The 287,150-nt window shown below is 41.9% G+C and overlaps 5 protein-coding genes, 1 long non-coding RNA gene and 1 other non-coding gene across 21 annotated transcripts; 3 read left to right on the forward strand and 4 right to left on the reverse strand.

Annotated features, from left to right (window-relative positions):
* Positions 1-1,127: 1,127 nt before the first annotated feature.
* Positions 1,128-156,266, forward strand: CSNK1G1 (casein kinase 1 gamma 1). 9 transcript variants are annotated; one of them, XM_027553767.1, is made up of 15 exons: positions 1,184-1,362; positions 26,629-26,677; positions 47,828-48,215; positions 72,094-72,134; positions 77,548-77,617; positions 108,458-108,609; positions 109,958-110,192; positions 118,151-118,236; positions 120,075-120,159; positions 120,448-120,596; positions 121,510-121,614; positions 135,171-135,281; positions 142,977-143,083; positions 146,328-146,351; positions 150,370-156,266. In XM_027553767.1, exons 3-15 carry the CDS (start codon positions 48,038-48,040, stop codon positions 150,422-150,424), a joined length of 1,398 nt encoding a protein of 465 aa, XP_027409568.1. In that variant the 5' UTR covers positions 1,184-1,362; positions 26,629-26,677; positions 47,828-48,037; the 3' UTR covers positions 150,425-156,266. The 9 variants fall into 9 exon arrangements, with proteins under 9 accessions (XP_027409573.1, XP_027409568.1, XP_027409567.1 ...); XM_027553766.1 differs by lacking the exon at positions 26,629-26,677; XM_027553769.1 differs by lacking the exons at positions 26,629-26,677; positions 135,171-135,281 and having other exon boundaries at positions 1,256-1,362.
* Positions 156,267-158,416: 2,150 nt separating this feature from the next.
* Positions 158,417-164,427, forward strand: PPIB (peptidylprolyl isomerase B). The gene is made up of 5 exons (XM_027553775.1): positions 158,417-158,642; positions 159,325-159,438; positions 160,088-160,181; positions 163,160-163,344; positions 164,091-164,427. The coding sequence occupies exons 1-5, from the start codon at positions 158,508-158,510 to the stop codon at positions 164,211-164,213; spliced, it is 651 nt and encodes a 216-aa protein (XP_027409576.1). The 5' UTR covers positions 158,417-158,507; the 3' UTR covers positions 164,214-164,427.
* SNX22 (sorting nexin 22) lies at positions 164,399-171,991 on the reverse strand. Of its 2 annotated transcripts, XM_027553777.1 has the most exons (7): positions 170,284-171,991; positions 169,831-169,914; positions 169,316-169,420; positions 166,319-166,413; positions 165,650-165,717; positions 165,373-165,473; positions 164,399-165,179 (listed from the first exon to the last, which is right to left on the reverse strand). In XM_027553777.1, the coding sequence occupies exons 1-6, from the start codon at positions 170,329-170,331 to the stop codon at positions 165,388-165,390; spliced, it is 486 nt and encodes a 161-aa protein (XP_027409578.1). In that variant the 5' UTR covers positions 170,332-171,991; the 3' UTR covers positions 164,399-165,179; positions 165,373-165,387. The 2 variants fall into 2 exon arrangements, with proteins under 2 accessions (XP_027409578.1, XP_027409577.1); XM_027553776.1 differs by lacking the exon at positions 165,373-165,473 and having other exon boundaries at positions 170,284-171,987.
* A 9,765-nt stretch (positions 171,992-181,756) lies between these two features.
* SNX1 (sorting nexin 1) lies at positions 181,757-219,700 on the reverse strand. Of its 3 annotated transcripts, none has more exons than XM_027553780.1 (15): positions 219,662-219,700; positions 203,688-203,799; positions 199,468-199,595; positions 198,868-198,934; positions 195,122-195,165; positions 193,262-193,403; positions 192,534-192,612; positions 191,997-192,072; positions 189,616-189,729; positions 189,311-189,404; positions 188,015-188,220; positions 185,462-185,605; positions 184,525-184,605; positions 183,953-184,024; positions 181,757-183,310 (listed from the first exon to the last, which is right to left on the reverse strand). In XM_027553780.1, exons 1-15 carry the CDS (start codon positions 219,674-219,676, stop codon positions 183,260-183,262), a joined length of 1,425 nt encoding a protein of 474 aa, XP_027409581.1. In that variant the 5' UTR covers positions 219,677-219,700; the 3' UTR covers positions 181,757-183,259. The 3 variants fall into 3 exon arrangements, with proteins under 3 accessions (XP_027409581.1, XP_027409580.1, XP_027409579.1); XM_027553779.1 differs by lacking the exon at positions 219,662-219,700 and adding an exon at positions 216,376-216,642; XM_027553778.1 differs by lacking the exon at positions 219,662-219,700 and adding an exon at positions 216,352-216,642.
* Positions 213,820-213,926, reverse strand: LOC113900572. Its single transcript, XR_003513202.1, has one exon. It is a non-coding gene; the product is annotated as a U6 spliceosomal RNA (small nuclear RNA).
* A 224-nt stretch (positions 219,701-219,924) lies between the features above and the next one.
* On the forward strand, positions 219,925-235,500 carry CIAO2A (cytosolic iron-sulfur assembly component 2A). 2 transcript variants are annotated; one of them, XM_027553781.1, is made up of 5 exons: positions 219,925-220,232; positions 224,128-224,292; positions 231,676-231,725; positions 234,185-234,230; positions 235,040-235,500. In XM_027553781.1, the coding sequence occupies exons 1-5, from the start codon at positions 220,109-220,111 to the stop codon at positions 235,135-235,137; spliced, it is 483 nt and encodes a 160-aa protein (XP_027409582.1). In that variant the 5' UTR covers positions 219,925-220,108; the 3' UTR covers positions 235,138-235,500. The 2 variants fall into 2 exon arrangements, with proteins under 2 accessions (XP_027409582.1, XP_027409583.1); XM_027553782.1 differs by lacking the exon at positions 231,676-231,725 and having other exon boundaries at positions 219,935-220,232.
* A 23,945-nt stretch (positions 235,501-259,445) lies between these two features.
* On the reverse strand, positions 259,446-262,929 carry LOC113900229. Of its 3 annotated transcripts, XR_003513097.1 has the most exons (3): positions 262,753-262,929; positions 261,056-261,297; positions 259,446-260,509 (listed from the first exon to the last, which is right to left on the reverse strand). It is a non-coding gene; the product is annotated as an uncharacterized LOC113900229 (long non-coding RNA). The 3 variants fall into 3 exon arrangements; XR_003513098.1 differs by lacking the exon at positions 261,056-261,297; XR_003513096.1 differs by having other exon boundaries at positions 259,446-261,297.
* Between the last annotated feature and the right edge of the window lie 24,221 nt (positions 262,930-287,150).

Raw genomic sequence — 287,150 nt, forward strand, 5'->3', positions numbered from 1 at the left:
GGAAGGGCTTGGGGGCAGGAGGAGAAGGGGATGACAGAGGATGAGATGGCTGGATGGCATCACCAACTCGATGGACATGAGTTTGAGTGAACTCCGGGAGTTGGTGATGGATGGGGAGGCCTGGCGTGCTGCAGTTCATGGGGTCGCAGAGTCGGACATGACTGAGAGACTGAACTGAACTGATTAAGCTTTACTGCTTTTAAGCAGATCTGTTCAAGATGGGAAAGTTAAGCCAAAATGTTCACTCGTTTTTCTCTGAATGCCCGATTACACGTCTCTGAATATTTAACTGCCATAAACATATAGGTCATTTTTCTAAAAAGAGGATTAATTATGTAGATGGCTTTTGCTCCAAGAAGTGGTTTACCCAATATATTTCAAACTCAGATCACTTCAGCACAAGGCTATATGAGGTCTCTTGTTAACTTTTCTTGTCCACAGTACACGAATGAAAGTTTACTCTGAGTAGATTAAATGTCTTCCTCCTTCCCAAATTTGATTAGCGGCTTCCTTTGGCCTCTTCTCATTGTTTCTTTTAAGAATTAATTATTTCCAGGTTATACACAAGCAAGTGCAAACCTTACAAAAGAGAAGATGGGTGAAACTTTCTCACCATTGGGTTTCAGGGGCTTGTCACGTGGGAACGAAGTGCATGAAAAAGGTTTTATAACGGAAGAAATTCAAAAGCCCAGTTGAAACATAACTGAAAATCCACGAGAGGGAGATGCTTGCTAAACCGCCAGAAAGTAACTCCCTGGAGGGACCTGAGAGAGCCTTAGGAGGAGTCAATAGGTTCGCCCGGGATTCAGGGAGGGAGGAACAAGGAGTAAATCGTGGCTGGGGGCTCGTAGGGGGAATACAAGCGAAGGGAAAAGCAGAATTGGCTTCGTGACTTTGGCAGCGAAGCTGGTTCTCCGTTCAAGACCAGGAGCAGAAGGTAAGAGTGTATTACCCAAGTGGAGCATACGTTCCCAGTTACCTCCTGATGGTCCCAGAAGTAATGGGGACGGTTGTCTTTGAAGGCGCTTCCGCTTAGCAACCCCACGCGGTTGCTAAGGAGGGGCGATGGCGGGGATGACCCGGAAGTGGTGTTGTCCCCTTCTCACTGCCGGCTTTAAGTTTGTCCTATCGGGAGGGCCAGGGTGCTCTGCGCTGGGCCGAGGGTGGGGCCAGCGCTAGAGGTTCCGGATCGGCTTCAGCCGCCCCTCGGCTCCTCGCCTTACCCCTCCCCTCCCGCGCCTCTCCTCCCTCCCTTTCCTGGGAAGAGAGAAGCCAACGCTGCGGGTGGGTAGAGAAGCACTCGGCGCCTCCGGGAGGGGACTGCGCCCGCCCCATCTGAGTCCCGAAGCACGGCCAGACCAGGTACGCGCTCCGTCTTCGACGGGGTCCAGGAGGCTGGAGCCTGAGAGTGTGTGTGTATCTGGGGGCTTGTGGGGGGCCCCCTTCTCCAAATCGCGGAGGGGAGCGCGGAGATACTGGGTGGGGCGGAGGCCGGCGTGTGTAACTGTAGAGGGTTGCGGAGGTGGAATGGAAGGGTTGGGGGGTCACGGCTGACGGAGAGTTTCGGGCGGTCCGGTCGAGGTTGCGGAGGAGGCGCCCCCTCGTATACTGAAGACTTCGGCCGATGTGGACCGGGAGTTTGCCACCTGGAGGGTTATCTCTGAAAGAGGGGGGCATCCTCTGGGTCCAAAAGGAGAGCCCGGACCCTGGCGGGGTAGATGGGGCAATCGCATACTTCCATTGCCCGACTCTTCTGCCCACCTCGCTGGGATAGAGCCCGGCTTCTAGGGTTGTGGGGGTTGTGAGTCGGCTGGGCACCGCGGGGAGCCGCCCTTGGCAGAGCTAGGGCAGTAGAGTGGGTTAGGAGACCTCCCTCCTCACAACTTCCGTGCGCTTCCCCCACTTCTTCCTTTACTGCTCTCTAGCCCCAGTATCTTTACAGGAGCGGTCCCTCACTCCCCAAGTGGTGCAAGCATCACAGAGTAAAAGAAAAGAGGGTGGAACTGGGTTTGTTTCCCATAAATGATGCTTCGAATGTTTGGGAAGTGCCAGATTGACATAGTCAACCAAGTCTCCTAGATCAGTATTAAGTCTGGTCTGAATTTTAGAAAAGTGCAAGCCTGAAAAGCACCAACCTAGAGTCTAGTCTGGCATATCCTTGTTTAGTAGGTATGCATGTTTATAACAAACAGAGTTGGGGGACCTTCAAAACATAGAGGTCTAAGCGAGACATGTTGAGGCAAGCCTTTGCCAACATCTTTCTTACCTGCCAGTTAGCTTGCCCTAGTTTAAATGAAGCAGAAAGATCCTCTTCATTTATATTTCGATCAGAGACTGAGTTGTAGGTTCTTTGTGGTTATAGATGTATCAGAATAGAGACGTGAACGTTCAAAGAGAGAGAGAGACAAGGTTCCCTGCTTTTGAGCCTATCTCTTAATCTTTTAAGGAGATAATTGTGGTCAAGTGGAAGTATTGGCTTTGAGGTTAGGCAAATCTGGGATTGAACCAGGACTGCCTCTGGATAGTTGCTGACCTTGGGTTAAGTCATGGAACCTAGCAGAGATTCAGTTTCTCCATATGTAATATGAGTTAGAATTCTAATCAGTTTTATAAAAGGGGGGGTTAATGTATTTAAATAATAGCTTTAAATGAAAGCACCTTCCATTTGAAAGATGAATTATGAATAATCTTACACAGTCAGGGCAGCCCAGTTTTGTGGAATGAGGTTTGAGATAGGAGAAGAACTGGATGATGTTCCAAATCATGTATACACAGCAGGACTTTGATTAGCTTCTAGATATTGATCATAAGTAGCGTGAAACTCAGTTGTTAGTAGTTTCTTAAAACTCTGAAAAATAAAGCAGAATGTGTGCATTAACTGAAATAACCAAGAATGTTTCAGAGTTTTTTTTTTTTTCAGATTTGTGATGTGTATAGTATGGATTGATAAGTAAAACATTGTAAAATTTATAATGTATATAAATCTTAATTAACATCACATATTTCTGGAGAGAATTAAAATTGGGGCATAAAATAGAAAGTAGTTGTAATTTTAAGAATAAAATCAACACAAGGAGCCATGACTCATCTTGGAGTTAAACTGTTTGCAAAACTTAGATATGTGTAATATATGTAAAATAAGTGAAATGGAATGAAGCTCTGCCCTTAAGTCTTTTGTGATGATGATGTAGAAATATATCTCAGAAACATGAAATCTTTGTTAATTTGTTTTGTAGATTTTAAAATGATAGTTAATTTGTAACCTGTTGTATGTCAGATTTTGAGCTCATGTAGTTTGCTTTTTGGTGTAACTTAAAATTAGTAATTTTGAGGGGTGGGGGAGGTTATGCAGAGTGGCCTACAGGATCTTGTTCCCTGTGCATGGGTGTTTAGTTGTGTTGGACTCTTTGTGACCTCATGGACAGTAGCTCTCCAGACTCTGTCCATGGGATTCTCCAGGCAAGAATGCTGGAGTTGTTTGCCATTTCCTCCTCCAGAGGTCTTCCCGACCCAGGGATTGAACTTCATGTCTCCTGCGTTAGCAGGCAGCTTCTTAACGACTGAGCCACCTGGGAAGCCCTTAGTTCCCTGACCAGGGATCAAACTTCTATCCCTGCAGTAAAGTACGAAGTCCTAACTATGGGATCACCAGGGAATTCCTGGTAATTTTTAATTTTTAAATGTACTTTATACTCAACAGATAAATCAAATAACTTGCTTTAATAATAGTTTTTTTGTGTGTGAAAAGTGGTTACAAAATGTGTAATTCAGTATTACTTTTTAGAGAAGTTTATAGGTTTTCCATAATTTTGAGAGAATTTTCAAATATATTTCTTCTTTGTGTTTTTCTTAAACAAAGTTGAATTTTTTTTTTTAAATAAAACTGTCCAGCTATGTTGCATGCTCGTTGAGGTAGAAATACTATTTAAAATTTTATCCGTCACTGCAGCTACATAATAGGCACCCAATAGATATTGGTCAAATTGATAACTGGATGGATATATTTTAAATTATTGATAAGATACTTATACTATTTTTTAAAGAATTGAAATTATGTTTTTACTATCGTCGTGGACTTTTTGTAAGGTTATTCACCTTTCTAAATGGCTTTTCTGAGATTGTAAAGTCTTTACTATATATCTAAACATTTAACGGTTTTCCTGGATCATTATTTTTCAGCATCTTTGAATCTTAAAGTTGAGATCATATTATCTTGCTTTGGTAAAGCCATGAGAAGCTCTCATTTTTTTTTCTCTATCTTCTCATAAAACTTAAATAATTTATTTTGGTATAAGACATAGGATACTAGCTGTAAAAAGATATATCAGAAATGTGGGCAGTAGTAGAGACTGTTACATGTGATACTTTTCTCAATGACCTTTTCCACTTAAACAATGTATGTGGCCATTCCACGAATGTTTGCAGTTGTCATTTATGGAATTTGCTTGTCAGGAAATCTAAAAATGACTAAACCTTCCTTTAACGTCTGTCTCTTGGATGATCTCAGAAAGCCTTAGGAAAGATGGGGAAGGTTTATATAGCATACTAGAATATATAATGAACAAAGTACAGTTAACTTTATTGGTGTTGCCAAACCAGAAGTGAATTACTGTGGAAATGTTTCAGAAATGCCAGGCAATGCTTTACTCAAACCAAATGAGTATTCTTCCAGAGCTTGTTTCTATTTTAGAGCTTATTTCTCTTTGGAGCTATGATTTGGTCTCTAGTAAGGATAAATAATCATCGTATACAGAAAAAAAAGGCTGATATCATAGACAGACTTTATTCTCACCAGTCTTGATAGAAACTGCTTCAGTGGCCTCAGATAAATGAAAGTAGATTTTCATGAAAGAACTTTAGAATTTGTGGAAGGATAGTTTTTCTCTATTTAACATCTAACTTGTCTCTACTCATTTCTGCCTAATATAGAAGCTGGGAAGAAAAAAAAAAGAATTTACTTCAAAATTAGCATTTTATGTTTTGTAGGTTAATTATTTGGAGAGCTAAATTGGATTTTGACATTATTGAGATTTTGTTCAAGATGGACTCGGGAAAAAAAATTAAAAGAGATGCCATCTGTTTCAGATTCCTATTCCCTCACCCCTTCATGTTTTGTGGCTTTGAATTCATCAGATTTTTTTTTTTTCAAAAATCAAACCCCTCAGTAGATGTAGGTTATATAATTTCAGTTGTATCAGTGAACATGTAGCTAAAAGAACTTGCATTTATATTGAGTTACACAGAAAGATCTCAGAGGTTGGTTAAAAGTAATTGTTATTTCAAACTATCTGAACATTATATACCTTCCTACATCTTTGTTATCATTTGCTTAATAAATCATTCTTGTCATTACTGCTTGCCACTTATGGGTGGAAGCTGCTAAAAAAAATGGATTATGGAGATATATAATAAATCCTTTTTTCCCTCTGTTACAACTGGAAGAGAAGCTTCTTCTGGAAGAAGATTTTTTTAATTTACTGATGAATCCACTTAAACTTATTCTTTTTTTCTTTATTTATTTTCCATCTTTTGGCCTCACCTCATGACATGTAGGATCTCTTTTTTTCCCTGATCAGGGATCGAATCCAAGCCCACTGCATTGGAAGCACGGAGTCTTAGCCACTGGATTACCAGGGGACATCCCTAAATGTATTCTTTTAATAGTGAGTTTTGCCTTGTTGTTTTGGAGAAGGCAATGGCACCCCACTCCAGTACTCTTCTTGCCTGGAAAATGGACGGAGGAGCCTGGTAGGGTGCAGTCCATGGGGTCGCTAAGAGTCGGACACGACTGAGCAACTTCCCTTTCACTTTTCGCTTTCATGCATTGGAATAGAAAATGGCAACCCACTCCAGTGTTCTTGCCTGGAGAATCCCAGGGACGGGAGAGACTGGTGGGCTGCCGTCTATGGGGTCGCACAGAGTCAGACACGACTGAAGTGACTCAGCAGCAGCAGCAGCCTTGTTGTTTAGTTGCTAAGTCGTGTCCAACTCTGCGACCCCATGGACTGTAGCCTGCCAGGCTCCTCTGTCTGTAGGATTTCCCAGGCAAGAATATTGGAGTGGGTTGTCATTTCCTTCTCCAAGGGATCTTCTTGAACCAGGGATTAATCACGCCTCCTGTGTCTTCTGCATTGGCAGGCGAATTCTATACTATTGGGCCACCTGGGAAGCCCATGTGGATGTCCAATTGTTTTATTAAAATATTTTCTATCCTAACATGTTAATGTGGTATTTTTTAAAAAAGACTTTATTTATTTATTTTTGGCCACACAGCATGGGAGATCTTAGTTCCTCTACCAGGGACTGAACACACACCCCCTGCAGTAGAAGGTTGGAATCTTAACTGCTGGACCACTGGGGAGTCCCAAGACTATTTTTTAGAGCAGTTTTAGGTTCACAGGAAAGTTGAGAGGAAGGTACAGAGATTTCCTATCTACTCTCTGTTCCCACACATGCATAGCCTCCCCCATTATCTATATTCTCTACCCAAGTAGTACATTTGTTATAATTATGAACCTACATTGATACATAATCTCCCAAAGTCCATAGTTTAATTTAGGATTGATTCTTTGTACTGTACATACTACGGGTTTGGAAACATGTGTAGTAACATTTATCCATTGTAATAATATACAGAGTATTTTCAATGCCTGAAAATCCTCTGTGCTCTGCCAATTTATCCCTCCCACCACCCTAATTCTTGGGTAGTTTTTTCTTTTTTAGAAATAAAATGAATAAAATAATTCCTGGGGGTGGTTTTGAAATGAGATTTTTCTAACATTTTGAGATGTAATTGTTCAGTCTTGAGTTTGCATTTCAGAAAGGTTGATGCTGGGTCATTAGGTGTTAATTGACAGGTGCTGTAATTCTTTGAGATATGTAATGGGGCATTAGGAAATGTGAACTAAATGTACTTTCCACATAGCAATTGCAGGTGGTAAGGAGGCTTGATAAGAGATCTGAGTTGAGGAGTTTTGAACTGTTACTAAAGTTAAGGTCTTTTGCCGCTTGCATTTCATCGTCGTGCAGGTTTTGGCTATACGGACTGCTTTTGGCTGTCCTCTCCTGGGTCATCTTCCTATTGCAGTTGTTGAAGGCCATCCAGAAACCTGAGCTGGCAAAGTCTGAGTAGAAGGGACATCATAGGTGCTGCTGTAGCTGCCTGGTATTTCAAATTCGGATTCAGAGTGGAAATAACTATTTTAAAAGTAATAAAATGCTGTCCTGACGCACTGTTTCTCACATAGCCCAAGTAGTAATTGTTAGAATCCTCTTTCAGTTGGCTTTATAACTGTCCTGTCCTGGTTTTCTAGGACACCTATTTTCCAACACGCTTTAACCTTAAATTGGTATTGTGACATCCAAATATTCCAGTCATCTAGACTATGACGCAAAAAATGTGTACGCAAAAACTGTTTAAAAACTCCATGCTTGATGGATTTTGTTTCCTTTTTCACCTAGTTGAATAAAACAGACCTGAGGAACGATCTGTTTGTGTGAAAGCACTTAGGTTTTCCAAAGATAGATGCTCTCCCAATCAATCAATACATAAATAAGCTCGTTTAGCCTTTAATAGGATCCATCTGGTTAATGCTTATGTTTCTTGAGTTTCAGAGATTATGGAATCATAAAGTAAAAGAAAACTTGGAAATGGTCTAGTTAGACTTTCTCATTTTACAGCTGAGATTACTTAAGTATAGAGAGACTGAGACTTGATCTAGATTGTATAGCTGATGAATCACACTGGAACCCAAGTCTCCTGACTTCTATTCCAGTTGTTTCTGATATAATATACCAGTTTGTTCTCTTAATGAAGATAAATGATTTTGTAAGAAGTAAAATTTCCAAGAAATTTAAGTAGACTGTTAAATAACTACAGAATTAAAATTAAGGTATTTAGTTGAAATCCTAAATTAATTAGTTAATTTATGAAGTGTTGAGTTAGTATTTTTAAATACAAGGTGTCACTGGATCTTTAGTTATAAGCAAATTTATTACTTTTCATATTCTAGATAGAAATCAACCAGTTCAAAAATAATGATATTATAGCCTATATTTAGCAAGCACATATTTGACTGCATTAAAATGAATCTTAATGTATTTTTTCTTTGTGCAGTGGAGATAATCTGTTAATATTTAATGTCATAAAGCAACAGTGGAGTTCTACTTTATGTAGTGGTATATTTATAAAACTAGAGTGGAGTGTTATGTAAAACTGAAAGTACAGATTAATTTAATATGCATCTGGTGAATTCAGGGCTTGAAGGATGCACATCTGTTGAGAAAACAAATCATAGAACTATTCAGAGCTTCAGCATCTTTAAATATGTGGGCTTTGATTCTCTTTAACTGTTTTGAAACAGTCTTTAATGGATTTAGAAAAGGCCATTTGCTCTAAGGAAGCAACTATGAAGCCATTTATGATGCTATTAATCATTTTATTATTCTTCACAGCATTTTGATACATTAATTTTTTTTCAGTTTATTTATTGGGGGAGGAAGGAGTTAAATGACTCGCAGTAACAAAATGAGTTTGTTGCAGAACTGTATTTAAAAAAGGAGGGAGTATAGTTTCCTGAACTGGATAGAGTAGAAGTATTTAAAGCTCTGAATTTCAGTTTGAATGCACAATCGGTGAGGAAACACTCTGAGTTCCTACTGTGTATTATCATTGTACAAGTATTGTAGTTATGGAGGAGGAAATGGCAACCCACTCCAGTGTTCTTGCCTGGAGAATCCCAGGGATGGGGGAGCCTGGTGGACTGCCGTCTCTGAGGTCGCACAGAGTCGGACACGACTGAAGTGACTTAGCAGTATTGTAGTTAAGATGGAACTTCAAGATATAATCATTGATCAAGCTTGAGAATGAATTTAAAATGAAAGGTGGAGAGTAACATGATTTCATATGTAACCAAGTGCAAACTTGTTACACTCTAATAGCACTATAGGAATTTGGGGGGGAGAAAATTCAGTGAGCCTTCATTAATTCTGATGGGAAGAAGATTGAAGGTAAAGTAGGGATCTCAACTTTGCTGCTTATTAAAATCACATGGGGACTCTTGTCCCAGGATCAGTTGAACCAGAATCTCAGGGTTGGGACATTCATAGTTTTTTGTTTTGGGGCCGCACTGTGCACCTTGTGGGATCTTAGTTCCCTGACCAGGGATTGAACCTGTGCCGCTGTCCTGAACACTGGACTGCCAGGGACTTCCCCTACTCCTAGTTTTTAAAATCCTCCCCAAGGTGATTGTAATGTGCAGGGGGTGTTGAAAACCACAGGCTTTAAGGATGGGTATGATTTGGATAGTCAGGAAAGTATTTCGGGGCAGCAGAGTTATAGCAGGGTCAGGACAGTTGGGCACACCCTGTAAAACTAATGAAAGTTGTATATTCGGTTTAGGTAATAGGGAGAAATAAGACTAAGGAGGCAGAACGAAAGTATGAAAATGTTAGTCAGTCATGTCTGACTCTTCTCGAGCCCTTGGACTGTAGCCTGCCAGGCACTTCTGTCCATGGAATTCTCCAGGCAAGAATACTGAAGTGGGTTGCCATTTACTCCTCTAGGGGATCTTCTCAACCCAGGGATTGAACCTGGGTCTCCCGCATTGCAGGCAAATTCGTTAACCACCTGGGCCACCAGGGAAGCCCTTAAGGAGGCAGAAGGGTCCTATTTTAAGCAATACTTCTCAAAGTGTAATTCCTCAACCAACAGCCTCAGAATCACCTGGAAATTCATTATGAAGCAAATTCTGAGGCTCTGCTTGCTACTTGCTGAATTGGAAACTTCAGGAGTAGATTCCAACAATGTTTTTAACAAGCAATCCGTATGATTCCAATGTACACTAGAGTTTGAGAACAGCAGTTAACAGAGGCTGACGAAAGGCAGAGAATATTAGATTTGATGTCTAGTAAGTGACACATTGAAGGTTTTTTCAGCTGGGGAGTAACAGGATGTATATATATGCAAGGTAAATCTGATTATGATGTGCATATCCTTTGGACTAAAAGAGGAATGAAGAAAGCCAGTTGAGGAGGTACAGACATAATCTAGTGGATATAATCTGGCAGTGACAGCCTGTCCTAGGAAAATCTTAGTGAAAACACAGAGCAGTAATAATAGTGGTGGCAGTTTAGCGTTTGTTATATGATAAGAGTTTGCTCAATGCTTTGGACACATTCTCACAGCAAGCCTCTGAGGTGTAACTGTTATTCCCATTATACAGATCAGAAAGTGAGGCAAAAAAAGGAAGGTTACCACCAGCTTTCACACTGTTGATAAGTGGGAGACGCAGGATGTCAAGCTCAAGTACTTGTGCCTCTTGAAGAAAAAACTTATGGTACCTGGAGACTAACTGGAGTTCAGGAGATAAACAAGGCTCAGAGAAGTTTCAGTCCTTGGTGACAGATAGCAAGGGGAAGTGACTGTCAGAAGGGAAATAGTCCTTATAGTGAGTACTGGCTAAGTCATTCAGCCCATTTGAAACTATATTGTAAAAGTGATCATGAGAAATAATGGAAATTTTTGTATTGTGCTTTTTAAGTATAAAGTCCAAAGTAAGTTGGGATAGCTGAGTTTCTGAGTTTTGTTTGGTCTTTTTGCTCATGGTGAGTAAGTTTAAAACCTCATTGACAAAAAAAAAAAACCTCATTGAGCTTTCAAAAAATATCTTTTAGATTTTAGTGTAGATAAATCTTTGAGTAAATTATACCTGAGAAGCTTTCTGTAAAACCACTCTTCTCTTTCTAGAGAAATATTGTGATTTAGGGAAAGGTTTAGGAACATCTTCAGATAGTTTAAGAAATATTTGTGTTACTTTGTTTTAGTTGGGAAGCAGTCAATATTGATAGTAAAATAACTTGACATGTTTGGGTACTTGTTTTCATAAAAGGTTATCAGTTATTCATCGAGATAAAATTGACATAATATAAAATCAGCCATTTTAAAGTGCACAACTTAGTGGCATTTGCTACATTCAGTGTTGTGCAAACCATAACCTTTATATAGTTTCAAAACATTTACATCATTCCAAAAGGAAAATTCCCAAACCTGTTAAGCAGTTGCTCCCTGTTCCTCTCTCCCTCCAGCCGCTGGCAAACACTCATCGGCCTCCTACCGCCATGGTTTACCTAGGTTGGGTATTTCATATAAATGGGATCATATGGTATGTTACCTTTTGTGTCTGCTTCTTTCACTTAGCATAACTTTTTCTAGATCCATCTATGTTGTAGCATGTATCAGCACTTCATTTCTTTCTAATGACTGGATGATATTCCATTGTATGGATATACCACATTTGTTTATCCATTCATCAGTTGATAGGGGTTTTGGTTGTTTTTACCTTTTGGTTATTGTGAATAGCTCCTGTGAATGCTGACATAAAAGTTTTTGTTTAAATACCTGTTTTCTGTTCTTTGGGATAGGTTCCTAGGAATGGAATTACTGGGTCATATGGTAATCTTGGAAGATCCCCTGGTGGAGGGCACAGCAACCCACTCCAATATTCTTGCCTGGAGAATTCCATGGACAGAGGAGCCTGGTGGACTACAGTCCATGGGGCGGTAAAGAGTTGGACATGACTGAAGCGACGTAGCACACAAACACACATGATAATCCTACTTTTTATTTTTTGAGGAACCACCACCTGTTTTGTAGTGACTGCACCATTTTACATTCTCATCAACAATGTCCAAGGGTTCTAATTTCTCTGTATCCTCACTGAAGTTTGTTATTTTATTTATTTATACTTCGTCGTGCAACTTGGAGGATCTTAGTTCCCTGCCTAGGAATTGAACCTGGAGCCATGGTGGTGAAAGGGTTGAGTCTTAACCACGGGACTTCCAGGAATTCCCTGTTTATTTTGTAATTATAGCCATCCTAGTGGGTATAGGTATCTCACTGTGATTTTGATTTGCATTTCCCTCATGGCTAATGGTGAGTATATTTTTTAGAACCCATTAGCCAGCTGTGTATCGTTTCTGGTCTATGTAAGTCCTTTGCCAATTCTGTTTTTTGGTAGAGTGTACATTTTACTTGTTTATTGTTGTTGTTCAGCTGCTCAGTCATGTTCAGCTCTTTGTGACCCTGTGGTCTGCAGCACGCCAGGTCTCCCTATCCTTCACTACTTTCCAGAGTTTGCTCAAACTCATGTCCATTGAGTTGGTGATGCCATCTAACCATCTTGGCCTCTGTCATCCCCTTCTCCTTCTGCCTTGAATCTTTTCTAGCACGATGGTCTTTTCTATCAAGTCAGCTCTTCTCATCAGGTAGCCAGGACTCATCAGTCCTTCCGGTGAATATTCAGAGTTGATTTCCTTTAGGATTGACTGGATTGATCTCCTTGCAGTCCAAGGGACTCTCAAGAGTCTTCTTTAGCATCACAGTTTGAAGGCATAATTCTTTGGTGCTCAGCCTTCTTTATGGTCCATCTGTTACATCTGTACATAACTACTGGAAAAACCATACCTTTGACTAGATGGACCTTTGTCAGCAAAGTAATGTCTCTGCTTTTCAGTATACTGTCTAGGTTTGTCATAGCTTTTCTTCCAAGGAACAAGCATCTTTTAATTTCATGGCTGCGGTCACCATCTGCAGTGATTTTGGAGCCCAAGAAAATAAAAGTCTCTCACTGTTTCCACTTTTTCCTCCATCTATTTGCCATGAAGTGATGGGACCATATGCCATGATCTCAGATTTTTCAATGTTGAGTTTTAAGCCAAGTTTTTCACTCTCTTCTTTCACCTTCCTTCATCAAGAGGCTCTTTAGTTCCTCTTCGCTTTCTACTATAAGGCTGGTGTCATCTACATATCTGAGGTTACTGATATTTCTCCCCTCAATCTTGATTCCAGCTTGAGGTTCATCCAGTCCGGAATTTTGCACGATGTGCTCTGCATATAAGTTAAATAAGCAGAGTGACAATATACAGCCTTGACATAACTCCTTTCCCGATTTTGAACCAGTCTATTTTTCCATGTTCAATTGTAACTGTTACTTCTTGACCTGTATACAGGTTTCTCAGGAGGCAGATAAGGTGGTCTGGTGTTCCCATCTCTTTAAGAATTTTCCAGTTTGTTGTGATCCACATAGTCAAACGCTTTAGCGTAGTCAGTGAAGCAGAAGTATATGTTTGTCTGGAATTTTCTTGCTTTTTCTATGATCCAGTGGATGTTGGCAATTTGATCTCTGGTTCCTCTGCCTTTTCTAAATCCAGCTTGTAAATCTGAAAGTTCTTGGTTCATGTACTGTTACTGTTCACTTGTTTATATAATTGGTCACAGTTCACATTTTAAGTAATTATTAATCAAATAGCACTCTTTTCCTCAATCTTTCATATTTCCTAAGTGACTACTGGTCACATTCACATAATGGTTCCTTCTTTGCCTTTCCTTGCTTTAAAGAAATATTGAGGTAAAAAATATATATATAATAAATTTCTATACAAGGATTCTTGTTTCTTTGCATGCCACATAATCTTTTGTACATTTTGAATATTATGTATTGACTTTAGACATCAGATTCCTCCCCTCCTCAGGGTTTTTTGTTGCTTCTTATTGTGGATTATTGTTAATTTCATTGTTGTTTGTTTAGTGTCTTTTCTAAACTATTTTTGTTATGTATATATTCTTTGTCATGTGTGGTTACTGAAGTCTGTGTTCCATTAACCTTGCGGTCAACTAGTATTTTGACCCAGTTCCCTTTAACACCTGGAGACCATAAATGTATAAAAGAAAAAGAAAAAAATACTGTCCTACTTTTAGTTGGATGGTTCTGTGTTTGGGTACTCTAGTGTTAGCTGGGCTATTTACAACCCTGTCTTCGCCTTTATTTCCTGTTTGGATGGAGCCTAAGGGTCAGCTAGAGGTGAAAGTCTAGGGTCTTCTTAGTCCTTTTCTGTGTGTGCATTCAGCCTTGGAAATATTTGTGGACTTCTAGATTCCTTGTAAGAGTTTACAAAGCCCGTTTCTCCCCACGTATCTCCTTTCTCAAGCTCTCACTTGCCAGGCTTTTAGCTCTCTGTGTTATCCTGCCTATTTTCCCCTCCCCTGGGCTGCTTGCCCTGGGAGTGCTCCAAGTCAGGCAGAACAAAAGCACCTTCTTGTGCCAGTTTTTGAGGAAGCTGCCAGTCAGGTCATAGTGTTCACTCACGTTTCTTTGAGAGTAAGGCTTGTGTTGCTCCCTTGCACTGTTGGCCTTCAGCAGGTGTGCAGCTGCCATCCTTGCTGCCTTTGTTGCACTGGGGAGTGGGGAATGGTAGGTAGGCAATTAGAAACACCACATTGCTCGCTCACTTCAGTGTAGGCGCTTCTTTCTTTGCTAAGCTTTCTTGGTTGTTGTAATTTTTATTAGATTACACAGGTCTGCAGAAATTAATTCTGATTTTTTTTCCAGCCTGTGTGTGTGTGTACATATGTGTATGTGTGTGCAGTGGATGGAGCCCTGGAGTTCCCTACTGTGTCCATTACAATTTTGTCCTTCCCTTGCCGCCCTCCTTTTTCTTCCCACTGAACCTTTTCAAAGCATCTAACTTAAGTTTTTACAGTATTTTTTTTTTCAAGAACTACACCATATATAGAGAGTCACATATGGTTTAAAGACTAGAAGTAAACACTATACCCATCACTCCATCAAAGAAATAAAAATACAACTGGTATCTTAAAAGGTTCTTTTTCTGACCTAGAAGGAATCATTATCTTGAATTCTGTGTTAATTGGATATGCACATAAGTAGGAAAATATCATCCATAGCTAAGAGAAAAATCAGTCAATAGAAATAGACCTAGAAATGCTGAAATGATAGAATTAATACACCAAGACTTTAAAAACAATTATTTTTAAAAGTTTAAGTATTTATATGCAAATGTGAAAATACTTAGGGGAGAAATGGGTATAAGATATGACATAATGAAATAAAATTTTCAAGCTGAAAAATACTTCAGTTGTTGCTTTTAATTCAGCATTTTCAGTTTTTAGTGGGCAGATCATTTAAATAATCTGCCATATTTCTGTTCGCAAAGTTCTGTCCTCCCTTCCCTCCTATCCCCACCCCCGGAGGCTTTTTTTCATCTAATAATTCCCAAGCTGTGCTGTTAAGCTGTTTCATTAATTTTCTTATCATTAACTTTACCCAGTGTCATAAGTTTAAGAAATTAGAAACAATTTCATCTTAGTTTTAACTTACCAAATGAAGAATGTCAATAATATGGCTTTTTCAGATAATAAAAGATAAAAATGCTGAGATCAAAAAAGGGGCACATAGTGAAGATTATGAATGAAGGCAGTAAGGACTAATATGGTTAAAGAGCTAAGTATTTAGTACAGAAATACTTGAGAATGATTAAATACAGAGTATATATACAGTTTAAAACTGTGCTTACATATTTAATATAAATATATTTTGATTTAAGTTTTTAATATGTGTGATAAATAGTGAATAACATTTTATACTCTTATTGTATATATAGCTATCATTATCTTTTTTCTTGAACTGCACATTTTTAATCATTTTGTGGGTGAGGCTAAGCTGTGCCTTTCTTGTTAGGACAGTACTGACAGCATAAACCTCTTTATGCACTCAGCTGTGATTAAACTAAGGTACTAAAATGCCCCCCGCCCCCCGAATTGCTAAACATGCTTTAAATCTTTCTTAGTTGCCATACTTACCAGTACTGATTTCAGGGCCATTGGGATTTATCTATATGTGGACCAGGTTAGGAAAATGAATTCTTTCTCTTGGTTAAAAATTTAAGTTTTAATTTTTTTCAAACATTTTATGACTTACTTTTGAATAAGTCTCCATTTGTGGTCAACAATATGTGGTTGAGACAAAATTTAGGTTGGGTCACTGTCTTATCTGTGATTAGAATTCTTAATTTTTAGCCCTTAATTCAGTTCTTAGATTTTAGTTCCTCTACCTGAGGCATTCTTCCCTGCTCACAAAAGCTGTGTCCGTTAGGTTTTTGTTTTTTTTTTTTGCATTGGTTTTCTTTTGATATTGACTGAAATATATTAAAGTGTTGTTGGTTGTGTAGGATCAGGTATTTTTCATTTGAGGGAGCTAAACACTGGATCCACTTAATCCTTAGTGTAACAATTATCTTGATTCTCCACATTGTTATAAAATCCTGGGTTCAGTGATGACCAGTTACATAGTTGGGAGAATTTAATTTTGGCTTTGAGTAAGTGACCTGGAGAAGGGAATGGCAACCCACTCCAGTATTCTTGCCTGGAGAATTCTGTATATAGAGAAGCTACAGTCCATGGCGTCACAGAGAGTAGGACACAACTGAGCAACACACACACACACACATACACACACACACAGTCTTGACTTGAGAAGACTTGAGAATAGTCTCTGGTATGCTCAGTAAGATGTAATGTAGGCTGTGCACAAAAGTTTTGGTTTTTAAATAGTCACATTACCTTTGTTGGGTGGCAGGAACTTTAATTTTTGAGGACTGTAGTATATATATAGCTTCAGCGTATGTATGATTGCTAGTTTTATAACATTCTAAATCCAATGTAACTCAGTTGCAATATTTTAAGGTAAAAAGATAAAGTATGATTAATTTTGATATAATATATACTTTTAATCAGTGACTACTTATTTTAATGGAACTTCATTAAACTCTTGGGTTGTTTCCTTGCAAGTATCATTTATAATTTAAACAGTGTTAGGAAGACTTTCTATTATTGTAAGCTTTTTACAGAGATAAAACATTCATTATAAAAAGTAATGATGTTTTGCCATTTTTAACAAAGTGTAAGTGCTTGTAAGTGCTCTATTTTGGTTTATAAATTTGGCAGTTTGTGTATATTCCTTTAAATTCTACTTCTGTATGCTAACATATATATATATATTTTAATTCTCTTGTTATAAAATACAGTATGAACTATTTTCCTGTTTAAAAACATTTTTAAACAGTGAAAAAAGTGAAAGTCGCTCAGCTGTGTCTGACTCTTGGTGACCCCATGGAGTATACAGTCCATGGAATTTTCCAGGCCAGAATTCTGGAGTGGGTAGCCTTTCCCTTCTCCAGGGGATCTTCCCAACCCAGGGATTGAACCCAGGTCTCCCGCATTTACTACCTGAGCCACAAGGGAAGCCCTTTTTAAACACCGTTGCAGTATTTTTTCACAGCATTATGGACCAGGCATTTGGTTTTGTTTTTTTCAGTTAATTTATGTGTTTATTTCATATGTGAAGGGTTTTTTGTTAATTTATGTGATTATTTCATACGTGAAGGGTTTTTTTTTTTTTTTAATTTGAGCAGTGTGGCAAAATTATAAAGAACAAAATAAAACCAAATATAATATTTCCTAGAGAGTAATCATTTCCTAGAGAGTGCATGCATGTGTGCTCAGTTATGTCTGACTCTTGGCAATGACGTGGACTGTAGCTCTAGAGGCTCCTGTTAATCATTATTTTCAGATAAAGTTTCTTTCCATTTTTTTCTGTGATTATATGAAAGGAGACAGAGATACATGTATAATGTATGTTTTAAGTAATACAGTTAATAGTATTCTTTCTTCACTTATTGTTGAGAAAATTGTTCCATATAATTAAATCATTAATGGCTGTAAAACACCCAAATTAACTACACTTCTGTTGTTTTTACGTTATTTCAGATGTCTGCTCCTATAAATTCTGAAATATTTTATTTCCTTAGGAAACTTCATTCCTTAGGGTTTGATTGATGGATGTTATTATTTATTCCTGAAGAGTCAATAAATGAACATTTTAGAATCAGTCTTTTGGAAAGGTGGTACAGTCCCCTCAACAAGGCCTGAGAGCTTATTACTCTGGACTTACCTAATGTGGGGCATCACAATTTTGTATCATTACCATTTTCATAGATGAAAAATGTTATTTTTGTATAGCATTTTTAATTAATGTGTGCTTCATACTTACAATGCATATGAAGTGCCATGTAGTTTTTGGAAATCGTGTGTGTTAACTGTAAAAAAATAAGTAGAAATAAAATTTATTTAAAAATAATACAATTTGAGTCACATCAATACTATATTAATTTCTGAAATATTAGCAGTCAATAGAAATTGCCAGGGATGTGCTTTTTCTGGTTTGCATTGTAAGGTGTGTAAGGTTTGAAGTCTGCTAATGAGCCCACCTTGAGTTTTGATGTGGTGTAACTCTTGTGAAGTTCAGAAAAGTGTTGGGTTATAACTACCGAGAATCATTTTCACCCATGGCTCACAAACATCTGTGGGAAATAGTTTGGTAAGAAATAATTTGATGGAATCAGAGTCATCGAGGCAATGGTTAACCTAACAGAGAGCAAACTGCTTGAGAGGCATTTATATTTGACGTGTTTATTATAGGCTCTTCCTATTTATTTGTATTAGGGATGTACTCAAGATTCCTAGTTAGAAATTGTTCTTTATTAACTTGATTTGTTTTGTGTATTTGAACACATTAAATAGCATTTCTTTTTTCTTTAATGTTTGGAAATTATTACATTTATAAGTTAAAAGACATTCTTTGGGCTAATCTTCAAACTAGTCTGACTTTTCTAAAACATAATGCAATCTCTTAACAAATTAAAGAACAATGATCATTTTCAGTACACAGATCACATGTCTTTACCCACTGCTCCTGGATCTGCTGCGTTTGACCTGATTATGAAATGAAGGTGGTCCTTTATCTAATCATAGTTTTATGCCTATAGAAACTCTTAATAGTTTTAATTCCCTTAGAAACTTCTTTGTATACATAGCTGAGAACTTGAGTATAGACTAGAAAGTCTGTATTCTTTAAGTGTGAGTCCTAAAATTCATGTAACTTTTCCTAAAAGTGTACTTCTATAGCTTCCAGGAACATAGTCACCACATTTTACTAAGTCACCTCAGATGGTAAAGAATCCACCTGCAATGTGGGAGACCTGGATTTGATCCCTGGGTCAGGAAGATCCTCTTGATAAAGGAATGGCAACCCACTCCAGTATTCTTGCCTGGAGAATTCTATGGACAGAGGAGCCTGGTGGGCTACAGTCCATGGAGTCAGAAAGAGTCAGACATGACTGAGCAACTAATAGTTTCTTTCACTTGGTTATAGCTCATAGCATATTAAAGGAGGTACATTAAGGGACTTCCCTGGCAGTCCAGTGGTTAAGACACCCTGTTTCCTAGCCAGGGAACTAAGATCTTACATGCTTGGTGGCCAAAATAAGTTTTTAAAAGGAGGCACATTACACGTTAGGGAAGAAAGGTGCTGCTAGAGCTGAACACACCAACTGTGAGAAAGAGACAAAAAATACAGTATTAAAACTTAGTACCCTGGGGCCATTTAGTATAGCAGCATTAGGCTTTACATCCTTAGGGCTAGATGACATAGTTTTTCATAGAAAAATACAGTGGTTATTCTCAGCCATCAAAAAGGTTAAATTCACGTGTCACGTGTGTTTGACTGTGCTAAGAGTCCATGGGTGAGAATATGCTCTAAAATTACTTCTTCCTTTTCTTCTCTCCCAATATTTATATCTCATTTCTTTTCCTTATAGTGGCTTTTATTTAAGTATGAAGTATATTTTAATCTTAGTTGTAGGGTTTAAAAAAGTAAACTTTAATTCTCTAGCAGATTCATCTACTCAGGACATAATTTCCTAATGATTATACTAATGAGGGGTGGTTATACTTAAAGAGTGGAGAAGGCAATGGCATCCCACTCCAGTACTCTTGCCTGGAAAATCCCATGGACAGAGGAGCCTGGTGGGCTGCAGTCCATGGGGTCGCTAAGAGTCGGACACGACTGAGCGACTTCACTTTCACTTTTCACTTTCATGCATTGGAGAAGGAAATGGCAAGCTACTCCAGTGTTCTTGCCTGGAGAATCCCAGGGACGGGGGAGACTAGTGGGCTTCTGTCTATGGGGTGGCACAGAGTCGGACACGACTGAAGCGACTTAGCAGCAGCAGCAGCATTCTTAAAGAGATTTATATCTGCACAAGTATGGTTTGACATACATAACTAGATACATTTATTTTTTAGAAGTATTTGGTTAGGCAGAACTGTGATTGGTCGAGGTATGAGAAAATTAGAAGGTGAAACAAGATAAAGGCTAATTATGGAAAAGAGTGAAAAGGTTAGGTAAGTATGACTGATTGTTGGGAAAGAGAAAATAGTTACTCTCAAGATCAGTATGGTAATAATTTTATTCTTGGAATATTCATTAAAAAGAAGTTTTTCATTTTATATTTTAATGTCACATTTTCCCCTAGGCATTTTATAAATATTCTAGACGTTGTCCTTTAGATTTTAAGAATTAAGGTGTTATATAACTGATTAAAATGATTTTTGATTATTAGTAGGTAGTATAAAAGGAAGAGAGATAAGTGAAACCCAGTTATCTTTTGAGTAACAGCATTTTTCCTATTCTGGAATTTTAAAGCATTGTTTTAGAGTTGGACTTTTATGTAGCCAAATATATAAAATTGATCTAAAATAATTTCACTACACTGACTTAATAATTGAATTTGGCCCAGGCTTGTAGGAATCCTGTGGGCATGTATATATTCGACTTTTGAGCAGGTTACTAGAGAAGTTAGTTTTAATTAATACTCTACAAAGTAATACTAAAAGACGGATATTTGGGTGGGTGTTTGCTTCTTTCTAGTGGGCTTACCAATTGTTTCTTTTCTCATTATGTTTTTCTTGGCTTTAAAGAAAAAACTTTTTTTTTTTAAAGCTCTTCTTGCTCATTGCTTTTACTGTTCCAAAGTGAAACTCACATATATGTCTCTTATTTTAGTGTATTGGTATTTAATACAGAGTTAATGGCACTTTTTCTCCTTTGAGGCCAGGAGAGGCTATTTCCTCCTCTACTTCTCTCGAACATTATCTTTGTAGCGTTTTCACTGGATTTCAATTAAGAGGCTGTTTATCAGAGGCTACTACTCCTGCAGATAGACCCAAAAGACAATGGATTCTTGTGACTTCAGTAAGGAATCATGGGAAGGAAAGGAGAGATTTCTGGGTCTGTCTTCAGTAGTAATAAATAAAAACTCACAAACAAGCCAGAATAAATTCAAGTTTTTTCCCCTAGGATTCTGTTTATTTGTGTGGAGGTGAAAGAAGAATAGGAGAAACTCGTTGGCCTTCTGTGTGGGTATGAGGAAAGGTTGCTCAACAGATTATGGTTATCTTTGCCTACTCATTTTCCTTACCTACTTACCTCCTCCTGTTTTATAGGGAGAACATGGATAAGGGGAAAGAACACTCTGGGTTGCTGCACATCTCTGATCAGTATTGTTTTTCTTTGTTGGTTGTTCTTATTTTACCGGTAAAGGAACTGAGACTTAGTCAAAGGTTACTGTTTCCCTTGACTCTTTCTTCGTTGCTTTATTACTGGACCCATTTGTGAGTCCATGTGTTTTGCCCACTCTTGAGTTTGTGAAACTATCCTAAGTTCCTTCTTATAGAGGAGGTGCCTTAAAAAAGTAATCATTTATTGGTTAGTGGTTTCAACCTGATTCCCTTCATCAACTGTTTGCCATAATGGGACTGCACTGGTTTTGATCATAAAATACACTTTTGGCTAATTTTTTGTTTTTTGGTTGTGCTGGGTCTTCGTTGTGGTACACAGTCTCTTCATTGTTCTCAGGCTTTCTCTAGTTGCAGCAATCAGGGCTACTCTGCTCTCTAGTTGCAGTGCGTGGGCTTCTCCTTGCTGTGGCTTCTCTGGTTGTAGAACACAGGCTCTAGAGCACATGGGCTTCTGTAGTTATGGTTCATGGACTCAGTAGTTGTGACACACAGGCTTAGTTGCTCCACAGCATTTGGGATCTTAGTTCCCAGGCCAGAGATTGAACCCTTGTCTCTTGCATTGGCAGGTGATTCTTAACCATTGGACCACCAGGGAAGTCCTCTGGCTGATTTTTGACAACCATAATGAGTGGGATGTCTTTCTATATCTTTGAAATGAAAACTTTAGCATGACATATATTATAATGCGGAGAAGGCAATGGCACCCCACTCCAGTACTCTTGCCTGGAAAATCCCATGGACGGAGGAGCCTGGTAGGCTACAGTTTATGGGATCACTAAGAGTCGGACATGACTGAGTGACTTCACTTTCACGCATTGGAGAAGGAAATGGCACCCCACTCCAGTACTCTTGCCTGGAAACTCCCATAGACAAAGGAACCTGGTGGGCTGCAGTCCATGGGGTCGCTGAGTCAGACATGACAGCGACTTCACTTTCACTTTTCACTTTCATGCATTGGAGAAGGAAATGGCAACCCACTCCAGTGTTCTTGCCTGGAGAATCCCAGGGACGGGGGAGCCTGGTGAGCTACCGTCTATGGGGTCATCACACAGAGTCGGACACGATTGAAGTGACTTAGCATAGCATAGCATATTATAATGACTGTTAACTTTGGCTGCTCATTGAAATTTACCAGCATTCTGAAACAACTTCATGAGAGAATTGGCTGATGGGAGTTAAGTAGCATTTTTGTATGAACAGTTTTTCAACCAAGGATGGTTGTACTCATTTTGTTGCACAAGTAATGTAATAAAAATAATTAAAAATGAAAAGAAAGTGGAAATTTCACCATCCTAACAGAAACTGTTTATTTTCCATTCTTGTGTTTGACTGTAAAGATAATTTTTATTATTAATGTCATAAATACATATTTATAGTCTGTAAAGCCATATTTTAAACACTAGGGATATTGTTTTAAACACTTGGGAACGTTTTAGGGGTCTGGGAAAGACTGGAAGGTTATGCTTCCTTATAGTTTGATAAAGGACAACCCTTAGGAAGGAACTTTGAAAGAGTGGAAGAGGAAATTTAAGGAAATGAAAGGTAAGGTATACTTTTAGAACCTTAGTGTAACATAGTACTGCCTTGCCATGCCGGGGGCTCAGGTTTGATCCCTTGTTGGGGAACTAAGATCCCACATGCTGTGAAGCAGCCAAGTCTGCCACTGTAGCTCCTGAGCCCACGTGTTCTGGGAGCCTGTGCTGTAACTGCTGAGCCTGTGAGTGCTCTAGAGCCCAAGTGACAAAACAGGAGAAGTATGTGCACTGCAAAGAGAGAGCCCGCGCTCCACAATGAGAAGCCCCCCCCCCAAAAGACTTAGCTGTTGGAAACTCTGGGAGAGGAAAAAACCCATATTTCTTTGTGGCTAGTTCATACATAAAACTAAGAAAAATCTGAAATATGGGAACAGTCATGTTGTAAACCTTTATGCTCCATCCACGAGAGAAGAATAAAAAGTTACAGGGTAAGGATTTCAGAAGGTGAAAAATGTTCACTACTCAGGGTAATTGAGGTGAGAAAATGGAATAAAAATACAGTGAAATGTTACATGAGATATAATTAGAGCCTAGCAGGCGCTACTGTGAGATGTTACTGCTTTGTATGGCTTTTCTATAGGAGTTAGGAGAAATACAGAAGAGAATTCAGGTTTTATGTACAGCATCTCTACAAACCCAGCTCCCCTTCCTTCTTTCCCATCCTGTTGGCTGTTCTTCTTGCTCAGGGAAGTTTAATGATACTATCATTTTATAATGAAAAGCTTTACCAATATTAGTGTTGAGTCTTTGTATGCTTTGAAATGAATTTGCAGTGTCCACAACCTTAACCTAGCTCAATGCAGGTAGCTGCATTTGTCATCAGACATTGGACTTATGGTAATTTTGTTTGATGTATTTTAGCCTTTTTCCTTCATAAACCCATCTGTTCATCATATAAATGTTTGCCTTAACCTACTTTGGAGTAACTTTTTGTGTTGAATGCTATTCATTTCCTTAGAATAATACATCAAATTATTGTTTAGATCTGAAATTGAGAAATGGGAATTTTTCCTTGTATAAGGAACAAAAATGAATTAAATTTGTCCAGTTAACAGTACTAACTATGATACTCTGAACTTCTCTGTTGAAAGCATTATCATTTCAGACTCTCACTATTTATATTCAGTCTTGTTTTTGTTTCTGGAGTGAACAAGGTACTTTTTAGTTAAACGTGGTGCTTTTTTCTTGTTTTATGAGTTCCCATCCTTGTTTTTGGCAGCATGGATTGTTTAGGCTGAAGGCTTTAAAAGCTGTATTTCATTTTAACAATTTTATACCAGAGACTGCAAATTGGTATCTCAGACACTGTTTAAAATTTTTTTAAATTAGTTTCCAGTGTATAGAAAATGGGATATTTTATTGTAATTTCAATGTTTAGCAACTCCTGAAAAATCAGAGCTGCCAGCATTGGACCTGAATTCATTCATGTTCTTTCTTTAGCTGTGTTGAGTCTTGGTTGTGTTATACGGGATCTTTGCTGCATCATGTGGGATATTTCCTTGTGGCACAGGACTCAATTTGTGGCGATTGGCAGTGTCCAGAGTCTCCAGTTGTGATGCACTGGCTTCTCCAGTTGTGGTGTGGCCGCCTAGTTGCCTTGCAGCATTTGGGATCTTAGTTCCCCGACCAGGAATTGAACCCATGTCCCCTGCACTGGAAGGCAGATTCTTAATCATTGGACCACCAGACGAGTCCTAGTAGTCATCACTCTTTATATTAGATATCCAGTCTTTACATTCAACATCCTTCTTAGCATTGCAGTTTCTACATCAATGAGTTTGTTTTGTGCCTTTTTCAGTGGAATTACCTAGAGACTCAAAAACCATGGTCTGCTTAGATTATCACTCAGTTTTGGTGTGTGTGTGTGTGTGTGTGTGTTTAAAATTATTTATTTATTTTTGGCTGTGCTGGGTCTTTGTAGCTATGCTCGGGCTTTCTCTAGTTGTGGAGAGCAGGGGCGACTCTCTAGTTTCAGTGCTTGGACTTCTTGTTGCAGTGGCTTCTCGTTGTGGAAGGGCATGTAGGCTTCACTAGTTGCGGGGTGTGGGCTCAGTAGTTGTAGCACATGGGCTTAGTTACCTTGTGGCATGTGAAATCTTCCTGGATCAGGGATCGAACCAATGTCCTCTGCATTGGCAGGAGGAATCTAAACCACTGGACTACCATGGAAGTCCCTACTGTATGTGTGCGTTTTTTAAAAATCTTTAAACAAGCAGTATTTTCCTTTTATTATTTTTATTTATTAAGGGAAAAGGTATTACATTTTATGTCTATAACATAAATACAAGGATATGAGCATGATAAATTAAGCTAATTTTGAAAAAAAACTTCTAATAACTTAAAATTCAAATAAGTATTACTTTCTTAAAGTAATCACCTCAAGAGGCCAATTCTAAAAGTGCTACTCAAAACACTTTTGGAAGAAAATGGTATGTCTTTTAAATAGTCTCAGGCATATCAAATCTTTATCCTTTGAGAGTAGATACATTTCAGTAACACTTGAAAGATAAATATAATTTGACAAGAAAATCTAGCAGGACAAATTTTATGAAGTATCACAAAGTCAGTAAACTTGAAGTCTAATAGGTTACTATCTGGATAAAACCAAATTTTATACACCTTCATAGTATTAATGCGTTTGCACATTTGTTCAAAAGAAATAGTGCTCCAGGAAAGAAGATATTATAGATTTATGTTTATACCCATTAGCCCTCAACCTTAACCCCTGCCCTGCCAAAATGGCGTGTAATGAATTAGCAATAACAAAAATAATACTGAAGCAGAAGTAATGAAGAAAACTTCAGGGTGATGAAAACAGATAACAGACCTAATTTAATGCCACAGATTTAAAGGACTGTCTTCCAGGAACAGTATATTTTGGATTAGATTGAAAGAAGTTCAGCTAAAGTTATCCTTTCCAAGAGGATCGTACTGTTGTCAGAACCACAGAATGTTTGAAAATCCTTACTAACATGTCACAGGAAGAAGCAAGTGAGGTACATGGTTCATTGTGTCCTGAGGCCACAACAGCAAAGTCATAAAGACACTATGTATGATTTATTCACATTATTCATAAAATATTTATATAAGTGCATATTTTCTCTCCTCTCTGATAAAAGCTTTTAATGTCACAATTGGCTTACTTCTGCAGGAAGAAGTCTCCACCAAATTGACATGAACAAAATTCAGAGATGAGGGCCAAGACAGGAAAAGTAGTCATAAAATCTTTTCCTGAGCTGTATAGCGGTTTCTTAAGCCCTAGCTCCCTGTCCATCTCTGTCAGGTAGCGAAATAAATGAACCAACTAGAGAATCTGTAAGTCTTTACTGGATAAACAAACTCTGGAAAAATCTGTTGGACTAATTGTAGGCCATTTTGCTTTCTCTCAGTTTAGGAATTATTTTTAAAACAGAGGTATGCTTTAAATAGATGAATTGTATGGTATGTGAATTACACCTCAAGGAAGCTGGATTTTTTTGTTTTCTTTCTTTTGACTGTGCCACATGGTTTGTGGGATGTTCATTCCTTGACCAGGGATTGAACCTGCGCCACCACAGTAAAAACTCCAAGTACTAACCACTGAACTATCAGGAAATTCCCATCAATGAAGCTGTTAAAACAAAAAAAAAACAAATTTGATGGAGAAGTTCTGCCACAAAAAAGGAGCATAAATACAGTATTAAATGATGAAGAACATCAGTGTGGGAAATAGAAGACATGTTAAGGGAGGGAAAGTTAGGTTGACTTCCTAGCAGAAAAATTGTGGACATATTTAAAAATCGCCACACACTTTTTTTGTTGTTGTTGTTGTTGTTTCAGGAGGACAGTTGTGAGGCCAATGCACTTTTGACTCAATGGGGCTGAATGGGTAAGTGAGTACAGGGTTCTTTGTTAAGTGTGACAGACGTGAGATAGCTCAGACTTTGAACACATGGCTGGGTTTGACTGTGTGATCTAGTCAGTGAATATAAACCCTGTGAGCTTCAGTTTCTCTGTCTGTGGCAAGGAATGTCTAAGTCCATGTTAACTTCACAGAAGAGGTCACAGTTAGTCATTTTATTTTAAAAAAACTTTTATTGTGATAAAAGCCCTATAATATAAAACATACTGTTTTAACAAGTTTAACTGTACAGTTCAGTGGCAATAAGTGCATTCACATTGTTGTACAACTCTCACCATTATCCATCTCCTGAATTTGTCACCGTCCTAATCTGAAAATCTGTCCCCAAAAAGTACTAACTCCGCAATCCCCCTCCCCACCTCACGCTCACACCCTGGCCCTGGCATCTACCAATGAATGTACTTTCTGACTCTATGAACTTGACTTTTCTAGGTACCTTGTATAAGCAGAATCAATAGTATTTGTCTGCGCCTAGTGTATATTGGAATGCATTTTTAAGATTAACTAAATATATGTCCTTAATATATGTACCTTTTCCCCGCTGTGCTATATAGTAGGTTTTCATTAGTCCAGTCATTCAGTTGTGTCTGACTCTTTGCGACCCTGTGAACTGCAGCATGCCAGGCCTCTCTGTCCATCACCAATTCCCAGAGTTTACTCAAACTCATGTCCATTGAGTCAGTGATGCAATCCAACCATCTCATCCTCTGTTGTCCCCTTCTCCTCCTAACTTCAGTCTTTCCCAGCATTAGGGTCTTTTCCAGTGAGTCAGCTCTTCGCATCAGGTGGCCAAAGCTATATGAGTTTTAGCTTCAGCATCAGGCCTTCCAGTGAATATTCAGGGCTGATTTCCTTTAGGATGGACTGGTTGGATCTCCTTGCAGTCCAAGGGACTCTCAAGAGTCTTCTCCAACACCACAGTTCAAAAGCATCATTCTTCGGTACTCAGCTTTCTTTATAATCCAACTCTCACATCCATACATGACTACTGGAAAAACCATAGCTTTGACTAGATGGACCTTTGTTGACAAAGTAATGTCTCTGCTTTTGAATATGTTGTCTAGATTGGTCATAACTTTTTTTCCAAGGAGCAAGCTTCTTTTAATTTCATGGCTGCAGTCACCATCGTAGATATTTTGCAGCCCCCAAAAATAGTCTCTCACTGTTTCTATTGTTTCCCCATCTATTTGCCATGAAGTGATGGGACCGGATGCCATGATCTTAGTTTTTTGATTGTTGAGTTTTAAGCCAGCTTTTTAACTCTCCTCTTTCACTTTCATCAAGAGGCTCTTTAGTTATTCTTTGCTTTTTGCCATAAAGGTGGTGTCATCTGCATATCTGAGGTTATTGATATTTCTCCCGGCAATCTTGATTCCAGCTTGTGCTTCATCCAGCCCAGCATTTCTCATGATGTGCTCTACGTATAAGTTAAATAAGCAGGGTGACAATATACAGCCTTGACATACTCCTTTCCCAATTCGGAACCAGTCTATTGTTCCATGTCCAGTTCTAACTGTTGCTTCCTGACCTGCATACAGGTTTCTCAAGAGGCAGGTCAGGTGGTCTGGTATTCCCATCTCTTTAAGATTTTTCAACAGTTTGTTGTGGTCCACACAGTCAAAGGCTTTGGCATAGTCAGTAAAGCAGATGTTTTTCTGGAACTCTGTTGCTTTTTCGATGATCCAGCGGATGTTGGCAATTTGATCTCTGGTTCCTCTGCCTTTTCTAAATCCAGCTTGAACATCTGGAGGTTCACGGTTCACGTACTGTTAAAGCCTGGCTTGGAGAATTTTGAGCATTACTTTACTAGCATGTGAGATGAGTGCAATTGTGCGGTAGTTTGAACATTCTTTGGCATTGCCTTTCTTTTGGGAGTGGAATGAACATTGACCTTTTCCAGTCCTGTGGCCACTGCTGAGTTTTCCAAATTTGCTAGCATATTGAGTGCAGCACTTTCACAGCATCATTTTTTAGGATTTGAAATCACTCAACTGGAATTCCATCACCTCCACTAGCTTTGTTCGTAGTGATGCTTTCTAAGGCCCACTTGACTTCACATTCCAGGATGTCTGGCTCTAGGTGAGTGATCATATCATCGTGAGTATCTTGGTCGTGAAGATCTTTTTTGTATAGTTCTCCTGTGTATTCTTGCCACCTCTTCTTAATATCTTCTGCTTCTGTTAGATCCATACCATTCTGTCCTTTATAGTGCCCATCTTTGCATAAAATGTTCCCTTGGTATCTCTAATTTTCTTGAAGAGATCTCTAGTCTTTCCCATTATATTGTTTTCCTCTCTATCTTTGCATTGATCACCAAGGAAGGCTTTCTTATCTCTCCTTGCTATTCTTTGGAAGTCTGCATTCAAATGGGTATATCTTTCCTTTTCTCCTTTGTCTTTCACTTGTCTTCTTTGCATAGCTATTTGTAAGGCCTCCTCAGAATCCATTTTGCCTTTTTGCATTTCTTTTTTTTTTTTGGAGATGGACTTGATCCCTGCCTCGTGTACAAAGTCACAAAGCTCCATTAATAATTCTTCAGGCACTCGGTCAGAACTAATCCCTTGAATCTATTTCTCACTTCCTCTGTATAATCCTAAGGGATTTGATTTAGGTCATACCTGAATGATCTAGTGGTTTTCCCTACTGTCTTCAATTTAAATCTGAATTTGTCAATAAGGAGTTCATGATGTGAGCTACAGTCAGCTCCTGGTCTTGTTTTTCCTGACTGTATATAGAACTTCTCCATCTTTGGTTTCAAAGAATATAATCAGTCTGATTTCAGTATTGATCATCTGGTGATGTCCATATGCAGAGTCCTCTTGTGTTGTTGGAAGAGGTATTTGCTGTTACCAGTGCATTCTCTTGGCAAAACTGTATTAGCCTTGGCCTTGCTTCATTCTGTACTCCAAGGTCAAATTTGCCTGTTACTCCCGGTATCTCTTGACTTCCCACTTTTGCATTCCAGTCCCCTATAATGAAAAGGACATCTTTTTTTGGGTTTTAGTTCTGGAAGGTCTTGTAGGTCTTCATAGAACCACTCAGCTTCAGCATTACTGGTTGGAGCATAGACTTGGATTACTGTGATATTGAATGGTTTGCCTTAGAAATGAACAGAGATCATTCTGTCATTTTTGAGATTGCATCCAAGTACTGCATTTCAGACTCTTCTGTTGACTATGATGGCTATTTCCTTTCTTCTAAGAGATTCTTTTCCACAGTAGTAGATATAATGGTCATCTGAGTTAAATTCACCCAATTCAGTCCATTTTAGTTTGCTGATTCCTAAAATGTTGATGTTCAATCTTGCCATCTCCTCTTTGACCACTTCCAATTTGCCTTGATTGATGGACCTAACATCCCAGGTTTTTAAGCAATATTGCTCTTTACAGCATCAGACTTTACTTCCATCACCAGTCACATCCACAACTGGGTGTTGTTTTTGCTTTGGCTCCGTCTCTTCATTCTTTCTGCAGTTATTTCTCCACTGATCTCCAGTAGCATATTGGGCACCTACCGACCTGGGGAGTTCATGTTTCAGTGTCCTATCTTTTTGCCTTTTCATACTTTTCATGGGGTCCTCAAGGCAAGAATACTGAAGTGGTTTGTCATTCCCTTCTTCAGTGGACCACGTTTTGTCATTAATTACCTATTTTATACCCAGTAATGCATATATATCAATCCAGATCTTCCAATTTATCTCATCCCATTTTCCCATCTTGGTGTCCATACGTCTGTGTCTCTATTTCTGCTTTGCAAATGGGTTCATCTTATGCTTTTCTAGATTCTGCATATGTGCATTAATGTACAATATTTGTTTTTCTATTTCTGACTCATTTCACTCTGTGTGACAGTGTCTAGGTCCAATCGTGTCTCCGCAAATGCACACAATTTCATTCTTTTCTATGGCTGAATAATGCTCCATTGTCTCTATGTACCACATCTTCTTTGTCCATTCCTCTGTTGATGGACATTTAGGTTGCTTCCATGTCCTGGCTGTTGTAAGTAGTGCTGCAGTGAGCATAGGGGTGCATGTATCTTTTGGAATTACAGTTTTCTCCAGGTATATGCCCAGGAGTGGGATTGCTGGATCATGTACATGGTAGTTCTATTTTTAGTTTCTTAAGGAACCTCTGTATTCACCATAGTGGTTGTACCAGTTTACATTTCCCACCAACAGTGTAGGATTCTCTTTCCTCCATACGCTCTTCAGCAAAATTTATTGTTTATAGATTTTTTGATGATGGCCATTCTGACTGGCGTCAGGTGATATAAAAATATAAATGTCTTTAATAAACCTAAGTCCCTTTTAAATATATATGTCACTTCCCTACTTTAAATGCTTAAATGGCTTCTCATTTGATAAATGGTGGCTTATCAGCAACCTATAAATCCTGAATAGTGGACTCCTGCCTCCTCTTCCCTTGTAATCCCCTGCCTTGTTGGTCTTCTTCTACCAAGAGTCTCTACAGGGTTTTTCTCTTTCTGGAGGCTCTGATCCCAGCTCTTGACATAGTTGGCTTCTTCTCATCCTTGAGGACAGTATTTAAATGTAGCTTCTATTAAAGGCCTTGATCACCCTCTTTCTAAAACTCTCCCTTTGCCTTCCCCATTATCTTCAGCAGGTCTTTGCAGCATGACGCAAATTTGCAGTTTTTTTTATGTGATTGTTTGTGATGCCCACTGTAGACTGTAAACTCTGTGAGCACTAGAACTGTGTATATGGTGAGTTCACTGTTACATCCCTAGTGACTATCCTAGTTTTAGGCACATAGGAGACAGTTAGTAAATGTTTGGTTGAATTAAGAACTCCACTTTGAAGAAAAAAGAACTCCACTTTGAGTAAATACATGTGCTTGTACTTTCCTTTTTGACGCCAAGAAATTATGCAGACTCCTTCAGTAATTGCTGTAATTCTTTTTGTTTCTTTTATTAGAAATAGTGTTTTAAAACACATATCTGTGTATCTTTTTGGGGGGGGGATAGGGCATTCTGCAAGGCTTGTGAGATCTTAGTTCCCCCAAGCAGGGCCCAGGTCCCAGTAGTGACAGTGCTGAGCCCTGGCCACTGGATCCCAGGGAATTTTTTTATCTTTAAGGACTTCATTTTTTAAGAGTAATTTTAGATTCATGGTAAAATTAAGAGGAAGGTACAGAGACTTCCCATATACCCTCTGCTCCTACATATGCATAGCCTCCCCCATTATCAGTATCCTCCATCAGAGTGGTACTGTTGTTAACGATCGATGAACCAACACTGACACATCATAATTATCTAAGTCCTGTACTTTAAGCTTCTGGCGTATTTCAAACTAGTTTATTTTTCCCTCCCCCTGCTGGAAGTACAGGGAGATTTTTTTGGTGTTGTACATTATGTGACTTTGGACATAATGTCCATATAGTAATGTCCAGCATGTTCATAATTTGGACATGTGTAATGACACGTATCCACTATTATAGTATCATACAGAGTAGTCTCACCACCTAAAATCATCTAGGCTGCACTTGTACACCCACTTCCCTTCCCGTGGTAACTGCTGATCTTTTTTACTGTCTCTATAGTTTTGCCTTTTCCAGAATGTCATATAGTTGGAATCATACAGTATATAGCATTTTCAGATTAGCTTCTTTCACTTACTAATGCGCATTTAAATTTCTACTTTCTTTCTGTAGCTTGATAGCTCATTTCTTTTTAATGTTGAATAATATTCTGGATATTTGGGCTTTCTGATAGCTCAGCTGGTAAAGAATCTGCCTGCAATGCAGGAGACCCCAGTTTGATTCCTGGGTCGAGAAGATCTGCTGGAGAAGGGATAGGCTACCCTCTCCAGTATTCTTGGGCTTCCTTGGCAGCTCATATGGTAAAGAATCCTCCTGCAATGTGGGATAACTGGGTTCGATCCCTGGGTTGGGAGGATCCCCTGGAGAAGGGAAAGGCTACCCATTCCTATATTCTGGCCTGAAGAATTCCATGGACTGTATAGTCCATGGGATCGCCAAGAGTCAGACACGACTGAGCGACTTTGACTTCACTTCATTTCAATATTCCGGAATATTGAAATGAATAGTTTATCTATTCACTTGAATAGTTGAATAGTTTATCTATTCAACTTCTGAAGGACATTAGAGCTCTTAGCTTGTTTATAATAGTTGTTTTAAATTCCTGGTCTGGTAATTCCATCATTCTTGCCATCTCTTGTTCTATTAGTTGCTCTGTCTCTTCATATTGCATTTTTTGCCTTTTAGTATGCCTTGTAATTTTTTCTTGATAGCCAGATATGATATACCTGGTAAAAGGAATTGCTGTAAATAGGCCTTTCATAATAAAATGGCAAGGTATAAGGGGAGGGGAAGATCAGTCTTTCAGTGAGCCTGTTTCTCTGAACTGTGAGTTTCATGTGTGTCTCACTTCGGTGGAACAGAATGGCTAGAGTCGTTTGGGGTTGGGCATTTCCCTTCCATCATATGGAAGGCTAGAGAGAGCTGGAGTTGAATAGTTGTCTTTTCCCAGGTCAGTTGGGCTCTGACAAATAATACCTGAGGAAGTTAGGCTGTGATTAACTATTTTCTCCAGAGGGCAGGCATCCTTAAAAAACAGAATCCTCTGGTATATTTAAAAATAGTTCACTTTTCCATTCCCCGACTGAAAGCTCAAGGGGTTTTTTTTTTTTTTTTCTCTAATATTTGCTGTGGGAACCTGGTCGAGGTCCTGGAGGCAAATCTCACAAAATTGTGGGGTCCCTCCTGTGACCTGGAACCTTTAACTCTTAGAGCTATTTACACTGAGCATCCAGAAATTCGTCAGTTACAGTTCAGGTTTTCCTTCCCTGGCACTGGTTCCTGCCACATACCCTCTACTCCAGTAAGCTGTGACTCCCTGTTTTCACTTGTCCTTCTCCAATCTGGGCATCAGTGGTTCAGCCTATACTCTTCCCTCTTTTATGGATCTGAGAGCTGTTGATTTTTCAGTTCCTAGAGTTTTTACCTGTTAGAGTGGTGACTTCTAAGCTCTTTACACACAGAACTGAAAACTGTAAATTCCTTGTACATACTTCTCTCCTTTCCTTTTCTTTCCCTCTTTTCTTTTTTTTTTTTTTTTCTGTAAGAACAATTTAAATCTTTCTGTCCTATAGTAAAAGATATGGTAAGTTTCAGGTATGTCCCTTTTTCGTGGGAGAAAGTGAATCAAATGGAGGAAAGTAAATTGGTGTTGGGGCTGAAAATAAATTTGCAGATTTCTGACTTTGGTCTTCTACTTCACCAACTGTGTGTCTGTGTAAAACAGGCTGTTTTTGCATGGCTTAGAAAAATATATAGGAACTAAATAGTGATAATGCCAGAGAAACATTCAGGTGAGACCACTTGGTGTCTTGGTTGTTAGATTTTATTTTCTGATGCTGTCTTATGACTTTTAAGGTGCGTAAAAATTTGGGTAATACTTTGCTAATGATTAGTGCCTTTTCTACAGTTAACACATTGTATATAACTAAGCAGGATATAGTCATCATGGTACTTGGAATTATTATGTTTTTCTTTCTCTTGAGAATGATGGCAGGAATTATGATCTCTTAGATCAACCTGTTAAATCTGTTCTTCGGTTGAAAACCAAGATTGAGAACTCCTTTATTATATATTCCTTTATTCATTGAATATTTGAGAACCTACTATGCCAGGCCCTATGAATAAAATGGTGAATGAGAGTTCCTATCTTCACACAATAATATACCGGTGAACAAACAGTTACAGTGCACAGTGGTTAATGCTATTTGGGGATGCTAAAAGAGTCTATACAAGAAGCGAAGTCACTCTGTCATGTCCGACTCTTTGCGACCCTGTGGACTGTAGCCCACCAGTCTCCTCTGTCCATGGGATTCTCCAGGCAAGAATACTGGAGTGGGTTGCCATTTCCTTCTCCAGGGGATCTTCCCAACCCAGAGATCAAACTTGGGTCTCCTGCATTGCAGGCAGACGCTTTATCCTCTGAGCCACCAGGGAAGCCCCCCCACCCGCGCCAACAACAGATCCCCAATTTGCCCTAAACTCTATCCCCTAAAAGGGAAAAAACCAACTCTTTTTCTAATGGTCTGTAAGAGGGGCCCAAACCCAGAATTGAGTCAAAGGAAAAGTTTTCCAGAGAAAGGTACATTTAAAGTAAAAGCTAAAGAGGAGCAAGTGTTAACGAACTAAGGAGCAGAGATAAAAGGGGATCCAGGCCAAGGGCCCTTTGGTGAAAATGAAGTGAGTTTGGTATTCATTAGCATGTAACATAAGGGAGTGATTTAACTGAAATGAAGCTGTAGAGGTGAGCATGTCCCAGGTCAGGAAGGACTGTAAGCCCCCACTGAGCCACCTGAGAAGCATTTTTTAAGGGCATTGGGAAGCTCTTGAAGGCCTTCAAGTTGGAGGATGACATGATTAGACTTGCATTTAGAAAGTTCCCTCTGGCTACAGTGCTACACAAATTGGTTTGGAGAGAGAGGTAAGGGGGTTGAGGGGAGAAACCTGAAAGCAAGATCAGTTGAGAGATTGTTTCATTCCTGTGGGAGAATGGTTTCCTTCCAGAGTGATACTAATGAAGACTAAGGAAAGCTTAGAGATTTGAGCGTTATTTAAGAGCTAAAATTCCTCTGTGTCTTGTTTAGGTCACTGGGTAGATGGTTAATACAGTATTCATTGAAGAAAGAACCCAAGAGAAGAAAGTAGGTTTGACATTTTCTTGGGGAGGAGAGGGATGGTGGGAGAAGTGGGAACCAAGAGAAGATGAGCTTAATTTGGACTATTGAAATTGAGGTGTCTGCATTTTCTTTGGTGAGATAGAAAAATATACCCCTGAGTATATACATCTCAAACACAGGAGAAGGGTGTTAGCTGGAAATACAAATTAAGATTCATCAGCATGTAAATGAACATGTAGGAGTGCTTTGAACAATAACTGCAGTACTTTGAAACAGTGTCTTTTGTATAATGGACACTTATTAAATATTTTTTGAATGAATATGTGACTAAATGCTGTGGGAGTGGTTTTGAGTGAGAAAAGAGGTAGGCTTGCCCCAGTATTGGGAGGAAATGAAACAATTAGGGACAGGCTGAGTAAGAAGGAGCAGTGAGAGATAGGAGGAAAACCTGGGAGAACCCAAAGGAGGAAAAACAGCGTGAACCCAAAGGGGAAATAATATTTTAAGAAAGACCAAAAGGCTGTCAGGGTCAGGAGAATAAGATTACGAAAACATAATTCTTGGATTTTTCCTCAAGGATGTGATTTACCTGGGTGAGGAGAAGGAGGTCAATGGTTTGGAGGGATGGGATTAAAAACCTTATTGCAGTGAGTTCAGGAATGAGGAAACAGAAACATCTAGTGAGGACAGGTCTTCAGTTTGGTTGTGAAGGGCCTGTGGGGAGAGACAGAATGGCTGCCAGACAGGAAATAGTGATCAAGGGATGGGTGTTAGAGCTTGTGTTTTTAATGGTAAGGTTGTGAACATGTTTAATGCTCATTATAGGAAGTGAGCAGAGAAGGATAAAGTTAAGAGGAGAGAGCAATAACACAGTAAAGTTTGTAGAAGTGATTTGACTTGGGCAGGAGGGCCACCTCTCTTGTATGAGACAGGAAGAAGGTTTGGTGTTAGAAAATCAAGGGAATTTTCATCATAGGACTTTTTGTTTCTGTGAAATAGCAAGATATAAGTTTAAATAACTAAAGTAGTACGTGCTTATTTAAAATTATCTAGCATGCAGAGATGTAAAATAGAAATTTAAAATTTCATTCTTTGCTCTTTAATTGTGTTCCTCAGAGATTAACTGGTTTCAGTTTCTAATGTATCCTATCAGATTTCTTTCTAAATACACACAAACTGTATTCACATGAAAGATTACAAAAGGATTTTAACTTTTTTTTAAAAAGTGGGGTCATACTATACATATGATTGTGCAACAGACCTTTTTTCCCCCTATCATACTGTATTTGGTTTTCTTTCCAAACCGAGCACATAATAAATCTACCTTTTTTTCTTTTCAGTAGCTTATACTATTCCATATATGGAGATACTGTTTTTTTTAACCATTCTAATCATGGGAATTTAAGTTGACTCTAGTTTCTTGATATTAAAAATAATACTCAGTGGATGTCCTTAACAGTATAGTATGGTCAAATCATATTCAGGGTTTTAATGTATTCAATTGCATCTGTATAAATCCCTGGTTTATTAGTTTATTCAGTGGGTTATAATGCGTTACAGTGATTTTTTTTTTAAAGATTTCTTTCTTTCTTTTTGGCTGTGTTGGGTCTTTGCTGCTGCGTGCGGGCTTTTCTCTAGGTGTGGCGAGTGCGGGCTACTCTTCGTTGTGGTGCCCGGCTTCTCGTTGTGGTGGCTTCTCTTGTTGCTGAGCGCAGACCTAGGGTGCACGGGTTTCAGTTGTTGCAGTGCATGTGCTCGGTAGTTGTGGCCCGAGGGCTCTAGAGCGCTGGCTCAGTGGTTGTAGCAAATGGGCTTAGCTGCCTTGCGGCTTGTGGGATCATCCCAGAGTAGGAATTGAACCCACGGCACATGGACTTACTTTCTCCTCAGCATGTGAAATCTTAGTTCCCTGACCAGGGATTGAATCCATGTCCCTTGCACTGCAAAGCAGATTCTTAACCACTAGCCCATCAGGGAAGTCCTGATACGGATATTGACTTCTCCGGTGATCCAGTGGTTAAGACTCTGCACTCCCAATGCAGGGGGCCAGGGTTTGATCCTTGGTCAGGGAACTAGATCCCACATGCAGCAACTACCTGATGCAGCCAAATAAATAAATTGGGGGCTTCCCAGGTGGCTCAGATGGTTAAAGAATCTGCCTGCAATGCAGGAGACCCAGGTTCAATCCTTGGGTCAGGAACATCCCCTGGAGAAGGGAATGACAACCCACTCCGGTATACTTGTCTGGAAAATCCCATGGACAGAGGCACTTGGTGGGCTACAGTCCATGGGGTCACAGCGAGTCAGACGTGACTGAGTGACTAACAGTTTTTTCACTTTCCCCTGCATTGGCAGGAGGATTCTTAACCACTGGACCATTAGGGAGGCCTGAGTGTGATTTATTTTGGTGTTTATGTTTGGCCACTGTGAATCCCTGTGTGTCCCTTGTGTCCTTTTGACACGTCCCCATCATTCATTGATCACTTCCTTACCTCAATTTTCTAGGCTCGTCTTGTACTCTACTGCCTTAGCTCTGGAATGAGCCATTTCTGAGGAGCTCTGGATCCTTGAGAATGGTTTTAAAACCAAAATCTGGGTGCCAAATGTTCTCATGCTATTGAGTGTTGTTCCTCTCAGGCCCTGGTAGTGGATAGAGCTCATAATTATTTTATTGCTGTGTTTGTTTGTCAAGTATATGTATGTATGGGCCTTTCCTGGTGACTCAGTGGTAAAGAATCTGCCTGTAATGCAGTCAACCTGGGTTTGATCTCTCGGTCAGGAAGATCCCCTGGAGAAGGAAATGGCAACCCATTCCAGTATTCTTGCCTGGGAAATCCCATGGACAGAGGAGCCTGGTGAGCTACAGTCCATGGGTCGCAAATGAGTCAGACAGAACTTAGCGACTAAACAATAACATACATATATATGTATATATAATATCATGAGTTTACATTGATACTTCCAATGCCAGTTCAATACTACCCAGTTCATTCTAGTTTTTTCCCTTTCCATTTTTGTAATTCTTTACTCATACAGTGAAAAACCTGTCGTTGTTCAATATGTTTACTTATTTGATCAATCTGCCTGTGTGTGACTGATCTCCCATAGCCACCTCCACTCAACTCCTCACTTCACTTGGATTCTGCCACTCCATGCCAGACTGCCTCTTCCACATAGATGAAGATGGCTTCACCTTGCCTGTGCTCCAGCGTGCCATGCTGGGTGAGGACCTAGGACTTCCATGCTGGGCTCCTCACCACTTTCAGGGTCTTACACTCTGTACGGGGTCCCTTGTTCCTTTCCCACTCCGTGGACCTGCTCATTTTACATTTTGAGTTACGTGTAAGGAAATACACAGATCTTGAGTGAACTCTTAGATTGAGTTTTGATAAGTGTAACTGTGGATATTCAATGGCCAAGAAAGTTTCTTAGTGTCCCCTTGCATTTAATTTCTACTTTGCCTTCAAAGAGGAGAGAATTGTTATTGAACTTTATATTTTGAGTAACACGTGTGTCTCAATGTAGCTTTAAAATGTGTCTTCCAAATTAAAAAAAAATTTTTTTAATTGTGGTGGGAAAAACACATAACACAGATGTATGCTCTTAACTATTTTTAAGTGTATAGTTCAGTAGTGTTAACTATATTCACATTGCTGTGGAACACATCCTCTCTTTTTCATCTTGCAGAACTGAAGCTCTGTATCCATCAAACAACAACTCTCGTTTAGCCCTTCACTACTTTCTGTTTCTGTAATTTTGACAACTCTAGATATCTCTATATGGTGGAATCATGTCATATTTGTCCTCGTATATTGTGTGTGTGTGTGTGTGTGTGTGTGTGTATTTAAAAGAGTGATTTGGCTATTCTCAGTCATTTTCTTTTCCATAAACACTTTTTAATCAACTTGTTAATATGTATAAACATTGCATAGTGATTTTTATATGGATTGCATTAAATCTGTCAGTTTGGGGAAAATTAACATCACAACTATCGATATATTGAGCCTTCCAATCTGTAAACACAGTGTTTATTCAGATCCTTATTTCTGTAGTATTTTATAATTTTGAATATAAATTGTGTACATTGTATAAAATATGTTCATAAGTACTTTGAGTTTTCTTGATGCTATTTTAGATGGAATTATTATTATTTTAAAGACTATATTTTTATAGATTTTTAGGCACAATTTTAGGTTTACATAAAAATTGAACAGAAAATACAGAGAATTTCTGTATACTCCCTCACAATACCCCCTTCCCATTTTTCCTATTTAGTAAGTATTTTTCCCTTGCATTAGTGTTACACATACAACTTTTATACCTGATTAGTCAATATGGATTTATTTTTATTAACTAAAATCAATAGTGCGTTAGGGTCCAGTCCTGTGTTGTGTGTTACATGGGTTTTGACAACCACATAATGACATGTGTCTATCATTACAATATCATACAAATACAAATATTGCACTGAAAATCCCCTGTGGTTCAGCTGTTCATCCTTCCACGCCACTAATCCTTGACAACTACTGATATATTTTTTTACAATCTCAATAGTTTTTCCTTTTTCAGAATGTCATATAGTTGGAATATATGTATTCTTTTCAGATTGGCTTCCTTCACTTAGCAGTATGCATTTAAGTTTCCTCTATGTCCTTTCGTGGCTTGATACCTCATTTCTTTTTATCACTGAATAATATTCCATTGCATAGTTATACCACAGTGTACTTATCCACTCACCCCAGAATTCACTGCAGAGACAGAAGACAGAAATACCTGTTTGCCAAGTTTCTAATTCACCACACATCTAGGGACAGACCACAGTGTTCCATAGAGACTTGAGAGGCTGGCAGGTATCACTTTTCCACATTCTCCTTCTGGTCTGCTCTGTGTCACTGTTGTCTCTCTGTTATGAGTTGTACACTCATCTTTTGTCCTGGATCTTGTGGCTGCATTTTAGGGGATGCACCCCTGTTTCGTTTGCATTCATGGGTCCCACAGGACTGTAACAAAGAAACAGTTCTTACCTAACTATCTGCTAACTAGCTCTGAGGGAGCTGACTAAAAAGCCCAGTCCCCAGTGTCTCCCTGAAAGATCTACCTACATACTTTAAAAGCTGCTGTGGATGGTCCAGCTTCTAGTCAGCCTGCATCTAGGTGCTGACTGAGATCCCCTCTTCGGGACACTGGCAGATCTCGGCACAACCTCAACCAAGAAGACTGAAATTATATTAAGCATCTTTTCTGACCGCAGTGGTGTGAAATTAGAAGTCAATTGCAAGAAGCCAATTGGATAATTCACAAATATCTTGAGATTAAACAACATGCTACTAAACAAGGAGAAATCAAAAGAGAAATCAGCATATGTTAATATTAAAAGGTCTAGCCAGAGCAATTAGACAAGAAAAACAAATAAAAGGCTGCTGCTGCTTTTTTCTCTTTTTCTGGCTGTGCTGCACAACTTATAGGATCTCAGTTCCCTGATCAGGGATTGAACCTGGGCCACAGCAGTGAAAGCCCAGATCCTAACCACTAGACTGCCAGGGAAATCTCAAAGGCTTCCCAATTGGAAAGGAAGAAGTAAAACTGTCACTGTTTGCAAGTGACACAGTACTACATGTAGAAAACCTTAAAGATGCCACCAGAAGACTGTCAGAACTAATTGACAAATTCAGTAAAGTTGCAGGATACATACAAAATTAGTATACAAAAGTCTATTGGGTTTCAATGTTGAACTATCTGAGGAATTTTTAAAATCCCATCTGTGAGTACATCAAATAGGAAAAGGAGTACGTCAAGGTTGTATATTGTCACCTTGCTTATTTAACTTATATGCAGAGTACATCATGAGAAATGCTGGGCTGAATGAAGCACAGCTGGAATCAAGATTCCTGGGAGAAATATTAATAACCTCAGATATGTAGAGGATACCATGTATGGATATGAGAGTTGGACTATGAAGAAAGCTGAGCACCAAAGAATTGATGCTTTTGAATGTGGTGTTGGAGAAGACTCTTAAGAGTCCCTTGGACTGCAAGGAGATCCAACCAGTCCATCCTAAAGGAAATAAGTCCTGAATGTTCATTGGAAGGACTGATGTTGAAGCTGAAACTCCAGTACTTTGGCCACCTGATGTGAAGAGCTGACTCATTGGAAAAGACCCTGATGATGGGAAAGATTGAGGGCAGGAGGAGAAGGGGATGACAGGATGAGATGGTCGGATGGCATCCCCAACTCAATGGATATGAGTTTGGGTAGGCTCCAGGAGTTGGTGATGCACAGGGAGGCTTGGCAGGCTGCAGTTCATGGGGTCGCAAAGAGTCAGACATGACTGAGCGACTGAACTGATACTGATGAATACATGAAAATAATAAATACTACCTAGGAATGAATTTAATCAGTGAAGTGAAAGATCTGTACATCGAAAGCTATAAGACATTGAAAGAAATTGAGACACATACAAATAAATGGAAAGATATTTTGTACTCATGAATTGGAAGAATTAATATTGTTAAATTGTTCATACTATGTGATTCCATGCAATCCTTATCAAAATTCCAATGATATTTTTCATAGAAAGAAAAAAGTCAATCCCAAAGTTTGTATGGAACACAAAAGATGCCAAAGAGCTAAAGCAATCTTGAGAAGGAACAATAAAACTGGAGGTATCACATTTCCTGACTTCAAATTATAATACAGAATTTATAGTGATCAAAACGGTATGGTGGTATTGGTATAAAATCAGACACATAGCTCAAAGACACAGGATAGAGATCCCAGAGGTAAACCTACGTATATATGGCCAATTAATTTCCAACAAGGGAGCCAAGAATATATGATGGAAACAGGATAGTCTTTTCAATAAGTGGTAGTGGGAAAACTGGAGCCCTGTCTTAAACCATACACAAAAGCTCAAAATGGATTATAGACTTGAGGGACTTCCCTAGCAGTCCAGTGGTTAAGAGTCCACATTTCCAGTGCAGGGGACACAGGTCGGGTCCCTGGTAGGGGAGATAAGATCCACATGCCATGCAGCACGGCCAAAGGATTTTTAAAAAATAGATTACAGATTTGATAAGATCTGAAACCATTAAACTCCTAAAATAAAACATAGTGCATAAGCACCTTAACATTTTTCTTAGCAGTGATTTTTTTTAGATTTGACACCTAAAGCAAATGCCACAAAAGCAAAAATAAACAAGCCGGATTATATCAAACTAAACAGCTTTTGCACAACAAAGAGATCCATCAATAAAATGAAGAGTCGGCACTTCCCTGGTGGTCCAGTGGTTTACTATCTACCTTCCAATGCTGGGGATGCAGGTTTGTTTTTTCATCAGGGAACTAAGATCCCACATGCCATGGGGCACCTAAGCCCGCTTGTTTCAAATACTGAACCCACATGCCACAACTACAGAGCCTGTCTGCTCTGGATCCCTCATGCCACAACTAAGACTCAACACAGCCAAAAATAAACAAACATTTTTTAGAAAATGAAGAGTCAACCTATAGAATGGGAGAAAATATTTGCAAATCAAGTATCTGATAAGGGATTAATATCTAAAATACATTTTTTAAAAGCTCATACAACTCAGGGAAGAAAATCCAATTTTAAAATGGGCAGAGGAACTGAATAGACATTTTTTCAAAGGAAACATACAGATGGCCAGCATCATGTTGAAAAGGAGCTCAACATCACTAATCATTAGGAAGTGAAAGTGAAGTCACTCAGTTGTGTCCGACTCTTTGCGATCCCATTTACTGTAGTCTACCAGGCTTCTCTGTCCATGGGATTTTCCAGGCAAGAGTACTGGAGTGGGTTGCCATTTCCTTCTCCAGGGGATATTCCTGACCCAGGGATCAAACCTGGGTCTCCTGCATTGCAGGCAGACGCTTTACCCTCTGCGCCACTAGGGAAGCCCACTGAGATAATCATTAGGAAAAGGCAAGTCAAACCCACAATATGATATCACTTCATACCCATTATGGCTGTCTTCAGAAATATGAGAGATGTGTTGGCAAGACTGTGGAGAAAAGTGAACCTTTATGTGCTGTTGATGGTAATGTAAATGAGCGTAGCCACTGTGGTAAGCAGTATGAAGGTTCCACTGTTGGGTATAGGGCTTCTCTGGTAGCTCAGCTGGTAAAGATAAGGGAACGGCTACCCACTCCAGTATTCTGGCCTGGAGAATTCCATGGACTGTATAGTCCATGGGCTTGCAAAGAGTCCGACACGACTGAGCGACTTTCACTTTCTGTTTTGTATGTATCCAATGGAAGGAAAATCGTTATCTTGAAGAGATACCTGCACCCCCATGTTCTTTGCAGCATTATTTACAATAGCCAAGACATAGAAACAACCTATGTGCTTGTCAACAGATTAATGAATAACCACCTGCCTAACATACATACAGGGGCTTCCCAGATAGCTTGGTGGTAAAGAATCCACCTGCAGTGCAGGAGACGTCAGGAAGATCCCCTGGAGAAGGAAGTGGCAGTCCATTCCAGTATTCTTGCCTGGGAAATCTCATGGACAGAGGAGCCCTGTGGGCCACAGTCCATGGGGTCACAAAGGAGTCGGACATGACTTAGTGACTAAACAACAACAATAACACAGAGAGAGAGGAATATTATTCAGCCATAAAAATGAAATCTGTCATTTGCAACAGTATGGCATTACGCTCAATGAAATAAGTCAAACAGCTAAATACAAATACTGTGTGATCTTATCTGTGGAATCATAGAAAAGGAGAACAGACTGGTGTAGCCAGAGATGAGGGTAGGGGAAGGGGATTGCAAAATGCTGAAGGTTAAAAGATACAAGCTTTCAGTTACAAGATAAATAATTTCTGGGGTGGGTACAGCATGGGATCTGTGGTTAACAATACTGTGTTGTATATATCAAAGTTGCTAAGAGAATAGATTTTTTTAAATTCTCATTATAAGGAAAAAGTTGAATCTGTCTGGTGATGGATGCTAACTTCTTCTGATAATCATTTTGTAATACATTCCTGTGTCTGATCATGTTGTATAACTAATACTAATATTGTAAACTAATACTAATATGACTAATGTGTGTCAGTTGTATAGCAATAAAATTGGAAAACATAATTATCAGGTGGGACTAGATTGATCAGTAAGGGTTGGAATAGTAAGAATGGGAGAAGTTAATTATTGGAATTTGTGGAAAAAAGAAAAATTAATACCAGAACCAAGACACTTCTTTGAAAAAGATCTTCAGTGTTCTTCTTACTTGCTGCAAGTAATAAATTCTTCCTTCTCCCAGAAAAAAAAAAAAAAAAAAATGAGAATCTGTAAACTTTATTCTTCCCTTCAGTAATAGCACTCCCATAATGTATTTTGGTTAAATAAAAAGATTTTGATCATTCATTAGGTTAATTAAAGTGAGATTCTTATTGGTGTCCCTTAAGAAAAAAGTTAGAATGAGTATAAGCGTTTTGTTTTTACTTAAATTGTAGTATACTTTTTTAAATTGTCATATTATTTTTGATAGTTTTTTTTAAGCACACATGCAAGCACATTCACGTGTGCAGATATCATTTTTACTGAATGTTTACTGAATACTTTGGGTGTGAGATATATATATGGATAGATACATAATCGTTCAGTCATGTCCGACTCTTTGCGACCCCATGGACTGCAGCCTGCCAAGCTCCTCTGTCCTTGGGGATTCTCTAGGCAAAAGTACTGGAGTAGGTTGCCATGCCCTCCTCTAGGGGATCTTCCCAACCCAGACCAAGCCCAGGTCTCCCACATTGCAGGCAGATTCTTTACCATCTGAGCTACCAGGGAAACCCATATTGCCTTTGAAATTTATCCTGTGTTCTAAACATCGTATTAGGCTTTGATCTCATTCTTTGAGGAGCTTACAGTGGGAATTTCAGATTTGTTGCAGGCACTTTTTGTTGGCAACTTTCTACACAAGGGGAATTTTGCTGGGGGCTCTGCAAAGAATTTTCATCTTTACCAAAAAAAGAGATGCATGATGAGAAAATCTTGCTATTGCTCTTTCATTTCTGTTTTGGACACTGATATGGGAAGTGATACCTGATGCTGAAATTTGTAACCAGGAGGCTACAAGCATTAGGACCAAAGCCAGCTTGTATTAATGAAGAAACAGTAGAAGAGAGAGTATGGTCACTTTGGAGATTCTTTAAACATACCCTTACCATATTATCCAGCTACACTCATAAACAATTTCATCTGTAAGTTATATCAGGAGAGAGAGATTTAGAAGCTTAACAAAGTCCTGTCATGACTATCAACAAAGAATGTGTGAGTTTTGACTTTAAAATTTAAATATGTTCCTCATTTTTGATAATGCCAGTATATGAGAATCTAAAATAACAAGCTCTAAATCAGGGGAAAAAGTGAACACAAATGAAAAATACAAAGAGTAATAGACAAGGTAGTACAGTTTTCCAAATCTTACAAATGAGACTATTATACCAGTGGTAACTGATGAAGCTTTAGAGGATTAGTTCAATGGTCAAAAGTGTCTGGACAGGCTAAAACACCCTTTACCTGTTCTCAGAAAAATGTATGATATAAGGGAAGAGTGTATATATAGCCTGACAGTTTTTCATATATAGACACATGACCACCTATTAAGATGGGACTGTTTAAATAAAACATCTTAAATTGTGTTTCTCTCTCTCTCTCTTTTTTTGGTCACATTGTAAGGATTGCGGGATCTTAGTTCCCCAACCAGGAATTGAACCCATGCCCTCGGCAGTGAAATCACCAAGCCTTAACAACTGGACCTCCAGGGAATTCCCCATTTCTCTTTCTTTACTCATCTTGTTTGAGGGACCTTGGGTAGACAACAGAAATAATTGAAGGCTATTAGATTAAGTTGTAATAAGAGAAAGTAATAAGAAATATAAATTCATTATGTTGTTCCGGTAGGAAGCCCAGTAATTGTTGACTTATTCTTACCACCTGCTTTTTTACCTCAACAGAATATATGTTATGAGAGTCATATCAATTCCTGAATTCCGGTAAATACATTTTAATGATTATTAACATTACAGAAGCATAAAGTCATTATGCAGTATTAATAATGGAAAGAAAAACAGAAAAGATGAAAATAAACAGTTTAATTACTATAATGAAGTAAATATTGTATTTGGGGATCATGTGCCCATTTGTAAATTCAGCTCACAGGTTTGTGCCCATTCCTGTACTAGGGAATTAATGGTCTCTGTAAGAAGCTTAGACCTACTTACTTTCTTGTATTACATGTAATAATAACCAAGCAGTTCTAATTCTCTTCTTCCTTGAAATTTTAGGGTAAGTCTTTAATGAAAGTGAAGTAAAAGCATGTGTTTAGTCTGTGATTGCTGTGACACGATATTCTGTGACAACAGAATATTCTTATATTAAGGAAAATCACCTAGATTTTCAAAAATTAGTGTTGAAATTACCTCATTGTAAACTTTGTCTTGGGCTTAGTCCTGAATTGAGAAACTGGAGAATTCTGAAATGGATGCGTTTTAAGGTTTTTTGTTTCTCAAATTTATTTTCACTTGGAGGTTGTGCAAAAGATCTACTTCAGATACTTTGTCATTTATACTCAGTCCACAATGAAAACTAGACCAAAAATTGAGCTTTCCAGAGATTTAGTTTTGGACTACTTTGTAGCCTAGGGTTTTGGAAAGGCCTTTATAGAAGTGGTGCTTCTGGAGGTGTTAGTTGCTTTTGGGCTCCCAGGTGGGTCAGTGGTAAAGAAACCATCTGCCTATGCAGGAGATGCAGGAGACATAGGTTGGATCCCTGGATTGAAATGATCCCTTGGAGGAGCAAATGGCAACCCAACTCTAGTATCTTGCTTGAAAAATTCCATGAACAGAGGAGCCTGCTGGGCTTCAGTCCATGAGGTCACAAAGAGTCAGACACAAGTGAGCAACTGAGCACGCTCATTCACATACTGTGTCAATCAGTAACTTGTTTTGGATTTTGTGATTGTTGTCAGTGCTTGATAAATGGTGGGGATGGAGGAGGGAGACAGTGGGTAGAGAGTAGGTTCATTTCTGATAGATTCTGTCCAAATTAAAAAGAAGACCTTTTAATCGCCCTCAGTTTATTTAATTTAGTGGAACCTCACCATAATTTTGTTAGCCAGTGATGAAAAAGCCAACAAGTAACTTTACTTTGAGTAATATGAACAACACCAGAAGAAAGCATTTTATGTTAAAGGGTCGGGTGTTCCCTTAATTGCCATGGTCTGTAGTGTACTGAGTGTGTTTTACCAGGTAAACTACTAGTCCAGATGGCTAAACTTTTGGAGGATATAAAACTAAAATCCATTTCAGGAAGCTATCCACTTTGCATAGTTTTGGATAGGATCCATTCTAGTTAATGGTAATGCTCTTAATTTGTTTTTTAAATACAACTTTTAACTGTATGCTTTTTTTATTTTTACCTAGGTTACACAATGTTCTCCTGTGCTTGAGATCTACAGACTACGTATCCTACAAGAACTGATCAATGGTTTTTCATCTCCTGGAAATAACATAAATATGGTGCCAAAAGAACTCTTTACCTTACTCTGACGACAGTTTATTCGGCCATACTTTTATATTGAAGAGACGTATACAGATTCAATTACTTGTGCGGAGACTCTGTCGTGTAGGATCATGGACCATCCTAGTAGGGAAAAGGATGAAAGACAACGGACAACAAAACCCATGGCACAAAGGAGAGAACATTGTTCCCGACCATCCGGCTCGACATCCTCTGGGGTCCTTATGGTGGGACCCAACTTCAGGGTTGGCAAGAAGATAGGGTGTGGGAACTTCGGAGAGCTCAGATTAGGTAAGAACTTGGTTCTTATTATTGGTTTGGACTAACAGCAACAGCAGAAGCTGTAATAAGCTTTAATGTGTTTCAAGACACGCAGTTTATAATTTTATAAGATGTTCTTATAATGAGGAACTGTTGTTAAAAGAACTGAAGAATTCATGAAGGTGACTATAGTCATTGTCAGGTGTTATTGGTATCCAAGGTTCATCCCTCTGTGTGTGATAGGATTTAATATTTTCCACCAGTGGTGAGATTTTATGATGGAGGGAGATCTGCATGCAGGTAACAGTAAAATAAAGATTCGGATTTGGTTGGTTAGAGAGATAGAGCCCTGTGTTCTATCTTTTTAGCAAACTCCCAGTTGATTGAGATGCTATTGGTCCTTGAGTCACATTTTGAGAAGGGTTATTAAGGCTTTATTTTAATTCAGACTCTGCCCCTAGTAAAGGAAGAGTAAATTCTTACTCAGTGATCCCATACTTACTCTGCAAGGAGACATATGAGTGTTTAGAGAGGTTTTCAACTGATACTGTGTTTACATTCCTTCCTGGAAGTTCCAGCATCAGGACTAAGCTAGAGCTCCAAGGAGAAACTTTGCAATTTTTCCAAGGAGAGAATTTTTTATTTTGAGTGTTAATTTATGTGTGAGATGATGAATAATGATAAAATCAACCAATTTGAAGATGTGAAATTGGGAAGAAGTTACATTGGTTATTTAGACACTTTTTATGACCTTCTCTAGGTGAATGCAGAAGAGAAAATGAAAGATTAATTTGTGATGTCATCAGCTTAGAGACTGTGACAGATCGTTTTTTGGGCTAAAATGTTTTATTTTTCATAGCTGTTGAGGCTGTATGTTATTACGAAGACCTATTGTAAGAGACTTTGCCCTCTGAGGGGACAGAGCATGGGAGCTTAAGATGATTTTTGTTGATTACCTCTGCTACTTCTGATGATTTTTCAAAAGAAGATTGAAAAAAATCTTCTCATCCCTCCATACAGAGATTCAACTGCACTAGCCAGAGATCACTGGGTGCAGAATTGAATTTAGGGATGCTGAGAATGAATTTATTTTTACCACTAGAAGACTAGCAGCCTGGAATTTTAAGACCTGACTAGGATAATGAAAGCCTTTTTATATTTAGTGATGTGTTCATGTTCGGGTTAGCAAAGCCAGCAGATGCTACTGAGAATAGGAGTAAGATGTGTAATTTCACACTGCTTGAGTTCCTATCAACTGTTGAGTTGCTTTAGCAGCTAGGTTTGTGAATATTCATTTATATAATGGATTGACTTTGCTCTAGCAACACAGTAGTACTTGAATTAAATAGATTTTAACATAAACATCCACAGAATTACTGCTGAGTCAGTTTATAATGTATATAAATTCATGCTTTCTCAAAACACCATAAATTGTTTAGTTTCTATAAGGATGAAGGAAAATTTTGGTCAGTGAAAACTGGAAATGTATTTTAGTTACTTGAGTCTGGATTTATATTGTATGTATGATCTTTATATTTACACAAAAATGGAAAAATATATTCAAGTTGAAGGATAAATTTGTAGCCTATGTATATTCTCAGACTGGTAAAGTGTTGTGTTTTATTTCCTGTAATGAAGCTAGGGTAATTATGATGGGTCTCATTTTGACTTGGCTTGTAGTCAGTAGAAAGAACTCATCTTTCTTTTCAAGTGGTTTTATTCTTGTGTGCCGATGAGGTTTTCATTCGCCCTGGGACCATTACTGTTAGGGCATTGTATCTGAGAATACTTTTTATTGACATAAACAAGAAAAGGAACGTTCAGAATCATTTGATGTCTTCCTGACAATAGGGTGTGCTCTATACTCCATTCCATTGCCCTCTTTCTGTGATATTAGTAAGTAGAGGACTGTGCAGATAACAGAAGGTGTAAACTGGAAAATTCTAAACTCAAGAAGGTGCAAATAGGCCTCCACCCAGAACCATTACAGGGCTATGCTTTCTTCTCCAAATTCATTTCTTTCTCTAGCTACACTGTCCCTTCTGTCCCTCAAATAATCAGTTGTGTTCGTGGTTCAGAGCTTTTACACCTACAGTTCCTTATGTCTGCAGAATTCTTTCTTCAGAATTTTGCTTAGCTGATTGCTTCTCACTCCTCAGGCCTCAGCTTTCATGTTACTGTCTCAGAGAAACATGCTGTGACTTCTTTCCACCTCCATTTAAAATAGTATGTTTTTCCCCAGCCACATTCTATCCCATCAGACTGCTTCACTTTATTCATCACATTGATCACTGTCCTAAGTTGTTTTATTAATCTATGTTTACCTGTTAATTGTCTCTCCTTATACTTGAATATAAGCCCCTCGGAGGGCAGGGGATTCTGTCTGTATTATTTGCTGCTGTTATTTGTGGCATGGATGAAAGACAGCCAGCTGAATAGGAAGCAGAGGGGCAGGAGCAACAGGAGCATCTTTGGGTTCCTGGTAGGAGGGGGTCATGGTGAGTGGTGGCCTTAACGTTTAGATAGACTCTTGGATTCCAGACAGAGAACCCTCCCCAAACAGGTGATGATCGGTGTATTTTGGTTCTCTGTAAATCTGTTTCCACCACATCATCCATTTAACAAACACTTCTTGAATATTTACCATCTTGCTAGTCTTTGGAAAAGATACGGAGGATAACAAGGTGTCCCCACGAATCTCACAATCTGGAGGAAAAGATAAGTTAGGAGTATGGGATTAACATATACACACCACTATATATAAAATAATCAATAAGGATTTACTGTATAGAACAGTGAACTTTATTCAGTATCTTGAAATAACCTGTGAAAGAAAAGAATCTGAAAAAAGTGTATATATGTATGTATAACTGAATCACTTTGCTGTATACCTGAAACAAACATAATTTATAAATCAACTACAATTTAAAAAAAAGAATCTCACAGGCTAGTGGTAGAAAGAGAAAAACAAATCACAGCATAAAGTGATAAGTATTATAGTAGATTGTGTAATAACTGCACTGGCAGAGAAGGTTAATGAAGGTTTCCCAGAAGCATGTTATTTGATTGAGAGTAGGATAGGACTTCACTGGTGAACACAAGGAAGAAGGAGTCTCCACCAGCAGAGCGTGTAAACTCGACGTGCTGTGAAAGTGCTTAGCATAGTGTCAGAGCAGCAACAGTTACACATGCCTGGGCTGTGGGATGTGAAGTGAAAGAAAAGTAATAGATGAGGCTGTAAGATAGGTTGGGACCAGATTGTGAAGTGTTTGCGTGGTATTAAAGCATATGGACTTTATCCTGTAGGCAGTGGAGTAGAACCATCAAGGGCTTTATAAAACCAGACGTTATCTGGTTTGTATTCTAGAAAGATAATTCCCAGTATAAAATTAGATCAGATAGTAAAGAGGTTGTGGATTTTTGCTCTCATCGTAGTACTTGTCACTTTGAGTTATGTTCCTTCATCTCTCTGCTTCAAGATATGCTTGATGGTAGTGATTTGCTTTATTGATATTCTCCTATGTATTCATATTCTTAATTCCTTTTATGTGTATGACATATAATGGGTACCTAAGTAGTCCAGGTCAGAGGTGGCTGGGCCTGCCTTAGCTCTGAAAATGGCACTGAGATGCAGAGGAAGGGGTGAATTAGGGAGAGATTTTAGAAGTAGACTATAGGCAGGATTTGTTTGCCAGTTATATTAGGGGAAGGGGTCAAAGATGGCTGAGTCTGCGAGGTTGGGAAGACCAAGTGAATGAAGAAACCTTTACCAGAGATGGGAAACACAGGACCAGAGTAGGCTGTGGGGAAGGCAAATAGTTAGACTTGGTGAATATATTGACTTTGAGGAGTGTGCAGCACATAGGCACAAATATGACTGAGACATAGAAAAGTTTAGGCTTCAGATAGGGATTAAGAAATCATCACTATGTAGGTGTTAATAACATGCAATCATGAGTGGTGAGATGATGTGGAGCTTGTGTGAGTGGGAGAAATGGGGTGCATTTAAGGGATGCTAGAAGAGGGAGAACCTCAAGAACAGAGAAGTTGAAAAGTCAAGAGAAGAGTTTCTAGAGGGTTGGAGCGTTAAGCACAGCCTTGTGCCCTATGGTCAAACAGAAGAAGCTAATTATTATAGCCTTTGGTCTTTTACTTCTGTTTATATATTTCTGATGACTCCTTTTTTCCTTCCTTTTCTTTTTTTTATGAATGTATGTATTTTGTAACCAGGAGAAAAAAAAAAAGCAATAAAAAGCAAAGCAAAAAATGTGCCTTTAAAGGCATAGTTTAAAAAAGAAACCTTGCTGTTGCCCCAGATTTTTTTTTAATTCTACTTAAAAGCATCTCCAGAGATAACCACTAATTGTGTTTAATTAATTTAATTTTCCAGAATTAAAAAATGTTTTTCAGGACATATTTTAGCAATGCAGTCAAACTGTGCTATACATTTGTTTTTAATCACTTAATAAAGCATGAACTTTTGTGTCAGCTTACAGATCATGCATTTTTAATGTCTGTAGTTAGTAATTTATTGGACTTCCCTGGTGGCTCAGATGGTAGAGAATTGCCTGCAATGCAGGAGACCCAGGTTCAATCCCTGGGTTGGGGAGATTCCCCTGGAGAAGGAAATGGCAACCCACTCCAGTATTCTTGCCTGGAGAATTCTGTTGGCAGAGGACCCTGACAGGTACAGTCCGTGGGATTGCAAAGAGCTGGACATGACTGCCCGACTGACGCAGTCTACACAGTACAGTAGTTTATAAGCCGGTCTTAATATACAGATAAATTACTTCTATTTTTAAATTATAAATAATACTATACTAAACATCCTTATAGATGCTTGTGATAAATACATCTTTGTAGTCCAAACTTGGTCGATTATTTTCTTAGGATAAGTCCTGGAAATGTACTTTCTATGTCAGAAATACATACATATTTGTGATCTTGTTACATATTGTCAGTTTGCCCTCCAGAAAGATAATTTCCCTGATTTCCCTTAACTTTCTATGTGAGTGTGTATGTGTGAGTGAGTATGTGTATGTATTTGTTTCTCTACTTGAGAAACCTTGAACATTATTGAGAATCTTTTCATCTATGCTAGTTTGACAGGGGAAAATGGTATCTAGTTAAATCTGTATGTGTTCATGGGTGAAGGTAAACATTTACACATTTATTTATATCTCTTCTTTTAATCCTTTGTGGCCTTTGCGCATTTTTCAATGGAAAGATTGTTTCTGTGGAGTCTTACCTATGTATATTGCCTCAATAGAAAGGGGAATTTTGAAGATTTGAGAAAGGAAGATTGATGAAGGATGATTGTGTATAAAAGGTAGGAGGACATGAAGGAGTGGAAACAGATCTATAGGTTGTTTTTTTGTTCACTGTGAAACAATATGGAGAAATATTTTGTGGATATTTTTTTTTAAGTTTTGAGTCTTTTGCTGAATCAGGTCTGAAAAGAATCGTGTAAACATTTGTTAAAAATTACTGTATTCCTCTAGGACTTAGAAAATATATATCCCTGGTCTACAAATAACAGCCTTTTTTCCTTCTTAGTTGCAAAAATAAGTAGATAGGTGATTTCATATCCTAATAGGTATGTACCTGTGTTTATGGGAGACCCTTTAGACTAAACAGTCTGGCATATAAATGTTACTAATGATTTTTATACTGTCTTTGTGAAGTAGTATATTGTTAAAGAATGTTTTTTCTTACAAACAAGAAAATGGAGGCACAAAGAATTGACTTTTTTGTTCTCTTTCATCTTTTTCTGGTGAAATATGCAAAAGTACGTTAGAACAGAAGGATGTTTCTGTTTCTGACAGAGGTAAATTGTCCAAGGGTATCAGCTTTTCAGGTGACACACTCTTCCCTTCTAAAATAAGACACTTATTTCTGTGACTATAGAGTGTACATGACAACTTCTCTGCATATTGTTCTTTCCTTATCTGGATTACTTAACTATCACTAATGAACTTAAATTGAAATTTGTAACTTCAACTATTACCAGTCAGTTCTGTTTGTGGCAGTTGTGATCATACAGTTTACGGTTGCATATTATATAAAGCATTTGGTTTCATATTGCATCCCACAAAATCTTAATTTCCTACAAGAGAATGAGAAAGGAAAAGTAAGAGAGGAAAAAGTCTCTCTGTTACCGTTATATTGAGTTTTCAATAAGATTTTGTTTAAAAGGTATGGTTCTGTTGTGTTAAAATTTTTTTGAAAGCATTCATGTAAAAGAATATAGGCTTAAGCTAAAACAAGATTTTAAAATATTTCTTTTCTAGGTGAAAGTAAAATCATTGTAAAATCAAATGTTTAGTTTTATAGTCATAGTTTCTTAGGAAATCTTAGCATTTCGAACACATGAAACTCAACCTATATCAGCCCAGAATCAAGCCAGTCAGCAAAACAGAAAAACTGATACACAGTCGGCCCTCCATGTCTACAAGTCTCTCCTCCGTGGATTCCAGCAACCAGGGGTGGAAAATATTCTGGGGGAAAATGGTCCCGTGAAGTTCCAAAAAGCAAAATTTGAATTTGCCCTGTGCATGTGGAATTTTACATAGAATTTGCATTGTATTTACAACTATTTACATAGCATTAACATTGTACTATTGGAGAAGGCAGTGGCAACCCACTCCAGTGTTCTTGCCTGGAGAATCCCAGGGACGGGGGAGCCTGGTGGGCTGCCATCTCTGAGGTCTCACAGAGTCGGACACGATTGAAGCAACTTAGCAGCAGCAGCAGCAGCAACATTGTACTGGATGTAATAAGTAGTCTAGACATCTAGATCTAGTATACAGAGGACGTACCTAGGTGGTTATATGCAAATAATATATACCATTATAGATAAGGGCCTTGAGCATCACAGCTACAGATTTTAGTATCCATGAAGAACCAATTCCCCACAGGTAGTAAGGGGCAATTTTATTTGTGCTTTTACAACATTGTTTAAGTTTCCCTATAAATTTGCAAGTTTTTAGGGTCTCTGGGTACAACAAACTAAAAACAAGTTTTATTTATTTATTTATTTTAATTTTTGGCCACACTGTGCGGCATGTGGAATCCTAGTTCACCGATTAGGGATCGAACCAGCACTCCTGGCGTTGGAAGGCAGAGTCTTAACCACTGGAACACTAGTCCCCAAAGCAAGTTTTAGAGTCTTGGTATTTTCTTCTTCAAGTGGTTTAAAGAGAGAGTCCTGGAGTCAGATTGCCTCTCCAAGTTTCTTTTTTTTCCTCCATAAGAATAAGGTAACAATAATATCTACTTACAGATTTGTTGTGGAGATAAAATTTAGATAATGTATATAATCACCTAAGACAGTGATTGATGCATAATGAGCACTTGGTTTGTATATATAGTACAAAACATTGCTTAAATTTTTGTTTTATTTTTTCAACTTATATGAAGAAAAATTTCAAATTTTTACAAAAACTAAAAAGGATATGGTAGTGAATATACATAATAATACTTAGATTTAGCAGTTGTTAATATTTGTCCCATGTGCTTCATCTCTTTGGAAATATCTGTGTGTGTACATTTGTGTATGTGTTATAGTAAGTAGTAAGTCTGACAAAATATTTTTCTCCCCCTCAAAGAATTATTTAGGTTCCTACTTCATAAGTATGTAACTAATTGTATCATTTGTTTTCCACAATATAACAGGCTCTGGGTTCATCCACCTCACTAGAACTGACTCGAATTTATTGCTTTTTTTGGCTGAATAATATTCCGTTGTATATGTGTACCATAGCTTCTCTATCAGTTCATCTGTCAGTGGACATCTAGGTTGCCTCCATATCCTGACTAATGTAAATATTGTTGCAATGAATATTGGAGTACATGTGTCTTTTGGAATAGTGATTTTCTCAGGGTATATGCCAGAAATGGGATTGCTGGGTCATATGGTAGTTTTACTTCTAGTTTTTTAAGAAATCTCCATACTCTTCTCCATAGTAGCTGTATCAGTTTACATGCCCACCAACAGTGCAAGAGGTTTCTCTTTTCTTCACATCCTCTCCAGCATTTATTGTTTGTAGATTTTTTTTTAATGATGGCCATTCTGACCGGTTTGAGATGATACCTCATTGTGGTTTTGATTTGTCTTTCTTTAATAATAAGAATGTTGACCAGTTTTTTATGTGTCTATTAACCATCGGTTTGTTTTCTTTGGGGAAATGTCTGTTTAGGCCTTCTGCCTATTTTTTGATTGAGTTGTTTGGTTTTTTGATATTGAGCTGCTTGTATATTTTGGAGATAATCTGGAGATATATGTTTTTTATAATATAATTTTAATGAAAATAACCATATATGGATTTTAAAAGCCTAATCCCTACAGTTAAGCGTTTCAACTTTTTAAAACAATGTTCTCTATCACTTCTCAGGTCTTTGGCTAACATCAAGTGTAAACAATGTCCTCTAGATACCTCCTTTTTTCTACATATTTTTTTTCCAACATTATATATTGTTTATTGATTTTACTCATACTTAACATCCCCAGTCACATATATACACTTCTCACATTCTCCCAATATATTTATGTCATAAGTTTGGTTAAAACGTTTTTCTGCATTTATAGTGCTATGGTTTTGGACATAGCATTCATAGCTGAGCTATGAGAGTACTGTTGTATTTCCTTCCTAGTACATTCGCATTCCTTCTTCCTTTAGAATTAAAAACTCCTGATATTTGACTTTTTAAAAAGTTTTTCTTCATTATTTACATACCTTTTATTAATTCTTCCCCTCAAGTTACCAACAGAACTGTAAAATTTCTGTCAATATGATTAGGTAATCTTAACATTAAATTATTCTGCAGTACATACATGTTAGCTTTCTCAGATCTACTAAGTCAGTTACTATTTTGGCTATTTATTTACTTCTCACTTCCAAAATGTTGACATCTCTAGTCTGCTTTTTTCCCACCTATTTTAGTTGTTCTGTTTTCTTCCTTTTGGCATTTCATTGGGCATTTGGAAAGGCATAGGGTGAAATGCCTAAATTTTATCTGTCATATTAAACCAGGGGTCTCTGTGTATCATATATTTTTATTCAGGAAAGAACATGACAGTTTTTTGTACTATTCTAGAAGACAAATTGGAAAAGGCAATGGCACCCCACTCCAGTACTCTTGCCTGGAAAATCCCATGGATGGAGGAGCCTGATGGGCTGCAGTCCATGGGGTCGCTAAGAGTCGGACACGACTGAGCGACTTCCTTTCACTTTTCACTTTCATGCATTGGAGAAAGAAATGGCAACCCACTCCAGTACTGTTGCCTGGAGAATCCCAGGGATGGGGGAGCCTGGTGGGCTGCCGTCTATGGGGTCGCACAGAGTCAGACACGACTGAAGCAACTTAGTAGTAGTAGAAGACATATAGAAATATGAGCTAGCTAATAAGATAGAGATTTGTAGTTGTTTTGCCCACCTCATCAAAGAAAATTGAATCATTATCATCACGGATGCTAAACAATAGAGCTCTATATTTTGGTTCTTTCAGTTCAATTGTGAATGTTATGGAGATCCTTGAAAGAACATAATAATGAAATCCTCACATAACAGTGCTTGAGGTGGGGCAGCTAATACAGTGGCTGGTTAACAGAATCAAGATTTAACATTAAATCGAATAAGCAATGAATTGAACAAAAAATCTTACTTTGATTCAAGAATCCTACTCTACATTTTAAATCTGACAACTAGATTGTCAACACTTATGTGAAAAAGATGGCTGTGAGTTTGCTGTGAGATAAGAGTGGTATTTGCCCCCAATAGGTCATAACTTAGACTGACTTAATAGACATATGAAGTCCAGGTCGGACTTCCCTGGTGTTCCATTGGTTAAGAATCCACCTGCCTGCACAGGTTTGATCCCTGGTCTGGGAGGGTTCCACCCGCTTCAGGGCAACTAAGCCCACATGCCACAGACACTAAGCCCTTGCACTAGAGCCCAGCTACTGGAGCCCGAATGCTGCAACTACTAAAGCTTGTGCACACTGAAGCCCATACTCCACAAGAGATGCCACCACAGTGAAAGGCCCACATACCACAGCAAAGAGGAGCCCCCATTTGCTGCAACGAGAGAAAGTCCGTGTGCAGCAACAAAGACCCAGTGAAGCCAAAAACAAATAAGTGAATAAAAGTCCAGAGCAACAAAACTTAAGAAGAATCTAAGACCTCTAAGGAACTTTGGCATTGTCTACTCTAAACTACATCATTTTAAAAATGAAAGAAATTTGAAATTAAGTGATTTGGTCAAGGTAAGATAAACCAACTTGCCACAGAGTTGGAACTAGAGCCCACATCTGGGACATCCCAGACTGATACGTGTCATGTAGTTTCACCACGTAGTGGTTAAGTGTACAGTTGAAATATTACATGCTTAAAAAGTATAAGGTTTAAAAGGACATAAGAATTAATTCCTAATTCCAAAGGTGATAATCACTGACATTCAGTTTAATTATACTTCTACCAAGAAAAGAAATAAAAGGTATAAAATGATAGCCAGTTATCTTTTCTTCAACTATCACTATATAGTTTCTATGTTGGACCAACTTTATTCTTCAGGGATTTTCTGAGAGGTAAGGAGGGAAATTTGAAAGCAGAATTCCAAAGAATAACAAGGAGAGATAAGAAAGCCTTCCTCAGTGATGAATGCAAAGAAATAGAAGGAAACAATAGAATGGGAAAGACTAAAGTTCTCTTTAAGAAAATTAGAGATGCTAAGGGGACGTTTCATGCAAAGGTGGGCTCAATAAAGGGCAGAAATGATATGTATGGACCTAACAGAAGCAGAAGATATTAAGAAGAGGTGGCAAGAATACACAGAAGAACTGTACAAAAAAGATCTTCACGACCCAGATAATCACGATGGTGTGATCACTGACCTAGAGTCAGACATCCTGGAATGGGAAGTCAAGTGGGCCTTAGGAAGCATCAATACGAACAAAGCTAGTGGAGGTGATGGAATTCTAGTTGAGCTATTTCAAATCCTGAAACACGATGCTCTGAAAGTGCTGCACTCAATATGCCAGCACATTTGGAAAACTCAGCAGTGGCCACAGGACTGGAAAAGGTCAGTTTTCATTCCAGTCCCAAAGAAAGGCAATGCCAAAGAATGCTTAAACTACTGCACGATTGCACTCATCTCACACGCTAGTAAAGTGATGCGCAAAATTCTCCAGGCCAGGCTTCATCAGTAAGTGAACTGTGAACTTCTAGATGTTCAAGCTGGTTTTAGAAAAGGCAGAGGAACCAGAGATCAAATTGCCAGCATCTGCTGGATCATCAAAAAAGCAAGAGAGTTCCAGAAAAACATCTATTTCTGCTTTATTGACTATGCCAAAGCCTTTGACTGGTGTGGATCACCACAAACTGTGGAAAATTCTGAAAGAGATGGGAATACCAGACCACCTGACCTGCCTCTTGAGAAATCTGTATGCAGGTCAGGAAGCAACAGTCAGAACTGGACATGGAAGAACAGACCGGCTCCAAATTGGGAAAGGAGTACGTCAAGGCTGTATATTGTCACCCTGCTCATTTAACTTATATGCAGAGCACATCATGAGAAACGCTGGGCTGGAAGAAGCACAAGCTGGAGTCAAGATTGCCGGGAGAAATATTTAATTACCTCAGATATGCAGATGTCACCACCCTTATGGCAGAAAGCGAAGAACTAAACAGCCTCTTGATGAAAGTGAAAGAGGAGAGTGAAAAAGTTGGCTTAAAGCTCAAAATTCAGAAAACTTAAGATCATGGCATCTGGTCCCATCACTTCATGGCACATCAATGGGGAAACAGTGGCTGACTTTATTTTGGGGGCTCCAAAATCACTGCAGATGGTGACTGCAGCCATGAAATTAAAAAATGCTTGTTCCTTGGAAGAAAAATTATCACCAACATAGACAGCTTATTAAAAAGCAGAGACATTACTTTGCCAACAAAGGTCCGTCTAGTCAAGGCTATGGTTTTTCCTGTGGTCATGTATGGATGTGAGAGTTGGACTATAAAGAAAGCTGAATGCCAAAGAATTGGTGCTTTTGAACTGTGGTTTTGGAGAAGACTCTTGAGAGTCCCTTGGACTGCAAGGAGATCCAACCAGTCCATCCTAAAGGAGATTAGTCCTGGGTGCTCATTGGAAGGACTGATGTTGAAGCTGAAGCTCCAGTACTTTGGCCACCTGATGCAAAGAGCTGACTCATTTGAAAAGAACCTGATGCTGGGAAAGATTGAGAGCGGGAGGAAAAGGGGACGACAGAGGATGAGATGGTTGGATGGCATCACCAACTCAATAGACATGAGTTTGGGTAAACTCTGGGAGTTGGTGATGGACAGGGAGGCCTGGTGTTCTGCAGTCCATGGGGTTGCAAAGAGTCGGACATGTCTGAGCGACTGAGCTGAACTGAACTGAAGGAGGGAAAGCATGGGCTAATTGATTAATAATTTTTCATTTTAATTTTGCAAAGTATATTTTTGAAATTTAGAATAAAATCACAGTGGAGGATATTATTAACAGTGTTCCTTATTCTACCTTTAGCCTTTTATCTGGATAAGGTGCAGTGGGAGCCTGATCTTGATTGGCTGTGGGTTACAGTACAGATTTTGGACTTTGTCTTGTTGGCAATAAAAGAGAAAAGAAAAACTTGGAAGTAATTGCTTGTCATGTTTTCCACCCCCACCAGAGATGATAAATTAATTAGAACTTCTGATCATTTTTCTGTATTGTTTAAAAAAAAAACACAGAGTGATCAATTTTAATCTACTGGTGTTGATATCTAAAGGATAAATACAGGAGTTCTCCAGTTTGAATGATAGAAAGCTGAAACAGTAAATGCCTTGTGATTTAAATAATTCTAAATGTTTCTTTGATTAAAAGGTTTTTGCAGATAGTTTAAGCTGATGCTTGTACTGTGAAACTAAAAGTTAACAGTATTGTGTGTGTGTGGTTGTTATGCTTCTTTTTCTACTTTATGTTATTGATATAAACTACTTCAGAGATGGATGAATCTAAATAATAATTAGATTGTTGGGATTTGAGCATCCAGCCTATAAAGAAGTTAATGATCATTCCAGTCTTGAAGCTTGTTTGGATTTTGTTTATTTGGGTTTTATTTTTGTAGACAGAATTGTAACATCACAGAAAATTAGAGCAACTCTTTGCACAGTTATGTGTAATTGTGTATATGTACATATTCTCTCATATGCATATATGTGGTGGTGGTGGTGGTGGTGGTGGTTTAGTTGCTAAATCGTGTCCAACCCTTGCGACCCCATGGACTGTAGCCTGCCAGCCTCCTCTGTCTATGAGATTCTCCAAGCAAGAATACTGGAGTGGATTGCCATTTCCTTCTCCATACATATATGTACTTTGGTGTAAACAAAGTTGGATATACTTTTGAGATTCTGCTTTTTTTTTAAATTTATTAAATTCCTATGTGATTTTCATAGTTGTAAATTTAATGGCTATTCTGCTTTTTCAGGTGGACTCCCATAACTGGACTTTGGTTACTTCTAGCTTATTATATGTAAATAATACAAACATTTTCATGAAACTAGATTATTATCGGAAATATAATACATCATCCTCTGTAGCTTGCTAGATGCATTAGTTTTATGTAGGGCAGAAAATTTACACATCAGTGAAAATTAATTATCTTTCTACAGTTTTATTCTACTCTAAAATACTCATATTTCAGAACAGAGAAGGCTAAATGTATCATTTTTTTCACAAAATCTATGTAGAATATGTTAACATTAATGTAAATTAGAATTAGAAATTAATTTGTTGAAGATTTTATCCATGTTGTAGTAAAGCTGCACATGGTGTCATTTTTCTTAACAAGCACCAGCTCTCTGCATCAAAGCTGAGGACTAACACACAAACCAAAACAGATACCTTGGGATCTGTGTACCCCAAAGTTGCGTACTTCAGACATTCAGTCTTAAAGCCTTTGTGTTCTATTTTATATGCATTCCCAACAAGCTTGCTTGTTTGTTGTTGTTGTTGTTAATCTTCCACAGAGTAGAAGCACAGAAGGAAGAGGGAATTACATACATCAAGAAGGGATCACTGACAGGCTGATAGCAAGAGAGGTAGCAAGGTCACAAAGCAGAGCAGTCTGGGCAGAACAGCCTTGTTTACTTGATTGACCCCTAAGGGTGTTGCTGAAGTGGTGTAATATAATTATTATTCATCTTGAGTAGATTCATCAAGGAAAAAAATCATATATTTATGCAAAAATTGTATTGAGGTGTAATTGACATATAATATTATATTAGTTTCAGGTGTAGAACATAATGTTTATTTGTATATATTGGAAAATGATCACCACAGTAAGTCTAGTTAACATACATCACCACAGATAATTAAAAATTAATTTTTCTTTTGATGAGAATTTATAAGATTTCTTCTTGGTAACTTTAAAAAAATACTATTTATTTATTTATGACTGTGCTGGGTCTTTGTTGCTACGTGCAGGCTTTCTGTAGCTGTGGCCAGCAGGGGCTCCTCTCCAGTGGAGGCTCAAGGGCTGCTCATCACAGTGGCTTCTCTTGTGGCGCACTGGGCTCTAGGCGAGCAGGTTTCAGTAGTTGTGATACAGGGGCTTAGTTGCCCCAAGGCATGTGGTATCCTCCAGACCAGGGATGAAACTGGTGTCCCCTGCATTGGCAGGCGGATTCTTTACCATTGGACCACCAGGGAAGTCCCGAGACCTGTCCTCTGATGTAAGAAGCCTTGTAATTTCTTGTGAATCACTTCATTGGAGGCAGAGCGCTTCTTTGTGCATTGTATGGATTGTATGGACATACTGCATTCATCAGATGATGGGCGTTTTAGTTATTTCTACATGTGCATACTCTGTGACCCAGAAATTCCACTCTGGGTATATGCCCGAGAAAATGCATATCTATGCATACCAAGACAAATACGTTCAAGAATGTTCAAACAGAACATTAAGTCATTATACAGACTGATAAACATGAACTACTCCTTCCCCCAATTATTTTAGAAAAGGAAAAGAACAAGCTGTTAATACATGCAACCAAATAGATGACTCTAAAATTAATGTTCAGAAAAAACAGACACAAGTGGTTACTATATGATTTCAGTAATACATGTTCAAAATAGGCAAAACTAATTTCTTGCAACTGGGTAGTAGTGAATGAGGATTATTGATTGGGAAGAAGCACACGAAAGCCTACTGGAGTGCTGAAAATGTTCTCTCACTGGATGGTTACGTAGGTATATGCGTGCCCAGTTGTGTCCAGCTGTTTGCAGCCCCATGGAGTGTAGCCTGCCAGGCTCCTCTGTCCATGGAATTTTCCAGGTAGGTCTACTGGAGTGGGGTGCCACTTCCTTCTCCAGGGGATATTCCCAACCCAGGGAACAAACCTCGGTCTTCTGCATTGGCAGGTGGATTCTTTACCATTGTGCCACCTGGGAAGCCCAGATATATGTATGGATATGTATAAATTCACTAAACTGTACATTTTACACTAGCATACTCCATGTAAATTATACCTCAATTAAAAATAATAAATATAAAAATTAGGGGGTATCAATTGTACAAGAGTTATTACATTTGGTTTTAGATGTTAACAGTATGTGTTAGTGACCCTCACACAGCTTTCCACTATTCCTCAAGAGGAGCTGCTTCACAATCACTGGCCCTAAACAAAGACGAAAAAGTAGGCACCAGACTTCAGAAAATTGTCCAAATAGTTAATAATAAAGAAAGACATAAAAAAACCTAAAAAACAGTTGACATTGCTCCTATTAATGTAATTACTGTCATTACAGTGAGAAAGAAATTGGCATAGGTGAATCACTGGGATTTGTGAAGTTCTCAGATCTTTGGCTTCTCCAATTTGTGCATTAGCTGAGTGCCTAATTTTACATGTAAATACTCTACTACTCACACAACTTCATTAATATATTTCTCTCCTCTTAAAACTTGGATTATCGTCTAGAATGGAGGTCTGTATTCTTCTTGGCAGAAAAATATTAATAAAATATTGGACCATTTTTGCCTGCAGGTTCAAGTCATTGACAATCCATGGTTTCAGTTCTTCTGGAATCGGTTGCTTTAACTATGTTCATTATTGTGGTTTTTTCACTTTTAGCCCATTTTGTTTCTTCAGTGACCGTTTGGACTTCTCTTCCTGAATGGCTGAATGTCTGACTAGGTACTATAACCTCAATATCCACAGGTCTCTGTTTGGCCTTTTAGTTTTTCACATTTATGTTGCAAATTTTCAGATAGCAGGTAGTCCATCTATTCTAAAGAATATTTCAAGTCTGTAGGCAAGCTGTAATCAAATATTTACTGACGAGATAATATAACAACTGGGATTTGCTTCAAAATCATTTCATTATTGAAACTAGGTGTAGTCATATGGGGGAATCATTATATAACTTTGAGATTTTGCATGATAAAAATTTTAAAAACTGAAGTACTTCATTATTTTTCTGCAGTAGAGTATCATGCTTTCTGGAGTGATTCATTCCACTTTTTTTGGTTTTTATTTTCCCTCACCACTATAATGTAGAAAGTTTTACACACATGCTTAATAAAGCATAACCTCTATAAGTACTTTATAGGCTCACCCTCTTGAGATGGAGTACAGGTACTTCTTTGACTCCATTTATCAATTTCTTGAGGAAATCCTCAATATTCTTGAGGATTTTTCTAACATTGATCAGAATAGACTATCATGTTGAATAGTTTAGAAAAGCCATAAGAGCTAGTTGAGTCACTGACCTAACCTTTATATCTCAAAATGGAATAATGGAAGCTGCTTTTCAGAAGGTTTTTATTGATGGCTGTTATTTTTTAACTCACACTAAAAAACACGTATATTGTGATCTAATATATACACAATATTTCTGTGTGTCTGAAGCAAAAGTTTATGAAATAATACACTTTACTAAGTGTGATGTAAACTATTTTTCTTTAAAGAATATGTTAGGATGCACTGAATTTATTTATTTCACACTCCTCTATTGATCATATTCTGCAGTTTAGAAAACATTTTAATGTTGTCTAAAACAGACATGTCTTACATATTAATAGTAAACATAATAGTAAACATGCTCTATACCATTACTAGTGGTGTTAAGCAAGATTTAATAAGTTTTTTTTTTATATAAACTACTTGCTGGTATTGACAAGTAATCCCTTCAGAAAACTTGGCACAAGAAAGAATAACCATTGCTGTTAACTGCTAACCATTGGGAAATATTTCCAAAGAATATTTTAATAAACTAGTAGAATTAAATTAGTAAAAATAATAAAGACCTCTGGCTTTTTTTTTTTTTTTAAGTTGTAGGGTTTGTTACCATCTACCCCTGATCATGCTGCCTGTTTAAAGTGATGCTATCTGGATGGCGGAGGCTATAGGCCAGTTTCTGCCCTAAACAGACATGGTAACCAACCTGAGTTACACAAAGGTGGTTTCTTATTTTAACTACTAATTAGCTCAAATTCGTTTGACTTGATTTTTTTTTTTTTAACAAGTTCGAGGTAATAATTTATAAATGCACTACTTTTACTTTTGGGCAAGAAAATCTGACAGCTGGAGATCTAACCAAACTGGGAACCCAGGCTTGTTATGTTCCTTTATCAGTGTGACTCTGAGAGCTGAGACCTGCTGGTTCTTTGAAAGTGCTGTGTCTGACAGAGCTTATGATAAATGTTATCTCTGTAGGTGACTTACTGAAACAGGAAGTCTTCATGCAGTGGATTTTACGGGTAGCTTCACATCTAGGACTGCTGCTTCAAAAGAACTGAGTTTGGATGGAAAGCTCCCAAACTACTATGTAATGCAGTTTCTTTTACACTAACAATAAAAGAACCCGTAACCAGGAAGTGACCTGGGGAAGTGTTGTGAGTTTTGTGCAGCCACTAAAACCTTTGGCTGCTCGGGATTATGCCATCTCACCAGTGGTGTTTTTCTGTTCATTAAACCGCCTGCCTACCTCACAGTTATTCATATATCATTCATGTATTGATATGTAGATAATTACATATATTTATACTTTTTTAAGCTGAAGCAGTCATTCGTTTTAAGTGGGCAGGATTGTAAGCCTCTGTCTTTGTGATTCGGAGAAGGCAATGGCACCCCACTCCAGTACTCTTGCCTGGAAAATCCCATGGATGGAGGAGCCTGGTGGGCTGCAGTCCATAGGGTCGCTAAGAGTCGGACATGACTGAGCGACTTCCTTTTCACTTTTCACTTTCATGCATTGGAGAAGGAAATGGCAACCCACTTCAGTGTTCTTGCCTGGAGAATCCCAGGGACGGGGGAGCCTGGTGGGCTGCTGTTTATGGGGTCGCACAGAGTCGGACACGACTGAAGCGACTTAGCAGCAGCAGCAACAGCAGTCTTTGTGATTAAATTCTTTCAGGACAAAATTTTTGTATATCATCGAGTGGCTTAGTGTTTGTCTAGCCTTCCACTTGACTGTGTTTTGTGTTGACCTCTTCAGTCTTTTATTTTTTATATTTTTGGCTTCTCCATGTGGCTTGCGGGATCTTAGTTAGAGGACCAGGGATTGAACCTGGGCCATGACAGTGAAAGCACCAAGTCCTAAACGTCAGACCTCCAGAGAATTCCCATGACCCAGGCAGGCAGTGCTAGTGGTAAAGAACCTGCCTGCCAGTTCAGGAGACACAAGAGACGTGGATGGGTTCGATCCATAGTTTGGGAACATTCTGTGGAGTAGGGCACAGCAACCCACTCCAGTAATTTTGCCTGGAGAATCTCATGGACAGAGGAGCCAGGCAGGCTACAGTCCTTGAGGTCACAAAGAGTCAAACTGAAGCGACTCCTCATGCACACACTTCGGTCTTAATGATGCCCCTGGCAAACTAATTCTTTTGAATGGTGCATAGCTCAGGAGAATTACCTAGTCACTTCCAGGGCCTCTTAGGAATAAAGATAATCACTTTGTAAGAGGGTGATGTGTCCAGGTTTTTTTGTTTTTGTTTTTGTTTGAATAAGTAGAAAAACATAACAAAAGCAAGACTAGCATTCTGTGATATATCAGCTGTCGTGTTTGGTGTTACATAGGCTGTCATTTATTGTACTTCTCTGATTATATTCCTTTATACAGATACAGAAATTGAAGCTGAGAGGTGTTTTGTGATTTGTCTGTTTCTTTTGCGTTTAACGAGAACTTGGAGGAAGGCACTGTGATAGAGATGAACATTGCTTACCATCCTGGTTTTCTCTCTGTTGTCCACTAATTAGAGTATCAACTTTCACCTTTCTCTTTTCCCTCTCTCTCATGTTTATATCAGAGAAGACAACGGCACCCCACTCCAGTACTCTTGCCTGGAAAATCCATGAACGGAGGAGCCTGGTAGGCTGCAGTCCATGGGGTCACTAAGAGTTGGACACGACTGAGCGACTTCACTTTGACTTTTCACTTTCGTGCATTGGAGAAGGAAATGGCAACCCACTCCAGTGTTCTTGCCTGGGGAATCCCAGGGACAGGGGAGCCTGGTGGGCTGCCGTCTATGGGGTCGCACAGAGTCGGACAATACTGAAGCGATTTAGCAGCAGCAGCAGCAAGTTTATATGTAATCCAAAGGTTGCTAGTTTTTTCTTAAATGGTTATTTATAACCATTTAAGGAGGTAGTAGAGGGGGGAGTTCAAGAGGGAGGGGATATATGTATACCTATGGCTGAGTCATGTTGATGTTTGGCAGAAACCAGCACAATTCTGTAAAGCAATTATCCTTCCATTAAAAAAAAAATAAATAAAAATCCTTTTTCTAAATATACTTTATAAAATTAAGTAAGCACTCAGCTACCTTGATTATAAATCCTATTTTTTAAACTTCCGGGAATTATTGCATCATACCTACAATAATAATAGAAGTAATAAAAATTAGGTTTACCTAGCATCTTGCAGTTTATAATATACTTTCATATGTTCTAACTCTTGTTATCCTTATAATCATACTGTGTGGTAAATGTCATTCTTTAAGTATTCTACTGTAAAAACTTCCTGTTCATTTTCTTTGTAGGTATTCTTCTCTCTTTTATCTAATAGATTAATATTTTTAAAATATAGCTTTCACTATTACACATTTCCTCTTAGCACAAAGATTTTTGGTGATTTCACAACAAGCCAAATAATGAAGTCAAAACTCCTGTATTCGTATTTAGAATTATCCATAATCTGATTCTAAACAAGCTTTTATATATATATAAATAAACTTTCTCAGAAGACTCTTCTGCATATCAAGTCAATTTGGTTCACTTTAGCAAGTGTCTCTTACCTACTATATATCAGATCTTTGTTGTTAGGGATAAAAAGATGAGTGGAATATTCTTGTTCTTAGGAAACTCACTGCCGAGTGGAGGTAAAAATATACATGCATTAGTAATTATAATACATGTGTTATTTTAAGGTAGCTGAGTGCTGCCTTAATTTTATAAAGTATATTTAGAAAAAGGATTTTTATTTATTTTTTAATGGAAGGATAATTGCTTTACAGAATTGTGTTGGTTTCTGCCAAACATCAACATGAATCAGCCATAGGTATACATATGTCCCCTCCCTCTTGAACTTCCCCCCCTACCTACCTCCCAACCCCACCCTTCTAGGTTCTTCCAGAGCCCCAGTTTGAGTTCCCTGAGTCATTCGGCAAATTCCCATCGGCTGTCTGTTTTACATATGGTAATGTAAGTTTTCCTGTTACTCTTTCCATGCATCTCAGCCTCTCCTTCCTCCCCGTGCCGCCCCCACCATGTCCGTAAGTCTGTTCTCTGTGTCTGTCTCCAATGCTGCCCTGCAGATAGGTTCATAAGTACCACCTTTCTATAGTCCATATATATGCGTTAGTACACAATATTTGTTTTTCTCTTTCTGACTGACTTCACTGTGTATAATAGGCTCTAGGTTCATCCACCTCATTAGAACTGACTCAGATGCATTCCATTTTATGGCTGAGTAATAGTCCATTGTATGTATATACCACAGCTTCTTTATCCACTCATCTGTCAATGGATATCTAGGTTGCTTCCGTGTTCTAGCTATTGTAAATAGTGCTGCAATGACCTTTGGGGTACATGTGTCTTTTTCAGTTCTGGTTTCCTCTGGGTATATGCCTACAAGTGGGATTGCTGGGTCGTATGGTGGTTTTATACCTAGTTTTTGAAAGAAATCTCCATACTCTGTTCCATAATGACTGTATCAGTTTACACAGAAAAGGGATTTTTTTTAAAGTATAGAAGCCATAAGGAACAGCAACAACAACAAAAAAAATGGGAAAGAAGATTAAAAATAGATGAGAAATGGTACCAGAATTGTAGAAGCTAGAAAGCAGTTGTAACTAACTTAGCAGTCTGGAGAAAGCTGAATGATTTGAAGGGTAGGCCAGTTTGTAACATATAAACACCAGATATGTTCAAGAATTGAAGACATTTGGAAATTTCAGAAAGTTGGGATGCAGAAGGAGCTAAAAACAAGAAGAGTAGTTGCAAGTCCATATGTATTTTGGGGCTTCCCCAGTGGTTCAGCAGTAAAGAATCCTGCAATGCAGGAGACTCAGGTTTGATCCCTGGGTTGGAAAGATCTGCTGGAGGAGGAAATGGCAACCCACTCCAGTATTCTTGCCTGGAGAATCCCATGGACAGAGGAGCCTGGCAGGCTACAGTGCATGGGGTCGCAAAGAGTCGGACATGACTGCAGTGACTGAGCACACACACACACATATGTATATACACGTACATACATGTATGGAGCAGTTGCATCGCCACATCCCCTCCTTCCCTGGCCTCACCTGGCAGCTACTCTTTTCCACCTTCATAGGAGTTGGAAAGGTCACACTGTGGAAAGTAAACAACTGTGAAAACTGGACTGCCCAACTGAACACAGGGAAAATGAGGAAAAGATTCCTCACTGATTGGTGAGGCCTCCTAGACTGTGGAATAAGCAGATCTATTAGCTCTTGCCTTTTTTTTTTTTTTTTAAGGAAACTTCATGATTTCTATAATATAGCAAGTTTGTTTAAGTATTTAAAAAAAAAAAAAAAAAGATTTTCCCCAAATCTTCCAAAAAAATGAGGATTTAGGAAAAGTATGCCCACCTCAGAATAAGAAGCTGGCTTTCCAGGTTATTCACACTCTGTCTGTAGTGGATTTTTCTGGCTTTGTTTCTCACCATTCTCCCCTGTATACTTGGCTTCTTTCATATTGGCCCACTCAGTTGATCACGTTCTCTGCATTTTCTGTCGTTTGTCCACCTCACTGTTAGTATTGTTTTAGAGAAATGCCTTTTATCCTCTCCTGCTTGTTCTCAGTGACGCCTCAAGGGCCACTTACGGCCCAGATGCTTTACTCTCCCTCATCTGCGTCATCTACTGACTTGTTCATGTTTCCTTTTTAACCTTATCACTTTATGTGATTTATTTAATAAACTTTGACCCATGTGCAAGGTCTTGTGTGAGGATCCAGAGTATAGTCTCTGAATGGTAACCTGTGAATCTTCTTTAATGTTGTTTGCAGACAAAAATTACTCCTAAGTCCATGTACTCTTCTCCACATAAAGGTGCTGGGAAAACTGATGACAGTATTAAAAGTATAACAGTGTAGTTTGCAAAAGGCCATCTATTGTCTAGAGCTTGTTAAAAATAACCAGTATTGTAAGCAGCCTTATGTTCCCCAAATGTAAGGTTTTTATTATCAAAATAATCTATTATATAAAATTAGAAACAGTCATTTAATACCTTAGTGTACATCTTTTTGTGTCCTTTTCTATGCATATATTCAACTATGTATGTATATAAAGAGAACGTTTACCTCTGTGTATTACGTAAAAAATAGTCATATTGTACATACCTACAACTTTTAGTCAAGGTTTTGAGTATCTAAATACGCAGAACATGATGTTAGCACCACAGGACAGTGACAGAACCGTTAAATAAAATCGCTACTCTCAAGATATTTGTAGTCCAGCTGACTAAGATGGGACAAAAATAAGAAGCAATGTGAAATCCAGTGCAGTGGCTGAGCTATATGGTATATACGAAGCGCTCAGAAGGAGTTCACATTAGCCTCCAAGGATCAGTGGAGTTGAAGTGAAGGTAGAGGTGAAGGTAGCTAAGTACCCGGCATGTAATATGGGTTTAACCAACTGGTGCTTGTTGCTCTTATACTCATCCTAGGTTCTGACTCTAGGTATCTAGTATAGAAGAATATGGATTCCATTTCTACAGGTAGAGAAGTTGAGAGGGAAACGGGTTAAGCCTTCAGGAAGAACTTTTGAGTTGTTTCAGTCTTGTCCGGGTGGAGAGCTGTGGCTGCGCACAGGTAAAGATGTAGAGCTAGAGCGCTGGTGAAGGGTCAGCACAGCTTTGAGAATCCTCTACTAAGAGACAGCAGATGAGTCTTACACAGAGAGAGTCAGGCTGCAATAGGTTTTATTTCACACTGTCCTTTATGCCAACTAAGGTTGACACTAAATACCATGACAAAAAAATATAAAAGCCTTATTTATCAGTCAGTTAGAAATATGAGGGTTTGTGTTTATTGTGACAAGAATTAAAACCTCTCCATCTTTGTAATTCTGGCGACTCTCCTTCTTGAGTTGCCTCGTGACTTAATAGTTGGGAAATACTAAATAACAAAATGTGCATGTGACAGAGAGAGATTTGTTTTCTTTAAAATAAGATTCTCATGTCTAACTTAAATTTTCAAATTCTCAAGCTGTTTTTGTTCTTGTCCTGCTGGGTCTCATTATCTCTGTTTAGCTTTTCACTTACAAATCATGTTTCATATATGTGAACAGCATTGGGAATGTGACCTTTCTCATGACCCTGTAAGCTAAGATTTTGTTTTGCATTTCCCAGAATAAATGTCACTAAAACATATACATTCTGCTTTTCCCCTAGGTAAAAATCTCTACACCAATGAATATGTAGCTATCAAACTGGTGAGTAGAATCTATATTTGTGGTAATTATGTTTTAGTGCTCTCACCCTTCACATATCTTTTCACAGGAAATAATTGTAAGTGTTCATAAAACTGCTAATTTTTTCCTTGCATATAATACCACACAGTCATTTCCTTCTAATATATATAGTGTTACAGTGATGAATCACTGTATACTGAGAAACACTGTGCAGTTAGAAGATGCTAACTATAGTGTTAGCAATGATGAATCCAAAAAGTTAATTAAAAATAGCTAGAAGGAAAAAAAATCCTAGTAATTTCTGTAAACTTTCTACCTTTCACTGTGCTATTTTTATTTAACATTTTCTTATTCCTAAATATGACTGATCCATTTAAAAAATATAAGATATTTATCAGTATACTTCCAAACCCGATCATCTAATCATTGCCTTAAAAAGATGTCAAACATGGAAAACACATCATGTGCTCAGGTTTGAAGCAAAGAGTTCAGTTATTTTTGTCAGTGCTAATCTTATGAATAATTAATATAGTCATTGAAAATAACATCCTGTTAAAGAATAATTCTGTTGTTTTTAAGGGTTAATATTTTTAGAAGAGACAGTTCTTTAGCCTGTGTTTAGTGAAAGTGAAGTCGCTCAGTCGTGCCCAACTCTTTGCCACCCCATGGACAGTAGCCTGCACCAAGCCCCTCCGTCCATGGGATTTTCAAGGCAAGAGTACTGGAGTGGGTTGCCATTTCCTTTTCCAGGAGCCTGTATTTAAGACTGATACAGACCACTTCTAGCCGTATGAAATGCTTTGTATAGCTAGTTTCTATATAAATGGAGAGCTGTATAAATATTGTCCTTCTAATAAATCCTGGTATGTTTCCCAGGATCTGCAGGTGGTTTGGCACTCTTGGTTGGAAAGCAGAGGCGTTAATAGTCGAAGGAAGTATCTTGTGGTAATCACTGTTTTTTTCCCTAATGAATTGCGCCTACCACAGCCACACTTGTTTTGTGGTTGGTCCTTTTCTGTCCTTAAGTTTGTTTGTGGAGGAGTTGGAGTTGTCCTGGGAAGAACTAATAGTCATCAGAGTAGTTTCTCTACAAAAGGTGGACAGGGAGCAGGTCTGAGAGCAGGTAGCTGCTAGGGAACCAAGTATTTTCTTTTGTTTGTTGACTTGGAACTTTTGTTGGCAAAATGGGAGGAGGAAGAGAAATAATGTGTATAACAATGCAGACCAGATATTTTCCTCAGATTGAGTATCAAAGGATTAGCCATTATTTTTTTACTTACAGGAATTTATTCTGTAAAAGTTTTTACAGTTCATCTCTTTTTTTTTTTACTTTTTGTGTTTTATTATTTTGGTAAGTTGAAATAATTTTGATTCTTTGGAACTAGTAATAGGAAGAAGCAGCCCCCTAAAACACTTTAAAATGTTGCCTCAGTATGTATGTTTATAATTGCCCCCTTACTTATCAAGACTTCTGGTAGGCGCAGCTTTTTCTATCTAGATTTTTCCTTCTCAGCTCATACCAGTTAGCCTGTTTAGATAAGCTTGCATAACACATATTATTGACATGACTGACTATTGCATTTCACTTACATTTTATTAAAGTTTTATTCTTCATATGGCCAAGAGTTAAAGCCAAATAGACTTCATGTTATCTGCTATGATGTGCCCAGTCCCTCATTTCTCTTTCAAATAAATCTTAAATAAAGGCTTTTTAAAAGATACTCGGTCTTGTCTGTGGGCCTCCTCTCTTGCTCTGGGGCTGTGTTCTCTGTGGGAGATAATGATGGCAGTAATTGAGCTCTCTTCACTGTAACAGCAAAATTTGCCTTAAGCATTAGTCTTTCCAGGTAGCTGTCTGCTGTTGGTTTAGGGTTTCAGGCAGGCATGTGTGCTCTGGAACAACCGTGATTCTGGCAGATAGCCAGCCCTCTATAGAGATGTCATCAGCATCTCACACAGAAATACAAGGAAGTCCTGCTCGTGGTGCTTCAGATCGACTTTGTTTGAATCTTCCTTGTAGGCTCCCGTTTCTTAGATTCTAGTAACAGTTTTTAAAAAATCAGATACAGTGTAAGCAAACTTGTGTAATGAACCCCTCCTTTACTTCTATCAACGGAGGTTTCTGGAGTTCTTTTTGACAGGGGTTTTCTAACAGTTGTTTAAAAAGTTTTCTCTCTATGCTACTAATCCCACTGCCTTTCACAATCTGGAGATTGTTCGCAGTATCCTTTATTCATAGTGCTTTCAGAAGAGCACTTGATGCTCCAGTTGGCTGAGCAGGCTACAACTATGTGCTGAAGGGGTTGGCTGAAGGGTGTAAATCCTTCTGTCTGTGATAAAAACCCACTCATGTCTGAATATATGTGATGTGGACACCCACTTTCAGCTCTGGAGCTCTAAAGAGTTACTGCTCTTTTTAATCTGTTAACTTACTTTTCCAAGATCAGGTTGAATATTTCCTATTAATGTTTCCAGTATAAAGTTTGGGAGTATTATGTTTGAAGAAGGAGCTGTGTTTCTTAAAATTCATTGACTCTTGTGGTTTGTCAAAATTCAAGACTGTTTCTACAGAAAGAACACTCCTGTTTCTAGCGTTTAGATCAACCTCTGGTCCCATACCAATTTGTCATCACTGATTCTCTTGGTTACTTATAAATTATTAATGACTTTGCTAAAAGACAAATTCTGTGATTGGCTGCTTTGGTGGTGATATATTAGAAGATATAAAACTGAATGGACACTCTCTATCTGAAGAGATAAATGAATAAGGAATACTGTGACTCTATAGTATAATTAGTCTTCTGTACATTTTTTGGGACCACAGGAATCTTGAGAAACTCGAAGTTCAGCTCTGATGCTTCCTGATTTTGCAATCAAAGAAGTGTATGAGTTCTTTTGCAGAGCTCCTTAGGGCTTTGAAATATTCCAGTCTACCTGAATTGATTTAGATAAAGCTTTCTTAGAAGCAAAGGAATAGACTAGATAACTTCAAGGAAAGGTCTGAATTCTGTAATTTATGGAGTCTATATTTTTCGAAAAATGCAGAAAACTTCAGGTGGGTTCAGGAAGAGCCTTCAAAGGTGATCAAAGAACTTAAAAATAGGACCAGTGAGGAAAGTTTTAAAAATTTGAAATTACTTTGCCTGAATAAAGAAAGTCTAGGAAATGATTGAAGAGTTTTGTTATTTGAAGATAGCTGTTACAGTATTCACATGTTATTTAGGAGCTGTCTTATCTTTGTTACTGAGGACATAGGAGAAATAGGCTGAAGTTTCAGTGTTGGAGATGACAGTTACATATAAAGATCTTGTTAGACACGAGTGTGAATTATCAAGGGAAGCTGAGGAACTCTCCTTTGAGCCTATCTTAAAAATAGGACAAGTAATCATTCAATAAGGAGAGGACAGTCTTTTTCAGCAAATGGCATTGAGGTAACTGGAGATCCACATGCAGTGAAGTGAGACCCTTTACGTCATACACCAAAATTAATTAAGAATGGATCAAAGAAACATAACAGCCAAAACTATAAATTTCTTGGAAGAAAGCTTAGGGGGAAAGCTTCATAGCATTCAATTTGGCAATTATTTTTTGGATGTAACACAAAAAGCATAAGCAAGAAAAGATAGGTTGGACTTTATCAAAATTAAAAACTTTTGTGCACCAGAAGACTCTGAACAGAGTGAAAAGAGAACCCATGGAATGGGAAAAAATATTTGAAAATTATATAAGGAATTGGTTCTCAAATTAATCCTTTTTAGTTGTACAGTTCATTGACATTAAGTATATTCACATTGGTGTGCTCCCATCACTATCATCCGTCTCTGAATTTTTTTTCACCTTCCTTAACTAAAACTCTGTGCTCATTAAACACCAGCAGCATTCCCCACCCCTCCCCCCACCACACTCCTGGCAACTGCCATTCAACTTTCTGTCTATGAATTTGACTACTCTGGGTACCTTAGGTAGAAGCATTCAGCGTTTGTCCTTTTGAATTTGGCTTACTTCACTTACATTGGTGTCCCCAAGTTTCATCCATTTTGTAGCATGTGTCAGAATGGCTTTCCTTTTTATGGCTGAATAATATGCCATCACATGTATGGAACACAATGTAACCACATTTTATTTATCCACCCATTTGTTGATAGATATTTGGGTTGCTTTCACCTTTTGCTATTGTGAATTATATTACAATGAACATGGGTCTACAAATACCAGTTTGAGTCAGCATTTTCAATTCTTTTGGGTATATAGAAGTAGAATTGCTGGATCATGTGGTACTTCTGTATTTAACTTTTTGAGAAATTACTATACTGTTTTCTTTAGTAACTATACTATTTTACATTCCCACTAGCAGTACACAAGGATTCCAGTTTCTCCTCATGCTCTCCCACACTTGTTATTGTCTATGTTTTTGGTAATAGTCATCCTAATGGATATACAGATGTATCTTTCAGAGTGATGTTTGATTTTTCTGGTTAACTAGTTGCCTGTATGCTGTTAATTTAGAATGATTAGCCAACCAATTCTTGAAGTTTGGTGTAGAGCAAAATGTGATAGTGTGGCTGCTTTATCTTTGGGCTATTTAGTAAACTCTATTTTTAAAAGCTTGAACACCATCCTAATTAAAGCTACATGTCTTAGTAGCGCTTAGTCTTTAATTCTCTTCAGTGTAAAAATAAATACACATAACACTGTTCCTACAGCTTTATTCATAATATCAAAAATTGAAAACAGTTCAGATGTTCAAACATTATTATTTGCGTGTATGTAAACACACACACAATCATATACAGTTTTACTTACTGCTATGGAATGGTATGGTCACATTGTTAAATTTAAAGGCATGTTACAGAACACCAAATATAGTGTGCTTTCATTTATTTAACATACATTTTTAGTCTATATTATGTATAAAAATATGTGTATAAATAAATTTTTGGAAAAAACTCACCTAAATGTTAATAAGGCTTCTCTTTTAAATGGTGGAGTCTTGGGGTATTTTTACCTTCTTTCTAATTTTTGTGTAAGTGAATTTTTTTCCTGAGCATATATCATGTTTCCAAAATAATGCTATTTACTGCCCCAAATTCATAATAAAACAAGCAGGAAATACATGCTAGTATTTCATTAAAAGGTGTGACATCTGGTTTCCTAGGAGAAGATATTTCAGGAGAATATTTCATGATGAGAGAGTTATCCTTGAGTGGTGTCTTATACAGAATATTTTTATTTAAATATCCATTGCCGAGATTGTGTATAATTCAACTTCATCTTCCCATAGATGTACTTTCAAAGGGGAATTGTGGTAAGAAAATGCTATCATATATGAATATCATTGCTAAAATATTAAGTGGTCTTAACCCTAGTTTACTCTGAAAACCTAGGAATGGAAAAACTGTCAAATCTGATCACGATTTCTTTTCTTGGGTTTCAGGAACCAATAAAATCACGTGCTCCACAGCTTCATTTAGAGTACAGGTTTTATAAGCAGCTCGGCAGTGCAGGTAAGTCAATATTTTCTCCATTTATTTAGCATATAGCTTAGCTGGAAGCCCTGAAATATATAAATTTTCTTGTCTATCCTTTTTGCCAAACCATATGTCTCCCCTGCTTACTGGATAGGTAAATACACACAGTCAGCTGAAAAGCTGCTTACTCTGTGGCGTCTGGAAGGGCAGTTGAGTTGACTGGGGGTCTGTGATGCTGTGACTGCCCACAAACCAACCTCTGAATGCTTTCATCTACCTGAAATACACATGGTGTGAGGTTTTGCTTTTTGGTAGTTGATCCATTCTCTTTTCTTTTCCTCTATATACAGAAAGAAAGGAGGAGGTATTGGTAATATTCAAACTGCTTTCACCGCATTGAGACCACATATCCATCTTAAAGATATATGCCAAGATATATCTTCTGAAATACCTTAACAGTCTCACTTTATCTATTGTTTTCACTAATTTGGAAGACCTATCTATATGATTGTAATAATCCTTTGAGGATTTTAAGAAATTAAGTTTATAATTTTTAAAAACATTCCTGTGTTCTACCTAAACTCTCAAATTTCCAAACTACCTTACTGGCTTCCAGAAAAATATACTGACTAAGCGAATGTAACCAACCCTAAGGAGGTTGAACCCACAGGATATGTATTGCAGAAGATGAGCTCCTTCAGTGCTAGTTTCATCATTTGACATTAACAGACATTCCTCTGCTTTATGCTTCTTCAGTGTAACAGTTGTGTTTTTGTGTGTGTGTGTGAATGACTGAAACTTTCAAGTGCCATTACTGAAGGTACTATTGAAGGAATATTAAATTTCATTTCCTAAAATGTATAGAATTATATAAGAGCCACTGGGTGTTATTCAAGTCGTCTTATATACCCTGACCATGGCAATAATCAGCCATGGTCGTAACCTAGGGAGGCCAGGATGAACATTTGTCTTGCATTGAACCTAACATGAGTTCTTGCAGACAGCTCAAAGGCATTCATGTCAACTGTGCGTGCCGTGCCTCCACTGCTCAGCTGCAAGTCTTCTTTCAAGCTGCGTGTCTTCAGTTCCTCCAGTTTTTGCATCGTGTGATTTACAGAGACTCCACTGTCATTGCTCCCGTAGCGAGTATGAGCGTGCACATGCACACACTCCTAGTTTTATGATGTTCCTCTTAAATGAGCCTCATAAAACAGCACCAGTAACTGTGGATTCGGAGGCAGTGGGATTATTTATCTTTCTTGATCTGGACATAGTACTTCTATTAATTTAGATTAGCTATTTTAACAGCCATTTTACATGGTTGACTTTTATGCATTCATGGAGTTCTACTCAGTTGAAACCTTTATATCTTTTTTATATAAACCACCATCAACCAAGGCTTTCTGCATTTTTCTGATTATATAACTGATTTTGATCACCCAAAACTTTAAAGGGTCATTCTGTTTTATCCCATTATTACTAAGTACTAGGATACTTTTCAGTCCTGATTGTTACTGATGATTCCATATTGGCTGTTTTTTAAATCATAGCTGCATATCCCCCTGCCCCTGCCCCCTCCATAATACTACTGTAAGCTCCTTGAGAACAGGCTTGTGCCCGCTGTACCCCATCGTCCCAAATGTGTCTCAAGGCCCAACATGGTTCTTTCACCTAATAGGAAGCTGGGATGTGTTTTGGTGACATAAAGAAGTTGAGAAGATTTGAAAAGCATGTGTTGTATATTTTTGCCAAGTTATTAAAAAACATATTCTCTGAGGATGGCCAAAAAAGGAAATTTATTTATTTATGATAGGTAAGAAGTAGATTTATTTAGAGAGATACACATTCCATAGACAGAATGCGATCCATCTCAAAAGGCAAGACTAGTCCTGAAAGAAACTTTCCACAGAGTATGGGCAATCTCAGAAGGTGAGAGGCCAGGAAATTTATTTTGACAGTAGATCAGTTGACAAAGTAGACAAGATTTTACTATGTCTCCCTCTTAAGTGTGAGCATGAACACTAGAGTTTGTTCCTGATTTATAGGCATGAGCGTTTCTCTTCCTGTTTTTCTAGAGTGAAGTTCCCAGCTGTAAATGTGACTCATCGGTAGTTAATCTTTGAGCAGCTAGAGCACATATGTCACTCTCTTCAGAACCAAGGTGATGTTGTCGCCTTGTAAACAAACAACTTTTCATGCCCAAAGCGCACAAACCAAAATAATGCAATCATTGTTTTTACTCATTGGTGCTTTATCTTTCATTATTCAACATAGGACATAGATGCAAAATATTTGGTTATCATGACAAGGAATACTTAAAAACAAATCCTGTTATAACTTAGATTTGTTCAAAGAATTAATTGGTACTTACAAAATGGATGAAATTTGGGGACAGAAATGAGTGATTATGAATTTAATGAATACCCATATAGCTATTAGAGCTTGAGACTTTAATTTCCTAAAATAAGAACTTTTGTGTTGGCTTGAGAATATGACCATTTTTGTCCTTAAGTACCCAAATCTTATTCATTAACTTGGTTTTTGACCTTCACGTTGCCTCGACTGAATGATCTGGAAATTCATACCAGTTCTCTACAGTTGTGTAGACAGAACAAAAATGGTAGCACTGGGTGATTGTGAACATGGTTTAAGGTGGAGCTCTTCCTGATTGTCCCTTCTTTTCATTGTTTGATCCCTTAGCTTTTTCCCTTCCACACCATTCTGTTCTTTAGTGAACAGTCCACACTTCAAGCTTTGTTTATTGGTTGTAATTTTGCTGTCAAGAGTTTCAGACCTGATTATTTACTATGCAGGTTGATACCTCTAAGATAATCAGGGAAGAAGGAGGGCCTTGAAACTGAGAATGAGGATTTTGGTCTTCCTGAAAGCTATCATTTTTTTCTTTTTTCATTTATTGTAGAAACCAAATTATGAAATATTTATAAAGGGTATTTTAAAAGGAAATGATGGTCCATCTCCTTACCACCCTAACTCAACCACATTTCACTTGACTATTTCTCTCTTTTTCATGTGTAGACATATTTCATAATTACTCTCAGTTCATATGCAATTGCGTGTCTTCATTTACTGAACATTGTGACATTTGTCTTGATGCCACATTAGATACATATTTCTGACCATTGTATAACCTCCTGTCAGCTTCATAGACCATAATTTAGGCATCCATTTTGTGTTGCCAGACATTTATAGCTTGTTTTTATTTGAAGAAAGCATTTTCCTTGTTGATTTCTGATTGAGTATATAACTCAAAACTTTTCATATGTTCTGCCATTTACTTCCCATATGATAGTGTTTCTCAAATGTTTAAAAATCTACTAGATGATAGATTAAATTTATTCCAAAGGATTCCAGAGCAAAAATTACAGAAAGAAATTTCAGTAAGAGAAATTTGACTTTGTGTAACAATTAAAACAGTGTGAAAGTAATCTAAATGTCATCAGTATGGATCTGGATAAATAAATAATGATATATTTATATCATGAAGTTAACTATTAGAAAGAAACTGGTACTGTGTACTAACATGGAAAGATGCCCCAATATATTTTTTAAGTTTTATAAGAAGCTTTGTAAAATAGTATAACATGATTATATCTCTATAATACAAGAAAAACACACAGATATGTCACATGAGCACAGAAAATATCTAAATGACTATTGTTGTTGTTGTTGTTGTTCAGTTGGCTAAGTCATGTCCAACTCTCTGCGACCCCAAGGACTGCAGCATGCCAGGCTTCCCTGTCCTCTGCTATCTCCTAGAGTGGCTCAAATTCATGTCCACTGAATCAGTGATGCTGCCAACCATCTCATACTGTGCTGCCCTCTTCTCCTTTTGCCTTCAATCTTTTCCAGCATCAGGGTCTTTTCCGATGAGTCAGCTCTTCACATCAGGTGGCCAAAGTATTGGAACTTCTGCTTCAGCATCAGTCCTTCCAATGAATATTCAGGGTTGATTTCCTTTAAGATTGACTGGTTGGATCTCCTTGCAGTCCAAGGAACTCTCGAGTCTTCTCCAGCACCACAATTCAAAAGCATCAATTCTTTGACACTCAGCCTTCTTTATGGTACAAATCTCACATCTATACATGACTACTGGAAAAACCATAGCTTTGACTATATGACCTTTGTTGGCAAAGTGATGTCTCAGCAGAGACAGGAAAGCATTCCTGTCTCTTAATGGGAGGGCAGTTTTCAGGCAGAAATTGAACAGTTAATACATTCTGGATGTTGTAAAGGAGATTTGTACACTGGATAGAAAGTTAGAATATATGACTTTTTAAGACCTATTTGCACACTGAAATTGTATTAAAAACTCTCAAAGACCCTGTTACTATGTAGATATTTATAGTTGATATCTTACTCAGTTTCTAAAGTTAATTACATCAAAAATATAACCCTGGCAAAGTGGACACCCAGTAGTCAGAATCAAAATGGGAATATTATCTACTGTTTTCACGTACTTGGATGTGCAAGGGTGGAATAGATTTTTATTTGCAAATTATGGTTTAGTTATTAAACCTGATAATGCTGGAGAATTTCCAAATTTATTACATACAAAGAAAAACAATATTTTAAACATGTGAAACTATATGTTATACAATATTTCCAACTCTGAAACTATATGTAATAATTATGAAACATTATTATAGTCTTTGCTGTTGTAATATCAAAGTTTTAGGTTTTCTCCTGTGACTAAACCAAGTACAATCTTCAGTTTTTGTCTTGTTTTTGCTTTTTTCTTTCTTAAATCGCTGTTTTGATTTTTCACAGTACAAAGGGCTTTGGAATTGAGCACAATATGCTTTCTTTTCCTGTGTACTTTCTATAGGTTGTTCTGAGTACACAAGATTAGAAATGAAGGACTTAAAGGTCGACTCTGGATTCCCTGGGACTGCCTTGCCCTCCTGGTAGCTTAAGTATTTGTTTAGTATAGTGTGCCAGCTTCACAAGAAAGAATAGCAGTATTTAATCATGATAATTAAAGACTGTAAGCCTTGCATTCAGCAGATGAAAGCACCCAGTGAGCTGTAACCATCTTTCTTATTTTCTTATCATTTTCCTCAGCGATCAGTGTTGGGCTAATTGTATTATAGTCACCATGGGTAAGTTCCAAACTTATTTTCCTATTATGGGAATGGTTTAGATTTTCCTGTGTTCTGAGTACCTTTTACTTAGGAGAGTATATACATTGTCAGTTTTTAAGTTTCCCAACCCACAAATCTTTCATCCAGTACACCTCCCGCTTTTGCTTGTGTCCTGACACACAGGAACAGGACTTGGTGGATAGTATGTTTGGGGTAGGGACAGGCAAAACCAGTGGCCTCCACAGAGAGGAAGCCTAAACATAAGAGGGGCGGTCTGAGCATGAAATTTCATAGCTAGATAGGGGCTGCTCACATGACAGGGGCCAGTGCATGTTTGCTAATTAACAAAAAATGAATAAACCATAACCAAGGGTGCAGCAGAGAGAGAAGAAGGGAGAGGGAAAGAGGCAGCAAGAGCAGGAGCAAATGAAAGAAGATGGGGGAGAAGTGAATAGTCAAATGCAAGAAAACAGGACTCTGGATACAGAAATAAGAGTACAAGTGATAAAATCTGGTGGAGACCTCTGACTTAGCCAGAAGGAACAAAAAGTTCCCTTCTATCAGTCTTCGCAGAGCTAGCTGTTTTCTCAGGAACTGGTTTTGCACAGTAAGTTTGGCATTTTTAGTCACAAGCATTAGGGTAAGTTATGGTAAATTCCCATCACTTCACTTGGCATTTGGAAAGGCCTAACTTATAATATAGGCTTCCCTGGTGGCTCAGACAGTAAAGAATCTGCCCACAATGCAGGAGACCTAGGTTTGATCCCTGAGTTGGGAAGATCCCCTGGAGAACAGAATGGCTACCCACTCTAGTATTATTGCCTAGAGAATTCCCTGGACAGAGCCTGGTGGGCTGCAGTCCATGGGGTCTCAAAATATGAGGCTTCCCAGGTGGCTCAGTGGTAAAGAATCTGCCTGCCGCTGCAAGAGCCGTAGGAGACACAGGTTCTATCCCTGGGTCGGGAAGATCTCCTGGACGAGGAAACACCAGCCCACTCCAGTATTCTTGCCTGAAAAATCCTATGGACAGAGGAGCCTGGCAGGCTGCAGTGCATGGGGTCCACAAAAAGTTGAGCACAACCTAGCAGCTAAGCACAGCAACTTATAAATAGATAATACTGTCATCTGTTTGCTACTAGAGCCTTCTTAATTGTGTTGAGAGATCCTAAATGTAGTAGAGCCACTGATCTCACTCTGGTTAAACTTTTAATTCCACTTCCACCCAGCAACCTACCTGGGAAAAATTCTCAAGGGCTGTAGGAATAAATATCATATCAGAGCTGATCTAAGCCTGAGCTGCCATGCCCTGGCTTTCCAGCAGCTATTCTAATCTGCTAATGACTGTTCTGCTTTGGCTTTCTTGTAAAAGAGTTGCTAATCCTCAAATTGAAGACAACAAGAGAGAGTTCCCTGATAGTCCAGTTGTTAGGATTGTGCACTTCCACTGCAGGGGGGCATAGGTTCGATCCCTGGTCAAGGAACTCTCAGTGGCTGTACAGCAAGTCAGGCAAGCAAATAAATAAATAAACTTTAAAAATAAAAAAGACATTAAGATACTTATTGAAATTTCACAGTGTAACAAATAATAAAGCCTAGGCAAAATCTTGTTGGGAAGAGAAAGCAAATGTCCACTAGGTACTTTATATGGTTGTTTCATTTTTCCCATTTTGAGCACAAGGAAGGTTAGTATATTACTTACCGAGGAGCACACAGTAGAAAAACCTAAGCTAGGAATGTGTTTATCTCATGTTTTTGTTCAAATTTTTGTCTTCTGTGTATACTGAGCAGGTGCCTGGCGCCTTACCCATTATCCCTTGCCTAACTGTAATAAACTAGTGAAAGGCAATGGCACCCCACTCAAGTACTCTTGCCTGGAAAATCCCATGGATGGAGGAGCCTGGTAGGCTGCAGTCCATGGGGTCGCTGAGAGTCGGACACGACTGAGCGACTTCACTTTCACTTTTCACTTTCATGCACTGGAGAAGGAAGTGGCAACCCACTCCAGTGTTCTTGCCTGGAGAATCCCAGGGACGGGGGAGCCTGGTGGGCTGCCAGATGTCTATGGGGTCACACAGAGTCGGACACGACTGAAGCGACTTAGCAGCAGCAGCAGCAGTGAAAGGTTGCTGTAAAAGTGTCAACTGAAGCAAAGCCCCAGGACTTTCCCCCAGTGAAAGAGTAGGATTTCCTGTTTCATATGGTGCCCCCTAATTTCATGCCTTTGTTACCTATGAAATCTTTTATAGCCTTGGGTGATCTATGTTTTGAAACATTTCTTTCTAAAGTAAATTAATCATTTGTGTTGAATACTTTCTCCATGTGTGCAACCGAAGAGCTCAGAGCTACTCCATGCAAGCCATTTTTTCACCCACCGAAATCTTTATGCTATAACTGAAGTATTCATATTCTGTTAACTTGTATGGGCAAAGAATCTGAAAAAGAATGAATATGTGTATATGTATAACTGAATCACTGTGCTGTACACCTAAAATATTGTAAATCAACTGTTTGTCAATAAATTTTTTTTTTTAAAGTATTCATACGACTGATTGGGCTTTGCAGTTTTGAAGTTTCTGAGAGGGAATGGTTTTATATGTCATCAAAAGAGATTGGGGAAAAGGGGGCTTCCGTAGTGGCTCAGTGGTAAAAAAAAAAAAAAAAAAGTCCTCCTGCCGGTGTAGGAGATACGGGTTCAATCCCTGGTCTGGAAAGATCCCACATGCCTCAGATCAGCTAAGCATGTGCACCACAACTGCTGAGCCTGTGCTCTAGAGCCTGTGAGCCACAACTACCGAGCCCATGTGCCACAACTACCAAAGCCCATGAACCTAGAGTCACCACAATGAGAAGCGCATGCTCTGCAGCTAGAGTGTAACCCCTGCTCTCTGCAGGTAGAGAAAGTCTGCACAGCAACGAAGACCCAACACAGCCAAAAATAAATAAGTAAATCAAATTATTTTTTTGAAAAGGATAGGATGTACTGGTCGGTCCCAGAAGAACTCTCAATCCAGGCAATTGATAAATTAACAGGAATTTGGTTTTACTTCCCCAGAGGGATAAAGCATAGATCTGAAGAAAATCATGAGAAAGCATGACACTGGCAAAACCCTCCTATAGTGTGGTGAAGTTCCTTAGGAGTACATTGTAAACAGGCTGGGCAAACACAGGAAGCAGTACACAAGAAAATTAAAAAATAAGATCATCCGAAGAGATGCTGGAAAGATGGTAATTTTACTGAAATAGAAGTAAATCACATAACAAGAATAGTTACGTACAGGTAACACATGTCAACTTAGATGTTCAATAGCTAGGAGTGCTTTAAGGAATTGAGAAGAAATGTTTTAGTCCCCAGTTGGGCAGAAAGTTTTCATAACAAGAGGAAAAAGGATGAAATGATGAACTTGGTAGAAGAAAGTGAAATCTGGATTCTTTTTTGCCATGTATAAGTTTTTCAAAAGTCTGCCAGAGATACCATGGAGAGAGGAGACATACACCACTAAATTCAGAGAAAACGGATCTTAATTGGGATAAATGGACAGCCTTGAAATTACGTCTTGAAGACTGAATATTTAGACACTTGTCCTCTCTAATTATAGGCAGTGTGCATAAGTGGAGACCACCAATGGGAGCGAGGAGAAATTTAGCCTAAACTTTCTCACTGTTTTTCTGTGACTTATTGTTAACCACCTGCCCCTGCTATGCCTCAGTTTCCCTATTCACGCACCAGGGGGAACCTCGCCTTTCTTATGGAGTTTGCAGACCTTCTAGAGTTGAATGAGGTAATGTCTGTAAAGGCATTAAATCCTTAAGGGAAAAGTGCTGCATAAACAGAAGGCAGTATTGTTTTACATGGAAACTGAAGATCTACTTTTCCTGTAGAAATATCTTATTTACATTTCTCATAGCTTTGAAAGATAGCAGAACAAAGAGTTAACAGGTTCATTTTTGAAGAATTTTTGATGGATTCTCAAACAATAGTGAGTAAATATTTCCCAGTCCTTTCTCTGACTTCATAGGGCAGAATTCCACCGTGGTGAACCCACCAGAGCTATGATCTTGAGGGAGATGTTTGTCTCTTTCACAGGAGCTGAATGTGGTTGGGTAGAAATAATAGTTAAGAGCCTGCTTGGTGAAATGAACACTTTTACTTCTACAGCTCCCCAGCCTTTCACACCAGTTTAGGGGAGCGCTTCACTGCAGCCATCTTTCAGTACTTGGAAAAGAAGATCAGGAAAAACAAATTCAAATGGTCAATACCTACTTTTGTTTGGTAAAACAGAATTGAAACCATTATGCAAAGATCAAGCCAAGGGATTCATTTATATTTGGTCCTTAGCATAACTGGATTCATCTGTGAATTCTCAAAGGAAGTGGTCTTACTAGTGATGAACTACTGAAACATCACAAGTAAGGTTTATTACAATGGTCTGTGGGAATGTTAGTGAATGTCATTGCCCCCCAAAGTGAAAGATACAAACGGTTGGCCTATATCCTGCCTCCAGTGTGGAAAGTGAGATTTCTTAGGAAGCCAGACAGTATAAAGGAACAAATAGTAAATGTTTTGGGCTTTGTGACAAGTATTGTCTCTCTTGCAAGTATTCACCTCTTGTTAACTTATCTTTAGCTTTTGTTGTCCTTATAGTGCAAACATAGCCAAAAACAATTTGTAAGCAAATAAGCTATATTCCAATAAAGGTTTATTCTTGGTCACTGAAATTTGAATTGTATGTAATTTGCACTTATGAAGTATTCTTTAAATTTTTTTCAAACATTTAAAAATAATAGAAACCGTTCTTCGTTCTCTAATCTTGCAAAAATAGATGGGCCAGATTTGACCTAAAGGCTATAGTTTGTTGATCTCTGCTCACACATGGCAGTGACCACAACTGTTTATTTCTTATCACTCAGTTCAGTTTGTGTAACACAGGAATTACTTCAGGGAGTACTTCTTTATTCCTTGTATACATGCCACATGTGAAGCTCTGTAATGAGAGAACTTACAGAAAGAGAATGTATCCCTTACTCTGTGGACTTTCCACAGTATAACATGCTGCTAGATTGTGGACTTCTTTTCCCCACTTATTGAAGTATAGTTGATTTACAATGTTGTGTTAATTTCTGCTATACAATAGAGTGATGCAGTTGTACTTTCCTTTTCATATTCTTTTCCTTATGGCTTATCATGGGTTATTGATATAGTTCCCTGTGCTATACTGTAGGACCCTTGTTGTGTATTCTGTATATTATAGTTTACACCTGCTAATCCCACACTCCTGATCTACCCTCACCACATCCCTCTCACACAAGACAACCACTGGAATGTTCTCTGTATCTGTGAGTATTTCCGTTTTGTAGATAAGGTAATTTGTGTCATATTTTAACTTTCCCATATAAATGATGTCCTGTGGTATTTGTCTTTCTCTTTCTGATTTATTTCACTTAGTAGGATAACCTCTGGGTCCATTCATTTTGCTGCAAATGGCATTATTTTATTCTTCCTTATGGCTGAGTAGTATTCCATTGTATATATGCACCACATCTTCTTTATCCACTCACCCGTCAGTGGACACGTAGGTTGTTTCCATGCCTTGGTTATTGTGAACAGTGCTGCAGTGAACATTGGGGTGCAGGTGTCTTTTCAAATTATAGTGTTCTCTGGATGTATGACGAGAAGTAGGATTGCTGGATCATGTGGCAACTCTAATTTTAGTTTTTTGAGCAACTTCCAGGCTGTTTTCATAGTGACTGCACCAGTTTACATTCCCACCAACAATGTAGGAGGCTTCCCTGGACTGTGAGCTTTTTTAAGGGTGAGAAGCATCTTTTATTCACTGTAGTATTATTTGCAAATAATTTCACCCGAAGAAGAGACTCAATACATGTCTGTTAAATTGATAAAATCTCAGTACATAAACCCTCAGCAGTATTCACTGGCAATGAGCTCACCAAGTTAAGTTGCAGCTCCTTTTACATGTACTCTCCCTTTGAGGCTCTCAACTGCTTTATTTGCTTATGCTAGCAATTCTTGATTAATTGTATTAAGGAAGCAGAATAGAGTTATGAATGAATAGTTCAAGATATCAGAACAAAATCCACCAAACTTTTTTCTTAAAGGATTTGGTGTATAGTCAGAGATATGTATCAGTCAGTTCAGTCTCTTAGTCGTGTCCGACTCTCTGCAACCCCACAAACCGCAGTACGCCAGGCTTCCCTGTCCGTCCCCAACTTCCAGAGTTTACCCAAACCGATGTCCATTGAGTTGGTGATGCCATCCAACCATCTCATCCTCTGTTGTCCCCTTCTCCCCCTGCCCTCAATCTTTCCCAGCATCTGGGTGTTTTTGAATGAGTCAGCTCTTCGCATCAGGTGGCCAAAGTATTGGAGTTTCAGCTTCAGCATCAGTCCTTCCAATGAATATTCAGGACTGATTTCCTTTAGGATGGACTGGTTGGATCTCCTTGCAGTCCAAGGGACTCTCAAGAGTCTTCTCCAACACTACAGTTGAAAAGTATCAATTCTTCAGAGCTCAGCTTTCTTTATAGTCCAACTCTCATATCCATACATGAGTACTGGAAAAACCATAGCTTTGACAAACGGGTCTTTGCTGGCAAAGTAATGTCTCTGCTTTTGAATATGCTGTCTAGGTTGGTCATAACTTTCCTTCCAAGGAGTAAGCTTTAATTTCATGGCTGCAGTAACAATCCGTGGTGATTTTGGAGCCCAGAAAAATAAAGTCAGCCACTGTTTCCACTGTTTTCCCATCTATTTCCCATGAAGTGATGGGACCAGATGCTGTGATCTTAGTTTTCTGAATGTTGAGCTTTAAGCCAACTTTTTCACTCTCCTCTTTCACCTTCATCAAGAGGGTCTTTAGTTGTTTACTTTCTGCCATACGGGTGGTGTCATCTGCATATCTGAGGTTATTGATATTTCTTCTGGCAATCTTGATTCCTGCTTGCGCTTCCTCCAGCCCAGCGTTTCTCATGATGTATTCTGCATATAAGTTAAATAAGCAGAGTGACAATATACAGCCTTGACGTACTCCTTTTCCTATTAGGAACCAGTCTGTTGTTCCATGTCCAGTTCTGACTGTTGCTTCCTGACCTGCATACAGGTTTCTCAAGAGGCAGGTCAGGTCAGGTCTGATATTCCCATCTCTTTCAGAATTTTCCACAGTTTATTGTGATCCACACAGTCAAAGGTTTTGGCATAGTCAATAAAGCAGAAATAGATGTTTTTCTGGAGTTCTCTTGCTTTTTTGATGATCCAGCAGATGTTGGCAATTTGATCTCTGGTTCCTCTGCCTTTTCTAAAACTAGCTTGAACATCTGGAAGTTCACAGTTCATGTATTGCTGAAGCCTGGCTTGGAGAATTTTAAGCATCACTTTACTAGCGTGTGAGATGAGTACAGTTGTGCGGTAGTTTGAGCATTCTTTGGCATTGCCTTTCTTTGGGATTGGAATGAACACTGACCTTTTCCAGTCCTGTGGCCACTGCTGAGTTTTCCAAATGTGCTGGCATACTGAGTGCAGCACTTTCACAGCATCATCTTTCAGGATTTGAAATAGTTCAACTGGAATTCCATCACCTCCACCAGCTTTGTTCGTAGTGATACATATATTTCCACTATTAATTGAAAACTCAGAACATCCAAGAACTGCCTGGCAAAAGTTTTAGAATTTAAGTTCTTTAAAGGTAGAGAGTGTGTATGGTTCTCATCAATATAATGGCTGTATCATTGCACATCTTCATACATAAATGGCCCATCAGCAGTTGAGAATTATTTGGACTCAATCACATTGAACCAGTTGTTATAACTTGTCAACTTTTTGCTTGGCTTCACTTTCAGCAGTTATAGTTCAGGAAAGATCTCTTACTCTGCTACCTAAAAAGAAAGTAACTTTAAAGAAGGAATTTACAACTATCTGTGTGCAGCTTGCCCATAGGAAAAAAAATTTTTTTTATAAATTATGAAGAAAACCAATATCATTGAAGGTTTGGAAAAATATGTAAAAGAGTCACTCTCTCTACTCACAACTACTATCTGATGTGTACTTCCTTAGTATTTTTATATATAAAAATTTTTTCATTAAAATTTTTCTAGTTTCAATATAAGATGGCAATCTGTTTATCAAGTGGGAAGGAGTAAGTTTCAAACACTGCTGATGTTCTTGTAACATTATCATCCAGTATGGATTTCAGAGATAATAATCAGTCAATAACTAGACCACCAGCTATCACAGATCAATTTTATTTAATTTAAAAGCTAGAATTTCAAGGATGACAGCTTCTCTAAGGAAACCAATTGTTGAACACAGTGTAGTCACATGTGAAGTTAGGAGCTAAAGTTAGCACACAGGTGAAAATCACATATAGTCAAAGATAGCCTTGAAAAATCTCTTAAATTGCCCATGGAGTATAGAGTGTAGTCTAATTGGATTTGTGTGTATAATCATGCTCAGTAAATATGTACTCCTTGGAAAAATGTGTACTGAATGGTATGAATCTGTAGTATATGCAGTGCTGCAGAGTTCATGTAATAAGGTACACATATGCAAAATACTCTGCTTATTTTTTTAATTGCTTAAATTTTTTCTGGCCAAGTATATATCATGAAAGTAAGTGGGTTTGGTGCTTATGCCATTCCATATCACACTCTTCCTTTTTGCTAATTTTTATGAAAGACTCGACCTAGTGCTATGTTAGATGTTTACTTCTCTATTTTCTGTCTGTAAGCTCCCTAAGGAGAAAGTCTCTGTCTTACTTACCTTTCTTTTTTCCTTTCTTCCCTTAAACATCTAGTGTAGTGTCTTGCACATAGTGTTTAGCAAGTGATGGTTAAAGAAGAGGAAAAGAAACAATTATATGTGTGTATTGGTAAACATCATTTGATTGCAAATAATAATCTACTGCAATTGGCTGTGATTCTAAATGAGGATTTGCTGAAAAATCATAGGGACATAGACTATGTAACTGAGGAAGGAAATATTCAGGTCTCACTAGGGATTGGAACAAAGCACTTAGAAAGCTTTTAGGAACAGTTCGGTTCAATCGCTCAGTCGTGTCCCACTCTTTGTGACCCCATGGACTGCAGCACGCCAGGCCTCCCTGTCTATCACCAGCTCCAGGACTTTACTCAAACTCATGTCCATTGAGTCGGTGATGCCATCAAACCATTTCATCCTCTGACGTCCCCTTCTCCTCTCATCTTCAGTCTTTCCCAGCATCAGGGTCTTTTCCAGTGAGTCAGCTCTTCACATCAAGTGGCCAAAGTCTTGGAGCTTCAGCTTCAACATCAGTCCTTCCAATGAATATTCAGGACTGATTTCCTTTTGGATAGACTGGTTGAATCTCCTTGCAGTCCAAGGGACTCTCAAGAGTCTTCTCCAACACCACAGTTCAAAAGCATCAATTCTTCAGCCCTCAGCTTTCTTCACAGTCCAACTCTCACATCCATACATGACTACTGGAGAAACCATAGCCTTGACTACACAGACCTTTGTTGGCAAAGTAATGTCTCTGCTTTTTAATATGCTGTCTAGGTTGGTTATAACTTTTCTTCCAAGGAGTAAGCATCTTTTAATTTCATGGCTGCAGTTACCATCTGTAGTGATTTTGGAGCCCAGAAAAATAAAGTCAGCCACTGTTTCCCCATCTATTTGCCATGAAGTGATGGGACTGAATGCCATGATCTTAGTTTTCTGAATGTTGAGCTTTAAGCCAACTTTTTCAATCTCCTCTTTTACTTTCATCAAGAGACTCTTTACTTCTTCTTCACTTTCTGCCATAAGGGTGGTGTCATCTGCATATCTGAAGTTATTGATATTTCTCCCGGCAATCTTGATTCCAGCTTGTGCTTCCAGTCCAGCATTTCTCATGATGTACTCTGCATAGAAGTTAAATAAGCAGGGTGACAATATACAGCCTTGACGTACTCCTTTTCCTGGAACAACAACCAGACTGTTGTTCCATGTCCAGTGCTAACTGTTCCTTCCTGACCTGCATACAGATTTCTCAGGAAGCAGGTCAGGTGGTTTGGTATTCCCATCTCTTTCAGAATTTTCCACAGTTTATTGTGATCCACACAGTCAAAGGCTTTGGCATAGTCAATAAAGCAGATATAGATGTTTTTCTGGAACTCTCTTGCTGTTTCGATGATCGAACAGATGTTGGCAATTTGATCTCTGGTTCCTCTGCCTTTTCTAAAACTAGCTTGAACATCTGGAAGTTTGTGACTCGTGTATTGCTGAAGTCTGGCTTGGAGAATTTTGAGCATTACTTTACTAGCATTACTTTACTCATCCTTGTGAGATGAGTGCAATTGTGTGGTAGTTTGAGCATTCTTTGGCATTGCCTTTCTTTGGGATTGGAATGAACAGTGACCTTTTCCAGTCCTGTGGCCACTGCTGAGTTTTCCAAATTTGCTGGCATATTGAGTGCAGCACTTTCACAGCATCATCTTTTAGGATTTGAAATAGCTCAAGTGGAATTCCATCACCTCTACTAGCTTTGTTCGTGGTGAAGCTTCCTAAGTCCCCCTTGACTTCACATTCCAGAATGTCTGGCTCTCGGTGAATGATCACACCATTGTGGTTATCTGGGTCATGAAGATCTTTTTTGTACAGTTCTTCTGTGTATTCTTGCCACCTCTTCTTAATATCTTCCGCTTCTGTTAGGTCCATACCATTGCTGTCCTTTATCGAGCCCATCTTTGCATGAAATGTTCCCTTGATATCTCTGATTTTCTTGAAGAGATCTCTAGTCTTTCCCATTCCGTTGTTTTCCTCTAGTTCTTTGCACTGATCGCTGAGGAAGGCTTTCTTATCTCTCCTTGCTATTCTTTGGAACGTTACATTCAAACGGGTATATCTTTCCTTTTCTCCTTTGCTCTTTGCTTCTCTTCTCTTCACAGCTATTTGTAATGCCTCTTCAGACAGCCATTTTGCTTTTTTGCATTTCTTTTCCTTGGGAATGGTCTTGCTCCCTATCTCCTGTACAATGTCACGAACCTCTGTCCATAGTTCTTCAAGCACTCTATCAGATCTAATACCTTAAATCTGTTTCTCACTTTCACTGTATAATTGTTAGGGATTTGATTTAGGTCATACCTGAGTGGTCTAGTGGTTTTCCCTACTTTCTTCAATTTCAGTCTGAATTTGGCAATAAGGAGTTCATGATCTGAGCCATAGTCAGCTCCTGGTCTTGTTTTTGCTGATGGTACAGAGCTTCTCCATCTTTGGCTGCAAAGAATATAATCAGTCTGATTTTGGTGTTGACCATCTGGTGATGTCAATGTTTAGAGTCTTCTCATGTGTTGTTGGAAGAGGGTGTTTGCTATGACCAGTGCATTTTCTTGGCAGAACTCTATTAGCCTTTGCCCTACTTCATTCTGTACTCCCAAGGCCAAATTTGCCTGTTATTCCAGGTGTTTCTTGACTTTGTACTTTTGTATTCCAGTCTCCTGTAATGAAAAGGGCATCTTTTTTGGGTGTTAATTCTAGAAGGTCTTGTAGATCTTCATAGAACCATTCAACTTCAGCTTCTTCAGCATTTCTGATCAGTGCATAGACTTGGATTACCATGATGTTTGCCTTGGAAACGAACAGAGATCACTCACTACTTCTGGCCTTCTATCTAACTCTTCTGGACTCTGACACTATATTTGACCCTTCTTCTGCTTAGGGTTGTAAAACCTTTTGCCGTGGCTTCTGTGAGAACTCTTCGTTTTCTCTGTATTATCAGCCTTCTCTGCTTCTCCTTACAGTTGATGGAAAGATCCTTTTATGTAGCTCTTCTCCATTTAAGCACCAGCAGAGAGTGACTGAAGTTCTTTGTCTCAGTTGGAAGTTCCTAGGAAAGAGACTTCCCAGGTGGCTTAGTGGTAAAGAATGTACCTGCCAATGCAGGAGATGCAGGTTTGATCCCTGGGTCAGGAAGATCTCCTGGAGAAGGAAGTGACAAAATTCCCATAGACAGAGGATCCTGGTACGCTGCAGCTGCAGCCCTTGGGGTCGCAAAAGAGTTGGACATGACTCAGTAACTAAACAGCAACAACAAGGAAAGAGACTCACTGACTCAGTTTGGAGTAGCTTTTCAATCCAGATTCTGATGCTCTGATAAGGAGGCAGAGGATCACATGGACTACACCTCTCAGCATAGAGCACGCTCTCTAAGAATGTGGCTCAAGAACTGGGAGAAAGCAGTTGACAGTATGCAAGAGAACAGTGGACTCACAGACCATACATTTTTACTGTTCATGTACTAGTTGCTAGAAAGCAAAGCGTTTTGCCTTGAGACATTTCAACATACTGAGATTCTCAAAGTGCGGATTAGAGTCTATAAACAACAACCATGTGATGTCCTAGCAAAGGGCAGTGAGTACTCTCAGAAAGAGAATTGCTTCTTTCACAGCTGATTGTATCTGTGTTTATTATACTTATCATATGCTTGTTGGAAAAGAATAATCTTAAGAGAAATGCCTTCTTTGGGCCTATGTTAAAAGAGACCAATCTTCTTATACTTAGAGGGGTCTGAAACACTGATATTTTAATATATGTATAGCATGCTTTTAATATAGAATTTACAAAATATGAAACAATATAAACTGTACAGATTTGATTCATCTTTTTGTTTTGTTTTTATACTAAATCTCTAAACACACCAACGTGGAATGATGAATTTAAAGCCATTTCTGCCAAACTTCAGCCCTTCGAAAGCCTGCTCCTTTCAGCATGAGTGGCATATTTGAAATAAGTAACCACTGGGGCAACAACAGAGGCCTCAGATTTTAAAAAGTTAAAGTCCTGTGCCCTGGGTAAAGGGTGAGGAGGATGTTTGGAAATATCTGAGTGTATTGAACATACTTTGCAGAAGGAGCAGCAGCAGTGTCACTGTTGTCCCTCTCGGGGAGAAGAACCCAAATACTAAAGTGTGCTTGAGTTGGTGAGTCAGGCAAGTGCCTGAGGTGGCTACGTGAAAAGCATCTCTGTCTTGAAACTGACTCATAGACATAGGGAACAGACTTGTGACTGCCAAGGGGGAGGCGGTGTGGGGGAGGGATGGATGGGAGTTTAGGATTAGCAGATGCAAACTAGTTTATGTATGATGGAGGTCCTACAAGGTCCTACTGTACAGCACTATATTCAATATCATTACAGTAAGTGGTGGAAAAATACAGAAAAGAATGTATGTGTATGTATAACTGAATCACTTTGCTATACAGCAGAAACTAACACAACGTTGTAAATAGCCTATATTTCAGTTTTTAAAATACCCTCTGTATATGGAGCAAACTTCAGACAAGGGCCACTGGGTCGTGCTTGTCATCTTTTCCTCTGAAAAGAGTCTGTATGCATGCATGTGAATTTCCAAATTCACCTATGTTGTCCGGAAAACATTTTAAAATGGCATTTTGGACTTCCCTGGTGGTCCGGTGGCTAAGAATCCACCTGCCAGTGCAAGGGACATGGACTGGATCTCTGGTCCAGGAAGATCCCCCATGTCGCGGAGCAGCTAAGCCCATGCACTGCAACTACTGAGCCTGCTGCCTGGATCCATGCTCTGCAGCAAGAGAAGCCTTCACACCGCAACGAAGAGTAGCCCCCACTCTGCAACTACAGAAAGCCTTGTACGCAGTAGTGAAGACCCAGCACAGCCAATATATAATAAATCTTTTTTTTAAGGACATTTAAATGCTTCATTGATGTTACAGCATAAATCCAATCTGTAGTAAATTGTTAATTTTGTGCAGAAAAAATAGGATTGTTTTCATTTACTGGGCTTGGAAAGGTGTAATTGTCATACTCTGTACGAATTTTCTGGTCTTTAATGGAGCTAATTTAGTTGTGATAGTACAATGAATTTCTTTCCATTTTTCCAAGGATAAACCATCATGACTTTTAACTTTTATTAACTAGCTACACTAGTTTGCCATAAAAAGGAACTGATATTTCTGAAACTCAATACCCAAGTACATTTCTGGACTAGGATTAATTCTTTGGTTGTGTGTCCTTTGCGTGTTTTTTCAGTGGTTTAAAGCATTGAGACATTTCTCATATGCTTGCTTATCTGTTGGGGCCAAACCCATGTGGCCCTTGTTTGCTCTTTAAAACTCTCAAATAGCTCTGAGTCACTTGAGGCATAGAAGTAATTACCTCTAGTTACAATACATATGTAAAATTTGTCCCCCTCCTGGAGAAAAAAAAAGCACCACTTCTGTTTTAGATATTTTGCTGATGAAGACTTGTTGAGCCAGTAATTTCTTTAATTGCAAATAGAGTGTTGTGAGTTTATTATAGAAATTATGCAGCCTGCATGCACCTCACAGTTACACACAGTACTAACACCTTTTCAGTGCATTGTTTTGCAAAGTACAGAACTGGGAGAGATATTTGCTCAGAATTGGTACTTGGATTTTGACTTCTTTTAAGGATCTTCCTGAAAAATAGAAGGCGAAATTCTGAAAATAGACCCAAGTCACTTATGTGTTCATGGCCTGGGCTGGAGTGTGGTGGTTGGTTCCAGAAAATGGTTACAGTGCTCTTGCAGGCAAAGGTTTGGAAACAGTCAAGCTCCAAAGCCTGTCCAAAGCTTGCTTAGAAGTCAGCACAGACCCTTAAGTTTGTGATGCTGTTTCCTCCGTTTAATTCTAGGTTATACTTTACTTTTCTGTCTTTACAGATACCTGTCTTACTATGTACTTGCATGTTTCTCTTCCTCCCATATTCTCCAGACATTAAGAATAGTTTCGTGATTGCCTTTAGAAAATGCCTATGGAAGGAAGGCAAGGACAGAAGTCTCGGTGGCCATCACAGGACTCACCACAGCCCTCAGTGACTCCCCCTCCTTAACTCACAGTTTGTCAAGATTAATTATTAAGAAGGAAGGTAACATTTAGCATCCTCAAAGCTATGGATTACTATCAAATGAAAGAGATGAGTTGTTGAAGTGAATTATTCCTGTGGGTTATGAGAAGGTGAAAAGCATGTGTCTACTGTATTATTTTAAAACTCAGTGAATTCCTTTCCAGTATCTCTCAGTGTCATTGTGAGAGAGAATATTTTCCTTAAATTCCAGTAACAGACTGCATAAAGATAATGCCTCACACCTATTATCAAAATAATTCTGTTGCTAGTAAGCCTTTTTGTATTTGTAGCATATTTGTATCTATAAGCATACTTAAGACAGAAACCAACAAAAAGATCAAGTTTTAACATATGTGAGTAATATTTTCTTGTTCTTTCAATGACTTCTCAGTAATTTATATTCCACCCACTTAAAAGAAGTGTGTGTCAGCTCTGTGCCCCTTTGCACTCTTTTGTGCTTTCAACAGTCTGACACACTTTGAACTTTTCTCTACATTTTTTTCCTCTTTCTTTATAATTTATATTGCTTTAATTCAACTTTTCTTACCAACCTGTAGAGTCTCATACTAATAATTACTTTAGTCATTGTGCAAGGAGATGATATTTTCACTAGCAAGAACTCAGCATCAGCTATGTCCATAACACTTACAGTGAGTAAAGAGCCACAGAGTTATATAATAAAAAACATAGTCACTGCCTATTGGAAGGAAAACGTAATGTTTATTTTCATATTTTCTGTAAGACATTGTTGTACTACTCTCAAGGAGCTCCCTAAGATATGCAAGTAACTATAATGCACACCAAAACAATGGAACGTTATTTTTTTAATTTACGTATAAAATTATATGGAAGTTCTGAAGGGAAAAATGGTTTCTAATTATGGGAAACAGGGAAGGCTTTTTAAAGAGGGTGATAGCTATAGAAAATTCTTGAAGAGACGGGAATACCAGACCACCTTACCTGCCTCCTGAGAAATCTGTACGCAGATTAAGAAGTAAGAGTTTGAACCCAAAATGAAACAACAGACTGGTTCCAAATTGGGAAAGGCTGTATATTGTTACCCTGCTTATTTAACTTATATGCAGAGTACATCATGCGAAATGCTGGCTGGATGAAGCACAGGCTGGAATCAAGATTGCTGAGAAAAATTATCAATCTCAGATATGCAGATGACACCACCCTTATGGCAGAAAGGGAAGAGGAACTAAAGAGCGTCCTGATAAAAGTAAAAGAGGCGAGTGAAAAAGCTGGCTTAAAACTCAACATTCAGAAAACTAAGATCATGGCATCTAGTCCCATCACTTCATGGCAGATAGATGAGGAAACAATGGAAACGGTGACAGACTTTATTTTCTCGGCCTCCAAGATCACTGTGGAAAGTGACTGCAGCCATGAAATTAAAAGATGCTCTTTAGAAGAAAAAGTATGATACACCAAGACAGCATATTAAAAAGCAGAGACATTACTTTGCCAACAAAGATCCATATAGACAAAGCTATGATTTTTTCAGTACTCATGTATGGATGTAAGAGTTGGACCTTAAAGAAGGCTGAGTGCCAAAGAATTAATGCTTTCAAACCATGGTATTGGAGAAGACTCTTTGAGAGTCCCTCGGATTGCAAGATCAAACCAGTCAATCCTAGAGGAAAGCAATGCTGGATATTCATTGGAAAGAATGATGCTGAAGCTGAATCTCCAGTACTTTGGCCACCTGATGTGAAAAACTTTCTCATTAGAAAACACGCTGATTTTGGGAAAGATTGAAGGCAGGAGGAGAAGGGGCTGACAGAGGATGAGATGGTTGGATGGCATCACTGACTCAATGGACATGAGTCTGAGCAAACTCCCGGAGATGGTGAAGGACAGGGAAGCCTGACGTGCTACCTACAGTCCATGGGGTCGCAAAGAGTCAGACACGACTGAGTGAACACTGAGCATCCCACTTGGATTAAGTACTGGCCTGTACTTCCTGTGTTAATCTAAACATAGGTCAGGTTTCCCTCTGAATTCCTAAATGATGTGTTTATTAGGCTTAAAGATTGACTACTTTGTAGTTACATTAGAAAAATACTACTAATGCACTCTTGATAGAATCTTAACCTGTGCTTTTCTAAGGAAAAATATACTTTATGACTTGAGTTTATAACCTATAAACATCATCAGTGTCTCGTGATTGACCCTTAGGTTCATACACAGATTGCATTTCACAGAATCTATTGTTGTTGTTCAGTCGCTAAGTCACATCTGACTCTTTGCGACCCCATAGAATGCAGCACGTCAGGCTTCCCTGTCCTTCATCATCTCCTGGAATTTGCTCAAACTCAGGTTCATTGAGTCAGTGATGCCATCCAACCATCTCATCCTATGTCACCCCCTTCTCCTTTTCCCTTCAATCTTTCCCAACATCATCAATCTCCTGTCAAAGTAATGTTACTTGGTAGTCCTTGCTGTCATTCTAGATGTCCGTGGACGTTAGGGCGCAGATAGATATATTCAGTACAGTAAAAGAGCCTGAGGAACTTCGTGGCGGTCCAGTGGTTAAGACCCTGTTCTGCCAGTGCAGAGGACACAGGTTCAGTCTCGATCGGGGAACTAAGTTTCCACCTGCCGCAAAGCACAACGCCCCACCCCCACCCCCACCCCCGTCCAAAAAAAAAGAGTCTGAATCTTGGAGGCAGAGCGAGGTTGGTCTTGGCTCTACCACTCACTGTATGACCTGAGATGAATTCCTTACCCATAAAATGAGAGTAGTAATTCTTGTGTGTATTTGTTAGGATTAAATTGGAGGACCTATATAAAAACATTAATAAGCTTTAAAGCAGTTTATGGTCAATATACTTTTGTGATACGGATGTGCTTTGAGTGGAAATTTCTTATCGTAGTGTTGTACAAATAGTAGGGGGGAAGAGTCACCTGACTTTGAAATATCAGTGATAATTTGGATCAAAGGCTAGGAGACTCCTGCAAACATGTTGTGGCTACATATGAGAGAGGAGATAACCTAGTGCTGGGGCTTTGGGAAGAATGAGTCAAGACATATTCTGAAAACATCTTTAAATACTCCCTGGGCCTAGGACAGTAGTGATAAATGTGAAAAGAGGCCCAGCACTGGAGACAGACTAGGAACCAAAGAGGATTTAAACTTGGCAATGTGGCGGCATATACTGAGGTTTTAGATGTGCATGACCCTTGACTCAGCATTTCCTCTCCAAGGAATCCACCCTCAAGAGATAATGTGTATTCATGCCCCCAGATGTAGGCACAAGGAATTTTTACATATGAGTATGTGTCTCTGTCTAGACATTTTCATTTTCAATTGATGGAGTTCTAGCTTACTTAATTGAGTGGGTGGAGTTGGGGGAGAGAATTGCTTGGCCTGCAGGACTGACCTCAGGCTAGCCAAAGCCAGGACCAGTCCTTGGTCCTCCAGTTTGTGGTACATTTGTCTGTCTGTTTCTCTGATTTCTGCTTTCTCTGTGTTGATTTCATTCTCAGATAAGTAATCTACCTATTCTCATGCGGTAGTCTCTGATAGCTTCAGGCAACGCTCCTTTCTGTTTAGTTATCAAGCTGGACAGAAATTGCTCCTCCTTCCCTATAGTAGTTCCACAAAGTCCCAGAGCTTACTCACATTGTACCAGCATAGTTTAAGCACCTGTTCTTGACCCAGTTCCGTAGGGGAGGAGGATAGAATCTTCTAATTAATCTGGCTTGAGTCATATCCTTGGGGTGGCAGTGGAAAATGGCTTGACCCCGCTTTACCCAGAAGTAGTAACAGTAAAGGAATGGTGCTTTCACCCCAGAAGAGTAAGATGATGTTATCAGTAGAAGGAAGAAAATAACACGTGTCAAGCAAAAGCTATTCCCTGTAATATCTATTTCTGATAACAAATATATGGGTACAACCTAAATGTCCGTCAGTATAGGAAAACTTAAATATGATACATCATAGGGGGAGATAGGATATAGCTTTTAATGTACAGCTATATGTTGATAAGGGAGAATGTCCGTTATATAATATTAAATTTAAAATGAAGTTGCAGAAAAGTATTTTTAATTACGTGTCTGTGTATCATCTGTTATGTATGAATACTTTTTATTCATGTGTTTCTGTACTACTTTTGGTTAGCTGTTATACTTATTTTAAATTAGTTATATATCACTTCTACAATTTAAAAAAATTTATGTCCCTGGTAGCCCCTTTTCCAGATAAGGAACTGAAATTTACAAAAATCAAGAACTATAGAAAGATGAACAGATGATACAAAGGTGTAAAATAGTATTCATGGAACTGATATAAAAATATTGGAAACCAAGAAGGTGAATATGACAAATTAAGCTGCCTATGTAGGAAGGGAAAGTAACTTTACCAAAAAGACATGTGGTTTAGGGACTTCCCTGGCGGTCCGGTGGTTAAGACTCTGCGTTCCCAGTGAAGGGGACATGGGTTCAATCCCTGGTTGGGGAACTAAGATCCCACATGTCTCGCAGCATGGCCAGAAAAAAAAGAGTCTAAAACTTGGAGACAATTGTGTTTGTATATTTACTTGGTATTAATACTTACTCTGCCCTTATCTACCATATGCTTTGACTGGTACTAGGCACTAATAAACATAATTAGCACATAGTTAACATATTGTAATCAACTGCCTTCAAAAAACCTTCATATGGAAGGCAGATTCATGGACAAAGGAAGTGTAATGGGAGTTGGGCAGAATTGTCAGGAAGAGGTTCATTGTACTTTGAGTAGTCTCATTTTTTCCTTCTTATTCCTTCTAAATGCTTGCTAAACTTTCTTAACTTTTCAGTTGTTATTGTTCAGGTGTGTATTAAGAAGAATTGGTCATCTCTCACCTTTTGGAACTCAGTAGTCTGTCTTCATAACTTAATCACAGGGATAAAGTGGTAAATTTTCAGAAACTGGGTCTTTTCATCCCATAAATTTACCAGTTCTGAACTGAGTTACTAGTCTTTTGGAAAAGAAAAAGGATCCCCACCCTTCACTCCCACCCCCAATACATAACACACTTTAACATTTTTTATCTTTGATGCAGTCTGCTACAGAAGAAATCTGTCGTGTCTTAGACTTTTTCCTGATTCCTTTGACTAAACAAAAGTTCGAAACCTGCTTTGAGAGGTAACGCCTTTGTAGTTGTGTACGTACACAACTGTATGTAATAGAGAAACTGTAAAAGCTCAATTTCTGTGAGATTATTCCTCTGCTCTTGCCTCTCACCTTCTCTTCTCCCACCATACAAATTTGAGCTGCTGTTAGCAGCATATCAGAGAAGGCAATGGCACCCCACTCCAGTACTCTCGCCTGGAAAATCCCATGGATGGAGGAGCCTGGAGGGCTGCATTCCATGGGGTCGCTGAGGGTCGGACACGACTGAGTGACTTCACTTTCACTTTTCACTTTCATGCATTGGAGAAGGAAATGGCAACCCACTCCAGTGTTCTTGCCTGGAGAATCCCAGGGACGGGGGAGCCTGGTGGGCTGCCGTCTATGGGGTCGCACAGAGTCGGGCACGACTGAAGTGACTTAGCAGTAGCAGCATATGTCTAATGATATTCCAGTTCCCAAGAGGCCTGTGAACAAGGTGGTTGTAAAACATTTTTCATTATAGACAAGACAAAATAATGCTGATTCTTTAATCCTGGGTCTCACTGTTTTGGTTATTACACCAGCAGTTTGAATAGATTCATATGTTGAACTGCGTCATATTGTAAAAAGGCATTTTTTTTCAGAGTCAGAGAAATGAGAGGGATTCTGTTCTTCTTTTAAAAAGAAAAACGCATGTAATGTCTCATGTTTTTTGTGAGAATGCATTGTTTTTGTTGTTTTAATATTTTCTGAGTTTTAAAGGGTATGCTTTCATTTTCTACTTTCATTTCTTCCTATGGAGTATAATCATGTTTATCTGCCTATTCTTTCTGCTTTCTTGTTAAGTGAACTTATTTAATATTATTATTACTATCCCCATATATATAGTAATAATAATATTAAATTATTCCCTATATATCAGTAATTCCCTGATCTCTAGTAAACATTAAGGAACATTCGGTAACTGTGCTAAAAGCCACTACCATCGGTGGAACCAAGGACAGCTTAAGTTTGGAGAAAAACTATCCTATTTTCTTTAAAAATTAAAAAACAAACTGTATAAACAAAGAAAAGGAATTGCCGAGGTCATTATGTCCTTAAAGGTTTTTTTCCAGCCCTAACTTTAGAAGATAGTCATCAACATATATGTACTTTTTCATAGAAATATTAATATAGATATTACTTTTTTACATCCAGATATTAATGTACATATGAGACTTATTTGAATTTGCTTCACAACTAGGTAATTTAGTTTTTCAAAAAGAATGAAAGGCTAATTATTAGGCAATAATGTGATCAAATTACCAAAAGCTTCAAGGTGGTTCTATTTCAGTTCTCTGCCTGATGTGTATTTAAAAATATCTCTACTTAGGGTAGTTACTGTTCATAATACATTATGGAATCTTTTTAGGTAACAGCTTGGATGATAAAGAAGCCATTATCCTTGATTTGGAGTGTTTAACCCAAGTTGACTTTATGACAGATTGAAAAATAGCTTTAGTGCTATATGCCTTGCTTCCTGTCCTGTGCAACTTGATATATGTGTGGGCCATATGTCCAGCAGAGGTTATAAGAATATGTTACTGATGGATAGAAAAGCTATTTCATAGTTCCCTTTGAGAATATACATGATAACATCTGCAGTGTGGGTATAGCCTTGAAGTTTTGCTTTAGAAGAGATTTAGCCTATGGCTAAAGGTACTAGAGTGATATCTGTTGTAAATCCTTCAGAAGAGGTGGAATCTACTTCTTTAATTTTCAAGCTTTTATGCAGCTGACCAGTTTAGGAAGGAGACCTTATTAGTGCTTTTATTTTCAGAGCAGATGAGAGATTATAATACTTCCTTAATTTCTAAAATACCAAGAATTGAGTGATTTCACACCATAATATTGGTTAATTAAAAATTTCTTAAACAATGGATTAGAGATGGCTCTGTAGAAGTAGAGTGAAACCTAATATACAGGATTTCTTATTTAAATACAGCCCAGGTGATCAATCATTACTGTGCAGTTGTCTCTGACCAAAGAGGCAGATTTTTCTCGTGGGCCTGTGTCTTTCACCACCAGCACTGGCCAGTTTAGGGGTAGTCATGTATAAAACCAGACACAGATTGAAACTTTTGTGAGCGCATGTTTATCTGTACAGATGGTTCTAATAAATTACAACTACATCTTCCAAAGAGATTTTTATACTCAATAATACCTAAGAAACTCCAGAACAAGTCTTTCAAATAGCCTTAAAATGATTCCTTTCAAAAGGTATTGAGTCCAGTTGTTCTGATGAGAAAGAGCTTCTGAAAAAGATTAGTCTGTCATTGTTTTCCGAATTTTCATAATATATTAGCCATAAAGCAAAGCAGTGCCCTTTATTTTCTACCCTCTAGATACAGAGTTTTCCAGCTGAGGTTGCACTTCTGAATTATCTGTGGAACTTAGCTTATACCCACTACTAGAAATTCTGGTTTGGTAGGTTTGACGTGATGTCACTGTATCCGTTTTTTAAAGTTTTAGAGGTGTTTCTGATAGACACACTTTCAGTTGAGTACCACTACCAGTTACCATTACCAGCTTACATTTGAATTTGTACCACACATAGTCCATGGAGACAGTTTTCATTTATACTGGTTGTATGGCTTTACAAAGAAAAACCTATAAGATAGCTAGAAGGAAATCCTAGCTATAGTCACGATTATAGATTTAAAAGAACTAGGAACTTCCCTGGTGGTCCAGTGGTTAAGACTCTGCTTTTACCCAGTCGGGGGAAGTGGGGGGGTGCAGGTTCCATCCCTGGTTGGGTAACAAACATCCCACATGCTGGACGGCATAGCCAAAAAAAAAAGAGAGAGAGAACCAGTCTGAACTCCTTCTCTTTATGGATGAAACAGAGCAGAGAGGTGAAAGAATTTTCAGAGTTGGAGCAGAACCAAATCCACAACTCTGACTTGAGTTCTTTTGTACACTAGCATCTTGGACCTAGTCCATCTTTGAGAAAAGCCTTCAAGGCCAAAACTCAGTAATCCGGAAGTTGTCTTGAGCATCCCAAAGCCCAATGGGGTATTATGAGATTCAAAGTATTTAATAAAAGGAACAGTAACACAGCCCGCAGGAACTCCTCACATCTTTGAAATTTCTAGGCAGGAGTTACGAGTGACATTACTCACAGTTAGAAATTATAGACATCACCCAGAAAGCTTTTGTGGCTTCTTTGTAAACATGGAAATTTCTGACAAGAGATGCCTAGATTTGGTACTAAAGATCGTCAAGAACAAGATGACCATGTGTCTTATTTTTAAATTGATCCTTAAATATTGGCAGCAAGTCTAGAAAATCATGCCAGTTTTATATTTCTACACAGCCCTGACTTTTAGCTTGTACTTCAGAAGGAGGATATTGTGCCTGGGTTTGCAATTTAACCAAGTAAAGGAGTAGAATGTTTATTAATTAGGATTAGACTTGGTTGTAAAAAAATTACAAAGAACAGTAGTTCAGTCAAGGTAGAGATTGATTTTTCTTCTGGATTAAAAAAGTCCAGAAGGGAATGGAAGCCTTGCATTGGTGTGGTTGCTTCCCTGTCATCAGGGATGGGTTCTTCTAATTTTGTTTCATCCATATCTACATCTTCAAGGAGTCTGATAGTTCTAGATGGCTTCTGGAGCTTCAGTCATCTCAAAGGCACATACCTCCAACTTGAATCAGCTCCCTTAAAGAACTTCTCTAGAACCACCCTATCTAACAATTTCTGTTTCCATCTCACTTGCCATTCCTGTTATCAAAGGAGACTAGAAGGTTATAGCTAGCTGAGTTGCTGTTGATAAGAATTAGATATTTTGTTGTTAACAAAGAAGGAGGGAATGGATATTGGGCAGGCAACCAACAGATCTGCCCCACCTATTTTGAAGAATATAATATTAGGAAAATCAATTTTTCATCACATCAGAAGCTATTATATAGGATGTAGCATTTAAAAGATCTCCAAACCACAGTCTACAATGTGTCTGATTAATTAAAGCAGTAAATCTCTATGGTAGTGTTCCACTTTGGATTTCTCAGCAGGACTCAGGAACAGCTGTTAGGTTTTATATATTTTAAGTGAGCTGAAGATGAGTTCTTAAAACAACAGGGGGAAAAAGACAACTTTTTGGGGAAAGGGAGAATCAAAACAAGCACAGGGCAATTCAGTGGATATTTATGGGGCTAGTAGGAGCAGAGTATACTATAGTAGACAGTATGAGCCAGGAATGACCTGATAGAAACACTAAAAAAGAAGTTGTCTAGTATTTCAATGGAATAAAATAGACTGATGCACCACACAAAATAATTATAGACGCATATCGTAGCAATGATTTGTACCAGTTCCAAATATACAAGACCTGTGCTGGAGAGAAGGACAAGCACATTGATTGGGTTAAAGTTTTAAGGATTAGATATTGTCTCAGTTCCTTTGGGCTGCTGTAACACAACACAGACTGAGTGACTTATAAACTCAGAAAAATTTTTTTCTCAGTTCCAATAGCTGGAAGTCCAAGATCATGATACCAGTGTGGTCAAGTTCTGCTGAAGGCCCTCGTCTGGGTTGCAGACTGCTAACTTCCTGCTGTGTCCTCACATGGCTGCAGGTGGCTAGGGAGCTCTGTGGGTTCTCTTTCTTAAGGGCACTAATCCCACTCGTGAAGGCCTTGCCTTCATGATCTCACCTCCCAGAGGCCCACACGTCTTAAAATAATCACATTGGGCATTAGTAGCATTTGTAGCATCAACATATGAATTTTGGGAAGGGGCCACAGATGTTCATATCGCAGCAGATAGAATTACCTCTGCCAGTTTTCCACCTGTACAATGAAAAGAGAATGCCAAGATGGAGAGAACCTTGTTATCTGAAAAACTCATAGGCAAGAGCATACAGTGACCTGCAGCATTTACAAGTGTAGACCACGGTATACATAAGTGTATTAAGATGGAAGTGTTCCCACTCAAAGGACCAGATTTTTTAGTTCTGTAGTCTCATTCATACCCACAGTTCACATGGTGCCATTTAGCACATATTTATTGATGTCTCATTTACAATACACTTTAAGGAGGAAATTCATTCACAAGTTGCCACTTAGATGAGAACGTCTAGATTTTGGCTTCTTATAACTATGAATTTCAAATCTGGGGAAAGCCCTGCCTTGTATTTTTATTCCTTTTCCTTTCATAATTACTTATCAGTAACCAAACCCAGCCTGTTGACATTGCTCCTACTGAGAAAAAACAGGAAGCTACAGGGACTCCCTCTGAGAAAAAGACCAGGCTGCGCCCTCTGTCACCTCACCCCTTCAGTCTGGGTTCTCCTCGGAGCCGCAGTCACAGACAGCTCTATTTCCATGTGGTTTTGGCAGTAAGCACAGAGTACACATGAGACCGGCTAGTGCAGCAAGGTGTGTGAGCCTGGCCTTTGAGCTCACGAGTCGTCTTTTTGAAACTTGTGATAGTGTACTTTGGGGCACTCTTGGTGGAGAATAGTTGATGCTCCAGTCCAGCAGTGGACCACGGACTATTCTCTCTGTTACATAGCAGTGGGAATGCCTTTGGTATGAAATAACTACTTTATTTTGAACATATTGTGCAATGACTTAGCCTTTCCCACACATTACTAGTTCCTTTTGAAGCTGTCATGCTCAGTTTAGGTTCTCCGGTAGGAACTGTGAAAGAAAACGAAAATCTCAGAAGTTGTATTCCCTTTTGATCTGCTTCATGCTGATGCAGCTGTGTCGTATTTTGGCCTTTGGTCCCTCACTCTGCACCCCATTTTCCCTCTGCTTTCAGGTGAAGGTCTCCCACAGGTGTATTACTTTGGACCGTGTGGGAAGTACAACGCCATGGTGCTGGAGCTTCTTGGCCCTAGCTTGGAGGACTTGTTTGACCTCTGTGACCGGACCTTTACTTTGAAGACTGTGTTAATGATAGCCATTCAGTTGGTAAGTTGGCGTTGCTCTTCTGCGTAGGGATGGGGAGGGGCAGGTCTCCTAACCGCATCCTTGTGTGTCTGTTGGCATTTACCAGCTCTGGTGACACCTTGTGAATGCACATTTCCTGGCTTGGTGGCATTGTAGACAGCTGGCTGGGGCAAAAAGGGTTAACCCAAGAAGTCACACTGTATTTGCCGTTTGCTCTATTTTAAGAGTTTGCACCTTGGAGCAATACTCTGCCCTTAACTGAAGCGCAGGTGGTATATAGGGAGAAAGAGGGTGATTCGGCGACAGTTGCTCAAATGCAGGTAACTTCTTGGTGGTTGTATTTATAGGTTTTAAACACATGACTGTAAAGTTTTGTCACATCCTCCCTCTTTCCTTACCATCGCATCCAAGAAGAGATGGAAAATATAACCCACTGCCCTAGAATCAGATTTCAGAGTTGACCAAGAACCTGCCTTAGGTCTCTGGCCTCTAGTTCTCACAGAGACCAACACAGCTAAGGCTGTGTCTCTCAGCACCTACCAAATCCCACACCAATACCAGTTTAAGGAACAGTTAAGACAGTTGCTTTGAGAAGATTGTCAGCCCCTCTGCACAAGGATGTAGATGCATCTCTGTGAGTCTGAAATGGTGATGGTCTCACCCACTTTAAAGACTTGGAAATGAAAAAAAAAAAAGACTTGGAAATGTTAGAAAACTGATCTTGACTTTAGAAAAAAGTTCAAATGCTCAAGCTCCCTTTCTATACTAAGCAGAAATGATTTAAAGGTAGAAATGAACTTAATGAAATTTGAAAACATGTTTTATTTGGGACTGTGCTTTCTCATAAAAACTATGCTCCTACCTCCGCCGTTAGTTAGCTCTGTGATATTAGTTCAGTCAGCCTCTCTGGGCCTCCCTTTCCTTATTTCTGCAACAAAGAGACAGCGTATAGGAAGGTGTGGGCAGGAAGTGAAGGAGGCAGCAGCATCTGTCCTCAGAGGCCACCACCACATTGTTTCCTGCCTGGGAGTGATTCTTGCCTCTCAAATGCTTTCCTTCTGCAGTAACATAAAAACATTAGTTCTGTTCACCATTTGCAAGTTGTCACGTGAAGTAAAACCGTATACTATCACTTTAGCTGAACCATACTATTCTTCTCTCTTTTATCTTCATATTTGTCATGTATGTATTAGTATCAGAAAATACGTTCTGATTTACAGGAGTAAAGTGACTCTGGGTGGTGAAGAAATAAGTTTTATTTTAATTTCAGTAATTACAACTTTGAGCTGATAAAAGGAAACGTTTTGGAGTATTTTTGTAATAAGCTTCTTCAGAGTAGTATTTGTATCACTGTCATTCTCTCTTTTAGCTTTCCCGAATGGAGTATGTCCACTCAAAGAATCTCATCTACCGAGATGTCAAGCCAGAGAACTTCCTGATCGGTCGACAAGGCAATAAGAAAGAGCATGTTATACACATTATAGACTTTGGACTGGCCAAGGAATACATTGACCCTGAAACCAAAAAACATATACCTTATAGGGAACACAAAAGTTTAACTGGAACAGCAAGATACATGTCTATCAACACGCATCTTGGCAAAGGTGTGTTTATTTTCAGCTCCAAGAAAGAGGCAGGTTGTTAAAACACCTTTTTATTCCCAAAACACTTTTGTACCCACTGTGCATTACAACTTGTGATTCTTATTGCTTCACAGGGTAAGTGATGTTTATACTTGAGAAATTAAGATGGTAAGTCAGTGACTTTCTCAGTATCCTGTTGACAGCTTAAGGATTTTTAATTCTTTGTTTCCTAGTGCTATTTTTTCAGCAGTGTGGATACTTTAATGACTGAATTAAGGTGATAGCATCTTGGTAAGTTTAGAGATGAGTTTGATAGCTACATACACATGGCACCCTATATAACCTGAAAAGGCCATCAGGCTGATCTTTGGAGAAGGGTACTTCATTAAAACATGGACCAGGCTTCTGTTCTCTGTGCATAGTTCCATGACTCATTTTTCCAGGAAAAGTCTATGTCTTATATTCATTGAAAATACATTTGCTTTTCCATGAGTCTTGAGTTTTTTTTTACTCATGATAGACAATTTGGACAAATATTGCTAAAAGCTCTAGTCAAGACAGAAGGCCTTCCATGTTAGAGAGACTAGTCCAGAGAAGCCTAAGGAACAGTGGGAAGGCTTAGTTGGTAGGACTCTGGGCCCTCAGCAGCTTCTCAAGGAAAGCTTCCCTTTTTGTCTGTTTTATTTTTGGGCTTTCATGGAAGATTCTATGTGAAGAAAAGGTACTAAGGTGATTGAAAAGATATGTTTGAAAATCACCACTCTAGAGAGTAGACATATAAACAGAGTATTAGACTCCTAGATATAGCTCATTATATAAGGTGTTTAAATATTAATGAACTATTTACACAATAAGTATTTTAAAGACTAATGTAAGCACCTACAAAGTTGCTTCATTGAGTACACTACTCAGAGATTCAGGTGAGGATTCTAGTGAAGAATAAAAATGACATTACCAAGTAGTGTGATATAACCTAAGTTGAAATGAATGCTGTCAGGATTTTTTTGCTGGATATTCTCACATAACTAAATATAATAGTTTAAAATTAGACTGGAAGGTTCTCTGCCACTTTTTATTGGTGACACTTTGGACAAGTATCAAACTTGTCCAAAACTTGTCCCTGAAACTGACCTGTAAAAATAGAGTAATATTTCACAAGGATGTGTTGCAGGTTGAATGAGTGATAACATGTAACACGGTTCTGTTGCAGAGTGCTCAGAATTCCCTTCTTCCTTTCTTTTCACAAAGAGAGAGACTGTGGTACATAGTAAAGTCATGATCGTTTGGTTTCACTGACAGTCTGGAAGTTGTTCTGATGTCTGCTTCCTGGGCTCAGCATTTGTGTTCTGATTTTTTTATTCTTATCAGGAAAAGCAAGAACAGATAAGAAATATGTATTTCGTGTTGTTTGTTTAAGGTACAATGTAATAGTTAAGAAAAGGGGATGTAAATTCAGGCTCTTTAAAATAAACTTGTATGGGCCAATAACCTTCCTCTTTCACCATCAGTTATCTCATCTGCCTTGAATGTTTATGTTAATAGTACCTTATAGCATAGGGTTCTGTGAGATAATGCATATAAACTGTTTAGGATATTGCTTAATAATACTAAAGACTGTATAATGGTAGTTACCATTTATTCAACAAAATATGTTTTAAGCATCTACTGTCATCAGACTGGGTTCCTTTATCTCTCGGTGTAGCTGTTTCTGCTGGAATTTTTGAATTTAGCTCCACATGTGGACTTCCTGAGTTCCAGGGTTTTTTTTCAGGTCAGATCCAGCCTGTCACCATATTTGTCTGTAATGTCCCCATTATAGAGAATACATATAGGTGGTTGTCACATGCCCTTTAAACTCTCTGGCCATGGTCTCAAACTCAGAGAGGTTTCTGTAGGAACTGTAATCCTATTGGTTTTCAAATGTGTAGCTTCTTTTATGTTGTAATGGAAAAAAGAAGTGTATCTTTTCCAATTGAACTGAAGAGAATTGCCTGTTAATTTTGCGATGGCACAAACAAGGGAAGCACTAAACCTGACATTACTGCATTAGATTACTCACCTTCCCACTGATTAAACCTGCCCATTTTATATTCCTTAATATTTGAAGTTAGGGTGAGGACACTGGGTCACCTGGCTCCTTTCTTTCAACGAAATATATTTGACCTAAAATCAAGCTTGCAATGCAGGTAAACCAAGCACATCTTTCTGACTGGTTGAAAGGAACCCTTTATCAGTTCAGTTCAGTTCAGTCACTCAGTCGTGTCCAACTCTTTGCGACCCATGGACTGCAGCACGCCAGGCCTCCCTGTCCATTGCCAACTCCCAGAGTTTACCCAAACTCATGTCCATGGAGTCGGTGATGCCATCCAACCATCTCATCCTCTGTCATCCCCTTCTCCTCCCGCCTTCAATCTTTCCCAGCATCAGGGTCTTTTTAAATGAGTCAGCTCTTTGCATCAGTGGGCCAAAGTATTGGAGTTTCAGCTTCAGCATCAGTCCTTCCCGTGAGTATTCAGGACTGATTTCCTTTAGGATGGACTGGTTGGATCTCCTTGCAGTCCAAGGGACTCTCAAGATCTTCTCCCACACCACAGTTCAAAAGCATCAATTCTTTGGCACTCAGCTTTCTTTATAGACCAACTCTCACATCCATACATGACTACTGGAAAAACCATAGCTTTGACTAGACAGACCTTTGTTGGCAAAGTAATATCTCTGCTTTTTAATATGCAGTCTAGGTTGGTGCTAACTTTTCTTCCAAGGAGCAAGCGTCTTTTAATTTCATGGCTGCAGTCACCATCTGCAGTAATTTTGGAGCCCCCCCAAAAATAAAGTCTCTCACTGTTTCCACTGTTTCTCCATCTATTTGCTATAAAGTGGTGGGACCAGATACCATGATCTTAGTTTTCAGAATATTGAGTTTTAAGCCAACTTTTTCACTCATCAAGAGGCTCTTCAGTTCTTGGTTGCTTTCTGCCACAAGGGTGGTGTCATCTGCATATCTGAAGTTATTGATATTTCTCCCGGCAATCTTGACTCCAGCTGTCCTTCATCTAGGCTCGCGTTTCACGTGATGTACTCTGTGTGTAAGTTAAATAAGCAGGCTGACAGTATAAAGCCTTGACACATTCCTTTCCTGATTTGGAACCAGTCTGTTGTTCCATGTCCAGTTCTGACTGTTGCTTCCTGACCTGCATACAGATTTCTCAGGAGGCAGGTCAGGCGGTCTGGTATTCCCATCTCTTTCAGAATTTTCCACAGTTTGTTGTGGTCCACACAGTCAAAGGCTTTGGCATAGTCAATAAAGCAGAAATAGATGTTTTTCTGGAACTCTGGTGCTTTTTCGATGATCCAGCATATGTTGGCAATTTGATCTCTGGTTCCTCTGCCTTTTCTAAATCCAGCTTGAACATCTGGAAGTTCATGGTTCACGTACTGTTGAAGCCTGGCTGGAAGAATTTTGAGCATTATTTTACTAGCGTGTGAGATGAGTACATTTGTGCAGTAGTTTGAGCATTCTTTGGCATTGCCTTTCTTTGGGATTGGAATGAACACTGACCTTTTCCAGTCCTGTGGCCACTGCTGAGTTTTCCAAATTTGCTGGCGTATTGAGTGCAGCACTTTCACAGCATCATCTTTTAGGATTTGAAATAGCTCAACTGGAATTCCATCACCTCTACTAGCTGTGTTCGCAGTGATGTTTCCTAAGGCCCACTTGAATTCACATTCCAGGATGTCTGGCTCTCTGTGAGTGATCACACTATCGTGGTTATCTGGGTCATGAAGATCCTTTTTGTACAGTTCTTCTGTGTATTCTTGCCACCTCTTCTTAATATCTTCTGCTTCTGTTAGGTCCATACCATGTCTGTCCTATATCGAGCCCATCTTTGCATGAAATGTTCCCTTGGTATCTCTGATTTTCTTGAAGAGATCTCTAGCCTTTCCTATTCTATTGTTTTCCTCTATTTCTTTGCACTGATCACTGAGGAAGGCTTTCTTATCTCTCCTTGCTATTCTTTGGAACTCTGCATTCAAATGGGTATATCTTTCCTTTTCTCCTTTGCCCTTCGCTTCTCTTCTATTCACAGCTATTTGTAAGGCCTCCTCAGACAACCATTTGGATGGTCTTGCTCCCTGTCTCCTGTACAATGTCACGAACCTCATTCCATAGTTCTTCTGGCACTCTATCAGATCTAATCCCTTAAATCTATTTCTCACTTCCACTGTATAATTGTCAGGGATTTCATTTAGGTCATACCTGAATGGTCTAGTGGTTTTCCCTACCTTCTTCAGTTTAAGTCTGGATTTGGCAATAAAGAGTTCATGGTCTGTGCCACAGTCAGCTCCCAGTCTTGTTTTCACTGACTGTACAGAGCTTCTCCATCTTTGGCTGCAAAGAATATAAGCAATCTGATTTTGGTATTGGCCTCTCTGGTGATGCCCATGTGTAGAGTCTTCTCTTATGTTGTTGGAAGAGGGTATTTGCTATGACTAGTGCATTCTCTTGGCAAAACTCTATTAGCCGGTGCCCTGCTTCATTCTGTACTCCACAGCCAGATTTGCCTATTACTCCAGGTATTTCCTGACTTCCTACTTTTGCATTCCAGTCCCCTATAATAAAAAGGACATCTTTTTTGGGTGTTAGTTCTAGAAGGTCTTGTAGGTCTTCATAGAACTGTTCAACTTTGGCTTCTTCAGCATTACCTGTCGGGGCATAGACTTGGATTACTGTGATATTGAATGGTTTGCCTTGGAAACGAACAGAGATCATTCTGTCATTTTTGAGATTGCATCCAGGTACTACATTTCAGACTCTCTTGTTGCTATGATGGCTACTCCCTTTCTTCTAAGAGATTCTTGCCCACAGTAGTAGATATAATGGTCATCTGAGTTAAATTCACCCAATCCAGTCTGTTTTAGTTCTCTGATTTCTAAAATGTTAATGTTCACTCTTGCCATCTCTTGTTTGACTACTTCCAATTTGCCTTGATTGATGGACCTAACATTCCAAGTTCCTATGCAACATTGGTCTTTACAACATCGGACTTTACTTCCATCACCAGTCACATCCACAGCCGGGTGTTGTTTTTGCTTTGGCTCCGTCCTTTCATTCTTTCTGGAGTTATTTCTCCACTGATCTCTGGTATCATATTGGGCACCTACTGACCTGGGGAGTTCATGTTTCAGTGTCCTATCTTTTTGCCTTTTCATACTTTTCATGGGGTTCTCAAGGCAAGAATACTGAAGTGGTTTGCCATTCCCGTCTCCAGTGGACCATGTTTTGTCAGACCTCTGCACCATGACCCGTCCGTCTTGGGTGGCCCTTTATGATATGGATGAATATAATGTGGATGAAGCCTTTATGATGTGGATGAATTTGTGTCCTCCAGATCCCACTGGTATTGAAACCTTTCTTCTTTGAAAATAAAAATAACCTTCATGAAAAAACAAGGGCATCAGGAAATACTGAATTGAACAAATGTGGAGTATTCAAAGAAATATGGAAATAAAGCCTGGCTCCGTTTTTCATTCTCATTTTTTAAAAGATGTTTATGATTTAAACTGGGGCTTCCCAGATGGCTCAGTCATAAAAGAATCCACCTGCCAATGTAGGAACCATGGGTTTGATATCTAGGTTGGGAAGATTCCCTGAAGGAGGAAATGGCAACCCACTCCAGTATTCTTGCCTGGGAAATCCCGTGGACAGAGAAGACTGGTGAGTTACAGTCCACGAGGTGGCAAAGAGTCAGATGCAACTAAGCACAAGCATGATGGTTTAAATTATCATAGATTATCTTTGAATTTTAGAGGTGGAAAATGACTGTTCATAGTATCTAAATCAATCATTTCATTTTCAGATGAGGAAATTGAGGCCCAAAAGGTGACTTGGCCATGCTTGATTTTGCATACATTAATAAACTAATGGAAAGGAATAGGCCAAGACCTAGATAACCTGACTTAGGAACCATTATTTTTCTTACCATCCCATATCCCACAGCTTTTTTGTGTGTGATTTTCAATATTTGAAGTTATTTTATTACTCATTCTGGTGAGTTTAAATGTGTTTAGTATATTTTAGGGGGGTTAATTTTTTTTTTTTAATCTCATTTTATAATGGATTTTGCTGTGAAGAAAAGTTGGGCTTGTTTCTGTTGTACAGTTACTCAAAATGTGGGGAGTTTCGCCCTCTAGTGCCCAACCAGCTAAAATACAACCATTTGTCCCTGGATTTTTTTTTTTTTTATTAAAGGGGCCTCCTTACAGGAAGTAGATGTAAAAATAGAGGACATGAGTAGGTTTGATACAGTGTGAGAACCTGCAGGGTGTGGTTTCTCTGTCTGCCCTGCTTGTGGGAGGCCCCGATTCACCCTGCCTGTTCTTTCTCTTTTTGTGTATCTTTAGGTTCTGTTAACAGAATCTGTTAACAACATCTGTAGCCAGAAGCTTCTGGTGGCCTTGCTGTTTGTCTTCATTCTTTCAAGGATTATTTCGATTGCTGTGTATCAGCTCAACTTTATCTCTCTTGTCAGGGTGCTGCCCCTTCCCATTAAGTGACCTAACTTGCGAAAACCTCCTCCTTCTTCATCTACACTGTAGAGTACTATTCACTCTTTTCCATGCAAATTTCCTATGATAGAGGCGGCAGTGAAAGTATTGTGCTTTTGTATTTTGAGTTACCTGAGAAGCTTTTCCTGCCTCCCTGATTCTGTTGGGTTTTACTTTCTACATAAAGAAGACAAAAGTCAAGTTGAAGGTAGTCTCTTATTTTTATATCTCTCATTTCTTTTGATAAAGCCCCGGACTTGATTCTGAAAAATAAACACATAAAATGTCAGAGATGAACTATAATTGGCAAATTAAAAGTGGAAGAATGTGCTACTTCTGTTGCCTGACAGCCAAAGATGTATAGGATGTTTTCCGAGATGTAGTTACAGTTTTTAAATTAACTATTCTGCAGTTCTTTATCATCCTTATCTTCCCAATTTAAAGAAAAGAAAGCAAAATCCAGCAACTTGTTTTACATTCTAAGCTCACTGAATGCAAGGATACTGGTTTATGTGCCTATAAAGGGCACCTTAGTAACACATCTTTCTTAAGGCGGCTGTGGTACAAATGGAATGGAGCTAAGGATTATGTCAAAAGAATAAAAAGCACTAGGCATGTATACTGGGCTTCTCTGGTGGCTCAGATAGTAGAGAATCTGCCTGCAATGTGAGAGACCTGGGTTTGATCCCTGGGTTGGGAAGATCCCCTGGAGAAGGGAATGGTGACTCACTTCAGTATTCTTGCCTGGGAAGTCCCATGGACAGAGGAGCCTGGTGAGCTACATTTCGTGGGGTTGCAAAAAATCAGACATGACTGAGCAAGTAACATACACACACACACACACACACACACACACACACACACACACACAAGGAAATCCCATGGACAGAGGAACCTGGCAAGCTACAGTCCATGGGGTCGCAAAGAATAGGACATGACTGAGCGACTAACACACACACACACGTATGCTAGGCATTCTGCAGCTTGTGTCTTTGCAGGCCTAGCCAGAAGGACTGTTTTAACAGCCTCAGCTACTCCATCTGCTGCTCACTTTTCACAATGGTAACCAAAGAGCAATTGTAGCCCATGCACTAGAAATAACATTTGTTATTTCTTACTTTCAGGAAGTATCTTACTTTCAGGAAGGTGACAGCATCGAGTGAGTAGTACTCACTGTTCAGTGATTTGGACCGGGTTTTAGTTTAGACTTGCTCTTTTCACTTGGTATTTACTTGCCAGTAACAGATCTAAGCAAAGGAAGTACACGCTGTTTTTGGTTTTGATCTAAAATACCACCCCTGATTTAGTTATACAGAGGATTAGTAAGCAGAGCCTTTCCAGAGCAGACAGGTTTTTGAAGGGATTACTTGGGTTTGCACCCGTTTCTGATTTAATAACTGCAAACATAATGTGTGATCTGTCTTCCCTTTTAGAGCAGAGCCGGCGCGATGATTTGGAAGCCCTGGGCCATATGTTCATGTATTTCCTTCGAGGCAGCCTTCCCTGGCAAGGACTCAAGGTATCCTTGGAAGTGCTTAGTGGAGGGCTTTGCTGAAATACTTAGCTGATAATGAAAGGGGTGGCTGACTTGATGCTATAAGAAGCACAGAGGGGACAATCGGCTCCAGAGATGCAAGGCAGGAACTACATTAGTCTGTAATGTAAATACTCACCTGGGCTTGGGAAGCTCTGTTTTCCCCACATTTGTCTTCTTTCCCTTCTGAAGCCTTCTTCCTTGTGTTTGTAATTTCTTCCCTCATCCCCTCCCAGCCTTGCCAGTGCTGCTTTTCTCTCTGTGTTGATATTCCTTCTTCACTACCACTGTGTAGCAGGAATAGTGCTCCCAGTGCGTTAGGGAATTTATGGAACAGATTGCTGACAGCAGCTTCTACACATTTTACACAAGGCCAGCAGGGTTAGGTGTACCCGTAACAGGAACTGGGAAATACGTGTTTGTCTTGTATAGGCCAAGAACCCACCTGAACTAAACAAAACTCCAGGTTTAATATTGCTGTTCAAGTGTTCTATTGAATAAATGCCTATGCGTACAATGGCCGTTCCTTGTGAAATGAGTAGTTTAAATACCCTTCCTTAGGTAGGTGTCAGTACAGTGCATTTGTGTCAGGGTTAGCTATTAATTATAGTTACAACCATGGTAATGATTACCCTGTGCCTCTAGCTGCCTGGACTAGGAAATGGTGAGCTTCTTACCCATTCTAAGACCCATTAGATAGCTAAATGCAAGACTTGTTTGAGTTGTAATCTACTTCAGTACGTTAGTATAGAAAGAAACTTTATCAGTAGCTTTGGGTACCATACAGTCCCTCCCTCTCTCCCAGAGGCCTGAAGGATTCATTTTGCTGTGGTTTCTTGGACATTTGTGCTGAAAAGTGAGGCTTTTATTCCCTCCTTTGGGAGGCTTTTCTTTCTTTTCCCTTTAAATTCCTCTCCTAACGTCTCTTCCATGGTCTTCTCCTAGTTGCATACCTTCTCATTGATATTGATAGTTGTCAAATAGAGTTTCACATCCTATCTGCTCATCATACAGCCAAGCAATGCATTCTTGTATTATTAATTGCTTGAAATTTTCTCATGACCCATGAATCATTTTAGGGTAGTTGTAGATTTAAAATGTCCCCAGCATAACTTCAAAACATAATTGCTTAAAGCTGGGTCAGCAGGCTAGGTAGACCCTCATGCAGATCCCTTGAGACCACATTATTGGTCCACGCTCCACAAGCCCTCTGTCTGCAGTCTTAAGCAAGCCAGACTTGGCTACTTTGAGCCACTGACATATAGCAAACCTGTCTGTTAGCCACGCCTGTATTATAGCTAACGTTTTCTGCTTGCCCCCATTTGGATTAGCAATATTTTTTTTTTTATTTAATTGAAGGTGATCACTCTACAGAATTTTCTGGCTTTCTGTCATACATCAACAGGAATCAGCCATAAGTACACTCATATGGATTAGCAATATTTTTAATTTTATCTAGAGCTGATCAAAGAATGAGAAGGTTGAATCGCATTTGAACCCTAGTGCCCATGGGACATTACTAAGCTGTTACAGTTTTGAATTTATTTTTTTACCCTAGTCCCTCATGCCATTACATTTGACGGTGTTTATCTGAGACTACTAAATATATTTGCCAGTAAAGCTTTCCAGAACAGCAGATGTTCTGTGCATGTCTGAATGTATCATCTCTAGTACATTTCTTATTTGTCAGTATCAGAAAAAAATTGAGATGATCTAATAAACCCTGACAGTTTGAGTGAAACAGTCATAATGTCCCCAGACATATTGGACCTCCCATACTTAGCACCTCTTTCCAAGTAACTTTTTCTCTTTATTCTCTCCAGGCTGATACCTTAAAAGAAAGATATCAAAAAATTGGTGACACCAAAAGGAATACTCCCATTGAAGTTCTCTGTGAAAACTTCCCAGGTAGGATGCCAACAGGACCCTCCAGCCGGTGCCACTGGAGCCTTGAACAAGGTGGAAACCATGCCTGTCTTAGTATCTCTAGATAAGGGTCCTCTCCAAAAAAATTTACATTTCCTCTTATTGTTATTTAAATCAAGATAGATTTTTATCACTTTGATTTGATCCATGAAACAAAAAACACATCAGTGGCAGATATAGTCTGTGCAGGTACTCCTTGCCTGGTCCAGAGCTTCTCCCCACGGGAAGCATTCAGCTAACGAGCATGGCCTTTAACCTCTTTCCTAACAGAGGAGATGGCAACCTACCTGCGATATGTCAGGCGATTAGACTTCTTTGAAAAACCTGACTATGAGTATTTACGGACGCTCTTCACAGACCTCTTTGAAAGGAAAGGCTACACCTTTGACTACGCGTATGATTGGGTTGGGAGGCCTATTGTAAGTATCTTCTTTCTCCCCTGCTCCCCTCAGACCAGCACTGTCTCACCCCTTGCCAGACTTTCTGCCTGCATCTGTGGGGAAAAAGCAGTCCTTTGTAGACTTTCCATTTACCAGCCTTTTCAGGGAGATGCCATAGATTGCTCTCACTAGAGCAGTGAAGGAGTTACTCCTGCTGTGTTTTTAAGATTATGACCGCTATGACCTAAGATACCAGAATTTAAGTCAGGTTTTTAAAAATTCTTTATTTATTTTTGGCTGTGCTGGGTCTTCTTGCTGTGCACAGGCTTTCTCTAGTTGTGGAGAGCGGGAGCTACTCTCCGTTGCAATGCACGGGCGTCTTATTGCAGTGACTCCTCTTGTTGTGGAGCACGAGCCTCAGGGCACACGGGCTCAAAGTTGTGCTGCAAGGACTTAGTTGCCCCACCGTATGCGGGATCTTAGTTCCCAGACTAGGGATTGAGCCCGTGTCCCCTGAATTGACAAGCAGATTCTTAAGCACCAGACAAGTCCCAAGTCAGTTTTTAAGAAGAAATTTAGTTTGAATGATCCAGGAGCTGGTACTCCATAAACTGTTAAGGTACCTGACTTCTGTTGGACTGGAGCCCAATGCCTGAGGAAACTTCTGAATTTGCTCTTATAGTCTACGGTCCAAGGACTTGAGGGAATGCTAACAGTTGTCATTGTGGGATGTTCTTATTCTTTTCGAAGACGGGCTCCTCTCCAATGAACTGTTGAGGACCAAACTGTCTCCCTTTTGTAGATAAGCAAACTGAGAAGGCAAGGTTTGAAACTGGCCTTCGTGTAATGATAATAGTAATAATAATGACTACTCTTCTGTTAGAGTGATGCTGTCCTTTGCAGAGTATTTGGACCTATTCTCCCCAATTGACTTTTTGTTGCATTTTTCCAGCCCACTCCAGTAGGGTCAGTTCATGTAGATTCTGGTGCATCTGCCATAACTCGAGAAAGCCACACACACAGGGATCGACCATCACAACAGCCTCTACGAAATCAGGTATGTCTTGGGCCTTTATTATTTCAGAAATCCCACTTCTTCATGACTAATATTAGAACCCAAATTCATTAGCTTCTCTGCTTAAGTGTATGTACTAAAATGAAAGACAGAGGGCTTTGTTACTCACAGTTGTGGTGCAGCACTCTAGCATCCCTCAGGGTTGTGTAAGGCCACTGAGATGTGGCCAGATGTCTTACCTGAAGCATCCACACTAGAGAAGCTGGACCTGTCAGGATCTGTTGGCTGAAAGGGACAGTTTGCCACAGTTCCAAAGACACTGGATGGATAGGCAGGTAACCCATCTTGGGTCTCACCTGTAGTCCAGTGTGGAGCTCTCACCCCAGCTGGTTTTTCCTTGGTGATTAAGAAGGGTGGGTAATTTGGACTTCCAGCTGATGTAGGTATGAACTGGCACCTCTACCCCACCTCTGACCTTGTGTCCAGGTTAATTTTATAGCCTGCCAGGATTTGGGCCTGTAGTAAAGACACAACTTTGCTTTAGACCATTCCAGAGAAGGCAGCGTCATCTGTCCTTCAGTGTTCATGGTTTGGGAAATTAGTGGTTAAATGAGAGGTTTCTCTTAACCTAAAGACAGAGGAGGCAAACCACCAAAAAAAAAAAAAAATCAAATTTGACAGCATTAAAGAAAGGGATGACTGATTGGGAAGTAAATATGATAAATCCTTATGACATATATATTGTTAAGAGAAAAATCAGTACCTCAGTAAATAAAGAAGCACTGAATAATAAACAGATACACACACATAATCATTATCACCTATCAAATTAGCTTGTTTACCTTTATCCCTGACTTCACTGTTTTATATTTACAGACATTTTTACAATAAAATGCAAAAGTCACTTCTCTCACAGATGTACCTGTGAAAGTATGGAGGTTAAAAATAGTGTGTAGACTCCAGGTGCCCCCTCCAAAACAAAACAAAAACAAAAAAAGTACTATATTGAGGTATATACACATGCACATACATACATATATACAGTGGATACGTACACAGATACAGATAGGCTCACCACTAAGTACATACTTTTGGCAAAATGTGTGGCGTTTTGGGGTAAGAAAAAACATAGAAAGGAAAGAATTCTACGTATTGGTGGATTAAGGAGAGAGTAGGTTGGCAAAAAAGATGAGATTTAGCGAACTGTGCCTACCAGTTGGGTCTAGAGTTACAGACTTTAATCATGGTACTTGGCTAGTGGTTCTGTTTGACTAACTTGTGATCTGACAGCAGAGTACTGTTGACTTCTGCAGTTCTCCCCTACTGCTCTTTTTGAAAATATTGAACTTTCCTGGTGATCCACTGGTTGAGACTCTGAGCTCCCAATGCAGGGGGCACAGGTTCAGTCCCTGCTCAGGGAACTAGGATCCCACATGTTGCCCAGTATAGCCAAAAAAGCTTTTTTTTTAAAACAATAATAATAAAAATTAAAGCGTGTAGAGTGCACAGTTCAACTGACATTCTTACACGTTGCTCTTGACTTTGCAAATTGTTACAAATTCCCTAGAAAGTAATTTGATAAAGTTATAAACCTCTCTGAAAGAATAATTTTACTTCTTAGACTCAATTATAATAAAACGATTCAAGATAAACTGCCACAATGCCATTTCTAGCAGAGTTTTAGAAATGATCCACATATCCAATTATAAGAGAATGGTTACAGATCTGCTCAAATCTTTTATCAAATAAACTGGGTTGTAATAAGATGAATTATAATGTATTTATTCAGTGGAATATTGTCTAGCCACTTAAAAAAATATTTAGGAAAACTTGTAGCAACCTGAAAAGGTTTTATGGTTGTATAGTAAAGAAATCACAGTACAAAATTAGAAATACCTCATGATTCCCTTTAGGGGAAAAGAAAATGAGGAAGTCAGTTGGAGGCTGCTGCTGTTGCTAAGTTGCTTCAGTCGTGTCCGACTCTGTGTGACCCCATAGATGGCAGCCCACCAGGCTCCTCCGTCCCTGGGATTCTCCAGGCAAGAATACTGGAGTGGGCTGCCATTTCCTTCTCCAATGCATGGATGCATGCTGAGTCTAGTCGTGTCCAACTCTGTGCGACCCTATGGACAGAAGCCCACAAGGCTCCTCTGTCCACAGGATTCTCTAGGCAAGAATACTGGAGTGGGTTGCCAGTTCCTTCTCCACAATTGGAGGAGATAATACCAAAATATTAAGAGGCTTATGGTTGGAAGTCATAGTACCGTGGGTAATATTTTTCCAAACTATACTATAATGAAATTATGTTACCTTATAATGAAAAATACATTTAAATGGTAAAGGTATGAAAGAAATTTAAAAATGTTAAATAGTCAGTGAAGGCATAACATATCTGCCTGCTTGTGTTTTTAGAATATTTGAAAACTAAAATATGTATTTCTTTTAGTTCCCCTTGTCATTTCTGCTTCAGTGAATTCATAATTAACGCTGCTCTTTTAAATGAATTTTAAAGGTATAGGTAAAAGAGATGGTTGAAAACCTACATTGCCAGGATGGAATATGAGGTCATACCTCGTGTCTGAGTAAAAAGTACAGTGAATTTCAGTGTACTTTTAAGTGAAAGGTCATTAAACCAGAATATGTAATTCAGAGATGTCATGTACGATGCAGGAACCTTCCTTTTGTAGAGTTGAGTCTTGAATGCTCGCGTGATTTTTTTTTTTTTTTTCTTTTAGGGTTTTTCATATCCATGGCTGCTAAGAAATGTCCCACATCAGTGCACGTTTTGTACGTCCTTTCCAGCAGAATTCTGAATTCTTGCTGGGTAGGATTCCCTCTGCACTGTGCACTGTGGGTAAATGGATTCCTAGTGTCTGTTCAGCCTTTACACTGTGTCTTAGTGTGTGGTCTCATTGCTTTTGTTCCATCTTTTGGGCTGTTTCCTTATGCCTTTTTTCTTTTTTTTTTAAGACTAATTCTTTTCAAGTTTTGAAATCACCAAAAGAAGAAAGTAAAATCTCTCCTTGAGAGAGATTGAAGGTATTTACTTTAGGTACAGCTAAGCTTTTTAAAGCAATTTTAACTTAGTAATCTAACAGAAGACTTTCTATGAAAAAGTATGTCCTGGAGATACCAAAATATGTAGGGAGTCCTTGTCCTAGTGGAACTGACAAGCAGATAAGCCAAGTAGCCAGATGTCTTGTAACACAAGGCAAAATGAATGATTTATCTCCAGGGATTGGAAGAAGGAGACTTTTCGTCTGGTCTGAGCATGACAAAGAATTTGATGAAAGAAGCTGCACTTGAAAGGCTCTTGAAAGAAAGAACTGGGTGGAAATGAAAGAGGCATTCCAAGCAAAAAGGAAATATGAGCAACAATGAATTATCTGGTTCCATTTTGCTAAAATATATTCTGTGAATAAAGGAGACAAGGCTAGGAAAATAGATTGGAGCCTTTGGATAAATGTCCTGAAATATGGGACTGCTGAAGAGTTAGTATTTAATTTCAGTAGAGAATAGGTACTAGAGGGTTTCAAACTGAAGAGTGATTAGAGCAAAACTTTGCTTTAGAAACCTTTGACTTGTAAGGTGATAATAACCTAGCAGCCAGTATGGAGACCAGTGAAGACAGTAAATTCCCTTGAGAGGTAACGGTGGACTGTAGTGGTGAAAAGTGAAATACAATTGAAAAATAACGCAGGGAAATAATCTGTCAGAATTAGGAGCTCACATGTTGGGCAGGGTTGAGGGAGAAGGGTGAGTCAGAGCTGGTGCTGTGCTTTCCAGCTGAAGGTGGATGGCAGGCAGAGAGGACGGCTCTCAGAAGAAAACCTGAGTGATCTTTGGAGATGACTTTGATGGTAATGCCTGAAGAGCCTGCTTATTCTGAATAAATCTGCCCATCAATTGTGTGGTAGGGGAGTGAGCCTGGGATTAGCAGTCTTTGTTTAGTTATCTACTTTGAGTAGAAGAAGAAGGATGATAAGCTCAGAACTTGCTTTTAGCTTATCCCGAGACTTAGGCTATAGGACATTTAAGATTTGGGGGGCCTCAGCTTCCACAAATGGTGAGTCTTGTAAGGACAAAGATTTTTGTTGTTTTGTTCACTACTATATCCCTAACACCTGAAAGAATGTCTGGAACAGTAGGCAGTCAAGAAATAATTATTTGAATGATAAATGAAATTTAATCTGTCAGATGAGAAGTTTAGATGAAATCATATGTTTGTTTAAAATATAGATTTTTATTTACCCTTCCAAGAAAAAGAAATTTTAAACTTTTTTTTCTTCTTTTTTCTGTTTCCACCAGGAGTCATTCTGCCTTGTTTGGCAGTCAGAGTAGGGCTAGATTGTGTGCTCAAGGGGAAAGGTTTAAAGAAACACGTCACCGACTTCCATCTTCCATAGTGATCTAATGGTTAAGAATTCACCTGCCAATGTAGGGAACACAGTTTTGATCCCTGGTCTGGGAAGATTCCACATGCCGTGGAGCAGCTAAGCCCAGGCGCCCCAATTCCTGAAGCCTGTATACCTGGAGCCCTCGTTCCACAATAAGAGAAGCAACCATAGTGAGAAGCCCACACACCGTGACAAAGCGTAGCCCCTCCTGCTACCACAGAGAGGTATCCCCCTGTCTGCCACAACTAGAGAAAGCCCAGGCGCAGCAACGAAGACCCAGCCGTAAATAAACAAATAAATGTTTCTGAAAAACCAAAAAGGCACAACAGGCTTTTGCTGCAAACCAAGTTCAGGATAATGTATTAGTTCTCCTCCATCACATTGGGAATTTTTTAGAGAAATTTTGCTTTGCTGGTCTATAATGTAGTTATATTGAATTGAATTGAATACTGTTTGGTTCCTAGATGCAGTAATAGATCCTAACCATGATGGCCAAAGAACTGCATTTAAACTCATCTGAATTGGATCTGTATTTTAAAACTATCTTAATACTAGATGCTTAAGAACAATTTCTTTGAACGTTAACTTATCCAGCTAGAGAATTGTAATTAAATCATGAGTTTGGGTAGAATAAATATTTCTAAAAGCTAAATCCATTCAAAAGGGTCCCAACGGGTTAGTCATTTCTGTAACTTTACCCTGGGTATTTGTCCTTCGTCAGTTCTAAAGTCAGTCAGTCTTGCCATGACTCAGGTTCCTCTTAAAGAACTCAGTATTACCATTCATTAGGAAGACAGTGAAAACTTTTAATAGTTCTGCCTGTTTCTACCTGACAAAGCTTCCCTTGGATTGGCTGATGAAATTCAATCAGGAAGTAAGTCCTGCCGGTACCCAGACAGCTTCTCCTAACGTGCAGTGTGTGGTACTGTTGAAGGTTTTATGCAGTGTGTTTGTTCGACGTGCTAAATATAGCATATTGCGTTGACTGGCATGTGCGTGCAGCAGCACACATCCTTTCAGAGCTTTTAGCTTGTGACTGTCCTTACATAGGTAGATGCTACACAAATATATACTTCCGTGGTTCAGCAGTTTTGATAGTTTCCTTTTCCTCCCATAGATCCCTTTTATTTGGTAGATTTTCTGTAGGCATTTGAAGAAGGACTCCTTGGGCTAAAAGGTTAGGAAGAACAGATCTGTTGCAGAAGAACTATACAAAAAAGATCTTCATGACCCAGATAATCATGATGGTGTGATCACCCACCTAGAGCCAGACATCCTGGAATGCAAAGTCAAGTGGGCCTTAGGAAACATCACTACGAACAAAGCTAGTGGAGGTGATGGAATTCCAGTTGAGCTATTTCAGATCCTGAAAGATGATGTTGTGAAAGTGCTGCACTCAATGTGCCAGCAAATTTGGAAAACTCAGCAGTGGCCACAGGACTAGAAAAGGTCAGTTTTCATTCCAATCCCAAAGAAAGGCAATGCCAAGGAATGTTCAAACTACAGCATAATTGCATTCATCTCACGCGCTAGCAAAGTAATGCTCAAAATTCTCCAAGCCAGGCTTCAGCAATACGTAGACCGTGAACTTCCAGATGTTCAAGCTGGATTTTCTAGAAAAAGCAGAGGAGCCAGAGATCAAATTCCCAGCATCCATTGGATCATCAAAAAAGCAAGAGGGTTCCAGAAAAACATCTACTTCTGCTTTATTGACTGTGGATCACAACAAACTGTGGAAAATTCTTAAAGAGATGGGATTACCAGACCACCTGACCTGCCTCCTGAGAACTCTGTATGCAGGTCACAAAGTAACAGTTAGAACCGTACAAGGAACAACAGACTGGTTCCAGATTGGGACAGGAGTACATCAAGGCTGTATATTGTCACCCTGCTTATTTAACTTATACGCAGAGTACATCGTGCGAATGCCGGGCTGGATGAAGCACATGCTGAGGTCAATATTGCCAAGAGAAATATCAGTAACCTCAGATATGCAGATGATACCACCCTTATGGCAGAAAGTGAAGAAGAACTAAAGAGCCTCTTGATAAAAGTCAAAGAGGAGAGTGAAAAAGTTGGTTTAAAACTCAACATTCAGAAAACTAAGATCATGGCATCTGGTCCCATCACTTCCTGGCAAATATATGGAAAAACAATGGAAACGTTGAGAGACTATTTTGGGGGGCCCCAAAATCACTGCAGATGTGACTCCAGTCATGAAATTAAAAGACACTTGCTCCTTGGAAGGAAAGCTATGACCAACCTAGACAGCATATTCAAAAGCAGAGACATTACTTTGCCAACAAAGGTCTGTCTAGTCAAGGCTATGGTTTTTCCAGTGGTCATGTATTGATGTGAGAGTTGGTCTATAAAGAAAACTGAGCACTGAAGCATTGATGCCTTTGAACTGTGGTGTTAGAGAAGACTCTTGAGAGTCTCTTGGACTTCAAGGAGATCCAACCATTCTATCCTAAGGGAAATCAGTCCTGAATATTCATTGGAAGGACTAATGCTGAAGCTGAAACTCCAATACTTTGGGCACCTAATTCGAAGAGCTGACTCGTATCAGTCCATGGGGTTGCAAAGAGTCAGACACGACTGAGTGACTGAACTGAACTAAACTGAAGAGTCATGTTGACTGCCGAGAATTACTAAATTCTGCTAGACACAGTGTCCTACCCCTGATGATACTGAATGCTCAAATACTACTTACTCATTTTTATAGGAGCAGCATAAGTTTAAGGGAGAGAAAGTCATATCGAATTCTGAAGAAGATATGCCCCAATAAAAGTGTAATTTGGATTTGTTCTGTTTGTGACTGGACTCCAAGGCATTTGACTTAAGGAATATATAGCCTTAGAAAAATACACCATGGTTTAGTGCTGTGGTGCTTAATGAATGAAGCTTCTCATAAGCTTAGCTTTTCCAAAGGGGAGGTTAGGCTGGATTGCTAAGTAGGTGGTCAGAGATCTTCATAAAATGAATTCCTTTAAGTCCAGTAGCCTTAAAAAAAAAAAAGAAGCAGCTGTTAAATTCTCAGTTCCTTTCCTTTCACAGAGTACTGCCTGGTTTTCAGTGAGGTTCAGCGTTTCCTAGTTTAAGGGGCAGATGTGTTTGTGCAGAGATCTCTTGCCTGCTTCTGACCATGTGCGTTTTCCTGACTGGCTGCCTGTTGTCCAGCAGGAGCTCAGGTGTGGAGACTGTGCTCTTGCCCTGCCTGCTTCCATCACAGAGCTCAGTGCAGAATGAGCCATCCCTCCTCATTGCTGGGACCTAAACTCCAAGGGGGTATTGCAAGAAACAAGTGCACAACTGAAATAGTCTTTTTCTCAGCTTCTCCCCTTCAGTGACATGGTCTGTGTGCTCACCTCTGATCGCTCTTTTTCTCTTTTAATAGGGTCATACTGGAGTAGTTATCTATTTATTTGCAGCTGTGCCGGGTCTTTGTTGCTGCTCTAGTTGCAGCATGTAGGCTTCTCCCTGTGGAGGCTTCTCTCGTTGCACAGAGCCTGCAGGCTTAGTTGCGGCCCAGGGCCTGGTTGCCCCTCGGCGTGTGGGATCTTAGTTCTCAGACCAGGGATCAAACCCATGTCCCTTGCATTGGCAGGCGGATTCTTTTTGTTTTTGTTGTTTTTAATGTTACTTATTTATGTTTATACTTCATTTAACTTTGTTTTTGGTTGTGGTGGGTCTTCATCGTCTGTAGTTGCAGTGCGTGGACTTCTCATTGCGGTGGATTGCCTTGCTGTGGAGCACAGGCTCTCTAGGCACACAGGCTTCAGTCGTTGTAGTGCTTGAGCTCCGTGGTTGTGGCTCACAGGCCAAGAGTGTGCAGGCTTCAGTAGCTGTAACTCGCAGACTCCAGAGCCTGGGCTCAGGAGTGTGGCACACAGGCTTAGTTACTCTGCAGCATGTGGAATCTTCCCAGGCCAGGGATCAAACCTTTGTCCCCTGCACTGGCAGGTGGGTTCTTAACCACTGGATCACCAGGGAAGTCCAGCAGGTAGGTTCTTAATCTTCCTTAGACCACCAAGGAAGTCCCTCACCTCCACTCTTAATTCTCTATTACATACTAAGTTTTCTTCTGTCTGTATGTGTTGTTCAGGACTGTGTATGTCAGTATACACCCTGTGTTCTGAGGCATCTCCTTGTAGGAGGGTGACTCTGCAGTAATCCTACCTAGATAAATCATCATTCCATATAGAAGGTATATTATGCCATTTTGAGCAAGAATAAAACAAGATGTGAGTAGAGAATTTCAAACCTTTAAGGATAGTTTTTGTGATTTTTTTTTCCCCAGAACTTCACAGAATCGATATGGCTGTCTCTATGGGCCTATATAGTATTGGGCTTGGAAATAATCCCCTCCAGATTGTTATCAGTAATGTTCTGATATCTCTGATATTTGATCAAGTTTGTAGAAATCAGGAACTCACTATTGGTACAGCTGACAGGTTGCCTGTAAAAATCCCTGTCTGGCATAGGAAAATTGGTTCTGTTTCATGAGCTTTATAATATAGTATATTTAACATGCTGCATTAAAATATTGAAAGTGTGGTAAAACAGAATGTAATCTAGTGTATTCATTACTAACCTTTTGGTACTATTTAATCTCTATTTTTGTTAATTACAGTTGAAGACTGTGATTATATAATGAAGTCTAGAAGATTGACATGGGAGGCAACTTTTGAAAGTATTTTAGGAGTCATAAAGTAAAATGGATGAGATCCATTTTATAGATGGAATCAAAATTAATTTTTCAGAATAACTATATAAGAAAAAATAAGATTTGGTGGTTTGTTCGCTACAACAGGAGGGATATTTACCTGCCTTCTGCTTTAGAAAAATTGCCTTATCACCAAAAGAAATTTGAGATAATTAAAGCCGTAGACAGAGGTGGTTATCTGAGGTGTTCTCAGACTCTACTTTCTTGCCCTCCTATCAGTATCGTTCTTCCCACTGTCTGTCCATGAATCCCTCCCAAGTGGTTGTTTGAAGATGTTCACTTCCTCTGCCCTAGCAAAGGGGTGGTTTCAGCTTTTTACACTAGGCTTACATGTTTTCCGTAAACTGTTTTTTGTAGCTTTGCTTTTGATTTATGCTCTGCTCGGTTGCTGTTTTTTGTTTGTTTCTATGTTCACCTACTACATAGTGAACCAAGCATTTCCACGCAGGTAATACAGTCCCAGCTGAAGAGTTTAAAGCATTACCCCAAGGAATTCCCACTACTAGAGATTCCTGCTGGTGCCTTGGGGACTTACACACTCTGTGTGGACCTTTGTCTTTGAAATAATGCAGAGAGATTAGTTTTGTTGAATGACTCTTCTGATTGCTTTTTATTTTTTTTTTAAACTTCCTTATGCATTTAGTTTATTTTTTAAACAGCAATTTGTGCTGTATTTAAGTCATTTACATATGTGTGTGTTACCTGCTAAATTAAGAATCTTTGAATGTCAAGAAGTGGACATTATTCAAGTCTCTATATTACCCAGAGTACCTCCCAGTTCAGTTCAGTTAACTTCAGTAGCTTAGTCATGTCTGACTCTTTGTGACCCCATGGACTGCAGGACGCCAGGCTTCCCTGTCCATCACCAATTCCCAGAGCTTGTTCAAACTCATGTCCTTCGAGTCAGTGATGCCATCCAATTATCTCATCCTCTGACATCCCGTTCTCTTCCTGCCTTCAGTTTTTCCCAGCATCAGGGTCTTTTCCAAGGAGTCAGTTCTTTGCATCAGATAGCGAAAGTATTGGAGCTTCAGCTTCAGCATTAGTCCTTCCAATGAATATTCAGGACTGATTTCCTGTAAGATTGACTGGTTTGATCTCCTTGCAGTCAAGGGACTCGCAAGAGTCTTCTCCAACACCACAGTTCAAAAGCATCAATTCTTTGGCGCTCAGCCTTCTTTATGGTCCAGCCCTCACATCCATACATGACTACTGGAAAAACCATAGCTATGACTAGTTGGACCTTTGTTGGCAAAGTAATGTCTGTGCTTTTTAGTATGTTGTTTAGGTTGGTCATGGCTTTTCTTCCAAGGAGCAAACGTCTTATAATTTCATGGCTGCAGTCACCATTTGTAGTAATTTTGGAGACCAAGAAAATAAAGTCTGTCACTGTTTCCATTGTTTCCCTGTCTATTTGCCATAAAGTGATAGGACCGGATGCCATGATCTTAGTTTTCTGAATGTTGAGTTTTAAGCCAGCTTTTTCACTCCTCTTTCACTTTCATCAAGAGTTTCCCCAGTTTCTTTTTGCTTTCTGCCACAAGGGTGGTGTCACCTGCATGTGGTGGTGGTGGTGGTTTAGTCGCTAAGTCGTGTCTGACTGTTGCGACCCCGTGGACTGTAGCCTGCCAGGCCCTCTTGTCCATGGGATTCTCCAGGCAAGAATACTGGAGTGGGTTGCCACTTCCTTCTCCACTGATTGCTTTTTAGATAGACATGTTCGTGAGTGATTTTTACCGATGAAGCGTTTACATGGTGACCTCCACTGGTTTGCTTGATATTTAACTGGCTCCTGTGCTGATTACTCCTGTCATAACTCCTGTGTACAGCATTGCCTAGAGTACCTCTCAAGGACAGGTAGACTAGCAGAATTCTGTCAAGGTTGACATTCTTTGGTTTCATTTAGCTTCTAGGCACTCAGTTGCTTTCTAAAACTGGCAGATGAATCCTTCTACTTACATCAGCTTCTAGATACCAGTCTAAGCCCTTATATTCTAGAAAAGAATAGCCATAGAGTTTAGCATTATGGTGAAAGTAGTTCCCAGAGTAATAAACCAACAACCCTGAGTTCAGACCTCTCTCTTGGTTTTGCTGCTTTCAGTGGATACAGCAGGCATCAGAGGGCAGTGGGATGGTACCATGTATTCTTCACTTGTCGCAGTGGAAGCATTAATAAAGCAATATCAAATGCCAGCATTAGTTTCTCTCTTCAGAAGACAAATAGAACATTGCTTTGAGGATGGAGTATAACTTTAAGGCCTTTGAAAAAATGTCGTGCTATTTTCATTTAGACAAAAATCTTAATTATTCCAACAAGTTACCTGTTTAGCTAGAATGAATATAAGCAAGTATATATCCCTGGGAATCAGATGGGTAGCATCAAATCAGACTTCTGATATGTATTTCAGGAAAAACAGAATTAATAGCTGATCCAGCTGCCTGAGGTTTTGTTAAGCTTAAAAGAATGAGTGTTTTCTATATGTTTCATCTGCCCTAAAAACAAATGCAAAACAGACTTTTCATGAGAGAAGTATTGCACTGAACATGTATCATAGAACTCAAAACAGCCACGAATGACTTAAAAATGTCTGGATGTTTTCTAAGCATTTAAATTTTTTGAGAACAAACAATTCTATATAGTAGTTTAGAAGCTTAAATAATCTACTTAAATATAAGAAAATTTATGAAGTCCTAGAGAGAACTGAAGAGACTAACACTAATAGATATTTAGTTATAGATATTATATATATATAGATATATATATAGATAGATATTTATAATATTAGAACAACAGATATTGTCTCAAATCTCCAGTAGTGGAATAAATTAGATTAAGCACTCCTAGGTTATAGATATTGGTTTATAACATAATTACGATTATGTTATAAACCACAGTCTTATTTTGGTGAAATGAAACATCTGAACCTCTCTTGGCAGGAGAGGGTAGGGAGATATTTGGGGTAGCTTTGATTCTCTCAAATATGATTGGCAGAATAAAACTAAACTTTTCTCTTGTTCGAGTATATAGCAAGCAAGTTAATACAAGCTGCCTTCTTATAGAGGAATATCAGAAAACATGGCCAGCATCTTTTATAGTGCTGTTACCCGTGTGACTTCATACTCCATTAGTTAAGAAGATGAGTAAGTTGCAGCTGGTATATGATGCTTTTTTGGGGGGGGAGGGGGTGGGCAAAGCCTTTTTGTGATTTGTAGATGAGCTTAAAACTACTCTTTTGTCAATGAGTTCCAGAAGGGGGTGAGTGAAATGGAACCTCAAACTACTACTATTTCAGTCTCCCCACACCCAACATTTTTTTTTTTAACGAATACAGCATTTATAGCTATATTTCTAATATTTATAGCATGCTTACTGGTTTTCATGCAGAGCAACAGTATCACGTCCCAACCCCTGCTGCTGTTAATATCAGCAGCAATTAAAATTTGGTTTACTAATCCCTCATTGCTGCCTCTCCAACACCTCATTTTTCATTTTTGTCGAGCCTTAGGACTGTTGCAGCTGAGCACCATAATGTTAACACCTCCTCAGCCATCTGGTACAGGGGAAGAGGCACCTAAACAGATTCTTAAGAACAGATATGACGTATGAGCAAGATTAGAATAGTGTGAGATCTAAAAAACAGGTAAAGAAGGAATGAAAAGAGCCTGACTGGCAGCAAAGTTTGAAAGCAGAACCCAACGAGATTTTGAATCAAAAGCCCTCCTTTTGCTGGGAAAAGATCTGCCTTTTGTTTTTAGAAGAAAATAGTTTATGTAGTCTTATCTAAACTTTTTCTAATTCCAGACTGGAGACTGATAACTAGAGGAATCTGAGGAACATTGTAGCCTTATTTCCCCTCATCTTTTCATATTCTTGACCTCTGAACCTACTTTTGAAGAGAGACTTGGCTCATCCTTTTAGAGAAGAAAGCATATTCCCGCTACTGCTCATTTTATATTAGTTGAAGGTCTTCTGGAAGTTTGAGAGTAGTGGGCTCCCTATTCAAGGAAAAGACTTACTGTCTTAATTCCTAGCACTTGGAATTTTCTGTATTGACTACTACCTATTTAGGTAGATCTTTAATCAGTGAAATGATTTAAGTATGATTATTCCTTTGTGCAGCAATCCAACTTTGTGAGTTTGGTCTGTTTAGTGGCTATTGAAATTTTACTAATATGGAAACTAAAAGATAATTCCAGCTTTTGATGGATTTTCTTTTTTAACCTCCTCTTGTGGTGATTATTGTTTTTCTGTGTCTCGGCAAGGTTGGTATGTTAGAGACAGTTATGTGTTGACTTGTTAGGCTGAAATAAATATAGCCAAGCTTTTTCTCAGTGCTTTGCAGCAGTTGTTAGTTCAAAATCCAAAACAAAAACAAAACCCGAAGGGACAGTAATGTACTTGATTTTGTAATTGCTTGCTGTTGCTTCACCTTTCCTTCCATATCTTGCTCTCATGCTTCCTAATGCCTGAGCAGACTGCATCGTCAGAGCGCCGAGGAGAGTGGGAAATCCAGCCGAGCCGGCAGACCAATACCTCGTACCTGACGTCTCACTTGGCCGCAGACCGCCATGGGGGATCAGTGCAGGTACTGACTGCCTTCCTTGCCTTCTCTTGGCCCTCCCAGCTTGGCTGGTAGAATGTTGGCTTGCTTCTGAAACTCAGGTTCCTTTAGAATGGAGTCTCACAGTAAGGTTGAGCTGCTCTTATGGTTTACTGCATATCTCTGTGCTGATTTTCTACTGAGGTGCCTTGTAAGAATCACATTTGAGATGATTTCTGGTTGTTGTAATTGGCTAAGAAATATGTATATGATTTCTGACACTAATTTCTGGTGAAATGAATCCTTCAACCTTGATCCACTCATAGACGATAAAATAAAGTCAAGGTAGAGGTCTGTTAGTGTCAGGTGTGGGAACTATAAAGATCTGAGCCATTTAAAATAAGTATTTTGAGGATAGAGGACTGTGTATGTAGCTCATCCTATGATTATATGTGTCATAGCACATATACATTTTGAGTCCATAAACAATTTGTTTATTGGACTCACTCAGCTATTTATGACTGGGAACTCAAGGAGTTGAGCTATATTCTTTTTTCCCTTCCTCGAATAATTATTTCTGATTTCCTTTGGACTATTTTGAATCTTTATTATCTCTCATACTTAAGAACATCTTGTGTCTCTTTTCACACATGTCACTATTTTAATAATCTTAACCTGATTGTTTTTCTCATACTGGTAAGTGACGGCACCAATTGGGGCACACAGGTGAACCCAGAGCTACCAAATATAAATTCTTATTCTTAAAAAGGGATAGGTAAGCCTTTTGCATTAAAAAATGCATCTTCATAGGCTGATTATTTAAGATACATCTGTACATGGACTGACTTACTGAAGATCGTGTTATTCAAAGGACAGCTCTGATGTGTAAACCAAAAATGTTCTCTTAGGAGCATCTAGGTAAAAATGATGGATTGAAGACAACCCCATCTGAAATAACACTAAAAGAATGATAAGGAGGTTTTTTTTAAGGCATAAATCCATATAAGAATGGAGAAAACAGACAAGGAGGCAACAGCAATCAAACGTCAGAAGCTGGATAGCAGATGGGCAATTATTAAATGACTTAGGAGTCCCAAGAAAATAAAAGTCTGAACCAATACAAGAAAAAGCTGAGAGACTGTTTACATGGGGAGTCCCCAAAAAGCTCAGAAAGTGTGGAGAGGCATGTGCTAAAATGAAGAACATTGGTTGAAAGTCTGTTTAAGAAGCCAGAGATCCCTACTTGTCCTCTACAGCAAAGACCAAAGGTTATTCTTTGGAGAGGGCAAAAAAAATGGTCCCTGGGGCTTCCCTGGTGGTCCAGTGGTTAAGACTTTGCACTTCCAATGCATGGAGTACACGTTCTATCTTCTATTCCTGGTCAGGGAACTAATATCCCACATGCCATGCAGCATGGCCCCCCCCCCAAAAAAAAGATGGTCTCTGGATTAGGAGATACAAGGCACATTTGAGGGTGGAATACCATACTGGAAAGGGGGAGATTAAATGAATGTGTGCATACTGACTGCCTGCTTTCCCATTTAGTACTTAAGAATGCAGACAGTCAGGTGTGTACCTTAAAGGTATGAGCTTGAGTCAGCTCTGGGGGATCTAACCACCCCCAGAGAAAACATCTGAGCCTACTGACAATAGGGTTTCCCTAATGAATTGGACATCTACATCATTCTGCTATGAGATCATCTTAGAAATCCCATCTCTGTACTCACAGTGCCAGTTTACTTTCTCCCACTTTTAAATAAGAGCAAACATTCAGGGATTATCAGACTTCTAAAGAAAACTCTTAAAAAGAGACCAAAAAGAGCAAAACAGCAACAGAAAAATACTTTGTTATTAAAAACTTTGTTGAAGATATTGCTACTGTGAAGCAAAGACAGGATGCTACATTTAAAAGGAATATTCTAAGAGCAAACAAACCAAAAAAAAAGAGAGCTTTTGGAAATTAAAAACATAATAAACAAAAAATTAAAACTCAATTATCCTTCAATTAAAAAATAAATACATTAAAAAAAAAAATTAAAACGCAATAGTTGGGAATTCCCTGGCTGTCCAGAGGTTAAGACTCTGCGCTTCAGGGAGCATGAGTTCAATTGCTGGTTGGGGAACTAAGATCCCACCTGCCAAGTGGTATGGCCCAGAAACAAAAAGCTCAGAACTTTGGAAGATAAAGTTGTGAGGAAGTCTCCCAGAAAGTCAAGCAAAGAAAACGAGATAAAAATAGTAGGAAACAACATAAGATTTAAGAAGAGACCAGAAGGTCCAATTTCTAAATAATGGGAGTTCCAGAGAGCAGAGAAAGTGGAGGGGCAGAACTCATGGACAAAATCATTTCACACATATCAGAGACTTGTTTCCAGGTCAGAAGGCCCACCGAGTGCCCAGCTTAAATGGATGGTGAAATCACATCAAAGTATATCATTGTGAAATTTCAAACACTGAGGACAAAGAGCAAATCCTTCAAGCTTCCAGAAAAAGAACAGTCACGTGCAAATAAAGGACCAGGACTTAGTATAGCCTCAGGTTTCTGAACGGCAGTGCTGGAAGCTAGAAGGCAATGAGCAGTCCCTTCAAAGCTGAGAAAAAGTGATTTCCTACCTAGAATTCTGTACTTCTGCAAACTGTCAATTCTGGTTGGAATATGTAATAAAGACATTTTCAAAAATCTGTGGTTCCAGTAATTTTACTTCTCATGCACCCTTGTGAAGCTGTAGGAGGATGTGTGCTATGAAAATGAGTGAATCAACCAAGAAAGAGTAAACATGGGATCCAGGAAACGAGATCCAACTCAGGAAAACAGCAGTGTAAAGACAGGCGGTCCCAGGCTGCCATCTGTCTTCCAGTAGAAGAGGGCAGCCTGTCCTAAACAGAGCTGGCCAGGAGGCCTGGAGAGCAGTTTTATCAGTTAACTCAATGGCAAATAAAAAATCATGCAGGGAAGAAAAGATAACTATGGTACACTCCATGATACAGCTGTAAATAGCCTTTAATTGTTGTAAACACTAAGAATTGATTTAGTAATTACTGTATAAACTTTAATGGGGGAATAAAAAGATAAAAAAGGTGAATACACTGCCTAAAAATAACAAATCAAGATGCATGTTATTCAGAGATATGGAAGCGAAAAAGGAATCAGCTATAAAGGAAAGGGAAATGGTGGAGTGGAGGAAAGAGATTATTGTTTTTCACAAGTATCCGAGTATAAATATTTGATTCTTTACCCAATGTGCTTGTATAACTAATAAAAATAAAACCTAACAATTTAAAAATATATATGTAAATATATATACACACATGTATCAGTTTCTGAGTATCTCATTTGCAAAAATTTGTAAGTTTAATAATAGCCAATTCATCTAGTGTTGTTGAAACGTGAGTTTCAACTATTATGGAGGTAATTTGGCAATACCTGTTAAAATCTTAAATATGTACCACTTTTGATCCAGTGAATCCAGTTTCAGATAAATAGTCCTCAAAAAAGTACAGGGAAAAAAAATGTACAAATAGTAAAGATACATATTTTAGAACAATGCTGTTAAGAGATTTAATTTTTTGTATGAGATGTAATTTAAAATTGTCTAATAATCACTTGTTAAAAAATAAAAAGAAGCAGGTGAAACTAACCTTAATAATAAGTCTTTGAAACCTAGTTTGTATTTTACACTTACTGAATATCTGAGTTTAACATTAACTAAACAAATATAATACTTCCATACTATGGAGAGACAGATCTCTGGATGTCGTGGAAAATGGCCAAAATATATTGTGGAAAAAGCATCCCATCCAACAGTATGTAAAATTTGGCTTCCCTCTTAGCTCAGTTAGTAAAGAATCTCCCTGCAATGCAGGAGACCCTGGTTCAATTCCTGGGTTAGAAAGATCTGCTGGAGAAGGGATTGGCTACCCACTCCAGTATTTTTGGGCTTCCCATGTGGCTCAGCTGGTAAAGAATCCACCTGCAATGCAAGAGACCTGGTTTCAATCCCTGGGTTGGGAAGATCCTCTGGAGAAGGGAAAGGCTACCCACTCCATTATTCTGGCCTGGAGAATTCCATGGGCTATATAGTCCATGGGGTCGCAAAGAGGCGTGGACAGGGCTGAGCGACTTTCACCCTCTTACTTGTACTTCTGTCCAAAAAAATGGGTCTAAAATTGTTTGAATTAAAATATATAGGAGATATAAGGGCATACGACTTAAGAACAACATTTAACATTTAGCTAATATACACTTTGCTCAAATCTTTATAGTTATTTACAACTCTTACTAAGATCAGTGTTATTCCAGTTTTATAGATAGGGAAACTAAAGCAGAGAATTCCAAAATGTATTAGTTTTGAATTATCAAATGTATTAGGATTGAAATGTTGGTTATCAGCTAAAGTACTGCTTCCTTTGGTATACAACTCTTGATTTTTCTTCATGGTAACAACTGAAAAGCAGGGCTTATAACTCAGATCTCTCAGACTCTTAAAAGGGATGCTACCAATATGAAGGGCTAAAGTTCAAAACAGTACTTCACATTAGTCTCTTTCATGGATAAGTCTGTATTAATTACTTTGGTCTTAAACGGGATATAGCCAGAGAAATGTGAGATTAATATTATTAATAGTGATTACAGCAAAATAAACTGCCAGTGTTCAAGGTATACAAATAAAGCCTACTTTTAAATTAGGTTATTCTAAAATAATCAATGGAAAAGTATAAATGATAGTTTCAAATACTTAATGATTTGTTACATCCTTAGAGTTCTTCACAGTTTTTCAGATTGCTTTCCTAACTATCATTATGTTTAACTGCCATAGTAATTATGAGGTTAATAGAACCAAGGTGGTTATTGGCCTAGTCTTACAGAAATAGAAACCAGGGCTCACAGAGAATGCTGACAGTCGAGAATCCAGCTCTTTGGTCACCTCCACCGGGTGTTTGTTCCACCGCACACCTAGGCAACAGTCCCGTGGTTTGACAAACTGTACCTCCAACCTGAAATAATTACGTGTATGCTCTAGAGGTCCAGATTCGTCGCCCTTGATTCCCAAGTATATTTTAGATGCAGTTAAGTTTAAGGTTAGACAGTTGATGGTAGAGTTATCATTTGTGCCTGATTTGTTTGAGGATGCAGACAAGATGTCTAGTCTGTAAAATGGGGCACCCAAGGACATTGCTTGTGGGCCAAGAGGCAGCATAGGAAGGAGAAATTAGAGAGTATGAGATGTGAAATGCTGTGAGCAAGTGCCGTGGCCCAGCGTCACCAGGTAGTTCATAGGGTGGTGCCGACTGTCGCTTCTTTATGTCAGTAGAGGCCAAGATGTTTTATTTAACATCTTATCTAGTTCCTGAATTGTTTATTGAAAAACACAGTGTGATCTCTCCTTGTGCCTACCAGAAGCATATGTAGGCTGAGGAAATTACCAGGACAACAGTGGCAGGACTGCAGTTCTCCAGGCGACAAACCTTCTCTCCTCAGCTTTTCATTTTTGTTGAAACTTTTCATTTTCCCCAACTTTTCATTAGGAAATTTTAAAATCTATAGCAGAGTTGAAGGGGAGATGCAGTGAGCCTCTGTGTATCCTTAACTAGATTAGCAAATGATTGATTTTTGCCGTATTTTCTTTAACTCAGGAGGGGGGTGTTTTTAAAGTATTTGTAAGTACATTTCAACCCAAAATACTTCAGCCTGCATCTCCTTAGAATGAAGCCATTCTCTCATGCAACCAACATGGCCACTGTCATATATAAGAAAATTAATAATTCCATAATAGCTCATATACAGTCATATCACATTTCCCCCAATTGTCTCCAGAATTTATTTCGTAGTGTTCTGGATCTGATTAGGGTTCATGCATTGCATTTGGTTGTTATGCCTCTTCAGTCTCTTAATTTCTTTTAATCTATAAAGATCACCTCTGTGTTAAAAAAAAAAAAAAGATTTTTAGACATATCTTTTTTGAAGAGAATTTAGACTTGTCTTATAGAATGTCCTGCACTTTGGATTTTCTTATTTTTTTCCATCATACTTAAGATTCAGATAATTTTTTTTTTGCAAGTATACTATATAGATAATACTATGTAGTATTCATTATATCATATCAGGAGATAAATCAGGTTAGGTGGTTTCATTGATCAGAGATGCTAAATTTGGTTACTAGTGAATTTGGGGTCTCCCATGGGTAAGTCCCGGTTTAATTTCGTATGTTTCCTTGACTAACTGTACACCATTGTTAATAATTTTTTAAAGCTTATATTGATGTAATTAGTAAGAATAATAAATACTTCTAATTTATAAATAATGGTGGGCAAAGACTGCTGATAAGTTGTAGTCACCTGTCTGCCCTTTCCTTTTTGAATAAATACCTCAAAGATTCCTTAGACTAAACATTTCCCTCCACCTTCCTTTTTATAAGTGTGCAGGAAATTTTTAGATTACTCCCTCCCAGCTCTAGAGGGAGATAAAAGTAAACATTTATGGAGGGAGAATAACAGTACTGTGAATGTTTATTGAGCCATTATCATGTACCATGAGACTGGGCTAAGCACTTTCTGTGGATTGTCTGCACAGTAACCCAATTAGGTAAGCAGCATTGTTTCCCCATTTTACAGATTAGGAAGCTCAGGCACAGAAAGAGTGAGGATCTTGCCCAAGGACCCACAGCAAGTAAGTGGTGGAGCTAGGGTTAAAACCCAGGGCTGAGTAAGTCTAGAGCCCATTTCTTACCTACCGTGCTGTGCTGTCTCCATTATAGTGCACCGGGTATTGTACCAGACGTGGTTTCATGCATTTTCTTGTATAATTCTCACATCAGTCTATAAGCAACAGTCTCATATAGATGAAAAGTTACTTACCCAGGGGCGTATGATATCTGAACCATTTATCCTATTTTGTGGTTCTCTCCCATGTTTCAGCCAAGATCTTTAACAGCAGAGTGGTTTGTCCAGCGGGGTCCCTTTTCCCACTTCCCAGCACCCACATAAGCAGGAATCATGTGCTGGAAATGAAACCAGGTGACAGAAGCAGCTGCACAAGCAAGAGAAGCCTGATCGGTTCCACATTAACCAGATGACAGGAGTGAGAGCCTTCAGTTACAGTTCGGGGACCGTCAGTGAGAAATGGGATGACGCTGAACCTGAAATAAAGGTTGTTGACATAAGACCGGTCCTCCAAGGGAAAGTGTTCCTTACTGTCTGCCCTCTCACACAGGGAGGATGCGGCAGTCTTGTTTGAGTAACTTCAAACCGAAGGTCCAAAGCTGTGAAGAAATTTCTCAAGGAAAGTGTGACTGCTTATAGTTTTCGATGCTTACTATTGATTTCCTCTTTAGATTTTTTTTAACATCATCACTGAGTCTGTATATAATTATAGCATAATAAGCTGAGAGGAATAGAATTAGAGACAGTAATATCAACTATTTTATAGGATTTCTGTGAGGATTAGATTTACACACACACAAATACAACACAACACAATGTAGCAAGAATTCCTAACACAGAGCAGGCATTCAGTATGAAAGTTGTCATAGTTAGATGAGTTTTGTGTTTTCACATGATACGGGTCCGGGCACATTCCCTAAATTAGGACGTTTGGCCCCCCAGCCCAGAAAAACAAACGTTCTAAACATTGCCTGGCTCTTACCCAAGCTAGAGACCAGAACTCCCTTAGTGAGCCTCTCTGGCACTGGCAGGAGGCTCCTGTTGCCATGGCATCTGTCACACTCTGTCCTTCTGTTTCAGGTGGTTAGCTCAACCAACGGAGAGCTGAATGTCGACGACCCCACAGGAGCCCACTCCAATGCACCCATCACAGCTCACGCCGAGGTGGAGGTAGTGGAGGAAGCTAAGTACGTTCATCTTTCAAGGGGGCTTTTGAGTTATAGGTTGAAAAATCTTTTCTCTGTCTTTTCCTCTGGTGTGCTGCTCATTTCAGACTGGATTCCTCATGCTTGTGCCCACTGCTTTCTTCCTTTGACCATTTTATTTTGTGCATGGTACCTTAGCTGCTGCCACACTTCTTTAGCTGTGATTTCTGGGAACACAGTCACTTTTTCTAGTCCACATGGATGAAAAGACATAGTGACCTAAAAGGATCATGGTATAAAAGCTACACCCAAGAATAGTCACAAGCCTCTTGGGGGCCCTGGAGCCTCTTGTTCCCTAAGGGACAGAGAGAAAAATCTGCTTGTCTCACCATGGGCCATGCTGACCAGCCTTTGATTTCTGGTTCTTGGCTAACCACTCTATATCTGTAGTCCTAGACAAGGGCCTCAGAGCCCTTTTGTTCTCAAAGTATTCTGAATTCAGAGAGATTTGGATTAGTCAGTTTGCACCTGTTGAATGAGTGAGCCTTGGAAAGGAGAGGAAATCACACTAACCCCAAGAGGGTGGGGAAGCCCCTCTTCCCTTTTCTGCTTCTCTTGCATGTGACTGCCTTGCCCTTCCCATCCCACTGGCCTCTAGCGCTCTCTGCATGGTCTGTGTTTAAACTCTTAGAAAATGGGGTCGAAGGTGAAATACTGCTGATTGTGCTACAGAAGTAGCATCTCCGTCACTACTTTCCCTTTTTGTCCCAGCCTGAGTTCAGGTCCAGATTTAAGCTCCAGTGCAACACTAGGTAGGGAGAGAGAAGTCCTTCACAGATTAGCAACCTGCCACACCCATTGTGGATGACTTTTCTTATAAACTCTTTGAGAACATGCAGGCTGTTCCCATATCTCCTTCTCAGAAGTAGGCAACATATCTATAATGATACTGTGCCTTAAATGATCTTTTGAGCCTCCAGATAGCCAAAGTACCAGCCGGAAGATGTTTGTGCCTCTGTAGGAGGAAGTAAGAGGCTAATCAAGATCTGCATTCTTCCTTCTAGATATCAGTACAACTTTGCATGGTTGTTCCCCTGCCCATTCCTGTGCTCTGCCGCCCATCTCTGTGATGAACTCACTTTGCTTTCAAAGGTCCTCCCCTTCAGAAGCCAGGGCTTGAGGATTCCTACCCAGTAGACATGGGGCTATTCACACAAAGAGACAAAAAGACTTGGACTCTCTTCCTGAGTCCCTGCTCACTGTAGGTAGCTTCAGATAGCCCTCTCCTGGTGAAAGTAAGGCCCTCATACACAGGGAGGGCAAAGGAGGGGTTTAAAGTCAGGAGGAGACCATTTTCAGTAAGGAAACATGCTCCCTATTCTCAGGGACTTTGGAAGTTTTCATGGTTCTCAGTATTTCAGTTCCCACGACAGAACTTCATTCTCCCACATATACAGTGTGGTTTCTGAGCCCTCAACCTTGGCTGCGCCTTTGAGTCTCCTGGGCCACGTCAGAAAATACAAGTGCCTGAATCCTGGCTCCAGAGATGCTGGTTTCATTTATCAGGGATATGGCCTGAGGTAATTCAGATGCATAGCTGAGGTTGGCATTGTCTGAGCTGAAAGGTGGCTGCACCATTCCTCCCCTCCCACCTCACTCGCAATCCACTGCTGTGGCTATTACTCTGAAGGCTAGGTGAGCTCTGGATTTACTACTGTGCTCTGAACACCAGGATAGAATGGGCTTTAGTCTTATAATATGCCCTGTACAGATTTATCTTTGAACCAGTTTATTTCATTTCATTTTGGTAAATGTGTACACTAATTGTATATGTGAGTGTGGTGTTTGTGTTCTGTGTAAAAGATAGGGGACCATTCGCACAAAGAGATTTCAATCTGGTATGTTCTGTTCTGACATAATCTAAATTCCAGGACATAAAGAGCGTTTAAAGCCTCCCCATTCAGCAAAAAGGAGCTCTGTGCCAGGTTCGAGCCTTCTGAAAGGTGTGGAAACCAGAGGGGGGCAATCGTATTTGACCAAATGTCATCCAAAAGCCTGGCTTAGGACATGTTGTGTGCTGATTTCCCCAGTGATTTCATGAGCTGCCAATCCATCTTGCCCAGAGAACTGTCAGGGCACAGCCGTGTGTTTTTCTTCGTGGCCTTTTATGTATGAGGGGAGTAGTGGGGGGAGCCATGTGTCCACCCGCCTGATCGATTTCATGGGAAGAAGTCACAGCTAGGGAAGCACAAGGCTCCCACACCACTCCTCAGTGCACACAGCTGTGATGCCATGTGTCCACGCAGCCTGCTTGTGGAAGAAGAGGGGGCTGTTGCTTTTAGATCAAGGTTCCACGAGGGTCCTGAGCAAACAGTGTGAAACCTTCACGTCCAAGCTTTTGATTCTGGGTTCCTCACCCAGCTTGCTTCGTGTAAAGGAGGAAAGAGCAGGGTCTTGTTTCTTTGTACTATAAACAAAATGAATGTCTATCTTACATTTAGCTCTAGGACACATCCTTGTTTAAGTGTGATTGAAAGGGTAGTGAGGCAAGGCAGCTTTTCGGTTGACTTTTGTAAGAACACAGGAGTTTTTGGTTATCCACTGACTTTAGCTACAACTTGGCACATGTGGACCTCATTTCCCCTGAGAATTAACAAGAATGGGACTTAGGCCCTTTTCTGGCAGTTATAGCTTAATCCAGAGCAGCAGTGACCCTCCTTGTTCTCTCCTAATAGGATAAAGTGTCTCTTAAGCCTGTTTTCCCCTCTAGAGGAAGAGCTAACTGCTGGCCTTTTTGGTCAGGCATGTATGTTGGTCTTACAGAAAGGCCAGGGACTTCTCTTTCCCTCAGGATATTTGGGAGATCAGCTTAACAAATTGAATGGTATGACGTCACGCGGGAATCAGAAGGACTTGGCCTTGTGCCTGTTTGGATTCATACAAGCAGGATCATATGCCCTTTCTCCTGCTCCCTTTCTGGAAGTTGCCCAGGAAAGCCCACTCTTGAGGCTCCCACCAGCTGTTTCAGTTTTGCCTTAGTCCTCACTGAGCCCCAGCTCCCACCTGACACTTCTGTCAGGCACCTTTCCCTACCCCCTCCACTTCAGTGTGGGGACCAGGTGGCCTGGACCTACTCACCCTGCCTTGACCGAGGAAGAACCTAAACACAGACACATACTGCATGTTTGCATGGCTCACAGGGAGTCGCTTTCCTCTCACCTCTGTGGACTAATATCTCTCTTTCTCTCTCTTCCTTTCTGTGTTTTTCTCTTCACACACTCTGTAGCTGCCTGAAAATGCTCAACCTGTGGTGAGTCCCTCTCTCCAGTTCACATGCTCGGGGAGTGGACCAGGCTAGGTTGGGATTGGCAAAGCCAAACAAAGTGCCTCAGGAACACTCAGTGGCTTCCGTATGCCGCCTCGTGCTGTCCCCACCCAGGCCGGGGCACTAGATCCACAAGGTGGTGACGGGCAGGCCTGTACCTGGGAATTCATCTGTTCCCTCTCTCCCTTCAAACCCACCACACTGCTGCCTCTTCCTGTCAAAACAGTATCCCACAGTATCCAAAATTGGCTCTTCATTTTCAGCTGAGCAAATTTTTTTTCTGAAATTAACACAGCCAGATATTATCAGACAGAGAGGGACAGAGGTAAGAAGACTGAGTTACTGTATCAGTTGTATAATCAGAATCTAGTTAGTTACTCCTCACAACAGTCATTGCCAGATAATCTCACATTCTGTGGCTTGGTCTCTTAACCTTGAAATTAGCAGGTTTGGAAAAATCTGTGACTTTCTTTTTTGGTTTAGCTTGTTTTTCCATCTGTAGAATATGATTCTCTCTGAGTAAGAGAGCTACTTCTTAGGAGAAAGATGGACATTTTGTTGTTGCCGTTTTGAGTTTTTTGTTTGTTTTTCATTTACTGTCTTTTTTTTTTTTCCTGCTTTTCTCTCCTTTTCCCTTCCTATCAACATTTAGTGGGCCATGGACTGACTTGACTAATGAGATATTGGGGCCTCTTGTTTGCACCCTCAGAAAAGGTTCCTTGAATGCATTTTTAGTAACAGCATGAGGTGTACTAAAGGGGAAGCCCTAAAGATTCTGTGTTGGCTGAGGCACATTCTTGCTGGAAGACAGAGCGCCCTTCCCACCTCTCTCCCTGGACACGGCCTTGACTTTCCAGGTGCTTGTGAGCTGTGGTCTGTTGCGGTCTGGAATCCCCCCCACATTGTCTGCACGCATGGGATCATATTCTGTGTGGTGGTTACAGTCTGCTGGACTCTGTTCTGCCTTGTTTCTACTGTCTTCAGTGACTGGGTTGGGCACCAGTTTTTACCAGTCTAAGCCAAGTTGCCTGCATGGTTTCCCCAGTGGCAGGGTGTATTGAAGATAACAGTTGGGTTTGGTGGAGATAGAATTTGTAGTATTGCAATACCAAGGGGTACATTTGGCCTATTTATTTACCAGACATGTGTCTGTGTAATCTGACATTGTCGTGGTCGATACTTTCCTGTGAGATGTCAGTCACACGATCCTAACTGCAGAGGGCCTATCGTGTGCTCCTCTACTCTATGTTTGGAACTCTAGGGGGTCCCAAGGGCTTCCCCAAAGAGCTTAGGTGCAATCTGCCTGGAGAGGTAAGACATACATGCTTGAAAGGCCACATGTTATTGTCCCTTGAGAGGTCAGTGTCAACAGGGACGGTTAAGGAAGACTTGATGGATACTGTGGGGCTTAAACCCACCATTAGAGCAAAGGAAAAGTGTACCAGTACAGCAGAGAAGCATAATACAGGAATAGCTGAAGGGAGAGCGAATCAAAGAATCAGCTGGAAGAAAACCCAAGACCCAAGAAGGGTTCATCACTTGTCTTTCATCCTCTTCTGAGAATAAGACGTATGTATGGAGTCAGTCAGTGGACTGGTCTGGTGTCTGACAAAGTTTTACAAGTCCTATTGCTGGTAGTGCCCACAGAAACCAAAGAGTCAAAGAGTAGATTGCAGAGACCATTTCCTCATGGGTAGAAAATTATTAAAAGCTTCTGCTACTGCTGAAGTTCTAACTATAAGTAACTAACAAAAATTAATCTAAAGCTCTACACCAGAGCTTATACTCTCCTCCAGTCAGGTGAATTCAGCTTTGCACATCAGGTTATGATATGCTTATCAGTAGATACTAATTTTTATGGCTTGTCCTGGAGGAGGTGAAAGAAAAATTCTATCATTTGAATTGGACCAAAACAGTATTTTGAACTTTTTAATGATTGCTCTTACTTTTTTGAAAACACAAAATCATTATCTTAGCACTCTCCAAAAAGAATAATAGAAATTGACTTAAATGTTAGGGATCCCTCTGAAAATCATGGTCACCAGGGAATGGAGTATTGGTACTCCCATGAGATTTCATTCACCTTATTTAATAATTTCTGGACATTCATCTTGAAAAATGTCTGTTTTCTAAAGCATATGTACAAAAAAAAAGACCTTTTTTTTTTTTTAATCCTTCCCCAAGGATATTCCATTAAAGACTGAAAATAATCAAAAGTGTTGGTCATTTTTATTTAAAAGAAATTATGCAGTCTCTAAATACAAAGGACACTTTGTTTAATGACTATATTGCCACCCATTAATAGTACATCACGTGTGTCATCATACTCTTAGAAAATCTTTTTTAAGACTCTCTTATGGACTTTCCTGGTGGTCCAATGGTTAAGACTCTCCCTGCCAATGCAGGGGACACAGACAGGTTCGACCCTGCTTTGGGAAGATTCCACATGCCACAGGGCAGCTAAGCTCGTGCAACACAACTACTGAAGCCCTAGAGCGTACAAGGCACAAGAGATGGCACCGAAATGAGAAGCCTGCCCACTGCAACTAGGGAAAGCCCTCAGGCAGTAACAAAGATCCAGCATGCCCAAAATAAATAAATAAATAAAAATTTTTAAACAAAACAGCATTTTTTAAAAATTGTTCAAAAAGTGTTTTTTTTAAAAAGCCTTTCTTAAGCACCTGCTTCCAATATCTCCATGTTTAATTCATTCAGATATGGTTAAAGCCCATCATTTTTCTGTGTAAACATCAATTTCTGCATTCTAGGAAGACACTTTATCCAGATTTTTAATAACTAGTCCATTGGGTAAGGGAATACCAATGGGTCTGACTGAAAAAGGAGGGAATCTGAGCTACAGCGGAGGACTTAGGTGCTTAGGGAAGTAAGCAACAGCTCTTTATTTCTTTGTGAATACTTTTGATGTTAAACCCAAAAGGATTAGGCAAAAGAGCCAAAGACAGTTTCTGAGAAAAGCTTTTCTTTCAAGGATCCAGCAATCCAGAGTTACACTTCAGCTTCTCTACCCTCCATCATCGGGCATCTTTGACTCACTCACCACTTTCTGCCCCTGGTGTTCTCATTTTTTATGCATCAGCCTCCTGGAAAGGACATCTTTTGTACCAGCTGTGCCACAGTCCTCGTCACCCTTTTTTGGAATAGTCACTGCCTGAGCAAGAGCGACTTCCAGTTCCAAAGACTGCAGTCCTGGGGCGGGGGGTTACCCAAGCTCAGGGATGTGGTAGAGCTGTGGCTGTCACCCAGGAGGCAGCACTTGGAGGGCTTATGAAGGGATGAGGCCCAACCCACCACCCTAAACAGGGTCAGTCCTTGAACCCAGCCTGGCCCAGCAACAGCCTCAGAAAGCTGGCTGAGAAGGACCGTGCAACCTGCTGCTTCCTGAACTATGTCACTGATCCTCCAAATGAAGAGTGGACTGTGCTGATTTCAGTCAAGAGATCTGGGCTCACCCCATTATTAGGGTCAGGGCTTCTGCCTACACCAGGTAGCTGACCAGGGCCGGGGATGGAGGGTAGAGAGAATCCTTAATCCTTCATTTGTAGCATCACAAGAGCCTCCTAGAGTTCCAGACGTCATACTTTTCTTGGCATTTGGCCTTAGTTTAGCTTCCATACCCGCTGACCACTAAAGTCGCATTAAATAATTTTGCCTTCTGTATTAAGGGGCAAACAGAGCAGCTTTGAGGATCCCCAGCCTTGGTTCAGTATAAAGAAAGATGGCAGGTTGAGGTGTTAAGACTAGGAAAGAAGCCATCTTCATCCTTTCAAAAACACCTGCCTGGGCCCTGCCCTGCCTGCAGCCCTTTGATGATAGGGTTTGCAATAAAGTAGCTGCTTCCTTTGGCTTTCCCGGCAGACACTGCCCACTGCCTCCAGTGTGCGCACCGTAGATGGTGGGCGGCCCTGAGGGTGGGTGCAGTCCACAGAGGCAGGCAGGAAGCCGTGGGCAGCTGAGGCTGACTTGTGATCTTCTTGTGCTCCAGGTGCTGCTGCTTCTTTAAGAGGAAAAGGAAGAAGACCACCCAGCGCCACAAGTGACCAGTGCCTCCCAGGAGTCCTCAGGCCTTGGGGACTCTGACTCGATTGCACCCGCAGCTCCTGCCATTTCTCATTGGAAGGGACTCCTCTGTGGGGGGAGGGTGGAGATCCAAACCAAAAAGAAGAAAACAGATGCCCCCAGAAGGAGCCAGTGTGGGCAGCCAGGGCCCAGTGGGTCAGTGGCCACCCCTACCTGCCTAAGGCTCTGAGCAGGTCCCAGAGCCGCAGGTCCTCCACTGCTTGCCCGCTGGGCGGCCTGGTTGACTCTCCTTCCTATTGTTTACAGTGAAGGTGTCATTCACAAAAACTCAAGGACTACTATTCTCTTCCCATCCCTTAGTTTACTCCTGGTTCTTGCCCCACCCTCCACCCTCTCCAGCACACAAGCTAATGAGCTGAAGGCTTTGTCTGCTGAAGGAGTTTAAGAGGCTGGGGGTGTGGCCAAGAAGGTGGGAGGTAGGTGCAGGCCCAGCTGGAGGAGGACCTCTGCCCACCAGGTGTGTTGGCGCAGCTCCCTCTCCGTGCCTGTGCAGCCTCCACCCCCAGCTGGCCGCGGGGTGCAGGTTACTCCCTCCATCCCTCTTGTGAAGTTACACTGTAGCACGCAAGCTGTGAGAAATCTGCAGTCTACTGTCCCTGCGTGTTGGCGCTCTTAGCTTTCTTGACAAGCGAACTGTGTTCTCCAGACAGTAGTAGTAGAACGTTGCAAGTTGTTCTGAGCAAAGGAAAAGACTGACTTTATTGCACTTTTAGTTTTTTTTTCCCCTCTTTTTCGTTGTCGTTTTAACACAAAAAAGAACCATGGCAGATGCATATTGTGTCTGGTTATATTGGGATTTTTTACTTTTTTTCTGTTTGGAGGGGGATGGGGCCAGCAGCCAAGCCATGCAGAGAGAACATGGGTCTAGAGGACGTTCTCCGTGGAAAGGGCGGGGTCCGCAGCACCCGGAAGAGGAGGAGCCAAACTCTGCCCTTCTGAGTGAACGCTCAGGTTGGCAGGGAAACATACTTGAATTTTCATTCGTCTTCTCGGCTGCTGAAGAATGTCCCTCCCAGAGCCTCTTGACCTCATCAGCCTGCAGTTTGGACAGCCTCGCTCTCCAGCACGTGGGAGGAGCCGGCCAAGCCAGACTGCGACCAGGAGTTAGTTCATCCCAGAGAAGGAGATGGTTAACAAAACCGGAAATATCTGTTTCCTCCACTGCCAGGGACTTCCAACTAGATAGCCATGTGACTTCTTTAGTGACTCGGGGGACAGAATTAGTGATGAAACAGCCACCACCATATTGCCACTTAGTGGACAAGAAGGAGGAAAGTGATCCTGCCTTCCAACTGCCAGAGGAAACCTCAGGATTTGGCTCATCGCAGGGGCCAGGAAATAAAATTGGTGTGTACTCTCTGCCCCAGTAGATGGGTTACAGCATTTGGGCTGGCCTGCCTGCCTTACCAGAAACCAAGCACCTGCAGATCTCCCAACAGGCCCATAGCAGCAGGCTTAGGACTCAGTACCTAGGGCTCTGAGTGAACAGGAGGGTGGGGCTGGTTAGTGCTGGAAAATTCCAGGGGAAAGGAGACGGAAATGAAAGGTGTGAAGTCATCTCTAGATAAGACAGCCACATGTCTAGAGCCTGTACTCCCCCGGCCACTCTCCACGTCCCCCATGCTGTAGATACACGTGCTGCTGTGAAGGGTCTCAGTTCCTCATTCACTGCTTGAAAAGTCATCAATGTGTGGAGTTAATCTCCTCATCTTGATTTTCATTTGAGTTGAGTGACTTAATCCAAGTAGTGATTTCTCATTCCAGAGATGATCGAGGAGACAGGATTCAGTCCGTCAGAGAATGAGGTCTTGTATCTGGGGGTAGAGAGAGCTAACCATGGGGGAGAGTGACTGGTGACTTAGTTCAGAGGTTTGGGGAACATAGTAGTGCCTCTGGCTTGAAGAGTAGAGCTGTCTTTTGGACTGGAGGGTGTGGGCCTACTTCCTGGTAGTTGCTATTTTCCACAACAGGTCCCTTGATGTATCTTAGTGGAACAGTTACTGGGCTTCACTTGTGTTCCACTGGGCCTTGGCTAGGAAAGACCACTTCATTGACTTCAAATTTGCCTAGCTTATGTAAAGATTGTGATCTTTAATTTTTTAAAAGAAGTTTTCCTGTAAATAAAACAGAATGGCTGGGAGATGCAGGGACATACCCCTTCCCCACAAGAATTTTGAATATTGGGGTTTGCTTCCTTGACATTAGCTGGTGGTTCAGGCACTGTCACTGAAACTTAGATAGTTTCTCATTTGGCATTTGGGTAACTTCTCAATTTGCGTAACTCTAACGTCCTGTACAGAATCTTTTCCTTCCACATTCCAGTATAGAAAAGGCCTGCTTCTCAAGGGAGGGCAAGGGCAAGTGGCGAAGTCTGGAGCATCCCTGGCCCTCCATACTCCACTAGGTGCCTCCCCACTTCCACAAGGAAAGCAAGGGTAGTTCCCAGCTTGGCTGCAGGGCGGGCCCTCTTGAAGCTGGGTTTACGACTTTTGGGGGGTCTTAAGTTTGTTTTAAAGGCTGGCTCTTGGGGGACTGAGCCTGAGCAGTTGTGGGGGGGTCTTCCTAATGCACTATTCTCACCCTCAGCCTCCCACAAATCTCTTATGAGATACTTGATTTTTCATAACAAAGTGAAACACCCAAATTTTTCTGGCATGCCAAGTAATGGCAAGTAATGATCCTCCCAGGGCCATTGGCACTCCAGGGTGGTTCCAGACCCCTGAGAGATTCTATTGTGATCTTTTAAAAAGAGTACCTAAGGAGTAATGTGGCCATCAGTTCTCTCCCCATCAGCATATCTCATCAGGGCTGCCTCCTCAGCCCTGTTGCTATCGTTGCTTACCTCCATTTCTCGGCCAGGTCCTCTGGCATGGGCGCTCCCTGCACCTACTGCCCACCCAAATCCGCTTGCTCCATAGTCCGTGCACTTCCCCCACTTCACAGCCGTGATACCTAGGGGTCTTCTTCGGGGCTGATGGAGTTGTTGCTGAGTTAGCATTAAGCAGTAACAACAGCCGGGGTTCTCCCAAGCCCTGCTGTCCTTCAGATTGCATCCTGAACAGATTGAGGCAAGCAGGCCAGGAATCCGCCAAGATGTAAACGGTCCTCCCCTGTGACCAGAGCGTGACCGTGTCTGTACAGTCTGAGCACATAAGTGTCAACCACTTGCTGGGCATCCCTTGGCGTTCCCCAGTGATCTCACTCCAGATGGCTCCGCAAGGATGGAGCGTGTGCCAGCAGCTGAGTACTCTCATAACTGCCTTCATTAACATGCTCCTGCCATTTGGGGTCTGTCCAGGAGGAAACGGTCTGGGAAGGTACAAAGTCAGGTGACTAGGTTGGCCTTCAATTAAAGCCCCGCTGTACTTTGGAATGCAGGGGCAACAGCAGATAGCAGGATTCTGAGTTTTCCAGAAGGGTTGATTGCCTGTTCATTCTCAGTGAACTCCAAGTTCATAGAAATAGCCCCTACCATTAGCCAGAAGAGGTGTCCATTGCCTCGAAAGTACCTTCCAACTTAGTTCACTGGAAATGTACGTTGCGAGTACATATTCAGTGTTGGTTCTCAGTGTTAGTAACCACTTTTGTTGTCAGAAATAAGTGAGGGTGACATTATGTCAGAGTGGTTACTAAAGATCATAGCCTTAACCTTTTTTTATGCAAAAGACAACCTGTCTCTCTTCCAGTGAGCCGCATGGCCTGCAGTTTTCAAAAATAAGTGCTTTCATGGCAGCCTAGAAAGTACCTCCTCTGAGGACATTGACCTTTCATTTAATGCATGTCTATATGCCTCCTGTGTCCCAGTCACCTCTTCTGTTTCCATATTGACACCAGATTTCATTCTCAGTGAACTGCTCTGCCAATGTTGTCTCCAGTGTCAGAGCCATGTTAGGGCTAGAATTTCTCAGATCAGGAGCTTGCAGTGCCATACAGCCAGCATTGCCTTTGCTAGGCCACTGCCACCATCCCCACCATTGATCCAAGGTGGGCAGATGAATTCTAGAAACCTTTAGGGGGCCAGGATGACTCGGCACCCCATCTGGTTTGATGTGAACAACAGGCACTTTTCTCTGGAGTTCTTGCTTTTGCCAACTCCAGGGCTCCAGAAAGGTCCTGCCTAGAGGCTGACAGCCAGTGAGTCCCAGTCTTCCTCCTTATGGTTTGCTAGGAATCAAAATGGGATGCCTGTGGGTTGTTGTTGTTTTTTTGGTGGGGAAAGGGAGTGATTTTGTTTATGAATAAGGAAACCATGGCCCTTTTGAGGGTTTGCAGTGTCTTAAGCAGTGTTTTAGCCACAAGTAAGGAATCTTGGAAATCTTTGATCAATTAAGCAGTCTTAAAAATCTGTTTTTCCTAATTCCTTTTGCAGGTGACTGAGTGCAAAAGGTTTCTCCATTGTATTCAAAATAGTAAGTAGGTTCCCTGGATATAGACAGTAGTAGTTGACATATTTCCTTAAAAAAGCAAGCAGGAAGTCCACTCCAATGTGTATTTGTAGCTCAGCTTGTATTACAAAGGAAAAAAGTGAACGTGTACTCTGTATATTTCTAGTTTGGTTACCAAACTCCATGTTATAAAAGAACCTCAGTTCTGTGGACGGAATTTATTTTACTGTTGTTCTAGTACTCCTCATGATCATCTTCCCAGTGCCATCACCACCTTCATCCATGGTAAGAAGCGGGGATGCCATGCAGTCGTCCCAGTAACACACAAGAGGACAGCTGTCCTGACTGCCCCTTTCCCGCAAATCCCCTCTTTCAGAGCAGGTGAGACATTTTCAGTGATCCCCTTCATGAGCTCCAGACCAAATCCCAGGCCAGCCCTTATACTGAAAGCTTTTCTAAAAGGCTTATCAATCTGTTAGGAATGTCTCAGGAAGACGAGCCATTTCTTGGGGGGAGGGGTGGGGGAAGGGAAGGGCTATACAGATGGGTGTGTGTGGTTGCATTTGTATGCCTGTGTGTGTGTGTGTTTGCATATGCCAGCGCTCATCTGTGTCCATTTCATTTCCATTAAGACTCACAGCCCACCTTAAAAAAAAAAACAGCCCAGGCTGCTGACCATGTGTTCCTGAATATTTTCAGAAGTAAACAAGAAACAAGTGAGTTTCTAGTGTAGCAGCAAGCTCTGGGAATGAGCCCCCATTTATCAAGCAGAAGAGTAAACAGCAGGAAAAAAAAGAAGATGAAACCAAAAATATTATAAGCTCCCCGCCATGGAAAATAATGTTGATTCAATTCCCATTGGATGTATACATGCTCTAATTTATTATATTATTATTTTGTCTGTTTCTTACATCTTTGCCCATTGTACTTTTAAAAAGATGTTGGGATGTTGATTTCAGTTTTTTTTAAGACTAGATAATGTATAAATCAGCTGTGGAAATGAGTTTTAATTGATGTGTGGATGTGATTATTGTTAAATGCCTTTTTTTTTTACCTTTTATTTTAGATATGTAATATTGTTTCATAAACCCTGGCACTGGTCTGCAAAGCTCAGCTGTGAAAATGAAACTTGTAGTATTTTTAAACATGAATGTCAATTTCAGGTGTATTTGAAATGGTTCCTCCAGGAGAGAGATTTGTACACCATTTAGTAAAAACTCCTCTGCAGAGGAAGTAGCCTTCTTTGAAGTGAATGGAAACGGGCCTTGATATTATCTCAGAGTAGCCCATTTCCTAGGGCACCATGGAAAACACAAATGTGATCTTTAAGTATACCTCTTCTCCAGTCTGGGGAGGAAAGGACTCAGTTTGCACCCTTTTTGTATGTAAAATAAAATGTCTTACCTTTCTTGGCTAATTTTGCTTGGTTGATTGGTTTGGTTTTAACCTCTCCTGGTTCATTTGTAACTAAGTATCTAGCTAGGACTAACTTCAATATGATTGAAGCCTCCAGGAATGAAAATAATGCCTGACATTTTCACATCTTGCATCATTCTTTTGGGTTGAACATTGCCCTAGCCAGTGCGTCACTTTAAAGATAAACATTTCTGGAAGAATTTGGACATTCATCACTTACTAGTTCCTGTATCCCTGTAGTTCTTCAGTGCTAGAATACCAGGAAGTTAAGATCTGCTCTGAAACAACTAGGAAATGGCAGCTTTGTAATTCTGCTCTGCTAATGAGGAACATGGAGAAGGCAATGGCACCCCACTCCAGTACTCTTGCCTGGAAAACCCCATGGACAGAGGAGCCTGGTAGGCTGCAGTCCATGGGGTCGCGAAGAGTCGGACACGACTGAGCGACTTCACTTTCACTTTTCACTTTCATGCACTGGAGAAGGAAATGGCAACCCACTCCAGTGTTTTTGCCTGGAGAATCCCAGGGACGGGGGAGCCTGGTGGGCTGCCGTCTCGGGTCGCACAGAGTTGGACACGACTGAAGCGACTTAGCAGCAGCAGCAATGAGGAACATCTATACAGACAGAGGTGTAACTATGTAACAATCTAAACTCACCAGTGCATATTCAGCACAAAACTACCACCAATCTGGCCAAGATTGTCTGGTTCCAGTTTTTTCTATTACTACTCAATACTACTTAAATGGTCTTTCTTCACTAATGAAAAACACCTGTAAGATCATCATTAGAGTAGGCTTCCTTGGAGGCTCAGTGGTAAAGAATCCGCCTGCCAATGCCGGAGTGAAAGCTAAAGTCGCTCAGTCATGTCCAACTCTTTGCGACCCCATGAACTATACAGCCCGTGGAAGTCCCCAGGGCAGAATATTGGAGTGGGTAGCCTTTCCCCTCTCAGGGGATCTTCCCAACCCATGGATGGAACCCAGGTCTCCCGCAATGCAGGCAGATTCTTTTACCAGCTGAGCCACCAGGGAAGCCCGCCAATGCAGGAGACATGGGTTCAATCCCTGGTCAGGGAAAATCTGAGAAGCAACTAAGCCCATGCGCCACAACTACTGAGCCTGTGCTCTAGAGTGTGGGACCCTCAACTACTGAAGCCAGCACGCCCTAGAGCCCCTTTAACGCAACAAGAGAAGCTACCGGAATGAGAAGCCCACTCACCATAAGAGTAGCTCCCGCTAACCACAACGAGAGAAAAGCCTGCGCAGCACTGAAGACCCAGCACAGTCAAAAATTTAAAAAAAAAATTTTTTTAAGTCATCATGAAAAACTTCATACTCAGAGCACTGTATCCATCAAGCTTATTCTTTCCCCAAAAGTCGGGGGTTGGGGGGGGTGGGGTTGCTGATGGAAGAAAGCTACCTTTAGGCTATTTTAGCATTCGTTCCTCTTGTGGAGAAAGGTTGCTTTGAAAACTAGCTTGGTAAACAATTTTTCTCAGCGTGCAACAGCGGGCCAGGCTCCTCTATCCATGGGATTCCCCAGCCAAGAACACTGCAGTGGCTGCCATTCCATTCTCCAGGGGATTCTCCCGACCCAGGGATGGAACCCAGGTCTCCTGCATTGCAGAAGATTCTTTACCATTTCAGCCTCCTGGGACGGTTATACAGTGAGTAGGCACAAACGTACCCTGAGTTTTTGAAGGTTATCACACTCAAACCCAATTCGGTGGTGACTAATCCTTGACTGGCCCACACGGACAAGGACAAGTGTTTTCTTGCCCTATCCACAGACTTCCTAACCTAAAGCATTGGTCACCAACTGCCAAACGACTTCCACTCCCAGAAAGGCGGGGCAGGCCACGGGCTCTGTCTGCTGGGGCTTGTAGTCTCTTCAGCAGCCCAATCCCTGGGCTCTTGGAGGGGGTGCCGCCTTCCGCTGATCCCTTCCCATTGATGGGTATCGGCGAGCTGCGGAGCCAATGAGGCTGCAGTAACGTGGCAGCCACCCACGAGCCGGCGTCTCCGCCCGCCCCAGTCGGCGAGCCGGGCTCCGCCCCGCCTCGAGACCTACCATCCGGCGCCCAATTAGAGGGGAGGAAATGGGGCCCGCCTCCCTCTCGGAGTCCTGTAGGAGCCCCCGGGCCCCCCCGGATGCCCTCGGTGGAGGCGCTGGGTCACACGTCACCGCATCCCCACCCTCTTCCGGCCTCGGCTCCGGGGCCGCGCTAGCTTCTCCCGGTGGATGCTGCGCCTTTCGGAGCGGAACATGAAGATCCTATTCGTCGCCGCCCTGGTTGTGGGCTCCGTCTTCTTCCTGCTGTTGCCTGGACCATCCGCGGCCGATGAGAAGAAGAAGGGGCCCAAAGTCACTGTCAAGGTCTGGCCTCCCCTCTCCAGACCTGCCTGGCGAGGCCCGCCCTCGCCTCCAGTGTTCAGGCCTTGGCCCAGCTGGTTACATGTGTCCGGAGCTTGGGCCTGGGTGTCCTCGGCTTTGGCTCTGTCCCTCCCTAGTCTCCCTGCTGGGGCCTCTTGATACCTGGGCGATCCTCACGCATTCAGACAGAGAATGACCCGGACCCTCCCCGATCGCCCGGCCCTGACCCAGCATGCCCAGCTGGGGCCGGGCTTGCAGATTTTGCAAATACCCCTGGTGCCAGGGAAATGGTGAAAGATCGCGTCTGCCAGATTGTTAGTCCTTTCTCTTCTTAGGCAAGATTTTAGTCACTTCCAATTCCAAAGCACAGCAGTGTAGTTTAAACTGGAGTGGTGTGCTTGGGCTCCCCTCTTTATGGTTTTTTCATGTTAATTTTTAGAATCTGGGCCCATTATTTATTTAGAGCAAAGGTTGTTACCCAGTAGTGAAAAGAGAGTGTAAACTAACACATGGAGCATTCATTAGATTTTCGTGGGGTTTTTGTCGCCACCTAAATCAGATGCAGAAACACTGCTATTAAAGTATAGTTCTGTTTTTTCTACCATCTCTGGGTAGTTTCTTGGCCCTTCAAACCCTAGGAAGATCCCTTTTAAGATGCTAAGTTTTAAATGGCCTTTTTCCTCAGGTGTACTTTGACCTGCGAATTGGAGATGAAGATATAGGCCGGGTGGTCATCGGTCTCTTTGGAAAGACTGTTCCAAAAACAGTGGATAATTTTGTGGCCTTGGCTACAGGAGAGGTAAGTGGCTGGAGTCAGGGTAGCCAAACTCAAAGGCAGCGAAGTTTGGCAAGTAGGGCTGACGGCAAACTGACCTGCAGAACGTGGCCCACCCACAGCAGTGGCCCGCACAGAGTACCAGCTGTACCCTCTGGCCCTGGGATCCAGGAGTATCGTGTCTTGCGAGAGTTTTAAAAACTAAATCCAGAATGAGAATTTTTCTCTTTTTTTTTTTTGGAGAAAAATTTTCATCTTTGAGTAACTAAAGGAAACATCTAGGGAAACTAGCTTGTGGCCTCTGCACCAGAGTGAGAGGCCCAGAGCTTTCCAGGTTTTAAGGAACTGAATTCCTCATTTAAGAAAGTTTGCATTCCAGCTTCCCGTTGCATCAGCGGGTAATTTTTCTTTTTTTCTGTCAGTTTCTTTGCATTTCTAACTGTGATTTGATTAGGAAATGAAAGGGGAAAGCTAGAGGCATTATGTGAAGGGGAATTGTATAAAGGCCCAGGAACGTGGGATCTTCGCCTTTCCTGGCCTGGACTTTGGTCACTAGTCACCCAGTAGCACGTTGAAGGATGGATCTGCGGCAGGGCTTTCTCTTCTGCAGGGCCTGTCTAGTGTCTGCCTCGTGCCTCATGCCATGTTCTCACCTTCCTATCCCTTTTCCCAGAAAGGATTTGGCTACAAAGACAGCAAATTCCATCGTGTGATCAAGGACTTCATGATCCAGGGTGGAGATTTCACCCGGGGAGACGGCACTGGAGGTAACCTCAAGTCCTCTGGGCATAGGGGTGTCTCAGGGAAGCCCCCAGGGCGGGAGGGTCAGGGAACCCAGTACAGAGGAGAGGGAGGAATGGGTTTCAGGCAGACGTAGGAGCATTTTGTGCAACTGGCCGACATGCTGATCTAGCCTCTGACATTGCCCACTGTACCTGCTGGGGGGAGGGAAGCAAAGCAAAACACACCCGAGGTGATTGTAGGTCAGGTGTGCAAAGCTCATGTGCTGACCTTGGAGGCCCCACAGGCCTGAGAGAAATTGCTTCTCTCAGAAATTGGCAGTCTCCCACCAGAGAGCACTTGACAAGAGCTGCCAGTCTGATGCCTGCACCCTTTGTACAGTAGGACAGACACACTCCCTGGACTAACCCGCAGGTGTCATCACACTTGGGTGTACAGCCTGTCGTTCTCTCAGACCGCAGCTGCAGCTCACCCAGCCGATCAGGATTGACTGGGCCCGGCTCTGTGGTGGGTGCTGAGGATACAAAACAAAAACAAAATCAGTGGGACAGCAGCTCACTTTCACTTCCAGTACCTGAAGAGTCACCAACAGGCTGTGACACAGCTTTTAGGGCCCATGCTCTGTCCTCAAGTAGTTTATCATTTAGGTGGGAAGAACTAGGAGAAATCACTAGCAAAGTGACACAGGATGTAAGTCGTAGTTGGCTGGACGAGAAGGACAAGCAGACATGACACAAAGCACTGTGTTCGTGGAGTGACGCGCTGCTGAGTGTCGGCCACCTTCTCACTTTGTGACCGCAGGCAAGCGAGGCCTCTGAACCTCAGTTTGCTCATCTGTAGAGTTAGGTGTCAGGACTTGTGGGTGCTGGGGGTGGTGAGGTGAGATTTTGAGTGTGCAGCGCTCAGCGAGTGGTAAGGAAAGCCAGCCATCCTCGAAGCACTGACAAGCAAAGGACTCACTTTGGGCCAAGGGAAAGTGGTAGCCACTCAGTTGTGTCTGACTCTTTGCAGCCCCATGGACTGTAGCCTGCCAGGCTCCTCTGTCCATGGAATTCTTCAGGCACGAGCACTGGAGTGGGTAACCATTCCCTTCTCCAGGGGATCTTCCTGACTCAGGAATTGTCTCCCACATTGCAGGCAGATTCTTTACTGTCTGAGCTACCAGGGAAGCCCACTTTGGGCCACGGTGATCAAGAAATAGGCTTGCAAACATGAGGATTTGAGCTGGGTCCTGACTGGGGAGAATTTGAATGGGTAAGGAAGAGGCAGGGTTAAGGCATGCATTCAGATCTGCAGCAGGGGCTTGGTCGAAGGTGGGTCAGGAGGGTGGAAGTGGAGCTCCCACCAGGAGCCCAGAGTGGCAGGCCGGGGCCAGGCCCAGGACCCAGGGCTTTGTCCTCCATAGAGTGAAGATCTGCTGAAGACTTGAATGGGAGCAAGGCCTGATGGCAGGGGAGTTTTGAGGGATAATGTGGTGGATTCAGGACATGGATGCAGGAGAAGCAGACTGGCAGGGGGTTGGTATAATCGCCCCTGCATCGAGCAGTGTGAGCCTGAACCCAGAGAGGATTCCTACAGGTTAAGAGCAGAGATTCGAGAACCAGACCACCTTGGTTTGAACTCCAGCAGTGCTGCTTCCCAGCGAGGGTATCTTGTGTATCTTGTCTTCATTATCTTTGAGGAGGAGGGGGCTCTTAGGTCCTGCCTCGTGGGGTGGGTTTTTTTTTAATGTGTCGGATGCTTGCACCAGTCCTCTGGCATCCCGTTCCCACTCTGAGCCTCAGCTGTGATTGCAGCGGCTGGGGAGCGGGCACCAGAAGAGAGGACGGGGGTGTGGGGGCGGCACCGACAGCGTGCAGAGGGGAACATGTCGAGAATAACCGACGTCTGGAGAGAAAGACGACCAAGTATATTGAGTTTACAGCCTTCGCTATCCATTGAAGTTTGGGACTCCTTGTATCTTGGGAAAGTGAGGGGAGCTAAGTAGGTTTATGGGTTTTCTGGATAGCAGCAGTAGTCAAAATCCTGCAGTTGGCTGAGTTTTACAAAGGATTCTCACATGGGAACCTTTATTCTTAAGGAGTTGACAATTTTCTTTTTACATTTCACAATACACATAAAAATAGCTTATTTTTGGTCCCACTACTCTTCCTCCAGAACTATCCTCAAGAGGCTATCTGTCTGGTTGAGTCATGAAGGAGAAGAAAAAGGTTTCGTATGCAAATAAGTTTGAAAGGTGTTGGGTAAAACAAAGTGCAAATCACTCCTTTGCTGTTGGGTTTCTTGGGGCCTCTAGTGCACAGTGTGACTCTCACGGGGATGGAGGAGGGTGCAGTGTTTTCCCCTGGACCTAGCTTTGGGAGTTGAAGTTAGGGTCTCTGGAAGGTCGGGGTGGGTAGAGATGTGCTCTTGGCTCCTGTCTCGCTCCCAGGCCCCAGACCCTCCACACACAGACATAGTACATGCACTCAGAGCCACCTTTTATTTTGGGGTTCAGTTGTCCATGAGGCTCTTGACTTTCCAGAACGCGCATGGCAGCCCCTCCCCACTCATCTCTCTTCCTGCTTGGTGCTTCCTCAGCATCTTCTGTGCTCTTAGGAAGAAAAGCTGGTCAGCTGTAGCAGTCCTCCTTTTCTGGAGGGTTCTTACCCTCCCCTGCCCCCTGCATCCTGCCCAGCACCTCTTCTCCACTAAAGTCTCCACGGCAGGCCTCTGAGGCCTCATCCAAGGCCGTTTCTAATCTGTGCCTTACTTGAAAGCCATCAAGCTGTCTTCTCACATCATGTGTACTGTCCACTCAGCCTAGCCTCATGCCCCACTTTGGCTGTCACCATGGTTTGGCTCCAGGGCCAGAGGGTGGGAAGCTGGTATGCGTGTCCTCGTCCTCCACTGGAGCCTGGCCTGGCACGGGGGACAGCTTCGGCCTCTAGAGTCCTCACCCCAGAGATCTGCTTTGTTGCCCACCACCCCAACCCTAGCTCCCTGACTTCCTCTTTCTTCTCAGGTAAGAGCATCTACGGTGAACGCTTCCCCGATGAGAACTTCAAGCTTAAACACTATGGGCCCGGCTGGGTGAGCATGGCCAACGCGGGCAAAGACACCAACGGCTCCCAGTTCTTCATCACGACAGTCAAGACTGCCTGGCTAGATGGCAAGCACGTAGTGTTCGGCAAAGTTCTAGAGGGCATGGTGAGTTTGGGGGGCTGAGGCTATCCCTGAGCAACGCCCCCTCCCCCCCACCCCACCGAGATCTGACAAAGACCAGGGCAGGGGATCCATATATTTTATCCCTTTCCCAGAAGGGAACATACAGATTCAGACCAGTTTTTATTTGTGCAAATCTGGGGTGAATCGTGAATCAACAGCCTACCTCTATGCCCCCAAGTTCTTTTTCTTGTTTCGGCCGTGGCATGCAGGATCTTAGTTTCTCAGTGAGGGATTGAACCTGTGCTCTCTGCGCTGGGCAAGTGCATTCTTAACCACTGGACTACCGGGGAAGTCTTGCCCCCAAATTCTAAATTCCTCCAGGCCCCAGGCAGAGGCTGACCAGGAGGCCCCTTTGAGGCTTCATAGATAAAGCCCCTTCACCCTGTCACTCAGCCATGTCATGGCCCCACCGTTGGTTGTACAGGGCCAGCTGGACACGCTATCCTGGAGAAGCTACTCAGTACCCACTCCCCGTCCCCCCACTCCCTCCCCAACATACCCCTAGCCCAGCCTGGGTGGTACTTCAGAGGATCAAAACTTCTGCATCCTCCTGTTGTCAAAGCTGGGTTCTCTCTGACCCGGGTGGGCACCCGGTCACGATGCCCCTAGGATTTTGGTGCCTTGTGGTTTGTACGCTGTTCATCACGTGTGGGTCTCAGCCCTCCCAGCTGCATGCTGGGGCCTGTGCCCCTGGCGGGGCAGGCCTGACACTCTGCCTTCCTCCCCAGGATGTAGTACGGAAGGTAGAGAGCACCAAGACTGACGGTCGGGACAAGCCTCTGAAGGACGTGACGATCGCAGACTGCGGCAAGATCGAGGTGGAGAAGCCCTTTGCCATTGCCAAGGAATAGGGCCCCAGGGACCTCTTCCCTTTGAGCAACTGTCTGTGTGGCCCTGTCGTCCTCCCAGGGGTGAAGATAGCCCGCCACAGGGCTCCGTGCGCGCTGGCCCCAGGGCTGGCATCTTACAGGGCGGGCCCCTCCCCTCCCATTCCATGGGCCCAGTTTTGTAACAAACTCCTACCAACACTGACCAATAAAAAAAATGGTGTTTTTTTTTTAGTAAGCTGTGTATGCGCTGGGTTCTGGGCCCTTCAGCACCTCCTTCCAAGTCTAGCACCAGCTGGACTGGGGCTCCTATGGCAGTGGTGCCAGTCCCCTTCTTGGCCGCCTGCACCCTTTCCCTAGGTGTTGTGCACAAAACCTCAAGTCAGAGCTTCTGCTACTTGCTTCTAAACCTCGCCAGCTACTGAGCCTCAACCTTTGCATGCCCTGCCCTCCTCCTACACTAGAAGGAGGGGAGGGCATGCAGCTGCACCTTTGCATGAAGTGCTGGTCACTCAGTCGTGTCTGACTCTGCGACCCCATGGACTGTAGGCCACTCGGCTCCTCTGTCCATGGGGTTCTCTAGGCAATACTAGAGTGGGTTGCCATTCCCTTTTCTAGGGGATCTTCCCAAACCTGAGTGTTCTGCAGTGCAGGCAGATTGGTGGGCTATGAAAATTATAAAGGAATTCTCCCTTGATTCCCTACTCTTTGTTATCCCTGCTCTGGCCCCTAAGTTCTAGGATTCCACTACCTCAGATAGCAGTGCAGCTGAGTTCTGAGCCCAGAGGGGTGGGGATTGGCGAGTCCTGGGTCCAGGCCAAGGGCGGCCCAGCTTGAGGACTGAGGGCGGCCTAAGCTGTTGCGCTGGTCAGGGTGTCGGCGGCATTGGAGCAGGGTGACGGGCGGCCTCCGGCTGGGCTTCAGCTATGGTGGCATTGAAGCCATAGAGGCCCTGGAGCACGCCCTGCACCACCACGCTGGGCAGAGGCTCTAGGACAGAAGGAAAACAGGAGGAAGGGGTAGGGGCCACCAGGCAAGAGAAGGGGTGGGGTGGCCTGCAGCTCCCTGAGTTCCTGCCCATAGGCACCTCCCCCATCACTGCCATCACCCCGCTCCCCACTCCCGGGAGCAGGAGGAGCCCATGCCAAGGCAGCAGGTAGCAGCTGGCCACCCCAAATGACACCTTGGCATTTCCAGTTCACTTTCTGTTCACATCTGTGGTAAAGCCAGGCTGGTGAGGAATGGAGAGCAGGGGAGCCGAGCTCATTTCACCACGTCTGCTCCCTGGAGAATACAAAGACTACAGGGGCAGCAGGGAGGTGTGGCCCCAAAGGAGGGCAATAGGGAGATGCTGCCCGGGGGTCCTGAAAGCGGACAGATACCAAGTTCACCCTCCCTCCCACCCTGCTACTAAATGTGGGCCCTAAATGTGGATTATAAGTCAAGAGGAACCATCTCACCTGGGGATGGGGTGCAAATGTAAGGATCCATGGGGAAGCTGACGACAGGCCGGTGATACAGCTGCGAGCTAAGAAGAAAAGGGGTCATGAACAGTGGAGGGGGAGGCAGAGAAAAGTCTCGGGTTGGATGGAGACTAGGAACTGATATCACCAAGGACCCACAGGGGAAAAGTGGGCAGTGGTTATCAGGAGGCATCAAGGTGAAAACCTGGACCACAGGGACAGGCCGGAGGTGTGAGGCCCTAGCACATGGCCACGAGGGGGCAGCAGGAGCCCAGGGCAGGTGGAGACTTGGACTTGCCTGTTGTCAGGCAGGCACTCCCCCAGGGAGCTGAAGAGAGTGGCTGTGAACTGCCTGGGGGAGCCTGAGGCAAAGGTGGAGAAGCGGAAGCCCAGACTTTCACCTCCCAGGGGACTGCTGCTTCTATTTGTAACAGACTCAGTTCCGGAGGCAGCTAGGGTAACGAAGGTGCTCCAGAAAACAGCCCCTCCACTGGGTCAAGAAAATGACCAAGGAGGTCATATCTCAAAGAGGAAGGACCAGGCTATGGCCTGGTAGATACGAGAATGAAAGGGGCTTGGCCTCCTCACCTGCTGCCTGCAGAGAACCCCATCCCCCCAGCCCTGGGGCCCCTCCCATGTCAAGCCCCTGTAGGGATGGATGCTCACCCCCGGTTGCTGGCCTTGGGGTCTGTGGGCCAGTGCCGAAGACTCAGGAATTCCAGTAGTTCCTTGGGCACATCCTGGTTCAAGTATAGGATGCCCTGGAGAAGAGAACAAAGGAAACCTGTAATCAGACTGAGCCGTGTAATATGCAGAGCCTGGTGCAAAATGAAAACCTGGGGCCCTTCCGATAAAGAAGTTCAAGACAGCCAGAGCAGAGCATTAAACCAAGCTAGAGCCCTTCTAATGGAGAAGGCAATGGCATCCCACTTCAGTACTTTTGCCTGGAAAATCCCCTGGACAGAGGAGCCTGGTGGGCTACAGTCCATGGGGTCACTAGAGTTGGACACGACTGAGCGACTTCACTTTCACTTTTCACTTTCATGCATTGAAGAAGGAAATGGCAACCCACTCCAGTGTTCTTGCCTGGAGAATCCCAGGGACGGGGAAGCCTGGTGGGCTGCCATCTCTGGGGTCGCACAGAGTCGGACACAATTGAAGCGACTTAGCAGCAGCAGCAGAGCCCTTCTAAAGGACAGAAATGGTATGGACCTAACAGAAGCAGAAGATATTAAGAAGAAGTGGCAAAAATACACAGAAGAACTATACAAAAAAGATCTTCACGACCCAGATAATCATGATGGTGTGATCACTGACCTAGAGCCCGACATCCTGGAATGTGAAGTCAAGTGGGTCTTAGAAAGCATCACTACGAACAAAGCTAGTGGAGGTGATGCAATTCCAGTTGAGCTCTTTCAAATCCTGAAAGATGATGCTGTGAAAGTGCTGCACTCAATATGCCAGCAAATTTGGAAAACTCAGCAGTGGCCACAGGACTGGAAAAGGTCAGTTTTCATTCCAATCCCAAAGAAAGGCAATGCCAAAGAATGCTCAAATTACCGCACAATTGCACTCATCTCACATGCCAGTAAAGGAATGCTCAAAATTCTCCAAGCCCGGCTTCAGCAATATGTGAACCGTGAACTTCCTGATGTTCAAGCTGGTTTTAGAAAAGGCAGAGGAACCAGAGATCAAATTGCCAACATCTGCTGGATCATGGAAAAAGCAAGAGAGTTCCAGAAAAACATCTATTTCTGCTTTATTGACTATGCCAAAGCCTTTGACTGTGTGGATCACAATAAACTGTGGACAATTCTGAAAGAGATGGGAATACCAGACCACCTGACCTGCCTCTTGAGAAATCTGTATGCAGGTCAGGAAGCAACAGTTAGAACTAGACATGGAACAACAGACTGGTTCCAAATAGGAAAAGGACTATGTCAAGGCTGTATATTATCACCCTGCTTATTTAACTTATATGCAGAGTACATCATGAGAAACGCTGGACTGGAAGAAACACAAGCTGGAATCAAGATTGCCGGGAGAAATATCAATAACCTCAGATATGCAGATGACACCACCTTTATAGCAGAAAGTGAAGAGGAACTAAAAAGCCTCTTGATGAAAGTGAAAGTGGGGCTTAAAGCTCAACATTCAGAAAACAAAGATCATGGCATCAGGTCCCATCACTTCGTGGGAAATAGATGGGGAAACAGTGGAAATACTGTCAGACTTTATTTTTGGGGGCTCCAAAATCACTGCAGATGGTGATTGCAGCCATGAAATTAAAAGACACTTCCTCCTTGGAAGGAAAGTTATGACCAACCTAGAGAGCATATTCAAAAGCAGAGACATTACTTTGCCAACAAAGGTCCGTCTAGTCAAGGCTATGGTTTTTCCAGTGGTCATGGATGGATGTGAGAGTTGGACTGTGAAGAAAGCTGAGTGCTGAAGAATTGATGCTTTTGAAGTGTGGTGTTGGAGAAGACTTTTGAGAGTCCCTTGGACTGCAAGGAGATCCAACCAGTCCATTCTGAAGGAGATCAGCCCTGGGATTTCTTTGGAGGGAATGATGCTAAAGCTGAAACTCCAATACTTTGGCCACCTCATGCGAAGAGTTGACTCATTGGAAAAGACTCTGATTCTGGGAGGGATTGGGGGCAGGAGGAGAAGGGGACGACAGAGGATGAGATGGCTGGATGGCATCACTGACTTGATGGATGTGAGTCTGAGTGAACTCTCTAGTTGGTGATGGACAGGGAGGCTTGGTGTGCTTCGATTCATGGAGTCGCGAAGAGTCAACTGAGCGACTGAACTGAACTGAGAGCCCGTCTGAGCACTAGCCCCAGGTGACTACAGAGATTCACCCATGAAGCCTGCCTGGCCTGTGAAAGTGAAAGTGAAGTCGCTCAGTCGTGTCTGACTCTTTGCAACCCCGTGGACTGTAGCCCACCAGGCTCCTCCGTCCATGGGATTCTCCAGGAAAGACTACTGGAGTGGGTTGCCATTTCCTTCTCCAGGGGATCTTCCCAACCCAGGGATCGTACCCAGGTCTCCCGCATTGCAGGCAGACGCTTTAACCTCTGAGCCATCAGGGAAGCCCAATGCGGGTGGCAGAGACCTCCGGGGCCTGGCCTGTAATTAGGCATAACTGTGTGGGAGAGAGGGGAAGGGCCTCCACCCTTATCATGAGGGCAGCACAAGATCTCACTCTGGAGGAAAAGAGAACAAGCCTTCATCTTACTGGGATCACCTGTCTGCTGGCCCCCTCACTCAATCCTACCAATTCAGAGAGGGATGTTTAGACCCATTGTGCATGAGTGCCAAGTCACTTTGTCATGTCCAACTTTGTGACACTATAGACTGTAGCCTGCTAGGCTCCTCTGTTCATGGCATTCTCCAGGCAAGAACACTGGGGTGAGTTGCTATTCCTTTCTCGAGGGAACCTACCCAACCAGAGTTCGAACCTGCATCTCCTGCGTTGCAGGTAGATTCCTTACCACTGAGCCATCAGGAGGAGCCCGTTACCTTTTAGAAAATTGAGGCTTAAAGTATCGGCCAATAAATATGGGTCCCCCTCACCCCATGTCCCCACACTTCTGTGCTTGGGTCCCCCCTCTGGTCCTGTGGACTGAGGGGCAATAGAGTGAGCCCCACACAAACCTGGATATAGGCCTCCAAGCCCTGCCGCCGCTGCTCCAGCCCTCTCGTCCTCCAGTTGGGCAGGCGTTTGGAGGGGAAGTCCGGCACTTTGTACAGTTTCTTGATCTGCCAGGAGGTTACCACGGTGCGATCACAGCATCCAGGTGGAGCCCTCAAGCGCACTTCATCCCAGCCAAGAGCCCTCTCGGGTCCTCCCCGCCGCCACTACCCCCAAACTTCAGGCTCTATCCTGAGACATACCCGCGTGGTGAGTGGCGGTTGGGACAAGTGCGAGAGGCGCCCCCAACTGCCCACCTCCGCCCCCAAGAGCCAGGACGCCAGACCGGCCGCCCAGGGGCACGAAGAGCACAGGCTGGGACCTGCCCAACTTTGCGCCCTTTCCGCAGCCCGCGGGGACGTCTGTGTAAGACCTGAGCTCTCCTGGGCCTGGACAGGTAATGGGGGTGGCAGAGACCTCCGGGGGCCGGGCAGGAGCCGGGCAGGGGTCCGTGGGTCGGTGGTGGGCACAGCCTTACCCGCTTGTGGAGCGCGTGGAACTCTCTGTAGCGCCTCTGCACGATGTGTCTGCGCCCGCGGCACAGCACCTCCACTCGGAACACCTGGTGGACGCCGGCGGGCAGCCGGGTGCGCATCAGACCCGGCGCGAGGGCGCAGGCGGCCCCGCTCCCGGCGACGCCCCCAGCCCACCCTCCGCCCGCAGAAGCACAAAGCGGCCTGGGAGCGCCGCTGCTCTCCAGGGACCCTCCCACGCTCCCACACACTTGGGGACTCTGCCCGGTGCAGTCAGTCCCTCAGGAGCCGGGACCGCCGTCGGCAGGGCTAGCAAACCCCAGCGCCCAGAAACCCTCGACAGGGTGTCCCCCGACCGCCTGGGCCGCCGCAGCCCGGAATGCGGGGTCCCCATTGCATTCGGCGCGGGGAAATTCGGTGGGTCCCCGCGCCCCTTCCCATCCACTGTCCCTGCTCACCATGTGGCCTTTCTCGGGCCCCACCGACGGGATGTGAACTTCCAGCATCAGCGCGCAGCTCGCAGCCGAACTCTCGGAAAGCGGACCCTAGACCCCTGCGGGCCAGCCCCGCCTCCTCGAGCCTGCAGGCCCCGCCCCGGGCGTTCCCGCGCGCCGCCGGGTCCTGCAAGGGGCCGATTAGGCTGGACCCCCGGCGGCGGGAAGCAGGCGCGGCCCTTTGAGCCTAGTGGGACGGCAGTGCGTGGGGACCTTTCAGCAGAGAGGCATCCTTTTGTCAACGTGTCCACATTCATCGAGTGCCCAGTGATTGCCAGGATTGCGGGCTAGCTCAATTTCACCTGCTCTTCTTTGAACGCCTACTAAGGATTGTAAGCACCTATGGATGCTGGGCAAGCAGGGAAGCTGGGCCCAGACCAACCAGGGACGTCCCTTGCATTCCTCACACCCTTTCCCAGGACCAGGTTGCACTTCCATGTCCTTCCTTCCACCTCGACGCACGCTGGCTTTGATTTCCCCTCTCCCCCAGCATTCACAGGCCCCACCATTAGGTTTTCAAATCCATTCCTCCATTTCAATCATCTTTCAGCCCAAACTTGCATCAGGTTGGGGAGAGGCAGTGCAGGGACAAAGGCTCTGCTTTAGAAGTCAGACAACATGGGTTTCCCCAACTTCTATCTCTGTGCTCGTTTGGAAAACTGGGATAATATGCCTCCCTCAGGAGAGTGTAGGAATGTGAGTGAGACGATCCCTGCTAAGCCTTCAGCAGAGTAGATTTCGAGAAAATGGCAGTTTGTGAGCTCATCCTGGAGACATAGGCGGGTGGTGTTAGTGTATAGGACGATGGATGGGGAAGAGGGCTGTGGCAGGTGACACTACACTGCTCTTGCCCATTCTTCTGGCAGAATCTTTTTGGGTCTGTGGCAGGATTTAATCCAGAACTCTCTCACCTGTGCTAGTAGGGGCTTCTGCTCCCAGCTCTCAGCGCTCTTCCCCGCCCCCATAAGGGAGCTGTCCCATTCAGCACAAGCCTTCATTCCACTGACTTCTCCCCAGAGAATCTTGGGGGCAGTGGAGGAAGGCGGAGGCTCCTGCCTCCGAGAACTCATACCTAGCAGGCTTCATGGTGGGAAGGTGCAGCAAGCAGAGTACCTGTCTTTGCAGTTGGGGTTGGGGGACCATGGGGTCACTCCCTCCCTCCTCAGTGCAGAGGTGCTGCAGAGCTGGAGCAGAAACCCCCTACTCCCACTCCCAGCTCAGCCCCCAGAGAGGCTGAGAGGAGGACCCCACATGGGAACAAGCAAGTCTCATCAATACCATGTCCTACACCATTTCCTCCCAAATTCCATCTCACAAGGGTGCCAGAATCAGGAAGCTGAAACTTCCTAGAAGGGAAATGACCCAACATGAGGAGAAGTGCTGGGATTTCATTTCCTCCCTTGCTCTCTAGTCTCTCTCCAGTCAGGGACCCTGCACTTCTAGTCCTCTCTGGGAATGCTCAGACCTCTAAACTTCTTGGTCACCCATCCTAAGGAAGGTCTGCCCTCTATTCCTACCATCCAGATTGCTGCCACATCTTCTACATCTTCTAATGGACCTCGCCTTTCTTTCTCGCTGCTCTCCTTCATACAAAGTCCACTCTATACCTAGCAGCACCGACTATCAAGGTTTCTGCTTAACACTGTCCAAAGGCTTTGCGTTATGCTTAAAACAAACCCCCCCCCTTTCCCCCCAACCCCGCTCTCCAGAGCTCTAAATGACCTGGCCCAGCCTCCGTATCTCATTTTCTCTCCTCCCGTCTCTGGCATGGGGCTCCAGACTCAGTGACCTTCTTCCAGTTGTCAAACCTAACAAGCTCCTTCTGCCTCAGGTCATTTATACTCACTGTTTCATCTCCGTGTAACACCTGGTGGGCTTTGCCTAAAGCTTCCAATCCTTAGCCTAAAACTCACCTCTTCAAAGATGCCTTCCTTCCTTACCACCCTATTATAGCACCCTGTCTCTGCACTTAATCCAGTATTACTGCTGTGCTGTGCTTATTCGCTCAGCCATGTCCAACTCTTTGCAACCCCATGGACTGTAGCCCACCAGGCTCCTCTGTCCATGGGGATTCTCATCAAGAATACTGGAGTGTGTTGCCATGCCCTCCTCCAGGGGATCTTCGCAACCCAGGGATCCAACCCAGGTCTCTCACATTGCAGGCAGATTCTTTACCATCTGATCCACCAGGAAAGCCCAAGAATACTGGAGTGGGCAGCCTGTCCTTTCTTCAGATCTTCCCGACCCAGGAATCGAACTGGGGTTTCCTGCATTGCTGGTGGATGCTACATCTGAGCTACCAGCCAAGCCCTACTATTTTTTTTAAATTGTGTTTCTCCCTGGTGTCCCCAACTCGGCATCCAGATTCAGTACCATCGGCTCAGGGACATGGTCTCTTGCCAGCAGTTTACCACCATGGTCCAAGCAGGTAGTGGACACCCAGAAGAAATATTTGTTGCTTGAAAGATTATATATATGAATGAAAGGTGGGGGGGCAGTTGTGGTGGGGAGTGGGTTGTTGGATAAAGCCTGGGAACAGGAGGGAAGGCCTGGGAAAGAGGCAGGAAGGGAGCAGCGTTGCTGAAGGGTTACAGGAGAGCTTGCGGAGGGACAACAGGAATCCTCTTCCCACCTGCGGAGGCAGACACCTAGCTCTCACTGTCTGTTACCCTGTCTCTGCAGACGGTCATCTACCTTATTCATTTGTTCAATTTTCAGATGTTCCTGAGAAGTCTCAAATCAATGGATTTTCATTCCCAGTTATAGGAGATTTGATGCACCTGATGTGAAATATCTTGTAGGAAATATGCAGCTCCTTTTGCATGCTAAGTCGCTTTAGTCGAGTCTGACTCTGTGTGACCCTATGGACTATAGCCTGCCAGGCTCTCTGTCCGTGGGATTCTCTAGGCGAAAATACTGGAGTGGGTTGCCATGCCGTCCTCCAAGGATCTTCCTCACCCAGGGATCAAACCAGCATCTCTTGTGTCTCCTGCAGTGACAGGCGGGTTCTTTACCACTGGTGCCACTTGGGAAGCCGCAGATCCTTACTCCATGGCATTTCATTCATGCTGCTGCTGCTAAGTCACTTCAGTCGTGTCCGACTCTGTGCGACCCCAGAGACGGCAACCCACCAGGCTCCCCCGTCCCTGGGATTCTCCAGGCAAGAACACTGGAGTGGGTTGCCATTTCCTTCTCCACTGCATGAAAGTGAAAAGTGAAAGTGAAGTCGCTCAGTCATGTACGACTCTTTGCGACCCCATGGACTACAGCCTACCAGGCTCCTCCGTCCATGGGATTTTCCAGGCAAGAGTACTGGAGTGGGGTGCCATTGCCTTCTCCGATTTCATTCATACATGAGTATAAAGATTCAAAAGAAAAACAAATCCTGGATCTGGAGACATTTATATCTTTGGGGAGATAAAACCACATCCAGAGACTATTTTCCTGTAAAGAGGAACACCTGACATGATGTACACTCCAGAGCAGTTATTACTGTCAAAGGAGAAGTTTGTTTCCTGTATACTTTAAGCGTTGGCCGGCTCCCTATATGAACACTGAGCTAAGTTCCAGACTCAGGTTATAGGGCCCTGACGGCTTTTCTGAATGTGTAGGCCTGGCAGGCAGTCTGATCCCCTGAGTTTTCCACAAGGTCGATGGTGAATCTGATGCTCCCGGTTGGGGGCCATGTTGGAAAAGCCTGCCTGTTTCAGCTCACACAGCCCTGCCAGGGAGGGGGGCCACTCTCGCCCCGCTGTCCAGATGTAGAGCCTGGAGATGAAGATCAAGGACCGAGCAGAGGGCAAGGGCTGGGGGCGGAGGTGTTCTGCCGACCCGACCCGCTCCTGGGGCCGCCTGGTCTCGGGCGTGCAGGTGGGCTGGATCGCGGCTCCCGCCCCCGCCCCTCCAGCACCCGCCCGCCCGGCCCGCCCTCGTGCTCCGGCGCCCGCACACAAAGCCCCTTTCACGGACTCGGGCTCGACTTCTGCTGCTCCGGAGGTTTGGTTAACCCCGTTAAGAAAACAAACAGCTCCTGGGCCGGCGGGCGCCGCTGGGCACAGAGGCTGGATTCTTCCCCTCCCCGCGGGCGGGCGGAGGCAGGCTGACCTGGGGTCCCAGCAACCCTGGGGCAAGGCTGGGCCAGGACTGCTGCTCCCGAGGGCTGGGTGGGGGGCGGGCGTGGGCGCTCTGGTCACCTGGGCAACCTTGGACGACACCCTTGTTTCTGGGTCCTCATCTGTACCAGGGGGACTTGTGTGTAGACTAAATGACACCATGCTCGCACAGTGTTTAGCATGTAAACACAGTAAGTGAACGTTAGCTATTCTTATTTGACTGAATTAGATGAATTCGCTGTTTTTGTAGGCCAAAACTGTGGGGTTGTGGAGATTACACATAGTTCATCTCATATATTGTTAATAATTCATTTTTGAAACAACAAAAACAAACTCTTATATTCCTTTCAGTATCCTGAGGTTGCAAGGTTAGCTTAAACACACACACACACCAAAAATCCTATTAGTTACTCCAACTACTAACTCTGTAATCAGGCTTTTCCTGATATTCTAATATTGTACAACCAAAAAAAAAAGATAAAGAAGTGGAAGCGATCGAGGTTGGTGTAAATAAGCAACTGTCCTCTTCATTCCAAGTTTCAGAGCACTTAACTGCTTAGTAAGTACATCTTATACATCTGAAATAATAAAATTTAGAAATTTATGTTGTAAATATTGGACTTTGGTGTAGATACCTAAAAAAATATTCTAAATGCTAAAACATTTTAAATGATTAGCTAGTCTAAATTCATCATGTTACAGATGAGGAAACTGAGGTGCGAGGAAGGGAGAAGTGGGCTGTGGACAGGGCTGTGTTAGGAAGGCACCTCTGACAAGCACATCCTGCCCGAGCCCTGAGAGCAAAGTTTGGCCCTGGGTTAGGCTGGCACCCTGTTTCTCAGGGGCCTGGTAGGCTGCAGCCAGCAGTGTCGCTCCTAGGAGCCACCTGCCTCTTGCTGCAGGACGGAAGCGCAGCTGCTTCAGACAGCATGATGCAAGGCCAGGGCAGGGGAGCTGCGGAGAGCACCCCAGCCACCTCGCGCCGGAGCACGAGCTTCCCGGGGAGACTCTTCTGGCCCTACAACAACTCACTCCTAACTTCCCTTACAGTGGCATGTCAGGGGAACAACTGATCGCCCCTCTGGTGTGCTGGCACTGGGGTTCAAGGTACTCAGGCACCCTCAAGTCACAGGAGTTTATCATGAAGAAGGCTGTAAGGCCAAGAATTAAGGCCAACAGGTAAAGGTGCGGGGTGCCCACAGCAGCAGGCCTTCCTGTCTGGAAGGGAGGTGCTGCCCCGCCCTCCACCCACTCGAGCCTTGGATACTGTCTGGGGTTTCTTGGCAAGTAGAGTTTTTAGACTCTGCCGTTAATGGTCCCCAGCTACTCACCCAAGCTGCTTCTCTGTCTTCCGGCTTCTGCTCCTGCCACACACTGAGCACATCTGGGGAAAGCACCTCACAGGGTCAGAGAAGTGCAAATGCCTACAACGTCAGGTGGGTAACTTCTCCTTGATAGCCCTGCTGTGTGAGTTTGTTCAGACGTTTAAGGAAACAGCTTAGTGGGTTAGCGTTTAGATCCTCCTTGTCCATCTTCAGATGTGGGATATCGGGGTGCAGACAGGCTGAGTCAAGTAGACTAATGTTCAAGCCTTAGCTTTTCGGTGTGACCTTGGGCAAGCTGCTTAAGGTCTCTAAGCCTCAGTCTTTTCATGTAGATAATGACGCCCACCTGGCAGGGTCATGGGGCCAGGTGAGTGTCACACCACTGCACCCACTGGCAGGGGAAGGTGTTTACCACATGGCAGCTCTTGTTACGGGGTCCTGGGGTGGGATGGGACTACCAGGTCAGTCTGGACACTGCCCTGCATGTTTCCTGGCTGCCAGGTGCCTCATCATTTTTTTCTGGTGAGGCTGCTTATGTTCCCAAGGAGAGACCCACTCCCGGGCCCCTGTGGCCGTTACTGGTGTCACTCATAAGGGAAGAGGAAGCTGAGAGCACTTAAGCTAGAAGGGGGCAGTCATTTGGAAACAATTGTCACATCCCTTTAGAGAAAGGTCCTATCTCAGATGGGACAGGGTTTTTTCCTTTGGGGTTTTTTCTGGACCCAGAATGAATCCCACAGAGGCTGAGCAGCTGGCCTCCTTGAGCAGCCTTGATGTTGGGGGTGGGGAGGATTTCTGCCCCAGAGGTCTGGTCAGCAGAGCCAGAGGGGCATTTCCGCAACAGACAAAGGCAAAGGGGAGGGAGGAGGCTTATCAGGGGCAAGCAATGAGGCAGGTGGCTATCACCTCCCACCTGTAGGCCTCACCTGGGGCACTGAACACCCATTTTGCCAACCACTGCAAAGCCTGTTAATCGCTCAGTTGTGTCCAGCTCTTTGTAACCCCATGGACTATAGCCCACCAGGCTCCTCTGTCCATGGAACTCTCCAGGCAAGAATACTGGAGTGGGTTACCATTCCCTTCTCCAGGGATCTTCTCAACCAAGGGACTGAACCAAGGTTTCCTGCATTGCAGGCGGATGCTTTACTGTATGAGCCACGAGGGAAGCCCACAGCAGCATAGCCCACCAAACCCCAAATCAGGCCTATTTCTGAATCTCAAAGTGGAGGAGGGACCTAGATGAGTATCCATCTAGAGTAACCATGATCTTAAGGAGTTCAGAGCCATGGAGGCTGCTGAGATAATATTACAATCAAGGGTGAGAAAGACCAGAATTTTAAGGAGACAGCGAAGTGCTAAGTCAAGAGCTATAAAGGAGCCGGGGCTCCCACTCCAGTGGGGAATAGGGTAGGGTGGGAGGGTGGGTCAAAGAAAGTTTCCCAGAGAATGTAGGCCTCAAAGGATGCAGTGGGTTGTTTTCCCACAATGAAAATAGCTTTATTTAATGTTTATGATTATAAAAATAATATACAAATTCCAAGCAATATCAGATAGTATAAAAATTTTAAATAATGCAAAATTCCATCCCTGGAGGCAACCACAGTTAACAATTCAATCAACATCCTTCTCGTATATATATATAATTTTATATAAATGCAGACCATATCATACATGTAATTCTGTAACCTATTCTTACTCAAAAATGAGTTTTTCTTGCCAATGAATATAGCTGTATATCATCTTCAATGACTGTATAAAATCTAATTGCATTATGTACCATAATTCATTTAATCCCTTCCTGCTGTACATTAGATTGATTTCAAATTTTACAGCTGTAAACAATGCTATGATGGGCTTCTTTGCATAGCCATCTTCATGGACTTGGGTTTCTAGAAGTGTCTATGGGAATCCCCAGGGAGTGTCCTGACACACCAACCAGTGCCCTCATCTCTATTTACTCACACTTTCATCCACAATACGGAAGGCTGGCTGTTTCAGACAGGTGTAAGTTTAAGATTGAAGGGAGGGACGAGGGCCTGAGATAGGGCGCTTCAGGTGCAAAGGCCACCGATAATAAAGGCTTCTTACGCTACACAGCAGTGAGGAAGGAAGGAGCGTATGTGGAGTCTGTTTCCGTGAGGTACGCACGCTGCTGTGAAGGACTAGGAGATAAACAGGGAACGGCGAGCTGGAGTCCTCTCACAGCAGGCTGTGAAGGCCAGGTGGCAGAGCCCACTGTTGGAGCTCATTCAACAGTTACCTACACAGCACCTATTTAAAGCCCAGATATTTTCAGGAGTCACAAGGTTAAAGAGATGTTCCACTTTGGAGAGTTTATTGTCTTAATTTTTTTTTATGCCTTAAATTGCTTTTTGTGTTTCAGTCACCTGTCTCATCGCGTCCTGTTCTTTGTAGCCATCGCGTTCCTATGGATACCCTAAGGCCCAAATTAAATATTACAGAATTTTTGTTTGGCAGAGATTGCCAACATTAAGCCACACAACTGGTATCACAAGACATTGGCAGGTGATGGCGCACCAACCCCGGGGCCAGAAGACAAGGGTGAGTTGTTCTAGCGCATTTCTAACTCTGAGCTCTGACCCAACTCTTCCCCAACGCGGAGCTGAGACTCTTAGCCAGTGCCTCATTAAGGCAGAGTGTCCTGTTCAGGCATGGGTCAAATGTAGGAAAGGAGGGAATCACCATTCTCTTCCTTTTCTACTCCTCCCCCTCCCAAAGGCTGCTGGGAACTGGTGGGGAAAATCCCACCACCTTAGGGTCTGCTGTTCCTCAGAATCCATGGTTTCCAATCCCACGTGGGCTCTAAACATGCTCAGCAAAGGACACTCCTTCTATCGACACGCTCCTTTCTCAACCAGTTCCTGGCCCCATCTTTACATTTCCATTATCTTCTCATGATTTTTCAAATTTGAGATGCCCAGGCATTCTTTAGGCTTCTCAGCTACATTCATTTCTGAATGAAAATCACTCAGAAAGAGCTCAGTGTTACAAATATCCATGTGTAACGCTTCCTATCATTTCTACTTCTTGCATTTGTTCTGTTGCTGAAGACCCATTCTGAATGCTGGGGTCTCTTCAGCTCTAAGCCCTCACCTTCAGGACTCCGAAGCCCAGAGATGCATGGGGGAAATAACCCACAGGGAAGCAGGAGAAGTAAGACTCATTTCCACACCTCTTCTGTAAACCACTTGACTCAAATAGGTCAACAAGATAGCCGTGTCTGAGAACATCTGGATTGCCATACAGTTAATCTTTCTTACCCAGCCCCAGCAGCAAGGCTCCCGCGCTGTGCGTTTTGCATTTGCTCCCAGACATGGATGATGGCTATTCCCTTTCTCTCCTCTGAATTCTATTAACATGTTAGGTCTGACATGCCTTTAAATGAAACAAAGCCAGCTTTGACTTTGCATCTCCCTTACCTCTCGGCACAGTCCTCCCTTTTCATTCAGACGAGCCTCTTATATGAATGACGCGGTCATGCACTTGCTGTCACCGCTGCTTCCCCGCCCATTTGCTCCAAACCTATTTGGCCTCCTGTGCTACCTATGTCATGACCATTGTCACCATCTACCCTGAAATGCAGGTCAGAAGCTCATGGGTCATGCCAGCTACCACTCTCTTCCTCAGGCCTTTCGTCGTATCAGTGAGCAGCCCCCAGGGGCTCTTTGCTGCCACTGACTCCTCTCCCTGAGCCTGGACTCCATTACTACTACCCTCCTCAGCACTCTGGCTGACTCTCTGTGCCTCCAGCCTTGTATCTTCTGATGTGTCTACATCACAAATGTGACCATGCGATCTCCTGCTTAAGTCCTTCCAGGAGCTCCCCACACCTGCAGGGTCATGCTCAAAGAGCACCACAGGTGACAGGCACGGTGTGACCCAGCTCTTGCCACCACGCCATGGGCCGTCCACTGACTTGACCTGGCCACATCCAGCTCCTGCTCACCACTGGGCCGTCCACTGACTTGACCTGGCCACATCCAGCTCCTGCCACCACTCCATGGGCCGTCCACTGACTTGACCTGGCCACTCAAGCCACTGGTATTCCCTAGGTGGGCCCACCTCTCACGACATGACACAGGAAGGCAGACGGTCCCACGGAAGGAACAAAAACCTCTTCACCTTGAAGACACAGTTCAAGCATCCCCTTCTCCAATTTTTTCCTCCTGAGTCTCCAAGTGGAACAACTCCATCATTGTGGCCCTATCCCCGCGTATAGGCTTCTGGCTCAGTACAGGTAAACTGCTATTGGTCTTCTTAACTTCCAAGTTCTGCACAGAAATGCACAGGCCCTGAAGGCAGCTGGCTCCATGAGCCTTGGGACAGAGAGAAAAGCTCTGAGAAGGAAGCTTTGACACCAGAAGGGAGTCTGTCTCCAGGAAATAACAAAAACAGACTTACATCAAGAGGATCACTGGATGGAACAAAACAAAGCAAAGAGAAAGTTTAAAATTTTCTCAGAGAGTTAAAAATATGAAAAAGGGAGATGAGAATAAAATTTATGGGGCTACTATGAATTCATGATTTTTAATTATTTATATCATCTATCTCCATCTCCCTCAATATTTCCATATATCTTTATCTACAGTTATTTCCTTGCTCTGTCTGCCAAGAAAAGCCTAGAAGCAATGACATTCCAGTAGCAATGGGCACTCAGCACCCAGATCTTGATTTCTTAAAATCATTTTTCATTCAAAGGAATCAAGATTCCCTGGGAAAAAAATGGCTGATTCCACAGCTGGGGCTGGGAAGATACAAGGTAAGTCTGGAACACCTTAAGCCAGAAAGTAAGAAAGTGTTTAAAAAAAAAAAAAATGAAAGGGACATATTAAAAGACATAGGAGCCTGCTAGAAATCTGGGATGGTTTGAGAATCAAAGCAATACCTTGCAACTTTGAGTAAATAGGAATCCATTCAACCATACCTATAAACAAACATTAATAAGTAGGGAGGAAGATGCTTTCCTTTAGAAGTAGAATGTCAAACAAGTGTAGAAGAAACTATGGAGTTAGAAAATCACACTGAATGAAGAACAAAGTATGTAATGACATCAAAGTGTCCCCCCACAAGTAACTTGTTACTTACAAAGGGGAGAAGTCAACTTAGAAAGGGGAAGTCTGGCAGGCATTAACTTAACCAAGTGATCACAGAGCTAACGTCAATATTAATGGGATCAACTAACATCACCTGCCAACTTAAGACACACACAGAGGACACATCACTTCTGTGATGTTCGCGCCCGACATGCCAAACCCTAATCTAGTCCATGAGACCAATCCAATTTGAGGAACATTCTACAAAATGTCTGGCTGTATTCTTCAAAAAGGCCAAGGTAATAAAAGGAAAAACATCTGAATTGAGAGACACGTGTTAAGCATGTATCACAACTAAATGTAACACGATTCTGCATCAGGAAAAAGGGAATCACCGTTAAGGAACAGCACCAGGACACCTGAAACCATTTAAACGGCGAGCAGGGGTAGATGACAGCATTCCGTCAGTGTCAGCGTGACGTCAGCATTATACTTCCTGCTTCTGACAAGTGGTTACGGTTATAAATTATGAGACGAAGTCCTTTTTCTTAAGGAAAGGCTTACTGAAGTTTTGGGGTAGAGGGGTAACAATATCTACAACTGACTCTCAGTGATTGAGAAAATACAACATGTAAATACAGATGAAGCAAATTGTCAGTCATAATGCAAATGGGGTAAAATATAAGCACTTGGTAAGTGGGAGTTCTTCGTGATATTCCGGTAACTTTTCTGTAAGTTTAAAATCATATTAAAATTCTAAAAGTTCCCAAACCAACCAGCAATCCAACAACAAGGGATGAGTCAGAATTATGGTACAGTCACTCTATTTAAAATTACAGAGCGTTACAAATAAACATCTGTGAAAATACATAACAAAATAGAAAAAATGCTTATAGCTTATACAGGGTTGAATGATGAAAGCTGGATACAAAGTATTTTATGTGTCCATTATTATAACTAAGCAGAGCAAGCACATAAGTAAGATTGGAAGGGTAATATCAAAGGTGGTAATAAGGATATTAGGGGAAGGGAGAGACGAGTGACTTTTTCTTAAAAAAAAAAAAAAAAAGAAAAAATCAGCATATTGAAAAAAATACTTGCCAGCATAGGCACTCCCTCATCCGGCAGGTATGCTGGAGAGTACTGGAGATGAGTGCTATTGACCGCCTTCTCTTGCCTCAGGCTGCCCCTCCCCAAACCTTGACACCTATCCCTCACCCCAAGGACAGACACTGGGTCTGGAGCGCCCTCACAAGGGCATCTGAGGGTGGTGGGGCTAGGAGTATGAAGCTCCCCTGCAGGCAGTCTGCCAGCCCTGCCCCACACAGTGGCTTCAGTCTGCTCTGAGCAGCGAGCTGAGCAGCTGTGGACGCAGCTGAGGGGAAGCCCAGCAAGGGCACATCTGAGACTGGGCCTCCCTGGCCAGGCCAGCACAGAGACTCCTTTGAATGCCCTTGGCTTGTGCTCACAACACCAGGGCCTCTTGCCGACATGCTCTCTCCTGGGCATAGACCGTAAAGCTTCTTGGAACTCAGAAGGTTTAGGAACTCTGGGATGACTTTATCTCAAGGCAGAGTGCCTGGTTCTGTTGTCAGTGGGGTGAAGTGTTAAGTCCTTATCAGTCCTTTACATTTTTAACATAAACCAGTCTACTGAGCACCTGCTTTGATGGGTGGCAAAAAGAAGTTCGGAACACAAGGCTTTGCTATCAGAAGGCAAACTCTCAGAGAGCCCTGGGCAGCTTAGAGAAACAGGGCAGGAATAAAAATGAAAGTCTGCCTCCTTTGCGGGAGAACTGGTTTTGTTCCTCTTATTATAAGAGACGTGTTTAAAACTCCTTCCCTAAAGAAGCAGGAGTAAGAGTTACTAAGAGTCCCTCAGAACAGGCAGCTAGGGTAGAGAGAGCAAAGGAAACCCCAGTCCTGTGGAGGAGCAGGAGCCAAGGCCCACGAGCTCCTGTGGAGAGGAACTCATTACACAACTCTCCCGGGCACTTCTTGTTTAGAGCTGCTTCCCAACTGTTCCCCAGCCTAGAGCAAAAAGCACCACCATTCTCAGTCATGTGACCCGATTTTAAAGTATTTTATTACATAATCTTTTCATGGCACCGTCAGGAGTAACAGAAAACGTTATCCCCAGTTCCTAACCACATCCTGAAAAATATACATTTGTATTTATATATTTATATCAATACTCCACCCCATCCCCTAATTCCACCACCTAGTATAGGACTTTTGCTTAAAGCAAGAAACTATTCCTTCAGGTAAGAAAATATATATGGAAGCTAAGTGAAGTAACGGTTAGAGAGACTGGGGACAGCGCGGTCGTGGGGGCAGGAGGGAAGGGGTGAAGTCCAGGCTAGGCAGGATGCATCACTGGGCCCGGCAGAGGTGGAGGACAGTGTATAAAAAGGCAGCGTCAGGCAGGTGGCTCTGGTGTCCTCGGTCCATTAGGAGATGGCCTTTGCCTCAGGAAGGAAGGCTTCCCAGTACTTAGCCAGCTGCAAAGAAGTGGGATCAGTAAGCAAGTGCTCCCATCGAGTGGCAGAGCCTGAGCCTGGAAGGGGAGCAAGCCAAGGCACTCCCCCAAGTGCCCTTGGCCAGCACAGGGAGACCATTTCCTCAGCCTGGCCTAGGCTGAGGCCAAGCTGAGCAAATGGGTATGCTGAGAGTGGACCCTGGGACAGACTGGCTGGCCAGCCACACTACCCTTACCTCTCCAGACTGAAGGAAGCATCAAGTACAAGGTCTGAAGACAGTCCTGGTTCTGCCCCAGAGGAAGTACCCCCGTGGGGGCCACAGCTTGGCTCAGGTCAGTCAGCTCCTCACAACAGGGTCATTGTTCCACATACCGATTGGGGCCTCAGCCTCAAGAGGGCTAGGTGGTATCAGGGGGTTACAGGGAGAGTAGAGTTGGGGTTTGTCCTTAAAAACTAACTCACTGTAGGATAAGGGCTATCCTGCTTATTAGCAAAAGACCCTACTGGATGCTCCACATTACAGAAACAGGACTTATGTTCAATTATTGATTAAGCAGGGTCCAGACCCCTGATGTATGCCAGACCACCCTGTCACCAAAGTCTCAAGTATGCAGCTGGCCCAAGCAAGCAGGAGAGGAAGAAGGCCACGCACAAGTTACATACCTGCTGCTGTGAATGCAGGAGTGTCTCGAGGTACTTGATCACGTGGTTTCTGAAGTCCCTGGATTTCTCTTTCTAAAGGAGACAGGATTCTACACTGACCATCCTGACAGCTGCTCCTTCCCCTCTTGACAGGATGGTGATATTTTTGCTGACCAAGGCTGAACACAGCCTCAGAAAGGAGAGGCAGCAGCTGGATTAGCTACAATTTCCAGCCCAATAACCTCTTGCAAGGCTTTCTTGAATGGTGGCAGGGTGGGAAAGCGAGGAGAAAGGACAGGGGAGCAGAGGGGTTATGACAGGGCAAGCTTTGTTTTGTGTCTAACAGTTGCTCTGGTCCAGCAACCAGTGGAGGACAGCCACTTTGCCTCAGGAACAAACACACAAACGTGAGCGCGCACGTACACACACACACACACACACACACACACACACACAGCCATGCTTATTCACAGTAACTGCCAAGTCACTGGCACTGCCGTCTGTCTCCCTACTCAGTAGAGACACGGACAAAACCAGTACCACCACTAAACCAGGCACTGCACACTGGTGAGAAGGAGGGTCTTCTATCTTACCTCAAACCGTATCACTTCTTTTCGGACCACAGTTGAAATCCTTTCAAAGTCCCTTTCATACTGAGTCACCCGAGACTCCCACTGGGAAGAAAGAGGAAAGAAAGGATCCCTTAACATATTCTGGAGTTACTATTAAGTCTTTACCTCTGAACAGCAACTGTGTATCTGAGACCTCAATTGGTCATTTGTTTGTCCCTCTGGGTAAGATTAGATATGGAGATTCCACAGGTAATCCGGACTCCAGTAGAGGTCACCTCTGGAACTGGCTGGGAAACAGGTGCCATGTGTCTCAGGCCAAGTCTGGTTCCTAAGAAATCTAGTTCCCCAGAGGCTCCAGTTCACGTACTTGCCAGCAAGGCTGGGAGGCCCAGAGAACTGAATTTAGTTCTCACCGGAAGGGCACATGTGAATCACCTTGGAGCTTTTCAAAGACCCAGGCAGGACTGCTCCTGCAGAGATTCTAATTTGGCAAGTGTGGGTGGAACAGGAGAGGAGGAGGAGGGCCCAATCTCAGGGCAGACCCTGGGCCATTCGCAGCAGCTTTGCTGGCCACTGCCCTTTAGACCACCCCACTCCAGTAATTTTGCCTAGAAAATCCCATGGACGAAGGAGCCTGGTAGGCTGCAGTCCATGGGGTCTCGAAGAGTCGGACACGACTGAGCGACTTCACTTTCACTTTTCACTTTCATGCACTGGAGAAGGAAATGGCAACCCACTCCAGTGTTCTTGCCTGGAGAATCCCAGGGACGGGGGAGCCTGGTGGGCTGCCATCTATGGGGTCGCACAGAGTCGGACACGACTGAAGTGACTTAGCAGCAGCAGCAGCAGCAGTCCTTTAGACTCCATTAGTTCTCTTGCCTGCTGAGGGGTTCTAAGCAGCTCAGTGGGGTGGAACCTGGACTCACTCAGGAGCCAGAACGTCCCTGCAGTGGCTCACCTCTACAATCTCATCCTTGGCCTGCTGCAGCTTGTCCGGCTTGTTGGCCCACAGCAGCCGAGCCTCAGCCTCCCGCTTCTTCTGCAGGGTGGTCTGAGCATCCTGCCAGCGCTGCCACGTCTTCATCCGCTGGTCAAAGGCGGCCTGTAGGGGTGAAGGTTGGGGAAAAGCACAACCAGCCCTTCAGGCGCTCTGCTGGCTCTGCCTTGGGGGGAGGGGGCTCTCCCAGCGGCTGTGCTGGGGAAGGGCCGAGCAAGGGCAGGTTCCACAATCTTGTGTTAATGCCCAGCTGGAAGTTTAACGTCCAAAAGCACAAGCTTGGGTAAGACTTCTCTCTCCAAGGCTCCAGTAGACCTGCGTCATGCTGCTCCCAAGGCTGGATGGCCCAGGGCAAGCAGGTGGTCTGATGCCCATACCCAATCTATCGCTTTCAAACGGACTCCCTGAGATCAGTCAGTTCATGAGTCTACACACTTTCCTTAAATGCCTGCCCTGTGCCAAGGGCTAAGAATATAGTAGGAAACGAAGCACATAGGCCTGCTTTCATGGAGCTTGAAATCTAACAGGAAAGCCTGACATTGTATTACTAACTGCCAATAAGTAATCCTAAGAATGCAGAGTACAGAAAAAACAAGCAGAGTACTGCAAAAAAACACTTGGGGACCTAGTTGAGCCTGGGAGACACATCAGAGAAGACCAACCTAAGGAAGCAAACTCTATACTGACACCCAAACAATATACAGGGTGAGCTTGACAGATCTCCCCACCACCTTCAGCTTAACAGATCTTTATACTAAGTAAACATCATCTCATCCATACATTCAACTGCTCGCGGCTATCAGGGCCTTCAAGAAGCTCTCCGAAGTCCATCTGCTGGTCTTCCCTGTTTTCAGTTCCTTGATCACAATCAGCATGTCCAGAGGATGCCTGTTGGGCTAACCAAATCATCCCGCACCCCCACTGGCTCTGTAGGCTTCAAGAGGCTGGGATGAAAGGCCTCTGCCTGGGGCAGCCTCCCAGCACCGCTCCTTCTGCTCCCCTCCCCTGTGAGAGTTCCCTGGATGTTTTCCAGGCCTCCTTAGTTCAGGCCTTTGCCAAGACTTGAACCTCAGGGAGTGAAAGGACACCAAATTTATCTTCCCCTGCATAGTCACTGCTGCTTATCTGCAATTTCTAAACAGCTGAATAAAGGATCAGGTAAGGTGTGACCTCAAATCCAACCTAAAACCCTAGGCTAACTGTGGTACAGCTGCAGGTTTCAGCAGAGAAGTAACATCTGTTCATCTCTCCAGTCCCACTGCCGGCACATGACCACGAGAAGCGCAGGTGGGGTCTCTGAGAAAAGACCAGCTTGCAGTTCTGGGCACTAAGGCGAGCTGCCTCAATGAGGCCTCCCTCACCCCTCTCCATACAGGGTTCCTGGCCTGAGGGTCATACCCAAATGCTGAGCTCTCCAGAAGCCCCAGACAACACTGCTCTCTGAAAGCATCCCCAGAGAGAACCCTTCCCTGGGGTGGCTTTCTAGTCTAAGTAGTCTGACCTGTCCCAAGCATGCCAGAACAGGTTATTTTTCCAGCCTCTTATCACTCTGGAGTTAGCAGCAAACCAAACAGCAAACGGAGAGGACAGTGAGCAATCTTACAGACTATATTAAGCAACTCTATCACGGAGAAAATGAGTGCTGGGGGCAGCGTGGCTCCTGACAATGCAGGAGCTCTCAGGCTGGGGAGAGCTCGGGGATGGGGGGAGAGATAGAGTGTTTGTGTGGCTCTGTTCCAACTCAGAGGCTCAGATGTTCTGGTCCCAACCCGGATCAGGCAGATTCAGGCCCTATTAGGGCAGGTGCCAGGTTCCCTCTTGGCTCCTTCCTCTGTCTCAGAGAGGCCATGCAAGAGCTAATCTCACTGCCCAGTGAAGCTTCCTCAGCCATTCTGAAAGATCAGGGAACCAGAGTGCCTTGGTCACCAGAAGAGAAGGTGAGGTGCTTGACCTGAGGGGCAGGCTGCAGTCTTGTCACCAGTGTGGTCAGCACAGCACAGCTCTGGTGACAAGCTCCCTCAGCCCCCTGGCCACACTCCTCCATGCAGCAACACACTAGTTGTGTGTAGTTACCTGGTAGCCCACACTGGAGGGAAAAGTGGAAGCCAGCAAGAGCTCTTACCGGGGCCAAGCTGCCGCATACTGTTAAGAAGGCAAAGACCAGAGGTCTGAGGAAGTCACAGCTCCAAGGGGCCCAGACCTAGGCCTGGAACAGCCTTGCTTGAAGAAAGGAATATAGGATGCTGTCCAGCTTCAACAATAAGGAAGGGCCTACTTGGAAATTCAAGAGTGGTCTTTTCTTCAAGCTGATTTAAAATACTGGCTGTGGGCCTCAAAATGACTCAGAGACAACTAAGAGTTTAATGGATGTTTCAGTTCACAAGATACTTTTGAGAGTAGAAAAACTATACCTATTTCAAGCTATAATGGATGAAACCATCTTGAGAAGAAGAGCAAAGGAAAAGACAAATTAAATCCAGTGGAGGAAAAAGAGGAGAGGAACGAGATGCTTACGCGGACTATGGCCAGGAGGCGAATATAGTCACTCAGGAGCTCCGCGAGGAGGAAGAAGTCATTGTTGGCCTGTTCCTGGTGGAGCTGCTCGATCTTTTCTTCCACCTCAGCCAGCTGGGAGAGAGCCCGTGACAGTGCTGTGTTGTCCTCAGAGCTCCCAAGCATGGCGAGACTCTTGGCAAACTGGGCTGTGTTTAGCGCTAGCTCTGGAAGGAGGAAGACAGCAGAGCCTCTGATCTCCCGAGGAAGAGGGACAAGTCGGCTGGCACTCCCCGGGTGCCTGAGCTATGCTGGCCCCTGCGTGTCTGGCAACCATGGGCTCTGCCAATCTGGTCACTTACATCAGAGCCAACTGAATTCAGAAAGTGAGGGTGATGCAGCTCGGGCACACGAGCAAAGAGAGTGCCTGCTGCCCTCAGTTTCCCTAGGTTAAGCTTACTTGGATGGAGCAGTGCTGATGCTCCTGGAGAACCAGGGGCCAGTTAATAGAAACAGGCCAATGGCACAGTTCTGATTTTCACATTAGAGCTCACAGTAAGCAGCCTGCCTGCATGAGAGAGAGTGTATGTACACACTGCATAGTCTTGCGTGCACCAGAGCAGAACAACTTTCTGTGAAGAGCCAGGTATTTTAACCTTTGCCGACCACATACGGCTCACTCTCCTTGCTCCCTTCCCCCACCCTTCCACCCCATCTCTTCAAAAATGTTAAAAACCACTTATAGCCACAGCAATAGGTCCATGACCAATATGTCTATGACTAGATATGACCCAGGGGGCTGGGTCATATTTTGCCAACCCTTACATCTAATGGTTTTCTGCCTGTTGAGACTTCTGATTATCAGCATGTTTAAAGCATTCAAACTTGGCAAATTTCACTAGCTCTTAAGCAAATCTCACCAGAGAAAGGTGAAGAAGGGTTAGGAGACATACATGGTTTCCCGCATTTACATATTTCTCATTGGACCATGTAGCTAAGGCATGTAGCATCGTTTTGGATATAAGCCATCAACTCAATGCCACCAACCAAAGCCCACAATCCCAGGTCAAGCTGTAACTGGGACGGCTTCTCTGCATTCCTCCCGGGTAAAGAGTACAATGCCTTCAGCGGCAGAGGCATGTTTCCTGTCAGGAGACGCAAGGTATTATCTCTTTGATCAGAACATCAAGGACCAAGTGGGTTGAGAATTTCAACTTGAACGGCTGAGAGGTTTGGGAACAACATGCCCTCCCATCTCTAGCTCACTGGAGACATCAGCTTCCCCCCAGCTCCAAGTGCACGTCAGAAGCTTGTTACCTTTCCTGTGGTTGACTAGAGTTTCTACAACGGCATGCAGTTTCCGTAAGCGCTGCTCCTCACACTCTACCTCCTGGAGCTTCTCCTCAAACCACTGAAACACACAGGCCCAAAGCTTTAAAGGAGGCTACTCACCATACAGGTGTAGAGCTGTCTTTTCCTTAGCAGTTTTTTTCTTCTTTTTTTAAGGGACTGAATTATTGTAAAAAGAAAGTCTCTAATCTCAGAAATTTCAGGACTCCTCAAGGCTTCTGACCCATAACCCTGAGGGGGCTGGGGAAGCTGAGAGGCCCAGTGCTACTCACAATGTCAGATTCATTCATCTTGATGGTCATTTTGCTGACCGCATCTGTAGCTTTGTTGAACATCTTGAGGAGACCAGCGCCACTCAATGTCTGGGTACCCACAGCACGTGGCAGCTACAAGACCAAGAAGGCGGGGTGACAAGTTATCTGCTGCCCCTATTTTAGGTTCAGAAGAATTAGTATCCATCAGATGGCATGCCCCAAACTTGCCAAATAAATTATCTGAACTGTAGGCTATTATTTTCAAGGGCAGTTAGACAAATCCTTAACTAGCAATGTGGAGAGAAAAAAAATCAAAGGACCATATTAAAGAGAATCAGCAAAATTGTCAGCTTTTGATACTGTGTGCAGAAAGACAGGCAGTGTGTGTTATGTGGCCAGGTGACCTCATATTGAGATTATCTGCCTACCCAGGCATGAACTGCTTAAATACCAAATGCTTTTGTTTAAAAGTCAAAAGTTCTTTGTGGATGCATACTCACACACAGCTAGACTTAAAATCTTGAGAGACACTTTGAAGCTGTAATTCCATTCGAATTTTCCTCAGGGAACAAAGGAGCATAATAGATTGAGGCTACTTTTATGGACATCTAGTTTAGTCAAGCATGCCAAATACTTAGAAACAATTTGACTAGTTCAGTCTTCCCACTCCTTTCCTAAGGTATGAAAAGGATGCTGGAGAATCCGTAGTATATGTAGTATACCACGCTGAACAATTAAGATTTTAGTGCCCAGGACTCTTGAGAGTTAAGACTCAGGGCCATTTTGCCCCCAGGGGACAGCTGGTCATGTATGGAGATAATTTTGCTTACTAAAACTGGGGACAGGGGACTTCCCTGGTGGTCCAGTGGCTAAGACTCTGTGCTCCCAGTACAGGGGACCCGGATTCGATCCCTGGTCAGGGAACTAGATCTCGCATGCTGCAATTAAGAGTTCACATACCACTACAAACGATTCCACATGCTGAACTAAGAAAGATACTGCCAAAACTAAGACTCTGGACACAACCAGATAAAAAAAAACCTGGGGACAGGAGGTGGGGGAGGGTACTGGCATCTAGTGGTTAGAGGCCAGGAATGCTGCTAAACCAACAATGCACAGGACATCCCCACAACAAAGGATGATCCAGCCCAAAATGTCAACAGTGCCACTGGAGATAAACCCTGCTCTACGGCAGCAGGCGGGTATGAGGGCATGAAAAGGAAAAATGGATTTAGGAATCTCAGAAAACTAGGATTTAGAGCATTAGACAGAATTTTTAATTAAAGAAGTTCATTTTGGTGGGCAACCCATATACTTAGTACCAATTTCTTATTTTGAGTCATATATACAATATGCAAATTAAAGAAAAATTTTTAAATAAAAACAAAATAAAAAAATAACTACAAAACAACAGTTCTACACTGTCACTTATTTCCTTCTACTTTTCTTTCCTATGAGATACACCATTGTTTTATTCCAGTGTTTGATTCTTAATGACTAATGTGTTTATTCAGCTATGTTTATATGCTGTTTCTTGTTTCATTTTATAATTCTTGTTTTATTTTTTATTTTTTTTAATAATTCTTGTTTTAAACTGAAGTACAGTTGATTTATAGTACTGTGTTAGTTCTAGGGGTACAGCAATGTGGTTCAGTTGTATATGTATATAGATATGTATTTTTTTTTTCAGATTCTTTTCCATGATAAGGTTATTACAAGGTACTGAATAGAGTTCCTTGTGTTATACAGCAAATCCTTATTGTTTATCTACTTTATATATAGCAGTGTATATCCATTAATCTCATACTCCTGATTTATCCCTCTCCCTCAACATTCTTCAAATGTATGCTCCAATGAATTTCTGTATACCTTCTGTTTATGATGAGCATTAAGTATTTGTTGTATTGATATATTTTACTAACTTCTCAATTATTAGCAACTGGACTGTCTCTAATTTTTCAGTCATGAATAGCCTATGCATAGCCTGTTAAAAGACTGTCCACTTGAACCAACACTTTTGCTACATGCTGGCAGTTCTGAGGTCTGTGGTTAAATGGCTTTGAACTAAAATTCCATAGCTCCTGGCACAAAATAAGCATTCAATCGAAGCCAAGTAGTAACCTATGAAGGACATGCCAAGACCTGACAAACAGATCACTGTGTTGATCCAGTAAGACAAAACTGGGTTGCAATTTGACCTCTACAACCAGTTACTTTTGACTGCAGGCAGAGCTGCTTTTATTTCAGAGGCTGAAAGATACTTGTCACTTTTGGGCACCTATAAACTATGATACAGTCAGACTAGGCTATATGCGTGTGCTCAAATATTTGTTGAAGGAACTAGTTTCATTTCACAGGGGTAGATATGAATTGTGAAATTCAGTTTGTACAATACTAACCTCTTCTTTTTCCAAGAACTCTCTGACATCAGGGTCCTGTAACATGGTAGGATGATTCACAATCCTCTGAAGGTACCTACAGGGTAAGCAGTTATCTGGTTAGTTGGCTTGGCCTTACAAAGTTTGGGGCATTATAACATGCTGGCAGGGGTACGATGTCTTTCATTACTTTAAAATATCCTCAGGGCACTTATATGACTCTGCTTATAAGCACATGTAAGTTCATACTCTTCACGTTTCCAAAAAGGAACGAAAAGTAACTGCTTGGAAAGAGACTGCAGAACCACTCCTGACTGATTGTTGAAAAGGAGAATATGATTGTCTGCTCACTCAGGAGAGGAGAAGAGGATGCTCTGCTCCTAATGTGGGAAGGAAAGAGACTTAGGAAAGGCTACAGACAACACGGAGGTGGGAATCTTCAACCCATTCAAGTTTCACCACTACTAACTCTAGCCAACGTCTCATGGTTATTAAGTCTCAGTTTTAGCGCCTCATTTGTTCTCGTGGCACTCAGGAAAATAGTTTTATTGTACTTACCTTTCTAGAGCAGCCCTCCGTTTTTCAAGAAATTCTGCAGAAGAAGAATCTTCCTTTCCAACTTTTACTTTTGTCATTCCTGGAACACAATTTTAAAAGAAAAAAACAAGAAAACTATAAATCATCATGAAAAGCTTTAGGCTGCAGAAAAGCGCCAGGAGGAAGGCAATGAGGGAGCTCTACAAAATACAACCAAAGGCCACTTCTATGTCATGCATAAGCATGAACAAAAGGTTCTTTGTACAAGAGTCAGTTTTCATACTAGTCTTAAAGTGTTGAAGGTTCTCAACCCTGAGACTTCCAGAGCACATGTTTTCTAAAAGGGGGCCATGGGACTCTGGGAAAGATTAGCAGATATCAATTGATGGTAATGGGAAGATTCCTTGCCTGACCTCCTTCCCCTCATTCACTGAGTACATTTCAATTTGGAGGGAATTGCAACCACTGAAGTCTCCAGGATACCAACACACACACACACACACACACATACACACACACACTCTGTGGAAACTAAAACCTAGGCCTCCTACTGCACCCAAGGAAAGAGACCATGTCAAAACATGCTGTATCTCTAACCCTCATGTGATTTATAGGAAAACGTTGGAAATGCTTCCTTTCTAACTGTTGGATTCTACACTATCATTAGAAGTAATCTCACATACTAAGTAGAAAGTATATTGCAGAAAGAATGCAAAGGAAAAAAATCTAAGCAGAATTAATAGGCTTACCTATTAGGCTCTTCTCAGGTGGAGGAGGGACAATAAAGCCATTCTGGGAGTGCTTCTCTGAAAGCTTCTCATAAAGACCCAAGAAGTCACTAAATCTTCTTTTCACTGCAAAGTGTTTACTTCTGAACATTGGTAAGCTTGTCTTGGGGACAGAAAAAACACAAGATTTCATTTCCAATAGGGGATGAGTATCTTGAAAGTCATCTGGCTGACATCAAGGGAATCTTTCCCCAGATCCCTGGTCTTCTAGACACTTCATAAATAACTTTCTCCAAGGCTGAAATTCTCAGCCCTTTTTCTATTTTGGAGTTATAATCCTCTCTGGCTGTCTAGAAATCTATGGAGCCCTTCTCAGAATAATGATTTTAAATGCACAAATTAACATACATGGGATTACGAAGGCAACTAATTAAATTCAAATTCAGTTTTATTTGCAGGTTAAGAACCTTTGCTTTAAGGAGAGAGATGCTGCAATCTAGTTTAAAGCTAGAAATCTATGGTCATCTCCAATCCTTTCATCCTGCCCTGACTTATTAAGGGTATTGCTGCCAGAATTAAAGCAGCCAAACTGGAGAAAATACACAGTAAACACTGCCCCTAAGGGGAGGATCAGACAAAAGGTCTACACTGTAGATACTTGAGCCTCCAAGCTATCACAGGGTCTAGAACACAGGGGCAGGCCAACAAGCAGGAGAAAGGTAATATAAAGGAAACGTCCAGTAAAAAGAGACAAGGCCTACATTTTATTGAGAGATCATTTAATACTCACCAGACAGGCAAAATTTAAGGAGGTGGGGCCTTGCCAATTGTTGGCAAGGAAGTATGTCAATGGGAACTTTTACATATTGCTGATGGAAGTATAAATTGGTACAAGGACTTAAAAACAAAGTTTGTATTTCTTTTCTTCAAAATTTGCACTACCTGTGACCCAGGGGAACTGCTTCTGATAATATACCCCAAAGAAACTCTTCTATGTGTACGCCAGGAAACACGTGCAAAAATGTTCACAGCTCATAATTACAAAAACTGGAAACATGCCAAATATTCACAACAGGAAAATGGATAAATGTATTATGCTATAATCACACAATGGACTAATTAACTACAGCTACGCACGTCATGGATGGATCTGAGGAACAATGGTAGTAAAGAAAGCACTATTTTTAGCATGATACCATTTTTATGAAACTCAAAAAAAAAAAAAAGCAAAACAGTGTATTGTTTAGAGATACATATGTGAAGACTTTTTATAAAGGAAATGAGAGACAATTCAGGAGAGTGGTGGCCTCTAAGGTGTGAGGCAGAGGAAAGGAAAGGGAGAAACACGCAGGTGGATTCAATGGTACTCATCTTAAGACTGGTGGTAGGTTCGGGGCTTCATTTTTTATGCTTCATAACCTGCATACAACAACGTGTAAGTTTTGTATGCATTAATATTATATAAAAAAGGAAGACCAGACCTGAGGGGCAAAAGGTTAGGGAGAGCGTTAAAAGAAGCTCCACATAGGAAACCTCAGAAGAACTGATGATTTTTAAACAGGTGATACAGTTTGGGGTGATCCGCCAAACTAGCTCTAAGCCACATAGCTCTTAAGAGGGATGGCACTGTATCAGATACACCACATGTCTTGATAAAACTTACAAAGTTTCACATTGAAGTGTTAGCTCTCTGGAAGAAAAGTGGAAAGGCTCAGATGAGATTACCAAGGGGATGCAGACTTGTTCCATCTTGAGTAAACTTGAAGGAAGATGTTGACAAAGAAACTAAAGAAATACCCAGAAATAATCTGAATGATGACCTTCTTGGTATGTGCGCCCAAATCTATTAAGGTGGTCATCAGCAGGGTCACTTGGACTCACCTGTGTTGTAACTTTGTAGGCCACATAGGCATTCATACCGTCCCCTGTGGGAGAACAGAAAGCAGGAGAGGATTATTCTGTGAACTAAAGCAGGACCAATCTTGCTAACATTTAACCAGGAATCATAAGGTAGCCACAGGAACCGTGTAGAAGAACTCTTGTTTCAACTCCAAGCTTTAGATCCTATACTATAATCCAGTTCCTACTTTGCCTCGAGGCCTCTATGGCACATATCATGGTCCCATGGATGCTGGCTGAGTCCCCCTTTGAGTTAGACAAGAGAGTCAGTTCCCTGTTTCAAAGCCAGGCTCTATTTATACCTTCCACAAAGCAGCACTGGACACTGACAATCCACTGGTTGTTACCATGCCAATATTTGGGCTTGTTACACACATCTGTCTAAATCCAAACAATTCTCTTGCTGTATAAAGCAGGAGGAGGAGAAGGAAGCAAATGATGTAAAAGGAAACAAGTAGTTCTACCCTAAGCTAGTTCTGGGCTCCCTTTGCTCTTTCAGAAATACTGTCCCAGCCCCTCCACCCGAGCTGGGGGACACTGACCCCTCTCATCTAGCATGTTCTCCCAGAGCAAAGGGCCTGGCAGGAAGACACTTGGGCTGCCTGATGTCACACAAATCTCTCTTCCCTGAAGGAATCATTTTTCTGAAAAAGCCTTTGACTGTTACATAATTTGGGATTCAAGCAATTGTTTTTCTCTGTGGTACTGTCCTAACCTCTACCACTTAGGAACATAAAGGCACCATTAACTCCGTGAGTAGTGAAAAGACACACATTGGACTTGAGACAGATGCAGGTCCAGTGCCGGGCTCCAGAGCGTTGGGTTGGTTTCATTCCCTTCCTCTCCGCCCTGACTCTTCCCCACACCAACCAGGAACATGCAGGTCAACAATGACTAACTGCCAAAGCCTCTGAAATGGCCCTGGGAGGAGGGCAAGTTCTACCCTTGCAGGGTCACATATTACAATTCGGTCTGACTGAGATGGCTAGGAGTAACTGCTTTTATAAATTACACAGAGAAGTTGGAGACTGTACAGGAAGAGAGGGCTTATGTTCTTTACCCAGTCAAGCCCTGCCAAAAGAACAACATATAAAACAAAATATAAGTTTTAGAAATTACTTTATATTGATTACTACTGTTAGTTCTCTTCTAAACCATTTAAACTGTATTGCCTAATACTACTAAGGATGTTTATCACCGATAAAAGGAAAAAAAAAATTCTAAATTTACTTTATAGAAAACGTATTCAGACTTTTATTCACAGTTTGATAGTTATGGTCAAATGTCCAAAAAGTCATTTCCATAATTTAGTGCCTGCAATTAGGGAAGACTAAGTGCAAATGTACGTAAGACACAATAGCAAAGTGAGGTCTTCAGACGCTCTGCCTGCTTACCAGCTGTCTTTATTGAGGCAGTGTTTGAGCAGACAGACATACTTGCCTGTCCAGACCTCATGAGATATGGAAATGTTCCAGAAATGCAGCAGTTTTAAATTTACGTTAATTTCCTAAGTAATTTCAGGAAGCTGAAAATAATACATGCAAATTGCCAAGTCTCTAAAAAGCAATATCCTGGCAGAAGTGAGATTCTAATTTACTTAAATGTTTGTGGGAATGAGAAGCGCATGTTGAATAAACAGCCCACATAAACAGAAGGTGTTGTTATAAAGATCGATGTGAATCTTGAAATATGAATCTGAAAATGCTTTAAGTAGCTGGTTTCTCGACAGTGATGTGACTAAGAATCTACATGATGATGCAAGGGGATGAAGGTTTATCACCAAAAGTGATTTCTGTTTAAATAAATCTGATCCATGGGACATTTAAATTATTGTTATGGTTTGAACTCTGTCCCCCTAAATAAATTATATTGACGTCCTAACCCCTGGTACATCAGAGTGTGACCTTATTTGAAAATAGGGTCTTTATAGAAGTAACTCGGAGAAGGCAATGGCACCCCACTCCAGTACTTTTGCCTGGAAAATCCCATGGATGGAGGAGCCTGGTGGGCTGCAGTCCATGAGGTCGCTAGGAGTCGGACACGACTTCACTTTCACTTTTCACTTTCATGCATTGGAGAAGGAAATGGCAACCCACTCCAGTGTTCTTGCCTAGAGAATCCCAGGGACAGGGGAGCCTGGTGGGCCGCCGTCTACGGGGTCGCACAGAGTCGGACACGACTGAAGCGACTTAGCAGCAGCAGCAGCAGCAGCATAAAAGTAACTAAGGGAGAAAGACGTCAGTATGGTGGGCCTTAATTCAGTATGACTGGTGCCACCTAAAAAAGGGAAATTCTGACACAGAGACAGACACATAGAAAGCAAAGATGATGTGAAGACACCCTGGGAGGATGTCATGTGACAGTGAAGGCAGAGCTGGAGTGATGTAGCTACCGGCCAAGGAATGCCTGAGGCTCCAGAAGCTAGGGGAGAGGCATTGAACAGTCCTTTCCTGGTGCCTTCAGAGGGAGCATGGCCTCAAGAACATCATGATTTCAGACTTTCTGGCCCCCAGAACTCTGAGAGAATACATTTCTGTTGTTTTAAGCTATACTGTTTGTGATACTTGATTACAGAAGTCCTAGGAAACTAACATATTCCTTCCCTCTCCTGGTACAAACATCATGACTTATAAAATGTTATAAATCATAAGTAAACAGTGTTTACTTATGATTTATTTTGTTCTACCAAGGATGTAAAGCAGCTAATAACTAGCCTAAAATCAATGTACTTATAGAATATTCATAAATATTAGAGAGGTAAGAGAGAATTCTAAACATGTAATTCAAAGTTTTGGTCCAGGTTCTACCAAAGGCCATATGTTGTGACCTGACGGGAAAGCTACATTTCACTTATTGGTTCTCAGTTTCCTCTACTGCTGGACCAGGGAACCGTATAGGATGCTCAGGAACATCCTACCAGTGCACCAGTCTAGGAAAAGTAAAACTCCACAGTTAACAACAAACCATTTTGGCACAAAGTCTAATCAGATTTTTATAGACTCTTATTCCTAGTTCAGAACAGACAAAGGGTTGGAAATCACCTTTTTCCTCTTAACCATCACCCCTACTTAATAGGAGGAAAAAGCTCTGTGCAGCCTCTTCTCATAGAGACCACACCTAGAACAAGGAAAGTTGAGGCCTGTTGCTCTCTGCTAAGGTCTCACAAACTTGTGACACAGGAAGGCTATCCTAAAAATCCATGTTCTAGCCAAAGTTATGAAAATCTAATTTTCATTTGACCAAAATTCAACCTGCATTTTTTAATCTTTACCTATGACAGAGAGTGGAAGACTTCCTCACCTTATTAGAATATCAAGAGTACATAATAAATGGTATGTAACAAGAAATCCAAATGTCTTAAGGGAAAAATAAATCCAGCATCTCCAAATTTTAAAATGTGTTTTTAGGGTGCTTACATGGAGTTTATCTCAAGAGGGAATAAAATGGTCTCCACAATTCGGGGAGAAGGCAAAGTGGGGTTTTTAAAAAGGGATTCAATAGTATTTAATTTTCTGATTTTTCTTCTTAAAGCCCAGAAAAACCTAAATAAACAGCTTAAATGCTGTTTCTGGCCTTGGAAGCATAGCAAAGAGCATCGTTTCATAGGAAAGATGATGATGAAGTACTTCACACAGCTGGTTCAGCTCTGGAGGTAACCATTTAGAAACCAGCTAACTGTGCTTTTCACAGCCACATCTGAACATCACAGGAGTCCCAAGTACACTCACCTATCTTCTCAGGATCAGTTATACCGACTGTCAAATCAAATTGGTCTTCCTGTTCTTCTTCCTCTAGCTTTTAAAGAGAAAACAAACAATGAGAGTAAGATACCCCCCAAAAAGGCTATTCATTTTACTCTGTATTAGTATTACATCAAGATAATATCAGGATATATCCTTCTACACATCAGTCTTCAGCTGTGTCCATTCCTAACAATCTCAATGAAGCAACTTCCACAATTCTAAGTTGGTGCTTGCTCAAAGGTCTTCATTACATCTATTCTCTTAAAACGTTATTTTGATCATAATGAGTAATTACTAGGTTTTGGAAGACTTGCCTCTTTCAGGCTAAAGAGGGAATGGGGAGAGACTATACTCTTGAATATAGGAGCTTTGGACACTAAATATCACTAGTGATCATTGAAAGCCTCTGTGCTATCCTCTGGATAACAGACACTCTACCCAGGAAAGAATCCTTTACTGGATTCTGGCTGTTCATTAACCACAAAGGTCTTCTTCAAGAGTTATAAATAAACTCAAGCAACTGAACTTCAGACTGGCAGCACAGTCCTAAACATCCAAAAGAAGACCAATAGCACAAATTCTCACCTCCTCATAGCTTGGCTGGGGCTTAGAAGAATTTGTGGCCTCCTGTGGAGGAAGAGAAATGAGTGTTTTGGCTGGCACCTTCTTCTGATTATTTTGTGTGCTGTCCAGGGATAGCTCCACTGTGGCATCTAAAAATAGTTGATATTTTATAATGAAGGAAGAGTCAGAAAAACTGTAAGCTAGAATAAATGGACCTAAGATAAACACAGTAACACGGGAAAAGCACTATTTGCCACATCTAAGGATGATACTGTTGTTTTACCACAGTTTATGAATTGCTCACAATTACAGTTTTAGATCATCTTGCAAAGATTAAGTTATGTTTAATATACACTGTCCAAGAGGACTAAAAAGACATTGTAATATCTAAAAATTTCTTTTGATCAAAATTGTTAAAAAACAAAACAAAAAAAACACATGCTTAAGAAGTGCCTTTGTCTATCTGGGAAAACAGAACAACTCATTCCCTAAGTGTTCTAGAAGGGATTTTTAAAAGAGCACTATGTACCATTTTTAGGCATTAAAATTACTTACACCAGTGATAAGAACGCACTCTCAACTTGAAGCAATGGAGCTAGAAGTTCAAAACCTAAACGGCTCAGATGTTTTTTCTTTTTAATAAAGAAAACTATAAATATCCATTTGGGTTTGGCCTGGTCAGTACGTATCCAATTCTAGCCTTAGGGAATTTAAAGAAAGCAGTTTCTTTGAGAGGGCTCTATAAGGCATAACCAAGTCCTAGATCAATGTCATAATCATTAAAAGTTAATCAGGTCTATAAACAAGGTTGCCAAACTGTTGGAATTATATTAGGATTTTTTCACTTATCAGGAAAAAGACAAACATACATACAAAAATTCATGCAAAATGAACATGTTAAGATGACAGGATCTTTGAAGTAAGAAACCAGCTAAAGTATGTTTAAGATAGTCACATCATGCAGGCACCTCACAAATAATTAAGTTATGAATCCAATAAATGTGACTGAAAAATGGAACAGGAAATTTAAACATTTAAAACCTTAAGCTTATTAGAGTATGCTACTGAAAGACTTTTGAAGAGCTGTGCATTAAAAAAATGTTTTTATTTACTTATTTTTGACTGCACTGGGTCATTGCTGCTCCACATGGGCTTTCTCTGTTGCAGAGAGTGAGGGGCCACTCTCTAGTTGCGGTGCCTGGGCTTCTCATTGCAGTGGCTTTTCTTGCTGCAGAGCAAGGGCTCCAGGAGCACAGGCTCAGTAGTTGCAGTGCATGGACTTAGTTGCCCTGAGGCATGTGGGATCTTCCCATCCAACAGGTGTCCCCTGCATTGCAAGGCGGATTCTTAACCACTGGACCACCAGGGAAGCCTGAGGTGCGAATTTTTAATTGAAAATCATGTGACAACACCTATCAACAATGGTTTTCTCTCTCTTTTTTTTTTGGCTGTGCAACTTCTGAGATCCTAGTTCTCTGTCCAAGAATACCACCTGGGTCCTTGTAGTGAAGGCAGAGTCCTAACCACTGGTGCGCCCTTTTCTCTGGACTCTGCTGCTGCTACTGCTGCTAAGTCGCTTCAGTCGTGTCCGACTCTGTGCAATCCTGTAGACGGCAGCCCACCAGGCTCCCCCGTCCCTGGGATTCTCCAGGCAATCCCTGGGATTCTCCAGGCAAGAGTGGAGTGGGTTGCCATTTCCTTCTCCAACGCATAAAAGTGAAAAGTGAAAGGGAAGTTGCTCAGTCGTGCCTGACTCTTAGCGACCCCATGGACTGCAGCCCACCAGGCTCCTCCATCCATGGGATTTTCCAGACAAGAGTACTGGAGTGGGGTGCCATTGCCTTCTCTAGGTAAGAGTAATAGAAAAGCCATTGGATTCCACCATAGAGATTCTGATCACCACTAATCAAGTGGAAAATAACAAGAGTATTTTATTTAAATTTCTACATCTGAGAAACTACTTGAATCCTAAACTAAATGTATCACTGCAAGCATTCCTTTCCATAGATATCTTATGTTCCTTTCTTAGTAGTGAAGGCAGGCACTGGCCACTTATGAAAACAGCTGAGAATGAAGTAAATCAGAACCCTCATTAGAAATAAATATGTCTCTAATAAAGATCTTCTACATGGTTGTGTATATAAAACCCAACCATGGGAGTAAGTCAGTCAACACTAAGATTTCAGGTCTCCTTAAAGGGCAAATCATATAAATGTTAAGTTCCCAAAGATAAAAAAACCTCCTGTGCAATGTGCCATAACTAGGTTATTATTTCCATTTCTTCTCCAGAAATTTTATCTAAAATATAAACATTAGCAGAATAAATAGCAGGCACTTAAGTTTCAGAGAGGAAAGCAATGCAAAATCTTTGAAATCTTTATATTTTTTCTTCTAAACTCTTCTCACGTCTTAATTTTCCAATGACTTCAAATGTGAGAGTCCTCCCAAGACCTTATCGTACTCCGCCCTCTCATCTCTTCCTTTCCTTTGTCATTCTCTCCTTTGAGGGTCTCATTTACATGGCAGCTTTAATCACCACCTCTAGGAAACTGATTTCCATATGTCCAGTTCTTACTCCTTTGCCCAGGGAGACTACTATAGTTCAAATCACCTCCTGAGCATTTCCCTTTGCATTTAAAACTTTAAAAATCTAAAACCCAAACTCACACTCCCCACTCTCCAACTCAAAGATACTTTCTTCTGCAGAATGTAGTTCTCAAAATGGTACCATCTTCTTCCCAATCCTTGGGCTTGAAATTTTTGACTTTGTCTTTAATCTTCATTTTTGTTCACTCGTTACATCTTATCACCAATACCAGATTTTGTTGATTTCACTTCTTGAAAAGTTTTCATTTTTCCTTTTCTATTTCTATTACCTTTATCATTTCATCCTTGAACTAATTTCTAAGATGCCTTCTGACATCTCCAGGCTTCCCTTGCGGCTCAGCTGGTAAAGAATCCCCCTGCAATGTGGGAGACCTGGGTTCGATCCCTGGGTTGGGAAGATCCCCTGGAAAACGGAAAGGCTACCCACTCCAGTATTCTGGCCTGGAGAATTCCATGGACTGTATAGTCCATGGGGTCGCAAAAAGTTGGACAAGGAGCCACTTTCACTTTCTGACATCTCCAGTCTTTGTCCATCACAATCCGTTTTATGTAAAAAGTCTACCAGGTCAGTCTTTCACCACTCGCCCATTTCACTTTCCTTACTCAAAACTCAATTAAACCAATGACTCTGAACTGACACTAGGGTGAAAATTCAAATTCTAACTATTATTGTTGTCTAAAATCCTCCTGAACATTTCCAGACTTATCTTCCACGGTATCTCTAAGAAGCCCCTGCTTTTGGCCCGCTGAGTTTACTGTCCCTTAAACACACCATATTATCGATTCTCCCTGCCCAAACATCTGCACGCTCTCTTTTTTTCTGACATAAACCCTGCTTCTTTCAAAAAGTCTTACAAGATCATTGTAGACCAGAGCTTATTACTGAGGGCACTACTGACATTTTGGGCTGGATAATTCTTTTGCTGAACAGCTGTCTGTGTACTGTAGGGTGTTTAGAAGCATCCACAGCCTCTACCCAGCAGAAACCAGCAGCACTCCCAGGTGTGACAAACAAAAACATCTCCAATTATTGCCAAATGTCTTTGAATGTCTTTGAGTGGGGTGGGTTGGTGGGGGATGACCATACCTTGTTGAGAACAGGGCAGTCCCTCTCAACAAAAGTTATTGGGCCCAAAATGCTAAGAGTACCAAGACTGAGAAACCCAGTCCTAGTGTTTTTCAAACTGCAGCTTGTCGTTCACTGGGGAATTGTGATAGCTATTTAGTGGGTTGCAAACAGCATTTTAAAAAAAGAGAAACAATTGAAAATTTCAGATTATATGGAAAATAGTAAGGGCAAGTCATGCATGAAAACTTTGGATTTCATTTTATATAAGTATATAAATATTTTGAATTATGACAGAAAGTGTATTTCTTACTATCAATCTTTGTCATAAAAGTCTGAAACCACTGCATTCGTCTCCTCTCAGACCCCTCTAAGTTTGCATCACTCAATTAAGTAACTGTATATTTATGTTTTACTCACTAAACCTGTAAGTATCTTGATGACAGGTACTGCCTTTGGAATCCTCCACAATAGCATCTTACAAAGAGTCTTCCTCATATAGACACAACTTTTTACTTTAATTCAGCAAGTTAGAAGATTCCCAGCTAAGTTTTGAGTCTATACTTGCCTGCAAAGAGATCCTGTGGCTCTTGATCTTGTTCCTCATGAATCCCATTTTCTTTGGAGCCACTGTTGATGGGAAGAAGGGAAGCAATTCTCTTTGGAGACTGGGGCTTACTCTGAAAACAAAGAAATACTTTGAATAAAACAGTACCATTAAAAACAAACCTAGAGGACCTCCCTGGTGGTCCACTGGTTGAGACTTCGTGCTTCTACTGCAGGGGACATGGGTTCGACCCCTGACTAGTGAACTAAAATCCTGCAAGCTCTTCACCATGGGCAAAAAACCCCCAAAAATCCCCCAAACAAACAAACCTAGAAAGTGACTTTTGATGTATCCCTCAGTGGTTCCGCCAGGTTTTTAGGGGAAGACAGGATCACTAGTCAGCTAGTTCAATAAGCAACAGATGGTTACTAGTAATGTAACTGGCCTGAGTGATCACAGCTAAAATAAACTCATACATTTTAGTATTAATTTCTAACACTATAACCCTGCTGAACTGCCTTACCCCAAGGCACATGATGCCAATGTGGGTATGTGTATACATAGATTATTTTCAGAAGAACCTTAGTTGATGACCTTTACTCTTTCAAATGCTGATGGGGCACATTCTAGTGTCCAGCATATCACACTAAGGTCCAGAATTCAAGCTCTGATCCTGACTTACTTTGTGGCCTTAGCTAAACCATTCACTGATGCTCAATTGTATGGACATTACCAACCCTCCTCACAGGCAAAAGAAGGTGTAACATTTTACGTCTAATGTTATTTGTAAATATAACTCATCTTTTCACCCTTAACTTACAGAGAAACAATTTTCAACCAGACTCGTGTTAGGCTAGCAGAGGAAAAACCAGCCATGCTTAGCCAATGGGCATATGGTGAAAATACAGTCAGTCCATGGCTTTTATCAAAAGCTCAGTGAGCAGCTACAAACAAGGGTGGGGTGAGGCCCCAGACCGGTACCAGAGTGAACAAAGCTGGATTGTGTAGAAAATGAACAAAAAGCTGGGAATCTGGCTTCAAAAGCCATGGTGTCATACTAGAAAGTTTTGAAGTCAGACCCCAAGGCCAAATCAGTTAAAAGACCTGACTCAAGGGATCTTTTATGAAATACTTCCTTAACAAATCTGAGGGTGTTTGTTCCTTGGAAACAGGCCCTTTCTGACCAGATGAAGTGAAATGACAGACTTACTGGGTGCTCTGAATTTGCCATGCCAACAGCTCTATCCCAGTATCAGTGCCACCCTCAGGGGAAGAAACTGTAACCAATACATAGACTGATACTAGCAAACAAGGTTTCTACTGAAATTGTTTACGGTAATAAAATTTAATGAGCTTTTAGTTGTATATGCTTAAATGTTACCAATGTTGTTAGAGACACTGATTCTGTCTTCTAGCTGCTTCCACAATCTTAAAAAGACAACCAAAAAAATCACTGCAGAGAGACAGACAACAACCAAAACCAAACCCCACACTTCCTTTCTGCCTCTTATGTTGCCAACCGCTTTCTTACATACACATTTCCGTCCGATACACGCTCTGGTAAAGGGAATCTCATGAAAACCCATCTGACTTCTCTTAATTCAGTTCCCACTAATACCAGTTGCCTTGAGATGGAGATCTAGAAGAGATGAAACCTCAAGATACATTAAGAATATATGTACGTCAATATAATTTACTAGTAGCTCACCAGAGAGACTAAAGCAAGAGGAAAAGCACTGGTTAGACTTTACCCCTTTTAAACAACACCTAGAAGAACCCATTCTTGTGACATGGAGACGAATAAAATCAGCTTTACATTTCTGATTTACCATCTAAACTTGGAAGTTTAAAGATTAAGAACATTTTCTGGAGCAATGGTAGAACAGCTGTCTGGGAGAAAATATTTGCAAATGATTAGACCAACAAGGGCATAATTTCTAAAATATATAAATAGCTCATACAACTCAATAACAACAACAAAAAACAAGCAACCCAGGACTTCCCTGGTGGTCCAGTGGTTAAGAGTCCGCCTTCCAGGGCAGGGGATGTGGGTTCGATCCCTGGCTGGGGAACCAAGATCCCACATGCAGCAGGGCAACTGAGTCAGCCTGCCACAACTAGAGAGAAACCTGATCACTGCAGCTAAGACTTGATGTAGCCAAAAATTTTTAAAAAAAAAAAATTTTTTTTAAAAGAAACTCAAAGAATGGGTAGAAGATCTAAAAAGACATGCAGATTGCCAACAAGCACACGAAAAGGTGCTCAACATCACTAATTGTTAGAAAAATGTGAATCAAAACTATGAGATATTGCCTCACACTGGTCACAATGGCCATTATGAAAAAGTCTACAAAGAACAAATCTGGAGTGGGTGTAGAGAAAACAGAACCCTCCTACATTGTTGGTGGGAATGTAAATCGATGCAGCAACTATGGAGAACAGTAAACAGATTGCTAGAAAAACTAAAAATAGATTTGCCATACAGTCCAGCAATCCCACTCCTGGGCATAAACCCAAAGAAAACTCTAATTTGAAAATATACCCTCCCCCCAATGTTCATAGCAGCACTATATACAATAGCCAAGACATGGAAGAAACCTAAATGTCCATCAACAAGTAAATGGGTAGACAAGATGTGGTAAATATATACAATGCATACTTGACCATATTGGATGGACTTACAGATCTTCATACTAAGTGAGGTAAGACAGATAAAGACAAACATAATATCACTTATATGTGGAATCTAAAAATATGATACATTTGAACTTATTTACAAAACAGAAACAGATTCACAGACTCATTTTGTGGGGCAAAGGCACACTGATTACAGAGTGGCAAAATCAATACTAAAAATAAGGCTTGCTTTATAATCCATATTTTAAAAATCTCTTAATAGTCAATAAGTCACAAAACTCTGTTTGAAGGGGGTTAAATTTCTAGGCAAGAGATAAGACTATTTTCTGTGATGAATATAGTTTGCTTATGATGTAGTTAATAAAGCCAAAGAATGGACCTGCCTACTTCCCCTGCCCACTCCCCTTTTTCTTAATAAAGGAAGCCTTCTTTCTTTTAGTGACAGAATCTTAGTTTAGAATATTCAATGGTTGCTGACTCTCTTTGGCTGTTAACTCCGACAGGTGGTTCTATTGATAAGTCTATTTAAAAAAGTTCAAGTGCTTCTGTTTATAATTACAAGACAGCCTAATCCTAATTCTCAGAGAGGCCCGAGAAACATCTGCCAGCAAGATAGCACTTCTGTTAAGAGCAAACAGGTATTCCTTGCCAATTACCAGCTTCAAACCATGAGGCTCAGGCTACTAATACAATTTGTTAGTTCAGGGAAGGACAGATGTGGGCTTCCTGTCCCTCAGAGCTGACACAGTCATTCAGTCCTGCCAAGTACTGCTGTGATTCCAGGTCTCTTCTGTACAGGTTAACTAGTTGTAATTCTTCCTCATGTTGCTCAACTGCTCTTTGCTCCAGGAAGAACTGCTGCTTTACATTCCAGGGACTGCAGAAGGATCATATAGCTGAAATTCTCAATAGCATTTAGAGGATGAATCCATATAATAAAATTCTGGTAACAACATTTCTGGAGAACAAGGGTATATATTCACTTTCCAACGGAAAAATTAGGATAATCTAGTTAAGGCAAAATGGAGCTACAGAATGGTGTGACAAGGACAGCTAGGAATAAGTCAACCTCAGAAACTACGGCAGCCATGAAGTCTTTAAAAATTACCCTGGAATCATGAGATACTGTTCCTTTTGCCACATGTACTTCTGGGGAGAAATGAGCTAAGTGGAGGCAGTATATTAGTTTTCTATCATGGCTGTGACAAGTTACTGCACATTGAACAGATAAAACAATGCAAATTTATTCTAGTCTGTGGAAGTCAATCGTAGAAGGCAATGGCACCCCACTCCAGTACTCTTGCCTGGAAAATCCCACGGATGGAGGAGCCTGGTGGGCTGCAGTCCATGGGGTCGCTACGAGTCAGACACGACTGAGCGACTTCCCTTTCACTTTTCACTTGCCTGCATTGGAGAAGGAAATGGCAACCCACTCCAGTGTTCTTGCCTGGAGAATCCCAGGGACGGGGGAGCCTGGTGGGCTGCCGTCTGTGGGGTCGCACAGAGTCGGACATGACTGAAGCGACTTAGCAGCAGCAGCAGCAGCAGCATCAGTGGAAGTCAATACAGGTCTCACTGGGCTAAAATCAAGGTATCATTAGGTCTGCATTCCTTTCTGGAGGTTTGAGGGGAGAATATGTCTCCTCGCTCTTTCCAGCTTCTAGAAGCTGCCTATATTCCTGGGTTGATGGCTGCTCCCTCCATTTCCAAAGGCAAAAATGCTACAGTTCTCTGTGCCTTTCGCCTGAAGGCAGTCGCTCTCTGTCTCTGCCATTTTTAAAGAATCCTTATTGTTGCACTGGGTTTACTCAGATAATCTGAGATAATTTCCCTTAATGTCAGCCAGGGCTTCCTGGGTTGGGAAGATCCCCTGGAGAGCATGGCAATCCACTCCAGTATTCTTGCCTGGAGAATGCCACGGACACAGAAACCTGGCAAGCTATAGTCCACAGAGTCCCAAAGAGTCAGACATGACTGAAGTGACCAAGCACAAGATCAGCTTACTAGCAACCCTAATTACTTGGTAATATAAAATATTCACAGGTTCTGAGACTAGGAGTAGGCATGTTGGGGAGGAGGCAGTCATGATTCCTACCACAAGTAGCAACTCCTTTCCACACCACATTTCAAAAATGGCACAGATACACTAAAAGTGCCTATGCTTAGGAGAATGGACATTTAGTGTCCACTGGATTTGATGCATCTTATTTTACAAACTGGGTGAATATCCAACTAACCCAAATGATTTCACAGTATTACCCCCACCTCATAATTTAAGGAATTAAAGTAGGGAATCTTATCTGGGGTCCCTGAGTCACACAATTCAGGAGGGGGTCTATGAATTAAAATGAGAATAAAATTACAATTTATTTTTCCTTAACCTCTAACTGAAATTCAGCATTTTCTTTAATTATAAAGATAGGCAACAAATTATGAGTAATAGCAGTACCTGAGCATAACTAACAGAAATTAGGTATTTTTATATGATCTTATAGTTACAGACCTCAAAATTTCATTTAAAAATCATGGTTACTAGACCTATCCCTAGATATTAATGGGGCTTCCCTGGTGGCTCAGATAGTAAAGCATCTACCTGCGATGCGGGAGACCCGGGTTCAATCCCTGGGTGGGGAAGATCCCCTGGAGAAGGAAATGGCAATCCACTCCAGCACTCTTGCCTGGAAAATCCCATGGACGGAAGAGCCTGATAGGCTACAGTCCATGGGGTCGCATAGAGTCGGACACAACTGAGCGACTTCACTTTCACTTTCTAGATATTAATTAAAGCACTTTAAAAAAGCATATGTCACTAATATAAAATTGTTTTAATGTTTGATAATTAGATTTCAGTATAACTGGTTTCCTGTGTAATATTACGTATTTTATATGTTTAAAAACATTATTCTGAGATGGGTCCATAGGCTTCCTTGACTGCTGATGAGTCCATGACATACAAAAGATAAAGAAATTCTGAGTTACTTCCTCTAAGACTAATGAAAATGTAAAAGGGGAACCAGAAGGGTAACTAAGTCTGAGGCTGAGTACTGAGCTAGTTAAGGAAAACTATGAACAAGCGCAGCGGAGACCTCAAAGTGAAAGGTTATCCATGAGATAACAAAATGTAGCTACAGATATTCTACTGAATCCTCTGGTGTAATTTCCATACCAAATTTTTGGTATCTCAAACTAATATTTGGACCCTTCTAAGTTTAGAAGGGTCCAAAATTGGAGAAGGATCAGAGTACTAATGGTACATTAGCTTCTAAACTGAAAAAGCAAAACGAATCCAGTTCAAATCTGCTCTGAAAGCGAAATGAAGCCCCAGATGTCCATTTGACTAAGCAAAAGAATAAGCCAGAAAAAGTTGAGCAACAGGCTTTTCCCAGAAATGAGATACTTATGGCTACTTGCTCTAGTAACTATAAACAACTCATGATTTACTTATGCCAGCAATTACTAAAGAGGGCTAAGAAGCTTTGACGATCAAAGGAGAGAAATTAGAGCGCTCTTTTTCCTCTCTCCCCTGCCAACCAAACAGCAAGAGGCCAAGACACTAGAACTACCTTGATATCTGAATAAGCAAAGGGGAAGCAACTCCCTACAGAAACTAGAAATCAGATTGCAACCTTGTTGCTTCTTGCTTAAGCCGCAAACTCTAATTTTAAATAAATTTTAAGTTGGGTTCTTACTCAGTTCAGTCGATCAGCCCTGTCCAACTCTTTGCAACCCCATGAACTGCAGCACGCCAGGCTTCCCTGTCCATCACCAACTCCCAGAGCTTGCTCAGACTCCTGTTCATGGAGTTGGTGATGTCATCCAACCATCTCACCCTCTGCCATCCTGGGTTCTTATCATTTTCAAAAGTCTTCTCTCATGCTCTTTCCTCCAAAAGTGCTTTATAACTACTTTTGTTAGCTTCTCCTCCATAATCTTGAAAGCTACCTGCTAGTACTAGTCTATGATCGAAACCAATGAGTCTATGTACTTCAGAAAAATCTAAACTTATTAGAAGTTTACAATTTGAGCTGAGCATTAAAATGAATCTTCAGCCATAATACCAGTTACTGATCTTCCAAGAGCATCTGTATCAGACCTGTGTGGAAAATGTGTCATTTCGACTTCTGATCTTTTGATCAGATCTGACCACCTGATGTGATGTCAGTTCCAAAAATAAGTGTTTGAGACAACATGCTTATAGAAAATACCACACACTAGATGGACACTTACCCATGACTGCTTACTAATATTAGTCATAAATGACTATACCATTAGCTAAAGCAACAAAGCAATAAATCTGTTTTAAAATATACTATTGTATAGATTAATTTTCAGAAGTCTGATTAGGAACAGAGAAGAGACAGCATCAAGAAACTTACTCAGGACATGTTACACCTTTGGGAATAGCCATCATATATTTTGCGAACAAAGAATTAAAATATTGCCAGCCATACTATCAATTTCCTTAGGGCTTTTAATGAATTTACCAAAGTACATCCAGATCTAAGAAAGTTATCCTGTAAATACTCTAAAGGAAATAATCTGGTTTTAAAAAAGAGCTAAGATTGTAAAATGGTGCACTGCCATGGAAAACAGTATGGAGGTTCCTCAAAAGCTTAAAAATAGAACTACTTTATGATCCAACAAACCCACTTCTGAGTACATGTATCTGAAAGAGCTGAAAGCAGGGTCTCAAAGAGATATCTGCATACCCACAGCAGCACTACTCACAAGAGCCAAAAGGTAGAAGCAACCCACATGTCACTGGGGGATGTTTGGATAAACAAAAATGTGGTAAACACATTTGATGGAATATTATTCAGCCTTAAAAAAGGAAGGAAATTACGATACATGTTACAATATGGATGAATCCTGAGGATACTGTGCTAAGTGAAATAAACCAGTCACAAAAAGACAAATACTGCATGATTCTAATTATATGAGGTTATCTAAATCAGTCAAATTCATAGAAACAGAAAGGAGAATGGGGTTACCAGGGGCTAAGGGGAGAGGGATAAGGGGTGTTGTTACTTAACAGGTACAGAATTTCAGAACTACAGGGGATCTGTTTCACACAAATGTGAGTACACTTAACACTGCTAAAGTATACAATTTAAAATGGTCACAATGATAAATTTTTGTTGTGTTTTATACCACAATTCCCTCCAGGGATACATGTATATTGATCATACAGGTAGGACTGGATTCTAAAAACACCATGTCCTTTTTTGTCTAAATGTTAATATATAACTTTGGTTTATATAATTCTCTGCAGCCCATAAAACACTGTCAATCAGAAGCTAGCTGTTATCCTTGACTTCTGACTACCAATAAAAGCCAAGTGATATTGTTCTTTAGTCTTAAACACCAGTGGGAATATGTAAATAAGTCTTGATTAGCCAAAAGCAATCTTTTTTAAGATATGACTTTTCAAATCCCTTGCTATTTTGTCTTTATCCTGTTTCTTTTTTTTTTTTGGCCATTTCTCTAATTATGAGGGTTTCAATTTAAGAGTAAAAGTGGTGAGGAAAATCTAACTGGTGTAATAAATCATCAAACAAAGAAGTCACCAGATTTGCCAAAATTTGAACGGAGGATATCATTACTCTGTTTTCCTCCATTTTCTTAATATGAGCAAGGCTGTTCATAGTTCTCTTATTCAGAGGGCAAGTCTAATGGTGATCCTGACATATTGCTTAAAAGAGATGGGCATATCAGAACTTCTGGAAGGGCAGATAAAGAACTTATTATCAACAATTTTATCATTCAGGTTTCAGTTTAGTTCAGTCGCTCAGTAGTGTCCAACTCTTTGTGACCCCATGAATCACAGCACGCCAGGCCTCCCTGTCCATCACCAACTCCCGGAGTTCACTCAAACTCATGTCCATCAAGTTGGTGATGCCATCCAGCCATCTTATCCTCTGTCATCCCCTTCTCCTCCTGCCCCCAATCCCTCCCAGCATCAGGGTCTTTTCAAATGAGTCAACTTTTCGCATCAGGTGGCCAAAGTATTTTCCAATGAACACTCAGGACTGATCTCTTTTAGGATGGACTGGTTGGATCTCCTTGCAGTCCAAGGGACTCTCAAGAGTCTTCTCCAACTCCACACTTCAAAAGCATCAATTCTTCGGCCCTCAGCTTTCTTCACAGTCCAACTCTCACATCCATACATGACCACTGGAAAAACCATAGCCTTGACTAGATGGACCTTTGTTGGCAAAGTAATGTCTCTGCTTTTCAATAATGCTATCTAGGTTGGTCATAACTTTCCTTCCAAGGAGTAAGTGTCTTTTAATTTCATGGCTTCAATCACCATCTGCAGTGATTTTGGAGCCCCCCAAAATAAAGTCGGACACTGTTTCCACTGTTTCCCCATCTATTTCCCATGAAGTGATGGGACCAGATGCCGTATGCAAATAAGACCAGTGAGGTCAAATGAGATGTAAAAATATGTATATCATTTAGTCTTTTCAACATAATAATTTTAAGAGTTAGGAGACCCAAAGAGTGGCTCCAATTTAGTCTCTCCTTTTACTAAAGGAAAAATTAACCCTTTTCTAAAACTAAGAAAGTTTTAACTAAATCAATACATATCTAGATTCAGGTCCAAAGACTCAGGTAACATATTTAGAATTTTAGACCATTTAATTCCTAAGACCACAAAGTAAGAGGCATAAAGAAGGTAAGGCCTTAAGTATTCTTAAGAATCAGACCTTCCCCAAGCTGGTTTTCAGGTTTAAGACAATGATTTCAGATTTGTTTTAATAATTCTTTTAACTCCAGTCTGGGGGCTTCCCAGATGGCTCAGTGGGTAAAGAATCTTCCTGCAATGCAGGAGACACAGGAGACTCGAGTTCCATCCCTTGGTTGGAACTATCCCCCGGAGGACGAAATAGATACCCACTCCAGTATTCGCCAAAAAATCCCACGGACAGAGGAGCCTGGCAGGCTACAGTCCAAAGGGTCCCAAAGATGACTGAGTGATTAAGCTTGTACACCTCCCATTCAAATAACTGGTTTGTATATCCTAAAATGCACATCATGGGCAGCTCCTTCAGTTATAAATCAAATCATATTTTTATTACTGAATTAGCAAAGCCTCTTGGGCTCTAAAAGAGAGCAGATGGGATGATTAACAGCAGCAGCTGTTACATCAATGTCCAGGAAATCACATGCATACCATCAATGAGTTTTAAAATTTACATGCCTCAGCTCCTCAGTTCTTCAGTGCTCCTTTCTTTGCCTCCAACATGCAACAAAACACAGTATGAAGATAAATCAGTAAGATGCCACTGAAGTCATTATATGCCTACTTTGAGGGCTTTTAATCAAATCAATCTTACTACTAGTTTGATTGATACTAATCATTTTTAGGATTAACTTTTCTACTCCATTATTAGATTTTTTTTTTTAATGTTTGCAATCCTGATTTTGCAATTTATTTATTTATTTATTTTATTTATTTTTTAAATTTTATTTTATTTTTAAACTTTACAATATTGTATTGGTTTTGCCAAATAAAAATATGGAACGCTTCACGAATTTGCGTGTCATCCATGCGCAGGGGCCATGCTAATCTTCTCTGTATCATTCCAATTTTAGTATATGTGCTGCCGAAGTGAGCACCCATTATTAGATTTTGTGGGTTTTTTAATTCTTCAAGTAATTCCAGTTTACAAAATGCTCAACTGTTCTATGTGTTTTACAGGTATTCTAATTTAATCCTCCCAATAATAGTGGACATAAATACTCTTGACTATTCACGTTTTACACATGAGAAAACTATACAAAGTAAGTATCCTGTGCAAGGTTAAGCCAGCAAGTAACAGAGTCTGGATTTAAATCAGCCTTCAGGCCCACTTTATAACTTTATTTTTCAATGATTTTAAGATACAGAAGCACTGCAATCCATGTCCTCACACTGGCTCACAAGTAAAGCCTTTATTATAATATAATCTGTATTAATGACTATTTAACACCCTAACTGGTGAGGAATCTTGGGGTCTTGGAATCCTGAAGATTAACTTCGGGACAGGCTGCTAAAATAAATTTATAGGTAGCATTTTAGGTCCCTCAGCAACTCAATTTTCCTGGATCAAAATCTAAATAAAAAATAATTTGACCTTCTGTGGTAGAACAAGTTCACTCTGACCCCCTCTTCCTTCCCTTAGATGAAAATTATGCAAAGTATTTTCACTGTGTTAGGAGACAGAAGTAGCAAAAACTCTGGGAAGTAAACTAGTGAGATGAATCAAATCACAATCTCTTGAACTTATTTAGAGCACTTCAGGAAAATAAAACCACATCCTTCCAGGGTCTTTTTTGAAAAATAAATCATCATTTGCCTATGTGACCAATCACTTTCAGGGCCAGAGTATCAATTTTTAGATGTTCAGTTTATCTACCAGCCCAGCAGTTATCAACAATGGCTGATATGAGGGAATTCTTCATGGTTTATAAGAGAATTACTAAAGGAATAGACTAAAGATTTGTTTTAAATGGGATAGAAGACAACTAAATCAGCAGCAGAAGTTATTTCCTGGAATAACAGAGACTTCATTAGATAGTTTGAGTTGTTATATTAGCATCAGCAAATACTTTTTAGATGGGATTATGAACTTAATTCCTAAATCAGTACATGGAAAATTCTATTAATTATCCCAGAAGATACTGTGATGAAACAAACTTTTTCTGACATGAGACAAGCCTCAAATTTCTCAGATGCATGCCTGCATAAAGAATTTAAAGCTGTTTACTCATTCACATACTGTGTAGCTACTATGAAGATAAGCATTATCCAAGATAAAAAAACACATAAATTCACTCCTAGCACTGAAGAAGTTTTCAATTTGCAACTAACTGTACCAAACAATATGAGTCAGTATTCCTTCTAAAACAGACCCAAACACCTCCACCGGTTCCAGAACTGATTACTGTACTGATTTCCGAATTCCACATATAAAGATTAGTTTTTCCCAATACCTAACACCCAGATGTTAGAGAAGGAAATGGCAACCTTCTCCAGTGTTCTTGCCTGGAGAATCCCAAGGATGGGGTAGCCTGGTGGGCTGCTGTCTATGGGGTCGCACAGAGTCGGACACAACTGAAGCGACTTAGCAGCAGCAGCAACATCCAATACTACTATGAAAAACACCATTTCCTCCTTGCATTTACAGATTTGCTCCCAGTGAGGTACTTAAACACACATCCCTTTACAAGAGACAGAGCTTTCTCTATGTAGTGATTTACATGGCAGGACCTTTTTTTCAACCAACATCTGGCAGAATTTTCCTGGAGATCAAAGGAGTCAACCTAATTCTCATAAATATCCAGAATGGGCCTTTAGTAATAACTGGTAACTACTGAGTCAAGGACTGAGCGCAAACACACACATTGAGCTAAAGGGGGCTTCCCTGATGGCTCAGGGGTAAATAATCCACCTGACAATGCAGGAGATGAGGGTTTGATCCCTGGGTCAGGAAGATCCCCTGGAGAAAGAAATAGTAACTCACTCCAATATTCTTGCCTGGGAAATCCCATGGACAGAGGAGCCTGGCTGGATACAGTTCATGGGGTCTCAAAGAGTCAGACACGACTTGGCGACTAAAGAACAACAAACTGAGCTAAGGAAAGGATTTGTGGACAGGTCACTATCCTGGGCAACTCCAGATAACACCATTCATCCATCCTTGGTACAGTAAGGTGAGAGAAAGGAAAGTCAGCACCCCATTCCCTTATTTTGACCTATTAAATCAGCTGGGCAGGATAACCACCAGCAAAACAGCCCCGTGGGTCCGTGGGTCACCACACGGCAGGGCCAAATGCCTGCCTTGGCGGCTCTTAGCTGTCCGGGATCTCTGCTGAGAAGCCACCACACCCCTCACTTCTTACTGTCCGCCCAGGAGTGGGGAAGCCAAGGTCCTCCGTCTCCGTGTTCACCTAGAACCCAAGCCACGACTACTGTCACCAACGCAAGGTCTTGCCAGGCCCGCTCTGCCCAGCCTCCCCGACCCTCGCTTAGCCTCTCTTTCCTTTCGGGGCGCTCCCCCACCTGCCCCGAAGGGTGAGAACTCACGACAGCCGCGGCGCCGGTGAAAATATCCTCTCCCTCGGTGTCGCTGTCCCCGGCTTCGGGTTCTGAGCCCCCCACCGCCCCCTCGGACTCCGGCTCCAGGCCGGGGAAGGGCGGAGGGAGTCTCTCCGAAGCGCTACAGCCACCACCACCCGACGCCATCTTCCTCCACCCGCGGCGGAAGCCGCAACAACAACTTTATAGAGAGATAGGACCGCGAGCACAGCGTTCCAGCGGAGCTAAGGGGGATGGCAGCCACTAGCCCCGAGGGACGCGCGGGGAGGGGGCGCGGGGGCGAGGCCTTCAGACTGGGGGCGGGGCGGTGCTGGCTGGCGGCTCCTGCCCAGCCAATCCGAGCCCTAGATCGCGACGCGGTTATCCTAACCAGGGGGCAGAGGAGCAGGAAAAAAGGACTTAAGAAGGCTGGAATCAAGATTGCCCGGAGAAATATCGATAACCTCAGATATGCAGATGACACCACCCTTTTGGCAGAAAACGCAGAGGAACTAGAGCTTCATGATGAAAGTGAAAGAGGAGAGGGAAAAAGCTGGCTTAAAACTCAGCATTCAAAAAACTAAGATCATAGCATCCAGGTCCCATCACTTCATGGCAAAGAGATGGGAAAACAATGGAAACAGTCAAAGACTATTTTCTTGGGCTCCAAAAATCACTGGAGATGGCGACTGCAGCCATGAGACTAAAAGACGCTTCCTCCTTGGAAGAAAAGCTATGACCACCCTAGACAGCATGATCAACCTAGATAGCGTATAAAAAAGCAGAGACATTACTTTGCCAACAAAGGTCCATCTAGTCAAGGCTATGGTTTTTCCAGTGGTCATGTTTGATGTGAGAGTTAGACTGTGAAGAAAGCTGAGAGCCGAAGAATTGATGCTTTTGAACTGTGGTGTTGGAGAAGACTCTTGAGAGTCCCTTGGACTGCAAGGAGATCCAACCAGTCCATTCTAAAGGAGATCTGTCCTAGGTGTTCTTCGGAAGGACTGATGCTAAAGCTGAAACTCCAATACTTTGGCCACCTGATGCGAAGAGTTGACTCATTTGAAAAGACCCTGATGCTGGGAGGGATTGGGGGCAGGAGGAGAAGGGGATGACAGAGGATGAGATGGCTGGATGGCATCACCAACTCGATGGACATGAGTTTGAGTAAACTCTGGGAGTTGGTGATGAACAAGGAGGCCTGGTGTGCTGTGATTCATGGTGTTGCAAAGAGTCGGACACAACTGAGTGACTGAACTGAACTGAAGGTTTCTTCAGCAGTCATGTATGGATGTGAGAGTTGGACCATAAAGAAAGCTGAGCGCTGAAGAATTGATGCTTTTGAACTGTGGTGCTGGAGAAGACTCTTGAGAGTCCCTGGGACTGCAAGGAGATAAATCAGTCAATCCTAAAACAAATCAGTCTGGACTATTCATTGGAAGGACTGATGCTGAAGCTGAAGCTCCAATACTTTGGCCACCTGATGCGAAGAACTGACTCATTAAAAAAGACCCTGATGCTGGGAAAGACTGAAGGCAGGAGAAAGGGAGGCCAGAGGATGAGATGGTTAGATGGCATCACCGACTGGATGGACATGAATTTGAGCAAGCTCTGGGAGTTGGTGATGGACTGGGAAGCCTGGTGTGCTGCAGTCCATGGGGTCACAAAGAGTCAGACAGGGCTGAGGAACTAAATTGAACTGAGGGAACCCGAGGTTCTACAGTCTCTGCACTCTGGATCGCTTTAACTACTGGGCTTTTTAAGCAGAAGCAGCAGCAAGTCTGAAAACCTCCACATGGCACCAACTCATACCAAGCACAGTGGCTACATAGAGATTCAATATGTATTTTTGATTGCGATCTCTGGACAGATAAACAGTAAAAGTTTCTCTAGTTATTCTTTCGAGAATGTTTAGTTCATTCAAGAAATGGATACTGAAGATCAAAGGAGAATCCCATGGACAGATGATCCCAGCAGGCTACAGTCCATGGGGTTGCAAGAGTAGGACACTTAGGGACTAAACCACCACCCCATTGCGTGCCTGGCACCCTGCTATGCGTTGGAGATACAGAAATAAACACGCTTCTGGTTCACTAGGCACTTGAGGGAGATAGGCATGTAAATGGACAGTGCTATATAATGTGCAGTGAAGTGAGCTCGCTCAGTCGTGTCCGACTCTTTGCGACCCCATGGACTATAGCCCACCAGGCTCCACCATCCATGGGATTCTCCAGGCAAGAATACTGGAGTGGGTTGCCATTTCCTTCTCCAGGGGAACTTCCCGACCCAGGGATTGAATCCAGGTCTCCCGCATTTCGGGCAGGCGCTTTGCCCTCTGAGCCACCGGGGGAGCACAGTAAAAGAGAACAACAATTCTGCTTGAAGTCGAGAGACTTCAAAGAGGAAGTGAGACTTGAGAGTCCTAAATTTGGTCGCAAAGCAGTTAGGATTCTCTCAACTGCTGTGGAGTAAATGGAGTGGAACAGATGATGGGGGACTTATTAAACTCTGAGCAAAAGCTTCCTGGGACCTAAACTATTCACTGGTTGTCTGGTGGGCCTAAAATCTAAAGTAGCTAGACAAGACTTTAAAGATAAATGGGATATGTTACCGTGGGATAATTTAGCAAGATAATCCTTACATTTCCTCTCAATAGAGATGGTACGAAACTTGGCATCAACTTTGACAAAACGTTTAGTTTGTTCTTAAATGCCAATTCCTCACCATCAGAGATCTGCTCACAGACCTGTTTGAGGGTAGGTTCCATGTCCTATCTTTGTACCCTGGGCATCTATAGACCAAGCCTGGCAAATTAAGTATCCAATAAATGTTTGAGATTTGACTGGAGGGATGAATGGATAAAATTAAAATTAACATCACCGACTTTGTTACTGGCAACCGTTACAGCCACCAACACCAGAGGGCTTAAGAGGTTCTTTTTAGGATGGCGATCTCCAATGTCACTATTGTACACATGAGAAAGCTCTCTCGTTCTAAGTTATCTTGAAGGCGATTGGCAGAAATAGCCTGTAATGAGAAGTTATGCTGGCCCTATGAGTTGTGTTTTCCCTATAAGACGGGAAAACTAAAAACTAACTCCTTCTCCGGCCACGCCTAACCATCTTTACTAGGTTCCAAACACATCCCATTTCACCGCAACGGAAACTCACTTCCGGCCTGACTAGGAAGTAAGAAAACTTGGAGTGGAAGAGGCCCCCTCGGAAAAAAAAAATAGTAGGGAGTCTCCGTACAGACGCTCCTCCAATATTAGAAATCAAGATCTTCTTTCCCCTACCTCTTCAGGATTCATCTTTAGCTTATCCAGGCGCTAAGGCAATTAGCGGCGGGTAACACACCGTTACCCCCCACCATCAACCGCGCCCGCGCCCGCGCGCCGCCAGCGTCAGAGACTACAGGTTCCATAATGCAGCTCGCCGTCTTCCAAAGAAAACGCCCATGTGTCCCAGCACGCAACCCGCCTCACGTGCCTCCAAGAATTTTTTTTTTTCCCCCCTCTTGCCCCGCCGAAACTGAGCAAAGCATACTGGGGCTTGTAGTCCTTGCGCCTCCTTTCCCTAGGTCCTCCGCGACAATCCGTCAGGTCCCGCCTATTATCTGCTCCCCAGGACATTTAGGCTTCTCTTGGCCCATGTGAAGACCAGGAAGTTGATAACTCGCGAGGCTCGCTACTGAGAGACGGTGGCTCGGATGGGACAGTCGCCAGGGATGGCGGAACGTAAGGATGGAGCGGGTGTCCGGACTGCTCTCTTGGACGCTGAGCAGATTCCTGTGGCTCTCGGGCCTCTCTGAGCCGGGAGCTGCCCGGCAGCCCCGGATCATGGAAGAGAAAGCGCTAGAAGTTTATGGTAATTAATTTTGTCCAGGGCACCATTTGGTGGTGAACGTGGAGGCTGGGCTAACAAGGGCCTCATCTGAGGGTTTGGAGTGTAAACTCGGGTGTTTTGCTGTATCTCCTTGGCAAGAGTAGAAAGCTTTTTGTCCCAGTCTTAAATCACGCGGGCATGTGGGTCTTCCTTAACACTTAGGCTCTTGCTAAATCCGGAGCAAGCCGAGTCCGGGTTATTTTCCTTGTGTGCCCCATATTCTAGTGGCCATCTCAAGACTTCTCGGCAGAGGCGTTTAAGATGCTTGATTAGGAAGCAGAACTGGCCTAATGGCCGCACTTGAGCCTCCTTCCTTCTTATCCCTAACCCTGGACACACACTCGTCTTTCCACCGTTGAGGATACTGTTGGGTGACCGCTTGGCCCAGGGTCACAGCCAGTCTGTTCTTCAGAGGCAGTAGGCAAGAGGTCCCCACGAGCCCGGCCATGAAATTATAGTTCTTTAACACGCCCACGCCTGGAGTGCAAAAGAACACACACGCACTGAGTTTTATATGTACATATGGCACCCCACTCCAGTACTCTTGCTTGGAAAATCCCGTGGACGGAGGAGCCTGTTAGGCTGCAATCCATGGGGTCGCTAAGAGTCGGACACGACTGAGCGACTTCACTTTCACTTTTCACTTTAATGCATTGGAGAAGGAAATGGGAGCCCACTCCAGTTGTTCTTGCCTGGGGAGTCCCAGGGACGGGGGAGCCTGGTGGGCTGCCGTCTATGGGGTCGCGCAGAGTTGGACACGACTGAAGTGATTTAGCATAGCATAGCATAACACACATAGTTTTTATGTGTATATTGAACATAGAATATTCTCAATTCAACCCCTGGAACCATCTTCATTGTACAGATGAGGAAACAGGTTTAGAGAGGTTAAACAACTATCTGGGGGCCACTCTGCCCATAAGGAAGCAGCAAAAACCAAAGCTCTTCTGTTTCCTAACTTGGTGCACTTTTCACCACTTCACGATTGCTTTATGACTTGCCTTTTTGCACTTATTAGTATTGTTTTTGAGACTACAAAGACTGGATCTAACTAGCACTCAGAGATTCCCGCTAACCCTAACCCAGGGTAAAAGTCTAACCACAAGAATGCAAATAATGCAGGTAAGGATTATAGACCAGCAGAAGAAGCTAGGGATGTTAAAGACCTTTGGCACTACTCTGGTTTACCTCTTGCTAGGTTAGGACTTAACCCTAGTCAGGTGACCGGTGTGAGTGGAATGATTTCCCCAAAGCAGTTAGACAGATTCCTGTCCTGTCAGGTCTCCATCTCCAGCATCTAGGGACAACAGGGCACTGGGGCTACAACTTTGGAAGAGGGAGATTTCTTGTCCTCACACTTACCTTGAAGGGGACCTTTATACACAAAAATAGAATTTTTAAAAATTATGTGCAGTACAAGTACCTGTATCAGAGATACAGGCAAAGAGGAAAGAGAGCCAGTAGTCTCTGACTAGGGGATCTGGAAGGACTTTAAGGAGAAGGGGTCACTTGAATTGGGCCTTGAAGCATTAGGATCTGGGCCTGTAAAGGGTACACAGCTTACTAAGCAGAGGGAAGAAGCAAGATTATAGAGGTAAGAAAATAACCTGTTTGGGGAACGGCAGGCAGGGCTACAGGATAGGGTTTGTGGTTAAAGGTGGAGGTGTGGTCAAAAATTGTTTTACAGAGCAGGTTGGAATGAGATCCTGAAGGTTTAAATATAAATGAAAAAGGTAATATCAGTGCAAAACCAGTAGAAGAATTTTAGTCAAGGGAGTAATGTGAGGAGAGCAACATTGCTTTCTTTCTAAAGAAATTAATCCAGATCACTGGAACAGTATCGAACAGTAGAGAAGTTGAATAAGGGGTGAGATTTAATTTCAGAGTCATTTAACATATAAACAATATAATACAGCTTGTGTATGTGAGCCTTACAGGGAAAAAGGCCTAGGATGAGGGGGAACTAACTCCTGTTAAGAAAACTTGTTTCCCCAAGCCCCAAGTTTCACAAGTCTTGCAAAGTTTCTTTTTCCTGCCTCCATTCTCAAATTCTGTTTCTAATCAAATGATAAGCTCAGGATTTGCTGGAGAGAAAGTAGAGCTTGATTGATTTGTTTTTCCCAGCAAGATTTCTGATTCCAAGAGTGTTGTAAATAGTAGAAGGAAACCTCAAGCCTGAGAACATCAAGCTTGTCCCTTGTGAACTCCTGCTTTTTTCTACCTCACCATTTCTTATTCTCCTTTTCCATCTTCTTCTACAACCTTAGAGTAAGAAGGAAGTCTTTTCCTCTGCAATGCCAACCCCGCCTCCCACATCGTTGATCTCATTCATTCCTGTTTATTTTACCAGCCTCCTTCTTAAAATTCAGTGTCCCTTCCTCTATTTGTGTTGTAAAAATATACTCATTTCCCTTATCCTTGTCACTGTTCTAGCTTTTTTAAAACCCACTGCCCTTTGCCCTTTCCTTCTTCCCTTTCAAAGTCCTAGGATTATGTTTGCAAGCTGGCCTCTACCTTCACCTCCCTACTGAAAGTGCTTTCTTGCAGGTGACCTCCTGACTAATAAATCAGAGACCTGGTTTAGCTCTCATTAACCTGAATTTTTCAGCAGCATTTGATGTTAATAATCATCCCCTCTTTCCTTCTCTACTGCTTTTTGCTTTGCTTCCTTCTGACCGCAAATTAGGTGCTTCCTACAGATCTATCCTTGGGTCTCTTTCCCTTTACATTTGAGGTCCTCCAACCTGGCTGCACATAAGAATAACCTGAGGGATTTTTTTAAGTCTCAATGCCCAAGTCCTCCTGTGAATCAGTTAAATCAGAATCCTGTGAATCAGTTAAATCAGAATCTTGGGGAGGGCTCAGACACCAGATTTTGTTTTGTTTTGTTTGTTTTTGAAGCATTCCTAGTGATTCCCTTGTTTGGCAAAGGTTAAAAACTATGGTTATACTCACTGTTGTTTGTGAATCCCATGATTTCAATAGCCACTCTAGCCTTGGTTCCCTTAAACCTTATGCTACAATTCCGTGTTGCTGGAATGTTCCATTGGTTTGCCCCTTAAGCACCTCAGAATGATTACATGTGAGATTTAATCACTTGTCTTAGTTCCCACCCAAATTTCTTCCTTTTTTCTTCTGATTCTATCTTGGTTCTTCCAGGCAGTTAGATTTACAATCTGAGTCATCTTCCTTTTCTCTCTTTCTTTGTCTTCTATGTCCAAACAATTGTCAGAGTCTGTCGATTCTGCCTTTAAAATTACTTCAATGTCTGTCTTGTTCTCTCTATTACTATGGTCATGTTCCTGTTTTAGGCTTGGCTTTTTCATCCGGTATCCCTGGCCCTGCCCTTTAGTGTAAGTCTACCAACTGGTCAATGAGTTACCAGCGGACAGTGTAACACTGTCTCTGTTATCCCCTTGTTCAGAGCCTCTTGAATAGATATTCTATTGCCTATAGCTGACTTTAAAAGACCCTTGATGGGCTGGCCTAAACTCTTAACTTCTTCACTTAATGCTGAGTTCCTGGCAAACTTAACTTGTTCATTTGGAAATGCTCCAAAATTTTACCCATTTTTAAAGACAATTCAGATTGCATTTCCATAAATCCTGAAACTAAGTTATTTCTTCCTCTTGAGCTTGTGTAACAAGCTATTTGCATATTCTCTCTGCAGAATTAGATCCAAGAAATTGGACATGAGGTACTAATAATCCACAAAAATGATTTTCTCAAAAGGAAATTTCTGTCAGAAATCTGGGGAGTGGCTGTAGTATTTGCTCAAACAAAAATAAAGTCAGTGTTTGGATTAAGACTGGCAAGATCAATTGTATTTAGAATATCCATGTTTTAACATAAGACCTTGTTTCTGATGATTCTTTAGATTTGATTCGAACCATCCGGGACCCAGAGAAGCCCAATACTTTAGAAGAACTGGAAGTGGTAACGGAAAGTTGTGTGGAGGTTCAGGAGATAAATGAAGACGACTATTTGGTTATTATAAGGTTCACGCCAACAGTACCTCATTGCTCTTTGGCGACTCTTATTGGTAAGGTTTTAGATAAAGATATTTATATATTGATACTGAATTATTCTAGCTGATACTGACCCACAGTAACAATTAGCATCATGGATCATACTTTATGGTTTACAGAATGTTTTCGATAGTTCTCACAATCAACATATGAGTCAATATTAGGTTTATTTTACAGATGAGGAACCTGAGGCTCAGGGAGTTTAAGGAACTTGCTTAGCATCATATAGTCAGGAAATGATGAAGTTGAGGCTCAACCCTAGGTCTCCTGACTTGAAGTGTGTTTTTTCTTTAGCTACACCATGCTGCTTCTCTACAATTAATGGAGGCTGGGTATGGGCCATCTTTTCGCCCCAGGTCTGGAGATGGGAATGGGTGTTGTCAGACTAGTGCCGTGCCCTCACCATCTTCTCCTTTTAGGTGCTCTCTTGGCTTCTATGTAGCATGGGCAGAAGGCCTGGTGGGAGGGTGTTTTTTCAGGTGCTTTTCTTTTTGAGAGGTTGCATTCCCAATACTTGGATTAGTTAGCAGTGAGATATACAGTCAATATCTTTGAATGTATATTTTGTGAAAAAAAGACGAAGTTTATTTCAAACCAAATCTTGATCCATGGGGAACCAGTTAAATAATCAGTGATGGTGTTTATCAACCATGAAATACTATGCAGTTATCAAAAAATGAAGAAACTCTCCATATACTAATATGGAAAGATCTCTGTGACATACTGTTAGGAAATAAAAGCAAGTATAATATTCCTACATTTATGTAAAAAAAAAGGTTAAAAATATATATTTATGTTTGGTTGCATATCATAAAGAAAACGTAAATGAATAGCTGAGATGAGGTGGGCATTAGTGATGGTGAGAACTGGTCAGATGGGGGATAGGGTAGGTGGAAGACTTTATACCTTTCTGTATTTTTAAGTTTTTGAACATTGAGCCTATATTATCTATTTGAAAATAGACAAATTTATAAATAGGCTTGGAAAGGTAAATATTTTATTATTGTTCCCACTGTTGTTGTGAGTTCTGTCTTTTCTCACTTGTTGGACCTGGGATCCCTCAGTTAGTGGTTTCCAGCATATGGGCCACATCTTGAGGGACTAGAAGGTCTGTGAATCTGTAGATGCTATTGTGGTTATAAAACTCCAGCACTAGAAAAAGCATTGTTGAATGCGTATTTTTTTGTCATTGGACAATTTCTGAATCAACAGGTATTGATAACAGATTTCAGAAAGTAATATTTATATTGTGTTTCTTAAATTATGAAACACAATTATAACAAACTTGTTGGCAATAATTTTGAAATTCCACAAATTCATAAAGAAGAAAAATCTCAAAAAGTTAGCATTAGAAAGTGTGCTCCAGGCTAAAATTCCAGCTCTGTTAGTTCTGTCACTTTGTGGCCTTGGGCAAGTTACATAACCTTTCTGAGCTTATCTCCTTATCTGTAAAAATAGTGATAATAAGGGTAACTGGAACCTGGTAGGCTACAGTCCAGGGGGTCGCAAAGAGTCAGACAGGACTGAAGTGACTTAGTGCACGCGCGCATGCGCACACATACACACACTGAGTTGTAGAGGTTAAATAATAGAAAGCATGAAATAGATGAGAAATGTTTTTTAGTTCTTCTTAAATATTCTTTAGTTATATGGTTATATAGGAACATGCTAATCACATTGATGTATCAGTTTTGTAACCATATGGACTACTAGCCTTCCACAATTATTAATAAACTATAATGAAAAACTTTACATATAAATATTTTTATTTATCTCTAATTATTGGTTCAGGATAAATTCCTATAAGTGGAATTATGGGGTCATATGGTCAGAGAAGGCAATGGCAATCCACTCCAGTACTCTCGCCTAGAAAATCCTATGGACGGAGGAGCCTGGTAGGCTGCATTCCTGGGGTCGCTAAGAGTCAGACACGACTGAGCGACTTCACTTTCACTTTTCACTTTCATGCATTGGAGAAGGAAATGGCAACCCATTCCAGTGTTCTTGCCTGGAGAATCCCAGGGACGGGGGAGCCTGGTAGGCTGCCGTCTATGGGGTTGCACAGAGTCGAACACAACTGAAGCGATGCAGCAGCAGCAGCAGCAGCATGGTCGAAATATTTTTAAGCCTCTGGGTAAATATTAGCAAGTCCTTGTTAAAAAGTTCATACTAGGAGTTCCCTGGCAGTCCACCAAGTTAGGACTCTGCGCTCTCACTGAAGGTGGCACACTGCAGAGGGTTGGGAACCATTTGCCTCAGATTGGGACTGGAACCCATGTGCCAGGACTCAAACCCAGCCAGAACCCTCGGCCTTCCAACTGAGATCACACTCCTGGTTTCAGGACCTGATGAAGCTCAGGTTCTTGATGTCTCACTGCATAAAGAATTCAGTGAGAGACAAAGTGGTAGGATAAGAAGTGGATTTATTTAGAGAGAAACAGAGTGTGGGACATTTCAGAAAGCAAGAGCAGCTGCGGTAGAAACACTCCACAAATAAGAGTGTGGAGGCTAATGAGTGGGAGAATTATTCCAACTATTTTGGGGAAAGAGTGGAAGTTTCTAGGAATTGGGCCACTGCCCACTTTTTGGTCATTTATATGTCAGCCTTGGGGCTGTCATGGCGCCTCTGGGTGTGTATCTTCAGTATACAGGGCCACGGGTCTAGTCGAAGTTAACTTGCCTGCCATCTTGGACCCGTTTGATTCTAATTAATAAGCTGATTGTGTCCTTGGGCTGTGTCATTGTTTCAGAAGTTGTGCTCTGCCCTCTTTCCTCCTGTTTCAGGTTCTGTCCCTGGTCAGGGAACTAAGATCCCACAATCTGGGCTGTGTGGCCAAAAAAGGAAAAAAAAAAAAAAGAAAATTCATTCTCTTTGACCTAAGAAGTAAGGAACTAGTTTCCTAGGAGAAGATAGTAGCATGTACAAAACAGATAGGGTAAATTTATAATAATAAATCTTGAAAGAAACTTATCTATTAATAAGGATATGATATAAAAATAATGCAATTTCTTAATTTCTATTGAAAATGAACATAATCAAGGAATTAAAGTATCAGTATGAGAAGTGTATGAAAAAGCTTGAATGATAAGTTGAATTTTTATTATGATTGCAGTTATTTTAAAACAAATGTTTGTGGATAAAGATTGAGAGAGCACATGAAATCAAAATAACTGTAAAGATGTCAAGATTAGTTTATGGTTGATATTTCAGTTCTGTACACTTCTTGAAAAGAGTTTTGTCACTTTTTTGGCCCTTTTGATATGGGATTCAGTTGAGACCCTTGGCTTTTCAGTGGGTTGCCTAGTAATGTATCATAGTAACTGTTCAAGCAACATGATTGGAAAACTCGATGAAGAGAGTCATCTTTCTGTGTGATGCATTAGAAGGCATTTCCTATGAGCAGGTAATACTGTTGCAAGAAAGAGTGGGTCTTGAGAGGATGGTCACATCCTAGGTCACATCTGATCCCTGGGACAGCCACCAAGTATGGGTTCTTAGCTTCGTGCAGGAAAAAATTCAAGAGCGAGCAAGCCATTAATAAAGTGAAAGAAGGCTTATTTAGGGAGGAAACACACTCCATGGACAGTGTGGGCCACCTCCAGAATGCAAGAGAGACACCAAGGGTAAAGGGGTAGTCAGTTTTTATAGATGTGGGTAATTTCATAGGCTAATGAATGGGAGGAGTAGTCCAGATATTCTTGGGGAACCATTGAGGATTTTCGTGAATTGGGTCACCACCCACTTCTTGGCCATTATGGTTAGCCATGGAGCTGTTGGGATGCCTGTGGGTGTGTCACATAGCTTGCTGATGGGTTACAATGAGTGAATACAAAGGCTCAAGTTCTGGTGGAAATCAACTTGTCCAGCATCTTGTATCTGTTTGGTTCTAATCAGTTTATGTCACGTCCTCAGGCTAAGTCATTCTTTTAAAGGTTGTGCCTTGCCCTCTTCCTGTCTCAGTACTAAGCAGAGAAAGGCACCTGAGTAAGAGTTCCACTCTGACTACTTAGGTTGTCACCTACTCAGTTACCCTGCAGTCCATGGGGTTGCAAAGAGTCGGATAGGACTAAGCGACTTCACTTTCACTTTTCACTTTCATGCATTGGAGAAGGAAATGGCAACTCACTCCAGTGTTCTTGCCTGGAGAATCCCAGGGACAGGGGAGCCTTGTGGGCTGCTGTCCATGGGGTCGCACAGAGTTGGACACGACTGAAGCGACTTAGCAGCAGCAGCAGCAGCAGCAGTTACCCTGGTATGTAATTCCAAAGACAAGGAAGACGCAAAGAGGGTGAGTGGGTATGATCTTGGGTGGCCTCAGTCTGCAGCAGCTTAAGGTGGGGCTTCAGTTCCTGGTCAGAGACTGAAGCCAGTGAAAGCACTGAATTCTAGTCACTGAACCAGTGGTCAGTGACAAGGCCCAAAGCTTTGCAGAGAGGAATTCCCACAAAGACAGAAAGTAGTGAAACAAGTAAAATGTTTATTAGGAAAAAAAGAATACAGAATGTGTGGATAGACACACGGGCAGACTCAGAGTCATGCCCTAGTGGTAGTTTGAATACTTTTATGGGGCATTTCTTCCGGGTTTCCTTTGACCAGTCGTCTTGCTTGCCGGGTTCTGAGTCAATATTTGGTATGTCTCAGGCTCCTCTCATTTATGCATGTGCTTCTTTTAGCCAGGATAGATTCTAGCAAAGAGGCCTGTGTGTAGTTGCCTCACTTACTCTGAGGTGATGCCCCCCTCTCTTCTGACCTCCAAGGAGCCTTTCTGTCCTGTGTAGTCAGGGAAGTCTCCTTTAAGAATGAGGAATATGTGGTCTTTTATCTCTTAACTTCCCTGATAGTTCAGTTGGTAAAGAATCCGCCTGCAATGCAGGAGACCCCAGTTCGATTCCTGGGTCAGGAAGATACCCTGAAGAAGGGAAAGGCTACCCACTCCAGTATTCTGGCCTGGAGAATTCCATGGACTATATATATAGTCCGTGGGGTCGAAAGGAGTCATGGACAGGACTGAGCGACTTTCACTTTCATATCTCTTAACTGGGCAGAGCCCAGCCTCCTCCCCTCCATTGTCCTGCTATTTTTGTCTTAAGAGTTTCAGAACAAACTCCAGCTGTTTGCCCCCAGGGCCCATCTATCTCCTGCCTCACAATAGGGCAGAAAAACCACTTGATAATCTTCTGCAAGAAGGCAGGAGATGAAGGGCATAGGATTTGCAGTCTAGATTTAACTTCTAGCTCCTTCCACTTATTAGCTATGTGATGTTGAACAACTCACTTATCTTGGTTCCTGACTGTAAAATGTAAAATAGTAATAGCTAACATTTATTGGATACTTAATTATGTGTCAACTACTATTTTAAGCATAAAAATATAGTTACTCCTCACCTTATACTTAGTGGTACTATTATAATACTTACGAAAACAGATAATGAAACTGAAATTCAGAGAGGTTAAGTAACTTGCCTGGTGTCACATAGCTAGTGTGTAGTGGAGCCAGTTTTGAACCCAGAGTATCTATCTCAGTATTCTATATTGCCTATCTTTAGAATACTGATATTCAAGAAAATGCTTTGTGAATTGTAAAACAGTTATTGTTTATGGATAAAATACTTACCTGAAACCATTCATCTCAGATTGGGATTTAACCGAGTCTCCAGTCCAGCCAAAATCTTGCCTGGGACTTGAAGGCACATGGTCAAGACTCTAACCTAACCAAAACCCAGTTTGGGACTAGAACCCAAGTGGCCAGGACTTGAACCCAGCTCCACGGTCTTTCAATTGAGATCATACCTGGTTTCAGTACCTAATGAAATGCAGGTTCTTGATTTCTCATCAAAGAAGGAATTCAGTAAGAGACAAAGTGATAGGTAAGAAATGAATTTATTTAGAGAGAAACATACTCCACAAATAGTATGGGCCATCCCAGAAGGCAAGAGTGGCCTTGGCAGAAGCATGTGCCACAGACAAGAATGTGTGCTGTTGTGGAGGGTGAATGCGGCCTTGAATCTGGTGTGGTTAGCTTTTATAGACAGGGTAAGATTGCTGGGAGAAATATCAATAACCTCAGATATGCAGATGACACCAGCCTAATGGCAGAAAGCAAAGAGGAACTAAAGAGCCTCTTGATGAAGGTGAAAGAGGAGAGCAAAAAACCTGCCTTAAAATTCAACATTCAGAAAACTAAGATCATGGCATCCAGTCCCATCACTTCATGGCAAATAGATGAGGAAAAAATAGGAACAGTGACAGACTTTATTTTCTTGGGCTCCAAAATCACTGTGGATGGTGATTGTAGCCATGAAATTAAAAGACACTTGCTCCTTGGAAGAAAAGCTTTGACAAACCTAGACAGCATATTAAAAAGCAGAGATATCACTTTGCCAACAGAAGTCCGTACAGTCAAAGCTATGGTTTTTCCAATAGTCATGTATGGATGTGAGAGTTGGACCATAAGGGAGTCTGAGCACCGAAGAATTGATGCTTTTGAACTGTGGTGCTGGAGAAGTTGAGGGTCCCTTGGACAGCAAGATCAAACCAGTCAACCCTAAAGGAAATCAACCCTGAATATTCATTGGAAGGCCTGATGCTGAAGCTGAAGCTCCAGTACTTTGGCCATGTGATACAAAGAGTTGACTCATTGGAAAAGACCCTCATGCTGGGAAAGATTGAGGGCAGAAGGGAGCCACCAGGGAAACCCATCTAGGGATGTAGATTTAGTTAAAATTGTGTTCTTATTTTGTGGTGGGAAAGAAGTGAAACATTGGCACTGAGGCTCTGTTCCAAGGTGATTTTTAATTTCTCTTAGAAGACTCAACTAGAAGAAAGAAAAAATTATTGAAATATGACTTGGTATTGGGGCAATAAACTGAACTTCAGAGGATCTTGTTTGGCGCAAACAACTACATTTGTACCTTGCAGGCATAGAGGATTCCAAATTTGAGAGTGCTTTAAAAAGTGGCTCTTACTTAGTTTTAAGTTTTTGCGTGGCCTGACCAGTTGTAAGCATTCCAAAGTTTAATGAATCTGTTGATCTTTGATGGAAGGCGAATTGATGTAGCAGACAGGATCTGGGGTTTTGCAGTGGTTTGGGTTCTAATCCCAGCTTGGTCACTATACTAGTTCTTTGATCTTCGTCAAGTTACATTGTGACCTTGGTTTCATAATTTGTAGAATGGGGTTGATAATACCTGACTCAGTGGATTATCATGAGGAATTTTTAAGGTTGTGCTTATATGTTAAAGATTAGCTAAAGGTGCCAGCCTCAAAGGAGGCCTACATTGGATTGAGTCTAAGCTGTTTTCAGCTACTGTTTTGTATGGAGATGCCTACACATAGCTGTATCCTTTTTCAAAAACCAATAAGAGAGATAATTGATGCATTTTTCCCCCCCTCCACAGGGCTGTGCTTAAGAGTAAAACTTCAGCGGTGTTTACCGTTTAAACATAAGGTAAGGAATGTATTTTTTGTTGTTGTTTTATAACAGCATTGTTGAGACTTGATGTACATATCATACAACCACCTATTTAAAGTGTAGAATTTAATGGGTTTTGGTATATTCACAGAATTGTGCAGCCATCACTACTGTACTTTAGAACATTTTCATTATCCCAGTAAAAACCCCATATCAATTAGCAGTCATTACCCATTTTTCCCAAACCTTATCCCATCCCTGGAAGTGGAATGTTAGTCACTCAGTCGTGTCTGACTCTTTGTGACCCCATGGACTTCAGCTCACTAGGCTCCTCTGTCCATGGAATTCCCTAGGCAAGAATACTGGAGTGAATTGCCATTCCCTTCTCCAGGGGATCTTTCCGACCCAGGGGTTGAACTTGGGTCTCCTGCATTGCAGGCAGATTCTTTACCATCTGAGCTACCTGGGAAGCCTATCCCTAGGCAACCACTTATGTACTTTTGTCTGTATAGATCTGACTATTCTGGATGTTTTATTTAAATGGAATCATACAATTTGTAAGCATCAGGATCTTTTCCAATGAGTTAGTTCTTTGCATCAGGTGACCAAAGTATTGGAGCTTCAGCTTCAGCATCAGTCCTTCCAATGAATATTCAGGACTTATTTCCTTTAGGATTGACTGGTTGGAACTCCTTGCAGTCCAAGGGGACTCTCAAGAGTCTTCTCCAGCACCACAGTTCAAAAGCATCAATTCTTCGGCGCTCAGCTTTCTTTATGGTCCAACTTTCACATCCGTACATGACTACTGGAAAGACCATAGCTTTGACTAGACAGACCTTTGTCAGTAAAGTAATGTCTCTGCTTTTTTTTTTTTTTAATTTTATTTTTAAACTTTACATAATTGTATTAGTTTTGCCAAATATCAAAATGAATCCGCCACTCTGCTTTTTAATATGCTGTCTAGGTTTGTCATAACTTCTTTTTCCAAGGAGCAGATGTCTTTTAAGTTCATGGCTGCAGTCACCATCTGCAGTGATTTTGGAGCCCAAGAAAAAATCTGTGACTGTTTCCATTGTTTCCCCATCTATTTGCCATGGAGTGATGAGACTGGATGCCATGATCTTAGTTTTTTGAATGTTGAATTTTAAGGCAGGTTTTTAGCTCTCCTCTTTCACTTTCATCAAGAGGCTCTTTAGTGCCTCTTCGCTTTCTGCCATTAGGCTGGGGTCATCTGCCTATCTGAGGTTATTGATATTTCTCCCGGCAATCTTGATTCCAGCTTGTGCTTCATCTAGCCCAGCATTTCACAAATTTCCCTAAATTACCAAAGTAAATGAGTATATGGGGTCTCCCAGGTAGCTCAGTGGTAAAGAATCCACCTGCCAATGCAGGAGATGTGGGTTTGATCTTTGGGTCAGGAAGAACTCCTGGAGAAGGAAATGGCAACCCAGGCAATGTTCTTGCCTGGGAAGTCCCTTAGACAGAGGAGCCTAGTGGGCTATGACTCTACAGTCTATGGCATCGTAAAAGTCAAACATGACTTAGTGACTAAACACCACCACCAACAAATGAATATAGATTGATTTTATATCACCTCCTTTGTTGTTCACAATAAGAGTTACTGTTAATGACATTGATGGAATTTATATGGTGTTTTGTATTTTAAAGAAAACTGAACAAGATGGTCTCTAAGGTCTCTTATAGCCATAATAGGTTATGATTTTTCCCCATCATGAAAAACATTTATCTCAGTAGTGAATAAGTATATGAGAATTAGATCATGTGCTCCAGTGTTCCCTGAAGAATAGACATATCTTTATCATATAGAATGATTTAGTTACCACAAAATTTGCAATAATTTTGTGGGTTTGTCTCAAAAACTCTGATTCTTGGAGATTAGCTCATTTGAGCAAGTGAGTGCAGCGGGACCCAGAGGGATAGCTTAACCAGTGGTGTACTTGAAAATAAATTTATCAAGATAATAGTAGATGAGAAAATGACGAAACTGAAAACTATATTATCGTGACCCTGTTTGTATAAAATACTCAATAAAAATAAACTTTCAGCCTTGGTGGGTGTGTGTGTTGTACGTGGGTATAGAGAAAAATATGGAAGAAAGTACACTAGATTAATGTGACTTTCTTTTGGGTGGGGCAGGGAGTAAGTTTAGATACCAATTTGGGAAGAAAAGGCAGAGTACAGGGGAGAGAGATTCTGGAGCAAAACATGTATGAGACCTCATCTGTGTAAAATCGTAGATTTGTGTTTATAAAAAAATAATGGGAATACCTCCTGTGGACTTTACCTGTGTGACGAAAAAAAAAAAAAAAAAATCCTTGTAACTTCAGCCTTCATTTTAGCAAAGAGCGTGAAGATGTGTCCCAAGTCTTTGATGTTGGAAACAGGATTGGGCTTTCATCCCTAGGCTCTGGAGTTCATTGTATATTCCACCTCACTCATCTAAGTGTTTTGCTTTCAATGTATTTTTTTCCTAGTTGGAAATCTACATTTCTGAAGGAACCCACTCAACAGAGGAAGATAGTAAGTGAATTTTGAACCATTATTAGAAAACAACTTTATATAGTACTTTATCTTGGATATGAGGTTCTTCCGCCAGCCAAGTGTCCACTGGGTCATTTGCAAAAGAGTACAAAATCAGCTACTAGCTTTTCCTTGAGAAGAAAGTAATTTTTTCAGTGGAACTCTGGGTGAACTAGAATTAAGCCCTGTGGATATTGACTGGTTTAGTCCAGGGGCCACACATCTGTAAAGAATATGCAGCTTTGGAAACCTTGACTTACAGACTCTCAGGAGAGCTTAACTCTTTTCTTTGGTGGCAGGATACAGAGCTGTATATTTGAAACTGAAATCAAAGGTCCAGAAAATAAAGCGTTAGGGAATCTTGGGGTAGGGGTTGTCTTTGTGAATTTGGATTAATGTATTATATTGAAATTTTTTTTTTTTTTTTTTGGCCATATTCTGTGGCATGTGGGATCTTAGTTCCCTGACCAGGGGTCGAATTGCAACATCTCCTGCAGTGGAAGCATGGAGTCTTCCTTAACCTTGTTTTTTTTTGAGAACTTTTTTTATATAAAGACTCTCTGGCCTACAGAGAGAAACAAAGTGGCAACCACTTAAAAACAGCAGAGATGGAATTCAGGAAAAGCAAAACTGGAATTACAGGAAAATTTTTTTCTCTTTAAGTCTTCCTTTCAAAACTTATGAATATTTAGCCAAAACCTGCGTCAAGTTTTCAAGGAGTTGAATTCTATATTAACAAACTAATAAAAATATTATCTGTTGCTGTAGATTGACAGAGTTATGCTAACTTGTGTGCGTGTGTTTTGCAGTCAACAAGCAGATAAATGACAAAGAGCGAGTGGCGGCTGCCATGGAGAACCCCAACTTACGGGAAATCGTGGAACAGTGTGTCCTGGAACCTGACTGACAGCTGTTTTAGAGCCACTGATGTATAATCATTTGATATATTTGTTTAAAGTCTTTGTAAAATGTAAAAGATTAATACATAGGTGATTTGTACCTCAAAGCATTTTTTTAAATGATGATTTCCAAGCAAGATTTAATTATCAGGTAGTACCTAGTTTGTTCAATGTCTAACATTCTCAGGATTTGTAACCCTTAAATGATCAGACAAAAATATTTTCTAGTTATTGTGTGTAAGATGAGTTGCTATTTTTCTGATGCCCATTCTGATGCTTTTCATGTCAAAATATTTACTGTGCCCAAATGTATTCAATTTAAACCATTACTCTGTAAAATAAATAAAACAAAGATGATTCTTGTACACACATTAGAATGTTTTTATTTAATTGTAAATTTCAGTGTAAACACTCAAAGATACTTCCAAACCTTTATTTTCTGATTATTATGTAGAATCAGAGATAGGAGAGCTAAGGCTTCCCTGGTGGTCTAGTGGTAAAGAATTGCCCTGCCAACAAGGGACACAGGTTCAATCCCTGGTCTGGGAAGATTCCACATGCCATGGAGCAACTAAGCCAGTGTTCTGCAACTACTGAAGCCCACATGCCTAGAGCCAGTGCTCCATAACAAGCGAAGCCAGGGCAATGAGAAGCCTGCACACTGCAACGAAGAGTAGCCCCGCTCGCAGCAGCTAGAGACAGCCCATGTGCAGCAGCAAAGACCCAGCACAGCCATAAATGAATGAATGAATCAATCAATCAATATTTTAAAAATCTATTTAAAAAAAAGAACTAAAAAGAGCCCTCAAGATCAGGCCTGGGCCCTGCTTTCCTTCAAGAAGAATCTTGGATCCATTTATAAATAAGGAAAAAATGGGAAGAGGGCCAGAACTGCTCGAGGTTTCAAGCCTGAAGCAAGCTCAAGTTAGCAAAGAGTTGATGCCAAGTTTGTATTTTTTTTTAATAACATTATTTGCCTTTTTTTTTTAAAGACTATTTTTTTGATGTGGACATGTTTAAAGTCTTTATTAAATTTGTTGCAGTATTGCTTCTGTTTTATGTTTTGGCTTTTTGGTTACAAAGCATGTGGGATCTTAGCTCGCTGACCAGTGATCGAACCTGCACCCCCTGTATTGGAAGCTGCTGCTGATGCTGCTAAGTCGCTTCAGTTGTGTCTGACTGTGCGATCCCATGGACTGCAGACTACCAGGCTCCTCCGTCCATGGGATTTTCCAGGCAAGAGTACTGGACTGGATTGCCATTGCCTTCTCCGTGTATTGGAAGACAAAATCTTAATCCATGGACCACCAGGGAAGTCCCAAGTTTAGATGTGACTAGATACTTCAGTGCCATGAGATTGTATGGTTAAAAGTGATAGGATGGCATACTCAGACAGAAATCCTGTGTCTGTCCAAGTCTTCACCATGGGCAGAGAAAGATCATGCCTTCTCAACAAAGTTTCAAAGGATTGTTGTTGTTTAGTCTCCAAGTTGTGTCAAACTCTTTTGCAACCCCATGGACTGTAGCTCACCAGGCTCCTCTGTCCATGGGATTTTCCAGGCAAGCATATTGGAGTGGGTTGCCACTTCCTCCTCCAGAAAATCTTCCTGACCCAGGGATTGAATCCTTGTCTCCTGCATCAATGGGCAGAATCTTTACCATTGAGCCTCTAGGGAAGCCTTCAAAGGATTAATGGGGGTGGGGGACAAAAATAAAACCGGTTCTGACACAACATCCTTTACAGAAATCCTGTTGAAACAATCTTGGCTTCTGCTGAGGCTCTGCACTGTGGGATGGTCACAGCAGAGCTTCATCCCCATGATCTTGAGATGATTAAAAGTTGCTGCTGTCAGAGAAACCACTGACTGTGGCATCAGTGCACCGAATTTGTGGAAATTTCAGTTGATTCTTGATCTTTTGCTGTGAAAATTCTCACTGGCTCCTCTCTTTCTTCCAGATCTTTAAAAATCTGTCACCCAGCATACATAAATATTAGTAATATTGCTGATCTTTAGTCATTATTGTATTCACTTCTTTCTAAATTACAAAGCCAGGGACTTCACAGTGATAACCAGTGATTAAGACTCTGCACTTCCGCTGCAAGGGGTGCAGGTTTGATTCCTGGTTAGGGAACTAGCTCCCACATGCCTCAGGGTACAGTCAAATAAATAAATAAACCACAAATCCACCAGGAAAGGTCCTTAGAACCAACACTAAGTTTCCAGTTTCATGGACTTCTGGGATCCAGGGCAAGAGCTAATAGTACCTAGTGTACACCCTGTCCCATATTCCACCACCTGCATACATGTGCACACAAACATGCTTCTTGACCAGCTGTCAGCTTCTGAAAGAAGTGACAAGCATCTGAGTGGGCTCTGGGGCTCACGGACCAGAGTCAAATACATGTCGATCCCCAAGTACTGACCAAGTACTTGATGGTCTGAGAAACCCAGGAAGCCTTATCTAGGGCTCCTAGAGTAGGGCTCTTTCTGTCTTCTTCTAATGAGACCCTGATACATAAAACTCTCATTGTCAGTTTCAGGTGTGGCTGGGGTTGACTGAAATCAGAGGCCCCTAGTGTGTGCTCTCACCAATTCATGCGCTTACTCACAGGTGCTCTCATCCACAGATATTTAGTGAGCGCTTTTTAAGTTTCAGGCACTGTCCTGAATGCTAAGGATTCAGAAGTGGATCAACCACTGTCTGTCCTCCTAGAGTTTGTACTATTGACTTCTGCCTTTGACCCCTCTCCCTTGCAGGCAGTGAGTGAGGCAAGCTGTCTTGTCTAGTGTCTGACCCTGTCCTAGCTAGGTAGGCGTGGAGGCTGGTCAACCAGAAGCAAAGACAAGATCATCCCCCTAAGGAACCGCCTGCAAGGAAACCACTGATGGTACAGCCAGAAGGGAGTCTCTGCTGCAGGCACCCCCATCCTGCTGCCCTGCTGCTCTTCAAAGTTAGCTGTAACTCTCTGCTACTGCCAGAATGTGATCTTTTTTATCTGTGCTATTTTGTGTGACTTACTCCAACTACAGTGTCTGAGATGGGGTCGCTAGTGGTCCCAAGTCCCATGTCCAAACCCTGGATGCCAGGGAGGTGACAGAATGGAGCATATGACCTGTATGAACAGTCTGGCTATCTCCAGCAAGACTCGCATGGTAGGAATTGCCCAAATACATCAAGAAATTAATTTAGTCCAATAACTAATGTCCAAATACATCAAGAAGATTAATTTAGTCCCATAACTAATGTCCACTTCAGTTCAGTTCAGTCGCTCAGTCGTGTCCGACTCATTGCGACCCCATGAACTGCAGCACACCAGGCCTCCCTATCCATCACGAACTGCTGGAGTCTACCCAAACCCGTGTGCATTGAGTCGGTGATGCCATCCAACCATCTCATCCTCTGTTGTCCTCTTCTCCTTCTGCCCTCAATCCTTCCCAGCATCAGGGCCTTTGCAAATCAGTCAGCTCTTTGCATCAGGTGGCCAAAGTATTGAAGGTTCACCTTCCAATGAACAATCAATCAGGACTGATCTGCTGGTGGATCTCCTTGCAGTCCAAGGCACTCTCAAGAGTCTTCTCCAACACCACAGTTCAAAAGCATCAACTCTTCGGCACTCAGCTTTCTTTATAGTCCAACTCTCACATCCATACATGACCACTGGAAAAACCATAGCCTTGACTAGACAGATCTTTGTTGGCAAAGTAATGTCTCTGCTTTTTAATATGCTGTCTAGTTTGGTCAGTAAGGCTGAAGAAGCCGAAGTTCAACGACTCTATGAAGCCCTACAAGACCTTTTAGAACTAACACCCAAAAAAGATGTCCTTTTCATTATAGGGGACTGGAATGCAAAAGTAGGAGGTCAAGAAACACCTGGGGTAACAGGCAAATTTGGCCTTGGAATACGGAATGAAGCAGGGCAAAGGCTGATAGAGTTTTGGCAAGAAAATGCACTGGTCATAACAAACACCCTCTTCCAACAACACAAGAGAAGACTCTATACATGGACATCACCAGATGGTCAACACTGAAATCACATTGATTATATTCTTTGCAGCCAAAGATGGAGACGCTCCATACAGTCAGCAAAAACAAGACCAGGAGCTGAATGTGGCTCAGACCATGAACTCCTTATTGCCAAATTCAGACTGAAATTGAAGAAAGTAGGGAAAACCACTAGACCATTCAGGTATGACCTAAATCAAATCCCTTATGATTATACAGTGGAAGTGAGAAATAGATTTAAGGGCCTAGATCTGATAGATAGAGTGCCTGATGAACTATGGAATGAGGTTCGTGACATTGTACAGGAGACAGGGATCAAGACCATCCCCATGGAAAAGAAATGCAAAAAAGCAAAATGGCTGTCTGGGGAGGTCTTACAAATAGCTGTGAAAAGAAGGGAAGTGAAAAGCAAAGGAGGAAAGGAAAAATATAAGCATCTGAATGCAGAGTTCCAAAGAATAGCAAGAAGAGATAAGAAGGCCTTCTTCAGTGATCAATGCAAAGAAATAGAGGAAAACAACAGAATGGGAAAGACTAGAGATCTCTTCAAGGAAATCAGAGATACCAAAGGAACATTTCATGCAAAGATGGGCTCGATAAAGGACAGAAATGGTATGAACCTAACAGAAGCAGAAGATATTAAGAAGAGACGGCAAGAATACACAGAAGAACTGTACAAAAAAGAACTTCACAACCCAGATAATCACGATGGTGTCATCACTGACCTAGAGCCAGACATCCTGGAATGTGAAGTCAAGTGGGCCTTAGAAAGCATTACTACGAACAAAGCTAGTGGAGGTGATGCAATTCCAGTTGAGCTCTTTCAAATCCTGAAAGATGATGCTGTGAAAGTCCTGCACTCAAATGCCAGCAAATTTGGAAAACTCAGCAGTGGCCACAGGACTGGAAAAGATCAGTTTTCATTCCAATCCCAAAGAAAGGCAATGCCAAAGAATGCTCAAACTACCGCACAATTGCACTCATCTCACAGGCTAGTAAAGTAATGCTCAAAATTCTCCAAGCCAGGCTTCAGCAATATGTGAACCGTGAACTTCCTGATGTTCAAGCTGGTTTTAGAAAAGGCAGAGGAACCAGAGATCAAATTGCCAACATCCGCTGGATCATCGAAAAAGCAAGAGAGTTCCAGAAAAACATCTATTTCTGCTTTATTGACTATGACAAAGCCTTTGACTGTGTGGATCACAATAAACTGTGGAAAATTCTGAAAGAGATGGGAATACCAGACCATCTGATGTGCCTCTTGAGAAATTTGTATGCAGGTCAGGAAGCAAGAGTTAGAACTGGACATGGAACAACAGACTGGTTCCAAATAGGAAAAGGACTATGTCAAGGCTGTATATTGTTACTCTGCTTATTTAACTTATATGCAGAGAACATCATGAGAAACGCTGGGCTCGAAAAACACAAGCTGGAATCAAGATTGCCGAGAGAAATAGCAATAACCTCAGATATGCAGATGGCACCACCTTTATAGCAGAAAGTGAAGAGGAACTCAAAAGCCTCTTGATGAAAGTGAAAGTGGAGAGTGAAAAAGTTAGCTTAAAGCTCAACATTCAGAAAATGAAGATCATGGCATCCGGTCCCACCACTTCATGGGAAATAGATGGGGAAACAGTGGAAACAGTGTCAGACTTTATTTTTCTGGGCTCCAAAATCACTGCAGATGGTGACTACTGCCATGAAATTAAAAGACGCTTACTCCTTGGAAGGAAAGTTATGACCAACCTAGATAGCATATTCAAAAGCAGAGACATTACTTTGCCAACAAAGTTTCATCTAGTCAAGGCTATGGTTTTTCCTGTGGTCATGTATGGATGTGAGAGTTGGTCTGTGAAGAAGGCTGAGTGCTGAAGAATTGATGCTTTGGAACTGTGGTGTTGGAGAAGACTCTTGAGAGTGCCTTGGACTGCAAGGAGATCCAACCAGTCCATTCTGAAGGAGATCAGCCCTGGGATTTCTTTAGAAGGAATGATGCTAAAGCTGAAACTCCAGTACTTTGTCCACCTCGTGCGAACAGTTGACTCCTTGGAAAAGACTCTGATGCTGGGAGGGATTGAGGGCAAGAGGAGAAGGGGACGACAGAGGATGAGATGGCTGGATGGCATCACTGACTCGATGGACTTGAGTCTGAGTGAACTCTGGGAGTTGGTGATGGACAGGGAGGCCTGGTGTGCTGCGATTCATGGGGTCACAAAGAGTCAGACATGACTGAGCGACTGATCTGATCTGATCTGATCTAGATTGGTCATAACTTTCCTTCTAAGGAGTAAGCATCTTTTAATTTCATGGCTGCAATCACCATTTGCAGTGATTTTGGAGCCCCCCCAAAAAATAGTCAGTCACTGTTTCCACTGTTTCCCCATCTATTTGCCATGAAGTGATGGGACCGGATGCCATGATCTTCGTTTTCTGAATGTTGAGTTTTAAGCCAACTTTTTCACTCTCTTCTTTCACTTTCATCAAAAGGCTCTTTAGTTCCTCTTCACTTTCTGCCATAAGGGTGGTGTCATCTGCATATCTGAGGTTATTGCTATTTCTCCCGGCAATCTTGATTCCAGCTTGTGCTTCTTCCAGCCCAGCGTTTCTCATGATGTACTCTGCATATATGTTAAAAAAGCAGGGTGACAATATACAGCCTTGACATAGTCCTTTTCCTATTTGGAACCAGTCTGTTGTTCCATGTCCGGTCCTAACTGTTGCTTCCTGACCTGCATACAGGTTTCTCAAGAGGCAGGTCAGGTGGTCTGGTATTCCATCTCCTTCAGAATTTTCCACAGTTTATTGTGATCCACACAGTCAAAGGCTTTGTCATAGTCAATAAAGCAGAAATAGATGTTTTTCTGGAACTCTTTTACTTTTTCCATGAGCCAGCGGATGTTGGCAATTTGATCTCTGGTTCCTCTGCCTTTTCTAAAACCAGCTTGAACATCTGGAAGTTCACATTCATGTATTGCTGAAGCCTGGTTTGGAGAATTTTGATCATTACTTTACTAGCATGTGAGATGGGTGCAATTGTGCGGTAGTTTGAGCATTCTTTGGCATTGCCTTTCTTTGGGATTGGAATGAAAACTGATCTTTTCCAGTCCTGTGGCCACTGCTGAGTTTTCCAAATTTGCTGGCATTTGAGTGCAGGACTTTCACAGCATCATCTTTCAGGATTTGAAAGAGCTCAACTGGAATTGCATCACCTCCACTAGCTTTGTTCGTAGTGATGCTTTCTAAGGCCCACTTGACTTCACATTCCAGGATGTCTGGCTCTAGGTCAGTGATCACACAGTCGTGATTATCTTGGTCATGAATATCTTTTTTGTACAGTTCTTCTGTGTATTCTTGCCACCTCTTCTTAATGTCTTCTGCTTCAGTTAGGTCCACAGCATTTCTGTCCTTTATCGAACCCATCTTCGCATGAAATGTTCCCTTGGTAACTCTAATTTTCTTGAAGAGGTCTCTAGTCTTTCCCATTCTGTTGTTTTCCTCTATTTCTTTGCATTGATCACTGAAGAAGGCCTTCTTATCTCTTCTTGCTATTCTTTGGAACTCTGCATTCAGATGCTTTTATTTTTCCTTTTCTCCTTTGCTTTTCGCTTCTCTTTTTTTCACAGCTATTTGTAAGACCTCCCCAGACAGCCATTTTGCTTTTTTGCATTTCTTTTCCATGGGGATGGTCTTGATCCCTGTCTCCTGTACAATGTCACGAACCTCATTCCATAGTTCATCAGGCACTCTATCAGATCTAGTCCCTTAAATCTATTTCTCACTTCCACTGTATAATCATAAGGGATTTGATTTAGGTCATACCTGAATGGTCTAGTGGTTTTCCCTACTTTCTTCAATTTCAGTCTGAATTTGGCAATAGGGAGTTCATTATCTGAGCCACATTCAGCTCCTGGTCTTGTTTTTACTGACTGTATAGAGCTTCTCTATCTTTGGCTTCCAAGAATATAATCAATTTGATCAGCGTTGACCATCTGGTGATGTCCATGTGTACAGTCTTCTCTTGTGTTGTTGGAAGAGGGTTTTTTCTATGGCCAGTGCATTCTCTTGGCAAAACTATTAGCCTTTGCCCTGCTTCATCCTGTATTCCAAGGCCAAATTTGCCTGTTACCCCAGGTGTTTCTTGACTTCCTACTTTTGCATTCCAGTCCCCTATAATGAAAAGGACATCTTTTTTGGGTGTTAGTTCTAAAAGGTCTTGTAGGTCTTCATAGAACCATTCAACTTCAGCTTCTTCAGTGTTACTGGTTGGGGCATAGACTTGGATTACTGTGATATTGAATGGTTTGCCTTGGAAACGAACAGAGATCATTCTGTCATTTTTGAGATTGCATCCAAGTACTGCATTTTGGCCTCTTTTGTTGACCATGATGGCCACTCCATTTCTTCTAAGGGATTCCTGCCTGCAGTAGTAGATATAATGATCATCTGAGTTAAATTCACGCATTCCAGTCCATTTTAGTTCTCAGATTCCTAGAATATCAATGTTCACTCTTGCCATCTCCTGTTTGACCATTTCCAATTTGCCTTGATTCATGGACCTGACATTCCAGGTTCCTATGCAATATTGCTCTTTACAGCATCGGACCTTGCTTCTATCACCAGTCACATCCACAACTGGGTATTGTTTTTGCTTTGGCTCCATCCCTTCATTCTTTCTGGAGTTATTTCTCCACTGATCTCTAGTAGCATATTGAGTACCTACTGACCTGGGGAGTTCCTCTTTCAGTATCCTATCATTTTGCCTTTTCATACTGTTCATGGGGTTCTCAAGGCAAGAATACTGAAGTGGTTTGCCATTCCCTTCTCCAGTGGACCACATTCTGTCAGATCTCTCCACCATGACCCGCCTGTCTTAGGTGGCCCCATGGGCATGGCTTAGTTTCATTGAGTTAGACAAGGCTGTGGTCTAGTGTGATTAGATTGACTAGTTTTCTGTGAGTATGGTTTCAGTATGTCTGCCCTTTGATGCCCTCTTGCAACACCTACCCTCTTACTTGGGTTTCTCTTACCTTGGATCTGGGTATCTTTTCACAGCTGCTCCAGCAAAGCACAGCTGCTGCTCCTTACCTTGGACGAGGGGTATCTCCTCATGGCTGCCCCTCCTGACCTTGAATGTGGAGTAGCTTCTCTAGGCCCTCCTGCGCCCGCAAGTGAAAAATAGCGGTACATAAATTCACAAGATGAGTTGTCCAGTCACATCTCTGGCAAAGTCAGCAAATTTTTTCAGAAAAGGGCCAGATAGTAAATTTTTAGGTGTTGCCTCTCTGTGCAAGTATTCAACTCTGCTTTTCTAGCACAAAAGCAGCCAGTACTATGTAAATGAATGAGTGTAGCTCTGTTCCAGTAAATTTTATCTGTGGACACATTTGAAGTTCTTTTAATTTTCATATCATGAAATATTCTTTTGATTTTTTTTAACCATTTAAAAATATTTTTAAAAAATCAGCTAATTTCTCAACAGAAACTCTACAAGCCAGAAAAGAATGGCACGATATATTCCAAGTGATGAAAGGGAAGAACCTACAACCAAGAATAACTCTACACAGCAAGACTCTTGTTCAGATTTGATGCAGAAATCAAAAGCTTTCCAGACAACAAAGTTAAGAGAATTCAGCACCACTAAACCAGTTTTTGGAGAAGGCAATGGCACCCCACTCCAGTACCCTTGCCTGGAAAATTACATGGATGGGGGAGCCTGGTAGGCTGCAGTCCATGGGGTTGCGAAGAGTTGGACACGACTGAGCCACTTCACTCTCACTTTTCACTTTCATGCATTGGAGAAGGAAATGGCAACCCACTCCAGTGTTCTTGCCTGGAGAATCCCAGGGACGGGGGAGCCTGGTGAGCTGCTGTCTATGGGGTCGTACAGAGTTGGACACGACTGAAGCAACGTAGTAGTAGTAGTAAACCAGTTTTACAACAAGTGCTAAAGGAACTTTTCTTTAGGCACGAAACACAAGAAAAGGAAAAGACCTACAAAAATAAACCCTAAAAATAAAAAATCCCTAGCTTGTGTGTTGTGCAAAAGCAAGCATTGAACTGGATTTGGCCTGTGGGCCATTTGTTAACCCTTGATCTGTAAGGATGACTCTTAATTTTTTGGAAGGGCTCAGACGTCTTTAAAAATCTTATAAAACATATGGAATAGACCCTTTCCCTAGAGGGAAAAGGCACACAGTGAAAACTTCGCAAATGGCTCCAGGACTTTCATGAATTCGCTAAGTAGTCAGTAACCTTGGTCTCTAATTCATGCTAGCTGAGCCCTTGAGCTGCCCATTCCTTTAAGATCTCGGAGCCACAGCCAGCCGTGACTGGGAGTCACTATCTACCTAGACTGTAACAAACAATCAGAAGCTTTCTCAGCTCCACCTGAAGCGACTGCCATGTGACCCAAACTGCAGACATCTCCAGCAGGATACAATTAACTGTAATTAGTGGGGGGACTCTCTGTTAGGAAGGTGAGGGATTGCTGTAACCGTGGCCTTACATTCATGGCCCAGTTGGTGACTGTCCTGTGTTAAATACAACAACAGAAAACAAGCCAGTGAACTGTAAGGAGTGAACCTCATCACTGGCGCAGAACTGCTAGAAACACGATATTTTAAGCTGCAGGTGGGTGCTGAGTGTGTCATGTTACTGTTTTTTCTTAAATTTTTGTTTATTTTGGCTCTGCTGGGCCTTCCTTGCTGTGAGTACTTTTCTCTAGTTGTAGAGAGCAGAGGCTACTCTCTGGTTGTCGTGCGTGGGCTTCTCGTTGCAGTGGCTTCTCTTCTCTTCTAGAGCACGTGCTCTAGGGCACAGGCTCAATAGTTACGGTGCATGGGGCTTACTTGCTCTAAGGCATGTGGAATCTTCCTGGATCAGGGATCAAACTGGTGTCTCCTGGGTTGGCAGGCAGATTCTTCACTGCTGAGGCACTTGGGAAGCCCTGTTATTTTATTTTTTACATCTAAATATATGGAATATTTTGTTAATAAAATTTTTTAAAACCCACTTGATCTTGACTGGGCCAGTGGTTGTCTTTGATTCAGGTTAGGTGGCCTACAGAGGTGAACTCAGTCCTTGCGTGAACTTGTTTGGGAGAGATGAGCTAAGGGAAGGATGAAGGTAGCAGCTACAGTGTGTTCTATGATGTTCTCTCTGAGGGTTTTTAGTATCACACAGACCTTTGATCCTTATAATGGAGGGGGTTCAGAGCACAGACCCTGCTACCAACAAGATGTTCTAATCCTGAACTTAGCCACTGTGTGTCCTTGGCCAAGTAACCTAATCTCTCTGTTCTTTAGTTACCTCATCTATGAAATGAGGATGATAAAAGTACCTATTTCATAGGACTGTTAGGAGAATTATGAGGGAATGCTTGTAAGTGCTGAACACAATGCCTAGAACATAGTAAATGCTTTATTGTTTGTAGTTTGTTCTAGTCGCTAAGTTGTGTCCGACTCTTTGTGACCCCATGTACTGTAGCCCCCCTCTGTCTATGGGATTTCCTTGGCAAGAATACTGGACAGGGTTGCCATTTCCTTCTCCAGAGGATATTCCTGACCCAGGGATTGAACTTGCGTCCCTTGCATCTCCTCCACTGGCAGGCGGATTCTTTACCACTGAGCCACCAAAGAAGCCCAAATGCTTTATTAGTGTTTGTTAAATAAAAATAGATAAGAGGGGAAATTCCTGGCAGTCCAGTGTTTAAAACTTGGCGCTTTCACTGCCGTGGCCCAAATTCAATCCCTGATTGGGGAACTAAGATTCCACAAGCCGCTAAAAACAAAGAAAGAGCCTAAGGACAGGGCCCCTTGGTTCTAAGTTACTTGATTGAGACGACAGTTTTCCTCCCTGCTGCTGCTGCTAAGTCACTTCAGTCGTGTGCGACTCTGTGCGACCCCATGGACTGCAGCCTACCAGGCTCCCCCGTCCCTGGGATTCTCCAGGCAAGAACACTGGAGTGGGTTGCCATTTCCTTCTCCAATGCATGAAAGTGGAAAGTGAAAGAAGTCGCTCAGTCGTGTCTGACTCTTAGCGACCCCATGGACTGTAGCCTACCAGGCTCCTCCATCCATGGGATTTTCCAGGCAACAGTACTGGAGTGGGGTGCCATTGCCTTCTCCTTTTCCTCTCTGGCTGGGTGCTATTACCTGAGAACCACTAGATGGCAGCAGAGCCCAGGCTTCCAGGTTTCCAGCTGATGATTGAACAGGACTGGAAGAGTCCTGATCAGCTGCCCTGGGTGTTCTCTGTCTTCAACCCAGGGAGCTGCCTAGGGACCCCTACAGTAGCACACTCGTTCTCTGACTGGGCTGCACCATACTGCGGGAATGGCGGTCTGCACCTTTGTTCTGACAAGGGTGATTATCACAGAAGTCTTTCTTGCACGTGGAATTACTTTGCCAAAGGTTATAAGTGATTCTGAGGCTTTTGACACACATTAGCTGGTGAATTGCCTTTCTTGTACCAACTGACACCCATCAACAATGGGGGTTTGTGTCCCTGCCCTACACTAATTAATACTGTATTGGGTATTATTATTTTATTTTTATATTTTCCCTTGCTGCTTATTTTTTTATTGGAATATATTGATAGTTGATTAACAATGTTGCATTAGTTTTTGCTGTAAAAATCTTTGTCCAACATGGAGAATTTTAAAATGTGATGTTTTATTTGCATTTGTTTGCTAAGATTAAATGTTAAAAAATATTTCTATTGACATTTAAAAAAATCATCTGTTTATACCCTTTAGTTTTCTAAGATGTTCATTTAAAAAATCTCTTTATATAATATGGATATGAGCAGTTTCTGTCATACATACGTTTCCCAGTTTTTTTGTTGCATGGACACATTTAACGATTATTTATTTTGTTTTTGAATGAGTAATACCTTAAAGTGGTTCAAACATCAAAAAGCATAGAAAGATCAGTGAAAAGATACCTTTTGAACAATCTACCAAGTTCTCACCCTTCCCAATAGGTTTCATGGGTAATAATTTCTTACTTTTTGTTCCAGAGAATTTTTATGCCTGTAAAATCCCATATATATCCCTTTGTACAAATGTTAGCATATAACATGCCAGATTCCATTGTTTTATGACTTACTGTGTTATTATTTTTTTACTTAATATATTTTGATATGTTTCCATAGCAATCTACAAAGAGCTTCCTCATGTTTTTTACAGTGTTATAGTGTTTCAGGTATATATCGTATTTTATTTAACAAGTCTCCTATTGATGGACATTTAGGTTTTTCCATTATTTCACTCTTACAAACACTGCTACAATGAACAACCTTATACATCCCTTTTATCATACATGTACAAGTGGATCTCTAGGATAAATCTCTGAAAATAAGATTGCTGGGTAAAGGATCTAAGTGTTTATAATTAAATGGATACTGACCAATTGCCCTCAACAGAGATCGTGCAGATTTACATTCCTACCACCAATGTATTAATGTGCCTAAGGCATCACCAAACTTTTAGATTTTTGTTAAACTAATATGTGAACACTTTTACCTCAGTGGAGTTTTAGTTAGTATTTCTCTCATTATGAGTGAGTTTGAGCACCTTTTTATAGGAGTAGAGACATTTGTGTTTCCTTTTCTGTGAACTATTTTTGTTCATATCATTTGTCCATTTTTGTGATTAGTCTCTTCCTTAATGACTTGTAGGAAGTCTCTACATATTAGACAGAAAGTAACCCTTTGTGATGTGTTACAAGCTTTTTGTTTGTTTCAGTTTGCCACTTATTTTTGACTTTTCTCTCTTTTTAGTCCCATGAAGAGTTTTTCATATTTTTGCATACTTTCATTTATCAACCGTTAATTTTTTGTATCCTGATTTCTTTGTCATAATTAGGAAAGTATTCTCTCCAAGGCTAGAAAACATTTTTCCTATGGTTCTCTTCATTTTTTTATTATTATTATTTTTTATATGGCTCTCTTTAATATTTTAACATTTCAATCTTTGAGCCATTTGGAATTTTCGCTGGCTTATAATGAGGAATAAAGCCAACTCAGTTTTTTTTTTTTTTGTCAACTCAGTTTTTATCCAGATGGCTCATTATTGTCTTAATATGAGTTGTTGAATTTTATCCATGACCATTATTTTCAAATCTTATTTATGAATCATATGATTACAGGGTTATTTTTTATAATGACAAAGTACAACTTAATGTTTAACAATATGTAACGTATAAAATAATTTATATTACATTCATTTAATGGAATCTCAGTGTTTTCAAGGCTCTTCAAGTACATGTTAGAATTCTCAAGATAAATTAAGAAAAGCAAAGTCAAAACAATAAATGCCAAGTGATCCCAATTAAAAGCAAAAGAGTGCTGTCCTGGCCACAGGTACAAAAGAGTATCTGTCTTATAAAAACAGATGGAAGGAAGTGCATTAAAATTTAAGAGTAGTTATCTCTGCCTTCAAAAATAGTTTATTTGGAATGAAGATGTTTCTTTTTAATAATATGACAACCCCTGACAAGTGCTACTGAAAACATATACACACAAAAAAACTTACGGTATACATGTCCTTTGTAAAATCATTTTATTTACTTATTTCAAAAAATACTTATTTTTGTTTTATTTATTTGGCTGCACTGAGTCCTTGTTGCAGCATGTGGGATCCCTGACCAGGGATAGAACCCAGGCCACCTACATTAGGAACACAGAGATTTAGCTACTGGACTACCAGGGAAGTCCCTAACACCATTTACAAAATACATATATTTAAAGGTGGGAGATAAATAAAACGTACTTCTCCCCTTGGGAAAATTTCCTTTGATTCTATCCAAACTCCTAAGACTTGTGCTGCGGCACACTGGTCACATTCTTGGATGTCAAGAATGTGTTTTCTATTTCCTTTCTTCTTAGATGTTTCCTTTCTCTCCCTCAGCTCAGGGGACAATGTTTTCTTGTTATTTCAGGCTCACCTTGGTCGTAATGAAGGGATTTAGTTTTACCAAGGGCCTTGGTCTTTGGCATTTCCTATGATCATTTCTTTGATCATAGAAGCAATATAGAAACATAGCAAAACCAAAAAAAAAAAGTTCAAAAAATATAAAATACAAAATGGAAACTAGAGGTCTCCTTTCCTACCCACTCAAGTGTTACTCCTCAATGAAAACCACTTTGAACAATTTTTAGTTTTAGTTTTTCTGCTAATTATCATAATAAATATTATGTTTTACTTTTTAAAACGTATATTTATTTTTGGTTGTGGTGGGTCTCTGCTGCTGCATGTGGGCTTTCTCTAGTTGTGGCAGGTAGAAAGAAAGAAAGAAAGTGAAGTCACTCAGTCGTGTCTGACTCTTTGCAACCCCATGGACTGTAACCTATCAGGCTCCTCCGTCCATGGGATTTTTCAGGCAAGAGTGCTGGAGTGGATTGCCATTTCCTTCTCCAGGAGATCTTCCCGTCCCAGGAATCGAACCCTGGTCTTCCACATTGCAGGCAGACATTTTACCATCTGAGCCGCGGCAGGTAGGGACTAGAAGCTTCTCATTGCGGTGCTTCTCTTGTGGAGCACCGGCTCTGGAGCACAGGCTCAGTAGTTGTGGTACACAGGGCTGAGTTGCTCCGGGGCATATGGGATCTTCCAGGACCAGGGATAGAACCTGTGTCCCGTACTTGGCAGGCGGATTTTTATCCACTGGACCACCAGGGAAGTCCTTTAAATTTCAAAAAATTTCAGACTTACAGAGAAGTTGCAAGAATTCACCCAGATTTTTCAACTGTTAACAGCTTTTTCTCACTCTACATATATACATATTCCTTTTGCTGAACCATTTGAGGAACAGTTATAGGCATGATGCCATTTCTCCCCAAAATATTACAACATGCATGACTGAAGAGGAAGGACATTCTCCTCCATGACCACAATACAGTCCTCTCACTCAGAAAACACAACGCTGATTTGCTGTTGTTGTTCAGTCGCTCATTTGTGTCCAACTCTTTGCGACCCCGTGGACTACAGCATGCCAGGCTTCCCTGTCCTTCACTATCTTCCAGAGCTTGCTCAGATTCATGTCCATTGAATCAGTGATACCATCCAACCATCTCATCCTCTCTTGCCCCCTGCTCCTCCTGTCTTCAGTCTTTCCAGGAGGAGATGATTATGTAATAAAATGTCCATATTCAAATTTATGCAATTGTCCAATAATGTCCCGCTAACTTTTTAAAAATCCGGGATCCAATCACTCATCACATATTGATCTGAGTTGCTGTGTATTCAGCTTCTTTAATGTAGAATAGTCTGGCTTTTCTTTCATGACACTGGTTTTTCAAAGAGGTGTGCTGTTTTGCAGAATGTTTCTCCATCTGGATTTGTCTGATACTTTCCTCATGATTAGTTTCAGCTTCTATATTTTTGGAAGGAGTACTACATAGATGATACATAGTACTACATAGATCCTACATAGATCTTTCTCAGTGCCACATATCAGTGGGCACATGAGGTCAGTTTGTCCCATTATTATTATTATTATTTTTAGCTGCATCCCCTGGAATCCTAGTCCCCTGACCAGGGATTGAACCCATGACCCCTGAGTTGGAGGCAAAGAGTCTTAACCATTGGACCACCAGGGAACTCCTAGTCCTGTTATTGTTGATGCTAAATGTGGGCATTTTATTAAGGTGGTATCTGCCAGATTCCTGCATTGTCCAAGTACCTTTTCCCCTCTGTCGTTTTGAGTAGTAATCTGTGGGGTGATACTTAGAAACCCTGTGAGCTTCCTGTTTTCTAACAGTCTTTCACTCAATGGTTGTAATATCCAATGATGAATTCTGCCTGAATCACTCATTACCTGTGGTGGTAAAGCACTGGCTTTTCTAATTCCATTATTTCTTCTATACTTCGGAGCTGGCATTTTTCTATGAGAAATAGCTTTCCTTTCTTTCCCTCTTCTTGCTTTAATTTTTATTTTTAAATATCAGATTAGGGTCTTCCCTGTTGGTCCAGTGGACTTCCCTGGTAGATCAGTTGGTAAAGAATCAGCCTGCAATGCAGGAGACCCTGGTTCTATTCCTGGGTTGGGAAGATCCACTGGAGAAGGGATAGGCGATCCACTCCATTATTCTTGGGTTTCCCTTGTGGCTCATCTGGTAAAGAATCTGCCTGCATAGGGGGAGACCTGGGTTTGATCCCTGGGTTGGGAAGATCCCCTGGAGAAGGGAAAAGTTACCCACTCCAGTATTCTGGCCTAGAGAATTCCATGGACTGTATAGTCCATGAGGTCGCCAAGAGTTGGACACGACTGGGTGACTTTCACTTTCACTTGTTGGTCCAGTGGCTAAGACTCCATGCTCCCAATGCAGGGACACAGATTCAACCCCTGGTAGGGAACTGGATCATGTACACTGCAACTAAAGAATCTGCAGGCCACAACCAAGACCTGGCACAGCCAAATACATAAATAAAATAGAAAAAAATAGGTTTATGGAATGAAATTACACATCAATAAAGTTGCTTTTTTAAAAGCTATCAGATTAGAACACATGCATAGCATATTCATGCTATGATATTCAATATGCTATCATCTATTCCCATCATTATTTACTTCAATACCCAAATTATTCCACATCTGACCAGTAAGAGACCCTTCCATCTGGTTCCCTTTTTCTCCATCCATTTTGGAGCATTTTCTTACTTTCCAGCACAAGATGTTCTAGGTTCATCTTGTCTTCTCCCTGCCCTGAGCCCAGGATCAGCTGTTTTCCTTAGGAGTCTTCCATTATAAACATCGTATAAACTAGAGCAAATTCCCTTCCTTCTACCTTAACTCCCCTTGCCACTTCCCAAATTTGATAGGTATTTACATTTTATGTTGTCAAGATGTATGCCATTACATTTTGATCTGCACTTATAGTTAAACTAATTCATTCTTCTTTTAAAGCATTAATTTTCTTAAACTTTTTATTTTCTATTGGGAGATAGTAGATTAACAGAGTTGTGACAGTTTCAAGTGAACAGTGAAGGAACTTAGCCGTACATATACATGTATCCATTCTCCCCCAAACTCTTCTCCCATCTAGCTTGCCGCATAACATTGAGCAGATTTCCTCATGCTCCACGGTAGGTCCTTCTCGGCTATCCATTTTAAACATAGCAATGTGTCCATGTCCATCCCAGACTCCCCAAGTATCCCTTCCCCCCAATCTCTCTTCCCCGGCAACCATAAATTCATTCTCCAAGTCTGTGAGTCTCTTTCTGTTTTGTAAGTAATAAACTATTTCCTTCTTTGCTTATAAGTTGCTTCTGAAAATTTAAAACCAATAATTAAGTTGTATTTTATGACTATATATAATTCCTGTTGGAAACAATTATGCATTCAATCTCACATTTTTGTGTAGATATGAGTCTTTTAGAGGGGCTTGTTAAAGATTCCCATTCCTCAGCCCCATCCTCAGAGTTCTGAACCAATACCTTTAAGGGGTCTGGTGAATCTAAGATATTCTGAAGACACAGGATTGGGTGCATAAAGAAGGAAATATAATCCTATATCATTGAAATTTGGCTACTTGATTGAGAATTCTTTGTCAGCTCCTAAAGTATTAAGAATTATTTTCTTTCCAGCTGTATTCCATTTTTTTGGATCATACACAGCCCAGGCTATTCCTTGTATCCCATATCATGCTCTTTCTGGATACTTTAAACATTTCTACACTTTCTAGAGTAATTTTTTCACATTGGATATATGTAGTAAAATTTCTAAGCCGTTTTGCAAGAATAGCTTCATTTTACTCTCATACTTAGTGGACAGTTTGGTTTGATAAGTGGGAAGTTTGCTGTTGTTCAGATTGATGTTCTTCTTGAGACAAGTTATTTTTCATCCTCTGGATTCTTTCAGGATGTTTTTCTTAATTATTAGGGTTTTGAAATTTCATTTTGATGTGCTTTGGTATAGATATTCTTTTAGTCTGAAGATTTTTATTTATTTTTTGTTGTTCAGTCGCTAAGCCAAGTCTGATGCTAGGAGTTAGGAGTTAGATTTCCTCTATGTATTCCTTCGGATATATGATAATTATCACGGTTGGGTTTTCTTGTCACAGTCTCTCCCAGAAGACTTAAAAGATCAACAAAAGAAGATGGAAGATCTTTTTAAAACTCTAGATTCTTAATCTCTAGCACAGTGCCTGGCACATGACACAATGGTCAATAAATGCTTGTTGAATGTGTGATTATGCAGTATTCTGAGCAATAAAGTCTTAAATTAGGAGATAATTTGCCCCATGGTTCATATAGTACACTGGTTAACAAACTAAGAAGCCTTTCAACAGACTGAATAAAGATAGCGAGATTGTAAAGCTGCAGCAAATTCCTCCTAGATCAAACAGACTGCCTTCTCCCTAAGCCTGGGTTTTGTTGTTGTTTAGTCACTCAGTCATGTCGACCCCATGGACTGTAGTCCGCGAGGCTCCTCTGTCCATGGGATTTCCAGGCAAGAATACTGGAGCGGGTTGCCATTTCCTTCTTCAGATCTTCTTGACCCAGGGATTGAACCTGCATCTCCTACACTGGCAGGTGGATTCTTCTATCAGTGAGCCCCGAGGAAAGCCCATTTATTTATTTAGCCAAAGATAATTTCCTTATTCTTCTTTTTTAAAACCATTTCTCCCTTTTAATTTTGTCTCTTCTCTTCTAATACTAATTTTAGACCAATGTTGACTTCTTGGGTCTATTTTCTGAATATTTCTCCATATTTCCCATCTTTTTGTTCTGCTTTGGGAGACTTCTTTATTTTCGTTTGTAAACTGTGTAAGTGGGTTGTGTGTGTTATTAGTCTAACTTTCCTGTTGGGGCCTGGGTGTGAAGCATGCAGGTTGGGGACACACTGCCAAAAAGTAGAGTTTTACTCCTAGCATAGTGTCTGATTGTGTGTTTCACCTCCAGATGACGTTGTCTTTCTTTTCCTGCCCTCTGTCCCTCAGAGAGGACCAGAGTTGCCTCTGCTCTGCTTCTCGTGAGGGCCCTACTGCCCTCACTAGGATGTTTCCCTAGGCAGGTCGTTCCTCATAGAGACATTCTCATGCATTATCCCAAATCCAAAGCTGTACTGTTAGGTGGAACAATAGGGGAGGAGCCTACCGGTCTTGCTGTGTCTGCTGGGACACTGCTTGAATTATCCTGGCCACTCCTGCCCCAACCTCTACCACTTTTGCTCTTCCTAAAGTTAATGCAGAGCTTGGAGTTTTAGGGTATGGCATACTTGGGGCTCTGGAGTCAGACGACCTGGGTTCAAATCCCTTCTCTGCTGCAAGTCAACCATGTGAATCTCACTGTCTGATCTGTAAAGTGGGGATTATAATATATGCAGGCATCTGTGCAGGAAGTACTCAGTTATTCTTAGTGCCCGGGAAAACTAAGAACTCTGATATGCTGAACTGTGATTTTATCTTCTTTTTTCCTATCTGATCCCACCTATTTTCTTTTTAGATTTTTTTTTTTTTTACCAAAGTAGCAAATGTACATTATTTTAAAGAACAAACACTTTGTAAGTCTTACAACTGGAATTCAGCACCCCTTGCTCCATCCTGCCCCTCTCTCAAGCATCATTCCCTAGAAGCCACCAGTTGCAACCCTTGAAAGTTTTTTCATTATTCACCATCCAGTTTCCAAGAAACATTGTTATAATGTCTTTCACTACTTCTCAGTTTTACTTATCTATTGACTTCCTACTGTGAAACATGGGTTAGTGTTCATACCTTTCCCCACACCTCATTCCACTCTCCACTGAGATAAGATACACGTTTATTCCCATTATTATTACATGTAAATCTTATTCCATAGCTTGAAGCTGAGCTCTAGTGTCTTGGGATGAACATTTCTTTACTTATACACCCCTCTGGTTCTTTCTAGGATTAGTAATCATTTTGTAATTTATTCATTAATATTTTTTTCTATTTTTGGCCACGCAGCATGAAGGATTGAACCTGTTCCCCCTGCAGTGGAAGCACACAGACTTAACCACTGGACCACCAGGGAAGTCCTTCATTTAATGTTTCTTAGAGAGAGAGTGCATGCTCAGTCATGTCTGACTCTTTGTGACCCCATGGACTGTAGCCCACCAGGCTCCTCTGTCCATGGAATTTTCCAGGCAAGAATACTGGAGATGGTTGCTCTTTTCTTCTCCAGGGTATCTTCCTGACCCAGGGATTGAAACCACTTCTCTTTTGTCTTCTGCATTGGAGGCGGACTCTTTACCACTCATGCCAGTCGGGAACATTCCTATACACCTATAATAAATCCATCCCCAAACTTTCCTCTCAAAAGTCACCACCCAGTAGGTTAAAACATACTGCCTGATGTATAGGTTTTGCTTTTTTTGGCATCATCACCCCTGGAGTCCTCTGCTCCCCTGTGGATTGCCCTGCTTGCATCTGGACTGGTTGCTCTCAGGGCCTGCTGCACGCTGTCATCCTTGGACTTCTCTTCACCATCATCCCGGGAATCCCACCACTCCTCTCCCCTGTTAGAAGCTCTGTGACAAACTGGAAAACTGAATGTGAAGAAAAACATCTCCCTATGATTCCTGGCCCTTCAGTGTTAAGCAAATTCCTGTGTCTCTCAATATCAGTCAGGTTCTTGCCAGCTTGGCACACAAGCATTCACTGGAAGGCCAGAGGGACTCAGGATGGATGAGAGGCCTCAGTAGTAGGAACCAGAGGTTCCAGAGGCTGGAACAATCTGTCCAAGATGCCCGCACCGGCTCTGATGCCCGTTGTGAACAGCTTGGCCTTACTTACTCGGGATTCAAAGTGCTGATTGACCAAGCCAGAGGTCTTGTGGATACATCACTTATATCCTAACAATCCCCTTACACACTAACACTGCCACCACAGTTGTTTCCTCTCAGATAGGGAGGGGGCATTGGGAACTGGACAGCCAAAACAAACGGACATGTCTACTGTACCCTTTGAGTCTGTGTCCCCATCTACACAATAATAAAATAATAATAATATCAGTTTATAAAAGGTATGTGGCTTGGAGATTAGATGAGATGATAGGAAAACAATACAGTGATACATGATAGATTTTTTATAACTGTTGGTTTGATCTGGCAGGAGGATGAAAATATTCTATGTGGCTGGAGTGATAGAAGCCAAGACTGAGAGGCCAGAAAATCTGAAAGGAAAGAGCTGAGGGAGTGTGGGGTTCCCCAGCATGGAAAGCAGATTTGGAGAGGAGGGACAGGGCCCTGTCATGTTTGGGCAGCAGCCACCGAGAATGGTAGCACTTGGCCTCCTGGACCTTTGTTCTCCTGGATGCAGCTGCTCAGAACTGGGTTAGGACCTGGGCTCAGCTGAGATGGAGTCAGCATGCAGACCAGGAAAGGAAGAGCAGGGGGCCCAAGAAGGAGAGCCAGGTACATGGAGGTCAGGGATCAACCAGGCATGTGGAAACAGCCACTTGCGGACTGATCACGTCTGGCGCTTAAGGTTCTCTTCAAGAGAAAAAGGGGAAGAAATGCTCTCCTCCCACCTTTCCCTGCTGGGTTCAGCCACATTAAGAAGAAAGAGGAGTAGAATGTGGAGAAGGAGGGCAGGGCCGGTTAGCAAACACAGGAAAGTGAGATCCTAGGTTCAGCTCAGCAGCTGTGACTGCTAAGCCATCTAGCAAGAGTTTTCTCCTTGGAGGAGCCTCCCCGCCCTTCCTCCGGGCTCGCAGGGTCCATCCCTGCCACCTCTGGGCTCCCTTGGGGCTCTGTCCAGGCTCTGGCCTGGCCCCAGAACATAGGAGGCTGGCATTTGTTCCCAGGACATCTCTGCTTGGCTGTGAGGCCCCTGGAAAGGCAGGGCTTCTGCCTTCTTCCTCTCAGGACCTGGCTCGGGATAAGCAACAGGAAATGTTTTGTTGTTGTTTGGCCACGCCACATGGCATGCGGGACCTTAGTTCCCTGTGAAAGTCATTCAGTCGTGTCCGACTCTTTGTGACCCCCACGAACTACATAGTCCATGGAATTCTCCAGGTCACAATATTGGAGTGGGTAGCCTTTCCCTTCTCCACGGGATCTTCCCAACCCAGGGATTGAACCCAGGTCTCCCACATTGCAGGCAGATTCTTTACCAGCTGAACCATAAGGAAAGCCCAAGAATACAGGAGTGGGTAGCCTATCCAGTCTCCAGTGGATCTTCCCGACCCAGGAATCGAACCAAGGTCTCCTGCTTTGCAGGCAGATTCTTTAACAACTGAGATATGAGGGAAGCCCTGATCAGGGATCAAACCCTTGTTCACTAACTAGTTTCCTGACCAGGGTTCAAACCCTTGTCCCCTGTAGTAGAAGCATGGAATCCTAACCACTACATCACCAGGGAATTTCAGGAAAATTTTAAACACATTTACTTATTTGCACCGGGTTGTAGTTGTGGCATGTGGGATCTAGTTCCCTGACTAGGGATCAAATGTGGGTTCCCTGTATTGAGAGTGTAGTAGCCACGCGTTCTGGGAAACAAACTCACTCAGAAGGACAATGCAGATAGTGGAGTGCAGTTTGTTACACCAGTGGGCCCAAGGCAAAGTCTCCTCTTAGCCAAGGACCCTGACCAGTTTTTCTGAAAACCTTATATACGCTAAGTGTACGTGCCCAAACCCACCTCCCCCAATTCCCTGAAAGTAGTCTGAACAAAGGAAAAGAAAGATACAATCAAAGTTAGCCCCTGATTCATATGCCTTAAGCCTAGGTAGTTAACAGTGGACAATTATCAATAGGCCTGTGGTCATACCCCAATAAGCATAATAGAATTTATGATTCTATTCGGTTACACAGATGATTAAGGTATTCTTTTAGGCAACAGAGAGTCTAGGTACGAGCCCTGGGGCTCTTCCATCCAGGGGGCCTGGTTTTCCAGTTGGTATGTCGTTTCCATACATACTGGGCATATAGCTCAAAGTCCACAGGCCGGCCCAAGATGGAGTCCTGCTTTCAAGATGGAGCCTGTTCTGTCTGTTTCCTCCTTCATTCCCTGCTCTTGATGCTCTTAACTCATAGTATGAGCATCATTCATAGGGATATATTGCACCCTGACTCTCCAACCTCCAATTTGGGAGAAAGACATCAACCTTTGGGTTACAAAGTTCTTAATACATTGTAAAATAAAGGGTCCACAAAGCAGAACTTCAAGGCAACTATAACAGTGGTAAATATAGTTTTCCACCAATCACCCTTCACCCAAGATAGGACCAAAGTCCAAAAAGGAATATTATCATCAGATAATATTCTTATTATCTTTTACCTGATAGCTTTTACCTGACCTTTCGTGTCATCTACGGTGGTCGATATATTGCCTGATAAATCAGGAATATATACACAACATTCAACTTTAATTATAGCACAGGTCCCTCTTTGTACTGAAACTATGGTTAGTCTCAAGATGATACCAGCAAGTCCTTGTAGCAGCAGTTGATTGTAGAGCTTCGTCTGTTTTTCTTCTTTAGGATGATCTTGGTTTCACAGGGATCAGTGCGGTCCTTTTGTGTAGTGCTCTCAGTGTCCTCCAGTCTGTGTGGTATGCCCTCTTCACCCTTATGTGGAGGATCCAGGGGGTGGCACCTGCAACCTTAACTGCGGTAGGGCTGGTTAGAACAACAGTATATGGACCTTCCAATGTGGTGCCAAGGAGTCATGTTTCCAGTCCTTGACCACACCTGATCCCTGGGCACAAATTCGTGAATCTGTTCCCCAAGGGGGAATGGCACCCTTTCTTGTACAAACTTAGTTACCTGATTTATTACCTTACCTAGTTCTTCCATCTGCTGGAAATCTCATCTCCCCTTACCTGAGGCAAATTTGTTGACACCTGTTTTATTACGGGAGGGGGCCTCCCATACACAATTTTGTACAGAGAAGGGCCATGGGACTGTGGGGTCATCCTGAGTCTGAGCAGAGCTGTCGGAAACAAGTCCACCCAGGAACAGTCTCTAAGAGCCACTTGGAGAGTGTCTCCTTAAGTGTCCGGTTGGTTCCTTCCACCATCCCAGAACTCTGGGGCCTATATGCTGTATGTAATTTCCACTTGATGTTTAAAGTTTTGCTTACTTGTTATACTAAATCAGCTACAAAAGCCAGGCCATTGTCCTATCCAATGCTGGTAGGAAATCCAAATCTGGGAACTATCTCCCTAAGCAGGCACCAGGCTACCTTTGATGCTCTTTCATTCCGGGTAGGAAAATCTTCTACCCATCTCGAGAATATACATACTATGACCAGCAGGTAATGGTAGTGTCGGTGAGGTTTCATTTCAGTGAAGTCCACTTCCAGGTGTTCAAAGGGCAGCGTGCCTTTCACCTGAATCCCTGGAGGTTTCTGTCTGTGCGGAGAGGCAGCATTGACCTGTGAGCAGGCAGTGCAGTTCTGAGATTTTGTCCTGCATAGGGAAGAGAGGTAGGGAACCAAAAACTATTTTCAAATTAGCTCTTCCAGTTTATCATGGCCTAGATGGGTTGCTTGGTGTGTTTGGCTTACCCGAGTGGGTGCCAGCTCTTCTGGTACCAATAATTTGCCACTTGGCAATTCCCACCATCCCTTTTCAGTCTTGATGGCCCCTTCTGCTTTGGCCAGTTGGTTTTGGGCTTCAGTGTATTTTGGAGAGTCTAGAGTTAGCTCAGGTAGCTCCACCAATATAAGAGTTTTAATAGGGGCTTCACTTGTCACCCCCAAGCCCTCGGCTGCTTGTTTAGCGGTCTTATCTGCCAGTCTGTTCCCTGAGCCCAGGGAGTATCCTCTTTTTGATGTCCTCAGGGGTGTATGACTGCAACCCTTCCTGGTTGCCAGGCAGCATCTAATAGGGTCTTAATTTCTTCCTTATTCTTAATATCTTTTTCACTCCCTGTCAAAGGCCTCTCTCCTTATACAGAGCCCTGTAGTGTGGCAAAAGAATACTTGGATTCTGTGTAAATGTTTGTCTTCTTACCTTTTGAAAGCTGGAGGGCCTGGATTAGAGTATATAGTTTGGCCTGTTGAGCGGACCAGTGTGATGGCAGAGAGCTAGCCTCAACGATAGTTTCTTCCGTGACTACTGCATATCCCGACAGTCATTGTCCTTGCTTCACCAGGCTGGTGCCGTTGATGTACAGGACCAAATCTGGGTCCGGGATTGGCTGGTCTCAAGTCAGGGCTGCTGGCATATTTCCTTGCAATCATGTGAGGGCCCACCTTCTCCCGCAAGAAAGAGAGTGGCTAGATTCAGGGCCTGACAAGGCTCAGTAGTAACATGGGGGTTCTCACATAACAGTCGCTGGTATTGAGTAATCCGGCATGTTGACAGCCTTTATGGGGGTCCCCTCGCAGGAGAGTATTGACCTCATGCGGGACTTTTATGAACAAATCTTGGCCCAAAGTCAGCTTGGTTGCCTCCTGGACCAGTAAGGCAACTGCAGCAACTGCCCGTAAGCATCCCAGCCACCCAGTGGCAGCATTGTCTAGCTGATTAGAGATGAGTCACTGGTCTGCCAATGTCCCCATAGTCTGGGACAACACTCTCGTAGCCACCTTGTCCTTTTCAGTCACGTAAAGAGTAAACAGCTTAGCAAGGTCTAGCAGGCCTTAGGCGGGTGCTGACATAATTGTATTGGGTTTGAGTTCTATTACCAGTGGGACTTGTTTTTCAAGCCTGGGGTGGGTTTTCTTCCTCCCAGACCTCAGGGGATTGTTGAGTTAACTCTCTCTCTTGACTGTTTAGCCTGTCCGGTTTCCCTTCCTGGAGATCGTGCAACCTGCATTCATCTTGAGGGGTTACTGAGAGGAAGAGTAAATAGGTGGTTGAGCCCATTCGAACAGTGGGTCTTTCGTGCGGGGAAAGGTCACTTGTGCCCCCAATTTAGACAGCAAGTCTCTTCCTAACAAAGGTACTGGGCATTCAGGGATGTATAAAAATTCATGGGTCACTTGGTGCCCCCCATCTGACATTTTCAGGGTAGGCTAGAGACACAAAGGCTGCATTTATCACCATCTGAGACCCAGCAGCCTCTGGCTGGGTCTATTGGTGTATAAAGTCTATAGGCCCCGCCCAGTCTTTCGCAGAACTCAGAGGGTGATTCGCTTTCCCTTTGAATCACTTCGGAGGGTTTTGTGATACTCATGGCTTTTTGGGCCCCCCTCTTGAGACCTTGTAAAATAGTCACCCAATATCTCTCCAGGTGGCCCCTCCCTTCCTCTGTGTTACAGTTCCGGTTGGGCCTCTCATCTGCGGTGGCTAGTTCTGCCCACCACTGCTGGTTTGCAGACCCTTAGGGGCCATTTCTCTTAACCATTTTCTGGCTCAGTTGGGATCCTGTGTCTTTCCTCAGTGCTGAAAAGGGAGACTAGTAGTTGGATTATGTCATCCTATGTAGGGCGGTGGGTTTGAAAAATAGTCTCCATTAGCCTAATCATGGCTTGTGGCTCCCCCGAGTACGGTGGAGCGTGTCTCTGCCAGTTTAATATATCCATAGAGGAAAATGGCTGTTAATACTAGGCTACAGGGGGCTGATGGTAGTGCCCCATGCGTCCTGAACTGGAGGCTGTTGTACTCTCTGAGGGCCATCTGTAGTGGGGTTCTTTCCCCCTGTTCCTTGGTGGAGTGCAGCCTCTAATTGCTGTGTTTTCTTCCCCCTTCCCATCAGTACTCACCGGGACAGGTGGATACAATCTAGGAGGTCCAGCTGAGGTGGAATCTGGGGGCATTGACCAGAGGTCTCCATTGCTGGCATTGGAGCCTGCTGAAACGGCGGCTCTACAGATTCCGAGAGAGCTGGTAGAAGAGCAGTGGCTGCTGCAAGAGCTTCACCTGGCCCTGGATTGGGCAGTAAGGCGGCCTCCGGTCCTGGTGGAGCACTGGGAGGCAGGCGTGTCATTATCCAGTATGGGGGAGGGGTCAGGTTATCCCCGTCCAAATCCTGTAGAATTTCCCTTTTTATCATCAGTCAATTTTTGTGCCATTAATATTTTTCCCTTTCCCTTCTGGATACAGAACCTTGTCCAAGTAGGAGGGTCTTGAGCTAACCCTAGCCATGAGTCAATATATGCATATTGATCCGGGTGTCCTGGCTCTCCTGTGACTACTGTATAGGCTGCTTCCACTACTTTTAAGTTCATGGTGTTCTCCAGTGGCCATCCTACTCCCACAGGGGCCATTTGACCTCAAAGAGTATGTAGAGGCGGTTAGGCTTCATCTTCACCCCATAGTCTCCTCCTAATCCCTTCTTTAAAATTTTAATCATGCACTCCAATACAGCTGCGTTAGATTCACTTCCCCCATCTTGCTTACCTTCTTGGACCTTCTTCTACTTTTCCTTTTTGTTCTGTCTACGAAGTTCTCAGTACCCTATGTACTTCTGATATTTCCACTCAATGACACTTAAATTGCCATTCTGCCTCCTTCCTTTTTTTTTTTTTTTTTTAAGTTTTGCTATATAACAGGATTTTATTTACTTTTTTATAAATTTATTTATTTTAATTGGAGGTTAATTACTTTACAACATTGTATTGGTTTTACCATACATCAACATGAATCTGCCACAGGTATACACGTGTTCCCCATCCTGAACCCCCCCTCCCCTCCTCCCTCCCTGTACCATCCCTCTGTGTCGTCTCAGTGCACCAGCCCCAAGAATCCAGTATCATGCATCAAACCTGGACTGGTGATTCGTTTCATATATGATGTTATACATGTTTCAATGCCATTCTCCCAAATCATCCCACCCTCTCCCTCTCCCACAGAGTCCAAAAGACTGTTCTATACATCTGTGTCTCTTTTGCTGTCTTGCTTACAGGGTTATCATTACCATCTTTCTAAATTCCATATATATGCAGTAGTATACTATATTGGTGTTTTTCTTTCTGGCTTACTTCACTCTATATAATAGGCTCCAGTTTCATCCACCTCATTAGAACTGATTCAAAACGAATTCAAATTCAAATTAATGGCTGAGTAATACTCCATTGTGTATATGTACCACAGCTTTCTTATCCATTCGTCTGCTGATGGGCATCTAGGTTGCTTCCGTGTCCTGGCTATTATAAACAATGCTGCGATGAACATTGGGGTACATGTGTCTTTCAATTCTGGTTTCCTCGGTGTGTATGCCCAGCAGTGGGATTTCAGGGTCATAAGGCAGTTCTATTTCCAGTTTTTTAAGGAATCTCCACATTGTTCTCCATAGTGGCTGTACTAGTTGGCATTTCCACTAACAGTGTAAGAGGGTTCCCTTTTCTCTACACCCTCTCCAGCATTTATTGCTTGTAGACTTTTGAATCGCAGCCATTCTGACTGGCGTGAAATGGTACCTCATTGTGGATTTGATTTTCATTTTTCTGATAATGAGTGATATTGAGCATCTTTTCATGTGTTTGTTAGCCATCTGTATGTCTTCTTTGGAGAAACGTCTGTTTCGTTCTTTGGCCCATTTTTTTTATTGGGTCGTTTATTTTTCTGGAATTGAGGTGCAGGAGTTGCTTGTATATTTTTGAGATTAGTTGTTTGTCAGTTGCTTCATTTGCTATTATTTTCTCCCATTCTGAAGGCTGTCTTTTCACTTTGCTTATAGTTTCCTTTGTTGTGCAGAAGCTTTTAAGTTTAATTAGGTCCCATTTGTTTATTTTTGCTTTTATTTCCAATATTCTGGGAGGTGGGTCATAGAGGATCCTGCTGTGATGTATGTCGGAAAGTGTTTTGCCTATGTTCTCCTCTAGGAGTTTTATAGTTTCTGGTCTTATGTTTAGATCTTTAATCCATTTTGAGTTTATTTTTATGTATGGTGTTAGAAAGTGTTCTAGTTTCATTCTTTTACAAGTAGTTGACCAGTTTTCCCAGCACCACTTGTTAAAGAGATTGTCTTTAATCCATTGTATATTCTTGCCTCCTTTGTCAAAGATAAGGTGTCCATAGGTGTGTGGATTTATCTCTGGGCTTCCTATTTTGTCCCATTGATCTATATTTCTGTCTTTGTGCCAGTACCATACTGTCTTGATGACTGTGGCTTTGTAGTAGAACCTGAAGTCAGGCAGGTTGATTCCTCCAGTTCCATTCTTCTTTCTCAAGATTGCTTTGGCTATTCGAGGTTTTTTGTATTTCCATACAAAATGTGAAATTATTTGTTCTAGCTCTGTGAAAAATACCGTTGGTAGCTTGATAGGGATTGCATTGAATCTGTAGATTGCTTTGGGTAGCATACTCATTTTCACTATATTGATTCTTCCGATCCATATTTTTCCGTGTATTATTGTCCTCTCTGATTTCTTTCACCAGTGTTTTATAGTTTTCTATATATAGGTCTTTAGTTTCTTTCAGTTCAGTTGCTCAGTCGTGTCCGACTCTTTGTGACCCCATGAATCGCAGCACGCCAGGCCTCCCTGTCCATCACCAACTCCCAGAGTTCACCAAGAATCACGTTCATCGAGTCAGTCATGCCATCCAGACCTCTCATCCTCTGTCGGCCCCTTCTCCTCCTGCCCTCAATCCCTCCCAGCATCAGAGTCTTTTCCAAGGAGTCAACTTTTCGCATGAGGTGGACAAAGTACTGGAGTTTCAGCTTTAGCATCATTCCTTCCAAAGAAATCCCAGGGCTGATCTCCTTCAGAATAGACTGGTTGGATCTCCTTGCAGTCCAAGGGACTCTCAAGAGTCTTCTCCAACACCACACTTCAAAAGCATCAATTCTTTGGCACTCAGCTTTCTTCACAGTCCAACTCTCACATCCATATGTGACCACAGGAAAAACCATAGCCTTGACTAGATGGACCTTTGTTGGCAAAGTAATGTCTCTGCTTTTGAATATGCTATCTAGGCTGGTCATACTTTCCTTCCAAGGAGTAAGTGTCTTTTAATTTCATGGCTGCAGTCACCATCTGTAGTGATTTTGGAGCCCAGAAAAATAAAGTCTGACACTGTTTCCACTGTTTCCCCATCTATTTCCCATGAAGTGGTGGGACTGGATGCCATGATCTTCGTTTTCTGAATGTTGAGCTTTAAGCCAACTTTTTCACTCTCCACTTTCACTTTCATCAAGAGGCTTTTGAGTTCCTCTTCACTTTCTGCCATAAGAGTGGTGTCATCTGCATATCTGAGGTTATTGATATTTCTCCTGGCAATCTTGATTCCAGCTTGTGTTTCTTCCAGTCCAGCGTTTCTCATGATGTACTCTGCATATAAGTTAAATAGGCAAGGTGACGATATACAGCCTTGACGTACTCCTTTTCCTATTTGGAACCAGTCTGTTGTTCCATGTCCAGTTCTAACTGTTGCTTCCTGACCTGCATACAGATTTCTCAAGAGGCAGGTCAGGTGGTCTGGTATTCCCATCTCTTTCAGAATTTTCCACAGTTTGTGGTGATTCACACAGTCAAAGGCTTTGGCATAGTCAATAAAGCAGAAATAGATGTTTTTCTGGAACTCTCTTGCTTTTTCGATGATCCAGCAGATGTTGGCAATTTGATCTCTGGTTCCTCTGCCTTTTCTAAAACCAGCTTGAACATCAGGAAGTTCACGGTTCACATATTGCTGAAGCCTGGCTTGGAGAATTTTGAGCATTACTTTACTAGCGTGTGAGATGGGTGCAATTGTGCGGTAGTTTGAGCATTCTTTGGCATTGCCTTTCTTTGGGATTGGAATGAAAACTGACCTTTTCCAGTCCTGTGGCCACTGCTGAGTTTTCCAAATTTGCTGGCATATTGAGTGCAGCACTTTCACAGCATCATCTTTCAGGATTTGAAAGAGCTCAACCAGAATTCCATCACCTCCACTAGCTTTGTTCATAGTGATGCTTTCTAAGGCCCACTTGACTTCACATTCCAGGATGTCTGGCTCTAGGTGAGTGATCACACCATCGTGATTATCTGGGTCATGAAGATCTTTTTTGTATAGTTCTTCTGTGTATTCTTGCCACCTGTTCTTAATATCTTCCGCTTCTGTTAGGTAGATATATTCCAAAGTATTTTATTCTTTTCTTTGCAATGGTGAATGGAATTTTTCCCTTAATTTCTTTTTCTATTTTCTCATTATTAGTGTGTAGGAATGCAAGGGATTTCTGCATGTTGATTTTATATCCTTCAACTTTACTATATTCATTGATTAACTCTAGTAATTTTCTGGTGGAGTCTTTAGGGTTTTTTAGGTAGAGGATCATGTCATCTGCAAACAGTGAGAGTTTTACTTTTTATTTTCCAATTTGGATTCCTTTTATTTCTTTTTCTGCTCTGATTGCTGTGGCCAAAACTTCCAAAACTATGTTGAATAGTAGTGGTGAAAGTGGGCACCCTTGTCTTGTTCTGACTTTAGGGGAAATGCTTTCAATTTTTCACCATTGAGGATAATGTTTGCTGTGGGTTTGTCATATATAGCTTTTATTATGTTGAGGTATGTTCCTTCTATTCCTGCTTTCTGGAGAGTTCTTATCATAAATGGATGCTGAATTTTGTCAAAGGCTTTCTCTGCATCTATTGAGATAATCATATGGCTTTTATTTTTCAATTTGTTAATGTGGTGTATTACATTGATTGATTTGCAGATATTGAAGAATCCTTGCATCCCTGGGATAAAGCCCACTTGGTCATGGTGTATGATCTTTTTAATGTGTTGTTGGATTCTGATTGCTAGAATTTTGTTAAGGATTTTTGCATCTATGCTCATCAGTGATATTGGCCTGTAGTTTTCTTTTTTTTGTGGCATCTTTGTCAGGTTTTGGTATTAGGGTGATGGTGGCCTCATAGAATGAGTTTGGAAGTTTACCTTCCTCTGCAATTTTCTGGAAGAGTTTGAGTAGGATAGGTGTTAGCTCTTCTCTAAATTTTTGGTAGAATTCAGCTGTGAAGCCATCTGGACCTGGGCTTTTGTTTGCTGGAAGATTTCTGATTACAGTTTCAATTTCCATGCTTGTGATGGGTCTGTTAAGATTTTCTATTTCTTCCTGGTCCAGTTTTGGAAAGTTGTACTTTTCTAAGAATTTGTCCATTTCTTCCATGTTGTCTATTTTATTGGCATATAATTGCTGATAGTAGTCTCTTATGATCCTTTGTATTTCTGTGTTGTCTGTTGTGATCTCTCCATTTTCATTTCTAATTTTATTGATTTGATTTTTCTCCCTTTGTTTCTTGATGAGTCTGGCTAATGGTTTGTCAATTTTATTTATCCTTTCAAAGAACCAGCTTTTGGCTTTGTTGATTTTTGCTATGGTCTCTTTTGTTTCTTTTGTATTTATTTCTGCCCTAATTTTTAAGATTTCTTTCCTTCTACTAACCCTGGGGTTCTTCACTTCTTCCTTTTCTAGTTGCTTTAGGTGTTAGTTCAGTTCAGTTCAGTCACTCAGTCGTGTCCAACTCTTTGCGACCCCATGAATCGCAGCACGCCAGGCCTCCCTGTCCATCACCAACTCCCGGAGTTCACTCAGACTCACATCCATCGAGTCAGTGATGCCATCCAGCCATCTCATCCTCTGTCGGCCCCTTCTCCTCCTGCCCCCAATCCCTCCCAGCATCAGAGTCTTTTCCAAGGAGTCAACTCTTCACATGAGGTGGACAAAGTACTGGAGTTTCAGCTTTAGCATCATTCCTTCCAAAGAAATCCCAGGGCTGATCTCCTTCAGAATGGACTGGTTAGATCTCCTTGCAGTCCAAGGGACTCTCAAGAGTCTTCTCCAACACCACAGTTCAAAAGCATCACTTCTTCGGTGCTCAGCCTTCTTCACAGTCCAACTCTCACATCCATACATGGCCACAGGAAAAACCATAGCCTTGACTAGATGAACATTTATTGGCGAAGTAATGCCTCTTCTTTTGAATATGCTATCTAGGTTGGTCATACTTTCCTTCCAAGGAGTAAGCATCTTTTAATTTCATGGCTGCAGTCACCATCTGTAGTGACTTTTTTTTTTTTTTTGGAGCCCAGAAAAATAAAGTCTGACACTGTTTCCACTGTTTCCCCATCTATTTCCCATGAAGTGATGGGACCGGATGCCATGACCTTCGTTTTCTGAATGTTGAGCTTTAAGCCAACTTTTTCACTCTCCATTTTCACTTTCATCAAGAGGCTTTTGAGTTCCTCTTCACTTTCTGCCATAAGGGTGGTGTCATCTGCATATCTGAGGTTATTGATATTTCTCCTGGCAATCTTGATTCCAGCTTGTGTTTCTTCCAGTCCAGTGTTTCTCATGATGTACTCTGCATATAAGTTAAATAAGCAGGGTGACAATATGCAGCCTTGACATAGTCCTTTTTCTATTTGGAACCAGTCTGTTGTTCCATGTCCAGTTCTAACTGTTGCTTCCTGACCTGCATACAGATTTCTCAAGAGGCAGGTCAGGTGGTCTGGTATTCCCATCTCTTTCAGAATTTCCCACAGTTTATTGTGATTCACACAGTCAAAGGCTTTGGCATAGTCAATAAAGCAGAAATAGATGTTTTTCTGGAACTCTCTTGCTTTTTCCATGAGTTAGGTTATTTATTTTACTTTTTATTGTTTCTTGAGGTATGCCTGTATTGCTATGAACTTACCCCTTAGCACTGCTTTTACAGTGTCCCACAGGTTTTGGGTTGTTGTGTTTTCATTTTCATTTGTTTCTATGCATATTTTGATTTCTTTTTTTATTTTTTCTGTGATTTGTTGGTTATTCAGCAGTGTGCTGTTCAGCCTCCATATGTTGGAATTTTTAATAATTTTTCTCCTGTAATTGAGATCTAGTCTTACTGCATTGTGGTAGAAAAGATGCTTGGAATGATTTCAATTTTTTTGAATTTACCAAGGCTAGATTTATGGCCCAGGATGTGATCTATCCTGGAGAAAGGATCCGTGTGTGCTTGAGAAAAAGGTGAAATTCCTTGTTTTGGGGTGAAATGTCCTATAGATATCAATTAGGTCTAACTGGTCTATTGTACATTTAAAGTTTGTGTTTCCTTGTTAATTTTTTGTTTAGTTAATCTATCCATAGGTGTGAGTGGGGGTATTAAAGTCTCCCACTATTATTGTGTTATTGTTAATTTCCCCTTTCATACTTGTTAGCATTTGTCTTACATATTGCAGTGCTTCTATGTTGGGTGCATATATATTTATAATTGTTATATCTTCTTGGATTGATCCTTTATCATTATGTAGTGTCCTTCTTTGTCTCTTTTCACAGCCTTTGTTTTAAAGTCTATTTTATCTGATATGAGTATTGCTACTCCTGCTTTCTTTTGTTCTCTTTTTGCATGGAAAATCTTTTTCCAGCCCTTCACTTTCAGTCTGTATGTGTCCCCTTTTTTGAGGTGGGTCTCTTGTAGACAACATATATAGCAATTTGTTTTTGTATCCATTCAGCCAGTCTTTGTCTTTTGGTTGGGGCATTCAACCCATTTACATTTAAGGTAATTACTGATAAGTATGATCCCGTTGCCATTTACTTCATTGTTTTGGGTTCGAGTTTATACACCCTTTTTGTGTTTCCCGTCTAGAGAATATCATTTAGCATTTGTTGGAGAGCTGGTTTGGTGGTGCTGAATTCTCTCAGCTTTTGCTTATCTGTAAAGCTTTTTTTTTTTTTTTTTTTCTGTAAAGCTTTTGATTTCTCCTTCATATTTGAATGAGATCCTTGCTGGGAACAGTAATCTGGGCTGTAGATTATTTTCTTTCATCACTTTAAGTATGTCTTGCCATTCCCTCCTGGCCTGAAGAGTTTCTATTGAAAGATCAGCTGTTATCCTTCCGGGAATCCCCTTGTGTTATTTGTTGTTTTCCCCTTGCTGCTTTTAATATTTGTTCTTTGTGTTTGATCTTTGTTAATTTGATTAATATGTGTCTTGGGGTGTTTCACCATGGGTTTATCCTGTTTGGGACTCTCTGGGATTCTTGGACTTGGGTGATTATTTCCTTCCCCCTTTTAGGGAAGTTTTCAACTATTATCTCCTCAAGTATTTTCTCATGGTCTTTCTTTTTGTCTTCTTCTTCTGAGACTCCTATGATTCGAATGTTGGGGCGTTTAACACTGTCCTGGAGGTCTCTGAGATTGTCCTCATTTCTTTTAATTCGTTTTTCTTTTTTCCTCTCTGATTCATTTATTTCTCCCATTCTATCTTCTACTTCACTAATCCTATCTTCTGCCTCTGTTAATCCACTATTTGTTGCCTCCAGAATGTTTTTGATCTAATTTATTGCATTATTCATTATATACTGACTCTTTTTTATCTCTGCTAGGTCCTTATTAAACCTTTCTTGCATCTTCTCAATCCTTGTCTCCAGGCTATTTATCTGTGATTCCATTTGATTTCAAGATTTTGGATCATTTTCACTATCATTATTTGGAGTTCTTTATCAGGTAGATTCCCTATCTCTTCCTCTTTGGTTTGGTTTGGTGGGCATTTATCCTGTTCCTTTACCTGCTGGGTATTCCTCTGTCTCTTCATCTTGTTTATATTGCTGAGTTTGGGGTGGCCTTTCTGTATTCTGGCAGTTTGTGGAGTTCTCTTTATTGTGGAGTTTCCTCGCTGTGGGTGGGTTTGTACAGGTGGCTTGTCAAGGTTTCTTGGTTAGGGAAGCTTGTGTTGGTGTTCTGGTGGGTGGAGCTGAATTTCTTCTCTCTGGAGTGCAATGAAGTGTCCAGTAATGAGTTATGAGATGTCAATGGTTTTGGAGTAACTTTGGGCGGCCTGTATATTGGAGCTCAGGGCTGTGTTCCTGTGTTGCTGGAGAATTTGCGTGGTATGTCTTGCTCTGGAACTTGTTGGCCCTTGGGTGGTGCTTGGTTTCAGTGTAGGTATGGAGGCGTTTGATGAGCTCCTGTCAATTGATGTTCCCTGGAGTCAGGAGTTCTCTGGTGTTCTCAGGATTTGGACTTAAGCCTCCTGCTTCTGGTTTTCAGTCTTATTTTTTACAGTAGTCTCAAGACTTCTCCTTCTATACAGCATCATTGATAAAACGTCTACGTTAAAGATGAAAAGTTTCTCCACAGTGAGGGACACCCAGAGAGGTTCACAGAGTTACATGGAAAAGAGAAGAGGGAGGAGGAAGTTAGAGGTGACCCAAATGAGATGAGGTGGAATCAATAGAGGAGAGAGCAAGCTAGCCAGTTATCACTTCCTTATGTGCACTCCACAACTGGACCACTCAGAGATGTTCACGGAGTTATACAGAGAAGAGAAGAGGGAGGAAGGAGACAGGTGGCCAGGAGGATAAAAGGGGGGAATCAAAAGGAGAGAGACAGATCCAGCCAGTAATCAGTTCCCTAAGTGTTCTCCACCGTCTGGAACACACAGAGATTCACGGAGTTGGGTAGAGAAGAGAGGGAGTAGGGAGGAGACAGAGGTGACCTGGTGGAGAAAAAGGAGAGTCCAGAGGGGGAGAGAGCAGTCAAGCCAGTAATCTCTCTCCCAAGTAAAAACGGGTACTAAAGATTGGTTCTTAAAGAACCCGTTACTGAAGAAACAGGTTCTTAAAGGTACAAAATTGATAACAAATACCAAAAAGCAAAGATTAAAAATCTAGAGTAGAGTTTGGAATTTCAAAAATACAATATTAAAGAAAAGAAGAAAAAAAGAAAAAAAGTCACAAAAATTATTTTATATATATATATATATATATATATATATATATATATATATGAAGTTTGCTTTAAAAAATAGGGTCTAGTAGGTTATAAAAGTGAAAATTAAAGGAGTAATAAAGGACTTAAAATTTTTAAAAAATTAAAAAAAAAAGAATGATCATAAAAACAGTAAAAATATATCTAGGACTTTCTCTGGTGGTGTTGTGGGTATTGTGGGTTCAGTTCATTTTCGGATAGTTCCTTGGTCCGGCTTATATTTCTCAAGATCTATAGGCCCCTTCCTATGTAGTCGGTACTAACGACAGGGTTTTAATCTATTGCACCTGTCATTTCCAAGGCGGTTCCCTCTGTTTTAGCTTCTTCTGTTTGCTGGTCTCTTTAGTGTCTGATTTCCGCCCTGGCACAAAGCGGGCAGTGGTGGACACTTTTTTTAGGCTCACTTGTTCAGTCCCGCTGTGGGGAGGGAGGGACACTGCAAACAAATAACACTGGCGTGTGCTTGCAGTGTCTCAGCCACACTGGGCCTGCCCCCGCTCACGGCACGTGTGCCCTCCCTGCCTTCACTGCCCTGGCTCTAGGTTGCTCTGCCGGAAACTGTCTGAAGCCGGCCCTGGGCTGCATGCATCTCCCAGGTCTAAGCCGCTCAGGTTCAGGCACTCGGGTAGTCCTCAGAGGCGCAGACTCGGTTGGGCCTGCGTTTTGTTCCCTTCCCAAGTCCGAGCAGCTCAGGTGATGAGGTGTTTGGTGAGAGTGGTCGCTGCAACTTATCGCCTCCCCTGTCCCTGCCGCTCAGTTTTCTGGGTGTACAACTGGCGCACCTTCTCAGGTGGATGTTGACTGTCCAGAACCCCAAGAAGTTTTAGTTAGCAAAGAAGCCTGCTTGCAGTTTGGTAGATAATGTCTCTCTATGGCTGCAATTGCCCTTCGGGCTCTGGCTGCCTGTCACTGGAGGGGGATGGTCTGCAGCCGGCTATCTCTGTTCAGTCCTTTGTTCTGTGCGCGGGCCTGGCGGTGTCTTAGGACTTTTCGCTTGGTAGCTATCCCACAATCTGGTTTGCTAGCCCAAGTTAGTTCCCTCAGATTGCCCTTGGGGCATTCAGGCCATATCCTTACTCTACAGAATGCAGCCCGAGCCTCCCTGCCCAGCCCCCGCTTGCTAGGGGTGGGTGCAGGCGTCTGCGCTGCTTCTCCGCTGGGTGAGTTACCGCTGGGCTCGTAATCTGTGGATTTTAATTATTTATTTATTTTTCCTCCCTGATATGTTGCCCTCTGTGCTTCCAAGGCTCGCCATAGACTTGGCAGTGAGAGTGTTTGGAAACTTCTCTCTTTTTAAGACTCCCTCCCCAGGACGGAGCTCCATCCCTACCTCTTTTGTCTCTTTTTTTGTCTTTTATATTTTTTCCTACCTCCTTTCGAAGACAATGGGCTGCTTTTCTGGGTGCCTGATGTCCTCTGACTGCATTCAGAAATTGTTTTGTGAAATCTACTCAGAGTTTAAATGTTCTTTTGATGAATATGTGGGGGAGAAAATGGTCTCCCCGTCCTATTCCTCCACCATCTTCAACAATTCTCCTGCCTCCTTCCTAATTGGGATGAGAAGAGCCTTACCTGCCAGATCCCAGAGGGAGAAGGGGGATTGGCGTGCCTTCACCTACCGGTCAGCACAGCCGAACCAGACCACCATGTGATCCAAGACTGTTTCTCCCTTAACTTTTAAAGTCCACTCTGCCTTGGTGGGCTTGATCAGGTGTGGATGAAAATACAGATGGGTTAAATATCCCACATCCCAGGCCATCTCTGGAAAAGCCAATTTGTACTCACTTATGTATCCCCCTCCTTCTAGCCTGACAATTCCGAGGGGGTCAAGAATTTCATAGCAGATGGGACACCTCCTTGGAGAGGGCAGAATACGAGCACACAAAATCCAAGTTTCTTCTCCTAAAAATCCCCTGGCAGTTGCTTGGTAATAATTTTCCCCAAGACAGCGTGGACACCACCTCCTAAATGACCTTCACAAATTTCCTTCCTAAGCCCTAACACACTCGTCAACCTGGGTACCAAGCAATCATTGCCACCTGCCTATTCCAGGCTCCTGTGGGTCTGTGCCCCTTCTAATCCCTCGCAGGGGGATGATCAGGCCCCTTCTTCCTCCCTACCTGGTGGGTTCCTTCTCACCTGAGGGCTCAGTTCCCCTGCTGCCATCAACTACCTGCTAACATGAAAGGTCTGGGCATTGAGAAGCAGAACCCTTCCAGAAGGGCGAGGCGACTTCCCCTTCTAGAAGATTCGAGCCGCAAGGCCTCGGAGTAGTCCCAAATGGGACTTGTGTCCTCAAAGTGAGGAGTTTCCAGGCCCATGCACCAAATGTTGTAGCCACATGTTCCGGGAAACAAACTCACTCAGAAGGACCATGCAGATAGTGGAGTGCAGTTTATTACACCGGCGGGCCCAAGGTAGAGTCTCCTCTTAGCCAAGGACCCTGACCAGTTTTTCTGAAAACCTTATATACCCTAAGTGTACGTGCCCAAACCCACCTCCCCCAATTCCCTGAAACTAGTCTGAACAAATCCTAGGGACGGGGGAGCCTGGTGGGCTGCCGTCTGTGGGGTCACACAGAGTCGGACACGACTGAAGTGACTTAGCAGCAGCAGCAGCAGTCTGAACAAAGGAAAAGAAAGATATAATCAAAGTTAACCCCTGATTCATATGCCTTAAGCCTAGGTAGTTAACAGTGGACAATTATCAATAGGCCTGTGGTCATACCCCAATAAGCATAATAGAATTTATGCTTCTATTCAGTCACACAGATAATTAGAGTATTCTTTTAGGCAACAGAGAGTCTAGGTACGAGCCCTGGGGCTCTTCCATCCAGGGGGCCTGGTTTTCCAGTTGGTATGTCGTTTCCATACATACTGGGCATATAGCTCAAAGTCCACAGGCCGGCCCAAGATGGAGTCCTGCTTTCAAGATGGAGCCTGTTCTGTCTGTTTCCTCCTTCATTCCCTGCTCTTGATGCTCTTAACTCATAGTATGAGCATCATTCATAGGGATATATTGCACCCTGACTCTCCAACCTCCAATTTGGGAGAAAGACATCAACCTTTGGGTTACAAAGTTCTTAATACATTGTAAAATAAAGAGTCCACAAGGCAGAACTATCAAGGCAACTATAACAATGGTAAATATAGTTTTCCACCAATCACCCTTCACCCAAGATAGGACCAAAGTCCAAAAAGGAATATTATCATCAGACATAGCTTTTACCTGACCTTTCATGTCATCTAGGGTGGCTGATATATTGCCCGATAAATCAGGAATATATACACAACATTCAACTTTAATTATAGCACAGGTCCCTCTTTGTACTGAAACTATGGTTAGTCTCAAGATGATACCAGCAAGTCCTTGTAGCAGCAGTTGATTGTAGAGCTTCGTCTGTTTTTCTTCTTTAGGATGATCTTGGTTTCACAGGGATCAGTGCGGTCCTTTTGTGTAGTGCCCTCGGTGTCCTCCAGTCTGTGTGGTATGCCCTCTTCACCCTCATGTGGAGGATCCAGGGGGTGACACCTGCAACCTTAACTGCAGTAGGGCTGGTTAGAACAACAGTATATGGACCTTCCAATGTGGTGCCAAGGAGTCATGTTTCCAGTCCTTGACCATATCTGATCCCCGGGCACAAATTCGTGAATCTGTTCCCCAAGGGGGAATGGCACCCTTTCTTGTACAAACTTAGTTACCTGATTTATTACCTTACCTAGTTCTTCCATCTGCTGTGAAATCTCATCTCCCCTTACCTGAGGCAAATTTGTTGACACCTGTTTTATTATGGGAGGGGGCCTCCCATACACAATTTTGTACAGAGAAGGGCCATGGGACTGTGGGGTCATCCTGAGTCTGAGCAGAGCTGTCGGAAACAAGTCCACCCAGGAACAGTCTCTAAGAGCCACTTGGAGAGTGTCTCTTTAAGTGTCCGGTTGGTTCCTTCCACCATCCCAGAACTCTGGGGCCTATATGCTGTATGTGATTTCCACTTGATGTTTGAAGTTTTGCTTACTTGTTGTACTAAATCAGCTACGAAAGCCGGGCCATTGTCTTATCCAATGCTGGTAGGAAATCCAAATCTGGGAACTATCTCCCTAAGCAGGCACCAGGCTACCTTTGATGCTCTTTCAGTCCGGGTAGGAAAATCTTCTACCCATCTCGAGAATATACATACTATGACCAGCAGGTAATGGTAGTGTCGGTGAGGTTTCATTTCAGTGAAGTCCACTTCCAGGTGTTTAAAGGGCAGCGTGCCTTTCACCTGAATCCCTGGAGGTTTCTGTCTGTGTGGAGAGGCAGCATTGACCTGTGAGCAGGCAGTGCAGTTCTGAGATTTTGTCCTGCATAGGGAAGAGAGGTGGGGAACCAAAAACTATTTTCAAATTAGCTCTTCCAGTTTATCATGGCCTAGATGGGTTGCTTGGTGTGTTTGGCTTACCCGAGTGGGTGCCAGCTCCTCTGGTACCAATAATTTGCCACTTGGCAATTCCCACCATCCCTTTTCAGTCTTGATGGCGCCTTCTGCTTTCGCTAGTTGGTTTTGGGCTTCAGTGTATTTTGGAGAGTCTAGAAGGAAATGGCAACCCACTCCAGTGTTCTTGCCTGGACAATCCCGGGGACGGGGGAGGTTGGTGGGCTGCCGTCTATGGGGTCGAACAGAGTTGGATACGACTGAAGCGACTTAACAGCAGCAGCGTTAGCTCAGGTAGCTCCGCCAACATGAGAGCATTAGTAGGGGCTTCACTTGTCACCCCCAAGCCTTCGGCTGCTTGTTTAGCAGTCTTGTCTGCCAGTCTGTTCCGAGTCTGGGGGGTATCCTCTTTTTGATGTCCTCAAGCAGTGTATGATTGCAACCCTTTCTGGTTCCCAGGCAGCATCTAATAGGGTCTTAATTTCTTCCTTATTCTTAATATCTTTTTCACTCCCTGTCAAAGGCCTCTCTCCTTATACAGAGAGAGCCCTGTAGTGTGGCAAAAGCATACTTGGAGTCTGTGTAAGTGTTTGTCTTCTTACCTTTTGACAGCGGGAGGGCCTGGATTAGAGCATATAGTTTGGCCTGTTGAGCAGGCCAGTGTGATGGCAGAGAGCTAGCCTCAACGATGGTTTCTTCCATGACTACTGCATATCCCGACAGTCATTGTCCTTGCTTCACCAGGCTGGTGCCCTTGATGTACAGGACCAAATCTGGGTCCGGGATTGGCTGGTCTCAAGTCAGGGCTGCTGGCATATTTCCTTGCAATCATGTGAGGGCCCACCTTCTCCCGCAAGAAAGAGAGTGGCTAGATTCAGGGCCTGACAAGGCTCAGTAGTAACATGGGGGTTCTCACATAACAGTCACTGGTATTGAGTAATCCGGCATGTTGACAGCCTTTATGGGGGTCCCCTCGCAGGAGAGTGTTGACCTCATGCAGGACTTTTATGAACAAATCTTGGCCCAAAGTCAGCTTGGTTGCCTCCCAGACCAGTAAGGCAACTGCAGCAACTGCCCGTAAGCATCCCAGCCACCCAGTGGCAGCATTGTCTAGCTGATTAGAGATGAGTCACTGGTCTGCCAATGTCCCCATAGTCTGGGACAACACTCTCGTAGCCACCTTGTCCTTTTCAGTCACGTAAAGAGTAAACAGCTTAGCAAGGTCTGGCAGGCCTTAGGCGGGTGCTGACATAATTGTATTGGGTTTGAGTTCTGTTACCAGTGGGACTTGTTTTTCAAGCCTGGGGTGGGTTTTCTTCCTCCCAGACCTCAGGGGATTGTTGAGTTAACTCTCTCTCTTGACTGTTTAGCCTGTCCGGTTTCCCTTCCTGGAGATCGTGCAACCTGCATTCATCTTGAGGGGTTACTGAGAGGAAGAGTAAATAGGTGGTTGAGCCCACTTGAACAGTGGGTCTTTCGTGTGGGGAAAGGTCACTTGTGCCCCCAATTTAGACACAAGTCTCTTCCTAACAAAGGTACTGGGCATTCAGGGATGTATAAAAATTCATGGGTCACTTGGTGTCCCCTCATCTGACATTTTCAGGGTAGGCTAGAGACACAAAGGCTGCATTTATCACCATCTGAGACCCAGCAGCCTCTGGCTGGGTCTATTGGTGTATAAAGTCTATAGGCCCCGCCCAGTCTTTCGCAGAACTCAGAGGGTGATTCGCTTTCCCTTTGAATCACTTCGGAGGGTTTTGTGATACTCATGGCTTTTTGGGCCCCCCTCTTGAGACCTTGTAAAATAGTCACCCAATATCTCTCCAGGTGGCCCCTCCCTTCCTCTGTGTTACAGTCCCGGTTGGGCCTCTCATCTGCGGTGGCTAGTTCTGCCCACCACTGCTGGTTTGCAGACCCTTAGGGGCCATTTCTCTTAACCATTTTCTGGCTCAGTTGGGATCCTGTGTCTTTCCTCAGTGCTGAAAAGGGAGACTAGTAGTTGGATTATGTCATCCTATGTAGGGCGGTGGGTTTGAAAAATAGTCTCCATTAGCCTAATCATGGCTTGTGGCTCCCCCGAGTACGGTGGAGCGTGTCTCTGCCAGTTTAATATATCCATAGAGGAAAATGGCTGTTAATACTAGGCTACAGGGGGCTGATGGTAGTGCCCCATGCGTCCTGAACTGGAGGCTGTTGTACCCTCTGAGGGCCATCTGTAGTGGGGTTCTTTCCTCCTGTTCCTTGGCAGAGCGCAGCCTCTGTCTAATTGCTGTGTTTTCTTCCCCCTTCCCATCAGTACTCACCAGGAGAGGTGGATACAATCTAGGAGGTCCAGCTGAGTTGAAATTCTGGGGGCATTGACCAGAGGTCTCCATTGCTGGCATTGGAGCCTGCTGAAGTGGCGGCCCCACAGACTCCGGGAGAGCTAGTGGGAGAGCAGTGGCAGCTGTAGGAGCTTCACCTGGCCCTGGATTGGGCAGTAAGGCAGCCTCTGGTCCTGGTGGAGCACTGGGAGGCAGGCATGTCATTATCCAGTATGGGGGAGGGGTCAGGTCATCCCCATCCAAATCCTGTAGAATTTCCCTTTTTATCATCAGTCAATTTTTGTGCCATTAATATTTTTCCCTTTCCCTTCTGGATACAGAACCTTGTCTAAGTAGAAGGGTCTTGAGGTAAACCTAGCCATGAGTCAATATATGGATGTCCTGGCTCTCCTGTGACTACTGTATAGGCTGCTTCCACTACTTTTAAGTTCATGGTGTTCTCCAGTGGCCATCCTACTCCCACAGGGGGCCATTCGACCTCACAGAGTATGTGGAGGCGGTTAGGCTTCATCTTCACCCCATAGACTCCTCAAAGTCCCTTCTTTAAATTTTTAATCATGCACTCCAATACAGCTGCGTTAGATTCACTTCCCCCATCTTGCTTACCTTCTCAGACCTTCTTCTAGTTTTCCTTTTCGTTCTGTCTACGAAGTTCTCAGTACCCTATGTACTCTGATATTTCCACTCAATGACACTTAAATTGCCATTCTGCCTCCTTCCTAATTGGGGTGAGAAGAGCCTTACCTGCCAGACCCCAGAGGGAGAAGGGGAATCGGCGTGCCTTCCCCTACCGGTCAGCACAGCCGAACCAGACCACCACGTGATCGAACACTGTTTCTCCCTTATCTTTTAAAGTCCATTCTGTCTTGGTGGGCTTGATCAGGTGCAGATGAAAATAAGATGGGTTAAATATCCCACATCCCAGGCCATCTCCAGAAAGCCAATTCGTACTCAATTATGTATCCCCCGCTTTCTAGCCTGACAATTCCGAGGGGGTCAAGAATTTCATAGCAGATGGGACAACTCCTTGGGGAGGGCAGAATACCAGCACACAAAACCCAAGTTTCTTCTAAAAATCCCCTGGCAGTTGCTTGGTAATAATTTTCCCCAAGACAGCGTGGATACCACCTCCTAAATGACCTTCACAAATTTCTTTCCTAAGCCCTAACAGTCTCGTCAACCTGTGTACCCAGCAATTGTTGCCATCTGCCTATTCCAGGCTCCTGTGGGTCTGTGCCCCTTCTAATCCCTCGCAGGGGGGTGATCAGGCCCCCTCTTCCACCCTACCGGCCCTCATTCCTCCTCACTTGAGTGTTCAGTTCCCCTGCTGCCGTCCACTACCTGCAAACAGGAAAGGCCTGGGCATTGAGAAGCAGAACCCTTCCAGAAGGGCGAGGCGACTTCCCCCTTCTAGAAGATTCGAGCCGCAAGCTCTCGGAGTAGTCCCAAATGGGACTTACCTCCTCAAAGTGAGGAGTTTCCTGGCCCATGCACCAAATGTTGTAGCCACACGTTTCGGGAAACAAACTCACTCAGAAGGACCATGCAGATAGTGGAGTGCAGTTTATTACACCGGCGGGCCCAAGGCAGAGTCTCCTCTTAGCCAAGGACCCTGACCAGTTTTTCTGAAAACCTTATATACGCTAAGTGTACGTGCCCAAACCCACCTCCCCCAATTCCCTGAAAGTAGTCTGAACAAAGGAAAAGAAAGATACAATCAAAGTTAACCCCTGATTCATATGCCTTAAGCCTAGGTAGTTAACAGTGGACAATTATCAATAGGCCTGTGGTCATACCCCAATAAGCATAATAGAATTTATGATTCTATTCGGTTACACAGATAATTAGGGTATTCTTTTAGGCAACAGAGAGTCTAGGTACGAGCCCCGGGGCTCTTCCATCCAGGGGGCCTCGTTTTCCAGGCAGTATGTCATTTCCATAGATACGGGGCATATAGCTCAAAGTCCACAGGCCGGCCCAATATGGAGTCCTGCTTTCAAGATAGAGCCTGTTCTGTCTGTTTCCTCCTTCAAGTGTACAGAGTCTTAGCCACTGGCCCACAAGGGAAGTCCCCAGAAAATGTTTTTAAAATGATTGTGGCTCGAATTGAACTGAGCCTTGGATAAATGGAGGGTAAAGGAAAAAAGTATTTCAGAGACTGTGGCAGGAACAATATGGCTGGAGAGATAGGGCACAAATGACAGACTGACTTAAACAAGGGGACCATCTGGTTTTGTTGTTGTTTTCCTTTTTGGCTATACTGCACGACATCTGGGATGTTAGTTCTCAGTTCCCTGACCAGGGATCCAACCCCCTCCTTCTGCAGCAGAAGTGTGGAGTCTTAACCACTGGACCACCAGGGAAGTCCTAGTAAGCAGCTGTTTTGGGAGGGAAGTGGACATTTGTGCTTTCTCAAATATTTTGTCTGGTCTGGAGAGAAAGGTATAATTATTCCCATTTTACAGATGAGGCCGCTGAGGCTCAGAGAGGGGAAGTAACCTGCCCAGAAAGTGGCTGAATAGGAATATAATTAGACCTAATTCCTGAGCCTAGAGAAGAAGACGATGGAATTCGTAGCCCTAAAGGTGGGCATAGTTTGGGGTCCCTGGCCAAGTGCCCAATGCCCATGTCACCAAGCTCTTGCCTAAACAGAAGAAGACAGCATGTGCCTTGATCCTGATTCCACTGTGTGACCCCTGTACTGGCTCAGGAGGGAGTCAAGGTAGTAAATGGTAGGTGGTTTCATGCCCCCAGCCCTTGATACACACAGCTGCTTCCAGGTAACGTGCTGTCCTTCCCTCACCTACCTCCTACTCTCCTGGTCCTCTTCTTCCAAGTTTGAATCAAGCCTCTTCTCCCCTCAGGCCCCTCAGGATGCCTGCTGGAGTTGACTTGACACTTGACCGGGCATTAAACCTCTCCCTCCTCTACCAGCACCTGGCCCCAGAGGGGTGCCCTTGAGTGTTTGCAGAGTGAATGGGTGTGCGCATGTGCCTGGGGAATCCATATCCTCTAGTCTTCCAGAGAAAGGCAAAAGCATCTGATGCCCCAGCCCTTTTCTGTCTCTCCTCCCCTGCCCTGCTTGGTCCCATTGATGAGGTCAAGGCCTTGCTAAGTCCAGCCAGCCTAGAGGTCAAAGCAGCCACCTCTGTCTGCAGAAGCCAGTGGGCCTACCCGGCAGGGTGGCCAAGTCTGCCCCACCCCCTGACCCTGCCAGGCTGGGTGTGGGAGAGCAGAAGGCACAGGGCACAGGGCAGGGTGGGCAGGGCTGAGAAGGGCTGAGGAACCAGGCCACAGAGCCACCTTTGAGAGGAGGAGGCTACCTGCCTGCCGTCTACCCAGGGGGCAAGCCAGCTGGGCAGGAACCACCTGTACCCTCTCCTGACCTGCTGTGAGAGCATAAGAAAGCAGTCAGCCCTGGACCCACTGTCAGACGCCTGCAGTCCAGTCTTCACTGGACACTTGCTTAGAGCCAGGCTGGGAGTGGGTGGGTTGTAAAGATGAGAAAGATCCATTTCCTCCTCTAGGGGACCTCACACCAGACATTTAAGGGACACTAAAATATAGCAATACTCACTGAGCACTTAAGCACCAGACACTGATTTAAGTGCACAGATGCAGATCAGTCGCTCAGTCATGTCTGACTCTTTGTGACCCCATGAATCGCAGCACGCCAGGCCTCCCTGTCCATCACCAACTCCCAGAGTTCGCTCAGACTCACGTCCATTGAGTCAGTGATGCCATCCAGCCATCTCATCCTCTGTCGTCCCCTTCTCCTCCTGCCCCCAATCCCTCCCAGCATCAGAGTCTTTTCCAATGAGTCAACTCTTCGCATGAGGTGGACAAAGTACTGGAGTTTCAGCTTTAGCATCATTCCTTCCAAAGAAATCCCAGGGCTGATCTCCTTCAGAATGGACTGGTTGGATCTCCTTGCAGTCCAAGGGACTCTCAAGTCTTCTCCAACACCACAGTTCTAAAGCATCAATTCTTCGGCATTCAGCCTTCTTCACAGTCCAACTCTCACATCCATACATGACCACAGGAAAAACCATAGCCTTGACTAGACGAACCTTTGTTGGCAAAGTAACATCTCTGCTTCTGAATATGCGATCTAGGTTGGTCATAGCTTTCCTTCCAAGGAGTAAGCGTCTTTTAATTTCATGGCTGCAGTCACCATCTACAGTGATTTTGGAGCCCAGAAAAATAAAGTCTGACACTGTTTCCACTGTTTCCCCATCTATTTCCCATGAAGTGATGGGACCAGATGCCATGATCTTCATTTTGTGAATGTTGAGCTTTAAGCCAACTTTTTCACTCTCCACTTTCACTTTCATCAAGAGGCTTTTGAGTTCCTCTTCACTTTCTGCCATAAGGGTGGTGTCATCTGCATATCTGAGGTTATTGATATTTCTCCCAGCAATCTTGATTGCAGCTTGTGTTTCTTCCAGTTTCTCATGATGTACTCTGCATATAAGTTAAATAAGCAGGGTGACAACATACAGCCTTGACGAACTCCTTTTCCTATTTGGAACCAGTCTGTTGTTCCATGTCCAGTTCTAACTGTTGCTTTCTGACCTGCATACAAATTTCTCAAGAGGCAGATCAGGTGGTCTGGTATTCCCATCTCTTTCAGAATTTTCCACAGTTTATTGTGATCCACACAGTCAAAGGCTTTGGCATAGTCAATAAAGCAGAAATAGACGTTTTTCTGGAACTCTCTTGCTTTTTCCATGAGCCAGTGGATATTGGCAATTTGATCTCTGGTTCCTCTGCCTTTTCTAAAACCAGCTTGAACATCTGGCAGTTCACGTTCATGTATTGCTGAAGCCTGGCTTGGAGAATTTTGAGTATTACTTTACTAGCGTGTGAGATGAGTGCAATTGTGCGGTAGTTTGAGCATTCTTTGGCATTGCCTTTCTTTGGGATTGGAATGAAAACTGACCTTTTCCAGTCCTGTGGCCACTGCTGAGTTTTCCAAATTTGCTGGCATATTGAGTGCAGCACTTTCACAGCATCATCTTTCAGGATTTGAAATAGCTCAACTGGGATTCCATCACCTCCACTAGCTTTGTTCGTAGTGATGCTTTCTAAGGCCTATTTGACTTCACATTCCAGGATGTCTGGCTCTAGGTCAGTGATCACACCATCATGATTATCTGGGTTGTGAAGACCTTTTTTGTACAGTTCTTCTGTGTATTCTTGCCATCTCTTCTTAATATCTTCTGCTTCTGTTAGGTCCATACCATTTCTGTCCTTTATCGAGCTCATCTTTGCATGAAATGTTCCTTTGGTATCTCTGATTTTCTTGAAGAGATCCCTAGTCTTTCCCATTCTGTTGTTTTCCTCTATTTCTTTGCATTGATCGCTAAAGAAGGTTTTCTTATCTCTTCTTGCTTTTCTTTGGAACTCTGCATTCAGATGTTTATATCTTTCCTTTTCTCCTTTGCTGTTCGCTTCTCTCCTTTTCACAGCTATTTGTAGAAGGGAATGGCAAACCACTTCAGTATTCTTGCCTTGAGAACCCCATGAACAGTATGAAAAGGCAAAATGATAGGATACTGAAAGAGAAACTCCCCAGGTCAGTAGGTGCCCAATATGCTACTAGAGATCAGTGGAGAAATAACTCCAGAAAGAATGAAGGGATGGAGCCAAAGCAAAAACAGTACCCAGCTGTGGATGTGACTGGTGATAGAAGCAAGGTCTGATGCTATAAAGAGCAATATTGCATAGGAACCTGGAATGTCAGGTCCATGAATCAAGGCAAATTGGACGTGGTCAAACAAGAGATGGCAAGAGTGAATGTCGACATTCTAGGAATCAGAGAACTGAAATGGACTGGAATGTGTGAATTTAACTCAGATGACCATTATATCTACTACTGCGGGCAGGAATCCCTCAGAAGAAATGGAGTGGCCATCATTGTCAACAAAAGAGTCCGAAATGCAGTACTTGGATGCAATCTCAAAAACGACAGAATGATCTCTGTTCGTCTCCAAGGCAAACCATTCAATATCACAGTAATCCAAGTCTATGCCCCAACCAGTAATGCTGAAGAAGCTGAAGTTGAACGGTTCTATGAAGACCTACAAGACCTTTTAGAACTAACACCCAAAAAAGATGTCCTTTTCATTATAGGGGACTGGACTGCAAAAGTAGGAAGTCAAGAAACACCTGGGGTAACAGGCAAATTTGGCCTTGGAATACGGAAAGAAGCAGGGCAAAGACTAATAGAGTTTTGCCAAGAAAATGCACTGGTCATAACAAACACCCTCTTCCAACAACACAAGAGAAGACTCTATACATGGACATCACCAGATGGTCAACATCGAAATCAGATTGATTATATTCTTTGCAGCCAAAGATGGAGAAGCTCTATACAGTCTGCAAAAACAAGACCAGGAGCTGACTGTGGCTCAGACCATGAACTCCTTATTGCCAAATTCAGACTTAAATTGAAGAAAGTAGGGAAAACCACTAGACCATTCAGGTATGACCTAAATCAAATCCCTTATGATTATACAGTGGAAGTGAGAAATATATTTAAGGGCCTAGATCTGATAGATAGAGTGCCTGATGAACTATGGAATGAGGTTCATGACATTGTACAGGAGACGGGGATCAAGACCATTCCCATAGAAAAGAAATGCAAAAAAAGCAAAATTTAAGTGCACAGATACCCATAACTAATGGGATGGTCACAACAATGCATGGAGATAATGAGGCACAGAGAGATTGAGAAGGTTGCCTTGGGGGGTTCCCTGGCCATCCGGTGGTTAAAACTCTGTGCTTCTGCTGCAGGGTCATGGATTCCATCCCTGGTTGGGGGACTAAGATTCTACATGCTGCGTGACATGGCTAAAAAAATAAAAAAAAGGATTGTCCAGGATCACACAGTAGGTTTCATGTTGGGATCCACAGTAGACATCTGGAAATGGGGTCCCTGCATTTAGCCCTCACACCACATCCTCTAGGCCAACTCCAGTGCTGGCTACCCAAGCCCACACACACAGCATCTAAATCCTGGCCCTGCCTCCTCATCAACAGGTTGGTAGGCTCCATAAACTTGTTGGTTAGTTACTAAGTCATGTCCAATTCTTTTGTGACCCCAGGGACTGTAGTCTGCCAGTCTTCCCAACCCAGGGGTCAAACCTGTCTCTTGCATCTCCTGCATTGGCAGGCAGATTCTTTACCACTGAGCCACCTGGGAATTTGCCTGTCTATAAATGTTCCAGGCACCAAAGTGTGTTTTAGGTCCTTTATGGTGTCACTACTTCTGTTGCCCTTTACCACCCCCTCATGATTACATCTGTCCTGTGGGCTTGTCTTCTCATCCTGCGGAAGCTTCAGGCTCCCAGCACTCACCAGTCTCACAGGCTCGTGGAGGATTTTGCACAACACAAGGGCTCAGCTGTGGCTGTGGTTTGGTGGACTGATGGAGGGTGCTTTCTTTTCCCTGGGTCTCTGGGACATGAACAAAGTCATGCTCAGCCTGTACAGTGGAACCACCTGGGGAGTTTTAACCACTGCTGAAGCCCAGCTCCCACTCCCAGAGGTTCTGCTGTAATTGGTGTGGGGTGCAGTCTGAGTGTTAGGATTTTAAAACTCTCCCGGGGTGATTCTGATGTGCATTCAGGGCTGAGAACTCCTTTAATGTAATGTGCCAGTTATTAACATTAATTGTACATCTCTCCGTCTGAGAGTAAGTGCTAGGCACTTGGGTACCCTTGGGAGACAATAGGCAAC

This window comes from Bos indicus x Bos taurus, chromosome 10, assembly GCF_003369695.1.
Source record: "Bos indicus x Bos taurus breed Angus x Brahman F1 hybrid chromosome 10, Bos_hybrid_MaternalHap_v2.0, whole genome shotgun sequence".
Classification (NCBI taxonomy): Eukaryota; Metazoa; Chordata; class Mammalia; order Artiodactyla; family Bovidae; genus Bos; species Bos indicus x Bos taurus.

Coding starts and splice junctions, on each gene's coding strand:
- CSNK1G1 (XM_027553767.1), top strand. CDS start 48,038: ATGGACCATCCTAGTAGGGAAAAGGATGAAAGACAACGGACAACAAAA. Junction 77,618..108,457: donor TAAGCAGCTCGGCAGTGCAG/GTAAGTCAATAT, acceptor CTCTGCTTTCAG/GTGAAGGTCTCCCACAGGTG. Junction 135,282..142,976: donor GCCATGGGGGATCAGTGCAG/GTACTGACTGCC, acceptor CTTCTGTTTCAG/GTGGTTAGCTCAACCAACGG.
- PPIB (XM_027553775.1), top strand. CDS start 158,508: ATGCTGCGCCTTTCGGAGCGGAACATGAAGATCCTATTCGTCGCCGCC. Junction 158,643..159,324: donor GGCCCAAAGTCACTGTCAAG/GTCTGGCCTCCC, acceptor CTTTTTCCTCAG/GTGTACTTTGACCTGCGAAT. Junction 160,182..163,159: donor CCGGGGAGACGGCACTGGAG/GTAACCTCAAGT, acceptor CTTTCTTCTCAG/GTAAGAGCATCTACGGTGAA.
- SNX22 (XM_027553776.1), bottom strand. CDS start 170,331: ATGCTGGAAGTTCACATCCCGTCGGTGGGGCCCGAGAAAGGCCACATG. Junction 169,421..169,830: donor TCCACGCGCTCCACAAGCGG/GTAAGGCTGTGC, acceptor ACCTCCTGGCAG/ATCAAGAAACTGTACAAAGT. Junction 165,180..165,649: donor CATTTGCACCCCATCCCCAG/GTGAGATGGTTC, acceptor CTTCTGTCCTAG/AGCCTCTGCCCAGCGTGGTG.
- SNX1 (XM_027553778.1), bottom strand. CDS start 216,534: ATGGCGTCGGGTGGTGGTGGCTGTAGCGCTTCGGAGAGACTCCCTCCG. Junction 189,405..189,615: donor AGATGAATGAATCTGACATT/GTGAGTAGCACT, acceptor TGTGTGTTTCAG/TGGTTTGAGGAGAAGCTCCA. Junction 188,221..189,310: donor TCTAGTCAACCACAGGAAAG/GTAACAAGCTTC, acceptor TCCTCCTTCCAG/AGCTAGCGCTAAACACAGCC.
- CIAO2A (XM_027553781.1), top strand. CDS start 220,109: ATGGAGCGGGTGTCCGGACTGCTCTCTTGGACGCTGAGCAGATTCCTG. Junction 224,293..231,675: donor CTCTTTGGCGACTCTTATTG/GTAAGGTTTTAG, acceptor CCCCCTCCACAG/GGCTGTGCTTAAGAGTAAAA. Junction 231,726..234,184: donor GTTTACCGTTTAAACATAAG/GTAAGGAATGTA, acceptor TTTTTTTCCTAG/TTGGAAATCTACATTTCTGA.